At 37.4% G+C, this 288,358-nt stretch overlaps 1 protein-coding gene and 1 pseudogene across 2 annotated transcripts; one reads left to right on the top strand and one right to left on the bottom strand.

Annotated features, from left to right (window-relative positions):
• Positions 1–70,732: 70,732 nt before the first annotated feature.
• On the bottom strand, positions 70,733–71,580 carry LOC311597102 (nucleophosmin-like; annotated as a pseudogene). The gene has a single exon. The product of its transcript is annotated as a nucleophosmin-like (transcript).
• Positions 71,581–215,395: 143,815 nt separating this feature from the next.
• DMAC1 (distal membrane arm assembly component 1) lies at positions 215,396–216,561 on the top strand. Its single transcript, XM_084797470.1, has 2 exons — positions 215,396–215,710; positions 216,053–216,561. The coding sequence occupies exons 1-2, from the start codon at positions 215,452–215,454 to the stop codon at positions 216,115–216,117; spliced, it is 324 nt and encodes a 107-aa protein (XP_084653596.1). The 5' UTR covers positions 215,396–215,451; the 3' UTR covers positions 216,118–216,561.
• Positions 216,562–288,358: the final 71,797 nt, after the last annotated feature.

Raw genomic sequence — 288,358 nt, 5'->3', positions numbered from 1 at the left:
AGGTCATCTAGGTCCTATGTCCAAAGTGCATGGTATCTTCAGCTACAAGGCTTTACCTTGCAAACATAAGAGACAACAAAAAGCAAAAGTAATAAACTAAAGTATTTCAGAAGTCTCTTGTACAACTCTGAACTGAAAAGAGGGCTTTTTGTGCCTGATGTTAGAGTTTTTGTTAAATAGGCTATGGCTCTTGTGGGGAGCATTGCTAGGCCAGATGGGAAATTTTTATTTAAACTATTCATGCAATGTGTACAGGTTTTATAGGCTTTTTAAAGGTAAATAATTAATAGTATGATTCTTTATGGCTTTTCAGATATCCTTACTACTTTTTTAACCTCCTTTTTCTGTCTTATGTATTTATTTCTCTTTCCTTTCCTTACTTAAAGCTTCCTGCCTTTCCTGTTTCCCCCTTCAGATCACTTGTACTTTAATAATCTCCTTTTTTCCAATTCATCCACATCTTCCAACAATACCTCTCCTTTTTTTTCCGAGACAGAGTTTTTCTGTGTAGCCATGGCTGTCCTGGCTCTTGCTTTATAGATCAGGCTAGCCTTGTACTCACAAAGATCTGCCTGCCTCTGCCTCCTGAGTGCTGAGATTAAAGGCATGCACTACCACTGCTTGACTAAATGGTCCCTTCTTAATTCTTTGGTTGCTGCAATTATCCCAGGCTTTGTAATTTTATCTGAATTGTGGAGTTAGGAACTTCATATGATAGGCAGTACAATATGTGACATTTGTCTCTCTGTGTCTGGGTTACCTTACTAAATATGATCCTTCCTAGTTCTACTTAGTCATCTCCAAAGTGATTTCCCTTTTCTTTATGGCTGAATAATAGCATTCCATAGAGGATGTGTGTACTATTATCTATTCATCAGTTGGATGACATTATGGTTGTTTCCATTTCTTAGCTGTTGTGAATAGAGCAGCAATGAACACGACTTAGTATTTGTACTGTAGGATACCCAGCCTTTGGGCTTATGCCAAGAAATGGTATAGGTTGGCTGCATGGTAGATTTATTGGAAGCTGTTTGAGAACTCTTCACACTGTTTCCAGAGTGGCTGCACCATTTCCATTTCCCTCAACAGTGACTGAGGATACCCTTCCCTCAGTACCTCCTCTCTAACAATTGATTTTGGTTGTTTTGTTGATCCTTATCATTATGATTAGAATCAAAGGGTTTTTTTTTATTTACATTTCCCTTATTGCCAAGAACGATGAAGTCATTTCAAGATTTTTCTCAGCCATTTTCACTTCTTCTTTTGAGATATCTCTGTTCAGATCCAAAACCTATTTTTTTTTCTTTTTCTTTTTTTTTTTTAATACATTTTTATTAATTTATACATATTACATCTCAGTTGTTAGCCCATCCCATGTATCCTCCCATCCCTCCCTTCCTCCCACTTCCCCCCCCTACTCCCCTCCCCTATGTCTGTGTCTGAGGGGGATCTCCTCCCCCTGAATATGCTCATACGGTATCAAGTCTCTCCTTGGTGACCTATTATCTTTCCTCTGAGTGCCACCAGGCATCTCCATCCAAGGGACATGATCAAATATGGGGCACCAGAGTTTGTGTGAGAGTTAGATCTTCTTCTCCACTCAACAGTGGAGAATGTCCATCGGCTAGTCCGGGTAGGGGTTCAAGGTTTTTACTGCCTATTTTTTCCTTGGCTGTTGCCACAGTTTGCGGAGGACCCCAGGGCCCAGACTCGCCTGTAGTTTTCCAGGACCCACTGGATCCTTCCATTTCCTCTTTCTCCCAGGCTTCTCACACCTAAAGTTTCAATAGGATGTCCTCCCCTCTTACCCATTATTCTGGTAGGTACAGTTTTTCATGGGGACGTACACCTTGGGCTAGTGTCTCGATATAAGTGAGTATATACCATTTAGCTCTTTTTGCTTCTGTGTGAACTCACTCATTATGACAATTTCTAGTTCAATCCATTTGTCCACAAATTTTGGAAATTCCTTGTTTTTAATAGCTGAGTAGTATTCCATAGTGTAAATGTACCACAGTTTCTTTATCCATTCTTCTGTTGAGGGACACGTAGGTTGTTTCCAAGTTCTGGCTATTATGAATAAGGCAGCTATGAACATGGTTGAGCATATGTCCCTGTTGTGTGGTAGTACATCCTCTGGGTATATTCCAAGGAGTGGAATAGCTGGGTCTTGAGGAAGCCCTATTCCCATTTTTCTGAGAAAGCACCAGATAGCTTTCCAAAGTGGTTGTACTAGTTTGCATTCCCACCAGCAATGCAGGAGTGTTCCTCTTTCTCCACACCCTCGCCAGCATGCGGTGTCAGTTGAGTTATTGATCTTAGCCATTCTGATGGGTGTAAGATGGAATCTCAGTGTCGTTTTGATTTGCATTTCTCTGATGACTAAGGAGGTCGAGCATTTCTTTAAGTGTTTCTCAGCCATTTGATATTCCTCTGTTGAGAATTCTCTGTTTAGCTCTGCACCCCATTTCTCTATTGGGTTATTTGGTTTGGTGGTGTTTAATTTCTTAAGTTCTTTATATATTTTGGATATTAGACCTTTGTCAGATGAAGAGTCGGTGATGATCTTTTCCCAGTCTGTAGGCTGTCGCTTTGTTCTCTTGACAGTGTCACCAGCCTTACAGAAGCTTCTCAGCCTCATGAGGTCCCATTTATTAATTGTTGACATTAAGGCCTGGGCTGTTGGTGTTCTGTTCAGGAAGTTGTCTCCTGTGCCTATGAGTTCCAGACTCTTCCCCACTTTTTCCTCTAACTGGGTTAATGTCTGTGGTTTTAAGTTGAGGTCTTTAATCCACTTGGACTTGAGTTTTGTGCATGGTGACAAATAGGGGTCTAATTGCATTTTTCTACATGTAGACATCCAGTTAGACCAGCACCATTTGTTGAAGATGCTGTCGTTTTTCCATTGAATGGATTTGGCTTCTTTGTCGAAAATCAGGTGAGCAAATGTGTGTGGATTCATCTCTGGGTCTTCAGTTCGATTCCATTGATCCACTAGCCTATTGCTGTGCCAGTACCATGCTGTTTTAATTACTGTTGCTCTATAGTACAACTTGAGATCAGGTATGGAGATTCCTCCAGCGGATCTTTTATTGTAAAGGATTGTTTTTGCTATTCTGGGCTTTTTGTTTCTCCATATGAAGTTGAGAATTGTTCTTTCAATATTTTCAAAATATTTAGTAGGTATTCTGATAGGGATTGCATTGAATCTGTAAATTGCTTTTGGTAAGATGGCCATTTTTACTATGTTGATTCTTCCAATCCACGAACATGGTAGATCCCGCCATCTTCTGATGTCATTTTCAATCTCTTTCTTCAGAGGTTTAAAGTTTTTTTCAAATAAATCCTTCACTTGCTTGGTTAGGGTTATTCCTAGATATTTTATATTGCTTGTGGCTATCGTGAAGGGAGTAATTTTTCTAATTTCTTCCTCTGCCTGTTTGTCATTTGTATATAGGAAAGCTACTGACTTTTTTGAGTTTATTTTGTATCCTGCCAATTTGCTGAAGGTGTTTATCAGCTGTAGGAGTTCTCTGGTGGAATTTTGGGGGTCACTTATATACACTATCATATCATCTGCAAATAGGGATAATTTTACTTCTTCCTTTCCCATTTGGATCCCCTTGATCTCCTTTTGATGTCTTATTGCTCTGGCTAGAACTTCAAGAACTATATTAAAGAGGTATGGGGAAAGTGGGCAGCCTTGTCTGGTCCCTGATTTTAGAGGGATTTCCTTGAGTATCTCTCCATTTAATTTAATGTTGGCTATTGGTTTGCTATATATAGCCTTTATTGTGTTTAGAAAAGTGCCTTGTATTCCCGATCTCTCCAGAACTTTAAACATAAATGGGTGTTGGATTTTGTCAAATGCTTTTTCTGCATCTAAAGAGATGATCATATGGTTTTTCTCTTTCAGTTTGTTTATATGGTGGATTACATTGATGGATTTCCGTATGTTAAACCATCCCTGCATTCCTGGAATGAAGCCTACCTGGTCATGGTGAATGATGTCTTTGATATGCTGTTGTATTCGCTTTGCGAGTATTTTGTTGAGTATTTTTGCATCAATGTTCATAAGAGAAATTGGTCTGAAATTCTCTTTTTTTGTTGGGTCTTTGTGGGGTTTAGGTATCAATGTGACTGTGGCCTCATAAAAGGAGTTTGGTAATATTCCATCCATTTCTATCTTTCGGAATAGCTTGAATAGTATCGGTATTAGCTCCTCTTTGAAGGACTGGTAGAATTCTGCGCTGAAACCATCTGGCCCTGGGCTTTTTTTGGTTGGAAGACTATCAATGGTTGCTTCTATTTCTATAGGCGAAATAGGGCTATTTAATTTGTTTATCTGGTCTTGGTTCAATTTTGGTAAATGGAATCGGTGGAGAAATTTGTCCATTTCCCTTAAATTTTCAAATTTTGTGGCATAAATGTCTTTGAAGTAGGTCCTTATGATTCTTTGTATTTCTTCGGTGTCTGTTGTTATGTCTCCCTTTTCATTTCTGATTTTGTTAACCAAAACCTATTTTTTTAATAGGTTATTTTTGGCTTTTTTCTTCTGAGTTTACACACACACACACACACACACACACACACACACACACACACACACCAATATATATACTAAATATTAATCTCTACCAGATGTTTGACTTGCAAAGATTCTCCTAAGCTCCATGTGCTTCTTTTTCATTCAATTTATTGTTTCTTAGGTACGGAATTTTTGTTTTGTTTTGTTTTTAAAAATTCCACTTATAAATAGTTTGCTTTAATTCCCAAGCAAATATAGTACTATTCAGAAATCCCTTTCCTACACCAATGTAGGATACTGCCTTTGTTTTCTTCTAACAGTTTCCAAGTTTTGACATTCATATTTAGATTTTGATTGATTTGGAGTTAGTTTTTGCACAAGATGATAAATATGCATGAAATTTCCATTCTTCTGAATATGGACATTTCAGTTTTCTCAGCACTTAAAAAAAGGATTCAGTATTTTCTTCAGGATGTCTTCAGCATCTTTGTTGCACATTAAATGGCAGTAGAAAAATGAAAAAAAAAATTGGAGTGGCGAGACGGCTCAGAGGTTAAGCACACTGACTGCTTCTCCAGAGGTCCTGAGTTCAATTCCCAGCAACTACATGCTGGCTCGCAACCATCTACACTGTGATCTGATGCCCTCTTCTGGCCTGTAAATCGACATCCAGGAAGAGCAATGTATATATAATACATACATACGTACGTACGTACGTACATAAGAAATCTTACCAAAAAAAAAGAAAGAAAACTGAAAAATAATGGTGATAATGGAGAAATATGTCTTATCCCTGGCTTGAGATGGGCTGCTTCAAGGTTTTTGTTTTGTTTTTCATTTTTTATTGTGTTGTCTGTAAGTTTTTTATGTATAGCTTTTACTATGTTGAGGTATGTTCTTTCTAGTCCTACTCTCTCCAGGACTTTTATGATGAAGGCAAATTGGATTATGTTAAAGGATTTTTTTTTCTGTACTTATTGAGTTGGTAGTGTGGGTTTTGTCTTCAAGTCCAGTTATTTGGCTTCCTACATTTATGAATTCACATAATCTGAACCATCTTTGCATCTCTGGATCAAACCAAATTGGTCATAGTGGATACTTTTTAAAATGTGTCTGTTTGTATTCAGCTTGCAAGTATTTTAATGGATGTTTTTGATTTTATGTTCATCAGGGATATTGATCTGTGGTTTTCTGGGTTTATTGTCTCTGTCTTGTTTTGGATGTAGACTCATCCTGGCTTCACAGGATGAGGTTGAGAGTTCTTACACTTCTACTTATTGATGGAAACATTTAAAATTCTGAGGTAATCTATCTTGCCTTAGATCTTTTTATCATTGGAAACTTTTTATTGCTATTTACATCTTCTTCATTTGATATTGATATGTTTAAGTTGTTGGCTTTTGGTGTATTTTTTGTGGTTTGACTAAATCTAAAAATTCACCCTTTTTAAAAAAATTTTTTTCCAGCTTAATGAAATACAGTTTATTTTTTTAAATTAAAGTATCCCCTTGTAATATTCTGAATTTCTTTGAGGTCTGTTATGTTTCCCTATCCAATTCTGATTGTGTTAAGGTTGGCCCTCTGTTTCTTTTGCTTAGTTGGGTTAAGGTTCTGCCAACCTTGTTTATCTTCTCAGAGAAGCAGCTCTAAGATTTCTTGATTCTTCAAATTGTTTTCTTTGTTTCTGTTTCATTTTTTTTCCCCTGATTTTTGTTATTTCTTACCACTGACTGGATTTGGATTTTATTTGTTTGCATTTTTTTCAAAATTTGTAGTTCTGTCATTCAGTCATTTTTGTGCTCTTTCTGAGTTTTTAATGTAGGCATGTAGCATTTTAAATGTATTCCAGAAGTTTTACTGTTTTTGTTTTAATTTTCATTTAATTCCAGAATTTTTTGCTCAATTTTTTTTCTTGACCCAATTATGATCCAGAAATATGCTATTCAATTTCCATGAGTTTGTGTATTTATGTGTGTGTGTGTGAGCAGGGTGTGTTTTAATTAGATGGGATACCTGAAGTTATTTCAAACTTTTGCAATTTTTTTATTCCATATTCCTTGGTTATGCTCACTCGTCCCTTTTGCTCAAAATATTGCTTTTTGGGGTTTTGTTTAGCTTTAGCCTGTTGGACATACTTTTAAGGTTGTTTATATAATGGAAAGCTTTTTTCATCTCTCTCTTTTTCAGTTGTGGAAAATACATTTGCTAGGTATGTTAATCTTGGTTGACCATCATGGTCTTTTAGAACTTCAAACTTAGTGATCCAAACTCTTCTGGATTTCAGAATTTTTTCACTGAAAATTCAGCTGTTATTCTGATGGATTTTATTTTATATGTGACTGTGTTTTTTCTCTTCTGGCTTTCTGAGTTCCTGTTGAAAAATTAACTGTACTCTGATGGATTTTATTTTACATGTGATTTGTGTTTTTCTCTTGCATTTTTCAGTATTTTTTTCTCTTTTCTATATACTAAGTCTTTTAACAATGGGAATTTTCTGTTCTGGTATTGTCTATTTGGTGATCTGAGTGCTTCTTGTATCTGTATGAATATAATTTTTCTTAGTTTGGGGAAGCTTTGTCCTGTAATTTTATTGAAGATATAGCCTCCACTGTTATTCTTCTCCCTCATCTATTTCTGTATTTCAAAGCCTTGGTCTTTTCAAGATGCCCCATATTTTCTGTATATTTCTCTCTTGTGTTTTAAAAACACGCTTTACTATTCTTTCCTTATTTACTAGATCCTTTACTGCTGAATCCTGATATTCTATCTCCTGCTACGTACATTCTACTTACATGGCTTTCCTTTGAGTGTTTTAGTTGGTTATTGGTTTTTTTTCTCCTTTATTAATTTATTCTTGTTACATCTCAATGGTTATCCCATCCCTTGTATCTTCCCATTCTTCCCTCCCTCCCATTTTCCCCTTATTCCTCTCCCCTATGACTGTTCCTGAGGGAGATTACCTTCCCCTGTATATGTTAATAGGGTATCAAGTCTCTTCTTGGTAACCTGCTGTCCTTCCTCTGAGTGCCACCAGGTCTCCCCTTGTACAAAACTCAAATCCAAGTGGATTAAAGACCTCAACATAAAACCAGAGACACTAAGTCACTTAGAAGAAAAAATGGGAAAGAGCCTGGAACATATTGGCACAGGAGACAACTTCCTGAACAGAACACCAACAGCCCAGACATTAATGTCAACAATTAATAAATGGGACATCATGAGGCTGAGAAGCTTCTATAAGGCAGGAGACACTGTCAAGAGAACAAAGCGACAGCCTACAGACTGGGAAAAGATCTTCACCAACCCTACATCTGACAAAGGTCTAATATCCAAAATATAGAAAGAACTCAAGAAATTAAACACCACCAAACCAAATAACCCAATTGAGAAACGGGGCATGGAACTAAACAGAGAATTCTCAACAAAGGAATATCAAATGGCTGAGAAACACTTAAAGAAATGCTCAACCTCCTTAATCATCAGGGAAATGCAAATCAAAACAACTCTGAGATTCCATCTTACACCTATCAGAATGGCTAAGATCAAAAATTCAAGCGACATCACATGCTGGCGAGGATGTGGAGAGAGAGGAACACTCCTTCATTGCTAGTGGGAATGCAAACTAGTACAACCACTTTGGAAATCTATCTGGTGCTATCTCAGAAAAATGGGAATAGGGCTTCCTCAAGACCCAGCTATTCCACTCCTTGGAATATACCCAGAAGATGCTCCAGCACACAACAAGAACATTTGCTCAACCATGTTCATAGCAGCCTTATTCATAATAGGCAGAACATGGAAACAGCCTAAGTGTCCCTCAATAGAAGAATGGATAAAGAAACTGTGGTTATTGGTTTTTATTCACTTCACCTCATTTAGGCTTGAGTCTTCGTCAATACTTCTATATTTGCATTGAATTTCATTCTCAAGTTCTGGATAATTTGGTCACCTGTATCGTCCTTATATTTGTGTTTACTTTAGGCAATGAATTCAGTAATCTCTTTAAATTCATTGAGTGTATGTATGTGCATTCTTTAAACTCTTTAAATTCTTTAATGAAACTTATGGTTTTCATTTAAATTTTGTATTCTGTGTTTCATAGGTTAATTCTCATTGGTGAACATTTCTATAGGACTGGTGGATTTTGAGGTGAGATACTGGCTTGATCTTTCGTATTGTTCATATTTGTGTGTGTGTGTGTGTGTGTGTGTGTGTGTGTGTGTGTGTGTGTGTGTGATGAGGCCTGGAGATGTAGACTTCGTTTATTAGTTCTTTAACCAATATAAACAAGAGTAGGTTGTGGCAGAAAAGTGAATGTCCCAGTTGGGTTAGGTACAAAAGTTCTTTATAATAAAGTGGAATAATGTCAGGTGAACAATTGGGACTGGGCTTGGGTGCAGGATATGTATTCTGGCCAAAACCTGAGTTTGGGAGCAAATCTGCAGGTTGGGCTAGGTTCAACAAGGAGAAGAACAAAAAACTAGACTCTAGTATAGTAAATTTGGGACACATAGGGACAGGACTTAGAGGAAGCCTAGTGGTTCAGGGGAAGGATAGATAGGGGTGACCAGACTAGATCAGGACACTGAATATGGTACCAGGAATAGATCTAGGTGATTGAAGGGGATACATAGAGAAACTCATTTACCTAGTCCTGAAGACAGACGTGGAGGATCTGTCTGGGTAGAGATGTTGCATGCCTATTGTTTTTACTTTTTTATGTATTTTGTGTATGAAGGTTTTGTCTGCAAATATTTCTGTGTACCAGTTGTATTCCTGGAGCTTTTGGAGGCCAGAAGAAGGTGCTGCGTCATCTGCAACTGAAGTTTCAGTTGTGACACTAGGAACTAAGAATTGTACCTTGGTCCTCTTGAAGAGTAGTCAGCGCTCTTAACCACTAGGCTATCACACTACTCACTTGTGTTAACATTTGGTGCAAAATAATCAATATGTTTTGTTTCTTGTTTCAACTGCTTCCAAATAGCAGAGATAATAGAAGTGCCATCTTTAGTCTGGTTAAAATTATAGAGGGATATGGAAAATGTAAACATATAATGATGATAAGTTCAAAGGACTCTAAAGCAGATTTCAGAATTTACTAACTCATCTATATCACTATTTAAGCAAGTGAACCCAACTTAATAATAATAAATCCCATGCATATTGCTCATGGTAGAAACTGAAAACTCAATAAACTATGGAATTACTAAAGATGACGATAAGCCTGAGAGATGGTGATCTTCCAGAGGACCTGGATTCTGCTCCTAGCACTCATATAGAAGCTCACAACTATCTAGTCCTAAAGAACCCAATGCCCCTTTATTAAATGCAACGGTACCACACATTTATGTGGTGCACAAACACACATTCAAGTGAACACTAGTACACTATACACATGTATAACAGAAAAAGCGAAATGAAGGACATGGGAAACATAGAGAACATGAAGTGTCAAAGAGGTTACAAAATGGCTCTCTGTAAGACTGTGATATGATACTCCTGGGACTTAGGTCTGAGGTTATGTTGACGACTGGATGTGACCAAACATAACCTGAGAAAAGAAGTGGGAAAAAAAGGGAGACTCCATCTCTACAAAAGAATATACACTGTAGGAAAACATGTGTATTATTCTCTCATCTTTCTAAGGCATCCATCTTTGGGGTCACAATGTGATTTTAACATTTTGAAGGTGAAAAGAAATTCCATATGTGTACATATTTTGAAATGTATTATTTTAAAAACTAGCAAAACTATTGTTTGCATATGTATAATAAGAATGCCAGCTGCATAACCATAGTTTAGGTTTGATTCATTTTCTTAGCTCAAACAATAGTGTTCCCTTAAGCAAAACTGGCTTGAGTTTAAGAAGGAATACTAAAACTTAATGTTTTGAAATCTTACAGAAAAATTTGTTGGCAACTTAAGATGTTGTTTTGCCAAGTTTTACTCCTAAATAATTTTCATCCTCAAAGTTGATATTTTGAGAAGGAGTGGTGTGTCTAACTTGCATATATGGCAGCTACACAACTGAAACAACAGTTGTAGGAAGAGGAGAAAAGATACTTTTGACAGTAGAAACAGCTTAGAATTTTCAGGGATAAAGATTCGGAAGCCAAAGTCATAAATGATTCATTCAATACTGCAAAGCAAACAAGAAAGAACTACTGGTGTATTTCATCGACCAATATGAAAATATTCTTTTCTTTTAAAAGAGAATTTAGAGTGAATTCTGAAAATTTTGTTTTATGTGTTTCATACTCTTCCACTCAGAACTCTCAGACTTCAACTTAACACTTTTAATGGGATGATAGGCACAAGTATGCCAACTCTGTTTTTATATTTTCTTCTCACTGGGTCAAAATTTATGGCTCAACACAAAACCCAAATACAAAAATCTTGGGACACAGTGGATTGCAGATCTTCTGGGCTTCATGTATTTTTAAATTCCAGAATCTTCTTGATCTTAATAGTTAGAAAGAAAAAAAGAAAGAAAGAAAGAAAGAAAGAAAGAAAGAAAGAAAGAAAGAACAACAGTCATGTTTTTCCTGACTTCTGAGTTTTAGAGAGCATAAGAGAATAAACCATAATACACTCAAAAGAACAGAGCTGCCAGCTCTGTGTGAACTACAGAGTGTGAGATGGCTGTTCATTTTACTGCAGTCAGGAGGGCTCCAATGTAACGCATTTCAACAATTAACCAGAGAAGTGACATTTTGTACTGTGGACTTTTAGTTAAAAGAAAATTACACAGAAAATTGTGAAAGGACCACTAAAGAAATAAATACAGTTGCCATGAAAGCCAGTGTTTAATGAAATTAAAGGCCATGTGAGGAGACAAAACTAAAAGACTCAGCATAGGACCTAGAAGTGAAATTACATCATCATCAGTTTTATTTAGAAAGTGAAAAGATAACATAAAAATGAGTAGTAGTATTATGAATGTTTATATAACTAATAAAACAGTTATGTAGGAATGTAGGGGAGGAGAATAGGGTGAAAGTGGGAGGGAGGGGGAATGGGAGAATACAAGTGATGGGATATCAATTGAGTTGTAATCTGAATAAATTCATTAAAAATTTTTAAAAATTTAAAAAAATAAATCATTTGGAACTCTGCATAGAAAAAATAAAAAGACTCCATCCAGCAGGAGATCTAAGCAGATGCTGAGACTCACAGCCAAAATCTGGGGTGGAGCACAGGGAATCGTATGGAAGAGTTAGAGAATAGAGAGACCTAGAGGCGTCAAGAGTTCCACAAGGAGACCAATGGAGCGAACAAATCTAGGCTGGGAGGGGGTTTGCTGTAGAGACTTTTGCATGGTGTGGACTTAGATCCTCTGCTCATCTGTTGTAGATAGGGAGCACAGTCTCCTAGTGGGTCCTGTAATATGAGAAGTAGGGACTTCTTCTGACATGGACTCTGAACATCTCCTCCCTGCTGTCACATTGATCACTTCCCCCTGGAAGGGTGGCCTTGCCAGGCCATAGAGAAGAGGATACAGGTAGTCCAGATGAGACCGGATAGGCTTAGGTCAGATGTTAAGGGAGGAGGGCTCTGCCTTCTGAGGACTAGGAGAAGGAGGGAGAGCATAAAAAGGAGGGATGGTGGGATTGGGAGGTAATGTAAGGGGAAGGCTACAATTGGGATGGAAAGTGCACAAATTAAACATAAAATAGAAGTATAAAATTTTTTTTTAAATTTCCAATATGGTTCCAAATCAGAGTTTATCACTGGGAAAGATGAAACAACAAAACATCACAAACCAGATGCAATAGTTTAGTGTTCCCAAGAATCATGCTGAATGTAGCATTGTTAGGAAGCAGGACATATACAAGGCTTTTACAACATTAAGTTCGCTGCTCACATATGGTCCATACTCACTTTACATCCTGGTCATAGCCCCATCCTTCCTCCCCTCACAGTCCCACCATCCTTCATGCTTCCCATTATCTCCCCTATTCCTCAGAAAAGGGGAGCTCCCCTTCTCATCCACCCCAGTTCATCAAGTCATATCAGGACTGTGCTTGTCCTCTTTCCCTGTGGCTGAGCAAGGCAATCCCATGAGGAAGTGTTATGACGAATTTTGAGAGACTCTCTGAATACAACACCAAAGAGCTGGGTACAAATGCAATAGCAAGGAAGTCTTTATTGCAGGTTTGAACCTGGGCCACCTCTCCTATTCATGGATATAGCAGATACAGGGAAGTGGCCTCGAGTCTCAATTGAGAGGTTTTTTTAAATATAGGTTTTAGAAAAAGAGATGGGTTTTACAGTATATGATTGGATGGCATTGGGGCAGAAAAAACTGCAAACAGGGAGTACAAGCCTTAGAGTCTCATGGTTGAGTAATAAGTGAAGGGACAAGTTGGCCTATAGAAAAGATTAGTCCTAGGTGTTAGGAACTTTGGACTGGCTTCTCCTAATTGCTTGTTGCTATGTACCAAACCACCCGCTGGTCAGCTTGACCAGCAGAGAATATATTTGGACTTTCCCAAGGTGAGCTGATTGTGTTGCTAGGAATTATTTTCTGTTTAGACTAGTTTGTGATTTTTCTGGAATCGGGCTACATTTAACACAAAACGGAGTTTCTTTTTCAAAAGGGAGTTTATCTGGTCCTTACAGGAAAAATGATCAAAAATCTGGCATCAGCGTTCATATCAGAGACAGTTCCCCCTTCTCTTACTCAAGAATATGCATAAAGCCTGAGCTGTCCATTAGTTACATGTGTGTAGGGGGCCTAGGTCCAGTCCATTCATGGTCCTTGGTTGGTGTTGGAGTATCAGCCAGCCCCTTTGAGCCCTTGTTAGTTGGTTCCGTTGGTCTTCTTGTAGAATTCCTGTCAGCTTCATGTCTTTTTCTCCTTCCCCTTGCTTTTTCATAAGACTTGCTAAACATTACCCAATGTTTGTCTGTGAATCTCAGCATCTGTTTTGAACAGCTGCTTGGTGGGTCCTCTCAGAGGACAACTCTGGTAGGATCCTTTCTACAAGCATACTAGAGTTTCTTTAATAGTGTCAGAGGTTCGCTCCTCTCCCATGGTGTGAGTCATGGGTTGGGCCAGGCATTGGTTGGAACTTCCTGCAATTTATGCTCTCTCTGTTCTCTCTTTATCCCTGTACATCTTGTAGACAGAATAACTTGGATTTAAAAAAACATTTGGGGTGGTTTTGTGCTCATTTCTCTCTACAAGCAGTACTGAGTTAGAGGGTGTCCTCTTCACACACTGTGGACCCCACTACTAGGAGTCTCTACTAGAGTCCCCCTCATATTCTCCTGGGGTCCTAGAAAGAAACACATCTCTAGCTTGTCACAGTGATGCTCCAACACACAGTCTCTCATTTCTTTGCAGGTCTTCCGTTCTCCAGCCCCCATTCTCCTGAGGTCAGATCTTCACCCCAATTTCTCTCTGCACCCCCTCTTCATTCTTGTTTCCTCTTTTCTACCACTACCTCTCTCTTTTCTATTTCCAGTTCTGAGTGATATTTAAGTATTCACCCTTAGATCCTTCTTGTTACTTATCTTCTTTGGGTCTGTGTATTGCAATATCTTTATCCTATACTTTATGACTAAATTCCACTTATACCTGGGTATATACCATGTGGGTCTTTTGGGATCTGAGTTATGTCACATAGAGCGATCTTTTCTAGCTCCATCCATCTGCCAGAAATTTTCATGATTTCTTTGTTTTTAATAGCTGAGTAGTATTTCATTGTGTAAATGTACCAGTTTCTTTATCCATTCTTCAGTTGAGAGACATCTAGATTTTTTCCAGATTCTGCCTATTACAAATAAAGCTGCTACGAACATAGGTGAGGAAATGTCCTTGTTGTATGATGGGGTATATTTTGGGTATATACCCAGGAGTGGTATGGCAGGGTCTTGAGGTAGAGCTATTCCCAATTTTCTGAGAACACACCAGATTGATTTCCAAAGTGATTGTACAAGTTTGCACTTCCACTAGCAATGGAGGAGTGTTCCCCTTTCTCCATGTCCTCTTCAGTATATGCTGTGACTTGAGTTTTTTATCTTAGCCAATCTAATAAGTATAAGATGGAATCTCAGAGTCATTTGATTTATATTTTCTTGATGACTAAGGAAGCTAAGCATTTCTTTTTTAAAATTTTATTAATTTATTAATATTACATCTCAATGGTTATCCCCTCCCTTGTATCCTCCCATTCCTCTCTCCCTCCCATTTTTCCCCTTACTCCCCTCCCCTATGACTGTGACTGAGGGGGACTTCCTCCTCCTGTATATGCTTATAGGGTATCAAGTCTCTTCTTGGTAGCCTGCTCTCCTTCCTCTGAGTGCCACCAGGCCTCCCCATCAAGAGGACATGGTCAAATATGAGGCACCAGAGTATGTGTGAAAGTCAGAACACATTCTCCACTCAATAGTAGAGAATATCCTGTCCATTGGCTAGATCTGTGTAGGGGTTTGAAGGTTACAGCTTGTTTTGTCCTTGGCTGGTGCCATAGTTTGAGCAGGACCCCTGGGCCCAAATCTGCCTATCATAATGTTCTTATTGTAGGTTTCTAGGATCCTCTGGGTCCTTCTACTTTGTTATTCTCCCATGTTTCTCTCATCTAGAGTCCCAATAGGATGTCCTCCCCTCTGTTCCAGTTTCCTGGTTAGTGAAGACTTTCATGGGACATGCCCCTTGGGCTAGTATGCAGATATAAGTGAGTATATACCATTTGAGTCTTTCTGCTTCTGGGTTAACTCACTCATTATGATCATTTCTATTTCAATCCATTTGTCCACAAATTTCGGGAATTCCTTGTTTTTAATAGCTGAGTTGTATTCAATAATGTAAATGTACCTCAGTTTCTTTAGCCATTCTTCTACTGATGGACACTTAGGCTGTTTCCATTTTCTGGCTATTATGAATAAGGCTGCTATGAACATGGTTGAGCAAATGTTCTTGTTGTGTGCTGGAGAATCTTCTGGGTATATTCCAAGGAGTGGAATAGCTGGGTCTTGAAGAAGCCCTATTCCCAGTTTTCTGAGATAGCACTAGATAGATTTCCAAAGTGGCTGTACTAGTTTACATTGCCACCAGCAATGAAGGAGTGAGTGTTCCTCTCTCTCCACATCCTCGCCAGCATGTGGTGTCGCTTGAATTTTTTATCTTAGCCATTCTAATGGGTGTAAGATGGAATCTCAGAGTTATTTTTATTTGTATTTCCCTGATGACTAAGGAGGTTGAGCATTTCTTTAAGTGTTTGTCAGCCATTCGATATTCCTTTTTTGAGAATTTTCTGCTTAGCTCTCTACCCCATTTTTAATTGGATTATTTGGTGCACTGGTGTTTAATTTCTTGAGTTCTTTATATATTTTCAATAGCAGCTCTCTGTAGGATGTAGGCTTGGTTAAGATCTTTTCTCAGTCTGTAGGCTGTGTTAATATTTTGATGGAGATTGCATTGAATATATAGATTGCTTTTGGCAAGATAGCTTTTTTACTATGTTGATCCTCCTGATCCATGAGCATGGGAGAACTTTCTATCTTCTGATAGCTTTGTCAATTTCTTTTTCCAGAGACTTGAAGTTCTCTTGAAGTTCATACAGGTTTTTCACTTGCTTGGTTAGAGTTACACCAAGGTATATTATATTGTGTCCATTGTGAAGAGTGTTGTTTCCCTAATTTCTTTATTAGCGCCTTTGTTGTTTTTATTAATTAATTATAACTTAATCTTGTATCCAGCCATTTTGCTGAAGGTATTTATCAGCTATAGTATTTCTCTGCTGGAATTTTGAGGGTCACTTATGTATACTATCGTATCATTTGTGAATAAGAATACTTTGACTTCTTTCCAATTTGGATCCCCTTGATTTACTTTAGTTATCTTATTGCTCTAGCTAAAACTTCAAGGACTATACTGAAGATATATTGAGAAAGTCGGCAGCCTTGTCTTGTCCCTTTAGTGGTATTGCTTTGAATTTCTCCCCATTTAATTTGACGTCAGTTATTGCCTTGCTGTATGTATCCTTTACTATGTCTAGATATGGGCCTTGTATTGCTGATGTCTAAAAGAATTTCATCATGAAGAGGTGTTGGATTTTGACAAAGGGTTTTTCTGCATCTAATGAGATGAACATGTGATTATCTTCTTTAAATATGTTTATATGGTAAATTAAATTGTTGAATTTCTGTATGTTGAACCATTGCTGCATCCATGGGACAAAGCCTCCTTATCATGATGAATGATGTATTTGATGCCTTGGATTTGGTCTGCAAGTATTATTTATCAAAATTCATTAGTGAAATTGTTGTGAAATTTTCTTTTTTTATTGAGTCTTTGTTTGGATATCAAGGTGACTGTGCCTTCAAAGAATGAGTTTGTTAATGTTCCTTTTGTTTCTAATTGTGGAATGGTTTGAGGAGTATTGGTATTAGCTCTTCTTTGAATTAATTCTGCACTAAAACCATCTGACACTAGGCTTTTTATTTATTTATTTATTTTGGGTCGGGAGACTTTTGGTGACTCCTTCTATTTCCTTAGGCACTATAGGACTGTTTGAACTATTTACCTGATCTTAAATTAACTTTGTTAAGTGATATCTATCGAGAAAAGCATTCATGTCTTTTAGATTTTTCAATTTTGTTGAATACAGGCTTTTAAAGTACAACCTACTGATTTTTAAAAATTTCTTTAGTGTCTGCTGTTATATCCCCCTTTTCATTTCCAATTTTGTTAATGTAGATACTCTTCCTCTTCTGTTTAGTTAGTTAGGCTAAGGGTTTGCCTATCTTGTTGACTTTATCAAAGAACCAGCTCTTGGGTTCATTGATTATTCATATTCTCTTTGTTTCTAATATATTGATTTTAGCCCTGATTGGATTATTTCCTGTTATCTACTCCTCTTTGATGTGTCTGCTTCTTTTTGTTCTAGAGCTTTCAGGTTTGCTGTTAAGTTGCTAGTAGGGAATCTCTCCAGTTTCTTATGAAGGACCTTAGTGCTAGGTACTTTCCTTGTAGCACTGCTTTTGTGTGTCCCAGTAATTTGGATCTGTTGTACCTTCATTTTCATTGAATTTTAGAAAGTCTTTAATTTCTTCCTTTCTTTTGTCCCTGGCCCAGTAAACATTGAGTAGGGTATTTTTCAGTTTCCATGACTTTGTAGGCTTTCTGTTGTCCAATTCCAGTTTCTTGTATCAGCTGAGGTTTGCTCTGTGATCAAGTATATGGTCAGTTTTATAGAAGGTTATAAAGTGTTGAGAAGAAGGTATATTCTTCTGTGTTTGGGTAAAATGTTCTGTAGACATGTGGTAGGTCCATTTGATTCATGATGTCTGTTAGTTTCCTTATTTCTGTATTTAGTTTCTGTCTTGATTATCTGTCTATTGGTGAGAATGGGGTGCTGTTATCTTCCATTATTAATGTGTGGGGTTTGATGTGTGCTTTAGTGATTTATTTTATGAATGTTGATACCCTTTCACTTGGGAAATAGATGTTCCAAAATGAGACTTCTTCTTAGTGGATTTTCCTTTGATGAATATTAAGTGTCCTTTTCTGTGTCTTTTGATTAGTTTTGGTTGAAAGTTTATTTTATTAGATTCTAGAATAGCTACTCCAGCTTGCTTCTTTGGTCCGTTTGCTTGAAAACCTCATTCCAGCCCTTTTCTTTGAGATAATGTCTATATTTATTGCTGAGGTATGCTTCTTGTATGTAGAATGATGGTTGGTTCCTGTTCTCACACCCACTCTGTTAGCCTGTGCTTTTTGGGAGAGTTGAGGCCATTGATGTTGAATGATATTGCTGACCAATGGTTTTTTTAATTCTTGTTATTTTGATGTTGGTAGAGTGTATGCTTATGTGTATGTGCTCCCTTTCTTTTGGTTTTGTTGATGTATAGTTATTTATTTCTTGTGTTTTCCTGGGTATAGTTAGCCTTCTTGGATTGGAGTATGCCTTCTCGTATCCTCTGTAGGGCTGGATTTGTGGCTAGGTATGGTCTAAACTTGGTATTATTATGGAGTATCTTATTTTCTGCATCTATGATGATTGAAAGTTTTGTTGGGTGTGGTAGTCTAGGCTGACATGTGTGGTCTCTTAAGGTCTGCATGACATCTGTCCAGGTCCTTCTGGCTTTCATAGTCTCTGTTGAGAAGTCAGGTGTAATTCTGATAGATTTGTCTTTATATGTGACTTTGACTTTCTCCCTTGCATCTTTTAATTTCCTTTCTTTTTTCTGTACATGTAGTGTTTTGATTATTATGTGGCAGGAGGATTTTCTTTTCTGTCCCAATCTATTTAGTGTTTTGCAAGCTTCTTGTATGGTTGTAGGCATCTCTTTCTTTATATTGGGGAAGTTTTCTTCTATGATTTTTATTGAAAATATTTTCTGGGCCTTGGAGCTGCAAATCTTCTATTTGTATTATTCTTAGGTTTGGTCTTCTCACAGTGTCTCAGATTTCTTGGATGTTTTGTGGCAAGAAATTTTTAGAATTAACATTTTCTTTGATTAATGTATTGATTTCTTCAATGGTATGTTCTACACTTGAAATTCTCTCTTCCATCTCTTGTATTATTTTAATGATACTTCTTGTGTCTGTGGTTCCTGTTCTCTTCCATAGGTTTTCCCTCTCTGGTATTGCCTCACATTGTGTTTTCTCTCTTGATTCTATTTCCATTTTTAGGTGTTGGGCAGTTTTATTTCCTTGCCCAGTTTGATTGTATTTTCCTGCAATTCTCTAAGGGATGTGTTCAATTCCTTCATCTGTTTGAGTGTATCTTTCTGTATTTCTTTGAGAGACTTATTTTCCTTCTTTAAGGTCTCTATCATTTTTATACCCTCAGATTTATGCTGTTTTTTCTTCAGGTGAGATAGTACCTTCAGGGCTAGTTGTGCTTAGATGGCCGGTTTCTGGTAGTATCATACTGCCCTGGTTTTTTGTTTGTTTAATTTTTGTTTGTGTTCTTATGCTAACTTCTACCCATATGGTTGTATCTAGTGTGAGTAGACCTGGTAGTCCCTCTGCTGGCCTTGTCAGTATTCAGCAGTGGAGAGGGATCTAAGATGAATGTTGCTCAGCCTGACACAGGTCTTTGTGGAGGGAGAATGATGGGTATTGGGTCCTCAGGACAGCTTACCCCTTCTGGCTCTGCTAGATCTCTTCTGTTTGTACCCCACGTGGGTCAGGCAGATGGAATCAGCAGAAGAGAGGGCTCTATACTGAATGTTGCTCACCTGATACTGGCTTTCTTGGGATGAAGCCCTTGTTTATATGCTCACTAAAGGTCAAATAAAACACTATTCACAATTTTATGTCTTTTACCTTAAGAAAATTAAATGTCCTTTAACAAAATTGCAATGTTCTTTGAGCCTGATACGGAGAGTACCCTGCTTCAGTTTTTTCACCTCCATGGGTGGCTTTGATTATGTTTCTTTTCATCTGTTTTCTTAGTATACAGTCTATAGCTAATCTAGAAATGATTACACACCAGATTACAGTAATATCTAGCATAGCATTCTCATGCTTAATAATTACACATATTTTTCTCATTAAAACTACATTGTAAAATTTATTCTTTATCAGGCATGGTAATTGCTCCCAGAACTTCCTTTAATCTCAGACGTATTCCCCTCATAACACACTTCTGTTTGTTTGTTTGTTTGTTTTTTAAATAATTCATGAAGTAAAATTGCTGCTGCCCATATGTTCAGGGATGGAGGGTCATCCCCTCTGGCATCCCCTGGTGGCCTAGTAGAGGTCACTCTAAAGAAGAGTGACTCTCCATAACCTTGAAGACATCGATGGTCAATAGCTTCTGAGATAAGTATGATCCCCAGTAAGGTTTTTCCCCGTACATGCTGTAATGTTGGCTGGTTTGATCTTATAAGTATCTTATACTGGTAGCCACAGCTGCTGTGGTTTCATGAGTTCAATAGCACTACACTATCAAGAAGACAGTTTCACTGCTGCTTTTCCTCCACATTTAGGTTCTGATAGTCTTTCTGCTTCCTCTTAGGATGTCCCTTGAGCCTTGAAGGGAAAAGAAATATTTCAGTATGGCTGAGCATCCAAGAGTAACCCGACTTTTATACTTTTACCAGTTGGAAGTCTCTGAATTAATCAATTCCTATTGCAAAAAGTAGCTTCTCAGATGAGGACTGAGGGATTTTTATCAGTAGATATAAACATAAATATTTTAAAAGAAAGTTTGATACGAACGCTGTTTTGCTTATTAGAGTAGCACGTTCTCCCTAGGGCTTCTGGCCTCCCGTCTATGGGTTCTTGGCCATGTTTACAGTATGTGATATCAGTTTTTCCCTCTGTAGTTGGTCTTGAATATAATTAGAGAGTGCATGGTTACATCTGTAATGTTAGTGTCACTGTTGTACTAAACTGTTATATCTTCCCAGACTGGTTGAATATTGTGGATGGTGCACTGTATAGCTGAGTAACACTAGAAGACATTGTCCCTCAGTATCCCGTATAGTACCTCCTGACACAATCAAAGCTAAAACCTACGATGGAAGTTGATTCTTGAGCTATAACCTTAAACTATGTTTGAGAATGAGCCTAACCCCAAAGTGTTATCATGTCAGAATCTTTTTTTTATAAGTATAATATTTATTTTTTGTATTGTTTTTTCTCCTTTATTAATTTATTCTTGTTACATCTCAATGGTTATCCCATCCCTTGTATCCTCCCATTCTTCCCTCCCTCCCATTTTCCCCTTATTCCCCTCCCCTATGACTGTTCCTGAGGGGGATTACCTCCCCCTGTATATGTTCATAGGGTATCAAGTCGTGTCAGAATCTTTAGTTTTGCAAATAATAAAACCTGTTTGCTCAATGTATTTAAAGGAGAACAGGCTTTGGAAGCAACTCCATGCTCTCCTGAACTACTATGGACACCATGTTTTCTTTCACTTTCATTTATTAGCCATACTTGCCTTGCGTTTACAATAGAGAGATGTGAAGCTACTACATACTGTCCTTTCTACCTTACTTCCTGACATTTTACATGGTGATAAACTAAATTAACAGAGAAAACTACATGAGTCATTATTTTCTTTCTCTATAAAAATTCTGTGCTGCTGTTATCTATGATGTTTTCAACCCACTGCACCCGTTACCTGTATAACCTCAGACTAAAAATGCAAAATTGAGAGAGGTATATGTTCATAAGTGAAAGAACATTGGTTAACTCAATGTAAAGTCTAATAAATGAAAGCTTATTTAGAGGCAGCTAAACAAATTCCATCCTTCTCCTCTCATTCTCATATGAGAAGAATAAGTTTAAAAGAAAGAAAGTGGAAAATTAAGAGACAGAAAATTAAATGTACATAGGTATAAAAATCCAAAACTTAGAGTAAATATGATAATCATGAATTTTCCTATTTAGAACATTTTGACTAATTAAGTGATTTAACAATAAATTGTTTTTCTCTGATGGCAAGCATTTTACATTTCCTACTTCAATTCTTCAAGACAGTTATATAATGAAAGCACCATTATTACTTTTACAGATTACAAAACTACATCTTAACTAAAGTGACCATTTAACTTAGCAAAATTAAGAGTTTACTGTCATCTTAGCACTTAGAAGCAATTAGGAAGCAGAGACAGGAAAATCAGTTCAAAACCAACCTAGACTATATAGAGATTTTCATATTAATGGGCTATCTAGTAAAATCTTCTCTCTCTCTTCCCCCCTCTCTCCCTCCCTCCCTCCCCTCCCTCTCTTTCTCTCTCACACACATGTATACGTATGTATATATGTACATGTATATATATATATATATATATATATATATATATATATATATCCTTAGTGTCATTCATATATGCTGTCATTCATGCACACACAATGCAATTCATACACACCATCAATGCAAAGGCTATATTGTGTATTATTCATCTACAATATATACAGTTCAATTCATACATACACTACCATTCATACATGTATACATATAAAAACATATGGTCATTAATAATGCTATTACAAACATACAAACACACTATCATTCATACACACACTGTCATTCATTTACACACACACACTTTTATTCATGCACACATAAACACTTAAACACTCTGCGATTTACACACAAACACACACACATAAACTATCACTAATACATATACGATAAACTCTATGCGGGGTGAATCATAGAGATGACACACTGTGAAGTGCTTACAAAATAGTCCGGATAATATCAATAGACTAATGACTGATGTGCTTCCTTACTTACATTCAGTAGAAAACAGAAAGAAGGGAGGATAGAGTTGTATACTGCAAAGCTCACACAATAAATACTGTAATTAACACACTGTATGGTATTCCCATGTAGTGTAAATTGGAAATTAAGTATAAAATGGTATAAAAAGAATACTATCAATGCAAAAAACATTTTTAACCACAAAAAAATAGATAGCTTACACTGAAGTCAACTCTGAGTGGCCATCATGTTGGAGCACAGATTTCAGTAAGCCCTGATTGTGTGTCCCATCATGCCAACAACTTCACAAAGCTTTATAGTAATGGAACAAAGAAAGTTACATATCAAGATACCTTTCAAATGCATTGAGGGAACATTATGTAGGTGAGTTAAAGAAAAGGAAAGAAATCTCTGCTTTCGGCCCCTGACACTATCTGATGGCATTCTTAGATATCACGGACACTAGTGATTTCTCATTTGTTTAGGTTAATGCATTACAAAAGGTTTTACCTGTAGTCACAGAATATTAATTCTAATCCAGAAATGGTCGAGGAATGGCTAATTAGACAGCTGAAGTTAGTCCAAGATAATTAGGCTCTGAAGTTGTACCATTCTAACCTTTCCACAACCATTTATGTTCCAATCACCCTTACAGAAGACTCAGTTTACAATTCCGCTTCTCATCATGATCATCCATTCAGACTCCATGCAGACTTTGCAAGAGTGCCAGTTAATGGTCATTTGCAGAAAATGAACAGCTGTATGCTAGGTAAACAATCACCAGATGGTAAGCTGGAGGGTGGCAGGTAGAAAGAAAGAATTTCTCTATTTTGAGAAAAAAATATATATATACAATTTCTAGCTTCATGGCAAAAAATGGTCAAGGTTCTTAGGGCAATGAACTGGGGTCTCCAATTCTCTAAACCATGAGTCAACTCAACAGGGTAAAGATTTACTGAGCTTTGTTCTGGTTGTAACTTTTAGACAAAGTAGTTGATGTTAATATTTTTAAGTAATATATTTCACTGTAATGAATAAGAGAAAGGGCTTGTAAAAATATAAAGATTTTGGTGATCATAGTAGTTTGATTTTAAAGTGGGTTTACATTATATTTGGTAGGCTGTGCTTCTCATCTGTGAGTACAAGACACTGAAATCACAATACAGGTATTATAATGCAAATGTTGCTATTAATACTATATATTGGATTGGTTCAAACTTATTTTCTACTAGATAAGTTTGAATAGTTTATATATACATATATGTATATTTATACACATATAATGTTATGTTTTCATGCATATATCTGTCTATACGAACTAATGAATTGTGTTAATGATTAAATATAGCATAAGTTGCTTGTTAAATAATTGAAGTGATTGTTTTTACTCATTTACTTTTATTTTTTTATATTTTTATCTTATGGAAAATAGATTTTTTTCATACAATATAGCCTCCATCCCTAAATAATTTCTTTGTCTCAGTAGCAAACTTCTGCAGGCACTCCATGGAAAGCTATAGGCCACACCAGCCAGAAAAACAGTTTACAACTCCCGTAGGAACTCCCTGAGATCCCTCTGGCCAGGCTGGACAGGGAAGGCCAGGAAAGCAGGTAGGCATCTTGAAATCTTTACTTTCTCTCCTGTCCTCCAAATCCAATCCACCAGTCTCATCCTCAGTTCTGTATCATACTAACAAAAGCGGTCTCTTATCCCTATCTGTGCCAATTATGAGGGTACTAAACAGATGAAGCTAACACAACCAGCTTTCCTCTCCCCTGTGTACCTTCTTCACTCTCTTTCCTTTCTAGCATATCTCTATCCCTACATGTCAGTTCCCAATACCAAGAAACACATTCTACCTGGAACTTACAGAGTCCACACAAATCAGGATCTTCAAATCATTTCCTACCAGGAAACCATACTCCTCTGAAAGCATGAAAGAGCAGAAGAAACCAATTAGCAGAATACCCACCCGACATCAGCATCTAGAACTACAGTATTCAAAACTCAGATGCCTAGACTCCAGCCTAAAGCACAGTCAGTAATAGACCGGAGAATTTGGATCCAGTAGAGCTCAGAAACCATACTACATTAGGCCCTGAAAAATGCAATATAGCTAATGGACAAGACAAGGACTTCAAAATAGCCTTAATGAATATGTTAGAGTTCCTTAAAATGAAATGAATAAATCCATTTTTAAAAGTCTTTGAGATCACAAATGGTGGGATTAAATGAAGAAAAGAGTTTAAGACTTGAAAGTGGAAACAGAATAAATAAAGTCCAAACTGATGGAAAACTAGAAATGAAAGATTTAGGAATTAAAACAGGGATCTCTGAGGCAAGCCCCACCAACAGAGTAGAAGAAATGGAAGAGAAAATCTAAATAATTGAAGATAAGACCAAAGAAATGAGTTCCTTGGTCAAAGAAAATATTAAACTAAAAAAAAAAATCCAGAAACAAAACACAGGAAATATAGAACACTATTAGAAGGCCAAATCTACACATAATAGTAATAGAGAGAGGAGAAGAAACCCAGATTAAAGGCACAAAAATATTTTCAACAAAGTCATACAAGAAAATGTCCCCAACTTAAAATAGGGCATGCCTTTTAAGGTACAAGAAGCATTTAGAACACCAGATAAGAAATTACAACCACTTTGGAAAGCTATCTGGCGTTTTCTCAGAAAAATGGGAATAGGGCTTCCTCAAGACCCAGCTATCCCACTCCTTGGAATATACCCAGAAAATGCTCGAACACACAACAGGGACATATGCTCAACCATGTTCATAGCTGCTTTATACACAATAGCCAGAACATGGAAACAGCCTAAGTGTCCCTCAGTAGAAGAATGGACTAAGAAACTATGGTACATTTACACTATGGAGTATTACTCAGCTATTAAAAACGAGGAATTCCCGAAATTTGTGGACAAATGGATTGACCTAGAAATTATCATAATGAGTGAGTTCACCCAGAAGCAAAAAGAGACAAACGGTATATACTCACTTATATCAAAACACTAGTCCAAGGGATACGTCCCATGAAAAACCTTACTTACCAAGAAAGTGGGTCAGAGGAGAGGACATCCTATTGAGACTTTAGGCGAGAGTAGCATGGAAGAATGGGGAAATAACAGGACCCACAGGGTCCTGGAAACCTACAAGAAGAACTTTATGACAGGCAGATCTGGGTCCTGGGGTCCTCCTCAAACTAAAGCACCAGCCAAGGAGAAATAGGCAGTAAACTTCGAACCCCTACCAAGACCTAGCCGACGAACACAATATTCTCCACTGTTGAGTGGAGAGTGAGATCTGATTCTCACGTGAACTCTGGTGCCCCTTTTCTGACCATGTCCCCTGGATGGGGAGGCCTGGTGGCACTCAGAAGGATAGCAAGTTACCAAGAAGAGACTCAATAATCTTAGAGCATACATAGGGGGAAGAAGTCTCCCTCAATCACAGACATAGGGGAGGGGAGAAGGGGGGAAGTGGGAGGGAGGGAGGAATGGGAGGAAACAGGGGAAGGGCTAACAATCAAGATGTAATATGAATAAATTAATTTAAAAAAAAAAAAAAAAGAAATTACCTATGACACATACTAATCAAAACACACACACATGAAAAAAAGAAAGAAAGAAAGAAAGAAAGAAAGAAAGAAAGAAAGAAAGAAAAGAAAGATTATTAAAAGCTGTAAGGGAAAAGATAAAATATAAAGGTATAAGTATGAGACTAACACTTGACTTTTCAGTGGAGACTCTGAAATCAATAGGGCCTTGGATGATGTTCGAAAAACTCTAAGAAACCACAGATGCCAGACAAGACTATAATAGCCAACAAAACTTTCAATCACAATAGATGTAGAAAGAAATGTTTCACTATGAAACCAAATTAAGCATATCTATCTACAAACCCAGTCTACATAAGGTGCTAGGCAGAAAACGTCAACCTGAAAGGCCAACCACACAAAAGAAAACACAAGGAATAAATAATATCAGAAGAGCAAATCAATACAATAATGGGAATCCAACAAACACTGCTCATTGATAACTCTCAACATTAGTGATTTCAATTCTCCAATAAAAAGACAAAGATTCATGAACAATATCTATCCTTGTCCTGCATCCAAAACCCACCTTTTAACATCTAGGATAAATATTACCTCAGAGTAAAAAGATGGAAAAAGAAATTCCAATCAAATGGACCAAAGAAGCAAGTTGTCATAACCACTTTATTTTTTTTATTTTACTTTATTAATTTATTCATATTACATCTCATTGGTTATCCCCTCCCTTGTATCCTCCCATTCCTCCCTCCCATTTTCCCCTTACTCCCCTCCCCTATGACTGTTCCTGAGGGGATTTCCTCCCCCTGTATATGCTCATAGGCTATCAAATCTCTTCTTGGTAGCCTGCTATCCTTCCTCTGAGTGCCACCAGGTCTCCCCATTCAGGGGAAGTGGTCAAATATGAGGCTGACTTTCTCACATACTCTGGCATAACCACTTTAATATCTGACAAAATAGACTACATGGAAAAATAAATCAGAAGACATAGAAAAGGATGCTATGTACTCACAAAGAAAACAAATGCACCAAGAGATGTAATTCTAAACATCTATTCAGCAAACACAAGGGCACCCAAGTTCATAAAATGAACACTACTACTATAGAAAAATATCTGCATTATTGTTTTTATTTATAATGGTCTTTCCCATTTATTTGTAAAGGACATGCACATAGGTGAACATATTTACTGTTTTTCCCTGACCAAAAGGGTTGAAACTGATTCTTGTCTTTTACTTACTAGTATATGGTATGAAGTTCTGGCATATAAACAAAATACATGTAGATTCATAACATATCATCATTTCTGCAGAGCTTCCTAAAATACCACCATTCTCTATCACTTCCTTAGGCATATACATGTCTATAGACCATATAAATTTAAGAGACCATCATTTTTCTTCATTTTTCTAACTTCATATCCAATCTCTCATATATTCACCTTTAATCCCAGCATTCTGGAGGCAGAGGCACGCGGATCTCTGTGTGTTCAAGGCCAGCCTGGTCTACAAAAGTGAGTCCAGGACAGCCAAGGCTAAACAGAGAAACCCTGTCTCAACCCCCCCTCCCCCCATGCTCCCCACCAATGGTTAAAGGAAAACTTCTTGTTACTAATGCACATACACAAACTCTTTAATTTTCACACACAAAAAGAAAAGAAAATAGGAAAAAAAAAACCCATCAGTTCTCACCCATAAAAGAGCATCAGTAGTGGCCATATCACTGAGATGAGGATTCACAGACATTAGAGTTAGAAGCATTTCAAACTAAAAAACGCACATTTGTATTTTTTAAAGTTCCATTTATTTAATTTCTTTAGCCAGGTAATCTGCTCGTCTCATTCTGTGGATTTCAGACATGACTCTCTCTTCTTTGCATTCTGGGCCTCTGTGAATAGCTTTCTGCCTGTTTTCCATTACGTTCCCATTTATTTTTCATTAAGAATATTCAGCTCTCTTTCTTTCTATCACTTATTTCCTGAAAACCTATTTCCCACTTTCTATTTCTGCACCTGATGCAAATATTTCCTAAACAAATGCAGAGTCTTCCCAAAGGGAACAACTAGCAGCTGTAGTGATTGCCCTCTTCCCATTTCTCCCACTCGCTCTTCTACTGTTCCTTTGTTCAGTAAACTAGTTTAAACGTAGCCTTAAATATATGTGTTTGAAGTATGAGCAGATAATCAAAGTTAAACCTTCGAGAAGAGTAAGTGAAGAAATATATTCCACAAACTACTTTGCCCTTTCACCTACTAAGTCTGCTCATTAGCCAGCTGTTCCTAATCACAGTGTGAACAGAAAAAACCTTTGGAGAGCCCTTGGTGGTGGCAGCAGGGGTGGGGGGTAGGGGTGAGGGCTGGTGACACTCAAAGGAAAGGGAAGGCTACTCAGAAGAGACCTGATAGGTTGTGATCATATAGTGGGGGAGGAGGTCCCCTTCTGTCCCAGGTCTATGGAAGGGAAAAGGGTAAAAAGGAGGTAAATGGTGCACGGAACGGGGATACAAGTGAGGGAATAGCAGTCAGGATGTAATCTGAATAAATTATTTAAAAAATAAAAGAAAGAAAACTAGTCACATTTTGTTTTATGTTGACATCTTTTTGTACACTCAGATACATTTTCAAGCCAGTCTAACTAATTCTAGTTCCTTACAGGCAGTTATGTTATGATAGTAACAATACATTGCTTTATAGCAGGAGATATATCTGTTCTTACTAATCCACTTATAATTTCTCTCTTGTTTGTCTTTCCAATATAGCACTTACTTTATTTTCATACAAGCTTTAAATTAATGTGCTATTTACATAGAATGAAGCTCATCTTTTACCTATTTCAATTTGTAATGTTCAGTGTGTTCTAGAAGATATGTACCATTTTATGAAGTTAATGTTACTTATTTTTGAATATTTATTACTCTAGAGAGAAATTCTTTGTATGTATTAGGAATTACTTCCCTCCATAACCTCTTAGAAGCCACTAATACACTCTATATTGTCTCCTATATTGCCTGTTCTGTACATCTTGCATAAGTGATATCTAAATATTAATTAATATAGTTATACACTGTGAATATTCATATATAATTTTTGTGTGATCTTATGCTTTCATTTCTCTTGATAGAATTGCTTGACAAATGGAACTGCTTTATAACTCTGAAGAAATTAATTTGTTTCCCAAAATTAGTGTGCCATTTTACATTACCAAAGCAAAATAAGAGGGATACAGTCTGTGCATGCTCACCAACACTTAGTACCTTTTGACCTCTTGGATTTTACTTACAGCTATCAATAAGTGTGGTGGAGAATTTCACTGTGGTTTTTCTTGTATTTCCTGGGTTCCTAATGTCATGTATCTGTTAGTGCACATCTTAGATGTTTGTGTTTCTTCTTTAGAACATTTACAAAGTCCTTTCACTGTGTTTTTAATTGCTAGGTTTTTTCATTTTAAATTCTGAGAGATGTTAAGGCCAGATTCTTTTCTGGACTGATAAATAAATGCTTTCTCAAAACCTGACAACCCATGAGAGAATTTAATACAGAGGGTTTTTAGTTTGAAGTAGCTCAGCTACTTCTTCTTCTTCTTCTCATTATTATTATTATTATTGTTATTATTAATCTATTCTTCTGATGTCATTTTTATAAAATTATTATCTATCCAGAGATCGGGAAGATTTTGGCCTGCTTTTTTATAAGGATTTTAGATATTTAGCTCTTACAATGATCCATTTAGGTAACATTACAATCTTAACAATGTTCATTACAATCCATGAACACACAGAACATTTTTCAACATTGATTTTCTACTTTTTAAAGTGTAAAATGTTTCATTTTCTGTCTTAAATTTAATTCATTCCTTGATGCTATCACAAATATAAGACATAGAAACAGCTGGGTTTTTTCCATTTTTTTCTTTATTAATTTATTCTTGTTACATCTCAATGGTTATCCCATCCATTGTATCCTCCCATTCTTCCCTCCCTCCCATTTTCCCCTTATTCCCCTCCCTATGACTGTTCCTGAGGGGGATTACCTCCCCCTGTATATGTTCATAGGGTATCAAGTCTCTTCTTGGTAACCTGCTGTCCTTCCTCTGAGTGCCACCAGGTCTCCCCCTCCAGGGGATATGGTCAAAGGTGAGGCACCAGAGGATGTGAGAAAGTCTTATCCCACTCTCCACTCTACTGTGGAGAATGTTCTGTCCATTGGCTAGATCTGGGTAGGGGTTTAAGGTTTACTGCCTGTATTGTTCTTGGCTGGTGCCTTAGTTTGAGCGGGACCCATGGGCCCAAATCTGCCTATCATAATGTTCTACTTGTAGGTTTCTGGGACCCTCTGGATCCTTCTACTTTGCCATTCTCCCATGCTTCTCTCATCTAGAGTCCCAATAGAATGTCCTCCCCTCTGTCTCAGTTTCCTGGTGAGTGAAGGCTTTCATGGGACATCCCTCTTGGGCTAATATGCGGATATAAGTGAGTATATACCATTTGAGTCTTTCTGCTTCTGGATTAACTCACTCATTATGATCATTTCTAGCTCAATCCATTTGTCCACAAATTTCGGGAATTCCTTGTTTTTAATAGCTGCATAGTATTCCATAGTGTATATGTACCACAGTTTCTTTATCCATTCTTCTACTGATGGACACTTAGGCTGTTTCCATGATCTGGCTATTATGAATAAGGCTGCTATGAACATGGTTGAGCAAATTTTCTTGTTGTGTGCTGGAGCATCTTCTGGGTATATTCCAAGGAGTGAAATAGCTGGGTCTTGAGGAAGCCCTATTCCCATTTTTCTCAGATAGCACCAGATAGATTTCCAAAGTGGCTGTACTAGTTTGCATTCTCACCAGCAATGAAGGAGTGTTCCTCTCGCCCCACATCCTCGCCAGCATGTGATGTCGCTTGAATTTTTGATCTTAGCCATTCTGATGGGTGTAAGATGGAATCTCATAGTCGTTTTGATTTGCATTTCCCTGATGATTAAGGAGGTTGAGCATTTCTTTAAGTGTTTCTCAGCCATTTGATATTCCTCTGTTGAGAATTCTCTGTTTAGTTCCAAGCCCCATTTCTCAATTGGGTTATTTGGTTTGGTGGTGTTTAATTTCTTGAGTTCTTTCTATATTTTGGATATTAGACCTTTGTCAGATGTAGGGTTGGTGAAGATCTTTTCCCAGTCTGTAGGCTGTCGTTTCGTTCTCTTGACAGTGTCTCCTGCCTTACAGAAGCTTCTCAGCCTCATGAGGTCCCATTTATTAATTGTTGACATTAATGTCTGGGCTGTTGGTGTTCTGTTCAGGAAGTTGTCTCCTGTGCCAATATGTTCCAGGCTCTTCCCCACTTTTTCTTCTAAGTGACTTAGTGTCTCTGGTTTTAGGTTGAGGTCTTTAATCTACTTGGATTTGAGTTTTGTACAAGGTGATAAATATGGGTCCAGTGAAACAGCTGGTTTTTATGTTGTCTGTGTTAAATAAATTTTAACTACACATAACAGTAATCCACAGTGGGGAAAAATAACATTTTGAGATAGGTATGTAGAAATCCCATGCTCTGCCAGAAGATGTTACCATTTATTAGATGCATTTGTATTTTGTTTTGTTTTTCAGTTTTAGCTCTGTTTATTTATTTAGCACATTAACACTATACTTACTTTAAAGATCTTGTAAATTAAGACAGTAATATCATGTCTTCTGAGCATGCATTTTTTAAAGCAATGGTACAGCAATCTTACTGATCACACCATCACTGCAATAACCTCAGGTATAATAATGTATACCATCTACATGAGGTATGAAAATTTACATAAAGTCAAGCCAGCATGCTAAGAGATGAGCAAGTGGGCAGGTGGACACAGCAGGAGGGAGGGAGGATGTCTGTGAGGAGATGGTCTCTGAGGTGGCCATGTTGCTTTCCCTCTAGGAAGGCAGGTAGTTCTCACCTGCCCCAAGCATGAGTAACTGACCTACAGCATGAGCAGCCTGAGTGTCACCATGTATCCCATGGAGGTCATAGTAAGCAGTGGCTTGCTAGCTGGACATGGGTATGAATGTCTGTCAAGAGCATATGCCTCCTGCTGTGGTTTTCTTCATAGCTGACATCCACGGCACTGGGAGAATCCTTACAGCTGCCTGAGAGAATCACCCTTACATGTGAGCGAAACTTGTAATGACAGTTTGATACCAACATAAACAAATGTATCCATAGCTCTAAGCCAAGTAGTGGAGTGCATGCAGCTCTCTAGTGACTATTTTGACATTTACATGGCATACTGAGCCTAGGACTGCACATTTGCTTGCTCAGACCAGACAAAGTACAGATCAGAAGAATGGCATTTTCCCCTTCAGCCTCTTTTTTAAAAAATTATTAAAATTTATTCAGATTACATCCTGAATGTTATCCCCTTGCTTGTATCTTCCCGTTCCCACCCTCCCTCCCTCTTCTGCCCTATTCCTCTCCCCTAGACCTCTGACGAGGGACCTCCTCCTCCACCTAATGGCCACACCATATCAGGTCTCATAAGAATCTAAACCAAAAGGCTTGCTTGCTCAAGGCTGGAATTTGCTACTGAGCTGTGGTGTGGTTTAGAGACCACTGAGTGAGATTCACAATGCTGCTGAGTGTGGATCTGAGGTACTAAAGCTACGATCAGGCCCAGGAGTAGGAGCCGAAGAGCTGCTTCCTACACAATTGACCCTGTTTTGTGCAAATTCAGTCATTTGCAGGCTGTGATAGACAGCCTGCTCCGAGACATCACTCAGAGGGACCTCTCTTCTGAGTGGAAGCCATTGTAGAGACATTAGAATATCTCAGCTAGAGACCTTATCCCTGACATGCTGGCATTTCCTCCTTTGGAGAAAAATGTCAAAAAACAAACAAACAAACAAACAAACAAAAAAACACAAAACACAAAAAACAAAAAACAAACGAACAAACAAAAAACTCTTAAAGTGTGATTCATTGGTAACTTCAGATGGAAAATATTTCACTATTTTAAACTAGAACAATTTTGAAAACAAGATAACCTAGGTAAAATAGTAGTTTTCCAAAGCTGAATGTACATATATGAGCAGACATACAAATACAACTCCTAATTCCCTGGTGTGGTAGCCTATGTTTCATCTGTGGGCTGGTGATCTGACCAACTCAGGTGGCCATAACTCTTTCTATTTTTGCCTTCCTAAGATTGTGGAATATTTAGACATTGTTCTGGCTATATGAAGCCAGTTTCCACTCCAAATGTCTCCTGAGAGAACCTACCCAAAGGCTTCAGAGAGTTGTGATCCACCAAGTGCTGGGAGCTGATTCTGAAACCTCTGGAAAAGTAGCCAGTTCTTCTGACTACTGAGTCATCTCTCCTGAGAATTAGTTTTACATTTTTGTAAAAAATAAATTTAGTCAGTGGTGATGTATTGGGCAGTTGTGAGGACTTCAGTCATAGACCAGGTATAGCGAAAGAAGCACTCTCTTGTCTTCTGCATCTATAATTGCACAGCAGATTCAAATGTGAGGTTTGTTGGACTGTATGCCTATGTGACTTGTCAATGAGCTTTCAGGCTTGAAAGGACTGCCAGCACCTTATCATTCATGCTGCGGCTCACCTCCACAGGTGCCAGGGAGCATCTTGCCTTGGGGGAGAAAGCAAATCTATACACTCTGTGATTAGTGTGTGATTATGCTTTACAGATAGGCATCAATGCCTGGTGATTTGATGTGCTTGGTTTTTATCCTTTGGGGTTATTTAAAGAAGCACAACATGGCTTAACGCCTCAGGGAATGATGGCATAACATAGGAAAGTGTAAGAGGAAGAAAAACAAGCCGCTCCACCTGTAAAAGGCTCACTCCCCTTTCAGGTACCTCCAGATCTATCACCTGCATCTCTTCTCTTGCTTAGCTCCTTGTCTAGCTATCCTCTTACAGGATGCTTTCAATATCAGCGCACAGGTTAAACTCCACCCTGCACTTCATCATATGTCATCTTTTAGGAAAAGATGGAAAAATGGAGGGATCTTGACTGGGAGAGAGAAGTTAAGAAGAGAAAACCAAGATGGGATTGTGGCTATAATGATTTTGTTCATTATTTTATTACATTTTCATATAAGTATTTACAACAAGGTTATGTATCCATTTTTATCTCCAGCTGCTGGTGCTTTTCCACTTTCAAACAGTCCCCTTCACACACAGGCATACAAACATACAAATACACACACATGTGCTCTCATAAACACACATACACATACATACATATATGAGAAAATAGAACGTAACATTTGTTTTTGTGCATCTGGATTATGTTGTTGATATGATAAGCTATAATTCCATTCATTTTTCTATTCGTGATATAAATGTGCCCTGTGTATATGTTCTATGTTTCATTATTCATTCATGTGCTTCTGAGCTCCTAGGGTGGTTCCATTCTTGCTTACTGTGAATATAGCAGCAATAGACATGGCCATGCAAGTCTGTGGTCTGATGGCTAAACCTCCTTTGAGTCTCTACCCCTGACTGATTTGAACATAGTTTTAAAATGAGTTTCTCTAATGGCTATGAATCGTAAACTTTCTACACACGTATGTATTGAACCTTAGTATTTTTTGAGACCTGCTTAATCAATTTTCCCATTTATTGCTTGTATAATGTTTATGTCTAATTTTTGAGTTAAATAGATTCTATATATCAATCCTAGGTTGCATGTGTGGGTGACAAGGAATTTCCCCTATTTTATAAGCTATTTCTGCACTCTATTGAATCTTTTGATGTTAGAGTTTTTTATTTTGTTTTACAAATCATTCTATCCCGTTTGCCAATTTTTGGAGTTATTTCCTAAGTTACTGGATCCATTTCAGACACCCCTTAGGTATGTCTGTATCATAAAGAGTTGTCAATGGTCCCCTCTAGAAGTTTTACAAATTACAAAGTTTTCTTCTAAAGTTTTTAATTAATTTTGAGAGATATGAATTTAAGTTGATTCTTTTACATGTGGATATCCAATTTTCTCAGCACCATTGGTTAAAAAGGCTGTCTTTTATACATATTATGTTTTTGGAATTTTTATCAAATATTAGGTGACTACAAAGGTATGGATGTATTTCCAAATCTTGTATTCAATTTTAGTGGTTTATATATCTGTTTCATTGGTAGTAGAATGTGTTTAGCTACTTCATTTCTACCACACAACTTGAAGCCAGGTATGGTGATGTTTCCATGTTTCCTTTCTGTCAGTTTTTGTTTATTTGTTTTTGTTTTTGTTTTTTGTTTGTTTGTGTTTTTTTTATATCCCTGTTTTCTTTGGGCCTTCAAATGCATTTGGGAATTCTTTTTCTAGGGCTTTGATATTTGTCACTGGAATTTCAAACAGGGATAGCAATGAATCTACAGATTGGACCTGTGACCCTGTATGCTCCTGTTGACCATGGACTAGAGGTTGGGGCACTGTCTCCAGAACCCAGGAATCCCCCCTCTGGGAAGCAGGAGGAATCCGATCCCTGCTTGATGGAGCAGAGCGCAGACCCACACGCCAGTAGGCAGAAAGAGGTGGGCAGGTTGAATGTGCCAGGAAGCAGAAATCACCGGAACCCGGAAGAAAGAAACAGAGTACATGGAAATGTGAATTACCAGCTCCTGGGATGTCCCTTCCTGTCTGGGAAACACCGACAGTGGTACTTTGGAATCAGCTACCACATTACTCACCTGACCCCTGACTGTAGTTTCAGATCTTTTCTGCCACTTATACAAGGTTTGCCCTAGCCGCCACCGTGTTGAAAGTACAAGCTCTAAGGATTCTTAAATTGGGTTTCTTGATCATGCGGCAGACTTTGTAAAGGTTGTAGACATGTTGTTTATTTATGTTTGAAAATGACATTTCCTTCATCTTTCCATTCATCTCTAACATTTTCTTCTGTTAATCTCATCTATTAGTGACTCTTTTTCCCTTTACTTAAAAATTGTTTAACTAAGTTTTTATTTCTAATATTTTTATTTCTTTTGAAATATCAATTTCCTGTGAAACCAATAATATAATCCACTTCCAAGTTTCATGGGCTATTAAGAAAGTTGTGCATTCTGTAGCTGATGGTGGAATATCTGACAGGTCCATGTAATATATACTGAGAGTAAACTCTGAAGTTTCTCTGTTTATTTTTACTTTACATGACCTATCTGTTGCTGAGAGTGTGGTATTTAGTTCAGCTACAATTATTGCATGATCATCCATCAATTTTTTTACATCCATCAGCATTGTTTTATGCAGTTGGGAACTTCACTTTTATATATTTATAACTCATATCTTCATGATAAATGCTCCCTTTACTAAAATGCAGAGGCCTTCTTTATCTTGACTGACTCACTTTTGTTAAAATGATACCCTCTCAGATTTCCAAACATTCTGTCAACTTGATTGGGCCTTCCATTTACCTGTTGAAATGGCTTTCATCCTCTGACTCCACATCTCTGGTGTGTTTCTTGGGAGCAACAGATGGGTTTGTGTGTGTGTGTGTGTGTGTGTGTGTGTGTGTGTGTGTGTGTGTGTGCGCGCGTGTGTGTGTGCGCGCGTGTGTGTGTCTGTGTGGTATGGTATGATGTGGTGTTGCTGATTTTCCTCTTCAAGGGTGGACTTGATGTCCTCCTTTCATTTATATGCTTGATTTTATCCTTTTGAAGTCGTTGACCATCTTTTTGAGTAAACTTGTGGTTCTTTCATTCTGATTTGGTTCAGCATTTTACTCATTTCTCTTTCTTGGAATTCAATAATTGAGTCAGCAGTCCACCACCTGTTGGTCACTACCACTTTGGCAATCCCCTCTCTCTCCAAAAACATTAAGATTCATAACTTTAGTAAAATTAAAGTTCTAAAATAGCACTTTAGATTTTGTGGTTGCAGGACACCACAACATGAGGAACTGTATTAAATGGTTGCAGCACTGGGAAGGTTGAGAACCGCTGAGCTATAGCCTTCTAGAAGAATAATGTTCAGACTTTCAGATTTATGTTTCTGTGTTTCAGTCTGTTTATCTGTTGGCTCATATATCTCTCTTAGTATTCTTTGAGGATCTTAATGTGCAGACTGTTGATGAAGGCTCATCCCCAGATGGAGGCAGCGAGGAGAAAACAAATTTCTGTAGCAGCAAAACACCAAATTAAACAAAATTATGCTTAAAATGAGCTTTAAGCCTATTAGTACATCACTTGTAACCATAGAACCAAAGATCACAAACATTTCGTAATTAACTCTGCAGTCATGATTACTTAGCACCAATGTAGAAACAGTAATAGAGTAAAACAAAGCAAGATGGAATAGAAGGGAAGTAAAGAGACAAAGGTGAGTAACGGAAAGGGAAGAAAGAAGAGCGCAGAAGGGTTTATAAAAGAACTGCAAAGAGTAAGAGATAAAAAGACTCTCCAGTAAAGAAAAACTTTTTTAAATTATATATTTATTCATTCACTTGACATCCCAATAGCAACCCCCTCTCTCCTTCTCTCTGGCCCCACCCTCCTACTCTCTTCCCCCTATCTCTTCTCCCCTTGTCCCACATCAATTTGCCACATAAGCCAGACAAGGCAGCAGCTCCTGGGGGAAGTGATAAAAAAGTAGGCAACAGGGCTTATTTCAGAGACACCCCTTGACCCACTTACAAGAGGACCCGCATGAAGACCGAGTTGCCAATTGTCTACATATGGATTGGGATCTAGGTCCATTGTTAGTTAGTGCTTCAGTCTCTGTAAGCCTTCCTGGCCCCAGATTAGCTGACTCTGTTCTTATGGAGTTCTTTTCCCCTCTGGGTCCTTCTACCCTTCTCCCACCCTTCCATGAGGTTCCCCATGCCCTGCTTAATATTTGCCTGTAGGTCTCCACATCTATTTTCATCCACTGTGAGTGAAGCCTCTCAGAGGACCAAATGCTAAGCTCTGCAAGCATAGCAGAGTATTGTTAATAATGGCAGGGGTTGGCTCTCTCCCATGAGGTAGATCTCAGCTTGGGCCAGGCATTTGTAGGAGATTTTCTGAATCTCGGCTCTATCTTTATCCTTGTACACCTTATAGGCAGAGTAAATTTTCGGTTGAAGGTTTTATGAGTGGGTTGGTGTTCCCTTCCCTACACTGAACAAAATAGATGAGTAAAAGGGGACGAGAAAAACATGAAGGCCTTTATAGAATATGACAAAGTCAAAATAGCTTGAAGTTATGGTAAAGAGATAAAGGTGGGGATATGCAAGACAGAAAACTCTAAAAGTAAAAAAGGGGAAGAAAGTAGATTGTCAAAAAATGAAAAAATATAAACAAAATCAGATAAATATATGAGGATTATAAGATTAAAGTTTTAGATAAGGTTAATATATACCACAAATTACACTAAAATATATAATATATATTAAATATACAAATACAAAATTCTCTGTGTGTGTGTGTGTGTGTGTCTGTGTGTGTATTTTCATACCTTCTTGAGACTCCACGATTCACATCACGTGGAGTGAGTTATCTTTCACCTCAAATAAATGGGAGCAGGGTAAGTACACAGCACTGAGATTACCTGTATCTAGACTTTCAAAATCCATTATCAACAGCCATCCTGCTACACTGTACAGCTGTGGTTAACAAATAGTCTACATGAGCTTTGGCATTTCCAGTCTCAACAACAGCAATTGCCTGGCACAGCTGTGACTCCAGAGGATAATTCACTCCTAAACTTAGATTTGTGGTTCTAAGATCCCAAAGTCATTCTGAGTGATGAGGTAGCCTCCTAGGTACTGGTACAGAATCCTCCCAAGGCCTCCATGAGCTAAACTTCAGCTGAAATTTGTGGAGTATCTGCATCTGCCCTCCTGCTTCCCTGTCTCTTGTGACTGTCTTTCACTCTGGGGCAGTAGCAGGTCTATTTTAGGTTCTTAGACTGATGACTGTTACTTGGTCTTAGACTCCCAGGGTACTTCAGTTTAAAAAAATAGGTTTTTGCTTCAGAACATACACAGCCACAGCTTTCAGAGTCAAGAGGAGTAACAAAATGGTTCTGCTCTCCACTGCTGTCCTTCCTGGCAGAAAATTCAGTGCCTCACTAAAACTCCCAACTGGATTTGATACCTGTGAGTACTGTGGGGTAGCTCTGTAGTAGGACTGTCTTAGTCTTTCTCCCAAATTGCTTAGCTTACTTATCATTTGAGGCCCTGCTGTCTCTCCTCTGGTAGGGTTCCATGAGGCGGGAGCCATACCCCATTTTTTTCAGAGTTATTTGGTTCCTCTTAGCTCTCATAGCTCCCTTTCTATGTGAATTTTCAATACTCTTCCAGTGTTTCTTTATAGAAAGCATGAATTTTTCATTCTTACTTTTCTCCTTCTATGCATCATATGCAAGCTGCTTCTAACCTGCATCTTTCTCAAATTCCAAAACTTTGCTTTGTATCTAGGTAATAAGTAATAACTAATTTTTTCCACTGTGTTTTTACCATATACATTTGGCTGGCCTGGAACTCACTATGTAGACAAGGCTGGTCTTAAATTCACAGAGAGTTCCTTCTTCTGTGTGCTCAGTATTGGGATTAAAAGTATCAACAACAGACCTAAATGATGTGTATTTTTCTTATTTATTAGATATAATATAATTTATCATTTTGCTTATTCTCTTCCATGTCTTCAAACCATTCTGTAAGTACCTTCTTCTTCTTTCAAATTCATAAACTATTTTTTCACTAATTGTTACATGTTTATGTCTATAAGTAAGTATATATTTATAAATACATAAATATAATCTAATCATTCCAAATAATGTTATTTGTATGTATGTTTTCAGGGCTGCACATTGGTATTGGATAACCAATTGAAGTTTTTAAAGATGTCTTTAAGACCATTTTTATCATTTTCAGCATTCCTTAATTGCCTACTTTTCTTTGTATAAGGTTGATACCTGATATTCTTTCTCTCATTCACTTTGCCATTTTTATTGTTGTCCCTGTATGTCACTTGTATGCCTACTCTTGTTTTAGGAAACCCCCAGGTGTTCTATTTCCCAGCCTACAACACTGCCCACTTACCCAGAGGTGCGTTGGCACCAGGGACACCAAAAAAGATCCTGCCCCACACCTTTGCCTGCCAACTCCCCTGAAAGCACCTCCAGCAGTACTAAAATACACTCTATTTACCACCACCAAATCCTCCTGCTTTTCCTGAGGTCATATAGTCACTCGTGACCACAGGCCACACTGGTACTAGGAACACCAGAGGCAACATTAGTCCCCAAAACTCCAGAGGCCACACAGGCTACAAAACCTCAGTGGAGATGCCCTATTGGACTTGAAAACTCACCAGAACCTCAGGCTACTAAGGTAAGAAAACCCAAAGGAAACAGAAACCAAAGAGAAAAACATCTAAAAAGCACCCATCCAACAAAGATAAACTCAAAAACCAGCATCTAAATTTATAATAGGCACAAAACCCAGATGACCACAGACCAGTATAAGAAGACAATGAACAACATCCAGGGCTATATGGCACCACAAGAACCCAGCTAGCCTCCTATAGCAAGCCCTGGGTATTCTAACTGTGGAAGCACAAGAAAATGACTTTAAATCTAATCTTATAAAGATGATAAAATCCTTTAAAGAGAAAATGAACAAATCCTTTAAATACAGAGAAATACAATCACACAGGCGAAGGAAATTAAATTGTTTAATACCTGAAAATAGAATCAACAACAACAACAACAAAAAATCAGAAACTGAGGGAATCCTGGAGACAGAACCCAGGTAAGCAAACAGGAACTATAGGCAAGCATCACCAGCAGAATACAAGAGATGGAATAGAGAATCTCAGGCTCAGAAAATATGAAGAAGAAATTGATATATTGGTCAAATAAAATGTTAAGTCTAAAATATTCCTGACAAAAAGCACCTAGGAAATGTTGGACACTATGAAAAGACCAAACCTAAGAATAGTAGAAATAGAAAAATAAGAAAATTCCCAGCTCAAAAGTCCAGAAAATATTTTCAACAAAATAATAGAAAAAAATTTCCCTGACCTATAGCAAGAGATGCCTATAAACATATAAGAAGCTTACAAAACAACAATTATATAATAATAAACACTAAATGTACAGAATAAAAAAAGAATATTAAAACCTACAAGAAAAAAGGGGCAAGGAGCATTTGAAGGCTGACCCACCAGAGTTACTCCAAACTTCTCAAAAGAGACTCTAAAAGCCATAATATCCTGGAAAGATGTCTTACAGGCTCAAAAAGACGAGAGATGTGAGCCCAGACTATTATATGCAGCAAACCTTTCAATCAACATAGAGGGAGAAAACAAGATTTCCATGGTAAATCCAAATTTAAGCAATATCTATCCATGTTTCCAGTGCTATAGAAACTATTAGAAGGAAAGTTCCAAACCAAGGAGGTTAACTACAAATAAGACAACATCAAATATAAATACTTTCATACCAGCAAAAACCACAAGGGAAACTCTCTCTCTCTCTGTCTCTCTGTCTCTCTGTCTCTCTGTCTCTCTGTCTCTCTGTCTCTCTGTCTCTCTGTCTCTCTCTCTCTCTCTCTCTCTCTCTCTCTCTCTCTCTCTCTCTCTCTCTCACACACACACACACACACACACACACACACACACACTCACACACACACAGAGGCACACACATGCACATACACATGCACACACATATATATACAACCAACAACATCATAATAATAACAGGAATTAAGAATCATTGGTCATTACTACCTTTCAACACCAGTGGACTCAGTTCACTAATAAAAATACTAACAAAATAGATGCTAAAACAAGATCCATCATTCTGCTGAAAACAAGAAATACATGTAAATATGAAATATAGGCATTAACTGAGTAAAGAGTGAAGAAGGTTTTTTCCAAATAAAGGGATCAAAGAAGCCATTAGAATGGAGTTGCCATTCTAATATCTAACAAATTAGACTTCCACACAAAATTAAACAAAATTATGGGAAAGGATATTCAATACTCATCAAAGGAAAAATTCACCAATATGACATTTTAATTATTAATATCTATTTGTATTTTTAAAAGAAACATTACTAAAGCTTAAATTACACACTGAAACACCCCACACATTTAATAGTGGGAAACTTCAACATCCCACTCTCACCACAGTCACTCTGATACCTATACCACACAAAGACTCAACAAAGAATTTCATATAGTTTCCCTTACAAATATTTATGCAAAAATAATCTATAAAATGCTTGCAAACTGAATCCAAGAACACATCAAAAATATCATCTGCCATGATCGGGTAGGCCATGCTAGAGATACAGGAATGGTTCAACATACTAAAACCTGTCAATGTAATCTACCATATAAACAAACTGAAAGAAAAAAAAAAACAATCACGTGATCATCTAACCAGATTTTGAAAAAGCATTTCACAAAATCCAACACCCCTTCTTGATAGAAGTCTTGAAGGGATTAGGTATACACGGTGCATACCTAAACACAATAAAGGTAATATACAGCAATCTGATAGCTGGGCATCAAATAAAATAGAGAGAAACTTAAAGCAATTCCATGAAAATCAGGGACAGACAAGGCTGTCCACTCACTGTATTTATTCAATGTAGTGTTCAAAGTTTTAGCTAAAGCAGTAAGACAAGGGAGGCGATCAAGGGGATACAAATTGGAAAAGAAGAAGTTGAAGTATCACTATTTGCAGATGATATGATAATATATATAAGTGAACCCCCCCTAATTCTGCCAAAGAACATCTACAGCTGATAAACACCTTCAGCAAAGTGGCTGAATGAAAACTAACTAAAAAATTTAGTATCCCACTTTAATACAAATGATAAGCCAACTAAGAAAGAAACTCAGGAAACAACATCTTTCACAATAGCAAAAAATAATATAAAATATCTTGACATGACACTAACCAAGCACCAAAAGATCTGTTTGACAAGAATTTCAATTTCTGAAGAAAGAAATTTAAGAATTTATCAGAATCCAGAAAGATCTTCCATAGTAAAGATTTACATCTTACTAAAAGCAATCTACAGATTCAACACAATGCCCATCAAGACTCCAACACAATTTTTTACAGACTTTGAATGAACACTATTCAACTTTATATGGAAAAACAAAAGACCCAAGATGTCTAAAACAGTCCTGTACAATAAAAGAATTTGTGGTGGTATCAAAAGCCCTGATTTCAAGCTCTACTATAGAACAATAGTAATAAAACCCACATGGTATTCATATAAAAACAGGCAGGTTTATCAATGGAATCAATCAAAGATACAGAAGATACAAACAAAGATACAGAAGTAAACACATATGAACACATGATTTTTAATGAAGCCAACCTATACAATAGAAAAAGCAAACATGTTCAACAAATGTTACTGGTCTAACTGTATGTCTGCATGTAGAAGAAGGCAAATATATCCCTACCACCCTGTACAAAACTCAGTACAAGCCAGGTGGTAGTGGTGCATGCCTTTAATCACAGTACTTGGGAGGCAGAAGCTGGTGGATCTCTGTGAGTTTGAGGCCAGTTTGGTCTACAGACCTAGTTCCAAGAGAGCCCAGGTTGCACGGGGAAACTCTGTCTCAAAAGACAAAAAAAACAAAACAACAAAAAGACCCTCAAACCCAAAATAGAAACAACAGCAAAAGAACTCAAGTCCAAGTGGATCCAAGAGCTCAACATAAAACTAGATACACTAAAACTATCAGAAAATAAAGTAGGGAAGACCCTTGAACTTATTGGCACAGGAGACAACTTCCTGAACAGAGCAGTAGTAGCTCAGACTCTAAGATCAACAATTAATAAGTGGGACTTCATGAAACTGAAAAGTTTCTTTAAAGCAAAGGACACTGTTAACAGAACAAAATGACAGCCTACATACTGGGTAAAGATATTCACCAACCCTACATCTGACAAAGGGCTCATATCCAAAATATATCAAGAAACTAAACAATAATAAACCAATTAACCCAACTGAAAAATGAGATACAGATCTAAACAGAGGAATCTCTAATGGCCCAGAAGTATGTAAAGAAATGTTCAACATCCTTACTCATCAGGGAAATGCAAATTCAAATGACTTTGACATTCCATCTTACACTTGTCAGAATGATGAAGATTAAAAGCTCAAGTGACAGTTTATGCCTCTAAGGATGTGGAGCAAGGGGTATACTCTTCCATTGGTGGTGGGAGTACAAACTTGTACAGCCACTTTGGAAATCAATCTGGTACTTTCTCAGAAAAGTGGAAATAGTTCTACTTCAAGACCCAGCTATTAAAAACAAAGAATTTCCAAAATTTGTGGACAAAAGGATTAAACTAGAAATGATCATAATGAGTGAGTTAACCCAGAAGCAGAAAGAGTCAAATGGTATATACTCACTTATATCTGGACACTAGGCCAAGGGATATGTCCCATGAAAGTCTTCACTTACCCGGAAACTGGGACAGAGGGGAGGATATCCTATTGGGACTCTAGGCGAAAGAAGCATGGGAGAATGGGGAAATAGAAGGATCCATAGGGTCCTAGAAACCTACAAGAAGAACATTATAATGGGCAGATCTGGGCCCAGGGGTCCTGCTCAAACTATGGCACCAGACAAGGACAATACATGCAGTAAACTTCGAACCTCTACTCAGATCTAGCCAATGGACAGGACATTCTCCACAATTGAGTGGAGAGTGGGGTCTGACTTTCAGACGAACTCTGGTGCCCCATATTTGACCATATCCCCTGGATGGGGAGGTCTGGTGGCACTCAGAGGATGGATAGGAGGCTACCAAGAAGAGACTTGATACCCTATGAGTATATACAGGGGGAGGAGGTCCCCCTCAGTCACAGTCAAGGGGAGGGAGTAAAGGGAAAATGGGAGGGAAGGAGGATTGGGAGGATACAAGGGATGGGATAACAATTTATATGTAATATGAATAAATTAATAAAATATATTTTTAAAGAACCAGATATACCACTTCTGGGCATATTCCCAAAAGATGTTCCACCATACCACAAGGACAATTGCTCAACTATGTTCATAGCAGTTTTATTTTAGTAGTCAGAAACTGTAAACAGCATAGATGTCCATCAACTGAAGAATGAATAAAGAAAATGTGGTACATTTACACAATGGAATATTATTCAGCTATGACATCATGAAATTTGCAGGCAAATGAATGAAACTAGAAAAGATCATTCTGAGTAAGGTAACTCAGATCCCAAAAGACAAACATAGTATGTACTCACTTATAAGTGGATATTAGCCATAAAGTACAGGATAACTATGCTATAATCCACAGACCCAAAGAAGCAAAATAACAAGGAGGGCTCATAGGGGAATGCTTTAATCTCACAGAGAAGGGGAAATAGAATAGACAGTTGGGAGGGGTTGAGGAAAGGAACTGGCTTGGGGAAGGCACGGGAAAGGGAGGGAGCAGGTGGAACCAAATTGGGGAGAAAGAAGAGAGGGAGAACTAAGAGTGAGATGTGGAATCTGTGGGGGCATGTGCATCTCTGGGTAAAGCTAGAAACCTAGGACAATGGGAATTCCCAGGAATCCATAAAGATGACCTTAGCTAAGACTCTTAGCAGTGGTTGATATGGAACCTGAAACCTTTAATCAGAAATGACTTCCAATGGAGAGATTGCACAACAACCCAGGCACAAAACCTTTGACCTGCAATTTGTCCTGCCTACAAAATGTGCAGAGGTAAAGATGGATCTTAAGCTGATCGAATGGCCAAACATTGATTGGCATAACTTGAGACCCATATAATGAGCGAGAGCCCATCCTTGATACTATTAATGATACTCTGCTATGCTTGTAGACAAGAGGCTAGTATAATTGTCATCTGAGAGACCTCGTCCAAAAACTGATAGAAAATGGATGCAGAGACCCACAGCCTAACATTATACAGAGCTCGGGGAATTCTGTGGGAGAGGAAGGATTGCATGACTCAGAGAGGTCAACCAGACCAGAGGGAAACATACAGAATCAACAATCTTGGGTCCATAGAGACTGAATTGCCAACCAGAGAGCATGCATGGAACAGAACTAGGCCTTCTGCACAGGCCTGTAAATGTTGTGCAGTGGTCTTCATGTGGAACACTTAACAGCATGAGTAGAGCCTGTCTCTGACTGCATTTGGATCCCTTTTCCCTAACTGGGCTGCCTTGTCTATCCTCACTAGGAGACGAGCCTAGTGTTACTGCAACTTGATATGCCAAGGAGGGTTGATATACAAGGGAGGCTTCTCCTTTTCTTATATTTTTGGTTGTGAGCCTAGCCTTTAACAGTTGAGCCACCTCCCTAGCACTGAATTCCCCTTTTCTAAGGAGAAAAGGAGGAGTGGTGGAAGGGGAGAGAGGAAGTGAGAAGGAGGGACTGAGAGGAAAGAAGGGAGGGAAAGCTGAGCTCCAGATATAAATTAATCAATTAATAAAAAAAGAAATCCCTACAATTCAGTATTCAAGTTTTTCAATAATAAAAAGAGATAAAGTGTTACATTGGTCAATAGTCCTGCACAGGATCCTGCTTTGCTTTCTCATGATAGCTTTTTCACTTACTGCTGTTCTGTGGCTGATGGACCCTTATGGCTCTCACTGTTCTGTTACTATTGTCTAGTGACTATTTATGTTTAACATTCTCTCAAGTTCATTTGGCAGTCATTTGGAAATTAGAGTTTGGTGGCACTTAGAATATAGTATAGAATTGTCCTCTATTTAACCCTCTGTAATGCATTACTTTATATGAGTTTGCATAGAACCTTATAACCTGTTAAAACTAAGAAGCTTCATTAAAGTTCTCACCTTTTAAATCATGGACAGAAAATAGGTTAAAAGTTCATAACTAAAAGAAAAGAAAAGAAAGAACCAGAACGCACTAAAGCTGTGCTATACCAAGAGTGTTTAAAGTATTGCTTCTTTGTCATGGTTTCAGGTTCCAAAATTTCCCTTAAGAGAATGAGATTCATTGTGTTTATCTGATCATGTTTGACTAAGACATGAATTTTTTTCTCTTTGAGTGGTTTTGTTTCTGTGTCTGTAGCATTCTGGGAAATGGACTAGTTCCAAAGGGGAAAGAGCTACTAACCACCCTTTTCCAAGAACACTTCTAAGGTTCAGCTGAAGCATGTTACTTCTGGTAAGGACTTCTCCTGCCTGTCTTATTTTACTGGCAGTTGTTACATGGTGACTATACTGGAAGGATTGAGTTATGCTTTTAAAAGAAGAAGAATTTCAATCTCCTTTCAGAGTGTTCATACATAAACATATAAGAGCCATCATGAGTCTTTATGGGTATCATTATTTGCTATAAAAATCTTGAAAGTAGATAACAGGTCTGGTAGATTCTGAAGTAGGAAAAATGATGTATAACCAGAAACTATTCCTTCTCAGAGATCTGGGGAAGCAGTGTGGAAAAGATGTTTTGTTTTTATAGAAATATCCATTCTTTACTGTTTATTCTGATAAAGGTTTTGTCTGGGAAACTTTTTTTAAAAATACTATGTCTTTATGATTGTGAGTTTTCTTGTGAACTTGACAGAATCTAGAAGTATTTGGAAGAGAAACCTCAACTGAGAAAATGCCTTCACCAGATTTTTTCTAGGCAAATCCGTGGGGGCATTTTCTTGATTAATGGTTCATGTAGGAGTACTCATTCTACATCAGGGGTGCTACTCCTTGTCATGTGTTCCTGGATAATATAAGGAAGCACTTTAAGTAATTCATGGAAAGCAAACTAGTAAGCAACTTTTTTCCATTGCCTATGCTTCAGTTTCTGCCCAGGTTTCTGTTTAAGTTCTTGCTCTTTCCTTCTTTTTTTTTTTTCTCCTTTATTAATTTATTCTTGTTACATCTCAATGGTTATCCCATCCCTTGTATCCTCCCAATCTTCCCTCCCTCCCATTTTCCCCTTATTCCCCTCCCCTATGACTGTTCCTGAGGGCGATTACCTCCCCCTCTATATGATCATAGGGTATCAAGTCTCTTCTTGGTAACCTGCTGTCCTTCCTCTGAGTGCCACCAGGTCTCCCCCTCCAGGGGACATGGTCAAAGGTGAGGCACCAGAGTATGTGAGAAAGTAATATCCCACTCTCCACTCTACTGTGGAGAGTGTTCTGTCCATTGGCTAGATCTGGGTAGGGGTTTAAGGTTTACTGCCTGTATTGTCCTTGGCTGGTGCCTTAGTTTGAGTGGGACCCCTGAGCCCAAATCTGCCTATCACAATGTTCTACTTGTAGGCTTCTAGGACCCTCTGGATCCTTCTACTTTGCCATTCTCCCATGCTTCTCTCATCTAGAGTCCCACTAGAATGTCTTCCCCTCTGTCTCAGTTTCCTGGTAAGTGAAGGCTTTCGTGGGACATGCCCATTGGGCTAATATGCAGATATAAGTGAGTATATACCATTTGAGTCTTTCTGCTTCTGGGTTAACTCGCTCAGTGCGATCATTTCTAGTTCCAGCCATTTGTCCACAAATTCAAAGATTTCTTTGATTTAATAGCTGAGTAGTATTCCATAGTGTAAATGTACCACAGTTTCTTTATCCATTCTTCAACCGAGGGCCATTTAGCTTGTTTCCAAGTTTAGGCTATTGCGAATAAGGCTGCTATGTACATGGTTGAGCACATGTCTTGTTGTGTGGTGGAGCATCTTTTGGGTATATTCCAAGGAGTAGAACAGCTGGATCTTGAGAAAGCCCTATTCCCAGTTTTCTGAGAGAGTGCCAGATTGATTTCCAGAGTGGTTGTACAAGTTTGCACTCCCACCAGCAATGAAGGAGTATCCCTCTTTCTCCACATCCTCATCAGCATGTGATGTCACTTGAATTTTTGATCTTAGCCATTCTGGTGGAATCTCAGAGTCGTTTTCTGTTTTGTTTTGTTTTGTTTTGCATTTTATCTGATGGCTAAGGATGTTGAGCATTTATTTAAGTCTTTCTCAGCCATCCGATATTCCTCTCTTGAGAATTCTTGTTTGAGTCTTAACCCCATTTCTTAATTGGGTTATTTGGTTTGGTGGTATTTAATTTCTTGAGCTCTTTATATATTTTGGATATTAGATCTTTGTCAGATGTAGGGTTGGTGAAGATCTTTTCCCACTCTGTAAACTCTCATTTTGTTCTATTGATAGTGTCTTTTGCCTTACAGAAGCTTCTCAGTCTCATAAGATCCCATTTATTAATTGTTGGCCTTAAGGCCTGGGCTATTGGTGTTTTGTTCAGGAAGTTGTCTCCTGTGCCTATGAGTTCCAAGCCCTTCCCCACTTTCTCTTCTAACAGATTTAGTGTCTCTAGTTTTATGTTGAGGTCTTTAATCCACTGGGACTTGAGTTTTGTGCATGGTGGTAAATATGGGTCTACTTGAATTTTTCTACACGTAGACATACAGTTAGACCAGCACCAATTATTGAAAATGCTATCCTTTTCTCATTGAATAAATTGGCTTCTTTGTCAAAAATCAAGTGACCATATGAGTGTGGATTTATTTCTGGGTCTTCAATTGCATAGTCAGTTTTATTAACTTTGCTATGTTAATAAAAATCTTTATGCACTAAATTATTAAACTTTGATATTTAGAAAAATCTGCACATTTCAGTAGCTTTCCCATCATTTTATATCACAAACTTTGAAATAATAAGAAATAAGTCTGGATAATGCTGTGCTTCTAAATTGTGAGTGTTACACTGGTTTACTGTTCTTTTGTGAACCCAATGCATTAGTGCAAAAACATAATGATAGTTTCCATCAAACTATACAACTTTTGTAATATATGATGAATTGCCTCATGTAAAAATGATTTGAGCAAAATAATGTTTTCCAACAGTTTCTATAAAATGATAGTCACATGAAATAGACTTAAAAGCACTGTTTTTCCTCATAAAATACATTTGAGATATATAAATAACATTTTTATAAAGGAACCAGTATCGTGCCTCCTGCCTGTAATCTTAACATTTGGAGGCTAAGGCAGGAAGGCTGTCATGAGTTTGAAATCAATCTAAATTTCATAGTCAGTTCTAGATCAGACTAGACTACATAGTCAGACTCTGTCTCAAATAAGCAAAATGGAAACTGGGGAAATATCAAGATTGATGAAATGTTTGCTACACAAGCAAGAGGGCCTAACTTTGATCCCTACCCCCTAAAAAGAAAGGTGAGTGTGGTGACATTCACTTTTCATTCTAGTGCAGAGAAAGCAGAAACTTTGGCTCAAGGGCCTTGCTGAGTAGAAGGTTTAATGTAAACAATAAGTCTCAGGTACCAGGCCTGGTGACACACACCTTTAATCCCAGCACTTGGGAAGCAGAGGAAGATTGCTATGAGTTCGAGGCCAGCTTGGTCTACAAAGTGAGTCCCGGAATGCCAAAGCTACACAGAGAAACCCTGCCTTGAAAAAGCAAGCAAGCAAGCAAGCAAACAAACAAACAAAAATGCACAGAGAGAGAGAGAGAGAGAGAGAGAGAGAGAGAGAGAGAGAGAGAAGAGAGAAACCAGGTAGACAGCTCTTAAGTCTCTCCACAAGCAGCTTGAGCATACACATGTACACATACTCCCACATCCATAGATTCTAGAACACACACACACACACACACACACACACACACACACACACACACACACATGCGCGCGCACAGTTAAAATTAGAGATAAAAATAGACACTAATAAAATGCAGAGTATATTGAAAAATACTTGGAGAATTTGTATTGAACAAAAACTTTATTAACAACAAAACCTGTTTGAACTCTTAGAAGAATTGCATACATTCTTGAAGATGTGTCACTGGAGATTAAAGTTATCATAATTACAGAGGAGCATGATCTATCTCTTTTTTCTGTCTTTCTTACACACACAAAATTAAAGTTCCTTCTTCATATTATGATCTCTTTAATTTGACTAATTCACTTTAGAATATGTCATCTATTAATAAATTGAAATATTTATGATAAAACAGCAAACATGACACGACATGGAAATATTTCTGAAAAGTAGAGTAAGTTTTATTAAGAACCAAAGAAGAATTGCAAATCGTTCTAAGAGTGAGAGAAATAGAAAGAAAAGAAAAGAAAAAAGAAACACAAGAATAAGGTATGCTGAGATAACTTTAAAGAGCAAATTTGGGAGGATTTTTTTCTACTAGATACCCACACGGACTTTAAGGCTCAAGTGATAAAGACAGTGTGGTACTAAAGCATACATGAACAGACAATGAAAAGCCAAAGAAGTTAGAAAGCCTGTATCTGGATACAGTTCTACTGACAGGCTAGAGAGCCTCAATCTGGATATAGTTCTACTGCCAGGGCAGAGATCCTCAATCTAGATACAGTCCTTCTGACAGTCTAGAGAGCCCCAATCTGGATACAGTCCTTCCAAGAGGCTAGAGAGCGCTGATCTGCATACAGTCCTACTGACAGGCTAGAGATCTTCAATTTGGATACAGTCCTTCTGACAGGCTACAAAGTCTAACACAAACACGGTCCTCTGATATGAGAAAGGTGACCACAGATGTCACAGATCAGGGCAAAGCATGAAACTGACTACAGTCAGAAAAAATGAAGACCAGATGGCTGTTTCACATTATACAGAAAGCCTACCTGCATGGAAGTGCTAACTGTGATAGCACAGGCCTTGAATCTCAGGTGTTTGAGGGGCAGAAGCAGGAGAATTTCACTCTTCTAAGTGTTTAAGAGCCTTATAGACAGCACAACAAGACACTTTCTCAATGACAAAATTTGGAGAAAACACTTTTTAAAAGCCCCAATACTTTTCTTCAAAGAAAAATCTTTTTTTTTTTTCAGATTTGGCATGTGGGAAAATCCTTAAAGGGGGTAATTTTTTAAAGGAGTAATTATATTTTAATTTTTTAACGATTATTAAAATTGAAAACATCAGAACTTCTGTTTAAAATCTTTAGGATTTTGTAAGTAGTAGAACAAAAAATATAATTCTTATAATAACAGTTCAGACATAAGAATTTAACAGTTCAGAAAACATCAAACATCCTAAAGAAACACAAGGATTGTGCAGAGGAAGCAATAGGATCTTCTGGTGAGCTGGGAGGATGTCTTTCTTACCACCAAGCTTCAGAATGCTGCCGAAAATGCTAAAAAAAAAAAAAAAGAAAGAAAGAAAGAAAGAAAGAAAGAAAAAGAAAGAAAAAGAAATGCATGGAAGTACTCTGGCATTAACAAACAACTGCTTCAACATAGCGGTATCCATGAACATCACATGCTGGCCATACCACTTCACATCCAATAAAGACCTGAGAAACACCTCATCAGAAGTCACACAACTATAATACCAGTTTCCAGCATGTGGGAAATGGGGAGAACATCAGGATTTCAGGTGCGTCCATGGAGATTTGTTATGCTATTCACTAGAGCTATAGGTTTTTAAATATTTAACAATTCTTGGGGGGACAAGGTGAAGTGAGCTCTATGTAAATTAAATATAAGTAAACACAATAATAAGTGCATATCCTAGCTCAAGATTGTCCTAGACTTTACATGTAAGACACTACCATTTGTACTTTTTCTCCCTACGGGACTCTCTCAAGACAGCTTCTGCTTTCACTCTAATCAGTCTTTGACTCCAGTCTCATATCTGACATGTCAAATAGGCACACACTGCACAGTCCTTTGTTCCTTTTCTTAAGTATAGCAAAACTTTTCTACAAATCCTTCTTATTTCAGTATCTGTCTTGAGTCCAATATAGCATTTGTTTATATCCCTTGAAAGATCAGTCCCTGGTCTCTCTGCTCAGATACTTCCCTATATTTTAAGTAGTTGTGGTCCATCCATACTTCATGGCTATTAGATGAATTGCAGCCATCTTATCTTGGCATGGAAATAATAAACATAACATGGAGCAAAATAAACAAACCCTTTTCCTAATAACTGTTAGTATGGCAGTCCTGCTGTGTTGTGACTACTGAGAACCTGACCCCAACTGGAAATGTGAGCTGTCATCTCCAAAATGGGCAGCAGAAGCTGCACCAATGACATGGACAAAGCTTCAGCTCTCATGTTTAATGAAATCACAAACAGAACACAGAGCTATATTGTTGATAGATGTTTAGCATTGAAAAAATTACATGGAGAGAACAAACCCAGAAAGAAAAGCAGAGAGAGTAATGAAAAACTAGATTAAAAAAAAATGTCAGGATTGTGGGTAAACTTGACCCCTTATTTTCTATCCCATCAATACTGTTATGTGTTTGTGTAACACATTATTTCATGATGTTAAGAAAAGAAAGTAGGTCTGCAGACAGATAAAAATCAATCTGCAACCTTTCTTGTAATGAACTGTGGGTTTTCTATGGGTTGATAATGGGCTTCGATCCTATTGTCAGAATGGCAGTTCCCTGCAATTCCAAGACAGCCTTTCCCAGTGCCCAGGGATCACGTGTCTTTGAATGGGTAAGACAGAGAGCACTGCTATATTACTGATTTGTCTGAAAATATCCTTATACCTTGCTTTTTAAAACATTTTTAAAAATGTAATCACTTTATTTACATTGGTAGAATCATGATATCAGGTTACTACTATTTCAATAGTAGTTAGAGTTGGTATGAGCTAATTTCCTGCCCTAAATATTCAAGTATTAAGGCTCCATAGAACCACCATAAGATGGTAAAACCTACAATGAGAAAAAAAGGCAATTGTAGGGGTAGCAGTGTGAGAATTGGTGTGATGGTTTGAATAGAAATTGTTGGGATTTAAAAATAAATAGAGTGACTGTCCAGGCCACCATTGTTAAGATATGAAGTAAATACATAGAGAGAGATGCAGCAGATCTGATACGGAGAGATTTGTTTAGGGAGAAGTGAAGTGAAGAAGAGTTGCGACCTGAGTGGGCCATGAGGGTAGAGAGACAGAGATGCAGTGAGAGAGAGAGAAAGAAAACTGGGCTCTCTTAAAGAAAGTACAAGAGAGAAGTGCAAGAGTAAGAGAGAGATGGATGGGGTGGTGGAGTTTGCCCTTTTTATCCTGGGCCCCTGTTGGCAGCAGTAGGTGATGATGTCAAAGGTTGCTAAGCAACCGAGAGGCAGGCCGCTTATATGCCAACAGGAATGGTCCTTATATAATTATGTGTTTGGATGCTTTGTCACTAGCAAGGGACACTATTAGAGGGTAAGGCCTTGTGAGGGAAGATGTTGAAAGAATTGTGCCCCGAGGGGTGAGCTTTGAAGTTTCGAATGCTCAAGCCAGGCCCAGTGTCTCCTTCTCCCTGCTGTCTGCTGATACAGACTGAACTCTCAGCTACTTCTCCAGCACCATGTCTGCATGTGTGTTGCCATGATTCCTGCTAGGATGAAGATAGACCAAACCTATAAAATGTGAGCCAGTTCCAAATAAATGGTTTTCATTATAGAAGTAGCTGTAGTCATGGTATCTCTTCAGAGCAATGGAAACCTTAACTATGGAGATTCATATCTCACAGGCTTGACCAGAAATTAATTTAATCTAGATAATCTTTCACAGGTATGTAAAAAAGTCATGTCTCCTATGTGGTTGTATATCCTGTCAAGTTGGCAATCAATAAAATAGCCATTACAGTAACTAGTGCTTGCATCTTGTTATGGAGCTGAAAAACTCTGAGTTGTAATCATGGTTTATTTAAATGTAGACACTGAAGAAAACTTCTGTTGCCTTTGTCACAAGAACCACTGGTCTATTTTCTGTTTTGAACAGCTATTACTAAGATACCAGAGAGGTAGTAATGCAAAGAAAGAAATACTTTTTTTTGGCAATGATTTAATATCAGCCCATTTTTTCTTGGCCTATGAAATATTATGATGGTGACAGCATATGTCAAGGGGCCCTTCAACTATGATAGCCAAAAAGCTAAGAAGGCCACCAAGAAGTTTACAGAAGTAATGTTCCACTTCAGTATCCTCCCAAAGTTTTCATCACTGGTCAAAATAACACTACAAGCTAGAGACTGGCAGTTAAATGCAGTTACCTACAGTGGATGTTTTATTTAAGCCATAACATTTCTCTCCTTTCCTTTTTCGAGAATCTATAAGTGCTAACTCACCAATGCTCTTTGCTGATCAAGGAAGTAAAAATGAAGAGGAAGAATGTGTTGAAGATTACCAATAAGAACTTAGAAAAACCAAAAATCAGTTTTTGTAATTAGTTTTACTGTAAGTGAGTAAGTGCTGCTCCCTGAGATCTCACAGCAAGGACATTCTGATGGGATGCTAGCCCACCAAAGCCTTCACAGAAAAATCCTTCTTTCTCTCTGTCAGTGCTCAGTTTGCCTGTTCTGTCTGAACTCTGCTTATTTTCATTAAAGATAATAATACAATAGCTTTCACAGTAAGGATTTTTTAATCTTCCTCCAAGTTATTTTTCTCCATTTACATGAAGAACAATGTCTAGAAAATATTTGGAGAATTAAATTACAGTGTAAGTAAAGTAACATAGGCATGGCTTCATATTGTTTATCTTAACTCACCTCTGGCATCTAGGATTACCATTAATATGTGTCCTATTGCATCATTGTTGGACATAATGGAAAGAAAATGTTGGCGTAGAAGCCATGAAAAATATGTAGTGTAGTATGATCAGCACTCCAGGGTCTCAAACCCCCACCTTACTGCACACAATGCCAACATCCCTTCATGTTTCTAGCATGGAAATAGGTAATAATGTTTTTCAAATTTGCTTCTTATAGTGTCTATGTATATTTTTATTTATTTTATATTTCATTTTACTTATTTCTTGATAATTCTGTACATGAATGAAGTGTTTTTAAATCATATCTAACATGATTTCTCCCATCTCAAGCCTCCTGTATCTTCCACATACATCTCTTCATTTCCTCCTCCTCCCCCTTCTCTCCGTTTTCTCCTGTTTCTCTTCCCCTCTCCCCTCCCTGTTTCCTAAATCCACCTTCAAAATCTTTTTAAGACGTCTGTATGAAGATATTCTGAGGTAAGTCACAAACATACACATAAATCAGAACTATTTTTACTCTTCAAGTTTCATTTGGGAAGATGATGATGATGATGATGATGATGATGATGATGATGATGATGATGATGAAGTTTTAGTTTCCATAGCTGTCACTTCTCACTGGCCTCTGCAAATTGCAAATCTTGAAAACACTGACTGTTTTCTCCCCAGGCTTCTACTTATGTGGCTTCTTTTAACTTTAATTACTTCCTAATTTACAAATACAGAGTTTGAGAATTAAATCTTCAATGTATGGAATTTAGGGAGATGTGTTACACAACAGTACACGAAGACAAACTATTCAGACAGAAATACTAAAATCAGTAAATTTTCAAAGATTTTTAAAATGTTACTGGAAAAGGTAACACAGGCTCCTATAGTCCTTGTTGCCTTTTTGTCAGCCTCTGGACAAAGCTGCCTAAGCATTAGAGCTGGCCACCATTATGTATACCTTCTTATAAAAATTGGGAACCGAATAAAATACCAGCCAAGGACACCCTTGGCCATGTGCCCATTAATGACATTGAATTTGGTTTTGGTTTGAGAAAGGTCACCACATGCTTTACTGAGAATGTGCAGACCTGACATATGCAAACTCCTACTCTAGAGCAGATTTCTAACGTCTGAGCTCAGAGAAAAGTTATCTAAACTTCTACCACATTTGCCCACTATCTTAGGGCATTATTGTTATGAAGAGACATAATGACAATAGCCACTTCTATAAAGGACAGCATTTAATTGGTGCTGGCTTACAATTTCAGGGGTATCATCCATTATTACCAGGGCAAGAAACATGGCAGCATACAGGTAGACGTGGTGTTGAAAAAGGAGGTGAGAGTTCTACATCTTGATCTGCAAGCAGCCAAAGGAAACTGTATGCCACACAGGGTATAGCTTGAGCATGGGAGACATTGAATCTCTCATCTACAGTGAAATGCTTCCTCCAACAAGGCCACACCTACTCCTAGAAAGTCACACCCCCTAATAATACAGCTCCTTATGGTCCTTATGGGACCATTCCTATCAAAGCACCACACCAATTGTGATGATTAGTTTGTTAGTTACCTAATTACTTAGTTAACTAAACTATCTAGTTAGTTAGTTAGTTAGTTAGTTTCTTTTGGTCAACATGACACAAGTAAGAGTCATTTGGGAAGAGGAAAACTCAACTGAGAAAATGCCCCCTAGTTGGTAAGGCATTTTCTTCATTAATGACTGATGTGGGAGAGATCATCCTACAGTTCGTGGAGCTCATCCCATCGTTGGTGGTGTCACCTTGGGTGGTCCTGGGTTATATATGAAAACTGGGGTACAAGGTGTAGGCATCATTCTTATGGCCACTGCTTCAGTTCCTGCCTCCAGGTTCTTCTTTTGCTTAAGTTACTGTCTTGGACTGACTGGGGCATCTAAGCAAAATAAACAATTTCCTCTCCAAGTTCCTTTGGTTGTGATTTTTATCACAACAATAGACATCTACGTAATGCAGCTACAGAACAACAAACTCTTTCTGTAGGAGGCCTCTGCTGTGACTGAGAGTAGAAGTGATGCTAATGGCACGATGCTGATGGAGTTCACAACTCACCTTTTACTTATGTTTATGAGCATGTGCAGTTTGTCCACATTTATTTAGTCACATTTCAGACTCCATTAAACTAATCCAGGATTCGATATAACAGCCACTCATTTGGTTATTATTCCACTTATCGTGGACATAACTTGTCAGAAATGGCATAATAAACATATCACTCTGAGTTTTTCTCAAGTTTTAACTTTTTTGCATAAACTCAGACATAGTGACATTAATTCCCAGCCTGCTCTGTGCAGGTATCAAGAGCGTAGTCACCTCACATTTCATGCTTCCTACATCCCTGGCCGTAGAATTGTCCTCAAGTCAGTTTGACTAAGAGCGCTTCAGATCCTCAGATGGCAGAAGGACACACATTTTTTTTTGTGCCCACAGCACTGTTTCTTTGTCCCTTTCCAGCAGTGCTTTTCCACCTGCAGAAAATACCAGTGATTTCCTGGCAGAAGTGGAGCAGGCTAAGTGTGAGGCACCGTGGCTTTACTAGCAAAAGCCAATAAGAACTGTTTCACCATAAATATAAAATCTGGTAGGCCTGGTGTGAGTTCTAGGCACCTGGGGCCTCACCAAATGGTAGTCCTATTTTCCCTCTGCCTTCTGAGCCTTCTCCACATGGCCTGGCTTTCTGCCTCTGCTTCCTGCTGGGACTGGAGCCTTTTGCTGAGTTCCAGCACTGTGGACCCAGGCCTTCCGTGTTGCTCTACTCCTCAAAGACTTTTCCCCTGGGGAGAAGGAACATGCTCCAAGTTCTCGCTCTCCCTCCTTCCTTGCTGCTGACATTTGCTGGCTTCCCCACAACTGGCTCCACTCCTGTCTGAACACAGGCTCCCAGAAGAGTGCCAACCAGGCAGCCTTAAATACATCCTGGTGAGGGAAAGTGGCTGAGCCCATTTGTTCTTTTTCATTTGTCAGCATGCAGGAAGGGAGCAGAGAGTGTTCGTATCCTTTTCAAGTACTGTATAACCATAAACGGTGGCAAATTCTACAGAAATGAGGAATCTATAACTCGCGTGAATGGCTGAGACAAACCCCAATGGTATAATTATGCACCCCTAATTCTGTAGTACTTGCCATATTCCTGATGTACAACATGCATTTTGCTGTGATACACTCTCATTTCTAATATTTTTGTCCACATCAACATAAGTCTCACTACTCCTATAACAATTAGTATAATAATCAGGTGAGTGGTGGCTACTACAGCAAACCAGAAACTGTATCCACAGATTGGGAAGCGAGAGCCAAGTGCCTAGTGTTGCCTTATCAATTTAGGCAAGCCACTCTGTGCGTCTTAATGTAGATTTGAGTCCTTCACCAGCCTTCTTCAATTAGTTCTGAATATTTGAAGTTCCTTCAAATAGATCCTGTAGTTCTTCTTTTTTGTTGTTGTTAAACCAAAATTTTTTTTTTACTTGAAAAACGTGTTTTCATAGGATATATTCCTTTCCATGCTCCCAACTCTCCGAGATTCTCCCCACATCTCCACCCACCCACACCATTTGTTTTTCTCTATTAAAAAAAAAAAACTAACTAAACATAACAAACACACACGCAAGCCTACACACACACCATAAAAACACTAAGTCAGAACCAAAATAATATCAAAAGAACAATAAGAACACTCAAACAAACCTACATGAAATTTACTGTCCACAATAATATTATTGCATTTATTTTGTGTTAGCCATCTACTCCTGGGAATGGGTTGTAACCTTAAATGTGATTAATATATTCAATAAGACTCCATTCAAGAAGACTAATGTTCCCTTTACATGAAGATACCAATTGCAGATAACTTCTGGGTTAGGGGTGGAAACCTATGAGTCTCAGCACTTGGACCCCGTCTGTCTTGAATCTGTTCAGTCCCTATGCATGCTGCCAAGGTCTCTGGGAAATCCACTGGGTATCAGTCCTATTGTTTCTGGAAGTTTCCTTGATATACTCCATTCCTTCTGCCTCTTAGTCTTTCTGCTTGCTCTTTACATAAGTCTCTAAACCTTGAGGGGAGGGTTTGATGAAGACATCCCCTTTAGGACTTAGTGCTCCAGTATCTCTCACTTTGTACATTGTCAAGTTGTTGGTCTCACTGTTAGCTCCGATGGATTTTTCAATAGGAAAAGTATGGGAGCATAAACACATGAGTATAACATGGGATAGAGGTTCAGAAGAAATTATGGAGGAAATGATGAGAAATGCGGCTTTAGGGAAAAGTTCTTTGAACTCTAGCTAGTAAAATCTTAGATGGGAATATTTTAAAAACCTCTGATGTCATACAAACTTCCAGTAACTGGCCTTAGATTTTTAAAATCTGCATTTTCTATTTAGTCCACATACCACAGCAGCACAATGTTCCTGAAAGGCTTACACCAAGAATCCCCAAACATGCTATGGAAATTGTGCAGTGATTAAAAAAAAAAATAGAATCTTGTAAAGTTGTTGTGACTAAAGCAGGCTTTACTCTCTGACAGAAGAGTCTTTGTACTCCTCTATGCATGTGTGTTTAGTATTCACCCTGAAATCTCAAGAGGTTCCTTTGATTTGTGAATCCAAAATGGCAACATAGTAGTTGTTTACTGTCCTCTGGAGTCAGAATTGCTTTCTTATACATCTCTCGTTAGTTCTACCAAACTGTTTGAATTGTATTGTAATCATCAGTTAACAGAAGCAACAGTAAAAATACTTCATTTAACTCATTGGGCACATGTATGTGTGCATGTATATATTATAAGGCTATGTGCATGGATTCCTGTGTTCTCTATGTATATATTAATTAGTTTTACTATACTTTATATTCAAAATATACATTTAAAAAATAACAAAATATTCTTTTTTTGTTTTTGTTTTGTTTTTCTGAAACAGGGTTTCTCTGTGTAGTCTTGGCTGCCCTGGACTCGCTTTGTAGACCAGGATGGCCTCGATTCACAGCGATCGGCCTGCCTCTGCCTCCCGAGTGCTGGGATTAAAGGCATGTGCCATCATGCCTGGCTTAACAAAATATTCTTAATTTATGAAAACTATTTGTCTTAACTGTTCAATCATAATCATACTCCAATGCAAGTACTACTTGTATTCACATTTATGTATCAGCACATTAATGCTTAGGAAAGTAAATGACATATTCTTAATACTACATTAAGTAGATCATAGAGCAATTGCCAAGTTATCCAAATATTTGAGGAATTTATCTATCCTGTCTAAATAAGGTAACAGGTTCTGGCAGTGAATTTTATTGACAGGGAAAATTGTGGATGGGACTTCATACTTGCTTTTAAATACTGCATGCATTATTAGATAAAGTTTAATGTATATTTTGTATACTTATAATCTTCATTTTTCATGGTAGAGAGTGGTCTATTTTGGTGGTGAATAGTCTGAATACATCAACAGAGAGATCCAGAGGCTATCATCCCTAAACAGCAGTTTTCTTGTCTTTGAGTTTTACTTTTCAATTGACTTATAAAAGTATTAGTTGCTCTAGTAACTTTTTTGTTTGTTTTTCGAGAAAGGGTTTCTCTGTGTAGCCTTGGCTGTCCTGGACTCACTATGCATACCAGGCTGGCCTTGAACTCACAGCGATCTGCTTGCCTCCGCCTCCTGAGTGCTGGGATTAAAGGTGTGCGCCACCACTGCCGCCACCACCACCCAACTCCTTGTAAGTTTTTTATGTATGCATAATTTGGGTTAGTCACCCCACATTCATTATCCTCCCCCATCTCTATGCCAATTCTTCTCACTTAAAACTTTCACCTCCTTATATCTATACTTACCTATAAATGTAAGGATAAGTTAAGTATCTATTCCACAGGATAGATATTTACTCTTCCATTCCAATGTGTGTTTTAAAACATGTCCTCACCATAGTTTAAACTCTCTTTTCCATTCTTAGTGGCCTCTTTCTAGTTTCTTGGCCTCTATATATACTTACTCCCACATAAATATACATATATAAAAACTAGTAGCTTGGATCTATATAATAGAACAGGTTATTTTTTCTGTGCCTATTGTGAATCGCTAAATATATTTTCCAGTTCCATCATTTATCCTGCAAATTTTATAATTTCATTTTTCTTTGTGGCTGAATAAAATTTCACTGCATAAATTAAACATATTTTTATCATCCTTTCATCTGTTGATAGGTATCTAGGTTCTTTCCACTTCCTAGAAATGTGAATAGAGAAACAATGAATATGTATGTACAGGTATCTCTGTAGTTCTTTGGATATATGCCCAGGAGTAATAGAGCTGGGCCATGTGGAAATTCTATTTTTAGAATTTGGGTTTTGAATTTGAATTTTTTTATTTGAAGATTTAATACATAAGTGAACTGTATTTGCATCATTTTCACTTCTGCCTCCTTCCTCAAACTCTTCCTTTGTGACTTCCATCAGGCATTTGGAAATTTATTATTTTCTCATCTGTATTTAGTTGTGTGTGTGTGTGTGTGTGTGTGTGTGTGTGTGTGTGTGTGTGTTCACTTAAGACTGGGATCTTGTCCTTTGAAAACAACAAAAACAAAACAACAAGAAACTGGTTTTCCCTCTCTCAGCAGCCATTGACTGCTTGGAGTTTTTTATTTATGACTGGGGTCTTGTGAAAGTTTTCCTCTACCCATGTTGGCATGTTTACAGATGTCTTTACAGATATTCTACAGGCAGCCATATTGCTGAAAGTTCATGAGATCAACATATCTATTTTGTTCAAAAGAAACTACACGGTTTCTGCCCCTTGGGCTCTTAAGTGTTTTCACTCCATTTTCCATGATGTTTCCTGAACTCTGGGTACAAGGATTGTATTATAATGCCCTATTTGGGTCTGGGCATCCTACAGTCATTTATTCTCCTCATGTTGGCTATATGTGCATCTCTCTAATAGTTTCTGCTGCAAAAAGAAGCTTCCTTGATGAGAGGTAAGAGATATATTTATCTATAAATAAAAAGACAAGTAGTTAAAAGGTAGATGGAAAATATAATTTTTTAATAATGTGGTAGTAATGGTTTCTTCTTCAGGGCCTATGACCTCTCCAGTCATGGATTCTTGGCTAGGCTTACAATAACAGGCATTAGTTACAGTCAATTTAGTGAGCTTTATTTCCAATTAGATAGCTGTTGGTTACCCACAAAGTAGAAGTGCCACTATTGCAGTAGTGAGATTATCTGGCTGTTGTGGTGTTGGTGTAGTCATTGGCTACATAGTTCTGGGTAAAAGACACCAAAAGAAAACAACTAGTTTCTTTCTTGACTAAAAGCCAAAATCTCAGCTGGGTATGGTGGTGCACACCTGTAATCCAACATGCAGGGAGGCAGAAGCAGGCAGATCTCTGTGAGTTCCAGGCCAACCTGGTCTACAAAGTGAGTCTAGGAGACTCAAGTTTACACAGAGAAACTCTGTCTTCAAAAACCAAAAATGAAAAAAGAAAAACAAAAACAAAAAACAGCCAAAAATGTCCTTAACACTCTTGGCAGTTTCACCTCTTATATAGGCCAAGGACCCAGAAGTGTTTTGTAACTCTGACATCTGCTGTGGTTTCTAAGTAATGCTAGAGTATATAGGGAGGCAGAATGTAGCTATGAAGGCCTGTTAAAAGTCAACTCCTATAGGTCCTTTTATTCTACCCCCAACTTTTCCACTGGACTCCTTGTGTTTTGCCCAATGTTTGGCCGTGAGTCTCAGCAAGAGCTCCACAAGAAGACCAACAGAGCTAACTAATCAGGCCTTAGAGGAGTTTGTGGAGTCTGAAGGACGAGCCAGGGACCATGCATGGGCTGTAGCTAGGTCCTCTACATAGATGTAGCTTGTGGACAGCGTGTTGGAGGATGGTCTGATGTATTTTGATGTTAATTATTGCTTGTTATCTCTTTGACCCACCTATTAACCAATAGAAAGCCATCATCTGGGCAGGGCAGATGAGATAGGTGTGGCTAAGTTTCCCTCACTAAGACAGAGAAGGTCCTGGGAGGAAAGAGGAGAGAGTTCCAAAGGAGAAGAAGAAGGTCACCATAGATTAGATGGAAGAGAAGCGTATGCTTGGAGTCGATGGAGATTTGACCCAGATGAAGAACATTAGCAGGTATTTTGGATTATGGATGGGAGGTAGCTTAATAGACATTATTAGAATCAGATGGCATGGGAGTGGAGCAGGTATGGGATATCTGCCCAACTACGGGAAGTAGTTTAGGGGATTAATGTCTGCCTTGCCTCAGGCTATTTTAAAATATAACAAGTATCTGTGTCTTGATTGATTGCTAGCTGGGCATACTGATAATATTGATAATTTTAAAACAGCTCAGATAATATTGATAATTTTAAAACAACAACAGGTCATGGTTCATGTTGGTGCATTAGTAAGGGGAGTGCACGCTGTCTCTGATGGCCTGGTTTTTGATCATTTCTCCCTGATGGAACTGCCTTGCCAGACTATAGGGTAAGAGGATAAACTCAGTCCTGATGTGACTTGATAAGCTGAGGTGAGTGGGTGGAGGGAGGGAGAAGGGTAGGAGTGGGAGAAGAAAGAGAGGGCTGAAACTGGCATGTAAAGTGAATAAATTAATTAATTAATAATATAAAAAAGAGAATTCCTGGTTAAGAGAGTAGAGATACTTTGGCCTAGGTACAGACCTAAGGTTCCAATGGGGCCAGGTCATTCTGCTCTGTTTTAGGAATTTGATGACATGAAGCAATGACCTCTCTTGCTTTCGCCCTTCATTTCCTGTGTGAATTTTCATACTAGCAAATAGAGTAAGACTGTGATATTGGACCACAGCCAAAGGGGAAAGGACTTAGCTATCACCTGAGGTAGAATAAAAACAAATGGACTCCCCATCTTTGTGTGTGTTTATTTTGAGCATTCCTCCTTGATCAAGAGTAAAGTTTACCTTGTCTAGCCATCCAATCTCAAATTTCTAACTCAACTTTTTCACAGAAATATATGTAAAAACAAAAGCAAAATTCATACACAACTGTAAAGTATTTTAGATAAACAAAAACATATTGTCTCTCTTCCGTGCAGTGTACAAAACAGCTGGAAGTGTTATCATACTTGATTTCTCTGAAAGCTATAAAACAAATAACATATCTGGGTGTGATGACACATGCTTTTAATCACAGCACTCAGGGAGGCAGAGACAGGGGGATTTCTGTGAGTTCAAGGCTAGCCTGGTCTACAAAATAAGTCCAGTATAGCCTAGGCTACACAGAGAAACCCTGTCTCAAACAAAACACAAAACAAACAACAAACAGCAACTACCACCACCACAACAAAACAAGTAGCATGGTGCTTATTGGATAATAGCCTCATGCCATGAGGAATTAAGTCATAATGTACTGGCCAATGGCCTCTAGCCATAAAGAATTGCTTAGCCCTAATCTGGTCACATTTTGGTGCTCCACCTACAGAAACAATATGCTAGGATATCTAAGACAGCCTGTCCTTCTTCTAGTCAACTCCTAGACACACACACACACACACACACACACACACACACACAGAGAGAGAGAGAGAGAGAGAGAGACAGAGAGAGAGAGAGAGACAGAGAGAGACAGAGAGAGAGAGAGAGAGAGAGAGACAGAGACAGAGACAGAGACAGAGAGAGAGACAGAGAGAGAGAGAGAGAGAGAGAGAGACAGAGACAGAGAGAGAGAGACAGAGAGAGAGTGAGAGAGAGAGAGAGACAGAGAGAGAGAGACAGAGACAGAGACAGAGACAGAGACAGAGAGACAGAGACAGAGAGAGACAGAGACAGAGAGAGAGACAGAGAGAGACAGAGAGAGAGACAGAGAGAGAGAGAGACAGAGAGAGAGACAGAGAGAGACAGAGAGAGAGACAGAGAGAGAGACAGAGAGAAAGAGAGACAGAGAGAGAGACAGAGAGAGAGACAGAGAGAGAGAGAGACAGAGAGAGAGAGAGACAGAGACAGAGACAGAGACAGAGACAGAGAGAGATGAGAGAGAGAGATGAGAGATTCTCCCAGCCCCTCTAAATATGCTCAGATTTTATCCCATGGAAAAGCTGTGGCTCTAACTCTTTCAAGAAACCAGTCTCAGCCTGTTGAGATTGAGTTTGCCTGTTTACAGGCCTCACTCTTCACACAATACTAACACTAAAACGCATATAAATTAATGAAATAAACTCGGGGAACCGGATTTATACCCACACATTTACAGCCACCTGATTCTTGATTTTTCCAACAGTTTTCCAAAATATTCATTGCTGGAAAGATAGTCATTAACAAATGATCCTGGTAAAAACCTGTTATTTGCCTATAGCAAAAGGAAGCTAGATCCTTATAATTTACCAACTGGACCATAATATTTGAAGCTTTGAAATTGTGGTAGTAAAAAGAAAAAGAAAAAAGAAAAATGAAAAGAAAAGCACTTCAAATTATAGTCATAGGTAAGAAGTTTTTCAAGAGACTTCAGTTGCTAAGAAAGTAAACAATCAGCAATTGGGACCTTGTGAAATTAAACAGGTTCTATAAGCAAAGAAAACAATTACTTGAGAGAAGAGAATGGGAGAAAATGTTTGCCAATTATATGTCTGGCAGAGGATTCATATCTGGTTTACACACAAAGCTTAAAAAGAAAACTAAAGAAGAGAAAAACAACCCAATCGAAAATGGAAAATGAACTTCACAAGAGTTCTCAAAAGAAGAACTAAAATGGTCAATAAATATTTTCAAATTGCACACCAATTTTAACCATCAGAGAAATATAAATTAAAACTACTTTGAGAATCTTTCTCTCTCAAGCCATCAAGGGAACAATGGACAACAAATGCTAGCCAGGGTATGGAGAAAGGGAAGGCCTTATTCACTGTTGGTAGGAATGTAAGCTAGTTTAGCCACTGTGTCAATCATTGGAGAAGTTTCTCACTAACATAAAAATAAGCTGCTCATGTTTTCTCCTATGTGTGGATTCTAGATCAGGTTTCCTTTTGTTGCCTGAAGCAACCATCAAAGCCAGGAAAGTAGACAGGAAAGGGGAAGAGAAGTCCTCAGGGGTGGCCTGGGAAGGGGTGAGGAAGCAGGACACATGTGTTGTGAAGGAGGAAAGGCAGAAATGGGGACACTTAACTGGATAAGTGAGGAGGAGGGAATTCTGATGGATGGGGAAAGAGAAAAAATAAATAATAGCTAAAGGAATCAGGACAAGCCATGAGGAAGCCAATTATGTTATAAAGTTGTATGTCCACAAACACACACACACACACACACACACACACACACACACGTGTATATATATATTTTTTTTTCAACACAGTTCCTCCATATGGTGGGACAATGTATAGTCCAGAAACCATAGGCTATTGATCAAAAACAAAACAAACAAACAACAACAAACCCCAAATAACTGCCAAGTGGGGAACTGCTTCCCTTTACTTTTGGTCATGGGTTCCAAGAGACCCCCGAAACAATATGGGCTATTGGCATTATCCTTGGCTGCCTGCAAGAACATCAAGGTAAGACCATTTGACAAACGTTTTGGCAAAATGAAGCTTCCTTATTCTCTGGCAAAAACCACCACGTTGAGAAATTGAGTTGATACTGCCTTGGAAGCCTCCTTCCTAAGGACTAGTTCTCACAGTGTAGAAAAGAGATACTCATCCTGTCAAGGGGAAAAAATTATCAGCAGCTCTGACCACTTGTAAAGCCATGAAGCGACTATTAGAAATAAGCTCAGAGTTACCCAATAGAAGTGAATGGGTGAAAAAAGGCTGAGGAAGCTGGAGTCTGAAAGCCATGGATGCAGCAGCAGCAGCAATAGCCTCATTGCCATAGGAAAACTGATCTCACTTATCTGCTGGATTCTTCTACTTTGATCCTATCTGGGCTATTGGAGAGTACTGCTCATTTTAGGAGGGTAGCTGCCAAAGCTATTTTTGTTTCATGAGTGTAAACTGGAAATCACATTCAACAAGTCCAGTCTTTTTAAAGCAAGCTTTCTTCTTGCTGCATAAATAATACTTGTTTGTTTAATCACCCTTTCTGTGGCCGTGGAGAAAGACTGATAGACAGGAACAAAACCACCCAACCTTGCTATAATGGCATACTTCACAGCATTAATATTCTCTCTTTACATCATAGCATGACTTAAGAATTGCTGTGCTTGGCCAGACATGATAACACATGTCTTTAATCCTAGCCCTCAGGAGGCAGAGGCAGGAGGATCACTGTGAATTGAAGGACAGCCTGGTCTGTGTAATGAGTTCCAGGACAGATGGAGCTACACAGAGAAACCTGGGAGGGAGGGAGGGAGGGAGGGAGGGAGGGACAGAAGGAGAAAGACACACAGAGAGAGAGACAGAGACAGAGACAGAGACAGAGACAGAGACAGAGACAGAGACAGAGACAGAGACAGAGAAAAACCCACTGCCTCTTCTGAAGTGGTGAGCAAAGAAACCATTTTCACTTTATTTGCTTCTTGTTAGATATTTGGTCTTAATGACAAGAAAAAATAACAAACACTCTGAAACTACTATAAAATCTCTGTATGCTCACTCAGTTCTGATAAGAAAATTGTCATATACAGAAATGCATGGGTAAAGAGAAGGGATATTTTAATACTCATTGACACTAAGCACATTCTGTGGGAGGTGATATTTTCGGACTATTAGGTATTCATGCTACCTTTGAGAGTGCAATCATCCTTTTGAGTCTGTGTTTGCATCTGCAAGATTGAAATACATCATTTTCCTTAGCTATCCCAAAGGATTACTTTTCATACATATGAGGTGTTTTATAAACACATAGCTACTCAGCGGTCTTATTATTAACAATATCACTCCTTTCAGATTCTTTTTCTTTCATGTTTTAGTGATGGTAGTTGATGTCATTGTTATGTTCATTGAGATACCAGAGACAGCATCAGTGCCATTCAAGTTATGTGTGTAGTGGACAAACATGTACACAAAATACTAGGTAATCAGTAGTCTTATTCTCTGATGCTAACAAAATGAATATTTAGCACCCCCTTAGCAGTCAACATGCACGATTTCTTGAAATGCACAGTACATTATGACCTTTGTATGAAGTGACTGTCTTTAAACAAGGAAGGAGTAAGGGAGCCTGCAAAACTTACCAGAGGAATGCTTGGTGAAATTCAGAATTGTTAGAGTGACAGGGCCTTTCAAACACAACGAAGTGTTATCCATCTATACCTAGCTGGAGCTCTTCATAACAGCCAAACATAGAGTGGTAAAATCAGTGAGGGATGTAGGAGCTAAATGAGTAGATGGACCAGGTAACAACAGGAAGTCAAGAGATAGAGTATATAGATATATAAAATTTAAAATATGCTTTCAGTACTTTAACAATTCACACACAGAAATTACCTATCATTTCAGAGGTATGAATAATAAATATTTGTTTGTGTTTACCCATCTTTCTGTTCATTTTACAAAACTGAATTAGTATTCTGTTGGTTGATACTTGCATTGCCCTGAAGTCCATATGCTGAAAGCCTACCTAACCTTAAATAATAACATTGGGAGGTGGGGCCTTTACAGAGTTATTAGTAATTATTGGGAAAACACAAATGGAATGATAAAAACACAAATAACATCTCAATTGCCCATCTGATATGGAACATACAGCATAAAATTCTACTGGTGAGCCAGAATGTAAGCTCTCGTCACATTCCAAATATTCAAGTGCATGGATTTGGTGCTTCTTGGTCTCCCAAACTCTCAAGCATAAGGTATTGTTGTTTATAAACTGTCTAGTTTATGACATTTTATTATAGTAACTTCAACAAACAAAAAAATAGAGCAGCATACTACATTGAAGGCAATTTTGTAAGTGTTTTATTATAGAGTAAAATATATTATAATAAATTAATAAAGTTCTAAGTATATGATTTTACATATGTGTATGTACTATGTGAGCAGGTATGTGCGTGCACATGTGTGTGGAGTCAGAGATCAAAGGCTTGATCTTCCATTGCCTTCTACTTTATATTTTGAGATAAGCTTTCCCATTGAATCTAGATGACAATTCAGCAAAAGTAGCTAGACAGCAAGCCTGAGAGACACTTCTATTGCCCCTATGCTATGATTATAGGTATGTGTGATCAAAATGAATGATTCTTCTTCTTGTTTTTGTTCTTCTTCTTCTTGTTGTTCTTTTTGTTCTTGTTCTTGTTCTTCTTCTTTTTATTATTATTATTATTATTATTATTAGTAGTAGTAGTAGTAGTAGTAGTAGTAGTAGTAGTAGATTGAAATTATATCCTATGCTTGCACAGCAAGCACTTCACATACTTAACCATCATGCTAGCCTCTAAAATTTCATGATTTTTTTAAATCAAAAAATACTGTCATGTAGCTACAATCTTTATCAAGATATAGGAATTTATACAAAATTAAAATGCTTATGTTTGAGAGATGGGGACAAATATGGTTTACCAGCAAGAGGCTCAGTCTAGTCAGCAACCACAGCTCCTAATTCAGTAGATTCTGTCTCAAAAAATCAAAGTGGATGCTCTCTGAGGAAGGGGAATGAGGTTGTCCTCTGGCTTCCACACATGTGTTCACACATGTGCAGACATACAATTATGCACCTGTATACATGTTAACATGCACACATAGTTTCACATATCACAAATGCCCACTAAATAAATATATTTTATTTATTCATCAGGGGTTAATTACTTTTTGTTCATTTATTCTTTTTTTTTTACTTTATTAAAATACTGAGTTTATTTCACATGTATACTTTTGTCTCCCTACCAGTTTCACGTTTGACTACCACTATTACTATGTCCTGTCCACTCTTGTAAACTAAACAGGCATTTTAGACAACACATTCTTGGCAACTGAACCTGGACAACATTTATCAAACACAGTAAAGAAAGTTCTTACTTCACATTATAAAAAGGACAGCCAGATATTATTAACTGTTACAGAAATGAAGTAAGCCAGAATATTTCAAACTACTTAAACCATTTTCTTAAAAAGACTTCTTCCATTGCCAGAGATCTTTTAACAACCTTTTGGTTAGTCATCCAGAAGCAATTCTTCACATAATTATGAACTTGGCTTCCACTTTGGGAAGAGAACCACCTTTTTTCTATATTTGCTTGCATTTTTGCCTTAATGTCTTCTACAGAGCTGGGTCCTTTCGGTGTTTTAGGAGGTTTTTTTCCCCATTTTTTGAAGGGCTCTTGACACTTTGATTTTGGTGTTGATGGTTTTAAGTCTTTTCCATTTTGGTTTGATTTTTGTGCATTTTTTTGCTGGTGTATGTCATACAGATTTCTTCACTGGAACTTTTCTTCAGTTTCCTCATCAAAATCCTCATCCTCATCGTCATCTTCCTCATCATCTTCACTATCATCGTCATCATCTTCATTTTCTGTAGGACATTGTTACCACCTTCAGGGGCAGATTGCTTTCCTGTCATACTTAGGAGATTTACATCTTCCTCAGCTTCATCCTCAGACTCTGCATCTTAACTCCACAGTTACTAGGTGCTGTACACTAATGTTCACAGGCCCTGACCCACACTTCAACCTTAAGGCCACAGGTGGTGTAATTTCAAAGCCCCCAAGGGAAACCATTGGTTGTACAGACATTTTAAAAGTTGCCAGTGTTACTTTAATTGGACTACCTTCATAGTTCATTGCTTCTGTCTCTGTGATGGGTAATTTTTCTTTTGCGCCTGCCCCTAAGCTGATTGTTCTTAATGATAACTAGTGCTCATTTTCATCATTATCCACTTTGAAATGATAATCTTTGTCAGTCTTTAGTTCACAACCAAAAAGGTAGTTCTGAAGTCTTGGAGGACTCACGTCCATGTTCATTAGTCTTCCATGGGGTGGAGGCATGCACTTTGCTGTGAGAGAAGTTGGACGGAGAAAGCTACCTACTGCTCCTCAGAACAGACATGCAGGATGGAATCAGGCCAATGCTCTTTTTTTCTTAATACCCCAAACCATAAACAGTCAAAATGCATCTCAGAGAATTTCCATAAAAATTATTTATCTTATTATTTATTTCTTTATCTGTTCATCTTCTGAGGAACATTTGGATAGTTTATAGTTTTATGACGTTAAAAATAAACTGTCATAAACATTCACATATAATACATAAATTTTGTAACTTTTTCCTAACATACCATGCACATTGATTATTTAAAATATGTATAAATAGTATTTTAAATATTTTTCTGTTTACATCCACTGGCTATACTATAATTTTCTTAAATTTCTCTCTATTTACATTGTGACATACAACTTTATTGCCAAACACTCTGGAATTTGAAGAAAGTTAAGGTTACATAGGGAGACCTTGTCCCCCAAACAAACAAGCTCTGAACATTTATAATTAAATTGTTTTTTTTTTCATTTTCAATGCCAGCAAGGTTTACATAATAATAATAAACTCAAGATATCACCAAAGCACAGAAAAATTCAATAAATGTTTTTTTCACTCTTCCTTCTGTAATATACATGAAAATGCTAGACATTCTACCAGCAAAATTTAAAGCATGCTCAAAATTCTATTTCTAAACAGTTCGTTCTCTTCTTCACTTTTTTTTTCTATTTTAAAGAGTGTTAGTTTAATTTGCTAGTTTCTTATTTTTTCTCTTGATAATAGCCTTGAGCAAATGAAGGAAGCAGCTCAGCTGCATTCTCATCATCGGTAAAGAAAGAAGCTGCCCAGTGAGGCCCAGGGTGTGCATCTTCAGCCTTCCGTTCCTCTAATGCTGTGAAGAGAGCTTTTACAGCATTGCTCCCAACCACACACTGATGGTTTGAAAAGTACAGTAACAAAATAAAAACTGAATAGCGATCAAAGCAAAGTGTCAACAGCAGAACCCTTAGCCAGAGAGAGCTGCAGGAAGAGAGGCCTTAAGTTTGCCTGTCCCTGCTAAAAGCCCTACCAACATCATCAGCATTCCTAGACAAGCAATATATTTTATGCATGTTTATGTTCAAAATGTCCTGTGAAACATTTTTCTGAGAAAGAGAACACTGTCTACATTTCCATATTTTATCTTGAAGAACAAGGTTATGCCCAGAGTGTTTAAAATTGAACTCCTGGAGATCAGCAATGTTCTCCAGTTTCTTTTATGTTCCATATCCCAAACAGTGGATTCTTCAGTCACCTCATTCATTCTCCTCCATTCTTCATACACGCTCGGCTTGTACTCACACATTCCTTACAGTTTTTGTTAGCATAGAAAGTAATAGACATCATTATGAGAGTTTCATATATAGAGATTTTTGTCATTTGCTCAATATGATACTCTTTCTTTCCTCTTTATCAGTAAACTTTCCTGTCTTGTTTTTCCCATGGGCACTGCAGCTCATAAATCCATATCTCTGTTCTAGAATTTCAGGGATGTGGATGCCTACCCAGGCAAAGTGAGAAATCAACATATGCTAATGGATGCACCTTGTCATAACAATTGGCATAAAATGATAGTAAAAGGCCAAAGTCCTTCTCTAAATCTCTTATGTCTCACATGTGTGTGTGCATGCGCGTGCACACGTGCGTGCGTGCGTGTGTGTGTGTGTGTGTGTGTGTGTGTGTGTGTGCATGGTTCTCTCTCTCTCTCTCTCTCTCTCTCTCTCTCTCTCTCTCTCTCTCTCTCTCTCCCTCCCTCCCTCCCTCCCTCCCTCTCACCCTCCCCTGCTCTCTCATTCATGCTTATATCTATATTCCTTACACTGGTTAGACTAACTCATGGGAACTGTAAATTGGAGGATACCTTGAGATACATTTTAAGACATGTTAAATATATGTTAAATAAAATATGTGCATGCAATAACAATTAGAAAAAAAAAGAGTCCATAAACTTGAAGACTCAGGAGTGGTATCTGGGAGAATTTGAAGGGTTAAAAGGCCAGAAATATATTTAAATTATAATCTCAAAAATAAAATAATATCTAATAAACAACTCATAGAACAGATTTAGTTAAATCCAAAAGGGTTAAAAAATTGTTTAGTTAAGTCTAAAAATCTTTCATCATCCTTGTTCTTAGAGTATTATCTTAGTACTATTGCTATGTACTATATAGTACAATCTGTTCTGTTGCTGTGAAGAGACACCATGACAAAGGCAACATATAAAAGAAATCTTTTCATTGATAGCTTACTTACAGTTTGAGAGGTTGAATCAGGACAGCCATCGGGGAAGCATGGCATCAGGCAAGCAGGCACCACCTGGCAGAGGCTGAGTAATAAGGAGAGCTGTAGTGGGGATGTGGGGATCTCCCTAAGAAGGGGAAAGAATAGATGATGAAAGTGAACTGGGCATGGGTTGGGATAGGAACAGGAGAGACCAGGTGGGGGAAAGAGACAGAGGAAGAAAGTATGGAGATAGATGAATGGCACTGGGTGCACTTAAGGGCTAGGTGGAAGTTCAGTGAAAACTTCCTGGGACCTCTGAGGATGTTTCTAGTGAGGACTCTTAGTAATGGAAAATATGGAGCCTGAGCCTGTCGTCTCCTGTAACCAGGCATAATTTCTAGTGGTAGGTCTGGGACACCAACTTAGCGACAACACATCTGACACACCACCTGTTCTGACTACAAGATATGGTGGAGCTTGTGTGACTGGTCTACTTGAGGCTCATGCTAAGAGAGGGAGTCCATGTCTTACACTGTCTGGATGACCAGGGACCAGAATATAGATGGCTTCTTCTCAAAAGAAAGCAAGAAAGCAAGAAAACAAGAAAGAAAGAAAGAATGAAAGAAACAAACAAACAAAGAGAGAAAGAAAATAGACTGGTGCCTAGCTCAGTCATCCTCAGAAAGGCTTCCTTTATATCTCATGGGAGCAGATGCTGAGGCCCATAGCCAAACATTAGGCAGAATTCAGGGACCCCCACAGAAGACAGAAGATGGGAAGGAAGGATTGTAGGAGCCAGAAAGGTCAGGGATATCAAGAGAACAAGGCCAACAGAATCAACTGAGCAGGGCTCATAGAGGTTCATAGACTGAAGCAGCATTTACAGAGTTTTCATGGGTCTGTACTAGGTCTCTGCATATATGTTCTGGTTGTTTAGCTTCAGGTTTTTGCGAGACTCCTGACAGTGGGAGTCGGGGGTGTCTATGACTCTTTAGCCTTCTCTTGGGACTCTTTTCCTCCTACTGGGTTGCTTCTTCAAAACCTTGATATGAGAGTTTCTGCCTAGTCTTATTGCATCTTGTTATGCCATGTCTGGTTGATATCACTTGGATGTCTGTACTTTAATGACAGTAACAGAGGAGCAGAGGGTTCTGGGGAAACAGGAGGTTGGGGAGGGGATGAGATGAGTGATGGGAGAGAAAATGATTACATGAGATAACAAATAAAAATATAATAAAATAAAAAATAGTTTGTGCTAGAGATTTTTGACAGAGAAGTTCTTCATTTCCACCAAAGGAAATTTTATCTCGTGTTTCTTCTATGTCCTTTTCTGAAGCCATGGAAAAATTAATATAAACATGAAATTTTAATTCTATAACCCTTGCCAATTATTTATAGATTGCCCTATGACTGTTGTTTCCTAAATACTGTTAAAAAAGAAACTATTTTGGTTCTCCTTGATGTTTTTCTTGAGATTCTAGAAATATAGTCTAGGACTTGCAGGAGCATTCTTCCCAAATTATTTTGTTGATTTATTGGTAAAACTTGAAGATGCATGTGGATTGTTACTACTAGCTGTATTTATATAGAATGTTATGGCCACTAGTGACTTATGAACCCATCAAATCATGTGTGATATGCAGAATAAATGAAGCAAATTTGGAATCCAACTTTTCCTACAGAGATAAATGATAGATACCTGAATAAATTTATAGAAAAATAATGAAGGTGTTTTACTATGTGTGTCTACCAAATGGAAATGGGAATTCTAACTAAGTGTTGTGTAAGATCTGTAGAGGATTTTAATCCAGCATCTAGCAAGGGATCACATCCAAAGACCTAGGTCTGTGGGACCAGGCAAGAATATATACACACCCACACACACATCTTTAGTACACACCTTTAATCCTTCTTACCCTTAAACCCTCTGGATAGGATTTAACACACACCTTTAATTCCAAACAATGACAAAGTGATGACTCAGAGATATTTGAGAGAATGAGTCACAGATAGGCTATGCCCAAGTCTCAGGAAAGAAAGAGTACTTAAGAGTAGTTCAGAGAGGTGGGGAAGACAGAGAGACAGACACAGACAGAGACAGACATGGAAAGAGACAGAAAAAGGAGGAGAATACAGTACAGGAATACCATAGAGATTGTGGAGACAATGCAGTTGAGTTTGGGAATATAGTATAGTACAGTTGAGTGCAGTTGAGTTCATGCAACTCAGTTCATGGGGTTCTGAGGCAATTTTTCCAAGTAGAGCAATTCAGTGAGAAGCTGGGAAAATCCAGCTTGAATAAATCAGAGGAGTTTTGAGCCAGAATAGCTGAGTTGAAGAGGCCAGGCAGAGTTTAAAAAGAACAGGAAAGGCTGAATTTATTCATTAGTAAGTCTCAGAGACTGAAAAAGGTTCTAGGCCTAAATTAGCAGATGGAGGCAGGAAGCTAAAGCCTTCGATATCTGGCCTTGCAGATTAGATTGTACAGAGGCTATAAGCTTCCAGGCACAGGCCTAGGATATTTAGATAGGACTGTTCTGGGATCAGTCCAAGCCATGTAAAGCTTGAGTATGGCTGTCATCCCATCATCTGAGGAAATAAAAACAAGATTTACAGAGATCAGAGGACAGGAATTGGCTTTCTATAGCCAACATCAATATATCCTTGTAGAAGGTGACAAGAAGGAGAATGATAGATGATTTACAAACAAAAATATTGTACACAAAGAATCATGAATGTCCTTTTAAAATCTCTCATACAAAGATAGAAACAAAATCTAAGCCCAAGAAATCCAGTAGGGGCAAATATTCTCTAAGTGTACTATGGTGTTTCCAAGCTTTCTGATAAGAATTTCCATTTTTTTTAAAGCATTTCTGATTAGTTCTAGGATTTTAAGCAAATGACTTTCAGTTGGCTTCTGCATCTTTATGACGAATATGCACATGATTTATGATAAATATTAGAGCTGTTCCACAGACTTCAGTTACTAGATCATGGTCATGTACAAATGTATGGTATATATTTTGATAGGGAGGAAGAGGGAGATTCAGAAATTCTATAAAATATTAAAGTAAAATCTAATATACACTTGGTATTGCTAACCCGGCAAAGTTAGAGCCAAACTGCACAATAAATGATTTTGACAACAATCAAATAGGCATTCCACAAGGTCAGCCAAAACACTATATTCCTGAGAATAATGAGTGATTTTTAGTCTAATAGTTATCACAATCCTTGAGAGAGGTATTCCTTCGCTGGATTCCATTCTTTGTAGGAGAATATCGTTTCATTCATACTTCATCTTGCATTTAATTGTCTGTTTCAACTGCATGCCTTTGCTTTGTTCTGATTTTGACATGCTAGAGGAGACATTTGACACAGGTTTAGGTTACTTGAGATGAATTACAAGAATACAGGTATACCACAAAGCTGATGACACAGAAGTCACACCGCTAATAAGTAATTGGACCATGAAGACTATAACATCATCGATGGTCCGTAGCTACACTGGCTTTTAGGAAGTAATAAAACTTTTGGAGTTAGGACTTAGTTGCCAAAAGCATGTCAGTGTAAGTCCCTTAGATCGATGTCTTTTAAGAGTATATACCATACTTTGCCCCTGTTTGCATTTACATATCTCTGCTTGATGGCCACCATGGTTTGAACAGCTCTGCTTCACCCAAATTTCCTGCCATATATTTGAAAAAGGCCCACAGTAGCCATGGATTAAAACTTCTGAGGCTGTGAGCCCAAACAATCCTTTTTAACTCCAACTTGTTCCCTCTCAGGTAATTTGTTATCAAAATGGAGAGTTGAAAGTCATTTAACAGTTGTAAGCTCCAGTTTCTTCATCAATATAGTTACAATAATAAAATATCAACCTCTAAGTTTGGTTGTGGGGATTAAATAAGATATTGCATGTAAAGTACTTAGTATAGCATTTAACATGGTGGTAGCTGTCTTAGTTACTTTTCTCCTGCTGTAAAGTGGCACCAGAAGCAAGATAAATCTTATGAAAAAAAGCATTTTATTGGTGGCTGGCTCACAGGTGTAGAGGGTTAATCCAGTATCATCATGAAAGGGAGCATGGTGGCAGGTAGGCATCATGCTGGAGAAGCAGCTGAATGCTGCGCTCTGATCTGCAGGTTGGGAAACACACACACACACACACACACACACACACAGAGAGAGAGAGAGAGAGACAGAGAGAGAGAGAGAGACAGAGAGAGAGACAGAGAGAGAGACAGAGAGAGAGAGAGAGACAGAGAGAGAGACAGAGAGAGACAGAGAGACAGAGAGAGACAGAGAGAGACAGAGAGAGACAGAGAGACAGAGAGAGAGAAGAGATGTTACCTGGCATGGGATTTTGAAACCTCAAAGCCCAATTTCATAATCCTTTTAATCCTTTTAAACAGATCCACTTCCTAATGACACATAAGCATCTAAATATATGAGCTTATGGAGGTCATTCTTATTCAAATCACCACATTAGTACATATGTATTTGACTATAAATACTTCGACTGTGTCCTTGGTTTCACTTAATGTTGTTTGTTCATTTGGTTTTAGAGTCACTGATGGTTGATTGTAAGATAAATGAATGCTTGAACAATTCTTCATCTGATTATGGTACCCATGCTTCACTACGGGTAGATGTGACTCTTCACTCAACCTTAAGTCTAAGGTTGAATCAGTGAACTGAACCAGCAGTGCATTTAATTCCCTTAAAAAACTACTTACTTGACTTTGATAAAAACCAGGTGTTTTACTGGCTGAGGCCCAACATAAAGGAATTGGTTTTCATTATAAGCACTTTCCTTTCAGACTCACTGGATTCCTTCTGATTTCCAATCTAGTAAACTCCTGTTTACTATAGGCCCTCTCTAAGTTTCTTTTCTGTTAAAACAACTATCCTTAGGATTGATTTCTATCCCTAGACATAGAAAAACTAGACAAAATAACCAGGTCTCAGTAATCTTATCTCCGCAATACTCAGTTAGAGCTTGAAGAGGATCCTCCGTGTCAGATACTGTCCTCCAGACATGACATGAAAGCTGCATCCATGAAATCTCAACAGTTCAGTTGCCTAAAAAAGAATTGCATAATCAGTTGATATGCCAGTGTATATGGGGGTAAACCTCACAAGGCCCCATCCCTAGAGGAAGACCTTTGTGCAATCAAGAGCTTCAGAGAGAGAAATAATCAGTTTTGTCAAGGGACAACCCCCACGATAAAGTATCCAATCACAAGTGCTCAGTCTTAAACACACATAGGAGCAGCACCAAATGGGCTTAGTAACACTGACAGACAGACAGACAGACAGACACACACACACACACACACACACACCAATAATAAGGAAGAAATCATGAATTTGATAGGAAGTGGAAAGCATAGGAGGAGTTGGAAGAGTAGAGGGATGTAGAAATAATGTAAATATAGTGCTTATGAACGAGATCTTGAAAAAAGTTACAATTAAATTTGAAATTAAAATAAAAACAAGTAAATAAAATTTTTTATATTTCATGTTTAACTTATGATTAGGATACCAAAGGTCATAGTTGTCATTCCTATAACAATTTTATTTTATCATCTGGTCATTTATTGCCATGCTAAAGTGTAAGCAGAAGGAGCATAACATTTATGTGCCAACCTGAGATGTGATAGCTGTGATAGAATGCACTCAATAAATGTTTATTTATAATGTGTGTCACTGTAGGGAAGATCTATTTTCCATATTGGGACAAATGTGTACTTAATTAGTACATAGTGCACATGTGTCCACAATATAGCTTACATCTTAAAACTTTAAGATATTAATTCATCAAGAGCTTGACCCAATCTTGTGATCCTTTAGCTAAGGAATGGAGAAAACATCCTCAATTCCAGGTGCTTAATCAAAAGTATGTAGAATAGAGTCCGATCAAAACAATATTCGTAGGAATAAGAAAGAGGTAATTCTCCTGGGCAAAAAAATAAAGAAAATATTGACGTAGCCATTACCATTTGATTCAGACAAAAGTGCTGGGATGGTAACCAGTTTGATATTTTAATTTTGTTTCCTTCATCCACATTAGCAGTTCTTTGATTTACTTCATCTTTATTCTTAATTTCTTTACATTTCTTCTCATCAAATAGCTACTTTCCCCTGATTCTAATTCTTATTCTCCTCTTGTGTTCACTTGTATTCTTGTTAACTTGCTTTATCTTTTTTGTCCAGTATCAGTTTCTAACCTTTTCTCTTATTTTTGTCTGACTTCTCATCCCCCAGCTAATCTCTTGACCTTTCTGTAATCTCTTTTCTTTTCACATTATCTTGTTTGGAGAGTTGTCCTTATCTTCATAGCCCATAGTCAAGTTCAGGGGAACATTCAATCTGAAAAGCACGGAGTCTGTAAATGGATTACCAGTTGTCTCAAAGGCTTGGCTCAGCAACCAGTCTGGAAGAGCCTTTCTGTCTGCTTGTTCTCAACAAATCCAGGGCTTTTGCAGGCATTTTTTCACTTTTTTTTTTTTTTTTTTTTTTTTTTTTTTTTTTTTTTTGCCTTCCCACACTCTGAAGCCCTCAGGCAGGAGTCTAAGGGAAAAGGCACATGGGAAATAAATTTCCACCTAATCATTTATCTTCTTCTTCCTATTTACCCTCTCCCCTCTGTTTCAGGGCTTTTTAAGAGAAGAGGCAACTTGGCACAGACCTCCCTACATCTTTCAGATTTAAACTGATTCTCTAAAAAGCCTGGTCACCTCCAAGGCAAATGTTTCCCAACTTTCAATTTACTTTTCATTAGGAATTGGACAGTCACATCCCAGCCTGCCTGTCCATTTAAGCAAGGCCACTCTCAAGGGAATATGCAGTTGCAAGCTGAAACATCTATATGCAAATGAGCTTTTCAGTATTTCCTATTAGCCACCACAGAAATTTTCCATTCCTTCCAAACTTTTTAAAAATCTAGAGAAAAAGAAAGAAAAAAATCTCTTTAGCACAGAGACAGAAATCCTGCAAAAAGGCATGTTAGCTCCCACCCTACACTCTACCCCCCATATCCCTTTAAACAGCTACAGGAGAGATAGATTCCCCCTCTCATCTCTCCTAAAACATAAAAATGTCACCTAAGGCAAGGTAATATTACTATTATAATTTGTAAGTAAATAGCTGAGGCATAATAGAAAAAAGAGTTTCTTGGTGTAAAATACATAAGAAAACTATCTAAATTTAAAGTTAATAAATGAAAAGTTTTTTTCTTAAAACACAGACTTTACTATTAATTTCACAAATAGAGAGAAATGACATTGCTGATGGTTTCAGTGCCATATCCAAACATTTTCTTTTGATCTGTAATGTACATGGTATAACTGTTAAATATAATAAAGCCCAAGCAAACCTGGTTATTATTGTTTGGTTAAGTTCTTTGGGGGCTAGTTTTCCAATATATACATTAAAATCTAATTAGCTCAGTGGATTGTAAATTTTGAGCCTTCTCGATTTTGATTAAAGTTGTTTACAAATGAGTTTGAACCAAATAAAAGGAACAGAAATATTATGGAAGACACTCATTATTTTCTCAAATCACCTATAGCTGGTATTAAAAAATATCATATTATTTTGATTTTATTAGCATATGTTAATTATACATGATACATTTTTATGTAATTTTCATACACAATATAGTAATATGTAATAAATATTCATAGATCATATTTAAGGGCCATTACCCATTCTTGCCACCATCCTACCATCCTACCCTTTCTGATACCTTCCTCTTCTGAACAGTCCCCTTCAGCCATTCATATATTTTGGTGTATATGTGACTCAGTGAGTTTAGTTAGTGTTCCTTACATGACACAGGTGAGTATAGGATCATGAGCTTTTTAACCAGTGGCTGCACCACTAACGAAAATGTCTCTTCCTGATCCTGTCCAGAAAGCATCAGGGAGGGGTGGGGCCTCACAAACCCCTCACCTCCTACACAACAGAAGGTGATAGGTCCAGGCTCATGCAGAACTTGTGCGGGTATGGGTTCTTGGGTGCAGCAGCCACATCATGGCTAGAAGAGAGCATTCTACAACACTCTATCACCTTCTTTTTCCCTTATACTCGTTCAGTCTCCTTTTCCTCCATGCTTCCTGAGACTTGGAGAAAGTGATTGATTCTGCATGTCTCGTTTATGAATGTGCATTCACTAGTTACTTACTTACTCTCGGCACTTGGGGCAACTATAAGTCTCTATTGTAACCACTGAGGATGTCAAACAGAAGTTTCTTGGAGTAAAGCTGATAGCAGCAGTAATACTTTGGAATGAATTTCTGGAACAGTTGACCAAAATAAGGAATTGTAATTCTTGGTTATCTCCTCTGTACCCTTAGCTAAGCTTGTCTCCTTAGGTTGGTGCTATGTTGAGGAGGGCCAACTGGAATCCCTGGGCTTCAGCTGCTCTCTTGGGGTTGAGGGAGTGGTGATAGAAGTTTTAAGTCATTGCCTTGTGTTTTCCAAAGACCTACTCCTGCCCACAATTTGCTTAAGTTCTGTCCTTATAAGATGCTGTTGGTAAGAAGTGCTTACTGGGCAATTTCCACTGCCTTTGCCAGGGCAGCCTCTTTCTATTCATGCCTGCTTGGTAGAGTAGCTCTTATCAGCTCTTTGGTTCAGGCATGTAAAAACAGTTAAGGTCTGTCTTCATTTTAATTCACTGCAGGGTAGGACCATCTTGGACATAAGACTGATATTAGGACTGAAAAGTACCTTAAAATAAACAGAACTGAGTCCCTTATGATCACAGAGTCACTGAAACAACACCAAGTTCAATGACGAGGGAATGAGTGACTCATTTTATTTAGTAAGTTTGTTCTCATGTCATTAAAAGTGATACAGTAGCTAGCATGTTCTGTCAGCTGCCTTATCATTGCTTTCATCTCTCTACCAAATCTTCTCTCTCCCTCTCCCCTTCTTTTATCTATCCATCAAGCCCATGAGCAGCACTCCAAGCTTTTGCTTCAGTTCTGCCTCTGGGTTCCTGTTCTGACTTTCATTGATGCTAGGCTGTGACCTGGAACTCTAAACTGGAATAAATCCTTTCCTCCCAAGCTGCTCCTTGAAACAGTGTTCTATCACAGCAATTAAAACCCCTAAGTAAGATAGATGCAAACATTTTTACTAACCCTCTATTTTAGGATGCCTTCTATTGCTACAATAAAAAGCATGACCAAAAGTAAACCAGGGAGAGAAAGGTATACTTATCTTACTGACTGAAGTTAAGCACTGAAGGAAGCTAAGTTAGGAATTCATGACAGGACCCTGGAGGTAGGAATTGAAGCAGAGGAATGCTTTTTACTAGTTTTCCCAGCTACCTTTCTCATATAACCCAGGCCCACATGTGAGAGATGACAGTGGACTGGGCTCTCTTATATCAATTAAGAAAGTGCCTCATAGATAAGCCATCAGCTCAGGCTGATAGAGGTAATTCATCAAGTGAGGCTCCCTCTTTCCAGGTGAGTCAAGTGGCCAAGCAAGATTAGCCACCACACACTCTAAAAGATTAACAGAAGATGCTATGCTCTGGTGACCAATAATTTAAGTCCAATTTCCCTGTCTTTTATTTTCACACTAAGTGGGTAGAGTGGTGAATATTATTTACCACTTGCTGATTTTGTGCAAGACATATGTGCAGGTGAATTTTAGATACATAATAAAGAGGACGGGAAACAAAAGGAATGGTAGTTAACATCAGATAGGACAACCAAAAAGGGTTTTCAGAGAAGTTAACAGTGGGATGAAAGATGCAGGTTAGTGTCACTGGGGAAAAAAAGTTGTCCTTATTACTGTAGCTACTTTATAAGTTAGGAATTACTTGCTGTAGTTAGAAAAAGTTTTGGAAGTTCAGAGTACTGTGGGATTCTTTTCTCAATTTGGAGCTACTGCAGTGACTAGCATCATTAGGGACTTGGACTTGTTTATTTTATTCGGTATCCTTCAGACATGGTTTCAAGCCTGAAATTAGCCGTAAGTGTAGGATGGTTGCTGGAGCTCCACCCTTTACCTTCCTATTCTCAGTAGGAAGTAAGGAAAAGGTATCCCATAAAGAGCTCCTTAAGCATGTCAGTGTGTTTTAATCCATCTTTGCTCAAAGGCTTTTTCCACTTCTCATTAGCCAAAATAAGCTAGGCTATTTCTAACAAGAATAAAATCAGAATTTGCTTGAGAGAAAAAGATAGAGTTTCTTTTGTATGAAAAGTTGAAATGCTTTGATTCAAACACACAAAGATCATTTAAGTCCTGTCTTAATTTGAATGTATCCCCAAACAGGACTTGTGCCATGCTGGTTTGAGAGGTGACTTAGGAAGTGTAAAAGTTAGGTGAAAAAAAAAAAAGCACAGATGTCATATTTACCAAATAAAAATTCAGAAGCCTAGGAATTAAACTACAGTTTAAATAAATACCTCATAACATATTAGCCTAAATAAAAACTTGTGTAGAAAATGCTCATACTATGGAAATCATTTACTGTTCATAAGAAATTGAGTGATTGTTATTTTTTCTATTTTTATTTGCTCAAAGGAGAAAAGTGAAAAAGAGTGTAATAGCGGCTGGCTAGGTCATTAGCATAGATGATCACTGCTCCAGCTTGCTGGCATCTTCTGGGATAGTGTATGCAATGCCCCTAGCAAGAGTGGCAGAAGGAAAAGAAGCCTAGGAAACCACAGACACTTAAGTGGCCCCTTCTGAAGACTGCTCCCTGGATAGCTTAATCCTTGGTATTTCTGAATTATTCTGACTTGCAGCTAAGGCAGTTCCCATATGTTCAGGAAGCTCTCAAGTAGAGAGGCAGAGAGCTTCAGGTATTTAGTGTGAGAAGTTTTTCATGAAGTCCCTGAAATTGCCTACCATTGATCAGGAAGATTCCATGGTAAGCCTCGGTACTTATGTCAACAGAAAAAAAAGGACCGATTTTTTAAAAAAAATTTACATATACATATATTATTACACATATATATAATAAACTACTTACAGCAAGAAAAACCATGAAACAATCAAGAATTATATAAATGTTACATTCATAGTGTTTTGGCTATTCATATTTGGCTGCCTTGAAGAAAACATGTTTCCTATCTTAGTGCATCTAAAATTCTGAATGTAAATCCATATCTATTATATTTCATCATTATCAACTTAAAACATTTATCTAGACCTAAAAACATCTTAACCCCTAAATACCTAAACTATCTGGCCTTCAATCCCATCAGAGAGAATTATCCCTGAAAACGGTCAAGCTTGGATGCAGGTAGAGTCGACAGCCAAACTCTGCCAAGACAGAGTAAGGAAGTCCTCAATATTTCCTGCCTTACAACTATGTCTATCAGATATATTGGGCCAGAAGGCTGAAGGGGATGCTCCAGCATTATAGAGTTTTGGGTTACTGTTCAGGCAGCAAAACTGTCTCTGTCATCTTCTCATTTTGGAAGCTGCTAAACTGCACTCCGTGTATACTCAGGTAATTAAGTTTATTCCTTCTCAAGTCTCATGGATTCTTACTGACATGAGACTGAAATCTCCAGCCCTTTCCTATATGGCTTTTAATATATAAAACATATGAAGATTCTGCCCTTTTCTATTGAGGGAGCTTTCCTGAGTTGATAACTCCAGATGTGTAGTCACTTTCATGGCATGGACAATTAATGTGTTTGAGTCAGTAGACCCATGAGACTGGCCAAGGCACTGTTATGAAGCATATTCAGGGAATCCTCCAGTGAGATAGCTTATAAAGGAAATCATCTAGCCACTCCTCCACCAAGATGGCTGACTCTCTACCACTTCCCATAACCTTGTACAATATTTCAAGAACTGTTCCTCTATTCAGGAACTTTACATAAATGTTCACCTTCTAGCATTGACACTATTTTGGACATCATTCTTCCTTTGATTAAAAACAGCCAATTTTATGTGAATGCTTTGGCTTTAGCCACAGTCATTCTTAGCATAACTAAACAAATCTGTCTATTATCTAATCACATTTACAGTATGGGTCTTGGATAAAGCCTGAACACTCTAATATTTCCAAGTAGAGTGTAACTATCAGCAGAGAAAATGTAAGGCCTCTTTGTTTCTTTCAAGCATATGGCCAACTCTAATAGCTCCAAAGCTCTTGGGTTAATGGGTGAAATCAAAGCAAGTGCCGTGTGTTCTTTTAGAAGGAATAGCTGGAAAGTGCTAGGCACTATTGCTTTTAAACATAGATACTTGAGTTTAAAGTGTGTGCCAACCTGCTCATGTTGGATGCAGAGCTGTTTCTCCTGTGTTATACGCCTAGATTCCTTTACTCCACTGCAGGGTTTAATCCAAGAATGCTCTGGATTAATTTTTTTAACTGTATTTCAGGCTCTACTTCCCACAAGTGTAATTTCTCACATGCTTTGAAACAGGTGAGCCTTGGAAGTCCCAGCAAATTCATAAGAGGAATAAGACTTATAATGAAAGAAAAAAATCATCATTTAATAGAAATAATATATGTGTGTGGGCTTCCTGTCATTTAAACCATGGATGCTCTAAATATCAGTTTCTTAAACATTCATTTTAGATCTAACTTTTAAGACTGAAATTAAATTATTTATTCAGAGACTGCTAGGATTAATATGTACTTCTCTGATGTGGCAATCTTCAAATGTGTGTCTCAGATAGCATGCCATCTTCCTGCTGTTATTTGCTGGCATAAAGACCTTATTGCATAATTTTCATTAGAATCTTGGATTTTTGTAGTTGAAACAAAGTTTAGGCATCCACTATCCCAACTCTTTCAGGTCATGAAAATAAAGAAGCCAAGAAAATCCAATTATTACTCCGGGTCCCTCAACAGCCAAATGACAGAACTGGGATAGAATCTACCCTCATGGCACCCATCCAGCACTGTTCCCACTGAGCCACATTATCTGGCCTTCACAGAACCCCATATATTTAAAAGATAAAGGAAAAAGGAATATTTAGGCTTTTCACTCATTATCCGTTGAGTCCCATCAGTGATATGTAGCTGAGTTACATTAGAATTTGCTTTGTTTGGTAATGAGCATGTAAGGCTAAATTATAAACTCACCCTTTTTCTCATCCTCTGACTGTTTAAGCTCTACTCAATTATTTCAGATTATAATGAACATGTAACTGTCCATCTGAGAGAAGAGCTCAATCAGGCCTTCTGAATATTCTATTATTTCATTTCATGTTTGAATTCATGGGGACTAGACTAAATTAACATATTTTAAATAAGCCTTATGTTGTCTTTGCATGGAATCAATGGTGTGGACAGATGTACTACTGTACACACACACACACACACACACACACACACGACACCATACATTCTCTCTCTCTCTCTCTCTCTCTCTCTCTCTCTCTCTCTCTCTCTCTCTCTCTCATCCTTATCATGAGAAACTACAAAGAATAAAGGAATAAAGGAAAGGTTGTAGCTCTCAGTCCTTTTCTGAGTTCTAGTAGAGCTGTTCTTTTCTCTTCATTAATGATAATAGTAATCTGGACAAGCTGGCCTTTATAGCCATTAGTTTTGTCTTCCAGCACAAATACACCTGCTAGCCAGAAAGATCATGTACCTAAAATCCATCGGTCACTTGCTTCTTATAGAATTTGTCTCTGGTCCAAAAGTAAGAGACACGAACTCAATGTTTCTGTGATATTTTGGCTACTGGGAGCTTTTGTGGGTTTCTCTTTGTACTGAGTAAGTCAAGAGAAAATGGGAGGATAATTTAGCCTCAGATGCCCAAGACAAACCATGTCCTAACCTCTTTTCTACTTAGTGCTAATCATTTCTAGTCATGAAAAATCGTAAAGAGCCAATACTTTGTTTACTTCCACTGAAAAAATGGGATATAAAAACCATTTTGAGTACTTGATAAAATGCCACCAAGATTTCCTCTTTGATCTGATTATGGTGGTGTTCTAGTCCTCTGCTGAAAACTACTAGTTTCAGAGAACAAACATAGTTTGCTAGTAGTTTCAGCCAGATCCATATATATCAAGGCAAATTCACAAAGATTATCCAGTTCAAGGTCATCATTTTACACACACACATATACACACACACATAAACACACCCATATACACACACACAGACACATACACACACATACACACACACACACACACACACAGGAAGAGAGAGAGAGAGAGAGAGAGAGAGAGAGAGAGAGAGAGAGAGAGAGAGAGAGAGAGAGAAAGAGAGAGAGATGTGTGCGAAGAGTCTTTTTTATTTTATAGTTATGAGATGTTCCTATACTATACTATACTATACTATACTATACTATACTATACTATGTAGGTATATTTTCAATAAAATGAAAAAACATTGAAAATATATATAAAATTTTTATTGGTTTTCTTTTGGTGATAAAGATTGAACCTTGGGAAGCTTGTATGCTAAGTACAAGCTTGTATGCTAAGTACTACTGAGAAACCCCAACCCACTTTGACTCATTTTGAAATCTGTCATATGTTTGTGAATGAGCCATAAAATTACATGTGTTTGGTTTTCTTTCTTTCTTTCTTTCTTTTTTTTTTTACACTTTATTGACGCATTTTATTTTGGTAGTCCAAGTGAACATATAGTTAAAAATACCACTTCTGTTTGTCATCTAATTCCTTATCTTCCAAAGGCAAGTGCTTATACAGCCTTCCAAAAACAATTCTTTCCCAAAGTTAAACAAAAGAAACTACAAATATATCCAGCATTCTGCACTTTGTCATTTTAAGTGCCTTTTGTATATGTGTGTGGAAGGCAACCTTAATTGTTTGGCTATGTGAGATCCCACTGGATGACAACACTGTAGTTTATTTAGTGTGTGGCTATTCATCATTTGTGTTCAGTGTGCTGTTAGGTATACGTGATTATAAGTGGAGGGATAGAGGCAGTGGGTGAGAAGAACAATAGCTTCAGGGTTGGTTTAAGTATATTTAAATGGGATTCTTTCTTTAAGAATTTATCAATGTCTTAATGTGCTTAATCTCTCAAACACATTTGGTTTATTTGTTCCAAAAATGACTTGGGTGGCAAACACAGTTTTGGAGATACTCCTTCTAAGGAAAATATCCACTTTAATTTTGATTACCATTTTGCAACAAGCTTTGACTTTTATAAGTAGCAACCAATTCTTCTTATGCCATTATTACTGAATACTAAACAATACATTCTGACAATAAATAGTTACACAGTTATATAAGCTAATTTTCTGTATTTTGTAATGTATTTCTCCAAAATTCCCGTTGGAATTTAAAGAGTCAGGCAAGGGCATCCAGAGGTAGCATTTTTGACCAAAGACTAGGAAAGAGATTCCATACTCACAGGTAGGAATGTTACCTCAGTAAAGAGCTGAGAAAACAAGAGTCTCCAGTTTTTGTTCCTTTATTATTTGTGAACACAGCATTTGACCTTTCTAACATAAGAAGACACAGTAGTATCATCTTTGAACAGAGACACAAGACAATAAACCTACTAGCACTTTAATCTTGTCATTCCCAACCTCAAGAATCATAAGCTATACATTTCTGTTATTCATTAATTATTCAGCTCATGAAACTTTATTATAAGTGTCAAAGTAGACTACAACAAATTGATTTTCTAATTATCATGCCATAACCCAAATGCTGAGTTGTGACTTCACATATATAATCATGTAGCTATTCATTGGTTTTTGGCCTCTAAATGATGTGAATACATTGACTATTTCTTAAGTTCAAACTAGCTGAATACTTATGAAATTCAAGAAATTATGAAGACAATCACAAATTAGACCAGAATATCTCACATAAAAGTTTACTATCTTAAATTAACAAAAATAATCTTTTTTGATTATTTGCATAAAATCTTCATATCTTACCATGTTACCTGAAATGTGGCAGGCAGGGAAAGAAAAAAATGGAGACATACTGGAGCAAGATGAAATAAAAGTCAGTAAGTCAATTAATTCTTACCTTGGTGAGCAAAGACATTATAGTGGTCTTGAGACAAGCAACTGGCTATGCAAAGGCAAAATGGTGCTGTAATTAAAACTAAAGTGATGTGAGGATAATGCTGAAGACAGCCATCATTGGAGATATTAGACTGTAGGCTGAGAAAATCTGCCAATATATTATTCAATACAGAAGTATAATCTGATTGGCTGATGTTCTTTGTGTTCCAAAATCTCTCCAGAAAATATTACATTTCAGTATATTATGATGAAAGTCTGAATGGGAATTCAAGGTAGGAACTGGGAGGCAGGAAGTTAACCAGAGGTCATGGCAAAGTAGTTCATGCTAGCTTTCTGAATTTGCTTTTGTATACACCCCAGGGCTGCTTGCCCAAGGACAGCACCTGCCCAAAATGGATTGGGCCCCTGTACATCAATAATCAATTAAGAAAACGTTGCATATAGGCAGATTTTACTGTTCAGTTGAGGTTCCTTCTTGTTGGATGAATTTATTTTGTGTCAAGTTGAAAACAAACAAACAAACAAACAATAACCAGCACAGAAAATCAGCATATATTTCAGACTTGTTCTAATAACACTGCAGTGACACTTTGTCATACATGATAAGTTTCATGACACTGAGATATGGGACTTTTGTTATATAAAGTTGTCATTGGAATCAAACAGTATTAGCTTCCAATTTTTAATTCACAGGATTGTACAATTCCTACTTGATAGCCAAAATACACCACTCTATCCCTCTTTTTCTCTGCTATCAAATGAAAAGGTAAAAAGTAATAGCTAAAGCATAAGACACTAATAATCACAGCAGCCATAATCCCTGATGCAATACACCCACTTAGCTATTTATTTGTGATTCACTATTTATATAGAGCATTTAGTAGCGGTAGTTATTTTTTTTTTCTGTATTAAGGTCTCATATGAAATAACAGTGCTGTCAAATAAAACCCACTTCAACTATTATTATAAGCAATCATGAGGTATATGAGCAAGTTGAGAATGTAAAGAGTAATATCCTTTTAAGAACCTAACAAATGTAGTTTTTTTGTTTTGTTTTGTTTTGTTCTGTTTTGTTTTTGCTAAATGAAACGTATTTGTTCTAAAGATCAATCACAGTTTAAAATTGGTGCCTGCAGAATTTGTTAGAAGTTCATTTACTAATTTTCTATGGCTATATGTTTTAAAATTTATTAATTTACTCACTTTGCAGCCTTATACCAGCCCCCTTCACCATCTTCTCCCAGTTTTACCTTCATTCCCTCCCCCTTCCAATTCCTCTCTTCTTCTTTTCAGAGAAGAGGAAGTATCAACACACTCTGATACCTAAAGTCACAGCAGGACTAAGTGCATCCTCTCTCACTGGGGTCTGACAAGGCAGCCCAGTTAGGGGAAATGGATCTAGTGGCAGGCAATAGAGACAGCCACTACTCCCATTGTTAGCAGACCCACGTGCTGACCATATGCACATCTGCTATATATGTATAGAAGGTCTAGGTCCAGTCCATACATGCCTTTTGGTAGCTGGTTCAGTCTCTGTGATACCACATGGGCCCTGGTTAGTTTACTCTGTGGGTCATCTTGTGGAGTCCTTGACCCTTCCTACTCCCTCTATCCTTATTGGCACTCTTCCACTGCAGTCCCAGAGTCCAGCCTATTCTTTGGTTGTAGGTTTCTGCATCTGTTTCCATCAGCTGTGAATTAAAAATTGGAAGCCAGTACAGTTTGATTCCAATGGCAACTTTATATAACAAAAATACCCTATCTCAGAAGACAGTAATATTAGGCTTCTGTCTGGAAACATAGTAGAGTATCAATTGTAGGCTTATAGTTTTCAAATCCTACTTTATTTAGGATTCTTAAACACATCAACCTTACTTCTAACCCAGTGACCAATGGAAGGGGAGAAAGAATGTTAATAGAAAATGAGATTGTGGAATTGTTTAGATGTAGTTACTTGGGCTAATTCCACTCTGAGTTGTCAGGATAAAAGCAGTCCATACCAGTAGCCAACATAAAACACCAAGAGGAATCTGTAGCAATGGAACATCTAGCAAAACAGCAAAGCTCAGCCAAATCAGCATAAGTCAACAGAAGTGTCCATGAAAAGTTCTCTGGAATGTTTCTCTCTGTGAAATGAGGGCCAACAAAGACTAGTGAAGAGTTGCATGACACAGCAGTGTGGCAATGCAAAACCCACCACCCCACTGTCTGTAGGGTTCTATTATGCTCCTGCAAAACATCATACACCCTTTCACTTGTCTGCTCCAGGAAAACAACACATGCCCCCCCAAGACATCTTCCAGAAAAACATCGCATTCCTTCTCACAAGACAGCTCCCAGAAAAACATCACATGACACAACTGAGTGTTCAAAGAAACCGGAAACTTCTACTTCAATAACTAATAGTGACAGGGGTTGGTTCCCTGTTACAAGATAGGTCTCAAGTTGGGCCAGTCATTGATTTGCCATTCCCTCAATTTCTGCTCCATCTTGTAGGCAAGATGCCTCTGCACATCTTGTAGGCAAAATGAATTTTGGGTAAAAGGTTTTGTGTGTGGGTTTGTGTGTCCCTCTCTCCGAACAAATGTGTTAATGTGACTAGAATCATGCAATTTTCTGAATGGAAAATGTTTGTAGAAGCTCCTACACTTTCTCCAGAAAAGAAAACAAAACAACCCAATAAAATTCCCAAATTAGAAAATGAATTTCTTGTGATACTTGATAATCACAGATATTCTTAATTTCGCATACCTGAGTCTGAGCTGTGGTGTAATAAAACTTTAGAATAGACCGGATGGTGGTGGCGCATGCCTTTAATCCCAGCACTTGGGAGGCAGAGGCATATCGCTGTGAGTTTGAGGCAAGCCTGGTCTACAAAAGTGAGGCCAGGACAGTCAATGCTACACAGAGAAACCCTGTCTCAGAAAACAAAACAACAACAACAACAAAAAGTCAGAATAATTGAGAAATGTCTAGAAGTAAAAGGAATAGCCATTTGGTATACTGTCAAGTTAATCTAAAGAGGGGACATAACATCCTACTATATATTAGCCTGGAAGTTTTCTTTTGGTTGTGTTATAGCTTGGGTATGAAATCTTTCTTGGGTTATGTGTTTAAATACCTGATCCACAGAATGAGTTATTCTTTGGGGAGGTTGTAGAATTTTTAAGAGATAGAATCCAGATAAAGTGGATTGCTAAGGGACAGGACCTATAATTTATAGCCAAGCATTAGTTCTAATTTGAGCTTTCTATTTCTCTCCACATAAACATGGAAAGTCTCTGGCTCTAATTGTTGAGAATACCACCATGATTTCTGCATTAGGACTCAGTGATCCAAAACAAGTCATAAGTAACCTCCTCTAAGTAACTTTTGTCTGGTATTTTGTCATAGAAACAAGAAATGTAAGTATTTTCTTTGTTGCTGTAGCCATGCTTGGAACCCAAAAGTATCTTCCTCCTCCTTTCCCCACTGTTTATCCAACTCAGGGGAAAAGAGACCAGCAATTTCTCAAGACAGTGGAAATCAATTAAGAACAAAACTACCCCTGCTGCTATGGATCTGGTGATCAGCCTGCTTTTGAATGGAATATATAGATTTCTGTCATGGCCACAATAGTCATAGATCAAGGACTCTCTAGTCTCTTAGGACATATAAACACTGGGAAGTTTTCTACAATCTAATTCTGAAAAAAATATATCCGAAAAGAAAACTTTCCTAACCAATCTGGGCAAATGTAAACTGATGAAGTACAATGATAAAAAAAAATAGTATTGTGTAGCAAAATTCATAGATTTTAAATTGGCCTCAAAGATGAAAATATAGAAGTGAAAAATTTCACCATATTGTTGTACAGACTTCTCTTTAATTAAGCTAGATACTATTGGTAAGAAATGGCCAAATAAATTGCATTTACTTTTAGGGGATTAACTAAATAACAGTCAGGCATCCTGTACTACCATAAGTGGTGAAGTCTACCTTCTTCCTAGCATTTCATAAACTAAAATTAATGGACTTTTGTGCAGGACACATGCTCCAACAAAGTTAAACTTATCACAGTGGGTCATGCACCAGAGTAAATTGACCCTGCAGCTTTGGCTAGAGGATGTCAGTGATGACACTCTCATGGCTAGCTCATAAGGAAGTTATTTCACTGCGGCTGGATGGAGAAAGCAGAATACTGTAGGAATTTTCTGAGATCAAAGGATCCCATGTTATCCTATCCTGACTAAACATAAAATATTTTCTTTTAAAATCTTTTCATCCCCTAACATGGAATTACTGTTTGCTATGAAGGAGTCTGTAAGCTCTGTGGAGCCTCACGTCCCAGACGACCATGCATCTCCAAAGTATCTGAGCAAACTGATGTGAAATCTGTGAGATATTTTTTTAATGGATAAGCATGGAAGATGTGTTATCTCTCCTCTCTTCAACTTTATTTATTAAGTCACCCAATTTTTTTTAAACTAAGTCTATTTTTTTCTGGAGAAATTGTAAGAGTGTCTGTGATCTCCGATATTTAAAAGTTTGCCAACTCCAGTTATAATAATACGTTTAACACAATAAAGGTGAAATCAAAAGTCTGTAGATATCCTGTTTCTTTTCATTTCTGTGACTCTGTGACTAGGGGGAACCCTATATTATGAATGAGGTTGGCTTTGAAAATTGTCTCACTTTAAAACATGCCTCACTGAAACTTTATTAAAAGCCTATAAAAAAATACTTTGTATTTGTAGCAGCAGATGGAACAGTAAGGCAAGAGAGTGAAATTTATTGGCCAAAATAGAGAAAGAAGAAGTCAAGCCATCTTTATTTGCAGATGACATGAGTGATACATGAGTGATCTCAAAAATTCTACAAGACAGTATTTAGGAAATATCACTAATTTCAACAATATGGTATGATGTAGAATTAACTCTTTAAAATTAATAGCTTTTCTATATACCAACAATAAATATAGAAAGAAAGAGACCATGGACACATTCCTATTGACAATACCCTTGAAAACTATATATTCTTTAAGTATAAATCTAACCAATGAGGTGAAAGACCTCTACAATGAAAAAGTTAAATCTCTGAAGATACAGAGAGAGAGACACTAGGAAATGGAAAGATATCCTAAGTACATGAATTTGTGAAATTAAAATTGTGAAAATGTCCATCCTACCAATGACACTTTATGGATTAAATGTAATTCCAATCAAAATAATCAACTCACATTTTGCAGAAATGGAAAAAGAAATCTTAAAATTCATATCATAAAAAAGACCCAACATAGCCGAAACAACCTTGATCTTCCCCCACCCCAAAAAAGAGCAATGCTAGAGGGAGTACCATTTCAGACCTCAAGATTCATTACAGAGCCATAGTAATAAAGGCAGTATGGGCTTGGCATAAAACAGATTGGTAGAACAATGGAACAATACCAAGGACATAAACATGAGTATATGTAACTATAGTCACTTAATATTCAACAATATTATGAAAAGCATATGCTGGAAAAAATACATTATTATCAATAAATGGTGCTGGGAAAATTGGGTGCCTAAATATAGAAGAGTGAAAGTAGTTCCATAAATATCACCTTGCACAGAAATTAATTCTAAATTAATCAAAGATCTGAATAGAAAACCTAAAACACCAGAACTTCAAGAAGGAAACATAGGCAGTATCTTCTAGGACACTGATATAGGAAAGGAATTTCTCAACAGGAACACATTTATCCAGCTGCTGTAACCAAAATTTGGAACTTTATAACGCCAAAATGCTCTGGAGAGAAATTGTCAGCTTTGAAAAATACATGCATATAAGTACCACTATATGAAATGAGTAGGTATTAGTTATATATTTAGGAATGTGTGTGTGTATAATGACTATAATCAAGATCAAGGGAGGTACATGAGAGAGATAGGAGGGAAAAAGGGAAAAGTGAACATGTAATTATATTAAAATGATTAAAATGTCAAATATTAAGACCCTAAAAATAAAGAAAATATCTTTACTGAATAAAAACTAAGAAATAGAGAATTGTGGTAACTTACCAGGAACCATGTAGTCAGGGAAGAGCAAGCATATTAGTTCAAGTTAGTGCATTCTAAAGCCTAACCTAGGCCAGTCCATTGCTTTTTGAAATATCATGTACTAATTTCAGAGATGTCTGTCATCCCCTGGTCAAATAGAAATATTCCTCTAGTAGAAGTATTCCCAAGTATACATTGATAAATTCAGCGTCATTTGCTAATATCTGGTGAGATTATTCCTAGTGAGGACCAAGAAAAGAAAAACAGAAATGTGTCTGGTCAGAGAAAATGGAGTGATATGACTTTTCTGTGATCTTGTTCACTTTAGCTCATTTTAACAAAAGGCACATTAAATCTATTGTACACTGAGACCTTTTATACCTTAGGGTTTCCAAATCCAGCTTAGATCAGCATTTATCAAGTGATAATTCTTTGAGGATAATTTAATTTTTCACTGACTCTGAGTCACTATCTGCCACTTGAGTGAAATGGAGAATGAGTACAGTGGAGAATGGAAAAATCGACACTGGTCATATAATTACAAAGCTTACTGTTGATGTAGAAGGATAAATGGAAGTCATACAAATACCATGCTGCTCAGGAATCCAAATAGTAAATAATTTAATGGTCAAGCCTAGACCCCCTTTTTTCCTTTCCACCCAATATTCTCTGCTATGCTTAGGGTCCTTATCATCCAACTACTACTGGCAGCACTTTTGCCTTCAGTGTGATATCTTCTGATGATTGGCACAATTTTCTTTTCTTTTCTTTTTTCCTTTTTTTTTGGCAATCTTGATACTTTCTACTAAATTTAATTATGCTATGTCTGTTTCTTGGTCATGCAGCCATGCCTACAGACTCTGCTTTTTTATGTGGTACTTAAAACATTTTTGTGAAGCCCATCTCTATTCAATCTCAATTAGTGGCCATTGAGAAGTAAGAAAGATGCTTAATGAGTCCTCTCAACAATTCTGAGAACTTGGCATTCTTGACTCCTCTTCTATTTATACTTATAGATTTTTTTTGAAAAATCCAAACCATTCATTAATCTACCTCCAGTCCAACTAATTGTAGCCCTTGAATAAATGATACTTCCCAAAGCATACTCTCTTTTTTTCTATTTCTCAAAATTTTATGAATATTTGTAAAACTATAACTCTAAAACCCTACAAATCAATTAAGACAAGCATTGTCACACCTTACATGAAGTTGTCCAGCTGCTTTCTAGGATGCAATGTTTTAACAGTACAACTATACCTTAAAACCCTATTGAGACTGTGGATTACTGCAAACTTGCTAGTATGATACTGAGTTTCTCTGTCCTACAGTACCTTATGCTGAATGAGAAGCCAATGTCTCCTGTTATCCCATGGCTATGAAGCCAGGCCCTAAATGCAAGAATATTAACTCTTATTGAAAGATACACAGGAAGTTAGTAGTATATGTAAATCTTAGTTCACGTGTATTGCTAATTATTTCTGCTGATAACAAATGTAAGCAAACTAATGTAAAGAAAAAGGAATTATCACTCTTATTAAGGTGCTTCAACCAGTGTTGTACTCTTTCCAACTGGAATGGAACTATTTGTCTGTAGATGCTACAAATTTGCTTCAGTCATTCAGTTTGAGCTTTGGTATCTACTTTGAAGTTTTGCTTTCTGTTTTCAATGCCTACTGGTACCTCTCATTCAGAGTCTGACTTAATCTTCATTTTATCTAGAGGTAGAAAGATCTCAAAAATTGAATCCAAGGATGGCAGACCAATTTCTCATACTTGACATTTGTGATTAGGCAACTTGTGATATGATACTGACTCTCTGTGGGAGGTAGGTAGCTGTGTGAGATACAGAAGGCATAGGGAGCATCATCTAATGCTGTCTCTTGTTCTTGACACAGCTCGAGCAAGCTCAAACATTTTATCAGATTCTAAATTGTCAACCAGGAACCAAAACATGAAAAAGGCAGTAAATCAGGGCAAATTAAACTATTATTGATCTTCCTATAATCACAATATAATTTTCCTTCTTCAGCCCTTCACAGAATATGATTTGGGTGTGAACTGTGGAAAAAAAAGTAAAAGTGCTAATTTACTTTATTTTTCTTTGTTTTTTTAACTTAAATAAACAAAGTCTCTCCCCCCCTCTTCTCTCTCTCTCTCTCTCTTACCACCAACATCAAATAACAAGAATTAACAACCACTGGTCATTAATATCATTCAACATCAGTGGCCTCAACTCCACAACAAAAAGACACAGGCTAACAGAATAGATGCAAAAACATGACCCATCATTATACTGCATACAAGAAACACACCTCCGCAATAAAGATATACATTTACCCAAAGTAAAAGGCTAGAAAAACATATTCTAAGCAAATGGACCAAGTAAGCAAGCTGGAGTAGCCATTCTTGTATCTAATAAAATAGACTTTCAACCAAAATTAATAAAAAAAAAAAACTGAGGAGGAACACTTCACAATCATCAAAGAAAAAAATCCACCAAGATAATATCTCAGTTCTGAATATCTGTGCCCCTAAATGCATGGCCACACACATTCACAAAAGAAATATCATTAAACCTTAAATCACACATTGAACCCCACACATTAATAGTGGGAGACTACAACATCTCTCTGTCACCAGCAGACAGATAATCAAGACAGAAACTAAATACAGAAATAAGGAAATTAACAGACATCATGAACCAAATGGACTTAACAGATATCTATAGAACATTTCACCTGAACACAAAAGAGTATGCCTTCTTCCCAGCACCTCAGGGAACCTTCTCCAAAATCAGCCATATATTCGTTCACAAAGCTTGCCTCAACAGATACAAGTGGGTTAAAATAACCCTGCTGGTGTTATTTTTTAAAACTGTGTTTGTTTCTCTTAATTTCTCTCCTAACCCAGCAATCACAAAAATCATTTTGGGAATCTTTTATATTTATTTATAATAATTTTTACAACACAATCCTGAGCAGTTTAAATCTGTTCTTAACCCTCTATGTTATCCTCACTCCATCTTTGCCAAAATTCCCAAGTTACTTGCTTTTTAGTTCTTTCTTGCTCTAGTTGAAACTTCTTTATCTCTCCCGCACCTCTGCCTGTGGTTGGATCCCCTCTTTCTTCAGTCTCCTCCCCAGTTGGCAGGATGTCCATCCAGCACTATTATTTCCCCTGCTCAGTAACTGGCTATAAGTTGCTTTATTGGCATGCCAGGAGACAAGCAGGGAGCAGAGTTTATACAACATTGGAATAGGAGATTCTCAGAGTCAGGCTTGCAACCAGATATGGGGGATACAGAAATCAACATTTGAATTATGCAAAAACTTTTGACAACATCTCCCCTATTTAGTATAATAAAACATTCTTTCTCTTACAATAACAAGCTATATGTAATATAACAATTATAAAGATTATCACTTAAGACTTACATTTCTATATTTGTCATCCTGGGATAAAGTATTTTACTATCTATTTCTATCACACTAAAGAGTTTAAGTTTAGCTGCAAGACTATAATTATTTAGTCTTCATCCCCATCAGACTTAAAAATCAGTAAATTTTACCTAATTGTGCAGGAAGTATAGGCAAGAAGCTTCCAAAGGTATAGAAATAACAGAGATATTTGGCTGCCGGTAACGACCCTCAAAAGTTTTCTATAGTATTAGAGCATCATCTTCAGCCTTCTGTCCCAGAATATTTGACAATTTTTTCTATGAAGCAGAAATTATGAAGGACTTGCCTACCTTGTCTTTGCAAAGCTCAGCAATCAACTCTCCTGCATCCAGCTTGGACAGTATTCTGTGCATAATTGACACAAAGAACATTGTCTCACTCGGTGGATAGCTTGCCATATATAAAGTGTTTGATGTTCTTTAAAGTAGAACAGGGATGCAGCCATGAACAGACCGGTCTCATTGTCAAATAAAGCCTTTAACTAATAAAATCTTTAAATGCTACATTCTGTAAATCTTTGAGGATTTTGAAGATCATTAATTTATCTTATCTGAATTGCTAATTTCTAGCTATTTTATTTATTAATCTAGAAAACATGCTTTTGTAATTAACTAAATGAGTATTTAACATGACAATAAAATATGGGTTTTATTGTCTGACTGCTAATATGAATTTCTTACTTAGCCTAAATAGTTAGTAATAACAGCTTTCAAAAGGACCTAACTTAGTATTATACAATCACTATAGGAACTTAACATGGATTAATCAAATATAATATTAATTATGTATTAACATACAAAGATTTATACCAGTAAGATTTTTGGCTTATAAATGTTATTTGATGTAAAAGTAGATTCAATAATCTACCCTTTTACTTATCATTCCTTTGACCAACCCCTTTAGAAAAATAACAAACTTCTATCACCAAGAATGACCAAAAAACATTACCTCCTTCTTGGGAATGGGGATTCGATTTTAAATTTTTTTCTTCTAGCTTATTTGAGACATAATTAATTTTCCTTTTGGGGGCCCAAGAAAATTTAGGTTATTGTCTAATCTTATGAATGCTAGCTATAATGTTTTTTAGTCCAATCTCTGAATGCAGAGGAATTTCAGAGCTTAACTGAAGTCCTGACTGGAACAGTCTGTGATGCTGTGTGACTTAGAACCTCATTTTGAAGTTGTCCCAGATGCAGACTTTTAAGGAAACACTGTCATTGAGGCTATCTGTGAGGTTACATTCCCCAGGTTACTTGCTTTGTCTCTCTCTCTCTCTCTCTCTCTCTCTCTCTCTCTCTCTCTCTCTCTCTGTGTGTGTGTGTGTGTGTGTGTGTGTGTGTGTGTGTGTCTAGTCCTCTTGCTCTGCAAAATATTAACTTTCATAGGTATTATACATTTGTGTATTAACATATGTATGGGCTGTACACTGAGCACACTTATACATGCCATTTAAAAGAATGGCATGAGGGTTTTGTAGTGAAGATTTATTGGCCATGCATAGATAAAGTCTTGGCTGGAGACATTTTCATATCTCAGTCAGTCTCAGAGCTGTTCCCATATGTAAGAATCAGCAATTTATGTTATCTGTCCTGTTTGGCCTTCTTGATTTCTTTCTGACTATCTGGAGGCAAGCTTATCAGGTCTCCTCCTGTCAAACCTGATTTCTATCAGTTTTGATGGAATACGTAGCTTTTTGCTTCCTGTTGAGACAAGAGCACATTCTCCTCCCCAAAACAATATAACTCCTTGTATTGTATTAGACCACCATAGATTAAAGCTAGAACCCATCAGCAACAGAAACAAATAAGCAAAAAGTCTAGAAATTCATGGAGACTAAACAACTCCTTACTCAATGACCACTGGGTCAGAGATAAAATAAGGAAAGAAATTAAAGACTTTCTAGAAGTCAGTGAAAATGAAGGAAGGCACAACATACCCAAACTTATGGCATACAATGAGAGCATTACTAAGAAGAAAGTTTATAGTACTAAGTGCCTTTATAAAGAATTTGGAGAGATCCCATATTAGCAACTTAACAGCACACCTGAAAGCTCTAGAAGAAAAAGAAAAAAACAGACCAAAGAGGAGTGGATAAAAGGAAATCATCAAACTCAGGGATGAAATCAATAAATTAGAAACAAAGAAAACAATATAAAGAAATTCAGAATGTATCTCCATGCCTCAGTTCAAGCTATACTACAGAACAATAGTAATAAAAACTGCATGATGTTGGTATAGAAGTAGACTGGTTGATCAGTAGAATAGAATCAAAGACCCAGAAACAAACTCACACATCTAAGGACAGTTGTTTTTTGACAAAGGAGCCAAAACCATAAAGTGAAAAAAAGATAGCATCTTCAACAAATGGTGCTGGTCTACCTGCAGGCCTACATGAAGAAAAATGCAAGTAGAGGCATATTTATCACCCTGTATAAAACAGAAGTTCAAGTGTATTAGAGATGTCAACATAAGCCAACTCTACAAAGTGAGTCCAAGACAACCAGGACTGTTACACAGAGAAACCTTATCTTGAAAAACCAAAAAAAAAAAAAAAAAAAAAAAAAAAAAAAAAAAAAAAAATCAACATAACACCAGATATACTAAATCTCTTAGAAGAGAAAGTGAGAGAAGAGCCTTGAATGCATTGGCACAGGAGAAAACTTCCTGAACAAAACACCAACAGCTTGGGCTTTATGATAAACAATTAATAAATGGGACCTCATGAAACTGAAAAGCTTCTGTTAGTCAAAGGACACTGTCAAGAGAATGAACTCACAATCTATATATTGGGAAAAAAATCTTCACCAATCCTCCATCTTAATATCCTAATATCCAAAAATATATAAAGAACTCAAAATGTTAAACACTAACAGGAAATACCCAACAGAGAAATCTAAAATGGCTGAGATGCACTTAAAGAAATGCTCAATGTCTTTAGTCATCAGAAAATGCAATTCAAATCAACTCTGAGATTCCATCTTACACCTGACAGAATGGTTAAGATCAGAACTGAAGTGACAACACATGCTGGGAAGATGTGGAGAAAGGGGAACACTCCTTCATTGTTAGTGGGAGTCCAAACTTGTACAACCTCTTTGGAAAGCAATCTGGTGGTTTCTCAGGAAATTGGGAATAGTGCTACCTCAAGACTCTGCTATACACCTCCTGGGCATTACCCGAAAGGTGCCTCACCATACAACAAGGACCTTTGCTCAGCTATGTTCATCATAGCTTTATTCTTAATAGCCAGAGTCTGTAAACACTCTGATATCTCTTAACTGAAGAATGTATGAAGAAATTGTGGTACATTTACACAATGGAATACTACTCAGCTATTGAAAACAAGAACATCATGCAATTTGCAGGCAAATGGATGGAACTAGAAAAGATCCTCCTGAGTGAGGTAATCCAGACCCAGAAAGAAAAGCACGGTTTATACACACATTAAAGTGGATATTAGCCATATAATATAGGACAACCGTACTACAGTCCAAAGACCTAAAGAAGCTAAGTAAAAAGAAGGATGCTTAACTATTGTTCAAAAGGGTAAATAGAATAGACACTGGAAGCAGTTGAAGAGAGAAAAAAAGATGGGAACCTACCGAAGATAACCACTGAAAGACTCTACCCAGAAGAGAATCAAAGCAGATGCTGAGACTCACAGCCAAACTTTGGGCAGAGCACATGGAGTACTTTGAAAGAGTTGGGGGATAGAAGCACCAGGAGGTGACAGGAGCTCCATAAGAGCAACAGAGCCAACAAAACTCGGCCCAGGGTGGCCTTCAGAGACTGATAAACCTACAGAAGACCATGCGTGGAGAGGCCATACACCCTCTGCTCAGCTGCAGTTAATAGACAGCTCAGTCTCTATGTGGGTCTCCTAATATGGGGAGCAGGGGCTGTGTCTGACATAGACTTTGTTGCTTTATTGTTCATCACATCCCAGTGGCTGTGAAGGAAAAGCTTTAGAAACTCCAAGAAGTTAGAGATCCCAGAGTCCTGGCATACCTGCTGAGGAAAGCTGCTAACAATGAATGGAACCAATCCAAGAGAAAGAAGTATGTTTCCGACAACAAGCTTAAAGGAATGTGAGATCTGAAAAGCACTTTCACATCAGACATGTAGAGGTGGAGTTTTGAGTTTGTCCATCTAGTTTTTGGTCTTTCTTGGTTCACGTATTTTCTCACTATGATCCTTTCCCTACATTTTGGAATGATAATGAATGCATATCTTGTGTCATTATATGTTTAAAATACATGATGTATTGTTTTTGTTTTGTTTTTAATAGGGGATTACAGGTAAGATATTGCATGAATCTCAGAAAAGACTTTGAACTTTGGGCTTTTAAATATTGTTAAGAATATGATAGACTAAGGGGATGTTTGAAGTTGGACTAAATGCATTTTGCACTGTGTAATGACCACAAGTCTTTGGGAGTCAGCGATGGTTTCAATAGGTCTGACCCCTATAGACTCATGTGTTTGAGTGCTTGAACTCTAGAGAGTGTCACTGTTAAGAGATATGGCCCTGTTGGAGAAAGTGTGCCACTGTGGGGGCAAGCTTTGATGTTTTCTATGCTCAGACTATGCCCAGTGTGGCTCACAGTCTTCTTTTGCCACCTGTGGATCATGATATAGAACTCTCAGCTCTGTTCCAAGCACCATGTGTGTCTCCATGCTGCCATGTATCCCATCATGATGATAATGGTCTAAGCCTGTAAAACTGTAAACTGTAAACCAGTCCCAATAAAATGCTTTCATTATAAGAGTTGGGTTTTTTTGTTTGTTTTGTTTTTTCTTATATTTTACTGCCCCTAGTGGCTGGAATCTTTTAGAGCATCTCTCAAAAAAGGGGGTGGGGGAATTCTAGATAGGTTGCAAACAAAGCACTATTCCAACACTAACACATCCACATCTCAGGGGGATCAAAACTTAATAACACTCCACGTACATTACTTTAAATATGGAATGATGCTCAAAGTGGTAGTTTCTGAAAAAGCAGGAGTCCTGTTTACAGATGAGGACACTAGCTAAAGATCTTCCCTCATCTATCACTTTGCACACTACCTAGTGTTATTTAAGGGAAGAAACTCTTAGCCAGCTTTCCTTATCCTATCATGTTAACCGACAACTAGTACCTACTACTCTACAGATTATTTCTGTATCTGAATGTCCCCAGTGTGCTTGAAAAATGTGTGGAATTTTGTTAAATCTTTGTTTGACTTTAACTCAATAATTATTCAAAGAACACTTATTCAGTGCCTGCCAGATGCCTGACACTTGGTGCATACAAAGGCATCTATCAATATTAAACAGATTATTGGAGGTTGCTGCATGTTAGTTCCAGACACCTAATCACGTATTGAAAAAACTCTCCAACTAAGGATTGCATTCTAATTCATCTTCCAATGTTGAGAAGTTTTACTTTTCTTTTCAGTGATTTTTTTTTTTGCACTTTGCCCACTGTCCCTTCCAAACATATAATCTTAACATACAGTGTGGGGTACTGTAGCACTCAGGATTTCCTGAAAAAGTAGCTCTGCCCAGTGTACTTAAAGGCTTAATGTGTAAAAATATTTCAGCATCAGTTTTTGTCTAAAACGTCCCGTCCTTACTGATCACACATTAGATGTACGACCTCAGACAACCCTCTTAGCAAGCATGCTGACCTGGTGTGTGAGGTTCAGCTAGCATCTTAGATTCTCTCTCAACTCCTAATGAGACCTGGCACTGAGTTACAAGCTTTGGCTCATTGATGAAGTAATTAATTATAAGATTTTTTTCAAATGTCCTAATTTGATGGAAAGAATCCACACACTAAGGACTCTCCGGAGATCATCTGTAAGAGGATTTCTGTCTCTGGCTGGCCGTAAAAAAAAACACCAAAGTTGCTGGTTCTCCCTCTCTGTTCTGTTCCACTTTGTCTTGATCACTGAGGAAACTTCCTTGATGGATGTCCACTTGTAGTTGGAGGTCAATTTTCAGGACAGATAAGAATCAAAGTGGAACATTTCTCCCTCTGCTAGCTGTGCAAGCAGAGGTTCAGGAGGTGGCAGTCCAGTACAGGAAAGATTTGACCAGAGGTTCATTAGAAAGTTTGATCTTTTAAGAAGAAAGGGAGAAAGACTAATACGTGAAAAGAGAATGTAAAGGTCCCCTGGTTACTGATGGCTATAGAATCACTGATGCAAATGAGGCCTGAAATTTAAATTGCTTCAGAAATAGAAGAAACTGCAATGTGCAGTGCCATTTTACAATAAGTGCCACCGTTTACTGCTCCAGATTGGCTTCTCTTGTATTTATGTAAGTACATTGGGTGTCCATCTGGATCTTTTAATCTATCCATTTATATGCTTGGGTGTGTTACCTCTTTAATATCCTTCTTCCCAAGCCTCAGGGAAATGCATGAACAAATGAGGGTAAGGTTATATTTTGCTGATTAGAAAACAAAGCAAGAATATAAGCCCAAAAGGAGATCTCTCTGTCTGCTATGGAAGGAGTTAATATATGCTTTTGGGGGCACACATGCCCTAGTTGCGCCTGAGAATATGACATAGTGAACTCCAGTTAAGGAATCACAACACCCTCAAAGGCAAATCACTTCTTGCTAAACTCTGAATCCTGCAGCTCTGAAAGAAAGAAGCAGCATTCTACTCTTTTAGATAAGGCTTCCACACACCTAGAAAACTCTGTGCAGGCCCTGGAATTCATCCAGAGAGAAATGTTACCATACAAGAGAACTGCAGAACTGTGAGGAAGAGATAACTCAACGCATTCTCTAGCATCACTCACTAAATTCTCAGTTTCTCATCTCAATTTGCACTGAAGAAATTTTTGGTCCCGAGGACAATGGAATTAGAAGCTGCCTAAATCAGTTGAAAGCGTGGATTTTCTGTCCACTCCCTGTATTCTGCTGGCTCTAGCAGTAAAGCCATCAGACTTTCATAGGTCCCTGAGGTCCATAATATTTTAATTTAGTTACATTAAAATAGATATGAAAACATCAGTTGCTACTGCATATTGCCCTGGTATTGTGGGAAAAATATACAAAACACACTATAAACTCAGCATGAAAACTAGATTTTTTTAAAACTTCATTTCCTTTTTATTATTCATTTTTATTATTAAATATTTTTATTTTTACATATACATTTATATCATTACACATAAATACAATAAACTATGTACAGCAAGAATAACCATTAAATAGTTAGGAATTGTATAAATGCTACATTATTTGTATTTTGGCTATTTGTAATTGGCAGCCTTGAAGAAAACATCTTTCCTACCTTGGTACATCTAAATTTTTTACGTAAATCAGTATCTTCCATATCTCATCAAAATCAAGTTAAAACATCTATCTAGATCTAAAAACATTTTAACCCCTAAACAACTAAGCTTAATTGTAAAACTAAACTGTCTAGTCTTCAACCCCATCAGAGACTTGAGAACGAATAAAATTAATTACCCAAGTATAACAGGGTGTGCATGTTAGCAGCTTCCTAAATGAGAAGTTGACAGAGACAGTTTGCTACCTTAGCAGTCACCCAAAACGCCCTATAAAGTTGTAGCATCATCTTCAGCCTTCTAGCCCAATATATCTGACAGACATATTTGTGAGGCAGGAACTATTCAGGACATGCTTACTGTCTTGGCAGAGTTCAGCCATCAACTTTGCATGCATCCATGTATACCCTTTTTTAGGCAGAATTCTGTCTCTGGTAGAAATGAGGACATTTTCCCAGTGGCTTGTTTGGCACATTTGAAGCCATCTCGACAAAGAGGTTCTTTGATGCTCATCATCCTCTTTGAGGTAGGCAGGGTGTTGACCAAAATTAACCTGTCACATTTTCAATGAATCTTTAAAATAATAAACATTCTAAAATGCTATATTCTATATGTCTCTGAGGTTTTTGAAGACTTTAACTATTTTTTCCTTATCTTTCTGTAGAATCATATCTATCTGTTATACCTAAGATATATATTTTTGTGATAAAAACAGACTAGTAATTGATATGATCATGATTTGATAAACTAACAATTAACTTGTATAACTTATTTATCATAAACAGTCTTCAAAAGCACTTTCAAAGTATTGGAAGTAAACCGTGTATTGTAATTGATTTATATGGGTACAATATCTCATATTTGAGTAGAAATATATGTAATATATGTAAAAACAAATCTTACACTTGAATTCTATGCCACTGTATCTAAAATTAAACTTAGTTTGCATCTATATACAAAGTTCTAAACACTAGATATTCTTACCACTCTATGGAACGAGTGTATTTATTCCGGAAACTATTGACAAATTTTCAGTGTTTTTTTGCTTGCTTGTTTGTTTATTTTAATTAGAATCAAAGATACATGAGAATAAAAAACAACTTTGCTTCTCTTCTGGCTAATACTGGGTTCTGTGTCCAAGTGATGCACTTGCCCTGAACAATGACTTATAACTAAACTCCTTTCATTAAAAAAGGATGCTTATTTTGGATGAGAAACCATTCTTACTTTTTATGTGATATTCCCACAATACTTTTCTTTCAGGTAGGGATCCCATCTTCTTCTTCACTATGGCCTCAAAAGGATAATTGGCAAAGAAGTTTCTTGACAAATATTTCTGTCTCGTTATTCATGCATACACACAGCCCATAACCAATACCTGTATTTACCTCTCCTTTTACCCTTTCTTAAGTGTATCTCTTTCTTAATTCTCAAACCCTGAAAATTCTCTTCCAAATGCTTTTACTAGATTCTCTAACAGAAGTGCCTTGTTTCTTAAAGTCTCATGTACATCCTCTGTGCCACTCATTTATACATATTTTCCTGCTTTCATTAAAATAACATGTAGAAATGACTGATAGTTCATAACTGACCTACGGCATAAGAATTGGGTATTTTCTCTTGTTTTAGAGACTACCAATCAAAATATACTCATTAAAAAACTAAAGGTTTTAAAAACACATTTCATTAAAATATCCAATTATGTGACTAGTGGCCTAAACACACACACACACACACACACACACACACACACACACACACATATACATACCCATTATACATTTTTAAATTTTTATGTATGAGTGCTCTATCTGCATATACACCTGCAGGCCAGAAGAGGGCATAAGATCCCACTATAGATGACTGTGAGCCACCTTGTGATTCCTGGGACTTGAACTTTGGACCTCCGAAGAAGCATACAGTGCCCTTATCTGCTGAGCCATCTCTCCAGCCCCTCCATTATACAGATTTTAGTCTATAATCTGAATAGTTTGATATTTTTATTAAAATTGTATTTGTTTTCTAATATCTAGTTTCTTCATGTGGTCAACTGTAAGCTCTATTTCATTTGAACTCATTCCAAGAAACAGCTTAGTAAACTGCTAACATAAACATTTGCTTTCATCCAAGCCTTTTTAATATTTGGTTGTTATCAAACTCAACAGAAAATTAAATGAAATCTGCAAGATATTTTTCATCAGGTGTTTATTGAGCTCATTAAGCAGTTTTACTCTTTATTGATCATTTTGCCCTCTTCCCAAAACCCTACCTATTTCTTGTTGTGAAGTTGAGTGTTGACAATAGGTAGCTTCCATAGGGGATTTTTTTTGTGTTATTCTTTCCACCTGATATCCCCTCAACACACATAGTTCTTTAAGGGGATTCTCTAGAATATTCTCCATAATATGTACTATCACGAATCACAAAAATGGTGAAGGTGAGGTCAGAGAAGCAAAGAGTTCTCTTTGTACTCCAGACCATAGTGGTAAGGAGATATATAGATGATATAGATATAGATATAGATATAGATATATAGTGTGTATATATGTGTATATATTATGTGTATATATATGTGTATATATATTAACATATATATTTATACTGAATTAGCTTTAATTAAGTCACTTTCAATTATTGTTGGAAGCAGACATGGTATAAATTATGAATAAATTGATCAATGACATCAAATTATCTTAGCAGTTATTGATTATAGCCATGCATTTTAAAAAGTCATTTAAAGGAAGCAATGAAGTTTTATGAAAGAAATTTATAACAGGATTTGTGTGTGTGTGTGTGTGTGTCTACAGATAAATTTGGAGGAACACTCACACATGTGAAAATGTATGTAGTCTAGAAGCCAATGTTCAGATGTCTTCATTATTCACATTTCCATCTTATTTTTTAACAAAAGGTCTCTCATTTGACCTGAAGCTCATTATTTCATCGAGATTTGTCAGACAGAAAACCTCTGGCAGATGCCTGGCTCTTTCTTCAGTACTGGTCTTATAAGCAAATCTAGCTTTATATATATATATATATATATATATATATATATATATATATATATATATATATATACACACATGGATTTTATGGATCTAAACTCAGATCCTCTAGTCATGATTCTGTCTGCTACTGTTGACTATTTTATTCAAATTGTTCTCCTTCTTGGTCTTAGTCTCCCCACCTATAAAATATATAAAGAAATTAGTTATCTTTATAGTGTGTATTCTTGAATCCTTTAAGTGTAGGAAATATAAATAAAATGCAGTCTATTCTATCAATGTATTAAGTAAGACAAACTCCATAGCAAAACAAAACAACACAACAATAAGAAAAACTGTAAAAAAGATTCTTGGCAGATGATATTCAAATTTCCCTAGGGTCAGCAAGTCTTCAAATCAAAATATGTGCCTATCCGATCCCTGAAAACATAACACATGAGCAACAGTAAATTAATTCAGAGGGTATACGTGTGTGTGTGTGTGTGTGTGTGTGTGTGTGTGAGAGAGAGAGAGAGAGAGAGAGAGAGAGAGAGAGAGAGAGAGAGAGAAGGAGAAATAATTAAGTATAAGAGGCCATGAATTTGAGGCAAGGAACACAGGAGAAGTTGAAGAGATGGAAGGGAATTAAAAAAGAAAAAAAGAAAAAAGAAAAAAATGTGCTGAAGTTTGTAGTCTTTGCTCAGAATTGGACTCTGTTTGCCTCCCATTCTGTTTTAAATCAGCTAACTTCATAGAACTGTGTGGGGCCACCTTTAACCACACAAAGTGAGATAGAGGACTGTTCTGTGCTAGAAATAAAAACTCAGTGGTAGCCCCCTCTCTTTGCACTTGCTTGCTTGATTTGGTACAAATAATGTAATCTTATACAGAAGTAACATTTCTTGTAGTGCTAAATTACTTTGGATTGTGTGGTCATTTTCTCTTTGAAATCCCAGACCCGTTTCTGTCAAGAGCTAGTAGCCTCTTCAGAAGTCACAAGGGGACAGTGTTATCATCCTTACATTACTAAGGAAGAAATTTCAGCTCAGAAATGTATCATGGCATACTCCATAGCAGATGCATGAAGGAGGACAGAGTATGAACCCAGGTTTACGAGATCTCAAACCTCAGGCTTTTTGCTTAATCCATCAGTAATACTTTTCACCTCTTGAAGTAATTAGTCCTCATTGTACAATATGGATTCCTGCATCTTTTCCTCTCTAACCATATTGTGGGCTCTCCATTAGTTTCTTTACACTACTGAAACAAATGACTCCCAAAGTGATAACCTCTCCTCTTCTCCAAAAGATATGTCATCTGGACAAAATATAAACAGAGAAACTTCAGAATTAATAGTCATCATACATCAAATGGACCTAATGTATGTCTGATGAAAATCTCGCCCATACACATCAATATATATGCTTTCCACATAACAGCACATGGAAGCCTCTGAAACACAAAGCACACATGAAAAACTATAAAAAAAATAGTTCATGTATCCTCCATGACCATTGTGCAAAAGAACATAAAACGGACAGGAAACAAAACTCTAGTGAGTATGTATATATACATCCTCATGGAGATAAAAAAGGTTTTGCTAAGTGATGAATGGGTCAAAGAAGAAATAAAACTATCTTGGCACTAAATAAAAATTAAACACAACAGAAGCTCTGAGGCTTATTAAAAACAGTTCTAAGAGGAAAGCTTATAGCATTAAATACCCACAGAATAAAATCAGAAATACAACAAATAAATCTCTTAATGATGTAACTCAACAATCTGGGAAAACAAAAATACAAACCCAGTAGATGATAAGAAATAATACAAATCAAAACAGACATTAATGAACTAGAAATCAGAAAAATAATTAAGAGAATTAGTAAATCTAATCACTAGGGTTTTTTTAAAAAGATAAATAAGAGTGACAGACCTTTGGCCTGAGGACTAAAATTACCAAAATGAGAAATAAGCAGGAAAACATTACAACACACATCAAAGAAATACAGAATATTATGAGAATACTTTAAGAATCAGTACTTCAATAAACTGGTAAAATCTGAAAAATAAATAAATAGCGGGTTTTATTTTTACTTATACAAGTTACCAAAGTTAAGCCAAGATCAAAAACCTAAGGAGACCATGCAAAATAAGCAGATGGAAAGATATGACTGATTGAAATAACGGAATGAGCTAAACAGCAGGACGAACTTACAATATATAAAAGCAGGTTTTGGAAGTGGGGGAGAGGAAGGGAGGGAAAGAGAGAGGAGCACGGGGTGGAGAGAGAGACAAGTGTGGGCAGAGATGGGAGAAAAGGAGGGGAAAGAGAATAGGAAAGACAGAGAGAGGGAGAGGGAGACAGAAAGAGCAAGTGTGTGTGGCGGGGAGCAGAGGAGGGAGAAAGAGGAACCAGCATGTCTGGATTATAAAGTGAAGTTCTACTCCTAGACTAGGAAATTCAGGGAAGAGGGCATGGTATGCCAGCCAGACCTTGCAGCAGGTAGGGACCTAACACCCAGGCTTTTGTTGCTAATAAGTGGATAAGAGTGGAAGAAATCATCTTTGACTAGTTCCTGCTGATAATGAGGTGTTGATATGGGGGGAGGGGTGCAGCAAAAGGCTGGAATGTTGGCCAAGTCTGGGAAAAGCAGATTATTCTAGTTCTTGTCTAGGATCTGTGAGACCATCTGTGGCTAGGAAACTACAAGCCCAGCTGGAGCAGTCTGTGAGGTTTAGGCAGGAGCACCTGACTTCGGCATATAGCTCTTGAGGAAACACCTGGCAGGATGCTGGAACATATACACATATTAGGTTCAGAATATACATTTGAGATTTTTAGCTCCATGGTCCTGGTAATTGGAGGCAGGTGGGTCCCAGGATCAGGGAAAGAGGAGTAGATCCCACCCTCAGCCAAACAGGCTGTTGTGCTTACCTGGAGTCCATTTGTCCTATGAGAAATGTATTCTCTGAAGCTTACAAGGATCTTTTTAAGTTTACAAAAAGAGACAAATTTTAAATATGTTAGCATCATCTCCATCCTTGATAATTTGCATTTACCAACCTTAGAATATTTTCTTAGACCCTCAAACAGTTTCTCAGAAGTGCAGACCATAAATAAACTTCATAGTTTTATGAGAAGGGAGCTGGAGCCTTGGTTTTTGCTGTTAAACTGATCTTCAAACACGTCAGAGACCTGTAAAGGGTAAATTATTTCAGGGAGTATAGTCTAAGTGGCCTATGTATTGATTATTATGACAGAGGCTTACTCATTACCCACATGGACTTCCTGTGGTGCTGATATCTTCACTTCTTGAAAGCAAAATATGTGCCTATTCAGTCATCCCCAAACACATATACATATGAGCAACAGTAAATGATTTCAGAAGGTGGTATCCAAACAGGAAGTCCTCCCTAGAAAGTTTTTGTTCTGGACAGACTGGCTCTGGCATGCCCACATCTCAGCAGAGCAAGTCTGACAGATCCTAAACCCAGAAAGAGGAAGCCAGGACCTCTTAGCATCAGCTGTCAGGTGAGTCACTCACCAAGTGCAAAGCTGCCTCAGGCAAAAAAGGAGTTAGGAGGGGAGAAGTGGTCCCCATGTGGCCTGGGATCACCTGGGTTTAAAGGTGAGTGATCAGAGCAGAAGAAAAATGAGGTGAAGGGAGTGGCCCCTCTAGTCCACCTTGGCCTAATCTGTAGGGCTGGATGGGATTTAATTTCCCCTGAGTCACAAGCACCAGATGACTGAAATAACAGAATGAGCTAATGGCAAGATGAAGTTATATATAAATAAATGTAGGGGATTTTTTGGAAGTGGTTCTCAGTTGTCATGCAGGGGGAAAGGGAAGGAGAGTGAGAGAGAGAGAGAGAGAGAGAGAGAGAGAGAGAGAGAGAGAGAGAGAGAGATGGAATGCATGAGAGGAAAGAGAGAAGAAGGGGAAAGGAGAAGAGGAGAGATACAGAAAGAGAAAGGAGAGCAGGGGATAAAGAGAAAGAAAGAGGAGTGTGGGTAGAGAGAAGAAAGGGAGAGTGGAGAAGAAATGCAGGAGAGAGACAGAGAGAGACAAAGAGAGAGAGAGAGAGAGAGAGACAGAGAGACAGAGAGACAGAGAGACAGAGAGAGACAGAGAGAGAGAGAGAGAGAGAGAGAGAGAGAGAGAGAGAGAGAGAGAGAGAACAGTGAGAAGAGGGGTTGGGAGGTACCAAAATGTCTGGATTATATACTGCAAACCCTCTGGGAGAGAAGAAGTCCCACCCATTGGCCAGAGAATTCTAGAAAGAGCATAGAGTATGCCAGCCCCACCCTGCAGTAGGTAGGGACCTAACACTGACTAATAAAAGTATAGGCCCAAGTAGATTCAGAACAGAAAGATAGGCTTTTAAAGAAGATGTACAAGCAATACTCAAAACAATTTTTAAAATAGAAATAGAATAATCACTCTAGTACTCCTTCACAAAACCTATATTACTCTATTACTCAAACAGGTAAAAAGGCACAACAAAGTAAAGCCATAGACTGATATTCCTCATGAACATAGATGTAAAACTCCTCCATAGAATATTAAAAATCTGAATAAAGGCACAAGTCAAGGATACCATCTACCAAGGACCAGTTGGCTTTACCCCACAAATGCACGGATAGTTCAACATATAAAAATCAATAAATGCAGTATATAATGTGGATGAATTTAAAGACAAAAGTCACACAATCCTCTCAATAGATTCAGAAGAAGTATTTGACAGAATCCAACCTTATTTTATGATAAAAGTACTAGAGAAAGTAGGACTGAAGGGAACATTCATTAATATAATAAAGGCTATATACAACAAACCCACAATTAATACCATCTTAAATAGAGAAAATATCAAAGAACCCTATTAAAACCAGTAATGGTCTCTTCACTATCCACACTGCTTTTAATATCATGATCAAATCACTAGCTGCAGCCATAAAGCAAGAGAAGAAAATATAAGGTATTTAAAATTGAAAAATAAGTCAAAGTACCGCTATTTGAAGATGATATAATTTTATACACAATAAATGTAAAAAATTCTGCAAGTAAACTCCAGAAACACTCAACAGCAAAGAGGCAAGGAATCAATTTACAAAAGTAATTTCTAAAAATCAGTAGTCTTTCTATATAGAAATAATAAGCACATTGAGAAAGATATTGAACACACTCCCACTCATAAACACAGTAGAAAAATAAAATACATCTATAAATAAAATAAACCAAGGAGGTGAGAGACCGCTACAACAAAAACTTAAAATCTCTAAAGAAAGAGATTGAGAAGTACAATAAAACTTGGAAAGATATCCATGCTCATGGGTCGATAGAATTAATGTAAAAATAATCATACAACCAAAAGATATTTACAGATTAATTGCAATCCCAATAAAACTGCTATTTCACTCTTTACATAAATAGAAAATACTAAAATTCATACAACAAAAAAAATATCCTGATAGCCAAAACCATCATGAGCAACATGAATAATACTGGAGGAATTGTCATCCATATCTCATATTATAGAAACTTAGTAATAAAAACAATATGGTACTGGCAGAAAAATAGGTAGACCAATAGCATGAAATACAAGACACAAAACTGAGTACAATTAACTACAGACATCTGATATTTGGCAAAGATGCCAAACATATACAGAGGGGAGGGGGGACACATACACACAGGATCTTCAACAAATCGTGCTTAGAAAGCTGGAGGTTGACATGAAGAAAATACAGTTAGACCCATCATTATCACTCTGCATAAAAATTAGCTTTAAGTGGAGCAAAGACCTCAATTTGAAACTCTAAATGCAAAACCTGATAGAAAAAAAAAACACATGCAGTACTCTTCATAATACAGGTTTAAAAAGTACTTTCTGAATGAGGATGTGAGAGACACATATAGAAAAAAGGAGGTGCTATGGATATAAATAAAAAATTCTCAATAGAAGAAATAAAATACACTAAGAAATACCTCAAAATTGTATACCACCCTTAGCAATTGGAGAAATGCAAATTAAAAGAACTTGGAGATTTTTTCTCATCCAAGTCAGGATAGCTAAAATAAAAAACAAATCCTGGAGAAGATACAGGGAAAGAAGGACTCTCCTTCAGTGTTTTGGAGAAAGCAAACTAATTCAGCCACTCTGGAAATCAGCTCCTCAGTTGAGTATTAGCATCTCCATCTTTAAAATGGGATATAATATTGGCAGAATGGTATTTAAATCTCTAATATGACAGTGCAAATGAAACTGAGTATAAGAAGTGATGTACTTTTTGAGAGTAGGTAGCATTATTGCAAATACAATACAATACCAGCAGATGCTGGCTATGGCTGAATCCAATCTCAATGATCTACAATTTTAAGTATAATCAAAGATGCATGCTGTATAAAGATAATAACCCTATAATTGCCACTGCCTTCTATTTTTATGTCTAGAACAAACAAATAAAATATGAATCCAGATCCAAGCGTTTATTTCTCTAAGCCTCCTTTTTCTGTCCCTTGCTAATATAACTTCTAGAAAAGCAACAAGAACTAAGTAAGAACATGCATTTACTAAGGACCTGACTAGAGCATAGTTAGGTACTCATTAAAATATCAATCATCATTATCATCACCAATTGTATTAAAAAGATGCAAGAATAAAATGAAAAACAACATTCCACTTTGAATAAAGCCTAAATTCGATTGTATATGCAAATATTTTTATTCGGGTCTCTCATTAGAAAGCCATTCTCATGTTTTGTTTTGTTGCCAAGGGCCATCCTGTTAATGGAGCTCATTAGGTATGCGGGCTTTCTAGGAGGTGATCTGATATTTTTCAAGGTCTGTACTGTGATGCACCCCCAGAATTACTTGCAGCCTCTGAGAACCCTGTCAATTGTGCACTGCTGTAGCTCTCTAAAATATGGCATTGGAGCCAGGTGTGGTGGCACATGCCTATAATCCCAGCACTCAGGGATACAGAGGCAGGTGGATCGCTGTGTGTCTAAGGCTAGCCTGGTCTACAAAGCAAGTCCAGGACAGCCAAGGTTACACAGAGAAACCCTGTCTCAAAAAACCAAAAAGAAAAAATACCTGGCATTAGCATGAATTGTCACTTTCTGGGTATTGACCAGCTCTGATTGAGCACACTTCCTACAGGATCTTGTTGAGGATGAACTATTGTTCAGATGAATTAATCCCTGATTATGGAATTCCTGATTTGATTCAAATGGTGTTAAAAGTTAAATTGTTATAGATCTTCTAAAACAATTTTAGAAAGTTTATAGCTGCAATAAGTACCTTTGTGGGCCTCTAAATGCCTCACTAGGGATAGCCTTGTAGAAGATTTATGACCTCAGATAAACCTTCCCTCCAGACAGTACCATGAATCCTGGTATTCACCATAAATATAGGCAAGTTGGTTTAAACTTTCCATGAACCCAAGATATAATGAGGCTACCTAGAAATGTCTAAATTAAGCACAAACATTAATGTCTAAATATACAAACTCTTCTGTTATAATTCCTTATACCTTGTCACTTTGTGACATTATATGCTGTCATTTTAAATTTATTCTGTTTCTTAGAATGAAAGACAGATAAAATTATTGTCTTGAATTCATTATGAACTAAGAGGTAGGCGGGAAATCTGTATCTAAGTTAGCTCTAATTAAGAAGTCGTACATTCCTATAAGTTTGAGACTCTGTTAACCTTTACGCCTTGTCAACCTTTGTTACTCTGAACTATGAACTTATGTAATGGATATGGGGATAAGAAATACTTACTTTCAAAACATGTAACCTGTTGTATTTTACAATTCTTCTGTTTTTGTTATTACTTTCCCCTTTTTGAATATAGGGTAATTCCCTTTTCTCATAAGTATAAGTGCAGTGACCAACAATAAATGGCATTGAAATTGGGAAATTTACCTTCATCCAGTTGAAGTTAAGATGCCTAACTTCATCCACCTTTTCTCTTCAATGTGTGTGTGTGAGAGTGGTTAATTTTCTATCTCTCTCTTATTTCTCCTTTCCCTGTAGATTCACAAATAAGTTAACAGACTCAGGATTCCCCTTCAGACAAGCAAGAATACTTTAGCTTACTGGACAATTGATTTATGACAAAGAAGCCAAAACCACACAATGAAAAAAAAGATAGCATCTTCAACAAATGGTGCTGGTCTAATTGAATGTCTACATATAGAAAATGCTAATAGATATGTACTTATCGCCCTGCATAAAACTCAAGCCTAAGTGAATTAAAAACCTCAAAATAAATTCAGACACACTAAATATGTTAGAAGAAAAAGTGAGGAAGAGCCTTGAATTCATTGGCACAGGAAACAACTTCATGAACAGAACACCAATAGCTCAGTCTCTATGAGCAACAATTAATAAATGGAACTTTATGAAACTGAAAAGCTTCTGTAAAGCAAAGAATAACAAGAACAAAATGACAGCCAACAGAACAGGGAAAGATCTTCACCTAGCCTACACCTGACAAAGGGCTAATACCAAAAATATATGAAGAACTCAAGAAATTAAATACCACCGAACCAAATTATCCAATTATAAAATATAGTTCAGAGCTAAACAGAGAATTCTCAACAGAGGAACAACGAATGGCCAAGAAACACTTAAAGAAATGCTCAACATCGTTAGTCATGAGGGAAATGCAAATCAAAAACAACTCTGAGATTCCATAATACACCTACCAGAAGGGCTAAGATCAAAAACTCAAGTGATAGCACATGCTGGTGAGGATGTGGAGAAAGGGGAACACTTTTCCATTGCTGGTGGGATTGCAAACTTGTACAACCATTTTGGAAAGCAATCTTGTGCTTTCTCAGAAAATCAGGAATAGTGCTACCACAAGACCCAAGCTGTACCCCTCCTGGGCATATACCTGAAACATGCTCTACAATACAACAAGGACATGTGCTCATTTATGTTCATTACAGGTCTACTTGTAATAGCCGGAATTTGGAAACAACTTAGATGTCCCTCAGCTGATGAATGTATAAAGAAACTGTGGTACATTTATATAATGGAGTACTACTTGGCTATTAAATACAAGGAAATCTTGAAAATTTCAGGCAAATAGATAGAAATAGAAAAGATCGTCCTAAATGAGGTAACCCAGACCCAGAAAGACATGCATGGTATATACTCACTTATAAGTGGGTATTAGCCCAACATAGATGTGCTGAGACACTCCACTCAGCTGGGTATCAGGGAAGATGCTAGGACTACTAACTAGACTCAAAGCAAAGAGCTGAGAGTTGTATGGAATAGTAGGGGGAAGGAAGGACCCTGAGGGTCAGGAGCTCCTCAGGAGACCATAAAGGCTGACAGACCTGGTCCCTAGGGGCCTACACAGACTGAAGCAGCAACCAAACACAATGCATGCTGTGGTCTTGATGGGGAAGGAGGTCCTCTTCTATCAGAGAATGGGCTGAAGAGGGATGGAAGGAGGGAATGAGAAGATAAAAGCAAAGGGATAACAATTGAGATGTAATCTGAATAAATTATAATAAATTTTAAAAAGATGAAGGAACTTTAGATAAACCCATCTTAGTGGATCTACCATACAAAAATTTCATCTATAATCCATTTATCCATTCACCTACCCATCTGCCTATTCACTCATTCATGCATCAATATATACATTTTTTTGTCTTCCTTCTTTATTATGTATTTAGTCACCTCTAGGCATGTTCAGGGTTATAATAAACTGTTAGGCAGATCTGCATGCTAACGAGAGATCGTTTAGCTGCATACGAATTGATTATAATGTGATTAGACTGAATGAGTATCAATGTATATTAACAAAATAAGTAAATATCTCAAAGGGTGGCAAAATGTCTCATTGTGTAAAAGCTCCTGCCATGGGACTACTGACCTGATTTTGATCCAAAGAAACCACATGGTGCAAGGAGGAACCAACTCCTTCATGTTATCTTCTGATTGCAGCATATGAGCTATGGCATTCACACACCCACAATAAATAAATGAATGAATGAATGGATGAATGAATGATATTAATTTTTTAAAAGAAAATATCTGAAGAACATATAACTCAGTTAAATATCTTTTTGGATTCCTCAGTAACATTAATTATTCAGTTATAGGGCTTTTTTTTCATTTAAAGATGAAACAAATATTCATTGGGCTTATAAAACATATTGGCATTCTGATTCTGGTCTTTGGAGATGCAAGTGAGTTTGATTCTTTCAGCTTTTCTCAGGTATGTGAGAAAAGTGTAGTGACAACCACTCACACACACAAAATTAGTTTTCTCCAACAGAGTTATACTAGGTACATAAACCACACTTAAGGGCAGGCTCTACGCCTAGCATTAGATGACCTACACAAAACAAAGTCAATGGTATTTTCTGAGGGTTTTGTCTCATAATGTCTTCTCTGTGTTTGGAGGTTTGTTTGGTTGGTTGGGTTTTTTGTTGTTGTTGTTCTTTGTTTGGGATGTGTGTGTGTGTGTGTGTGTGTGTGTGTGTGTATGTGTGTGTGTTTGTGTGTGTGTGGTGTTTTACCTTAGAAGATTTTCACATATATTTTATTGTTTCCAGTTTTGCAATTTTCTGGAATCTTTATGTATGCAAATGTATCTGTCTCTGTGTCCATATGTGCTTCTTGTGCTTTCAATTGTTCGCTTGAGCTACTGTCTCTCTCCCGCCCATGTCTTTATGTACAGGTTGCGACCCCCCTCGATCCCCCAATAACTGACCAGCTGGACTGGTTGGTGGACTAATTATCGTTACATGGATTAATTTCATGCTTTGTCTTCAGTTCATTTTTTTCTTGGTTATTTCCTATTTGGTGTTCTATTCTGGTTTGTCTGTTTTGTTTTGTTTTGTTTTTTTTAACCTTTTTTTCACTTGGTTTCTGTTTTCTAATAAAAGAGAACAACTGGTGTGGATTTGTGTGGATGAGGAAGAATTGAGGATCTGAGAGAAATTAAGGGAGAGAAAATTGTAATCAGAATATAATGTATAAAGAATCTATTTTGAAAGAAAATAAAAAAAGTATAGTGAATGACTAAAATCATGTTAAAGAATAGGGCTGTAAGAATGCATGCTTTAAAGTCTTCTTGGTTATATTAAGTGTTATTTTTACTTTAAGAACAGTGGGACACAGGAAGTACAAAGATCATCAGGAAACCCTTTATTGGATTTGAATTTGGAAAACGTTCTGATAACTAACATGTAGAAAATGAATTGAAGATGTGCCAGGATATAATTCAGCGAAGAGTTAGGAAATATTGCAGTAGTTCTCGGGAGAGATGGTTATTAGTTGCACTGTAGCGTACTGATGGAGATGGAAAATGGTGGGTGGTAGAATAAAAGCAGAAATGTAAGATTAACAGTCAAATAACGACCAATCCAGCATGGATGAGCACAGAGATAAGTGGCAGTAAGTTTTACTACTGGGTCAACTGTGACATAGCTGAGGAAAGTCAGGACAAAGAATATTATGTTTGGTTTTCTTGGTCTCTCCTTTCTGCTCCTCATTTTTGCTAGTGGTACTTTAGCAAACTTCAATTTGTAGTTTTTTGAATTCCTGAGCTTGTCCTCTTCACTCCTCATTTTTTTTCTCCTTCCTTGAAATATTCTCCTATGATGTGGTGATATATTTCTAGGTGCCCCTCCCCCCAATTACTTACATCAGTAATTGTAAATATCAGTGGATGGTTTGTAATCAGTCATGATTTTGTAGTCTAGTGAAATTTGGCAATGTCTGGAGATACTTTTTTTCTTGGCAAGTGAACTTATGTCATATGGAATTTGGCTACTGATATCTTTTATTTCTTTTTTATTATAATTTATTCACATTACATCTCAGTTGTTATCCACTTGCTATTATCTTCCTGTTCACACCCTTCCTCCGTCTTCCATCCTATTTCCCTCCTCTATATCTCTGACAGGTAGGGCCTTCCTTCCCCACCATCTGACTACAGCCCATCAGGTATCTTTATAGCCTGCACGCCCTTCCTCTGTGTTTCTGAAGGGCTTCCCTGTCAAGGGGAAGTAATCAAATCACAGACACCAGAGATCATGTCCGAGGCAGACCTTGCTCTCCCCCCCCCCCCATCCCTTTCCCATGTGGAAAATGAGCTGTCCATCCACTAAATCTGAGCATGGAGTCTAGGTTTTCTGCTTGCAGTGTCCTTATGAGTAGATATTACCCCAACATAGATGTTCTCTGAGAGACTCCACTGAGCAAAGGGTCAGGACAGATACAGGGACTCACATTTGGACTCTGCGTGAAGCACTGAGAGTTGGAGGGAGGAAGGAAGAGGGGTGTCAGGAGCTCCACAAGGAGACTATCGAGGCCAGTGTATTTGGGCCCAGGAAGGCCTGCACAAATGGATGCACCAACCAAGGCTACTGGTATCTAGCTTGTCTTTTTTTTTCTTTGCCCCAGAGTTGAGGACCAAACCCAGAGCCTTGTGCTTGCTTGCTAGGCAAGCACTCTACCACTGAGCTAAATTTCCAACCCCAGTTTTTATTTTGTCTTTTTTTTTTTTTTTTTTTTTTTTTTGGCTACTGGTATCTAATAGATAAAGGAGAGGTATGTTTATAAATTTTCTACATTGTACATGATAGCTCTTTAGATACAATATAGAACTCTCTGCCAAAAATACCAATAGAGCCTAGGTTAGCAAATTATGTCACAGAAGTCAATATTTCCTAAAGTTAGCTAAATAGACAAAATACTGAATACTTAAAAAAAAAACACTTCAAAATATAATTGTAAAACTATATGGAAAAAATCAAATCCTAGCATACAAAGAATCCATAATCAGCAGTGTTACATTTCTGAGTTAAAGGCTGGAAAAAGGCTAGGCAAGAAAAGATGTAATTTATTGCCTAAACCATTAGCTGATTAGATTTTACATAATATGAGTTTAAGACCCAAATGGATTACAGTGTTGATCTTTGATTCCAAAGTAGAAAAATCATCTGTCACATATGAGGATGTAGCAGGGAAAGAATATAAAATATTTAAAGGCTTCTGTAACTAATTTAATGAATTATAACAGTAAGGGAGGGACATAAAACTCCTTAACATAAGGCAATGCCAAGGAGGATTTGGCAGGTACTTCCCATCTTGTCCTGTTGTGAGAGATTGCAGCACATATGCTCCTGCACTCAGGACTGGAGATCGTGGACGCTTTTAACACCATGTGCATAGAATACCTGCACCTTGCCCAGAATAAAGAGGTAGAAAAAGCTCGTCCTTGAATTCTGGATGGTTTTGAGCATTTTCCTTCTGGCTCAATATCAGATTTCTCTCCTCCAGATGGTATTTTTAACTTATTGTATTTTATCTTTAATGTAATCATCTTGGGGATTTTAATTGCTTATTTCCAATACTAATTTCCATTCCTGTGAATACAGAGGAAGCAGATCTGCCTCTCTTTCAATAATACTAAAAGAAAACAATTATGAAAACTACCCAGCATGAATAGCATTTAGTTTTCCAATGAAAGGTCTGCTTTGTGTCAGCTATATGCACCTGTACGCATATGCCTGTGCTTACAATTCTGCATTTGCATTTCTGGATGTTTCTGGAAGGAAATATCCGACTTGATGCTCAGCTACCATTGTTCTTTATATAATAATTTGAGACCTGTAGGTTTGAAAGGGTTTTTTTTAACTATTAGGATAAAGTATTTATACCTAACTTTATATTAAACTGAAAAGCATAGATTAGCAGAAGATCAGAGAACTCAAGAAGTGGCGCTCTAAGGGGAAGCAAGATGTAGACATTTTGAAGACTTTTCTGGAATGCCAATCTAAGGTACAAGAAAAAGGGGGGAAGAATTAAAGGAGTCGTCCCCTGGATATATTTCTTCCCCTGTACCCTCAATGGTGTATTTTCACTTCTCTCTCTATGTGTCAAACCATCTAGTGAAGCGTCCTACAATAGTGATCACTGATGCCTTATACATTCAGCATTTCAAACTGGAGTTAGGCTGCTGACAGGTTTTGGGTTTTGGGTTGTTTTTTTTCTGGGTCCCTCTGTTATGATCTGAAGCCTCAGCCTCTGCTATCAATCACAGAAACTTCTATCCCACTCTCAATCTTATGATGAAGGACTCAGTTCTTTCTTTTGAAAAATATCAGGCTGAATGTAAGTTTTTCATTTCTGAGCGTTCCCAACTCCACAGGCACTTGCTATTGTAACTATGCTCTGTTTCCCTTCCGCTGCCTAGGCAAGGCCTTTGCTTTCCCATGGAACACTTGTGTGTCTGTGATCTCATCCTTCGGGTTCTTCATGTCCTTTACTCTGTAAATTTGGCCTCTTTTCTCCAGTCTACAATTATGCTCAAGCACACACACCTGAACATCTCACTATGACCCTCACCTCAGGTGTTCCCGATTGATTCTCCCTTCTCAGCAGGGTTGTATGGGAAGAGTCTCTTTTCTTCCACCCATTCTCCCTGCAGGTTATTTTCATCCAGTTGCCTTTGCTGATGCTGCACTGGCTCCCTCAGTGTTGCACAGTCTGGGCCTGCACAGGTGGTTATCCTTGAAATCTATGTTTGGTATCATGGAGCCCTTATTCCCTAGTGTTCTTTCCCGACAGTTTGGCTTGTTTCTGGTTCTTCTCTCTGTTCTTTTAAAGCCCTCTTTGGCAGTTCTTTCTGACCCTGACCTTCTTCTTCTTCTACTTCTTCTTCTTCTACTTGTTCTTCTTCTTCTTCTTCTTCTTCTTCTTCTTCTTCTTTTTCCTTTTCTTCTTCTCCTTCTTCTTTTTCCATATTAATACCCTATTTTATCAGCTTCAGTAGCACTATTATATAATACTAAAATCTGCATGATATTGAATTCACATTTTTCTTACGTTTCTCACGTTCTCTTTTGAACATAATATGTTACATTTCCCATGTAAGTTCCATTTATTCCTCAAATTCACTATATCCTAATCTACTTTCAATATTTACATTAAGTGCTCATACTTAATTTCTTCACTGTGGTTGTTACTCTTCTCCATAGTCTGATCCTAATACAGCCCAAATCTACTTGGGACCACAAGTGAATTACCTGAAGTTGGTACAGATTCTCCTATTTTCTCCATATATCTGATAACTTAGTTTTGCTTACTTTATTTTTCACATAAAATAACCCTTTTATGTCCTTATAACCATTGCCATAGTTCACAATTAGTTCATTGATATAGTGTATCAAAACAAAACCAAAAAAGGATCCTTTCTGACTTAGTTACTTTTCTACTGTGCTGTAAAATTTTTTTGAAATAACATTTATCCTTCCTCCATTAATTAATACAGTAAATTAGTAAAGCAGTAGTTTTTTTTTCTAACCAGAGAGTTCCCTGATGAAAAACAGAGAGATTATGGTTTATTTTTAAGCCATGAGCACTATGCTGGACAGAATCTAAACTACTCTAATCCTAATACCATTAAAATCCACATATATACCAATAACTTGTGAATCTGATAGCTGCTGGCCTGGCTTCTAACCCATCAGTCTCTTTCTCCACCCACCTACTCCACCATCCTCCTCATGTTCCTTCCTCTCTTCCCAGAAGCCCCACTTTCCACTTCTTACTTCTTATCCTTCTGACCAGCTGATTGGTCAAACAGCTTTTTTTTTTTTTTTTTTTTTTTTTTTTTTTTTAGAACTGCTACATTCACTCAAGGCATTCCTCAAACAATAAAAAATGAAAAAAATAAAAAAATAAAATAGCATTACCAAAGCAACTCTTATCATCAAGACTTTTTAAGTGGGCCCTTGCTCAAAGGGTTGATCAGTAATAATCCTGGCAGGAAGAAGCCAGGCATGGGAAAGTAGCTGATAGGTTTACATCCTTATCTGCAGGCAGGAGAGAGAGGGGGGTGAGGGGGAGATGGGCTTTTGAAATCCTCAAAACCTACCTCCAAGTGACACATCTTCAACAAGGGTCACAGACACTCCAGTACAGCCTCATTTCTTCCAAACAGTTCCACCACCTGGGAACCAAGCATTCAAATACATAAGTACATAGCCTAACTCTCATTCAAAGCACCTGTTCTTCTAGAGGCAGGGAAGGCTACCAGTAACTTGTTTTTGGATATAAACCTCAAGCACTCCTTAAGTTTTGGCTCACTATCACAATTCTGCAGCTTTAGGCATCTTTCATAATAGAATGAGTCAATTCCTTAAAAATACATCAGCGTCTTCTATACATGATTTGTTTCATGGAAACTAATTACTAGAATAGGCTTTTTGTAGCAGCCTAAAACCAGAAAGCAGTTCTAAAAGATTCTTTCTGTTGCTTAATATACTTGAAAATGTCCTCTTTTATTTTATGTTACCACTTCTATTGTTTTCTCATTTAAAATGCTTTAAAGTTTATATATTTATTTATTTATTTATTTATTTATTTATTTATTTATTGTGTGTGTGTGTGTGTGTGTGTGTGTGTGTGTGTGTGTGTGTGTATGACTGTATGTGTTTGGAAGTCACAGAAAATTTTGTAAGAGTCAGTCCTTTTCTTAAGCAGTACAAGTCTCAGAGAATCAAACTCCAGTTGACAGGCTAGGGAATAAGCACCTTTATTCACTAAACTACTGCCATGATCTATCATTTTTATTTTATTAGTTTTTGAGAAAAGACCTCCTGTATCTCAGAGCTCACCTTGAACTGGATATGTAGCTGAGAATGATAGCTTCTGATCCTCTTGTTTCTCCTTTTTCAGTGTTAGGATTAGATTTTTCTGACACCACGTCTAGTTATATAGTGCTAGGGATTGAAGTAAATGTTTAATGCATACTAGGCAAGAATTCTACCAACAGAACTGCACTTAGCCTCCACAACTTTACTTATTTATTATTTAAAATAATACATTATTTCCTCCCTCTGTTTTCTTTCACCAAGCCCTTCTACACTCCCACTCACTCTTAAACCTATGGCCTCTTTTTCTTTAATATTATTGTTTTACACACACACATGCACAGAGAGAGAGAGAGAGAGAGAGAGAGAGAGAGAGAGAGAGAGAGAGAGAGAGAGAGAGAGAATGAGAGAGAATAACCTGCTGAATCCACTTCTGGTTGATTTTTTTGACTGGCCTCTTAGTATCAGGCAACTCATCCAAAGGAAAGACTGATTCTTCCCTCTCTTGCCAGTCATCAGTTGCTTGTAAATATTCAACTAAAGATTGCGTCTCATGAAATTTTACCCCATGCACGCTGCCATGTCATCTGGTTATAGGATTGTTCAGTTCTTATTTAGGCAACCATTGTTAAGACTTCATGAACATAGGTTTTTTTTTTATTATATCTAGAATATATAATCTTACAGCAGACTTTTGGATCCTTTGACACAATCTTTCTGGCCCCTCTTTTTGAGTCCCTTTGAATTAAATGTAGGAGTTTGATTGTAGGCATGATAATTGGTTCTGTGATGTAATCAGTTGTTTTTGCAGTGTGAGCAGTTATAGGTTTTGCAATGATCTACTAAAAATGCTTCTTTTATGGGGGGCTGGGGGGGCAAAAGCTACACTTACCTGTGAGTATAAATATAGTTAAAATGTAGTTAGGAATTATACTCTCTTCAGAAGGTGATGGTAGTGTGTTTTCCTCTAAAATTCATGATCTTACCAGCAACAACAGATAATTGACTAGGTTTCCAGGACCAAGCATAATCTTCCTCCTGTTGAATGCGCCTGAAATCCAGTAAGATAGCTGTTGGCTACCACCAAGATGAAAGTGCCACTATTGTACATTTAGAGAAAGCTTGTAACTCTAGTGCTTCTTGAATGTGCTGGATAGTTTTATGTCACTAGACATAGCTCAGAGTCATCGGAAAAGAGGTAGCCACAGTTGTGAAAAATTTTCCAGTCATTTTGCTGTAAACAAGACTTTAGTGCATTTTCTTTTTTCTTTTTTTTTTTTTTACTTTTTTTAATAATTTATTCATATTACATCTCGATTGTTAGCCCTTCCCCTATTTCCTCCCATTCTTCCCTCCCTCCCACTTCCCCCCTTCTCCCCTCCCCTATGTCTGTGATTGAGGGAGACCTCCTCCCCCTATATATGCTTTTAGAATATCCAGTCTCTTCTTGGTAACTTGCTATCCTTCCTTTGAGTGCCGCTAGGCCTCCCCATCCAGGGGACGTGGTCAGAAAAGGGGCAACAGAGTTCCTGTGAGAGTCAGATCTCACTCTCCACTCAACGGAATATCATGTTTGTCGGCTAGGTCTTGGTAGGGGTTCGAAGTTTACTGCCTATATTCTCCTTGGCTGGTGCCTTAGTTTGAGGAGGACCCCAGGACCCAGATCTGCCTGTCATAAAGTTCTTCTTGTAGGTTTCCAGGACCCTGTGGATCCTACTATTTCCCCATTCTTCCATGCTACTCTCGCCTAAAGTCTCAATAGGAAGTCCTCTCCTCTCACCCACTTTCTCAGTAAGTAAAGTTTTTCATGGTATGTATCCATTGGACTAGTGTTTTGATATAAGTGAGTGTATACCGTTTGTCTCTTTTTGCTTCTGGGTGAACTCACTCATTATGATCATTTCTAGATCAATCCATTTGTCCACAAATTTCAGTAATTCCTTGTTTTTAATAGCTTAGTAGTATTCCATAGTGTAAATGTACCACAGTTTCTTAGTCCATTCTTCTACTGAGGGACACTTAGGCTGTTTCCATGTTCTGGCTATTATGTATAAAGCAGCTATGAACATGGTTGAGCATATGTCCCTGTTGTGTGGTAGGGCATTTTCTGGGTATATTCCAAGGAGTGGGATAACTGGGTCTTGAGGAAGCCCTATTCCAGAGAAATGCAAATTAAAACAACACTGAGATTCCATCTTACACCCATCACAATGGCTAAGATCAAAAACTCAAATGACATCACATGTTGACGAAGATGTGGAGAGAGAGGAACACTCCTTCATTGCTGGTGGGAATGCAAACTAGTACAACCACTTTGGGAAGCTAATAGTGCATTTTCTTAATGATTAATGGAGAAGAGCCTAACAATTGTGTATGGGGCCACCCTTGGGCTGGTAATCCTGGCTTCTATAAGAAAGAAGGCTGAGCAAGTCATGATGAGGAGCAAGCCAGAAAACAGCACACCTCTATGGCCTCTGTATCAGCTCTTGCCTCCAGGTTCCTACCCTACTTGAGTTTCTGCCATCACTGCTTTTGGTCATGAATTGGTATATTGAATTGTGAGTTAAATAAACTCTTTCCTCTCAAGTTTAATCACAGCAATAGTAACTGAAGACATTATGTATATAGAGATCATAAATGGATAGAATTGTTGATTGCTTTCCTTCCTTTGCAGCGTGCATAGCACCTTCCAATACTATGAAGGCTAGTGCTCCGGTAGGAGGCATTCAGGTCAAATTCAGATGTAGTTTTGAGGCTTTATGTCCAAAGCACAAGCTTTTTTTTCAGCAACAAAAACTTGCCTTCAACCTCTGAGAGACAACCAAGCACTACATCAATACCTCATATAATTTTGAGAATCTGTTGGACTGCTTTGGTCAACAACTCAAAAGGAGATTTCTCATATGTAATAGTTGAGATTTTGCAATTTCTGTCTTCTTCCTTCTGTTGGCAACTTACATAGCACATTGTGGTCTAGAAGCCAGACCATGGGAGGTAGGCTCTCTTAGATCCAGCTCAAATCATCAAAGTCATATTTTCTAATTGACTTGTTTCTTCAGGAATAGAGAATTACCTTCAACCTCTGAGAGACCATAAAGGACAGCAGCAGTAGCCTATATTGATTTGGGAATCACTTATACATCTTGACCAAGAATTTGAATGAAAGATTCCCATGTCTTATATTAGATTTTTCTGTTAGCTAGTCTATGCTTTTTTTGAGAAGCATTATCAAGTCAAGTGGCATAACTTCATTTAAGTTATTTATCTATATAATCTATATCTATGTTTATATATGTATGTGTTTCTGCACCATCTGTTCCTATATTCACATGTGTGTGTGTATATGTAATTTAAGTAAATGTAAAATAATATGACTCCTTGAGGCTTGATTAAACAGCTTTAGTGATATATGTCCCTCTTCACTCCTTGTCCTTCTATACAAACTTTTCTCCCTCCTCCTCAGTTGGAGTACCTTTCCCTCACTCCTCTTCCAAGTTAGAGGTCCTGCTCTGGGTTGGTGCACAAAACAAAATTATATCTGTATTTTCCATTAATTTCAAATCTCATGATTTTATTTTTTTTAAACTGAATAATATTCCAGAGTGGATATGTTCCATGTTTTCATTATCCAATCATCAGTTGAAGGACATTTAAGTTCCATTTCCTAGTCATTGTGAATAGGGTAGCAATGAACTTGGCTGAGCAAGTATGTGTGGAGTAGGATGTACTAAAATGTGTTTTTGATGGAGTCATATTTCCACCCAACACAAGGATTAAAGACCATTAATATTTCAGAGCCTCCTTTTTCTGGGGCTGAGAAAGGCCTCAGGATTGTTTTAGAACTGGTCCTGTTTTTGACATAACCAGGACCATCTGAGTTCATGACAGATAGCTTTAAATGTAAAATAGAAAGGAACAATTGGAAGACCATGAAATAAAGCTGGATGGACAGTGACCTAACAGACATGCCTACGTGGCCTTCTAAAATTCTGAATTTCTGAGCTTCCTAGCAACCAATGCAAAGAGAGAAACACATCTTTTCTAGGCATCAAAATTTCCCTATTATAAAGTCAACCCAACTGCTCAGAAGAAATAGTTTTTCTGAGAAGAGAAACCATTGACAATATGTCTCAAGATGTTATGAAGAGTCTCACACAATGTGCAGTGTGATGTTAACAATAACATGCCTTCATAAAAGTCCATAGAACTTGTGAACCTGCTGTGTTGCAAATAAAATAAAACAAACCAGAAGGGCTATTTTCTTTAGCTAAGGTGCTGTCAGGTAAAGTTCATGAGTTCAGAGTTACCAATACATGGAATTTATGATTTATACTTTTTATCTTTAATCATTTCAAAACCCCCCATCACACACCACTCTTGAAGTTTTCTTCAGAAATGTCTGTAAACATGACCCTATCCCTTTAACATATTCATAGCTATTTAAACTAAGGGAACCTCCTGACATAAAGGATGCTCCTTGCATGCTAAATTGAGGTAAATCATTCCTTTCCACTGAGGAACTAAAACAAGAAAAATAATCTAATACAATTATTTATTCTAGAATGAAAAGGAACAAGAGCCAGGATGGGTTTCTAGCCACACAACACTGCACACACACACACACACACACACACACACACACACACACACACACACAAGTTGTTTAGAAACAACCATGAGGAGGAAGCCAAAGACCATATATTATTGCAGCCTTGCTTGTCTGTGTCTTGTCAGAAGTAGGCAAAAAGACAGTTATCATTTCCTAGGCCGTTCTCTCTTCCCCCAGCATCCAGACTTTCCTACCTGTCCCACCTTAGACCACCTTCCTACCAAAATGACTGGAGGCTCTAGGAATTGTCAAACAAATGAGGACAAAGTTACAGAGCCAGGGCCTGCTACTAACTGGCTATGGGATCATATGTGTGGGTCTATAATGACATGTGATACTTGCTGTTAAATGTATTCACTTATGAAAATGAAAATGCAACACTTGGGAATGACATCTTTAAAAAACTATTCAATGCACTTTGAAAGACAATGCCTCAAGTTCCTCAAGGAATTAATTGATACTCCACTCTCCAGGAAACAGGATGTCAAGCATTAGCCTGAGGTTTTGCAGATTAAGTTGGCAGTGTGCTGCAGCAGGAGGCCATGAGAAAATCAATACTGCAACAATTACCTCTGTGGCATGAAAGCTCTGGCCTACAAAGCACTGTGGAGATCCCATTTCATGCTACAGCCCAGCAGCTCCATTTCCTAAGGGATGATCATTTCAGCTCCTACTGCTTAAGTTTACAAAACACTAGAATCTTTTCAGGAAAGCCTGCAACGTCTCTGTTGTCCTTCCAGAAGGCTGTGAAGCAGCACGTTGTAAGAAAAGTCCAATAACCGGAAAGAGAGCTTGCTCTTTCAGAGAGCAGTGCCTTGTTGGCCATTACAGTGAGCAACAGCCTGCCGACTTTCTCAAGTACCATTTGTCCAAAAGTTGTGCCACTCCTTGAGTTAGCTAGGAAGCAGAAAATAGTACCTTCAAGGGAAGTTAGAGTGTATTGGAGAGTGGCCTTGACTGAACTGAAAAATACTTCCTGTTGGACAGACCGAAACTTACATGTCTGCTGCGTACCGTAACCACAGTACCAATCTGGCCACCAGCTCAGTAACCAGACTGAACATAAGCTAGAGATGTTATATCACATGCCTGGAGATTCTCATGTTTTCCCAGAACTTCCCAGTTTTCAGTTTCAGAACTTCAGTTAAACTAATAACAAAGTTCTGTCGTTGAAATGTTGTTCATAGTGTTATACTTTCTTAAATTCCCTTCCTGGCTTGGATCTCGGATACCCTACAGTTAGAAATGAACAGGTATGAGTTGATCATGGCCATCCTTAAGGGTAATTGGATATGGAATACGAGAATACAGGATACTTGTCATCACAACGAACCTATCAGCAATCAGAGGCAGAAACAATATTTAAGCTGTGGTTTATTTAAAGAGACTATAATTTGAAAAAGCAAGAGCTGGGCACAGTGGCAAGTGCCAGTAATCCCAGAACTTGGGGAGGCAGAGGCAGGTGAATCTCTGTGAGTTTGAGGCTAGCCTGGTCTACATAGTGAGTCCAGGACAACCCTATATTGAAAAACAAAAAACAAAACAAAAAAAACCCAACCAAACAAACAAAGAAAAACAAAAAAAGAAAGGAAGGAAGGAAGAAAGAAAGAAAGAAAAGAAAAGCAACAAATTTACAATATAGAAAACTACTTTACGTTTACGTCAAGACAGCCAGTTACTCAGGGAACTGGACAAAGGTGATCAATAATTCCTAGGCTCAGTTTTTTCCCTTGTTATGACTATCTCCATCCTGGAGATTCATGGTGTCTATATCTATGATCTTGTGATTTCAGCATATCTGGGATTGAACTGTCTAAAATGATGCTGAGTTTGTATAGTGTCTTCAGGTCTAGCATTCTTCCAGGAACCACCTAGACTGAGGCATTAATTTCTAACAAGCGAACTATTGGCAGTGTATCTTGTTGAGCTATGTACAGTGTGCACATGCAGATTTTTATCTATAATATGGAGTATAAATATGCCCTCATATTACACAATATGAAAATGGCCCTCTCCCTGATAATCCTAAAATATTGGTGGATGGCAATGGTAGATTTTTGTTGTTGTCATTATTTGTTTATTTAATTGGTTTGGCTTGGTTTTTTGTGGACGTGTGAGGAAAAGTGAATGAAGGAATGGAAACATGATCAAGACATGTCTGGACCTCTCAAAAATTTAACAAAGCTTTCCTGATGGGTGGGCAAATGTACTTTTAGGCTATACTCCACCATTATGAAATCAACAAGTACTGAGAGAAGAGTGTTCAAACATCTAGCAGTAACTGTAACTCCTTTACTTGTTGATTATAAAATGGAATGGTAAAGGATCACGTTCCATTACGCCAGTGTCATAGATGGACGTCAAGGATTAATTAAGATTGAATTGAATAATGGTGTTTTTAACGAGGAGGAGGCCTATCACAGAAAAGTCCATGCCTGGGAAATAGGTATGAGAAAGGATGTACAGTCTTGTAGGAAGGCAGATCATGAGGCAAGCTGCCTGGGGAGAGATCCAGACCCAGGAGGCTTATTTGATATATGCTTGAAATAGCACCCTTTCTTATTTAAATGAACTTGACTGGCCTTTATTTTGTTTTGTTTTTATACTGACACCGAAATGTCCTAACTGTAGTAGGAGCACTGAGATAGGAAAGTACGAGAAAGCTAGAGGGAAACAAGAAAATTTGAATAATCTATCAAGAAGACATTCTGGTTCTGCTAATGGAAGACAAAGAAATTGGAACACATTATTTGAATTGAGTGAAGTGTTAGCTGCTCTCTACACCACATTACTCTTTATAGAAAAGAGGATGTGTCTTGTGCAGAAAGGTAATTTAATTCAAAAGATAATGGATGATGGCTCTTAGTAGTACATCTGCAAACTAAGATTTTAAAAGATTTGTTTTGGCTTGTGAAAAATTATTGTTGTGAAATGCCTTGAAAGATTCTCCATATTTTGTGAGATTTAAACTTGAAGAGTTCAAAATGAAATTTCTGTATTAACATGTGCCATTTGAGATGTGTAGTCACAATTTTGTTGTTTTCAAGGTATTTTGGGAGTAGTAGTCCCATAAAATCATAGTTAACCTAAGAAAGAAAACTGAAAAAAAAATGTCAAAAAATTTAATGGGTTTCCTCTAATTGCATTCATAAAGAAAGAATTCCATAGAAATTCTGCACCATGGTGCTTGCTTTGCAGTTCTACCCCATAACTTGCTTGTTAGTAAGTTTGTCCTTGGCTCCCATGCCACTGGCTCTGGCTGTGCATTTGGAATAAAGATAGTGATATATTCAATCCAGGACTACTGTGTATTAAAAAGAATCAATGACATAAAAATTCTGGTTTATAAAGACACTCATTGATGCTTTGCAATTTTCATGATTTTCACTGTTAGGGTTTTGTTTTGTTTTATTCCCAGATATTTGTGTGTGTGTGTGTGTGTGTGTGTGTGTGTGTGTGTGTGTGTGTGTGTGTCTGTGTGTGTGTCTGCGTGTGTGTTGAATACTGGTCTTTTCTTGGTTCCTCTCAGTATGTCAAAGGTACGTAGGAAGGCTACTTGTTTTGTATATTAAGTGTGTGGCATGGTAATTACTAAACATGTTTATAAGCTCTAAGATTTTTGTGGAGTCTTTAAGATATTTTGTGCATACAATATCAAATGCAGATATGAATACTTTTGCTTCTTTTTCTTTCTGTGTCATTTTAATACCTTTCTCTTGTCTTGTCAAGAACTATATGGAGTGTGACAAGGTAGGGAAGAGGACTCTCTTATTCTGTTCCTGATCTTAAAGGGAATGTTTGAGTTTTTCTTCATTTAGCATGATGTTGGTTGTAGGTTTGTCTTATACAACCTTTATTTTCTTTAAGCATACTCCTTCTATCTCTGACTCTTCATAACTTTTAGATAGATTGGATATTGAATTTTGTCAATGGCATATGTTTGCATCTGAGAAGTAATATGAGTTTTATCTTTAAGCTTATGTATAAGTAGATGGATAACATTTACTTACTTATATATTGTAAACCATACCTGTATCTGAAATAATGCCATTTTGATCATCATGAATGAACCTGATATAATCTTAAGTTGTATTACATTGAGATTTTTAATTCTATGTAAATAAGGGAGATTTTTCTGTATTTTTTCTTTGTGTTTTTATCTGTTCTCCTTGTTTGTATTATTAAGCAATACTGGCTTAATAAAAATGAGTTTGGGGGCCTGGAGAGATGGCTCAGAGGTTTAAGAGCACCATCTGCTCTTCTGAAGGTCCCGAGTTCAATTCCCAGCAACCACATGGTGGCTTATAACCACCTGTAAGGAGATCTGGTGCCTTCTGGGCAGGCACACATGTGGGCAGAATACTGTATAAATAATAAATTAAAAAAATGAGTTTGGAAGGTTTCCTTTCTTTTTTACTCTATGGTATAAGTCATATTAGTGCTATTCTTTGAAATTCTAATAGAGTTCTGTTGTAAATTCATCTGTTTTGGGGCACAGTCTAGTTGTGATAATTTTTATTATCATTTCAGTCTCCTTATTTGTTATGGATCTTTTTTGTTTCCTCCAAAAGAGTCAGTTTTCCTTAAAAGTGTGGCTCCAGATAAATCAACCATGTTCTAGTGAAAGATCTCACATCCAGAAGTACATGGACAGCACAGACTGCAAATTGCAGTTAAAGGGTTATTAAATTTAAAATAAAGAAAAAAATAAGTAAACAAACAAACAAATAAATAAAACCAAACATAAAATTGAGAATGTGTGGTGGGCTTGGGGAAGAATTGAACAAGAATATAATAAAAATACATTGTACAAAATCCTTTAATAATTGATTATATATATATATATATATATATATATATATATATATAATTTTCCATGTAGGCTTAATTTTTCTGTTGTATTCATATAAAAATTTACTTATTTCTTTTATCAGAATAGAGATAAAGTATGTTCTTACAATTATCTGAATTTCCTCAGTGTTTGAAACAGTGTCTCCCTTTTCATCTCTAATTTTATTTATTTGGCTCTTTTCTTCCCTTTCTTTCAGTTACTTTGTCTAAGAGCTTGTCAATCTTGTCCATCTTTCCAAATAAACAGCTTGTCTCATTGATTCTTTGTATTTTTATATGCATGTTCCTATCTCATTAATTACAGTACTATTTGAGGTGATCCTTTCCCATCTAAGACATTAGCATTTTATTTGTTCTTGTTTTTCCCAGTCCTTGAGATACATTATTAAGTTATGCACTTGACTTCTCTGACTTTTTCATGTAAGTATTTAGCACTATAAACTTTATAGGATTCCCTTCATTATGTGCCATGGATTTTTATATGTAGTGTTTTCATTTTTATTCAATTCTAGAATTTCTTTTTTTCTTTTTTCTTTTGTAGTGAATCAATTTTTATTCAATACTGTGTTGTTTAGACTCCCTGAGTTTTGTGTGCTTTCTTTGGTTTCTAGGCTATTGATTTCTAGCTTTATCCCATGGTGGTCAGAGAGAATACAGTATGTTATTTCAACTTTCCTATATTAGCCGAGACTTCCTTTGTGTCTTAGCAAGTGATTGATTTTGAAGAAAGTCACATGAGCTACTGAGAAGAATGCATATTCTTTAGTGCTTTAATAGAATGTTCTATAAATGTCTTTTAGGCCCATTTGATTTATGATGTCATTTCACTCCAATTTTTCTCTGTTTAATTTTGGTTCAGATGACTTATCCATTGGTATCTATTACTGTGCTGGGGTTAATCTGTGATTTTCCAGGGAGTACAATTTCTCTTCCAAATTGGGTAGAACTCTTTTAGGTGTGTATATGTTTAGAATTATTTTATTTTCCTGGTAGATTGTTCATTTAACGAGTATATTGCGACTACTTTTATCTATTTTCTCTTCTTGTTATTTTTCTTTTCAAAATATATTCTGCCATGTATAATAATAGCTAAAATTTCTTTCTTTCTTATTATATTTGCTTGGGATACACCTTTCCATTCTTCCAACCTAAGGGAGCCATTATATTTTTGGTTGTATAACTAACCTTTTATATGGAGCCATCCCTCCAAACTAGGCAGTATCTATTGTTGGTGGTGAAGTGTTTCTTAACAGGAAACAAAAAAGACAGAGCTTGCTTTATAATATAAATTATTTGGCTGTGTCTTTTATTAGATGAATTTAGATAATTAATATTCAGAATGATTGCATGTATTGTGGAAAGTTTTTTAAAAATTTTTCTCCCGTACCACAGCAATCATTAATTATGAACGTGAACCCACACACATGCCCATAGGCCAATTTGGTGGGCACAATTTCTCAGTTTAGGTCCCCTCTTCCTAGATTATTCTAATTGGTGTCAAGATGATAAAAAAAGAAATAAAACTGACAGGCATATTTTGCTTCATTCTATTTTTATATCTTGCATTATCATACTTATTTCATTAGATATTTATTTTGTGCTCTTGGTGTATATGCAGGTCTTCTTTGAATTGTTTGAAAATAGTATTAGCTATTATTCTGAATCCTTTGTCTGGAAGATCTTGATGGTTCTTCTCACTGATCACTATGAAAGCAATAATTGTTGGAGGAGACATGTCATTTTTTCTACCTTTGTTGTACTGCTGGAACATGCACATCTGATGTTACACACTTAAATGGAAATGTGTGCCAGGATATAGGGGTCTAGAACTGTCAGTGAAGGGGGTGGTAAAAGTGCCTACTAGGTGCATTTTTTGAAGTTCTAATGGTTATTTCTCTATGTTAATTTGGGGGAAGGTAGCTGAAGCAGAATATAAGTTCAGTTTTAAACATAGTCTTTATTTGCATGTAAGCATGGTTACATACACTTTCATTTGTGTATTATAATGTAAAATGCTTTTAATATTGAAACTATATCAAAATATTTTGATTTTCCATGGTTCCTTTTACTATAATTATCTACTGTAATTTAATTTATCTTAAGAAATTATTCTGTTGATAAAACATGAATGAAGCTCTTTCCTAAATTATTAACAAGTCTTTTCCAGAAACTTTTTAAAGAATTGCTTTATTCACCAAGGTACTCTTCACTGGATCTGTTATTTAAACTGCAGTTTTTATAAGAGTTTATAAAGGTACTTACATCACTGCAACAAAAAGTTTGACATTGGATACATAATGAAAAATACAAATTCTTTAACCTGAGAGTCTTTATCAGCGTTATGATTAGAGGGATGCGGCTCCTGATAAGTTACCCATGCAGGCTTCAGTATGTGACTGTCCACTCATACATACAGAGGTAGCTCTGAAGGAATGCAGTGTTTTCAAGTGCGTATGAAACTGGGAAAGAAGAATGGGGAAGGATAAGGGAGAAACTAGAGAGTAACAAGGGAGGGCAAACTTGATCAAAATGCATTATATGGATAAATTAAATTCTCAAGCAAGAAAAAATACATAGAATGAAATCTCAGTAGTTAAGAGTGCATGCAGCTATTACAGTGGACTTGAGTTCCTAGTAGTCACAAAGGTCAGCTCACAACAACTATCTTTAATTCCAGCTCCAAGAGATCCAGCATTCTCTGATGCCCTCCAGAGTTACTGCATTCATGTGCACAAGCCTACGTACAAATATACACATATAAATATAAATAAACACATGTATATATAGTTTTAAAAGACATTTTAACATTTAACAACAGAGGTACCCCTCATGTATGAACACTGATCTCAGAACACATGATCATTTGATAAAAATCTTATTATCATGCATAAGTTAACTTTTTACAAGTTATGAGGAAATCCTTGAAAGCACTCATAATGGTACAAGACATTCTTATTTCCCTTTGTTGTCCACCATAACTAGATGGCATGACCCTATTGCTAAAAGACATTGCATAGTTGGATTGCAAGGATATGGAAATATCAATCTCCAGCTGTCCAGTAAGCTCTGATGTTTAGCTTTCTTGGTGTATGAAAATTCCATGTAGGTTTCTCGGGGGCAATAAAATACAACAAGGTCATATACAGTGCTTCATGATACAGTATAGACCTGTCAGGCAAGATTTGCCCACTGGTGCAATAGTGGCAATATTAATTATGGAGAGGGAGAGTAATCAACTTTTTGGTAGGATTTGAGGTAGGGTACAGTGGAGGGAACTCATATATGTATCATGGCCAAAACCCACGGCCAAGAGAGTAATTTGCCCTACAAGACAACCTGTCAATGCTGTTTTGCTAAATGTTTATGTTGTTAAACTACCTTCTACATGCTTTTGTTTATGCTCATTGATTAATACTGCTCCTCTCAATCTTTTATATATATATATATTATTAATTTATTCATATTACATCTAAATTGTTATCCTATCCCTTGTATCCTCCCATTCTTCCCTTCCTCCCATTTTCCCCTCACTTCCCTCCCCTATGACTATGACTGAGGGAGACCTCCTCCCCCTGTATATGCTCATAGAGTATCAAGTCTCTTCTTGGTAGCCTGCTATCCTTCCTCTGAGTGCCACCAGTCCTCTCCATCCAGGGAATGTGGTCTAGTGCCCCACATTTACTCCTCTCAATCTTTATCAGAAAAGTATCTTACTGCAGTGTGAAGTGGTTAATTCAGGGAAACATCTCTGTTCTATTGCTGAGAATAAGTGACTGTGATGACTGAACATCAGATAGCACATCTATATCCACACCTTTACAAGGCTCTGGGACTATCATAGGCAAGGGGTAGAAAGGATGCAGAAGAGTGCTACTCTAAACCACTGTGTTCTTGATATGGTGTGACTTATACACTACAGATTACAGCAACAATAGTGCTTACACAAAATCTACACAAAGGCAATCCAGTGAAAAAGTCCAACATGGACCCAGAAGGGGTCCTAAATCCTTACCCCTACCTGAGGAATTATTGGTGGCTGATGGTTACTATTAAACAGAAAGCCACTTTTTCTCCTTTTTTGGGAAGTGGTGGTTACTGGCAGGCTTTCATGCCTCAATGGATGCTTCTGTACCATTGTGAAAATTGACAGCACCAACTGGACTCAGTGTGTTTAAGTAAAAACAAAAAAAAAAAAAAAAAGAGGACATGAAGTTAAAAAGGAGATTTATTTGAAAGGCAGGGATATTTGAAACAAGACAGTTGGATGTGAATAATATTAATATGTATTTTATACATGAATGGAATCTTCAAATAATACATTTAAAAGAAATATTAACTATATATTTATTTTGCTGATCTGATATTGGTTTTATGATATTAAGAAATAAGAAACATATAATAGATAAATAGATAGATGGATAGATGGATATTATACCAGTAAAACCAAAAGAAGGTATATAAGCACATACATATTCTATCTATCTATCTATCTATCTATCTATCTATCTATCTATCTCTTTGTCTGTCTGTCTGTCTGTCTGTCTGTCTGTCTGTCTCTCTCTCTCTCTCTCTCTCTCTCACACACACACACACACACACACACACACACACACACATATTATAACCACCAACAACAAAATAACAGAAATTAACAATCATTGGTTATTGATATTTCACATTATCAGTTGATTTAATTCCCTCTAAAAAAGACACAGGCTAACAGAATGGATATGGAAACAGGATCCATCATTCTTCTGTATACAAGAAAGACACTTAATATTAAAAATAGGTATTAACTCAGAGTAAAGAGTTTGGAAAAGACTTTCCAAGGAAAGGGACCCAAGAAACAAGCTATGATAGCCAATCTAATATATGAGAATATAAATTTCCAAGAAAAATTAAACAAAAGAGATGTGGAAGGACACTTCATGCTGATCAAATGGAAAATTCACTAAGATAAGGTCTCAGTGCTGAACATTTATAGCCCAAACACAAGATTAAATCACACATTGAACCTCATATACTAGGATTGGGAGAATTCAGTACCCAACACTCACCAATGAACACATCATACTGACAAAATAAAAACAAAGAAATAACAGAGCTAACAGATGTTAGTAACTAAATAGATGTCTACAGTACATTTCACCAAAATACAAAAGAATATACCTTCTTCTATGCACCTCATAGAATATTCTCCAAAGTTAACTACTTACTCAGTCACAAAGCAAGTCTTAGCAGATACAAGAAAATTGAAATAACCCCATGTAGTCTATTAGGCCACCATGCATTAAAACTAGATTTCAAAAACAACAAAATGCCTCCAAATTCATAGAAGCTGAAAAACTCTGTACTGAGTGATTACTGAGTTAAGGTAGAAATAAAGAAAGAAATTAAAGACTTTCTAGAATTCAATGAAAATAAATAAGCCACAACCCAAAATTATTGAAAACAAAGAAAATGTTGCTAAAATGAAAGTTCATACTAGTAAATGCCTTCATAAAGAAATTGGAAAGATCTTATACTAGGAACTTAACAGCACACCAGAAAGGTCTAGCAGAAAAAGAAGCAAACACAGCCAAGAGGGTTAGATGGCAGAAAATAATAAAACTGATGGGCAAAACTAACAAAAATAGAAACAAAGAGAACAATACAAATAATCAGTGAAACAAAGAGTTCTTTGAGGAAAATCTACAAATAGCGAATCCATTATCCAAACTAACTAAAAGATAAGGAAAAAAAAGGAGAACATGCAAAGTAACAAAATCAGAAACAAAAAGCAGGACATACGTAACAGCTGAACCCAAGGAAATCCAAAGAATCATTAGGTCATATTTCAAAACCTGTACTCCACCAAATTGAAAACCCTAATATAAATGGATAATTTTCCTGATAGCCACTATTTGCCAAAGTTAAATCAAGATCAGATAAACCATTTAAATATACTTATAACCCCTTTTTGGCTCTGTTTCTTAACAATTAGAGTTTTATTATACAATCCAACTATCCTATACAAGAGGGGGAAAGGTTAAAAGGAAACAAGAATAAACCTTCCAGTATCTGTTCCACGGGACAGATCCTCAGGTGTCTCTGGCCTGCAAACTGGTCTGGTCTGTAAGCTGGTCTGTCCTACTCATATGAGATCCTGCTCCAAAACTGCAGCTTTCTCCTCTCTCCTCTACCTATGTCTCTCTCTGGTATGCAATGGCTGGTCTTGGTCAGGATCCCTCCTCTCATCAATGGCCCAGCTGGAGTCCCCTGGTCAGCTTCTTGAATTGTAGACCGAGGATGGCTCCATCCAGTCTATCACAATGTATCCATGATGTTTCCAAGGGGCAAAGCCGGCCAAGATTGCTTTCACCTGAGACAAAGCCTGCAGTCCTTCCACAACCCCCAGTAAAACACAAGCTGCCGTTAAGTCTTCACCTTCCAAAAGAGCCCAGTGCCAGAAAGCGCTAGTGCCTAAGACCTAATACTAAAACTCCACAAATTATTCCACAAAATAGAAACAGATGAAACATTGCCAAAGTCATCTTGTGAAGCCACAATAATCTTTTTTTTCCTCCTTTATTAATTTATTCTTGTTACATCTCAATGGTTATCCTATCCCTTGTATCCTCCCATTCTTCCCTCCCTCCCAATTTCCCCTTATTCCCCTCCCCTATGACTGTTCCTGAGAGGGATTACCTCCCCCTCTATATGATCATAGGGTATCAAGTCTCTTCTTGGTAACCTGCTGTCCTTCCTCTGATTGCCACCAGGTCTCCCCGTCCAGGGGACATGGTCAAAGGTGAGGCACCAGAGTATGTGAGAAAGTCATATCCCACTCTCCACTCTACTGTGGAGAGTGTTCTGTCCATTGGCTAGATCTGGGTAGGGGCTTAAGGTTTACCGCCTGTATTGTCCTTGGCTGGTGCCTTAGTTTGAGCGGGACCCCTGTGCCCAAATCTGCCTATCATAATGTTCTACTTGTAGGGTGAAGCCACAATAATCTTGATACCCAAACTACTCAAAAACTGAATGAGGAAAGAATTTCATACCAATTTTTCTTATAAATATTGACATAAAAATACTTAATAAAAGACTGACAAACTGAATCCATGAGCACGTCAAAAAGGTCATCCACCATGATCAAGTAGGCTTCATCCCAGAGACATAGGAATGGTTCAACATAGGAAAATCTGTTAATGTAAATCAATGTATAAACAAATTGAAAGAAGAAAAAAATGATCATCTCATTAGATGTTGAAAAAGCCTTTGACAAAATCCAATACCCCTCGATGATAAAAGTATTAGAAAGCTCAAGGATAGAAGGGACATACCTAAACACAGTAAAAGCAACAATTTACAGCAAGCCTGTAGCCAACATCAAATTAAGTGAAGAGAAACTCAGAGCAGCTCCACTAAAAAGGGAACAAGACAGGACTGTCCACTCTCTCCATATTTTTTGATATAGTACTTGAAGTTCTAACTAGAACAATAGCACAGCTAAACGAAATTAAAAAGATACAAATTGGAAAGGAAGAAGTGGAAATATTTTTTGCAGATAATATGATAGTATCCATAAGCAACCACAAAAATTTTAGCAGGAAACACCCATAGCTGATAAACATCTTCAGTGAAGTGGCGGAATATAAAATTGATTTTAAAAAATCAGAAACTCTCATATATACGTGACAAATTATCTGAGATAGAAATCAGAGAAACAATAGTCACAATAATATAAAATATTTTGTGGTAACTCTAACCAAGCAAGTGAAAGACCTGTATGACAAGAAGAATTCAACATAAAATCAAATCCAACAAACCTGATAGAAAAGAAAGTGGGGAATAGCCTTAACACACTGGCACAGGAGACAACTTCTTGAACCGAATACCAATACAGCAGTCACTAAAATCTACAATTAATAAATGGGACCTCATGAACCTGAAAATCTTCCATAAGGCAAAGGATACAATTAGGACAAAATTGCACCCTACAAAATGGGAAGATATCTTCATCAAATCCCCATTTGTCAGAGGGCTAATATTCAAAATATATAAAGAACTCAAGAAACTAGACATCAACAAACCAAACAATCCAATTAAAATGATATGCAAATCCAAACAGAATTCTCAATAGAAGAATTTCAAACAAAAACAAATCCTGGAATCACCAGACAGTGGTGATGCATGCCTTTAACCCAGCACTCAGAAGACAAAGGCAGGCAGATCACTGTGAGTTCAAGGCCAACCTGGTCTACAAATCGAGGCCAGGACAGTCAAGGCTACACAGAGAAACCCTGTTTTAAAAAACAAACAAACAAATAAAAGAAATCCTAGAATCATAAGTAATGTTTAAGACTTCACTAGAGGAGTTATTTCTTACTAACCAGGTTTTCTCAATATTCCCTCTGAGAGAAATGTGTCCTGTGTTCTGTATGGAACAGTCCCAAATGCAGACAGGATAGTGTTCTCAAGTTCTCACTGATGCTTTCTGGGTTAACAGCTCTGTTTGGCTGTATTGTTTACTTTATAACACTTTCATACTTATTGTGTTTTTCTTGTATTGTAAACTTCTTTAGCTTTATTCACACTGCTGATAGGACATATCTAAACATATCTAATCATCTAGAAACTAATCGTATCTAATCAGGGCTGAGGACCCTTAGCATCTGATGACATTCTTATCTCTAAATATTTCATGAAGTAAGATAGTCGCCATGGTGGTTTGAATGAGAAATATCCCTTTTCCTCTTAGGCTCAGGTATTTGAACACTTGGCTGCCAATTAGTGGTACTTGAGGAGTGAGAAGCTGTGGACTTGCTGGATAAAGTGCATCATAGGGGTCAAGTTTGAGCACTTACACTTACATTGAAGTTACATCTTTCACTTTGCTTTCATATGCTTTGTGGTTGTGTTTGAATTGTGATCTCTTATCATTCTCTTATTGCTGTTATACTTGCTGCTTGTTACCACTCTTTCTTTTCATGCTGGATTCTTATTGCTCTGGAACCACAAACCCAAAGAAACCAATATATAATATATGTTAATATAAAAATAGGAACAGGAAATAGTCTGTTGTTGTAAAGAAAATGACAATGTTGGCATTTGGAGTAATGTAGAAGTCTTTGGCACTTTCCATGCTGGTATTTTTATGTGTCATAAAATATGTTTTAATATTTCATTTTAATTTTTTGTTTCAACTTGTAGAGGCAGTGTATTTCACAGTGGGAAGGTTATTTAGTTATTCTCCTTTTGAATGGATGGGTAACTGTTTTACTAATATGTTGAGTTAGTAGAATCCTTTGTGTATACACCAAGTAGTGGTATAGCTTTGTAATAGTGTAATCCATTTTATATTTACAAATTTCTATTTAAAAATCATTTCATGTATATGAATTCCATATATCAGTTCTCCCCTCTACTGCTTCCCCAATTCTTTCAGTCTTCCTTCCACAAATACCTATCAAACTCATGACCTCCAATTTTAGTCAATATTATTACACACACACACACACACACACCTTACTGAGTATATTTAGTATTGCTTATATTTACATGTTCTTGGGGCTGACCACTTGAAATTAGATAACCTCTTAGGGACTCTTCTTTGTATAAGACTGATTCTTCTCTCAGTGGCCATGGGTTGCTTATAACCTTTCATTTTTTAGTAGCATCCTGTGAAATTCCCTCCACCCACATTGGAATGTTAATATGTGTTGCCATTATGCAGGTCTTAAATAAAAAACCATATTGTTGAAAATTTTATGTGCATAACATCCTTACCATGCTATACAGAAACTGTTATCTCACAGACGATGTCCTGGTCTTCTGGCTATTATAACCTTTCTGCCTCTTCTTATACAATGTTCCTTGAGTTTTAAGTATACAGTTTGATTTATGACAACTTGGATTGGACATCTCATGGATATTAATTTGCTACATGTTAGTCATTGTAGGTATCTGTAGTACTTGCCATCTTCCGCATAAAGAAGCTTCTTTGATGAGAGGTGAGAAAGACAATTATACGTGGCAACAAGAATAAATATTAAGAGTATATTTATTTCACACATATATAATTAGAAACAATTATGGTTTTTGGAAAATGACAGTTGTACTCCTCTTTACTTTCAGTTCCTAGAGTACTGCAGTTAGAAAATGCATCAATTTGTCATTCCACCTCAGAAATTTTACACATTCTTCCATATTATTTCAAATTTCTACCAAGATGTTAGGTGAGGTTGTTCTTCAGTTTTTCTTTTCAAGTGTCCTTATGTTGCTCCACTATGATTCTTTGTAAACTTGTTACCAGCCTTTCTTCGTTTTTGTGCTTAAGCTTTATGATTTACCTTTAACCAGTGAATGAAAGCAAGAACTGGTTAAAAGAACAGCAAACTCTGATATGCTGCTAGAAATAGAAGCCATGCCTTACTATCGATGTTTGTAAATCCATATCTGAATATTACAAAAGTCCATGATGATATAACTTTCAAGCTTCAAATAAGAGTAAAGAACAGATTTATAAAAAAAACAGAACTTACTCAGTTCCCATTAGAAAGCAAGAGGCTGTGCTGCTGCTGTTTGATCATTTTCATGCAATGCATAATGTCCTATCTCTGTACCTGGATAGATAGAGAACGGGTGGAGAGAAAGCAATCCTGTTTGCTGTACTTTCAACTTAGCTACCCATATGTGATTGACTGCATTGCACAGCTATTTGGAAAGAGTATGTGCATGTTAGGTGATATATAGATGTTTTCCTTCATTCAGCTTCAGTGTAAAAACAACTCTTTAAATCGCCTCAGGGTCCTATTCAAATTCCTGTGAAATCCAGTTAGAATTATGCACACTTGTTTTCTAAATTCTGCAAAGAAATTTGTTGGTGCCTCTGTGACATTTGCCATAACACTATAAATTTATATTGCTTTTTCCCCTTTCTTACCTTTATCTCCCTTTCAAAAACATATTTCTCCTGGCTCCATCTCCTTGAATGTTAAATGCTTTTTTGAAATCTTTCATTTTTATTACCAGCCATCTTCATCTGCTGTGTTTACTGCAGAAACATTCCATAGCCTAAGCTCACTCTTGACTATAAAAAGAGACTATGATTATTTGATCTGAGATATCTCATGTCTGTTAACTTTAACTCACTGAAATAAAAATCTTTCTTACATGGATAACATATGCACTTAAGCTCTACAGTAAAAGAACCCATTGCACGGAGTCCAAATATATCCTTCCCTCATGAATGTCCCACTTAAATTATTTCCTTTCTCACACTATACAGGATCGTAAAATCCTTCAGGGAGCTTGTAAAAACTGTGGTTTTCCCATGTCCTATTTTCAGGGATTCTGACCCAGGAAATCTGGGCAGGAATCCATGAATTTGCTTGTCTAATAATAGTTCTTGATAGGTTGGATTCAAGGACCCAGGATCACGTTTTTCAAAATCCTGGCCATTACTTGGTGAACATCTATTGCTTTTAACATTTTGTCCGCTATTCTTTATCTGTCCCTCTTCACTTTCTAATTGTCTGACTGTGCCCTACATGTCCACCATCCATCTCCCATACGCTTCTAGATGCTGATATTTCCTAATCACTTCTTTATCTTTGAATGTGTCAGAATGGTTTTTAATTATAACTCAGGTTAGACATACTCATCCATCAGAGTGTTTCACATATTTTATTTTATTTCTTTTACAGGAAGTTAATTTCTGCATGAATGAACCATTACTTTTTTATTACCTACAACATCACTAAATACTTAAGTACACAACACCTAAGACATTAGAGATGATAATTGGTTTTTCCCAAAATATAACATTCTTAAGTACTTGAACAGACCACCAAATCCACATTTGAAACATTTTCTCCTGGCCTTTATCATAAACATTCACTAAGTTTCCTTGTCACTTTCCTCATAAATTTTTGTGGCTCTAATGTTGCTTTTGAGCTTTTATTCCTTAACAGGCTTCTCTTATCTTTGAGGCAATATCTTCTTCAGGTAAGGGCCACACTATTGGCCCTGATACACTCCATTCATTGGTTGACTGAATGAACACTGCAGTATAGTCATCCAGGACTGTATTCCCAGGCATGTACTGTGATAGGAATCTGCCATCTTGAGACTATTTAATATTCATCACATGCATCCCTTGTTAGAACAGTGTCCTGGTTTGCCACAAGAACATAATGTGTTCCCCATTACGTTAGCTTTGTAGATACCTAATTCTAGACACACAGTGAAAGGAACTGCTAAGTGAGCAGCTCAAGGATTTGGGAAAGCATTCAAGTCCATTCTTCTCAGCACCGATGGCAATGCAGTCCCAACCAGACAGTTTAAGTTATAAATTAGCGTACAAGCTTCTTTGCCTCCTGTTCTCTACAGAGTCACTAGGTCCCATATGTTGTCAGTCCCTGGTGCTTTTCATCCTAGAATCTCTGTGATTTCTCCAATCACACGTAATAACACTTCTCTTTTATTAGACAAAGACTGTTTCAGTTACGTAGAGCCAAGAATCCCACATGATACATCTATTATTCAGAGAAGCCCTTTTACCTTTCCTTTTTTTTTAATTGCATAACATATTTTTCAGATGTATGCTTTTTTGATGTTCATGTGTTTGTAGATTTTGTACGCATTCATGTGTGTATGCATGTTTGCATGTATGTGAAGACATGTGTATGCACATGTGGAGACACATATCTGTGCCTGTTTAGAAGCTAGAGGTTGATGCTCAGTATCTTCCTCAATTGTTTCCTGCTTTATGCATTGAGTAATAGTCTTTTGATGACCCAAGAGCTTGGTGGCTCAGCTAGTCTAGCTAGCCACTTTATTCCCTGCCTCTGCTAGTATTACAAACTTACCATCACACCAACTTAGTATTTATGTCAGGGGTGGAAATCTTACTTCTGGTCTCCATGCCTGCTCATACGCTCCTTCACCTGCTGACCCATCTCCCCAGCCCTTCACAGAACAACGTTGACAACAACTGAAAGCTGTGGATTCCAGCTGAACTAGTAAGAGTTGATACTGGTAAGATTTCTTCTGGGGATAGAGAAGAGGCAGGAAAAGGAGAGAACAAAGAGGATCTCACTTGTGATAAACAACCATTGACAAGAAACTGTTTTTAAAGACTTGTTTTGAATTGATAACTCTTGCTAACCCTGTTCATGAGCAAAGAAGCTGAGCTTTTACTCATGTTTTATGAAACAAGCCATTTAGGATGTCCAGAGCCATTGTAATTTTCTGATTCACACACCAGGCAACAGTAGCCATGCAGTTTTGATATCATTTACTGAATGGAAAGAATACAACTGTATGAGTTTTTGCATAAAAATTGCATATTTGTGGATATGATTTAGCAAGCCAAGTGCACAGAAACTCTTTTGGGGAAGCAAAACAATGGCATGCATGGTCCAATAATAGTAATAAAGTGCTTATGGAGATTAATGTACTTTAAAAGGGAGTATAAATGCACAGATGAAAAGCTCAGACATGAAAGTGTTTTCCCAGTTCCTGTGCTAATATAAAGTTATTTTCAGTAAACCTAATAGCTAATACAAACTGTCAAAGTAAAGGAATTCATTCATTCATTCATTCATTCATTCATTCATTCATTCATTCCCTTAACCAACCTTTATTGAATACTCACTACGTGCTAAATTCTGGAAATATAGAGATAAAGGATAGTCCTATAAATCAATTAAAAATCACATGTGAATTTAGATGGCTGAGTAGGATCCTTACAGCTTGGTACAATGGAAGTGTTGGTTGCATTGTTAAATCAATGCTCAAACAATACTTCTCTGAGCCAGTGTTATTTTAGATTAGGTGTTGTTATTTTTGTGGGTTTCATAACATAAAGACTAAATTACAATATTAGAACTATTGAAAGATACAGCCCTTTGAAAGAAGTATTACTGATATTTTAGAAAGCAAACAGGAATGATGTAAGAGGACAGAGTCTGTGACACAGTAAGATATATAGGCTGAAAAGTAGGAGTTTAGAGATGAGAAATTAGTACATGCTAAGCAAACTAGGAAGGTACCATGAGGGACACAACATAAACTCTAAAGACATCAGCAATTACCAGTACTGAAAAGAAAAAGTAATACTCTAGCCTTGTCTCTTAATTTTGCATATCTAGGATCTGAAACTCACAGAGGGCAGGCAATTTGTAAAATATATATATATAAAGTTTTTGGTAGGAACATGGTTAAAAATCATTGTTGTGACTATGTTGGGAAGTTATCAGAAATAAGAATAGTGAATATGTCTTAGGTGGCAAAGAACTTTGTTGACAGGCAAAGGAATTTTTATGTTACATTGATTCTAATACTCTTAGTCTGTTACACTTTAATATTTCTATAATAGGTGAACAGATATTTTAATCAAGCATTTTCACATCATGTCATGTTTTATTCAGGTTTGAGGAAGAGAGAGCTAAAAAAATTCTAATCACAATGTTGTCTCAACAATTCATGGAGTTGTCCTGGAAAGATTAAAAGTAGAAAAGAAGATTATTTTAAACAAAATTAATTTAAAATTATGACCATATTTTAATGCTTTCTCTTTCAGAGCCATAAGCAACAGGGAAAGTCTAGCACAGCCACAATCTAGAGGACTGATGAAAAAAAAATTGGTAGGAATTATAAAGATACATGCCTAGAAGAAATAGTGTGAGTTCCAGTAATATGGAATATTTTAAAATGGAGAGAGTAAAAAAGTCAACTTTCTACTCAGAAGAATGCATTGTATTCAGTAATATGTTTCTGTATTACTTAATTGGAGACAGCACTCTAGTGGTTTCAATAGGGATGTCCCCCATAGACTTATGTGTTTGGATGCTTGGCACATAGGAAGTAGCACTATCAGAAGGTGTGGCCTTGTTGGAAGAAGTGTGTCACTGTTGGGGGAGGCTTTGAGGTCTGAGATGCTCAAGCTATGCTTAGTATAGCATTTACTTCTGCTACCTGAAGATCAAGATACAGACCTCTCAGTTCCTTCTCCAATACCATATCTGCCTGTATGCCACTATGGTTCCTGCCATGAAAATAATGACCTAAACCTCTGAAACTGTAAGCCAAGCCTAGTTAAATATTTTCCTTTATAAGAGTTAGGGTGGTAGTGGTGTCTCTTCACAGCCATAAAACCTAAACTAAGACAAGCACTTAATAAAAAGTACTATCAGAAAAACAAAACTAAACTAAAAACCAACAACAACAACAAAAAAGGTACTATCATCTAATTACCTCTGAATAAGAAAAATCTCTGGAATCAAATATAACAATATGGAAAAGCAATTAATTAAAATTGTCTAACAGTGAGCATGTTAGAATCCATAAAATACAACTTCCTAGTATTAATTAAATTGCGACTAAATAGTTGGCAGCTTTTCTCAGTAACTCCAATAAAGAATTTAAACAGCAGAGTGTATAGAAATAGCATATGGTTCATCCAAGACAGACATAAGAACAAACTATATTATTGCTTGCATGAGGAGAACTTTGAAACAAGTTATTTGATTTATCTTAGTTTCCATATAAGGAAAATAGGACGACTTACAGCCATCTCAAAGACAGGGATTACTCACTGCACGTAAAATATCCAACGTTCCAAAAAACAAAACAAAACAAAACAAAACAAATCAGCTGAACAGGGTAATCTTTCTCACATTTTATAGTGTCCAAGACCAAAAACAAAGAATTAGGAAAAGATATTTGAATTATCCCACCCTCCTTGTTTTAGTGGCATCAATGTAGGGTTATTAACAAATGGAAGGAAAGATAGCCTGAGAGCTGGAGGGGCTATAAGGCAGGGGTACCCACAGAACAGTGGTTCTCAGCCTATGGGCTGCGATCCCTTCAGGGATTGCATATCAGATATCCTGGATATCAGATATTCACATTACAATGCATAACAGTAGAAAAACTGCAGTTAAAAAGTATCAACAAGGTAATTTTCTGGTTGGGGGTTACCAGAACTTGGGGAACTGTCTTAAAGGGTCACAGCATTAGGAAGGTTGAGAACCATTTCAATATGGGCTCCTCAGTGCAGCCTTAAGCCAATGGTTTCCTCTTGGGGAAGCACAGCAAATTCAACCTAGGCCCTCATACATTTAAGGCAAGCAATTTTCAATGTAATTTTGATTTCTATGCTTTACGTCCTGATTGTAGCCCCCTTCCTCATCGCCTCCTGGTACCGCCCTCCTGCTCTATTTCTTCTTTTCCCACTTCACTTAGTCCTCAGAGACAGGTCCCTTCCATGCAGGGTCCTTGATTGGTTAAGGCAAACAATTTATTAGCGAACCAGAGTTGTGGTTTCTGAATTCTCACACTCAAGATTTTTGGCATAACATACCAATATTAGGGCTTCTATAAGTATAAGCCTCCTTTAGAACACTGAGATGGTACCACCAATGGATTCCTGCTTTACATGAGCATACTGTCATTCCTTTAAATAACATCTACTCACTAGATCAGAGTTTATTTAAAACATTATATATCCTTATCATATTTAATTTCAACAAAACTTCTCAAATATTTATCTTTTGAGACAATAAATATTTAACTTTTCAAATCCCTGCATATGAGGTTTCAAAAAAGGATGGATGTCAAAGAGAAAGATACTTTTTAATGAAACAGACTGAGGTGTGAGAATGCACACATTTTAACTACTGAAAATCTCAATCAACTCTTCTGTAAAATGAACTGGTAATATTTCCTGTGTCTTATCATTATAGCAAGTACAGAAAAATACATGACGTATGAAGACCATGAGGACATAGTGCTAAGTTTGTATCACAAGCTCAAAAGTTAGATGGCAACTCATTTTTCATTTAGGTTTTAATTTCCCTACCTAGGAAAGAATGAACCCAGAATTGGATCTGTTCACAATGAAAGAGTTTTCTGTTAGATGCTGCGAGAAAAAATTTTCAGAACTCCAGTGCACAATAAATTAAATGTACACTGTTCAGTTTATTGTATTTTGTGTCTCAGTCATTATTTTGTTAGTTTTCCTAACTTCTTTCTGACAATGTAGTTCTTTAGTTCAGTTACCTGGAGGAACGGGGGAAGAGAAAATAAGCTTATCATAAATGGTGTTCTGCTTTTCTTCACTGAAGGAAAGAACTGATAACAACAGGCCAAAGTTTTTCTGTGGTTAGCACATTTTGGGAATATGTTATAAATCATCCTTTCTTCATAAGTACATCTGTGTGTTTGTGAAGCCGGGAAGGGGCATCGGATCCTTTGGAGCTGGAGTTACATGAATGCTAAAGGCCAAACTCTGCTCCTGGAAGAACAATAAGCACTCATAAGCACTGTTCTATTTCTTCTCTGTCCAATTTTTAAAAAAATAATTTCTTTTTTTTTAAAAATAATTTACTTTTTGAGCTCATAGTATAAATACATCATTTCTACTTTCCCTCTGTTCCCTCTAAACTCTACCATACACCCCCATTTTGCTTTTTCAAATTCATGGGCTCTTTTTTCATTAATTGCTGTTATATTCATGTTGTTATGATATGTATATATATTATATCACATACACACACACACACACACACACACACACACACACACACACACACACATACATACATAGGCCTAAATACACTGGCAACCTTCTCACCCTGCGTAATCTTACTTGTGTTTGTGTTCTCAGGTTGGTCATTTGATATTGAATAACTACTTGGTATGTTCTTATGCAAGGAATACTATTTCTCCTTTCAGCATTCCTCTGCTGCCTGTAGTTCTTTGCATAGGGTTGAGGCCCCCTGTGGGCTTTCCTCAGTCCACTTTACCATGTCTAGTGCTCTTGTCTTTGTTCAGCTCTTCTTCAGGCAGTGATATTGGTGAAACTTTATGGATATAGATTTTGAAATTATTAGGAGATACAATCTCGTAGCACAGTTCTTTTTCCTCTGCCTCTTACAGTCTTTCTATCCTCACTTCTGCCATGGTCCATGAGTTTTAGGTGCAGGACATTTATGTAGATATATTCATTGGAACTGGGCTCCACTACTCTGCACTTTGATAGGTTGTGATTTTAGGTAATGGCCTCCATCTATTGCAAAGACATATTTTCTTGATGAGAGGTGAGGTGTATAATTATCTTAAGGATTCTATTAATTTAGTATTTATCTGACCAAAGAAATGGGAAAGAATGGAAAGAAGACTCTAAATAAGGAGTGTGAGGGAGATAAATATGTAAGGAGTAGGGGCAGGGTAAAATAATAGAAAAGGTGTAATGCTGAAAATTCATAATAAAATATACTATCTACCTAAAAATCATATAATGTGCACACACACACACACACACACACACACACACACACACATCTGGGCTGACAAAACTCCCTCAAAGAGCCAAAATCTAACAAAGTCCTGAAATAAACAATCAATCTACCTAATATCAGGTGTGACAAAAGCTTTGTTTCGAATTGCTGGTCAGGATTGTCCAAGGAACTCCAAAAACGTTATAGGCTATTGCTATTGTCTTTAATTGATAGATATAAAAGTTTATGCTTTATGTAACTATTCTCAGGCATCAAGGAAGTTGGATTTCAAAAGGTTCTTGATGGTTCTTACATTCATATGAAAGTGGATAGATGCACGCAATTATGCAATTAGTCTTTTGATTATATATATTAGATTCCTCTGAATTCTGGCTCAATGAGGCCTAACTTTGGACTTTCTTCTTTGTTTTCATAGAATTCACTGTAAACAAAAGTCTTTTAAGTTAACAACCTGTGTAGGTTATTTGATTCTATTGGTCTCCACATGAAGATCTTGTCCTATCCAGGTCCTTCTATTCTTTCCCCAACTTTTCCACAAGACTCCCTGAGCTATACCCAATGTTGAGCTGTGGATCTCAACATCTGTTTCGATCTGCTACTGGGCGGAGCCCTCTCAGAGGACAGTCTGAAAGCATAGAAGAGTATCATTAATAGTGTCAGGGGTTGGCTTTCTCTCCCATGGGGTCCATCTCAGGTTGCGGCAGTCATTGTTTGGCCATTCCCTCAATCTCTGCTCCACCTTTATTCCTGAACAACTTGTGGGCAGGGTAAATTCTGAGTAGAGGGTTTTGTGGGTGAGTTGGTATCCAACTCCCTCCACTGGACACCATTGCCTGACTTTGCGTCACTTTCCCCTAGCTGGGCTGCTTTGTCTGACTTCAGTGGAAGACGATGTGCTTAGTACTGATGTGACTTTATGTGCCAGGGTGGGCTGGGGGAACTTTTCTGAGGAGAAGGTTAGCAGGGGCCGGGTGTGAGTGTGTGTGTGTGTGTGTGTGTGTGTGTGTGTGTGTGTGTGTGTGTGTGATGATAGGGTAGGACCAGGAGAAGAGGAGGTAGAGCACTGCAGTTGGGATGTAAAGTGAAAAAAATAGCAACATTAAAAACAACAACCCCACAACCTGCCACTTTTGGTGTCCAGTGTTGGCCTCACCTCAGTACCTTATTGTTGTGTTCTGGAGGTGTTTGATTTGGTCATTTAGTCAGAATCAGTTTTGCCTTTTGTCTCCACTGTAGCTCATAGCTCAGCCCGCTGTGTGGCTAAAAACCTGTGTTGTCCTTCACACACCTGAAGTTAAGCTCAGCATCTCTACTGCCATGGCAAGTATCATATTCCTTCATATACTTAGACAATACACTCTCCTTGTGTCACTATTTTCTTAACAACTTCTCACTAACATTATGTGGGAAGGACTGTAAGCTTTGTCCCAGGTGAAAGCAATCTTGGGGGGGCTTTGCCCCTTGGAAACACCACGGAGAGACTGAATGGAGCCATCCTGGGTCTGAAATTCAGGAAGTGGTGGAGGCAGGGGGTGTGAGGAGGGGAGGGGTGACTCTAACTGGGCTATTGTGTTTCTAATCGAATATCAATAGGGGCAGGGATCCTGACCCAGACAGGCCATTGCATGTCCCAGCAAGATGCAGGCAGAGAAGAGAGGAGAAGGCTGCATTTTTTGGAGCTGGATTGCACGTGGATTTGGGGAGAGACCAGTTTATAGGCCAGACCAGTGTGCAGGCCAGAGATACCTGGGGATGCGTCCCATGGAACAGATACTGGAAGGTTTACTCTCGTTTCCCTTTAACCCTTTTTCCTTTTTGTATAGGATTATTGATTGTGTAATAAAGTCTAATTGTTAAGAAACAGCATTACCAGTGTTTTATTTTGCTTTGTTTTTCTTTCCTTTACCAGAGTAAATGAAATGTGAATGGAAGGTTATAACAGCAAAGTCCTGGAATGTTACCATTTAGCAAGTAGCAAACGTTATGTTTTCCCTACAAAGATTACAAGCCACTCTCTCAAAGACATTTACTGTTCAAGTAGATCCTTAAAGGAAGTTGAAGAATGAGTTTTATTTGGATTTAATTGGTGCTTTGATAAGCACCCCTAAGAAGTAAGAGAGAAAAGATCAATCAATTTGACTATGTAGTTCACAAGCAAACTTTAAAATAAAACCAGTGAATGTTTTAGAAGACTGCTTCAGCCTAAGTAAGTGTCAGATCTTCACTGGTCAATAATTTACTATTGATTGTTTCTGAGAACACTGGCAAGCGTGTTGCAAAATGTTCTCAAGGAGCCATGGAGCCACTCTCCTGAACACTTCAATCTTCTTCAGGGAGCTGAGAGCAACCTGATGACACAACACATAAAGGGACAACATCTTACAAAAGCTTTAGTGGTCATGAAATGGACATATTTACCACTAGGAGAATCTATGTCTGTGTGTTACCATAACAACCGGCTTCTTCACTGTAATTGTATAATTGTTAAGCTTGTTTAGTTACATTTAGTAACCATAAAATGAAATTACAATTAAGTTACAAATGCCACTTTTAGTTGATTTCAAATTATTGAGATTTACTCTACAGTTCTGAGATCTTAAATCACAACACAGCCCTTAAAACAATCAATATTTAATTAAGTTATAGTTACTCATATTAACGGCCTTTTAAATGAAAATTAAATGGTAGCATGTGGCATTTTAAGAGATTATCACTTTTCCTATTAGATCATTTTATATGTTTATTGCTCTAATTTATCTTTATTGCTGGCAAGAGTATTTATCATGTCAGAAGACATATTAATTTGTAGAACACTAAGAAAAATATGTGCCTAACAGCCATATTGTTTTATTTTCTAAAACTAGGTCTCTCAGTTTGTTTGATAAGTACTCTATTCATGAAGCTATCTCCATAGTCCATTTATCACGGGCTTTAAAATATGTTTATGATATTCCTTGGGTTGCACATGGGATGTACATACATGTGTGCAAACATATGTGAATGCATGTGTGTGTACATACTTGCATATACCCTCATTCTCGTGCCTGGAGAAGGGTAGATAAGTTTTGCTAAGATCTGTGATATAGCAGTTTTACCAACATAGCAAGAAATGTTAATATTTCTTTAATCCCCTCTTCTATTCCCCCATTTCTTTTTACAGTAGATTTTGGAGGTTATGTATTTTGGGTCTCATGTAGCCCAGGATGACCTAGAACTGATATAGGAGAAACATGAAGCAATATAAGTGATGATAAAAGGGCTTACTAGTAAGCTTGCTTAGGAAATATTACATCACATGAGTTAAAGTTTAGCTAAAGGAGAATGCCTCAAAAAGACTGGGAGATACGGAGTTAGAAATTATGGGAATGAAAATTGTATGGCATAATTAAGGTTTGGAGTTGAAGAGAGAGTTTTTTCTAATTATTGGTTACCAAGATTGACTTCCAAATAGGCTCCATTCCCATAACAAAAGGAAAAAGAAAGAAAGAAATGAAGGAAGGAAGGAAGGAAGGAAGCTTGACCAAAATAAGTAAAGATAAGACAAATCAAACAAAATCCAGCCATTAGGCCTATCCCATGTCAAAGAACTTTCTCTCATGGAGCAAAACATAGGGACAACCACCCTTTAGTCCTGGTCTGCCGTGAAGTTTCCTGCGTTCTCTCTTATCAGAAAAAGGAGCATAATTCTGACAACTGGGCAATGTGTTTGCTGTTTAAAATTAAGATCTGCCCTAGTAGCCAGACTTGCAGTCTCCTGCCTCTGCTTAAATTGTTTAAAGTATTCCGACTGGCTACCCACCTACCAAAATAATGACTCAGACTCAAAATGTATTTACAAATACCTAGGCTCATTTCCTGATTAGCTTATAACTTAATAACCTGTTTATTCTCATGGTAAGTTCTGCCATATGGCTGGTTACCCCCACTCAGATACCACGTGTCTTTTCTCTTTCATGTCCTCCTGGGCAAATCTCCCATGCTTTACTCTATCCTAGAATTCTTTCTGCCTAACAGACCTCTCACCTTCTATTCTGCCTTTCAATAGGCCATTGTTTGCTTATTGAGAAGTCTTGCATCTACATAATACACAAGATATTCTTTCTACAATTACCCCCTTTAGTCCAATAAAAGGCTCTTTTTCTTACAAAATAAACATATAAAATAATAACAATAACAAAACAATTATGAAAACAATAAGGCAAGGTTTACATTCACAATGTTCAGTCTATATGCACCTGGCAATTTTGGAGAAAGTATTATACTATCTGTCCTATCTTGGTGAGTTTAGAGTTATGTCCCCAAATCACTTTCTGTCATATGTTACATTACCAACCTAAAAACATCTTCTTAGAATTAAATCACCTTCTTAAATCCTAAACAACTTAAACTTTACTGTAAGACTATGACTACCTAGTCTTCCATGCCATCAGAAATTTGAGAAGGAACAAATATTATCTAAGTAATCAGGATGTGTAGGCAAGCAGCTTCCAAAAGTACAGAATTCACAGACAGCTGACAACTGGGACAGTCCCCAAAAATTTGTCTATTAGGTTAGTACATCACGGTAGGACCTGAAAGAACCTTAAGGATGACAGCATATGTAAAACACATAAGCCTAAAGTGTATGTAATTTAGTAAAATCTTCTGTTCATGGTCAGCTCCTCTTTAAGTATTAGCCAGAGTGTGGAGTAGATTCTCTCTGGAGGTGCAAAGGAAAACATACTTCCATATCAGAGCTACATATGTAGTCAAGGATGACCTTGACCTTCTGATCCTAGTGCTTTGATCTTCAAGTGTTTGGATTATGAAGTGCAACATAACACCTGGTTTACAAGTTAGCCACTGCTCGTAGGAACAAACTGCCTGTTTTCTGCTCCCACTTCCCATTGATTCAAAGGGATGCCATTCCTCATAAACCACCAACACACTGGTATTCTTTGGTGAACAGGTCTTCACCTGTCCAGATGCAACTGGTTAAGGCAAACCAGGAAAGATGTTGCTCTCTAGTTCATGCATCCAATTCTGGGGTAGCTACAAAACTTCGTGACGGCCTCAAGGTGATACCACAGAACAGCTGTTTCAATGCTCTGAGTGGAATATCTCTCTGAGCTAGACAGCATGATCAAGTATCTATAATGGCAGGACTCACAGGAAGAGACAGGCTGGTTTAGAAGATTAGAAAAGCATTCTAATCAGTTTATATCTTACTGTGAGAGATAGAAACCACTTTTAGGTCATTGATATCCTCCATATTGCCTGTCTCTGTTGCTGGCTAGTGAAATGCAATCATCTGTAACCCAATTTGCTACACAATGGGGAGTGATAGTAAAACCTTAAAGGAGAGTTGCTTAGATTCAGTATAAGACCACTTTAGCATCAGATCAAGTTCCACTTAAGAAAACTCAATTCTTGGACATGATTAATAGCATTTGCTACTCTTTGCAAAGACCATAATTCAGTTCCTAGTATCCACTCTGATACGGACCCCAACCACTTGTAACTACAGCTCTAGAGGATTTCATTCCCTCTTCTGGAATCTATACATACATGGCACACACACACACACACACACACACACACACACACACACACACACACACACATACACACACACACTTAAAATCAATATAAAATAAATGTGTAAAAGATAACAGAATTCAAAGATATCTATAAATATAGGAGATTCTGGGGATTTACTGTAGTTTGCAGTCAGGAGAACCAAGCCAGATTCACTAAGAACTGGACTCCAGTGAGACTCATAACTGACTGTTCAGGAGAGTGTCCATTTCTGGATCTTTCATGGCTGATACAGATGATACAAAAGCACTTGTAAACTATGTATTCTCCAGTGTGGCAGAAAAAATAAGGTAGAACTGGAGAGTATGATAACCATGAAGTATAAATCATATGGCAAGTAATTTGAATTAAAAATACATTTTTATGAACTAATGCTGTGCAAGGAATATGAAATAAATCCTGTATTCCACTTGCTTCATGAACTGCCAGATATCAGCCTGCATTCTGTCATGTCTAATGTATTACTTTTCTTCATTCCCCCCAAAGCTATGCAATAGATCTTCAGGTCCATCATCAGCATCCATCATTTTTCTGTACTGCTTCTAGGTCAAAGGGTATTTCATTCAGTATTTCCTTCTTATCCAAAAATCTAGGGAGAATTTGATCTAAAACCTATTCTTACAACCTCAAAGCCTAAGATAACTCCACATGACTCATACTTTCCAAGGATACCCTACTGTTTTTCCCACATATTGATCATTCATGTTATTCTGCTTACATAGAATTTTTTCCTGTTCCTATTTTCTTTTCTGGAAAAATTCTAACCGGTCTCCTGAACCCCCAGTCAGTGACTCCTCTGAATAAAAGTTTCCTTAAAACTAGCTTGTCACTTTTCTTTGTTCTCATAGCTTTATTAGTTCTTATTATATAAAATTATAAATGAGTATTTGTGTGTCTTCCTCTAAGGGACTGTGGATTCTTTAAGAGTATAATTATTTTTCATCTTTTCATTCTCAGGCCTAACAGAATGTCTGGATTTTATTGCTATTTTATGAATAAACAGATAAATCCAATATTAAGAACTTGATATTTTCTTGACAAAGAACAGATCTTATAAAATATGAACTATAATTTTATAATATACATGAGGTGTGTTTTTCTTCATGGATGAAATGAACTATGAGAAGGTTTATATCAACTAAGAGATAGCAGATGGGCTACATGAAATACATGCCAAGAGATGGACATTCCAGACATATGCTGAAACAATTTTGAAGCAGGGCTGAAGAGGAATGTGAAACAATCCTTGTTTTATGGCAGAATTAAAGGCCACAAGATAAATGCACATATAACATTTTAGAGAGGTTACAACATCCCATCGAAGAAAAAGAATGCTAGGTGGCATCCAGATCTTGATTAATGTGAACATCTACAGCCTGTAATGTAGTGGTAAAAATGTTTGTGAATTTTTTAAATGTATGGATACAATTTTAATTAGCCTTCCTATATGTTTCTCTTTATTAAAAATGTATAATATTGCTATAGCACTTTGGAAAATTTTATTATTTTTTAAGAGATGCTGACAGACAAAATACGAAAGATTATACAAAAGAATCGAATCATAATCATTGACTTTAGAAGCTAAAGGCCAGGGTAAGATACCCTAGGACTTTTAGCAGGATAGAAATTGGGATGTTAGTTGAAGGCTTAAAATTACAAGTCTTTAAGGGTTTTAACATTTCTTGTGTGGTGGTTTAAATAGAAATGGCCCTCAGTGACTCACATAGTTGAATATTTAGATCAAAGGGAGTGGTGCTATTAGGAGGTGTGGACTTATTGGAGTGGGGGAGTGGGCTTGGCCTTTTTGGAGGAAGTGTGTCTCTGTTTGGGCAAGGTTTGAGATCTCTTATGCTCAAGCTTGTCCCAGAGTGGCTCCCAGTCTTCTGCTGCTGCCTGTGGATCAAGATATAGAATTCCCAGCTTCTTCTACAGCACCATGCCTGCCTGGATACCACCATGTCCCACCATGGTGAATAATGGACTATACCTCTGAAACTGTAAGCCTGCCCCAATTAAATGTTTTACTTTACAAAAGTTGATGCATTGTGCCTCTTCATAGCAATAAGTCCTTAAATAAGACAGAAGTTGGAACTTAGGGGACTTAGGTAGTGCTGTGGTAGGCCAGACCATGCTTTTGTTTGGAGGAATGTAGACTTTTGGGAGTTTGGTTTAGAAAAGCAGTTGAATGGCTTAATGAGCTATCCTAGTAGGAACATGAAAGAAAATGGTTCTGAGGGTGATTTGAACTGTGTGGGTCTGGATGAAGAAGTTTCAGAGAAGAATTTTAGCATGGTACATAGAGACTGTTCTTGTGATGTTTTGGGGAAGAATGTGGTTGGTTTTTGCTCTTTTCTGAGAAGTATGTTTGAGACTAATGTGAAGAGTTTTGGATTAATTCTACTGGCAGAAGAAATTTCAAAATAGCATAGTATATACTCTGTAGTGTGGTTATTAGTGTTCACTCTTTTGCAAATTTATAGTGAAAAGAAGCCAGATGAGAAAAAAAACAAAACAAAACAGATGTAGAATTTGACTTCTCAAAAAAGGGGCACAAGAAAATGGAATGGAGCCAAATCTTGTGTTCCAGGAGATAAAAAGATTAAAGAAAAGTGGCATGTGAAATACAGTAAAGGGAGTGGTGCCCTCAGGTCAAGACCCCACCCAGCTAAGCTTCTAACTTGTGAAAAAGAATTAAACAAAAGTGAAAAGGAATTTGATGAAAGCATAAAGCCTGGTGCACACATTTTTTAACCTCAGCACTGGTATATCTCTGAATTTGAGACAAGTTTGGTCTACAGAGCAAATTCTCGAATATTCAAACTTATGCAATGAAGGCAAACAATGGAAAACAGAAAGCTAGTCAAGATGTCATAGAATGAGGAGACCATATTTCTGTCTCAGGAAACAGCAAAAATGACAAATATGGCCATGTGTTTATGGTTTAGAATTAAGGACAGAAGAAAGAGGTTATGGAATCTTTTCCCATGACATAGGAAAATTGATAAGGCCAGGCATATATCAGAGGTGTCCCTGTGTAGAGGCCCGGAGATGCCAAATGTATGATACTGTGAAGATGAAGCCTGGATTTCCTTGGAGATCCCAAGGAATGAGAAAAGGATATGTCATGATCGACTTCTCTGCATGAGGAAGGAACATGAATTTATACGATGAAATAATATTAGTCTCTATTTGAACAAGCTAATCTTCAAGTAAAGGAAAAGAGAAAGCATATCATTTTGAAAAAAAAGCATCAATATTCCTCATGTGCCATCTGTTACTTGTGTTGTTTTAACCTTGATGACTCCGTAAAGCAGATGGCTTTATACAGGTACTATCATAGGCATTTGTTTTAAGGTTAAAGACTATAACATTTATGATTAAACCATCAATCAATTTGTTCTTCAGTATCTATTTGACAAAAGTGTGTGGCAAGATAGTCCAGAGTGATGAGTTAAACCCAGAGTGGGATACTATATATTGAGGATAGCCACTTTCAGAGATTTACCTTGTCCAGTGCAGCAAGCACATAACTGACCTTCTTGTTGGTTGGCATAGACAACACTTAGACCCATATTTCCTAAGTTACCACAATGTTTCATCCTTAAATACAACTGGACACTTGTATTGGTAGACGTGGAAGCACTGGCCTTCTTGAAGCCTCACTACGTGGAAAAGACTCTTACGGCATAGGAGTGTGAATGCTGTGACAGCCTCTGTAAACCATGATTGCAGCAAAGGCATCACGTTGCTCCTTGCCACTGTTGTTGAGTATAAACATTCTACAGGCATGAGAAATATGGCCATTTTCCCCACACTTAGTATGATTTTTCTGAAGCTGAATATATTTCCGAAGACAAAATTTTTGAAAAAAAATTTCTAAAATATTCTAGAAGTTTAAATTAGAATAAGAATTTTTTAGAAATTATAAGGCTTTGGAAAATCACTGAAACAAGATATTCTTCCAGGATTGCTAATGACAGATTGGTCTTTACTCAGTCTTCATCTACATTTTCCTTGAACCTACACAGCCTTCAAATATTCTGTTATTTCAAGGGAAATGCTCAAGCCCCTCACCTTTGTAGCACTTCAGAAAGATTTGGCTACTAATCTCTAATTCAGTCATGGTATTTTTCTTTGGCATTGTTTCCTGCTTTTCTTTTTCTTTTTAATACTGTCTCTTTGTCAGAATAGCTTTCTCTGTCTATTTCTAGAATTTTTAAACCAAACCTTAAGCCAGCTCGTAACAAACAAATTCAGAATAGATGACAGAATTATTGAAGAAATAAGAAGACAGAGTAGTGGGAATATGAGGCTAAACAAACGTTAATAGTCCTGCTGTGCCTCAGAATGAAGATGGACATTTAAATCTATACTAACTTCTATGGAATTGGGGAACATTTTTATTGTACTTGGCTTTTGGTTTTCTATGTACACAATAAAGGTCTTTGATGTCATATTTAAATTGATTGGTTTCAGATAGATAGATAGATAGATAGATAGATAGATAGATAGATAGATAGATAATAGATAGATAGATAGATAGATAGATAGATATAGGAAGATAGATAGATAGATAGATAGATAGATAGATAGATAGATAATAGATAGATAGATAGATAGATGGATAGATATAGATAATAGAGAGATAGGTGATAGGAAGATAGATAATATATATAGATAGATAATAGCTAGATAGCTAGATAGATAATAGATAGATGATAGGAAGATAGATAAACAATACATAGAAAGATAGATAGATAATAGATAGATAGATAATAGATAGATAGATAGATACATAGATACATAGATAGATGAGACAGAGAACATAAAGTTGGGTGAATACGGAGGTGGGGAAGATTATGGAGGAACTGGAGGAGAGAAAAACATATTAAAATATTTTGCATGAAAAATTAATAAGAAAAGTATTGATTTCATCACAAAGATCTTGTTTAAACTGCCCAAGGCATGTGTAGGAAAAAAATTTCTGAACTGAGAACCATCCAGTCCTAGCCACAAAAACGCACAGATATGTTGAAGAACACAAATAGTAAACTCCTGGAAGGCTGAGACTTGTTTGTTTGTTTAGTAAGTCTTAGAATCTGGAATCTTCATGGATCCTGGTTGAAGCAGTTAACATGTATGCTTTTCATCAACAAGCCATGGACTGGGAGGACAGTGATCTTGCAGTCATCTGACAATCAAGATCTTTATTTCCACTTCCATCTACTTTTTTTTTTTTTGGAAAAGTACTTCATGTTCCACAATAATGCTCCTCAGTCTGTAGCCATTACCACTTCAAGACTGCAGCAGAAATGATGGTGGCACCACATGTAATGAATCCTGTTTTGTCCAAGGTCTATTACCTAACATGAAACAAGATTAACCTGGAATACTGAAGGTCCTATTTTTGAAGCCAATGACCTCAGACAAATAGATAGCAGTTCCTTTCCCACTAACACCAGGGGTTTGATTCATTTTTATTCAGTAGTTTTAAAGCTCTATTCTTCATGGTCTTTGAACTGATATCTATAGAAGGCTGAATAGGGTATTAGGTACTTTACCTTTTTATCAAGAAAAGTACTATTTTTTAAAAACTGCATAAGGTGCTTTAATTTCTAAGAACAGCTTACTGTTTCAAATTAATATAAGTGTAAACCTTGAATTTTCTACTAAAATATCTACATGTCTACATGTGAATAATAATAGCTATTAGTTATGGGTCTTTTTGCTAGGCTGAATTGTAGGAACTTTGTATGTGTTTGTTCACTAACTTCTCATAGTAATCCCACGGCTCATGCATTATTATTAGTCTCACTCTACAAAAACAGGCATTAAAAGATCAGAAAACTTACAAAATCTATCCACTACTAGTTACTGACAAAAGTAAGATGAAGAGAGGCACTCGTTAGTCCTTGAACCCATACTCCTAACCCACTTCATTATGAGACCTGGAAAGCATCAAAGATCAGCACATTCTTGCTAGCTTTAAAGGGGAGTTTGGCTTCTGGGCATGTTTCCAGAAACTATTCATGATTTTCCTTGGTGGATAGGACGTTTTTACCAAAAATGAGAACCATATGTTCTCAGACATGTCAGAACTTCATTTTGCTCCATTTCCCTTGGAATGAATCCCAAAGAATTCCTGCTCGGTCTAGGATTTGAGTATAGTTTCCCACACTTTAGACTTAACAGCTTAATCTACAATTTAGTCAAGATGAGGTAGAGCTTTCTCTGTACACCTAAATGGCACTGACCTTTTACAGAAAGCCAAATATTCATGGTCCTCACACTTGTCAGTGAATAGGAATGAGCTAGATATACCTATGGGGCTTGTGATAATGCTCCCAGGTCCTGGCTGTTTGTATCTCACCTGTTTGGTCTTAAAGTCCCGTCTTCATGCCACTGTAAACAATTGGCTCTAACTCTTCTATTCCATTTTGTGTCTGTACATTTTTTTTACATTGCCTCTTGGCTTTTCATAAGCCAATGGGCTCAGATTTGTCTTTTCTTGCTGCTCTCAGCCAGGTATTTTCCTAACTGAATTCAATTTTAGTCTCTCTACATTAGCACACATCAAGTGAGCTTTGTTATTCCTGCCTGAGCTCCTGTCCTTGCAGTGCTTTTTGATCTCCTCCTAATTTTAGTCCTAAATTAAGAATATGTGAGCTTATAGGAAGAGCTTTTGCCTCTACAAGTCGTTTATAGCAGGATTGGATCCTCCGCCTAGTGACAGTGAGACCCAGCCAGCTTTTTACAGACCGTAAAAAATGGCAAAAAACTTCCTAAAGGACCAAAGGAAACATTTGGATTACCTCATTTGTAACCTGAGGCAACTGCAGAGAGGCTTTTAAGACATGTTTGAAAACTGAGAATCAGACAGACAAAATTGAAACTAAATGTATGTGACCCATAAGCAATCTTGTCAGTGCACGCTGGGGCACATGAGGCAAGTCCCATGAATAAATTAAATAAATTAATCAATTTACTCACTTTACATCCCTATCATAGCCCCTCACTCCTCTTTTCCCAGTACCACCCTCCTTCTCTCTTCCTCATCCCTTTTTCCTTATTCTCAGAAAATAGATCCCTCTACCCATACACCCAAGCTTATCAAGTAGCATCAGGACTGAGCATGTCCTCTTTCGCTGTGACCCAGCAAGGCAGCCCCACCAAAGGGAAGTGACCACAATGCAGGTAACAGAGTCCATGTCCCAGATAGCCCCTGCTTCCCTTACTAGGAGACTCACATGAAGTCTGCGATGCCCATCTGCTACATCTGTGTAGGGGACCTAGGCCCAGTCTATGCATGGCCTTTGGTGGGTGCCTTAATCTCTGCAAGCCCCACTGGGCCTGGTTAGTTGGCTACGTCACTCTTCTTGAGGAGCTCCTGTCACCTCCAGGTCCTGCTATCCTTTCCCCCACTTTTTCACAAGACTCCCTAAGCTTTGCACAATGTTTGGCTTTGAGTCTCCACATCTGTTCTGATCCACTGATGAGTGGAGCCTCTCAGAGGACAGCTATGTTAGGTTCTTGTCTGCTGGCACAACAGAGTATCTATCACTAGTATTGTCAGGAGTTGGCTCTCTCCTGTGAGGTAGGTCTCAGGTTGAGGCTCCCTCAATATTAATAGTTGGTGTTTTTAAGTTCATGCTGTAGAGTTTTCCAAAGTAAATACTCTCTATCAGGAATAAACGTCTAGAAAACTATCAGACTTTATTTTTAGCACAGTTATAACTGCTGTCCCTAGTGACTACATTTAAAGAATAACAACCTATAATTTGTAGTTAGATTTTAGTAGTCAATAAATTTGAGCATTAACTTCTACAAATGCCTTTCCTAGTAATAATGATTTACTGTCTTTTCCATCTTTCCCTTCTTGTGTTTTTAGAAACTATTCATATTAACTTAAATACCTCTGATTCACCTGAAAACTAGTCATTCTCAGCTCTTTCGTTAGAAAAGGCAGACCATTCTAGAAAACACTTTACATGGATGTTGTTGTAATATGGAGTTCCAATAATGTGTAACTATTCTTTATCTGTCTGCTGGACAACTATTTACTCTAGACTTACTGGATTAATTAAGATGATTTTAAAAATAGAAACACCAATAATTAATAATCTTATATTCCAAAATTCTGAAAGTCAAATTCTTGAAGGTTAACAGTTCCAGATATTGATATTCTAGAAGCTAAAATTTTCCAAAACACAAAGTTCATAGAAGAAAATCTAGGCTGTTAGAAGTTGAATTTTGAAAAAAGAATGGGCTGCAAAATGTGTCAATGATGAAAACTTAAGTTTGAAAATATGTAGTCTTACTTCATTGGTATCCTTTCTACTTGATGAAATTTCCAGGATCACTTAATGAATTCATGACTTATTTGCCTGAAGAAGCCAACAAATTAACTATTTTAGAAATAATTGTGTATATTGTAGAGCAAGAATGTAATATACTATGGTGTTCCTGTTATGCAGGATTGTTGCTACGATTTTGTAGTCTGGGTATTAATCTGCATTCTCTGGAGAAGAAGAACTGACAGAATACACTATATATATTATAAAGAAGTTTTACCACATTTAATTGCATGATTGACATGGGATTAGTACAATAATGACCTTCTATACAACGGGGAACCAGAGAGCACAGTAGTTTCCTAGTCTATATTCTGGATGACTTCAGATATAGTATGGTGTACATCTGTTACATATGAGTAGTGACCTAAGTCTGTCCCACTTCAGTTCTCTGGTTGGTGGTTCAAGCTTTATGAGCACCTGTGGGCCCAGGTTAGTTGATTTTGTAGATTTTCTTATGGAGTCCTTGACCTCTCTGGTTCTTTCAATCCTTCCTCTCTCTCTTCCATATGATTTCCTGAGCTCCAGATAATGTTTGGCTGTGGCTGTTTCTGATTCTGTTGCTTGCCTCATGGATCCCTTTCCCCTAACTGAGCAGTCTTGTCTAACCTCAATAGAAGATGTTATGCCCAGTCCTACCACAATTTGATATGCCAAGAAGGGTTGATATCCATGCAAGGTCTCCCTTCTCTGAGAGGGAAGGCCTGGGATGAAAGGAGAAGGATTTCTGATTAGGATATAAATTAAATTAAATTAATTAATTAATTAAGATATGATGGATTTTCTTCTCTTTTTTTTTTTTTTACATTTTATTAACTTATTTATATTACATCTCAATGGTTATCCCCTCCCTTATATCCTCCCATTCCTCCCTCCCTCCCTTTTTCCCCTTATTCCCCTCCCCTATGTCTGTGACTGAGGAGGACTTCCTCTCCCTGTATGTGCTCATAGGGTATCGAGTCTCTTCTTGGTAGCCTGCTATCCTTCCTCTGAGTGCCACCAGGTCTACCCCTCCAGGGGACATGGTCAAACATGAGGCACCAGAGTATGTGTGAAAGTCAGACCCCACTCTCCACTCAACTGTGGAGAATGTCCTGTCCATTGGCTAGATCTGGGTAGGGGTTTGATCTGAAGTTTATGGCCTGTATTGTCCTTGGCTGGTGCCATAGTTTGAGCGGGACTCCTGGGCCCAATCTTTTCTTTTCCTTTTTTTATTTATTATATTTTATTCACACATTACATCCTGATGGTTATCCCCGCACTCTTATCTTCCCCTTCCCACTCTTCAACCCTCTTCTGCCCTATTTTTCTCCCCTAGACCTCTGATGGGAGGGTTGCCCTCCTACCTCACTGTCAGGCCACAGCTATCAGCATAGCCTGCATTCCCTTCCTCTGTGTGACCGAAATGCTGTCCTGCCATGGAGCAGGTTAAAGAGTGGGCACCTCAGTGCATATCAGAGGTTCAGTGGGCGTCCCCCCTACACATACATACTTGGAGTCTCAGCTGTCCATTAGCTATATCTGAACTGGGGAGTTCTACATACTCTGCATGCATTGACCTTCATTGGTGCATCAGTTTGTGCAGCTTCCTTGTGTCCAGATTCGCAGGCTTAATGGTCTCCCTTAACCCTTGACCCTTGACCCTTCCTGGTCCTTCCAACCCCCATGCTTCCCTACAACTCTCAGTGCTCTGCCTAGGGTATGGCTTAGAGTTCCAGTATCTGTCCTGGTTCCCGTCTAGGTGGAATCTCTCAGAAAACAACTATGTTGGACTAATATCCACTTATAAGTAAGTATATACTATGCATGTCTTTCTTGGTCTGGGTTACCTCACCAACAATGATCTTTTCTTGTTCCATCCATGTGCCTGCACATTTGAAGCTTTTCTTGTTTTTGATAGTGAATAATATTCCATTGTGTAAATGTACCACAGTTCCTTTATCCATTCTTCAGTTGGAGGATACCTAGGTTGTTTCCAGATTCTGGCTAGTATGAATAAAGTTGCTATGAACATAGTTGAACAAATGTGTTGTATAGTAGTGCGTCTTTTGGTATATGCACAGGTAGCACTATTTCCAATTTTCTGAAAAAGTGCCAGACTGATTTCCAAAATGGTTGTGTAAGTCTACATTCCAACCATCACTAGAGGAGTGTTCCTTTTTCTCCTTGCCAGCATGCACTGTCACTTGAGTTTTTGATGTTAGCCATTATGATATGTGTAAAATGGAATCTCAGCATCATTTTGATTTGCATTTCTCTGATGACTGAGTGTGTTCAGCATTTCTTTAAGTGCTTCTCAGCCATTTGCATGGTGGATTTAATAATAATGGCCCCCATAGGCTCATATATTTGAACGCTTAGTCAAAAGAAAGTAAAACAGCTTGAAAACATTAAAAGGATTATGAGGTGTAGCTTTGCTATAGTATATATAGCTTTGTTGGAAGAAATATATGCATGTGTACTTTAAAGTTTCAAAAGCTGATGACAGTTTCAGGCTCTCTTTCTCTGCCCTCAGCCACTTCTCTTGCATCATGGCCACCTGACACCATTCTCCCGGCTATGATGATAATGGGTTAAGTCTCTGAAATGATAAGCAAACTACCAGTTAAATGCTCTCTTTTGTAAGAGGTTCTTTGCTTATAGTGTCTCTTTATTGTAATAGATCAGTGACTAAGACACATGGGATCAATAATTTAATCCCAGTCTGAGGCTGAGAGTCCATACCCTAAAACTCACTAGAGCAAAATCATGAAGAAGCTAGTCTGCAGTGGTGATGAAAACATTGCCAGGGGCTGGCTGGGTAAATTTTTTTTTCCAGGTGTATTTCACTTAGACTCTCAAATTATTGTGTAGTGCTGCCTATATACAGGGTAGGTCTTTCCTCCACACCTACTGGGCTACATATCTGTTGTCACTGGAAATGCCTTCAAAGACACATGCCCAATGTATGTTGAACTACATTTTCATGTATCTTAGTCCAATCATATTGACAAGAGTAACCATCGTGGTTTGTGTATTAGTGCATGTGAAATAGAAGTCTATATGATCTAAGCAGCACAGAACTCAGCACAGAACTGAGAAAATTCAGTAATGAATGCTCATGAAATGCTGCTAAAATCATAAAAGAACTCCAAAATGAGAAAGAGTACATGGACTTTGTTGTGAACATATTCTGCAAGGACAATACATGTGCCCCTCTCAAAGCAATTATTCACCATGATTCAAATCTTTAAAATACAGTTCTCTATTAAGGAAGCTGGCCAGCTCATAGGGCGTATCTCTACAGTTTCATACATTCTAACCCTACAATGTGCTTTTTCACAGTCTTGTCTTTTTAGCTTGTTTCTTTTGCTTTTGTTTTGTTAAACTTTTATATTTAGGATTTGGGGTACTACTTCAGATTGTCAGTATTATTTTTCATAAATTTGTGTGCTAAATTTTTTTATGTTTACATCATTACCAACAAGAGATTTTAAAAATTGAGTTCTAATTTGTTAAATGTAGTTTCCCAAACTTGGCTGTGGTAAATGATATAATTTTAATATTAATTTTTTATTTCAGTATTCCTTACACATAAAAACAGAATAATTTTTCAATGAACAACAAGATTTTCTCATCACATATCTGCATTTGTGAAACAAAGTTTCTTTATATCTCAACTTTTTTTGAGTGATTGTCTATATGGTAATTGGATATGACAGCTTTGGATTAAAATCAAAAGTGTTAGACTATTGTCATGGTATTTCAATGAAGTTGTTTATGAAGCTGGGTGCATAGGCCATTAATGACAGTGATGTGTTGGTGGTTCTTATTATGTGACCTACTTTCACTTCCCTTACTATTTAAAACTATCTTACCCCATGACATTTTTTGACAGGGCTCAGTGTCATGTCTACAAAAAAAAAATGTGGGTTACTGCTAATTCTTTTGTATAAGGGCCTAACAAACCTATAGTGTAGATATTTATTTCTCAAATCTCTTTAAAATGTAAATAAATTAATTTAAAATCATTTTGAAGATTACATTTTCAATATTTATTCTTAGAGATTTTTCTCTTTTGAGATGTCAACAGTCAATAGTATGATGAATGTCTTGAAATATATCCTAGAGAATTATGGCTAAGCCCCTGACAAAAATTTCATAAAATGGTTTATTAAATAAAACTTCCATTAAATAAATAATACTGATATTTTAAAACAAGAAGACATGTACTATGGTTCTTCATCATTCCTGGGGTTTTTGCTGATGAGAACCAACAGAAATAACCTTCTGGGATTAGCTTCAGGGAGGCTGATCGATTTTATTTGGGGTGAATAAGTGTTATGTAGAACTTTGGAGGGGTGATAGGGATATCCAGGGTAGGCAAAGGTCATTGGCTGCAGAGCTAAGGAACTGAGATGCCTGATTTACATGCAGAGACAGTCCAGGAATGCCAGGTGTTGCTGAACAGGTTCTTATCAAGAAAAACGGAAGTTACACCTGTAATTTCCCTAAGGTGCATCTGACATTCTTAATGTAGAGGGTGTTGGGATCTGTGCTCCCTGTGGCAGAGAAGAGGAAGCTTTGCCAGCAAAAGAAGTCCTCCATATCCCCCAAGATCAGGTATTTCTCATAAAGGCAGACTGCAAACACAGCAGCAAGATTTCCTGACAATATTTAAGTGGTCAAAAAAGATACTTTTTTTTTTTCTTAGCAGGGAAGTCTTGAGGAAGATTTTCAAGCATATCTATGCCTAAGAATACATTCAGTGCCATCATGGCTTGGTCTCTGCCCATCTTGTAATCCAAAAGCTCTCTGTCCTTCATTATTAAACATTATGTTGTGCTGATTCCATATATGTAGCCATCTTTTCATAACTTCATTGATGAAAGCTTTTATCTTTCTCAGGCTATCGGCAAGTGTGGATATTACTTTATTGACCAGAATCAGGTTCACCATATCCTAAGCATTTGTGACTAGATGAATGTGACACAGATTTCCTTAGTCCTATGACATGAACCCATTGCAAAAGTTGGAATATAATTTAGTTCCACTTATCTATACAAACTAAAGCTATGGAATATCTGGGTTTATTAATAGGAAAACAGGTACTCTTCTCCAAAATATGAACATTTTCTGAGCATGTCCTGTTACCACAGGAATATATTACATAATAGAAAATGAAAGCCAAGAAATGTTCAGGCTAGGGCTCTTCATTTATCTCCCTATGGACTTGACACTTTGATCATTTACCGCTATAAATAAAGTCTTAACTCTTTTAAGCATTTACTAAGTTTTAGGTATTGTATTAAAGTTTATAGACATTTTATTTAACTTTCATAGTAATTCTAGTGATTAGTTATGATTCTTTAGTACTGTTTTGCAGTTTGAAAAAGCTAATATTTAAGAAAACTGACTTTACCAATGATACAAATATTAGAAAATATCACATCTAGAATTGCTTCTCAGAGATGTCCCAGAGTAAACTTTCCTAGACAAAGACCCAAGAAGATGGCATCTGCCTAGATAAAACAAATATCCACTAGAATTGACACTATGAAGATTCCTATGGGCTACAAAATCTGAAGTTTAAAAATCAATTACCACTTGTGCATGTGTGATCACATAACACTTGGAAGGCTGAAACAGAAAGTTTCATTAAATACAAAACTTTCCTGAGGTACATGGTGAGATCTATGTACCAGTCTGGGCTATGTAGAGAGATCTTATATTTCTCTATCCAATCAGTTACCATTTCAATAATTTTATTTATGTTAATTATACATTCCAAGTGCTTAGAAGGACTTAAAGTGGTTATAAAATTTGAATCACTTCATACTACTTCTTAATCCCAGGCTGGAATTGAGAATGTAGAAACTTCAGGGAAGGATGTCCTTCAGAAATTTCTTATTCTTTAGTACCTGTAGGAGTGCAAACTTCTAATATTTTATCAAGCATATAATAGTCCTAAACTATAATGTTATTTTTATCTACTTTTAATGCAAAAAGTACACTTTTAATAAGAACCTAAAATACACACATATATAACATTTGTAATATCTTATGAAATAATGCTCAAGAATGATGAAGCTTAAATCACGGGTAATATTTCTTTAACTTGTCTCAACTTTCCTGAAAACATTACTATCTCCTTAATTTCTCTTAAAAAAAAAACCACTGGCACTGTTACTCATAATATAAGGAGTTCATCCAGCAAAGGGAATTCCTAGTTTCCAAAAGGTTTATTGGATTTCAAAGAAGAAATTATAATGTTATATCATGGCACATTTTTGCTGCAAGCACAACTGTATGGTTATAAAAAGAGTCATAAAAACCTATAATTCTAGTCTTCACACAGTCTGTAGTTAAAGAAGGGTAATGCTAAACGCCAGATATGAGAAAGAAAGAAAAAAAATACTACCAATGTGAACTTCAGATGAACTATGATTTAACTTCAAGAACTTCATTATTCAGCAAAGAACAGCTTCCAAACATTTCATTCACAAGGCTCTGTGATAAACCTTGTAGAGGAAGGAAAGAATGATGATGTCTAGGATGATGAAAGGAAGCCTAGGCTGATAAGAAATTAAAGAATATACCATACCTAGGTTTTAAACGCCTAAAAGTACCTGAATCTTACCTTAGATTCCTAGTTAAGGTGATAGCTATAGTAGAATTACAAGAATATTTTTAAAAGGAAACAAGTTCAAACAAAACGAATATACTTCTTATGCAAATAGACATGGTGTGTATGTTGGGGGGAAGGTATGTTCTTGGGTAAACTTGGCTACAGAAACACACCTGCTGTTTTTGAGGTCTCCAGAAAGTAAAATTGTGCCAGATATGTGGACAAAGCACAAAGGGTATCGTTTGGTCAGGGTCCACTTAGAATGAAGAAATGGGAGTTAGCAGACACACTGTCTTAATTCTAGTGAGCAGAAAGGATACATGTTACTACTGATCACAGTCATTGAAAGCCATTTCAGTATGCAGCTCAACTATCCAACAATAATATACAAAATGTGGTCTTGTAATGGGCCTATGAGGAAGTGGACAACGGATTTTGATGTGGATTACAACATACTTATAGTAATAATTTCACATAATTTCTTTCATGGGATCACCATGGCAACCAAATGACATAGATATTTTTATGTCTGCTTCATATTTTACAGAACTAAGGATTAGAGAGGTTAGGCAACTAGTCTAAAGTCATTTAACTCACCAAGTAGCAGTCAAGAATTCAAACTTCAAATTTAGTTGTATGAGCCCCAGGACAAGGATATTAAATGATCCATTATATTCTTACTATTCTAAACATAATAATGGCTATGTTATATAGAATGTCAGAGAAAATTTTGGCATCATTTTAATATTAAAATGGATGTATATAAGCTGTTAAGATACCAAAAGAGGATTTCATGTTCCTCATACCTTATACAGAGACTCGTTTACTTTATATCTTGCTTCCTGCAAAAACTTTTATCTAATTTTCTATTAAAATTTTAATTAAATATAAGCAAATTATTTTTATTTCTTCTCTCCACTCTTCCATGACCCCTCTGTCAAACCCTTTCTACTTCTTTCTCACCTCTTCTCAAATTCATGCTTCTTTATTTATTATTGTTATTATTATTATTATTATTATTATTATTATTATTATTATTATTATTATTATATTGTTGTTTTTACACTATATTAATACTACACACACACATACACACACACACACACATAAGAATACACAAATGCAACCTGCTGAGTACGTTTAGTGTAGCTTATAGGTATATGATTTCTAACCATTCTGTATTGTTTAATGAATTAAGTGGCTCATCTCTTCAGAAGATTAATTCTCCTTCTCTCAGCAGCCATTGATGTCCTGTAGTTGTTTGTCAAAAGACAGGACCCATGAATTTTTTTCTTCTGTGTTAGCATATGTACTGATATTATCATTGTTTAGGTACTGTTTTGGCAGCCAAAATTTTAGAGTGCCACGAATATAACTTCCCTATCATTTCTAGAAGACACAATGTTAGAGCAGAGGTCCTAGTCCTTTGGCTCTTACAATCTTCCTATCCTTTCTTCCACTGTGTTTTCTGAGCATTAAAGGCAGAGTTGTAAAACATATTTATTTGTACGGTCTGGCTTCGCACAGTCTGTTGATCTCTGCACTATTGAAACTGGTCTGCAAAAAATTTAATAAACTTCTAGAGAGACATTTGTGTCTGTCAAACTATTAGGCTGTTGAGACAATTGACCTCAAAGAAAAGAGAATGTTCCCAGGAACCTCAGGATGGGAAAAGAATCAGGAACCAGCTCAAAAGGAGGTTGTCCCTTGGAAAGGGGTTTCACACAGTTCTAACAACTTTTCAACTCACTTTACCAGATAAGACAGAAGCCCAGATAGTCGTGGGTCAAATGGGGTGAGACCACACCTTGACCCCGACTCTTAGATATGACTATGCTTGCCCTTTCATTTCAGTTTCAGTTTTGATCTCATCTCAGAACCCCTGAGAAAGATGTGAAAGGTTTGGGGGATTTCTTTGTCTTCCTACCCAGTGTGGCCACATGGATAATCCTTTTTTTTTTTGCTTTCCACTATTAATTGGCTTATTGAGGATTGTTGGGCAGACCTGACCTAGAGCACAAGTTGCAACCTCTAAGCTAATAATTATGGCCTATTTTTTAAATGGTCTCCATTTACTGTAAGAGGAGCTGTTTTGATAAGGGTGATAGTTTGATAAGGTTACACTTATCTGTGTGTACACATTTTAGAATGCTGTTAGGAATTACAAAGGTCTAGCTGGTTCTCTTCTAAGATCCATGACCTCACTAGCCCTGGATAGTTAACTAGGTTTCCAAAAACAAGTGTGATTTCTCTCCTGTTAAATGGGCTTCATATTCAATTACATTACTGTTGGTTACTGTTAAGATATGAGTGCCACTATTGTACCTTTAGGGGCAGCTAACTATGCTGGTCATTGTTATAGTTCACAGGCATTACAGCTAGAGAGCACAGCTAGACTCCAAAGTAGTTTCTGGGTCTACAAAAGTTGGACTAGAAAGAGGCTTTAAGTTTAAGTACTGCCCCAATCTTCTAAGTTCTGTGCCTGAAGTGTGCCAAATCCAGAAACAGAAACTTGCCTTTAATATCTGAGAGACATCCAAGAGTAGATGTACATTGTGTGATTCACAGACTACAGGTTTCTCGTGCCTGGTACTGAGTTTTATTGTTATTGTTGTTGGTAGTTTCTTGTTCTTGTGGAAAGCGCTGTCAGCACTAGTGGCATAACTGATTTAAGCTATATATGTATTTATTTGTCCCTCCCTTCCTCTGTCTCTGTCTCTCTGTCTCTCTCTGTCTCTCTCTGTCTCTCTCTGTCTCTCTCTGTCTCTGTCTCTGTCTCTCTCTCTCTCTCTCTCTCTCTCTCTCTCTCTCTCTCTCTCTCCCTCCCTCTCTCTCTCTCTCTGTCTCTCTCTCTCTCTCTCTCTCTCTCTCTCTCTCTCTCTCATAGATAGAGTATCCTTCACCATTTTAAAGTTTTACTGAGTGTGAATGAAGTGATGCTATTATAATTCACAAGTTTCTAAGTTGACAGTGTTACTTGATCACCACAAGGCAGAACTGCAGTTAAGAAAAAACTGGCTGTCAGTACTGAATTGGAAACTGTCATTGATCCATGGATATTTAAAAAGATGAGGGAGTTGTTTTTATTGTCTTTTTATTTCACAAGCACAATTTGATTCCTACAATTTTTACTCACTATATTTCAAATGTCTGCTGCCATGTAACAAAGCCAACAAAATGTGTGCAGCCCTCAAGAGGAATCTTGGGCTGCCTTCTACTTAGCATTTGAATATAAGAGCCTTTTTGAGCCTGAAGGATACTGGACAATTTCTAAGGGTTGCACATTACAGTGGGACTGAAAGAAGGAAAAAAAGAAGAAGAAGAAATGCAGGCTCATAACATAGCAAATGTAGAAAAACCTGGCATATGATGGGAAGGGATTATTGTCAAAATAGACACTAAAGAATGGGAAGGACATTTTTGTATTTGTTGGTTTTCTTTTGGGTATTTAATATGAGACAAAATGCAGAATATTTATTTATTTATTTATTTATTTATTTATTTATTTATTTACTAAGCAACTCATGCTCTGGCTTGAGATTGAAGCTAGGCAGCTCGCCTTCGGGAATAGAAGCAATGCTTAGCTTGGCCTCACAGTGTTCACAGCCCTGCCCATGGCTGGCCAAATAGCTATCAGTGGAAGCAGAGCAGCACAGTAGCAGCAGCAGCCCTGTCACCTCAGAAGCATGGCAATGCCTAGCTGGTGATAGGAAGCTTGACACCTGGCCATTTATCATTTGAATAATTCCAATGAATAAAAGGAAATACCATAGATGTGAAATTTTAGAACTCTTTAGCTGAAATAAACCATCAGTTGTCTGTCTCAAAAATTTGTAAGATGCTTCCAGAACAGTGGTCAGAGGCTGCACTACAGTGATAGTTCCTGTGTCAGTGACATTGTTTTATTGTGTCCTAGTAGATAGGAGCATAATTTTGCACTTTCCTCTCCCTATCTCCTCCTGTAGCTACTACTCTATCTGAGAAACAGAAGCAACATTATTTACTAATTGACTCCTTTAAAGATCTCAAATGTCATAAGTGCAAAGAAATTCAGTGACTAATATAGATGAATGGCATGTCTATGTCTCTTCATTTCTTTACACCGAATATAAAAGAATTTCCCTATTTCTTACGCTGGACAGCAACATTTGCACCTGTGTCCTACTAAGTTCTGCACTCCACTTTCTGGGCATCTGTGTGTAGAAAAAAAAATCATATGCCATCAGTGACTGTGAGGACTTCACTAAAATCCAAGCAATTTTGATAATAATTTTATCCTTATTTCCTTCTCACACTTAATGCTTGTTCCTACCTCCAGGTAGACACCCTATCTCTGCTCCTGCAGCCAATATAGGTTGAAGTTTTTAGTTTAAACTTACTTCCCTGAAACAGTTCATCTTAAACAAATATTGGAAACACATAGACTTAAATAAAATTTAAATTTTCTGCCTAACGGCTACCCAGGAAGCCATGTTGGAGCCATTGTCAACTTGTGTCCCTGCCTGAGATTTGTCCTACATGAGCTGGGGGACACAATCATTAGAATTAAGGCTTTCTTTTGTTGTACAATTCTTTTTTCAAAAAGATGTGAGAGAATGTCTACTCATTCCAGCTAAAGAACCAAAGACAACCCAAAGTACTGATGCAATCATAACCCAACTTATAAAATCAATGAGGTTGATGGGGCTACTTATAGGAGTCTGTGAGGGTTATTTATAGGCTTTGGATAACTTGAAGCAGTATCACTGAAAATTCAAATCTGAGGAAAATTGTTGCATTTCCTTTCCTTCAAACCAACTGCACCATCCTCTCCCAGTATATATAAGAAACCACATTCCTATCACTTTTGGAAGGGAAGGACCTTCTCCAGCATTAAATATTTAAATTCAGAACTTCTTTTAAAAAGAGCTTTCACACAATATGGAGAGTTTCAATTCAGAATCTCCTGAGCCTTAATGTTCTCTCATCCAGATTTAATGTTTCAAGTCTGAAGTTGCCCTACCTCTTCTTCCAGCATTTACAATTTTTCCACTTCCTTTTTCTCAATGGTCCCCAAACTTAGAAGGCTGTTAGAAATACCCATCTATGGCTGATCATTGAGTTACTATGCCTTAAAAGTCACTTGTTTTTAGGAACTACACCAGTGGTTATCAGTTTCTGTGCTACAACCATGCATTGCAAAAAGGACGTTTCCTTCCATGACCAATTGCAGCTGACAGCAACAGTGATCTGTGAGCATAAATAAAAATGATTACAATGCAATTTGACAGGCACAAATAAAATTCTTCAGAAATAGGATCTTACTATCTCATTCTGTCATTCACTTAACAGCAGCAGTATTCTTTAGGTATTGGGCAGCCTCAGGGGCCTCCCTCAACAAAAGCTCCTATGGAGATACCAGAGTTTTCTTTTAATAACCTGTAGTCTTCATGAATGCCATTTTCTACTCATGCAAGGTTCTTTTTTAAGTTACTATTTTAATAACCCATTCCTTGTTTCAATTAACCCAGCCTGAATAGGGTAGCAGTAAAGTAAATGGAAGTACCACTGCAGCCTTCTGTCTTCAGACCAATTATGCAAATCAGTGTTTGCCAAATGACTACCACTGTCACTGTTAGTTCTTTAGGAGTTTCTGTGTGTGGTCCTTGATGATGCCTTCACTTGTTGCTCACTTGCATGCAAATGCTTTTAAGAGGTCTGTTCCAGTATCCACATAAGCAACAGCATATTCAAACCCTTACTGACATGCATAGACCTTTTATAGTCTATTTTCTTGTCGCTGTGGCACAAGTTGATTTATATACATGTTTTGGCATAATATTTGCTATGTTGTAACATAATAGCCTCATAATCCTGTGGCTACAATAGGACATAGCCATAATATGGCTGGGAAGCATATAAGACATTACAATGTTCTATAGGAATGTTGAATGAAGTATTAGGTATTTTTGAGCCTATATTAGCTCTCTTCTGATTTGAATTTATATCAACCATAGGCAACCTCTAGCATAAATGATGGGCAGACAGCCTAAATTCTGGCGTCTGTATAATAAAACTACTTTATAGAGGGCAGGCAGGATAACAAGAAAAGGTCCAAGCCCACTATCCTGTGACAAAAAGTGAGTTTGTCAAGGTAACTTTGGCAAAATACTCTGAATGTCCACCGTTGAGTATTTTAAGTGAAAGAAAGTTTTCTTCTGGATTTCAGCATTGATAAAGTCTAATGCAGTGTGCTATCACCTGTATCAGTTCAGCCTAAGGGTCATGTTGGGCACAGTGGCGTGGATACGGGGAACTAGCTTATTTAGCTGTTTATGATCCATGGACATTCTTCAGGAGTCATTTATACTGGGCTGTTAAAAGTGCTTTCAGCTAGGTAAATAATCTTTAACTTTTCTAACTTCCTGATGGTTTCTCTAATTTTTCAGAGCTCCTAGGCCATATATATTGTTTACTATTTGCCATTTCACTCAGTGTGGGCAACTTCACAAGTTTAAATTTCCCCTAAGTACATAAGACTCTCTTCACAGCTTCCATTCTTAGCAATACACTTTGTCTACATAAATGATACCACCATCACCACAATGTTCTCTTACAATAAAGTTGCATCTGTATACTCCATAAAGGATGGATAACCAGACAACCCTAGGATGACACGTGGTCCTTTTTACATTCACTGTCTTATCCTCATATCCATCCATGGCTGCTTGTTCCAGTGTTGCTTTGGGGGCTGCTGTGGAAATGGTACAGTCAGCTCCTGTATTCACTAAAGCCAAAGGTGTGTGTGTGTGTGTGTGTGTGTGTGTGTATGTGTGTGTGTGTGTGTGTATCAGACCATTGAATGGAAAATTCAAAGATAATCTTTGGGCCACATGTTTCACTTACAATCAATCTTTGCCACTCCATTGGTGAAGTGGCTTAGGTGTTTCCCACTACCTCCACAATGATGTATCCAGTGGGAACGGCTTATACCTACATCCCTGCCTTCCATTCTTCTACATCCTTTTGTGAACTGCTACTTAGGCTCCAACATTTCCCAAAAATTCTCAAGCACAGAATTTGATTTCTCAGTTTTTCCCCTACAAATTCCAGTTTGACATAAATTTTATTCCATTTATTTTAAAGTAACTTGGACAGGACTCATTATATTTTTCTCTTTGCTCGTCTCCTCCTGAATGAATTTTCAACCTACAAATGCAATTTATATGCTAGTCTAGATCATTAAGGTCTGCCAAAGCCTTTCTAACCTTGTAAAGTTCACATCCTGGTATAGGACTTAACAAAGCCACAGCCCCCTAAGCCAGCCCTGTGGTCCCTACTGAATCAACTTCTATAACTCCTCTGGGATCAGTTTATTAGCATAAGGAGCTGTTCATCAGAGAGCACTTCTCTTGTTCCAAGTTCCTCAGTCATTTTCATGCTTTCTCTGTTGCTTTCTATTACCTTATAATGTTGGAGACGCCAGACTAGGTGCTTCCAATGGCGCATGTAAGCTAGTCTACAAGAAACTTATTTTCCTCATATTACAAGCAATTCAGATTTGAAGTATTCCAGATTAATATAAATGGATGTTTTTGTTTGTTTCCTTTTGTAATTTTATTTTTGTTTTGAGACAGTGCCTCATTATGTCCTCTGTTGTCTATATAAGCCAGACTAGCCCCAGATATATTGAGACCTGCCTCTCTTCCTTCACTGCTTGGGTAATAGACCTCTTCTATTACGTAGTTTTCTATATTGGATCATATTTAAGATCTTTGCGTGTTGAATAAGGAGTTTCCCCTTCCTCTCTATTAAAGGTTGAATCTGACAGGTACCGTCTATCACTTTTACCATGTTCTTTTCCTGCTTACTCTGATTGTTCTCATGGGTTCCAAGTTTATGGTTCCCAGGAAGCAATCTTTAGCACAGATCTAACTTGCACTCTCTTGACCTTTCAGCTCTTCAATCATAAGAAGTGGCAAGGCAGCATCTCTATCTAATCCTATCCCATGTCTTTTTGTCATTGTAATTACTCATGTATATGGACAAGTTGCTTTGGGACAGTCGTCTTTGCTTCAGATGAATTTCTTACTTCACATAGAAGTGGCCAGGCAACCTCTACAGCAGCTTTTTGAGACAGTTTCCCCTTATATAGTACATTCTCATACTCTAAAGATTGTCCTAAACCCTTAACTTTTCTAAGGACATCTCTATAATAGTGGAGTGGATCCTACTCATTAAAGAAGTGTGCCACATCCTATCACACGGAAGATGAATAGCACCCAAGAATTACCACCACCCAACACTCTACATTAGTTACATGTTTTACTACATATCTGAAGGCTAATGCAACTGCTGCCATACCAAGAGGTGCACCATCAAATACCACATGGAAAAGTTTGGATCTGTTAGGATTTCTCCTACAGACACTCCATCCTCAGATGGCTCAGCCTTAGTCACATGTCTCAGGATCCATTGCAAGGGCCAACTAATAGATTTAGATTAATACTATATGAGAAAAATAAAAGATAAATAAATATTACATGAGATAAATAAGCTAATACCTCACATGAATTCTCTGAGACAAATTAAAAGCATTTTGTCTCATTTTGTGTATGTAAAATTAATCTGAATGTCCATATATATTAGACAATCCATTACAGGCCAAAATGATATAAAATGCCATGAGAAGTTCTTCATGAGGTTTCTCATTTCTATACATTATTTAAGTGAAGACAAGGCATCTTCTGTTTTAGACTAGCCTTCCAATGGCTGTATATTGAAGCCTTGGAACACAGAGATGATTTATGCGTTTGATGCAGACATCAGGTGTTTCTTATCAAGGTTTACACAGATCATGTTACTGTTGGGCAAAGACTGGGATAGTTTATCTTTAGGCTATTATAAGAGCTTCCATCTCACTAAGCCTAGAGTCACTCTGTACTAATATAAGTTATATGTTGCCTTAACCTCTATGAAATGCCACTATGGGACTTAAGATAGGGGAATAAAGCAAAAGGACACAGAAACCACGGGAAACTTGCAAGGCCATGAATAACACATTACTTAGTCATGTACCGAGCAGATAGATTAGTTAGGTTGCCTGTAGAGTGTGTTGTGTGACACTGTTCCTGGTAAAACATGATCAAATGTGTGCAGATAAGACACACCAGACCAAAGCAAGGATACCAACAAAGTTTGATCTGTGAACCAGTGAATTTTACAAAGGTTACTTACAGGAATATAGGTGAGTGATTGTTTAGTGGAAAAGAATAACTCAAAGACAACAGCATCACCAAAAGTACACTGTAACATGGTGGCATCCCATGAACGTGGAACCTGGAGCACACTGTATGAAGCTGAAAAGTTTGGAGACTGTCTTTTTCAGGCAGACAGGTGATCTGAGCCTCTTTCAGGCAAGTCTGAGCCTCATCCAGGTAGCTTACTGATCTCTGCTTCTTCCAGATGGTTCTATTGGTCTTCACTACTACTTGGAGGCTCAGGAGGTCAAATTTCTTTTAGGAAGCTCATGTTATCTTAAGATGTCTTGCATAGGTCCTCACTGAATTCATATGGTTGGAGAGATGAACCTAGTAAATCTGCTTTGGTTCAGGGAGTTTCTGAAATCTGTCAATTGTTAGGTCCTGAATAAAAGGAACTTCCCTGCAGGGTAGAATGGTCAACATTATTTTACAACATTCTGTGTCTTAAAGAACTTTCTTCCAAGGTGAATTGTTTCATCTGAAATGAAATAACTGCACAACAGATGCCTATTTTTCACAATCTTAACAGTCTCTTTGCTGTAATTTTTCTACTACTTTAATCTCATCTTTTCTTCAGAATATAATGTTTTCACCCATTCCTCATTTTCTGATCTTTATACAAAACTGACCTTATTACTTATTAAAACAATATTTTCTGATTGTCTTTTCTCTCTAAGCTTCCAATATCTGAAGCAAAGATCTATGCCTTACTAATCTTTGAAATATTGACTACTAGTATTAAATATATTAGTCATGGACAGATTGGATTAGGGTATTTTGTATAGCCAAACCAAGACCTTCAGGTAGTTGACTTTTGGGTATGGCAAATGCTCTATCAGCTTCTTATGAATAGATGAAACTGTAAAATATTTTCGTCTAAATATAACTTCAGCCATCATGACACTCTTTAGCATGATCTATCAATGATGTATTATTCCTTCTGGTGTTCTTTCTGCTACATCATAAGGTATGACCCAAAACTGATAGGTAGGGAGAGGTTAAGTTAATGAGCCTGGTTGTTGACACCTCAGCAAAACATCCTGCAATATTTCAGTATTTCTTCAAATGTCTATACGTATACTTTTGGGTAAAGACAGACATAAAATGAGCTGTTATTACAAAAATGCATCATATTTCACAAGGTTTAAATGTTTCTACCTAGAAAAGATGGAAGCATTATAGTTTCTAAGTTTAATTATGGTTTTCCTGAAAATTTCCAAAAAGCTTTTCTTTCTCTCATGATTCCTGGGTCCCTCAGCTCCCTCTTCTCCTAATTGCTTCTGTTGCTAATAGGTAGACTTAATGACAGATACATGATCATCCCATTGTGGTTGTCACCAGTAGAATATAGTGTGAATCTCTAGAGGGCTATTAAGTAAAAAAAAAAATTCTGTTAGAAAAGATATACAGATAGAACAAAATAGAAAACTCTTTTTATTTAATGTAAATAAAAATTTCTTATATGCAAGTGTAGATTGAGTATAACTATTGTATTTGGCACATGTTAAAAAGTCATTTTTTTTGAGATTCCAAGATGGCGCCGACCGATAAGCCACATATCTGCTCTACTCAGAGGAGACCAGTGACATAAATGGAGCAACAGATTGCTGGACGTTGAGAACTGTAGGTGAGTGGGGCCCCAAAGGCCGCAGACCAAACAAGGGGCCTACCCCCCTGGGACAAGCAACATCCCTGAGGTGCTAAATGCACTCCCCAAACTCTGGAATGGAATCCACATGCAAACTGCAGCCTGCATATAAAGCACAGACTCTCTGTTTGGGGAAGGGATTTTCCAGAATCCCCAGCCAGAGGAGTCTCAGTGAAGAGGGTGAATCTGCCCTAGGATTCCTCCTTCCACACCACCCCAAACTGAGGAGGTCACCTACCTAGGCTGAGTAGAAACACAGGCGGTGGGACCCAACAGAGACAGCTAAAGTGGGACTGCAGCTTGCTAGCCATCTGGGGCCCAACCTAACACTGATCACAGCAGACTGAGCCTGCAAACAGCAGCAGTGAGAAATCAGCTTGGATTGCATCCACAGTCCTATCAGGAGACGAGACGTGGGTCTTGCCTAGAGTGATAGCTGCGCATCAGAGCCTGGCGGGAAGATCTAGTTCCATGGGGCGACCCCTAGAGCTCTGCAAACCTATTGTGCCTACCTAGCCAAGCCGCAAGGCATTGGCCCTGCACTCCCTGAACGAGAGAGCCTACCTGGGGCTCCTGGTCTGAGAAAGGCAGGCACTTTCACATTATCGGGAGACGAGACGTGGGTGGGTCGTGTTTGCAGTGTCTAATTGCTGACCTAGAGCATTAGTGGAGCTTCATAGCCTGGCGGGGAGATCTGATTCCGCAGGCGACCCCCTGAGCTCTGCAACCCATCTGCAACCCTGTTGTTCCTACCCAGCCAAGCTGCAAGGCACTGGCCCTGTACTCCCTGAATGAGAGAGCCTAGCAGGGACTCCTGGCCCGAGAAAGGCAGGCACTCTCACATTATCAGGAGACAAAACATGGGTCTTGCTTGCAGTGTTTAATTGCTGACCAAGAGTAACGTTGGTCCCTCCAGCCATATAGTTATGGGAGAGGTTGAACACCTCTAAGGGTATAGAGACAGACCTAAAAGACAGCTACACCTCTAGAAGATCTGATTTACTTGGGGTCTTGACTACAAAGCCATAGGAAGGACAGGCAGCTGGGATCAACCTACAAAACCAGAACGTTTGTGTGCGGACCTTAGTCTAGGTCCCCAAACTGCTGATCTGAATCACAGTAGTAAAGTCCAAACAGAAATCTACTTTGGCTGACTCAGCCTGGAGCCCACGGTGCAGAGGAAAATCACTAGGAGGGAAACCGGATCACCTACCTGTTCCATGGAAATACTCCCTGATCCCCACAGGCAAGAGCACCTGACCTATAATCAGTCATCAATTAACCAGCAAAGGTCACTACAAAATATCTTCCAACATCAGAGCCATCAAAACGACAAGAGGACAGTGAAAGAATGCTAACAAAAACCAAAACAGTTTGGCATCTCCGGATCCCAGCATTCCCAATGAAAACAACCTAGAGAACCTAACAGCAATGGATAGTCAAGAAAATGACCTCAAATCCTTAGTAAAGAAGATGATAATGGAAGAAACAAATAAAATCTGTAAACAAATGCAGGAGGAGGCAAACACGAGGGCTGAAGAGTTAAAAGAGTCATATAAAGAGGCACTTGAAGAATTCAGAAAAATATAAATAACCAGATGAAGAAAATCATTAAAACAGTCCAAGACATGAAGATAAAAATGGAAGATATGATACAGGAATACACAGAAGAAAAAGGTGATCAAGAGGCATCAGAGAAGAAAGCAAGCTTCTCAGAGGTGGCCTTATCTAACAGATTGCAAGAAATGGAAGAACTAATATCGGGACTTGAAGATACAATCACAGAACTGGATACAACCATCCAGGAAAATGCTAAATCTGAAAAGTTCCTGACACAGAGCATTCATGAAATAAAAGACAACATGAAAAGATGAAACTTGAGAATAATAGGTATAGAGGAAAGAGAAGGCAACCAACTCCACAGTCCACAAAATATCTTTAATCGAATAATAAAAGAAAATTTCCCCAATTGGAAGAAGGAGATGCATACGAACATACAAGAGGCCTACAGAACACCAAATAGAATAGACTTGAAAAGAAAATCTTCCCACCACATAATAATAACAACACAAAATATACAGAACAAAGAAAACATTAAAAGTGGTAATAGAAAAAGGCCGAGTAACATATGAAGGCACACATAGAATTACTCCTGAGTTCTCAGCAGAGACCATGAAAGCCAGAAGGGCCTGGACAGGGGTTCTGCAAACCCTAAGAGAACACAGATACCAGGCAAGACTACTATATCCAGCAAAATTATCAATAACATTGACAGAGAAGACAAGATATTCCATGACAAAAACAAATTCAAACAGTACCTAGCCACAAATTCGGCTTTACAGAAGTTACTAGAAGGAAAACTCCACTCCAACTGGTCAAACTACAACCAAAACTGCATAGGAAATAGGTAACTATACCATTACAAAATCACAATCTCACAAAATCTTGACTGTTACAAATACCAAAAATGAAGGGACTTACCAATCACTGGTCATTAATATCTCTCAACGTCAATGGTCTCAATTCTCCAATAATAAGACACAGACTAATGGAGTGGATGCATAAACACGACCCAACATTCTTCTGCATTCAAGAAACAGATCTCAACCACAAGGACAGACATTGCCTCAGAGTAAAAGGTTGGGGTCAAAATATTCCAAGCAAATGGTCAAAAGAAACAAGTCGGAGTAGCCATTCTAATATCTAATAAAATAGACTTTCAACCAAAATTAATCAAAAGAGATGAAGATGGACACTTCGTACTTGTCAAAGGTAAAGTCAACCAAGAAGACATCATGATTTTGAACATCTATGCTCTGAATACAAGGGCTCCCATATTTGTAAAAGAGTTAGTAACAAAGCTTGCCCCACTCATCGATACCCATACATTAATAGTGGGAGACTTCAATACCCAACTTTCACTCAAGGATAGGTCTTTGATTCAAAAACTAAGCTGGGAAATAACCTCATTAACTAATGTCATGAATCAAATGGATCTAACAGATATCGACAGAACGCAAAGGAGTATATCTTTTTCTCAGCACCCCATGGAACGTTCTCTGTAATTGATCACATAGTTGGTCACGAAGCAAACCTTAACAGATACAAGAAGATTGAAATAATACCTTGTATCTTATCAGATCACCATGGTCTAAGGCTGGACTTCAACAACAACAGAAATAACAAAAAGCATACTAACACATGGAAACTAAACAACTTTCTACTTAATGACACATGGGTCACGGAAGAAATAAGGGAAGAAATAAAAGACTTCCTGAAATGCAATGAAAATGATGGAACAACATACCCAGATTTGTGGGACACATTGAAAGCAGTGCTAAGAGGAAAATTCATAGCACTAAGTGCCTTTAAAAAGAAAATGGAATCATCCCACATAAACAACTTAACAACACACCTGGAAGCTCAAGAAAAAAAAGAAGCAAAAACACCCAAGAGGAGTAGACGCCTAAAAATAATCAAACTCAGGGCTGAAAACAATAAATTAGAAACAAAGAGAACAATCCAAAGAATCAACAAAACCAAGAGCTGGTTCTTTGAGAAAATTAACAAGATAGACAAACTGTTAGCCAATCTAACTAAAAGACAGAGAAACACTATCCAAATTAACAAAATCAGAAATGAAATGGGAGATATAACAACAGACACTGAAGAAATACAAAGAATCATAAGAACCTACTTCAAAGGCATTTATGCCACAAAATTTGAAAATTTAAGGGAAATAGACAAATTTCTTGAACGATTCCATTTACCAAAATTGAACCAAGACCAGATAAACAAATTAAATAGCCCTATTTCGCCTATAGAAATAGAAGCAACCATTGATAGTCTCCCAATCAACAAAAGCCCAGGGCCCAGATGGTTTCAACGCAGAATTCTATCAGTCCTTCAAAGAGGAGCTAATACCGATACTATTCAAGCTATTCCAAAAGATAGAAATGGACAGAATATTACAAAATTCCTTCTATGAGGCCACAGTCACATTGATACCTAAACCTCACAAAGACCCAACAAAAAAAGGAAATTTCAGACCAATTTCTCTTATGAACATTGATGCAAAAATATTCAACAAAATACTCGCAAAGTGAATACAACAGCATATCAAAGACATCATTCACCATGACCAGGTAGGATTCATTCCAGGCATGCAGGGATGGTTTAACATACAGAAATCCATCAATGTAATCCATCATATAAACAAACTGAAAGAGAAAAACCATATGATCATCTCTTTAGATGCAGAAAAAGCACTTGACAAAATCCAACACCCATTTATGTTTAAAGTTTTGGAGAGATCGGGAATACAAGGCACTTTTCTAAACATAATAAAGGCTATATACAGCAAACCAACAGCCATTAAATTAAATGGAGAGATACTCAAGGAAATCCCTCTAAAATCGGGAACCAGACAAGGCTGACCTCTGTCCCTATATCTCTTCAATATAGTTCTTGAAGTTCTAGCCAGAGCAATAAGACATCAAAAGGAGATCAAGGGGATCAAAATGGGAAAGGAAGAAGTCAAATTATCCCTATTTGCAGATGATATGATAGTGTATATAAATGACCCCCAAAATTCCACCAGAGAACTCCTACAGCTGATAAACACCTTCAGCAAATTGGCAGGATACAAAATAAACTCAAAAAAGTCAGTTGCTTTCCTATATACAAGTGACAAACAGGCAGAGGAAGAAATTAGGAAAACTACTCTCTTCACGATAGCCACAAACAACATAAAATATCTAGGAGTAACTCTAGCCAAGCAAGTGAAAGACTTATTAAAAAAAAAAAACTTCAAACCACTGAAGAACGAGATTGAAGATGACATCAGAAGATGGAGGGATTTACCTTGTTCGTGGATCGGGAGAATCAACATAGTAAAAATGGCCATCTTACCAAAAGCAATTTACAGATTCAACGCAATTACTATCAAAATACCTAAAAAGTATTTTGAAGATATTGAAAGATCAATTCTCAAATTCATATGGAGAAAGAAAAAACCCAGAATAGCAAAAACAATCCTATACAATAAAAGATCCTCTGGAGGAATCTCCATACCTGATCTCAAGCTGTACTACAGAGCAACAGTAATTAAAACAGCATGGTACTGGCAAAGCAATAGGCTGATGGATCAATGGAATCAAATTGAAGACCCAGAGATGAATCCACACACATTTGCTCACTTGATTTTTGACAAAGAAGCCAAATCTATTCAATGGAAAAATGATAGCATCTTCAACAAATGGTGCTGGTCTAACTGGATGTCTACATGTAGAAAAATGCAATTAGACCCTTATTTGTCACCATGCACAAAACTCAAGTCCAAGTGGATTAAAGACCTCAACTTAAAAGCAGAGACATTAATTCAGTTAGAGGAAAAAGTGGGGAAGAGCCTGGGACACATAGGCACAGGAAACAACTTCCTGAACAGTACACCAACAGCCCAGGCCTTAATGTCAACAATTAATAAATGGGACCTCCTGAGCCTGAGAAGCTTCTGTAAGGCAGGAGACACTGTCAGTAGAACAAAGCGACAGCCTACAGACTGGGAAAAGATATTCACCAACCCTTCATCTGACAAAGGTTTAATATCCAAAATATATAAAGAACTCAAGAAATTAAACACCACAAAACCAAACAACCCAATTGTGAAATGGGGCTTGGAACTTAACAGAGAATTCTCAACAGAGGAATATCAAATGGCTGAGAAACACTTAAAGAAATGCTCGTCCTCATTAGTCATCAGAGAAATGCAAATCAAAGCGACACTGAGATTCCATCTTACACCCATCAGAATGGCTAAGATCAAAAACTCAAATGACACCACACGTTGGCGAGGATGTGGAAAGAGAGGAACACTCCTTCATTGCTGGTGGGAATGCAAACTAGTACAACCATTTTGGAAAGCTATCTGGCACTTTCTCAGGAAAATGGGAATAGGGCTTCCTCAAGACACAGCTATCCCAGTCCTTGGAATATACCCAGAAAATGCCCTACCATACAACTGGGACATATGCTCAGCCATGTTCATAGCTGCTTTATACATAATAGCCAGAACATGGAAATAGCCTAAGTGTCCCTCAGTAGAAGAATGGACTAAGAAACTGTGGTACATTTACGCTATGGAATACTACTCAGCTATTAAAAACAAGGAATTACTGAAATTTGTGGACAAATGAATTGATCTAGAAATTATCATAATGAGTGAGTTCACTCAGAAACAAAAAGAGACAAATGGTATATACTCACTTATTTCAAAACACTAGTCCAAGGGATACGTACCATGAAAAACTTTACTTACCAGGAAAGTGGGTCGGAGGAGAGGACATCCTATTGAGACTTTAGGCGAGAGTAGCATGGAAGAATGGGGAAATAGTAGGACCCATAGGGTCCTGGAAACCTACAAGAAGAACTTTATGATAGGCAGATCTGGGTCCTGAGGTCTTCCTCAAACTAAGGCACCAGCCAAGGAGAATAGAGGTAGTAAACTTCGAATCCCTACCAAGACCTAGCCAACGAACATGATATTCTCCACCGTTGAGTGGAGAGTGAGATCTGACTCTCACAGGAACTCTGGTGCCCCTTTTCTGACCACGTCCCCTGGATCGGGAGGCCTGACGGCACTCAGAGGAGGGATAGCAAGTTACCAAGAAGAGACTGGATATTCTAAGAGCATATATAGGGGGAGGAGGTCTCCCTCAATCACAGACATAGGGGAGGGGAGAAGGGGGGAAGTGGGAGGGAGGGAAGAATGGGAGGAAACAGGGGAAGGGCTAACAATCAAGATGTAATATGAATAAATTAATTTAAAAAAAGAAAAAAGTCATTTTTTTAAATCAAAATGAAGAAATATATTTGAAATCACCTCCCAATCTCACCCATATACACTAAAGAAAAACCAGAGGGTATATAAATTTCTGAAGATTCTACAGTCCCTTAAAGAGGCTCTGTGAATGGAGGAAACAGAGTTTTAAAAAGTATATTTTATTGAAAGGAAGTCAAAGCATTGTTACATTCTATAAAAATATTGAAAAGCACTGATGATGAAGGTGGCTATACACTATAAGGAATTGAGTCAGAGCCTCAGCATTCAAGCTTAGCCAAGACCAGTTTTGACATCAACTGAGGAAAATTGTGGTAGGATGTGACTCCTGTGGCTGGCTGGCTGGTGACCCTGTAGACATTCTCTGAGGGTAACCTTCCAGGCCAGAACTGATTTTTACCACAATAGCTTCCACGGATGGTGGCATGCTGGGGCTAGGGCTTATGGCTCTTAGGGGAGGGATCTTCCACTGATGGTGGCAACTGCCTAAAAAAAAAGGAAAGGAGAGAAAAGAAACACACACACACACACACACACACACACACACACACACACACACCACACACACACACAACACACTAACACTTGAAGATAAAGTAAGAGAGACTGGCAGGTTTCAACAAGCTTCTTCTTCTTTCTTTATTTTTTCTCTCACAGTTTATATGCCCCAACAAAATCTTTCAAGCAGTACAAAGATCACAATGTGTTTACATACATTTTTCTCTATAAATAAATGATTACAATGAACATATGTAAGAAAATCATGCTCCCAATATCTTCACATGATCAAATGTTTCATGCATTATGGGTGAGAACCAAACATGAATAACAAGTAATTTCCAAGAACCCACATACATCTGTCCCCAAGCAACTTGTTATATATTAACAGAGTATAAGCAAGCAAGGTAATTTCTCAGCCCGCTTTTCTTTACTGGCAGGCTACAATTTGCAGTTACAAAGAAAGAATCAATTATCTTAAGAAGTTATCTTATAAAGATCTTAAAAGAATCACAAATCTAAACTCCCGTATAAAAATAATCAGCCATTTCTACTTTAAGTCCTAAAGGTGATCATCAACTTATTAATATGTTTTATTAAATCATATCAGGAAGCTGAGGGCAGAAAAATAGAATAAGGAAATCGATTGTCATCTCGGTCACTAGGCCAGCTTGAAAGAGTGGTGTCAGGCAATGCTTCTATGGGCCATTGTTCTTGCTTTGCCAATCTCAAGAAGTCCCTAGCTTTACTAATAAGAGAGTACTTTCTCTCAACTTCAATTGTCCCCTAATATTTCCTGCATCAGGGCCAACAGCAAAAACATCTGTACCTCACTTTGCCAAACAATCAGAGCCACAAGTAAAAACATCTTTAGCTAACTTTGTTGAACAATCTATTTTCCAAATTCTTTCTAAGGCCAACAATCATTGTTAGCAATCTACATCTGTAGATTGTTTTCAGAGATGGTGGTTCAATCATTAATCTGCTCCAGCAGCAATGCCTGAAAGAGATCAAGCACTATTATTGCATATGCCAATGATACTGCACAGTGAGGTACTGAAAGCCCTTTAATAGTACTCACACAATTCACATATCAAGGGGATTATGAGGACCGACCACAAAGGTAACAAGCAGAGGTTTTCTGCATAACAGCATGAAGTCCTCATAACACATAGTTCTCTGGGTTATGCCTCGTTAAGACACACCCACTGAAGGTATACTAACCAGTTGGCTTCATTCCATGAGTTCTAGAACTGTTTTGCTGTTCCTTCTGCATGGCCCCCAACACAAGCTAACTCCATACAATCATCTGCAATGGAAATCATACTCCATGCTTACTTTATGACCTTCTCATATGACCTAGGATGATGAAAAGTCTTGATACACAGGCTGACCATAGGTGATGTTTCAAGCTGTGACAGCTGTTAAAGTAACTTTTACTTGCCTGCATTAAATGTCATCTTAGAAAATGTCAAATCAATCTGGTGCTTTCTCAGAAAGTCGGGAATAGTGCTACCTCAAGACTCAGCCATATCACTTCTGGGTATATATGTGAAAGATGCTCCACCATACAAATATACTCATAGCAGCTTTATATGTAACAGCCAGAATCAGGAAACAACCTAGATGTCTCTCAACCAAAGAATGGACAAAGAAACTGTAGTACATTTACACAATGGAATACTATTCAACTAGCAAATCAGGAAACCATGAAATCTGCAGACAAATGGGTGGAACTAGAAATGACCATCCTGAGTGAGGTAAACCAGACCCCGAAAGACACACATGATATATACTAGCTTATAAGTGGTATTATCCCAACATAGATGTCCTGTGAGAGACTCCACCCAGAGGGATCACGACAGACACTGGGACTTACTGCTGGATTCTGGGTGAAGAGCTACGGTGGTAAGGAAGAGTTGGGGGATGGAAGGATGGGGGGAGGGGAGAACATCAAGAGCTACACAAGGAGATTATCAGGGCTGACAGATTTTGACCCAGGGGCCTGTACAAACTGATTCACCAACCAAGGACATTGCAAGCAGAGGACCTGTTCAGATGTAGCCAATGGACAGCTAATTCTCCACATGGGGAAGGGGAGAGAGGGAGTGGGAGACTGTCTCTTTCAAGAACTCTAGCGTCTGTAATTTGATCACTGCCCCTTAGTGGAAAGCCCTTGTGGGGATACAGAGGAATGGGATGCAGCCTATCTAGATGAGACCTGATGATAGGCTGTGGTCAGAGGGTGGGGGAGGAGGACCTCATCTGTCAGATGTCTAGGGAAGGGAAATAGAGTGGAAAAAGGGCAGGGTGGGAACAGGAACATAACAGCAAGGGGATTACAATAGGGACATAACGTGAATACATTATAATAATAAAAAATACAGAATTCTAAAAAAAGTTGAAATTAAATAAATTAATCCCTGAAAGTCACCAGTGAATTAATTTGACACCACGAAAAGACAATGTTTGTTTTAGCCACATACCTGTATATGTTCTTTAGCAAAAATTAATTTTTTAAAAATTTTTTATTGCTTTGTTTTATTTTTTATATTGTTTTTAAACTAACAAAGGATGAAAAACCATTACCAGCTGTATAGTTTGCCCTGTCTTTTGATTCAGATCATACGTGATTGACTGCTCATTCTCACACTGCTTCCTTCCATGTTTGTTGTTTGTTTGTTGGTTTTCATTGCTCTTATTTTTGGCTTGATTTTGCTTGGTTCTATTTTTTGTGTACTTTCTTATGCTTTACATTTGGGTTTATAATCTTTGTGGATAAATTTTCACATATTATCCTTTGTTCACATTAAAAAAATTTGCAAATTAGTCTCAACAATGCAGCCTTGATAACCTCAATGATTAGTTCTCATAAGTTTTTTGTTGATTTTAGAAGTTCATGATAGACACTTGGGTTTTTGTTTCTTCCTTTAGATATCTGTTATTTATTATACATGATTGCATTGATTTAAAATTACATAGCATGGCTGGAATTGGTAATAGTGGGCATCTTTGTTTGTTGCTGAATTTTTTAATTCATTATTTTGTATTTTCTGTGTATGAGACTTTTCTCTAAGTGTATGTGTGTTCATCATTTGTGTGCTTAGGGTCTATTAAGCTCTGAAGACCCTATCTGCACTACTGGCACAAATGCCATTGTCACTTTTTATATTATATTAACTATTTTGATGTAGTTACATTTTTGGTATTTGCTTCTGAAACGTATTGACCTAAAACATACTTTCTTCTGTGTTTTTTGGGGGAATAACAGGAGGGAAGAACAGTAGTAATAGCATTAGGTATCAAAATAAAGGTGGCCTTATAGAGAGAGATAATAATTGCCTCCTCTTCCTACCTTTTCTGTAAAAGGTGGTACACAGAGACATAATTTCTTCACCATGAACTTGGAAAAGTTTTCCATTAAAGTCATATAAACTGGTGTAAGCTCCTGTGGTGACTTTAACAATGAATTATCCTTAACAGATTTGTGCTATCCATAAATTTACTTTCCACTTGAAGGAATTTTTGATAGCTTTGTTTTTCAGGAAAGTTCCAACTCAGACTTGTTTTTCCCCATTAATGAAGAAACCTCTCTGAAGACTTGTTTCTCTTCCATTAACACAGCACTCTGGCTTTTGGGAACAGTAACTATGCAGTTTCTTTTTGAGCATGGCGGATGTTTCCTCTAGTCTTGTTAAAGGGGTTGTTCATGTAACTTTCATTTATTTGCTCAAACATATATTCTGGAATCCAGCTAAAGGCTCTGCCTCAGTTAATTAAATCTTCTTGTCCCTGTAGTTTCCTGATGGGTGTTCTTTGTCCTGAAATCTTCTTCTCCATAGTGAGATTGAGAAACATAGAACTCACCTTGTTTCTCACCTCTCAAATTTATTTACTCCTTGAGATTCAAAGACTTGAAACCTTTATCTTTGGAATTTATATTTTTTGTAATTTTTCCACTTGAAAGAGGAATAGGATTCCTTCGGTTCATTCTAGTTAGCAGTACATGTTCGAGGCTGAATATATTTACGATAGAAGGGTGATGTGTATTCTTTTCAATAGAAAATTCTCTCTCATTTAACGCAAACTTCATTACTGAACTGAATTGGTCAACTTAAGAAAAACACTTATTTTAGCTCAATTTTGAGATGTGCAAATCCATAATTACCAATCTGGTGCTCTGGGACCTCTTGGAGAAAGAAAGTGGAGGGTGGAGGGCTTCATTGTCTCTTTAAAGGCATAAATGCTAATGACTGCAAGGCCTCCTACTTAATCCCACCTATGAAAGGTCCTACCATCCTCCAATAGTGGCCAATATGCTTTCAACATATGGACCTTTGGAGGCCAATTTAGAGCCAAACTACAAGGCACACCACTGTTAACACATTATACTGTTTACAGTTAAGAACATTTTCCTCTTTGGCTCACATCCTGGATAATTTTTAAATTAGCTGAAAAACCTTGTTGGAATTTACTCATTACTACTGATGACTTTTCATAATATCCGGTTCCCAGTCATACAATTGGGATAGTTTTATTTAAACTAGACACACACTATAGTCATTTGTGAAGCAAGAACCACAATTGAGGAAATACCTCCACGAGATTGGGCTGCAGTAAAACATTTAGAGTAATTTCTTAATTAGTGATGGACGGAGGAGAGGCCATTCTATTGTGGTTGGGGCCACTCTTGGGTTGGTGGTCCTGGGTTAAACAAGCAAGCAAGTTGAGAAAGCCACAAAGAGCAAGTCATATGCATCATTAATCCATAACTTCTGCATCAGCTACTGCCTCCAGGTTCCTTCCCTTTTTTAATGCCTTTCCTTACTTCATTGAAGAATGAATAGTGATGTGAAATTATAAGACAAATAAACCCTTTACCCCTCCCCAACATGGTGCTTTGGTCATTGTATTTCATTACAGCAATAATAACCCTAACTAAGACAGATGCCACCTGTAGATTAGGGAAGAGGTTGGATGAGAGGGAGAACAGGCATCAGCATTAATTAATTCTGCTTCTTTGCTAAACCCACATGCTGTTTAACTATCTAGGTTTTATATATTTATAAGGTAGGACATCATCTCCTTTCTTGACAGTCTCTGGTCTCTGTGTTGTTGCTGCTTAGATGGTAGCTCATCCTTTTCAAAGTCTGACCAAACAACCCCATGCTTGCTTGAATTGAAACATACTATTATTTTCAGAGAATTTTTAAGATCAGGCCACCAAACCCTTTTTTTCACTGGCTCCCCAACTGATTCTCTTCCTTGTTTGACAAAGTTTGAAACAATTATTCTGGAGGAACAATTTATACCCCTTACACATTTATTGAGAATCTTTGTGGATATTTTAAAGTCATTTTTCCTATTGTTTACCACATGTTTGAAATATTTCTATCATTATTGTCTTTTTCATATGTTAAGTCAAGTCACATTGTTGTAATCATTAACATAGAATTACGCTGTTTTATTATGAGACCAGATGTGCTTTACAGATTTCTGAGAACTCTTAGAAGTAGCTCACTTTTGTAAGTTATGTTGTCAAGTATTTATATGCACAACTTTTCCAAAATTCTAACCATACATCTTCAGAAGATAGGATTCACTGTAATTGGAACTAGACATCTAACTTAGAATTTATCTAACAGCATGATTTTTATATGTTCATCATTTTAACATTATTCCAAATTATATGCATGTTACTTCAGATATATATTCCCTCAGTCCAAATGAGAACTCTTTCAAAGTTTCTGGGGAGAGAATTGCATCAAACTTCAAATATGACATTAAAATTTTAACTTACATTGATAATATTGACATTGTCAATATTTTTATTCTTATCTTTAAAAATATTTCCAAAGGAAATCATGTAAAAGCATAGTATTTGAAAGTGTATTGAACATGTTTATTTCTATCTATAGTTAAAAGCATGGTGAAGTTTTAATTTCTTTAGTTTCTTACTTGTTCTTTTAAAGACACTATTGAATTAATAGTACTATTACTGTGCTCCCTATTAAAGAGGTAGCTTGATGAAAAGTCACTTTGCCTCCTTTATTGTTAGTATCCCAGTTCTTATTCAGAGTAGAACCTGGCAAGCATTGTGAGTCATTTTCTGAAAAAAAAAAAAAATCAAACGATTACTATCAAACTGAAATGGAGCAAGAATCCTCATATTTTATAATGAGATAGTCAACATTAACTTAGGAATGAAGACATAATGAAAGACTTTTGGTTAATATCTTAATTTTCAAAGATGTTACACTTGCACTGTTTGGTTGAAGATGTTTCTTCCAATTATATAGTGTTTTTTAATGTCTATGAGAGCATAAAGCACTGTGAAATATTCTAGCATTGCTTTGTTCAAGAATCATCAAATATAAAATGACAACACCACTGATCAGAGTATTTTGGCATTTTTAATATCACTGGTTTTAAGCAGTACTAACATGTTTCTATAATATATACAAGCTAATGTACTAAACATTGATGCAAAAAGTCAATCACTTATTCACTCATTAGGTAAATATGTTTTCATTTTTTAAAGCTTTCTGTTTAAGCATGTGTTCTGGCTTTTGGGTATGCAGTGTATTTGAAATGCAGAAGACAACTCTGTAGAGCCAGTTTTTCCCCTTCCAGCTTTATGTGGATTTCAGAGACCAAATTCAGACTATAAGGCTTCTTTGCAAGTTAACCACTGAGCCATCTTGCTCGCCCAACAAAAGTGTTTTAAGTGACTCTATATCCACACACAAGGTACTGGGATATTTAAATATATTTTTTTTATTTTTACTAGGATAATTTACCCACACTGTCTCAAAAAGTGACAACAGGGATCTTCATTATTTAAGTGAAATTCAACAAATGCTTTCTCTATGAAGCAGTCCTTGACCACTCTATTAGAAACAAGTACCTATTGATTCCGTATTTTATTAAATTAATTTTCACATCATCCTCTAGTTTGGTCCAAACTTTCTGAAGGATTGAGCCTCTGACTCCATTTTTTTTTCAATCAAAAGTTAAGACACTTGGCCAGGCATTATATGAACTGTAGAGAAAAGTAAGACACAACTACCATCAACATTTTGACTTTAGTGTAATGTGTAAAACACTATATGTAATTACCTTTACAAGCTACTTATATATCTTTATACATGTAGAAATATGTGAACTTGAGCAGAATGTTTTTGAAGCATTTCAGTACTGCTCTATTAAACCAAACATAATTTAACATGATGCCAAGAATGATGTAAGACCAAATAAATATTATTAAGTGAAAATTTTCACATTTCAATATTAGGCCTACTAAAAATTATCTTTCTCACACAGTCTTAGTTATTTCTTTTCAATATATAATAAAATATGTTGACAAAGGAAGTTTAAGGAAGAAAAACTATGACATCAGATAAAGAAGATGTGGTTCCAAGAGAGGAGGAAGACTGTTTACACTGCATTCACACACAGGGTGAAAAGCATGAATAGGAGGAAGTCCTGTTGGACTACACAACCTCAAGGACCATTCCCTTCAGTGAACCAGTTCCTCCAGCTAGACTCTTTCCATGTCCTTGCCAATCAGTATTACCAACTAGCCACCCACTGTTCAAGCAAGTGTGCCAGTGAGCTCATAGTTCACATTCCAAGTACAACGTCACAGCCTTTCATAATGCTGCCCCCTGAGTCTCTCCACTGCATTAGCATTTTCAGATCTTGGTGGTTCATAACTAGAAGAACGGACTGGAATCTTAGCACAGATGTCAGGCAGTGATGTGGACAGAGAGAATACAAAGTTTCCGGTCAGAGAATCTACTCTTGACTGCCTTCTCCAACTCCTAGAAGGAAGGACTAAGTAATTATTTGGTGAACTTTGTTTCTCAGCTTTATTTTCTATTTTAAAAAGGGGGGGAATAATAGCCCCACTTGTAGCAAGGCACAAATGAGTATACTTGATGTCCTTTGAGAACTTCAATGGCAGATATCAAGATGTAGCTCAGAGTTAGAGTGGTTGCATCACAGGCCCTGAGTACAATCTTCATCATTCACCAAAATATTAAATAAGTTAAAACAACAACAAAAGAACAAATTATGAAGCCTTTAAAATGATACTGTGAATTCACAAGGTCAGGAATAGGTTACCATGCTGGGTCCAACACAGTAAGAATGTTCTTTCATGTCTCACCTTGCCTATCAGTTACACTGGTAACTTATCTATTTAGAAAACTGACATTTTGTTACTGAACTCTAGTCTTTATAGCCATAAAGTTGGAATATACCTTTCTTTTCATATTGAAATGCATAGAGAATTTAACATTTTGAGCCTAAAATAGATGTAAAGTGTTCCAAAAATATTTGTAATGATAGGAATATAATACTAAACTACTGTCATTTGTAGCAGCTCACAATCATGGGATGTTATCATGGACAAATCAGTATACAGAGTGTGTTATGGAAATCATCTCAACATAATCAGTAGCCAGAACTCTCATACTGCTGGCTGAAGATGCCACTTTGAGCAGCACTGTACTACAATGAGGAGATCAAGAAGGCAGGTTCTGAAGTCTGGATGCAAACCAAGCTATAAACTTCTCATTTAAGTGATTTCTATTCCCTGAATCCTTATATGTTTATTTTTATAAAATTGTGCAAGTGTGCTTTTCTGCTTCATAATGTTGTCATGAGGTTTTAATTTGCTAATATGCAAAAAGCATATTCAGTTTCTGGCTGAATGGTAGATTGAGCTTTGGTGTTTTTATTTTTTTTAACTTTTATTTTGTTCTGTTTTAGTTTCTCCTTCTGCTAGCAAAAATTCTGGTCAAACTATCTATCCATTCTAGACCTTGACTTCCTAATTACAATGGGGATAATAATATCTGATACCATCCACTATTATATTAAATTAGATAATGTATAAACTGGAAGACATTTCAGGCATCTCATTCATATTGCCATCTCATTTTCTTTCACTTTCAGTCTATTTTTTACTCAAATCTCAGTAATTTACCAAGACATGCTCTGGAAGGAAATTCTGGAATAAATTACAATTCCAGGAAAACTGTGCATTTTTATCACTAAGCACAGCTATCTCCCTTGGGCTGTTTATGCTTTACATCAGCAGCTTCCCTGGAGTCATCAGACTTGACAGCACTGTGCTATGTGGATTAGTGTCAGCAATCTTTAAGGTGCAGTGGACTGCGAGACACCTGGGGCCCATCTTCTCATCCTCTGACTCACTAGACAGCATAGAGCAGCATTCCCAGATGTTCACCCATGCAATCCCCACCAGGCCTAAAAAGATTACAAAAGGGATCGATAGGAGCTCCGTTCTCGTGAAAGTTAATAAGGAGCAAGGGAATACAGAGTCATATCCTGTTGAGCATTATGGGAAGACCCAAAATAATTAAACTATTTTTATCTGAGAGCTCCTAAAGCCTGGTTTCACTAATATGCCTTTGAACAGTTTCTCTCTTATGCAACCTTTATATACCTTAGGTGTTCCTTAGTTTAAAAATATTCAAAGAAGTACAAAATATCATTTCTTGAAGATGACCTCAAAGTATTTATTCCACACAAGTTAAATATTGTGACCAAAGGGAATATGCTGCTTAAAATATGTATAGTCCATATAAAATGCCATAAACTTATCAATACAAGTTACTTGATTTCATAATGATATATTTTACTCAGAAACACATTAAATGATACTTTTAGTCTTTGGTTCTCATTGAAATGAGATACTACAAGGAGCTGAGATTTATACACCAAAGTATTGAGACTATTCAAAGGGTGCGAGCTATTTACATGACATAGCAATGCCAGACATACATAATGCAGCCATAAGTTAAGTGAGACTCAGCTGGCCGTAATTGTAAAAATTTTAAGTATATAAGAATTTTCAAAGGTTTTAGTTGCATAAATCACCAATTCACAGTAATATTGCTGCAAGAATATTGCATATAGAAGCTTTATGTAATTTAAAAACATTTAGCAGTGTCAGTTCATTATATCTCTTAACCTTGCCGTAGGGTAAGGGATTCAGTGTTATTTACATATTATTCAGTGTTTCACCCATTAATTTTCTTTTAAAACCCCAAATACACCTCTCAAATTCAACTCATTAGCTTCTATTCAACTAGGAATGATAACCCACTCAATTTTCTGTATTCTCTGAATGCTATTGCAACCATATTTATCCAGATATTGGATATGCTTATGCATATTCTGAGTTTCCTAGTAAGATATGAATGAGAATTCTTAAAAATAAGCTGTATTTGCAATGGGAGATACAAGTTATGTGTATAACACTGACTAGATGATTAGACTACTATTCAGCTATTAAAAACAATGAAATCTTGAAATTTGCAGGCAAATGGATGGAACTAGAAATAATCGTCCTTAGTGAGGTAACTCAGACTCAGAAAGATGTGCATAATACATACTCAACTTCCAAGTGCATATTAGCCCAACATAGATGTCTTCTTAGAGACTCTACCTAGCAGAGGAGAAGAACAGATACTGAGACTCTATGCTGGACTCTAGGCAAAGTGCTGAGAGTTGTAAGGAAGAGTGGGGTGATGAAAGGACCTGGAGGAGTCAGGAGCTCTGCAGGGAGACCATCAATGCCTTGCGGATCTGGACCCAGGGAAGCCTGCACAAATTAAGGCACCAACCAAGGACAATGCATGCAGAGAATGTAGACCCACAATTCAGATGTAGCCACTGGACAGCAGATTCTCCAATTTTGGGGATGTTACTGCTGTCAACCACCTAACATGAAAACTAGTGCTCACCCTTTGATCACTGCTTCTTGGCAGGACAGACTTGTGGGTACACAGAGGAAGAGGATGCACGCTGTCCTGATAAGACTTCATAGGCTGTGGACAGAGAGTGGGGTAGGAGCTCCCGCTCTGTCCCTTCAGAGGTCTAGAGAAGAGGAGTAGGGAAGAAGATGGAGGGAGGGTGGAAATGGGAAGATAAGAGTGAGAGAATAACAATAAGGATGTAAAATATGAATAAAATAAAATAAAATAAAAAACAATAGCAACAAAAGAATTTCAATGATATGGAGAGGATATATATGGTTGAAGAACAGGAGCCTAATTACACTTTATCTTTAGCCTAGCAGAGATAGCCATTCTTGGCCATCTTCTGTTTTGTGCCTGAGACTAGCAGATAACAAATTTTTTGAAATGCATTAACTTAAGAAGCCCAGGTTTAATAGGTCAGGCTCTAAGATCAACAAATAATAAATGGGAACTTATGAAACTGGAAAGTTTCTATAAGGTAAAAGATACTTTCCACAGAACAAAAAGAGAGCCTACAGGCTGGGAGAAGATCTTCACTAACCCTACATCTGACAAAGGGCTAATATCTAAAATATATAAAGAACTGAGGAAAATAAACACTACCAAACCAAGTAATGCAATTTAAAATATGGAGTACAAAGCTAAACAGAGAATTCTCAACAGAGGAACATCAAACTGCTGAGAAACACTTAGAGAAATGCTCAATGTCCTTAGTTATCAGGGAAATGCAAATCAAAACGACTCAGATTCCAGCTTACACCTACCAGATGGGAAAAGATCTTCACCAACCCTACATCTGACAAATGTCTAATATCCAAAATATATAAAGAACTCAAGAAATTAAACACCACCAAACCAAATAACCCAATTGAGAAATGGGGCTTGGAACTAAACAGAGAATTCTCAACAGAGGAATATCAAGTGGCTGAGAAACACGTAAAGAAGTGCTCAACCTCCTTAATCATCAGGGAAATGCAAATCAAAATGACACTGAGATTCCATCTTACACCCATCAAAATGGCTAAGTTCAAAAATTCAAGCGACACCACATGCTGGCGAGGATGTGGGGAGAGAGGAACACTCCTTCATTGCTGGTGGGAATGCAAACTAGTACAACCACTTTGGAAATCTATCTGGTGCTATCTCAGAAAAATGGGAATAGGGCTTCCTCAAGACCCAGCTATTCCACTCCTTGGAATATACCCAGAAGATTCTCCAGCACACAACAAGAAAATTTGCTCAACCATGTTCATAGCAGCCTTATTCATAATAGCCAGAACATGGAAACAGCCTAATTGTCCATCAGTAGAAGAATGGATAAAGAAACTGTGGTACATATACACTATGGAATATTATTCAGCTATTAAAAACAAGGAATTCCCGAAATTTGTAGATAAATGGATTGAGCTAGAAGTGATCATAATGAGTCAGTTAACCCAGAAGCAGAAAGACTCAAATGGTATATACTCACTTATATCTGCATATTAGCCCAAGGGGCATGTCCCACGAAAGCCTTCACTTACCAGGAAACTGAGACAGAGGGGAGGACATTCTAGTGGGACTCTAGATGAGAGAAGCATGGAAGAATGGCAAAGTAGAAGGATCCAGAGGGTCCTAGAAAACTATAAGTAGAACATTATGATAGGCAGATTTGGGCCCAGGGGTCCCGCTCAAACTAAGGCACCAGCCAAGGACAATACAGGCCCTAAAACTTTAAACTCCTACACAGATCTAGCCAATGGTCAGAACATTCTCCACAGTAGAGTGGAGAGTGGGATATGACTTTCTCACATACTCTGGTGCCTCACCTTTGACCATGTCCCCTGGAGGGGGAGACCTGGTGGCACTGAGTGGAAGGACAGCAGGTTACCCAGAAGAGACTTGATACCCTATGAACATATACAAGGGGAGGTAATCCTCCTCAGGAACAGTCATAGGGGAGGGGAATAAGGGGAAAATGGGAGGGAGGGAAGAATGGGAGGATACAAGGGATGGGATAACCATTGAGATGTAACAAGAATAAATTAATAAAAAAAAGGAAAAAAAAAGAAAAAAGAAAACTCAAGTGACAGCACATGCTGGAGAGGATGTGGAGAAAGGTGAATATTCCTCCATTGCTGGTGGAAGTGCACGCTTGTACAACAACTTTGTAAATCAATCTGGTACTTTTTCAGAAAATTAGGAGTAATTATATATCAAGACCCAGCTATACTACTCTTGGGCATATACTGAAAGATGCTGTACTGTACAACAAGGATATTTGCTCAACTACATTTATAGCAGCTTTATTATTAATATCCAGAATATGGAAACAACGTAGATGTTCCTCAACTAAAGAATGGATAAAGAAGCTGTGGTACATTTACATAGCAGAATACTACTCAGCTACTAAAAACAAGAAAATCTTGAAAATTTCAGGCAAATGGATGTAACTAGAAACAATCATCCTGAGTGAGGGAACCCAGACCCAGAAGGACACACATGGTATATACTCACTTATAAGTGGATATTAGCCCAAAGTAGAAGTCCTCTGAGAAATTCCACCCAACAGGGGAACAGGATAGTGGCCAGACACTGGGCGGAGTGCTGAGAGTTGTACGAAAGAGTGGGGAGATGGAAGGACCCAGAGAGTTTAGAAGCCCCACAAGAAGACCATCAAGGCTGGGGAATCTAGACCCATGGGAGCTTGCACAAATTATTGCACCAACCAAGGACAATGCATGCAAAGAACCTAGATCCCCTGTTCAGATATAGCTAATAGACAGGTCATTCTCCACAGCTATGAGTGGAGTGGGGACTGCCTCTGACATGAACTCTGGTACCTGCCCCCACCCTATCCTAATTTGATTACTTCCTCTTGGTGGGGAGGCCCAGCAGGCACACAGAGGAAGGGGAAGCAGGCTATCAGGATGAAACATGATAACACTGTGGTTATATGGTGGAGGAGGACTTCTCCTTCTGTCAGAGGTCTGAGGGAGGGGAATAGGGTGAAAGAGGGAGGAAGGATGGTAATGAGAAGATACAAGTGAGGGGATAACAATCGGGATGTGATCTGAATAAATTACAGTAAATTAAAATTTTTAAAAAATGACAAAAAGAAAGAAACCAACCAACCTTTATTTCTACCAACCAAAGAGCCATAGATACTATCAATTCACACAGAGACCTACAAATGAGGTGTCTCTGCATGGTTCTAACATTCTTTTCTTTTTTTTTTTTTTTTACCAATTCATTTGAAGAATATCATTATTTATGAGCTGTTTTTTTGTCAGATGATATAAAAGCTTCATGAAACTACTTTTACACTTGAACATGGAATTTTGAGGTAATCTAAATCTTTGTTCTCCGACCATAGTCAGTGATGTTTGACTCAATAATAATATTTTCCCCGTTGAGGTAGAAACTGTATTTGTGTATCAATAATGTTAGAGGTTTAGAAGGAAAACTCAATCCTGGATTGTGTAAAAGCCACCCTACTTCACACCTTCTCCTCCATTAGAGTTTGTATTTAATAAATTTTCCTGATTTTTCTTCTTCTTTTTTAATACTATTTATTGGTTATGTTGGTTGGAGTTTTTAACTGTAGTGTTATATTGTTTCTTACAGCAAGGTGACTGTGGTGTCTACCTACAACTCATTTTTTTAAAATATGGTTATTTACAACAACCTGATTCTGTGGCTTTCTCAAAGCTGAACAGGGGATTCCCTCCTGCAGTTTTCAGGGTGATCCTTTTTCTATGGGCTGTCTGTGGTAAGTGGCATGCAGTGTTTCTCCCTAGTGTGAAGGAAGTCAATAGACTGTATTTTACTGTGACAGCTCAGCCATTTGACTTGAGCCTTATTACACTTGATGGTTACCTTCAGGAATGCCATTTTCAATTGTTTATTTTTCAAGCATCCTGTCAGTTCAAACTACAGAAAAGGAAAGGAGAATGCTGAAATTACTAATGTGTACCAATAATATGAAAGCATTTCATCAAACATAAATTGATGAGGACTATGTATCAATAATGAAGTACATAGATATTTGCTGAGTGCTAATTGGGTAAAAAAAAATCATGCCAAATAGTATGAGCATGCTTCAAAATTAAATAAGTAAGCATACACTAATAGTATGGCATTATCTATAGGGAATAAGAAATACACAGGATAATTTTATGATTTGGTTTTTAAAGGGGACCGTAAAAGATACACACATTATAGGATATGGGTAAGGTTTAATGATCATCAGGCCTTTAGGAAAGACAATTCTGCTGAACTTGTCACGCATTTGTTGATTTTTTTCATCAGGGATACTCCTAATGATTTAAGCAAAGAGATCAGTATTGAGTAGATGTCTTGGCTACTTTTCTATTGATGTGCTAAGACATCATGACCAAGAAAATTTTTATAAGAGTTTATTGATGGATTAAAATTTCAGAGGGTGGTTCATGACTATGGCAGCAGACAGGCAGGCATGGCACAGGAGAAGTAGTTGAGAGTTCACATATTGAGACAGCAACAGCATGGCTAAGAGAAATGCCTAGCAATGGCATGGGTGTTTGAAACCTCGAATCTTACCCACAGATGAAAGACTTTGAACTTTAAAAAGAGATTTTTAGATTTTAAAAGAAGTTGGTTATTTTAAAAGGACTGGAATTTTTTTTTAATTTATTCTTGTTACAACTCAATGGTTATCCCATCCCTTGTATCTTCCCATTCTTCCCTCCCTCCCATTTTCCTCTTATTCCCCTTCCCTATGACTGTTCCTGAGGGGGATTTCCTCCCCCTGTATATGCTCATCTAGCCAATGGACAGAACATTCTCCACAGTTGAGTGGAGAGTGGCGTATGGCTTTCACACAAACTCTGGTGCCTCATATTTGACCATGTCCCCTAGAGGCGGAGACCTGGTGGCACTCAGGAAGGATAGCAGGTTACCAAGAAGAGACTTGATACCCTATGGGACTGGAATTTTAATATGCTCAAATTTGTAAAGACTATGGGATGTTTAAAGTTGTTTATGTTCTTAGAGTGAGATCTTGGAGATAAATAAGAAAGGAAGCAAGGGTTGTGTCTAAAGAGTGATGTGTTTGTGTGTCAAGTTGACAAGGGATTAGTTGTAGCAGCTGGTTTTGTTTGACAACTTGATACAAGCTAGAGTCATCAGATACATAGCAGCCTCAGCTGAGGTAATGCCTCCATGAGATGGAGCTGAAAGCCACTTTCTAAATTAGTGACCGATGGGAGAGGGCTGTGCATATTATGGGTGGTGCCATCCCTGTGAAGGTAGTCTTGGGTTCTATAAGAAAGCAGGCTGACAAGCCACGTGAAGCAAACCAGCAAGCAGCACCACTCCATGGCTTCTACGTCAGTTCCTGTTTTATTATAAAACTCAAAGAATCTTTGTATTGGTTATGCAAATAGTCTTAATTCTTTTGAGATCTATATATTACAAACCATTCTAATTAAAAATATATGTACATTCATTAAACTATTTGATATGAACACATTTTTACCCTAACAGAAAATTTCCTATTATATGAAAAAGATTATTAGCTTTTCTCTGCATTTCATCACTAGCTTAAATAATTTATTAAGGCACTTGTAAATTTACCATTTTTATTTACTCTACTTTTAATTTCTTACAAACCCAACAAGTTACTTTTTGCTCAAAACAATTCATGACTAGAAGAGATGATGGTTGACTTATTGGGTTGTAAGGAAGCAATAAAGTGGGCATTCTTCAAAAGGATATGATTTAGACAAGTATTTCTGAAGCAGAAGTATTAGTTTGTATTGAAAATGAATGTCTTTTTCTTGAGAAAACTGAACAAACACAGTTTAAACAGACATTACAAAACCACTCTGTATTTAGAGAGAATTATTTAGATATTCAAGCACAAAAATGTAATCCTTCACATTAGGAAATAAATTGGTCAGACCTTGGAATCTGCCATAACATCATTCTATATTAAAAAAATCTTGTCATAAAACAATATCTTACCAAATTAAAGTGCTGTCTTTAGCATTCACACTTTGTGGTCTCACCCTATGGTTACTGACTACAAAGCCTGAGACAACAGTTTAAGTACATGCAGTTATTTCAAGTGCTTTTTATAATGGTTTCCAACAACAACAAAAAAATAGATTTCCAAAATATAAATAAAGAAAAGTGCCAGAGTCACAACATTCTTTTACTTGCTGATGTAATAGGAAGTTTCTATGAAAACTTTTTAAAAGTAGATCATTATGAGGGAATTGAGGAGTTATAGAGTCCAGAAAAAGAAAAAATGCTATCAGTTTATTTGTGTGTGTGTTGAAGGAAAAGTACTGATCTCTCAAATAAACAAAGATAGAACAAAAAAGAAAACAATATTTTGGTGATTCGACCAGGATGTACTGATAGTCTTATATTATAATCCAGGGAAATAAAGACGCTGTTATACATAAATCATGATCAGTTAAGAAACCCTGTCTTGAAAAACCAAAAGTCAAAAGAGAAAATGAAAGTATATAGAATAGTTCAATGATGTCTTATTTTCAGGAACACCTCATTTAAAAAAAAAAACTTCTGAAATAATTATTTTAAAAAGACTAAAAAAATGCTATGGGATGACATAAAGGAAAATGTGCACAAAATAAAGTACATTTAATGTCTTTCGGTGATTCACTGTGATGAAGATGTCAGTTCTTAAAAGACAAACCTACACTTCTATACAAGTCTAATGAAACTACCAGCAAACTTTCAACAGAATACTCAAAGTGAATCAAAAGTTCTGTGGGAAAAATAACACAAGCATAGGCCAGAAAAGTCAGGACTATACTAGGGAGGAGCCTTTAGGCGCCCACGCATGACAGGAATTCCCTATCACACTAAGAGAGTGATATGCATACATGAAAAGTAGGCAGACATTGTAACTCAGTATAAGTTCCAGGAATAAATATAACTATATATGGCATTTTTTTTTAATTTGTAAAAAAGAGATATTTATTTTCTTTTTTAAAAATTTTATTAATTTATTCATATTACATCTCAATGGTTATCCCCTCCCTTGTATCCTCTCACTCCTCCCTCCCTCCCATTTTCCCCTTACTCCCCTCCCCTATGACTGTGACTGAGGGGGACTTCCTCCCCCTGTATATGCTCATAGGGTGTCAAGTCTCTTCTTGGCTATATGGCACTTTTTTTTTCCCGAGAGGTTTCATTGTGTAGCCTTGGCAGTCTTGAACTTGCTTTGTAGACCAGGCTGGCTTCGAATTTACAGCGATCCAACTGCCTCTGCCTCTGCTGGGATTAAAGGCGTGTGCCACCACACCTGGCTGGCATATTTTAACATTATAGAGAAAAGAAGTTTATTTTAAAAACTAGAAAGAGAATAGCTTATATGGCAGTAACAAAGAAATCACTAACCCAAAGGGGTTTGGATGGGTAAGGAAAAACGGGTCATTCAATAATGTTGGGAGACCTGAGTTACCTCTGAGGGGAAAAGAAAGTCTGATTCTATTCTGGACATATGAGAATGGGGTATATTCCAAATGCACTAGGGTTCCAAGTGCTTTGTAAACAGTCAATCATGAGAAACAACTGTACAAGGAAGAAGACCTTTTCAATTCTCATGAAACCAAGAAGCTATCTTGTGAAGGACTGTGGGTTAAAAAAAAAAATAGATGTGGTATTGCTGGGATGGACTTGAATAAGGCCCTGCATTTCATATGTGATATCTAAAATTAACAAATTAACAAATGTATTCAATTAAAAGAAAGCAAGCAAAGTCAAAAGACAATTATCAAATTGGGAGAAAACTATATGAACTTATGGCACAGTCAAAAGTCCATCCCTTTAGTGGGAGGACAGAATAGCAGGAAGGAAAAACAGGCTAAGGATACATAACCTTCATTAAAAAGAGATTCACAAAATTCACACACACACTCAAAAAAAAACATATATTAAGCAACTCAACCACAGAAAGGTTAAACTGGAACAATTCTATGTTTGGGAGAGCAGATATTCCTGGACTTGTTGCCCCAAATATAAATTGGTTGATACAACTCCTGTGAAAAGTCGTTTGGTAAAGTTTGCTGACATATAAATAACATACTTAGTATGCGTGTTTGTGATGTGATGCATGTTGTTATTTCTTGAGCACTACTGCCAACAGTAAAACCATAGAAGCATACTAAATGTGCATTAGTATCTACCCCTGTGGGGTCAGTTAAATGTAGGGCAGCACATCTTCATACTAGGACAGGCAAGACTGATACAAAATGTGAACTTACCGATTGATGAACAATGGCTTTTAGAATAAAGGAGAGTCTATATGTGTACAGCCAAAACAGCAGTGAAATGATTCACAAGACACTGACAACCCCACTTCTCAGGGAAAAGAGGATCTGGATAGCAAATGCACAAGTATGTAAAGGGTTCTCAAGACTAAGCATTTCTTAATATACTTTAACTTTTTACATTTATTACTAGGATAAGCTATGTGGCTCTGTGGTCCAGAAGCACCAAATGAAACACAGTGAACAAGCTTAACAAAATAAATGAATGGGAAATGAAGGGGAAACAAGGTAAAATCAGCCTTTCAATCACCTTTTCTTCTTTCTCAGTAAACACACTTCCCCTTAAACAACAGTACCACATGATTCCATCAGTCTCCGGACTTGTCCTCAATCCCTTGTGTTTTGTTCATCTCAAAAGATATCTCTACTCTCCAGATAATCCCAATTCAAGATGTGCTCTAGGCAATTTTAAGATATGGGTTCTATAGAAGCCACTGTTAAAATTTATAGCAGTATCAGATTAAAACAACCCAAACAAAACCTTTAAAGAAGACAAATATCTTTTGATAAGTGACTTAAACAAACAGACTAAATAATCTTTTCTGTAACTGGGAAATTTCAATCTATGTTACAGTCTATTTTTCACCATAGTAAGGATTATTTAGCATAATAGCAATTTGTCAGCAAATTAATAGGTCCAATGATTCCCTTGCTCATTTTTTCATAAAATTAAATGTATTTCTGAAAATTTTATACCTGTGAACATTAGTTACATAATTTTCCCTTTCTCTCCATCCTCCAATATCTTATCATGTCACCCACCTTGGTCCCACCCAAATTCATGGTCTTTTTATTGTTTTACACACACACACAGAGAGAGAGAGAGAGAGAGAGAGAGAGAGAGAGAGAGAGAGAGAGAGAGAGAGAGCACATTGGGTATTGGAGAATGGAGGAAGAGGCTCCCTTCACAAAATTAACTTGTTGATCGGTGTTACTGTCCAGGTCTTGTTTGGGCCATCCCTGTCATCTGTAGAAGACACAATCTTGCCGTAGACTTCTTTTTCCTCTGGCTCTTCCAATCTTTCTGCCCCCCTCTTCTGTGATGTTCCTTGAGCCTTAAGTGTATAGGGTGTTTTTGATGTATCATTTAGGGCACAACACAGTCAGTTTTTCTCTGTATTCTGGTCAATTGTGTCTTTATATAGTGCTTTTTTTTTTCTCTGCTGCATGAAAAGAAACCTATTTGACAGTATTATTTTAAACAAGGTGTGTTATCCAATGAGTGCAGTGCAAAAGCTAACCTTGAAGATAAAATATGAATAAAGTATTTTCAAGTTACACAGTATGCAAAGACCAATGTACTTTAATAATAAGATAGTGAAGTTCTGTTTCTATTATTCGCTTTATCCTTATAAGTTAGCATATTTATATAGAATTTATAAATAATGATCATACATAATGCTGGTATGCACATGTATCTTTACTTAAGAATTCATACTTTAAAGCATTAGTTAGCTGCTTGCCTGTAAAAAAGAAGAAATCACATGCAATATAGAAGACACAGTGAAAAGTGGCAGCATAAATCAATTCCTAAATAAAATTCTGCTGAATCATCTGGTAAGTTACATAGCAGGGTGTTAATAGAAGAGAGATTCCAAATTGTTGGATTTTTAAGTCAGGAAAGTTAGCACCTGGTTCCAAACTCATTTTTACATATGAAGAATTGTGTGAACTTAAGAAATAGTCCCTGTCATGTCTCCACATAAATATGTAGCACATAAGTATAAAACCAAAACTTTTTGAATATTTGTTTTTCTATGACATACTGCATGGAGACATATGAATAAATATATATGTAGATCTCTATAAAACATGCATTATATAATATATAAATATATACTAGAAGGAGTCCTTTAAATTAAACAGTAGGCCAGTTCAGTTTTCTTACAATTTTTTAAAAACCTATCATGTCGTTTTTCTTTTTCTCTTTTTGATCCTTTTCAAACATCACCTTTTATTTTAGAAAGTTAAATAGTAAATTCCTCTTCAACACATACATTTTCAATGCTAATGAGAATGAGAAAATCTTTTGGAACCTGTTGCTCTATTTTTTTTACTCATTTTCTATAAAATAAATTATCTGAACTCTAATATGCCTTTTCTCCTAGGATTTTTCTTGGGAAGACGCGAAAAACATGTATTCATCTCAGACAGGGCACTGATGGACAAACTCCTACCACTGCCATGATTCTAAGCTGATTCAGTGAAGCAGTGAATTTACCCAGTTGTTTCCAGAAATACGGGTGACTCAACGGCTATTAACTGTGTTGCTGAAAAGCTCACCCAGTAGGATCATTATTCATGAAAGCTGCATCTCTGGAGCTCTTTACTCAATTTGTAGCCCAACTCAGTGGGTAAGGGTCTCCTCTGCCCAAGTTTTGTTGTATATAAACCTTAGCATTGGCCTTGTGAATCCTGTTTCAGGAAATGATGAGTTTATTTCTTGATCTTTGTTTATTTTGTTGATATTACTAATTAAGATATTTTTTTAAAAACTCATAATTGTCTAAGAACAACCAGCGCAGGAAATAAACAGCTAACTGAAGGCAGAGAACGTGAAAAGTGAGCTGAGACTGGAGCGGTTGATACCTGTTGAATTGCAAAGATGCAGTCAGAATGAAACAATCATTAGTTTTGCATGTGTGTGATGTGTGTGTATGTGTGCAAATGTTTGGGTGCCTAGGTGCCTGGAGAGGCTGGGGATTAGAGTCTGGAGTCTCACTCGATTGCTTTCCACCTTATAGGTCGAGGCAAAGACTCAACTTAATCCAGAGCTCAAAGGTGCAGTTAATATAGCTAGACAGCTTCTTCTGGGGTTCCTCTCTGTCTTTTGATTGGTAGAATTATAGATGTGCTGCCAAACCCACCCAGCATTATGTGCACTTATCTTACATTTCCTGCCCGAAGAGCATTTTAAGCACAGCCATCTCCTCAGCTCTTTAAAGTTAACTAAACCGACTTTACACCAAAGAGAACTAAAATAAAATAAAAAATAAAAATAAAACATATACATATATGACATCTTCATAAAGAAGGAGAGATCAAAAGTATTTAGATAATTCAAACACATTTTTAATATCTTGATCATACTTGTATATTTCTTCCAATGTATGTACAGTGTGAAGACTTTGAGCCTGTATTGATCTAGAGATGCAAACAGAGCTGTAACATCATTCTTACCATATAGAAAACTATCACGTTGAAAAACAGCAGAATACACCGAACTGCAAAAGGAAAGCATTTGATTAAGAACATTTGATAAGCCAGGATCTTACTTTGTGTCAGTCGGGAAGCTTATAGATTTATACTTTATTTCTAAGGAGACTGAAATCTAGAGTTTCAGAAAATAGTCTAATCCCTGGGCTGAGCCTAAGATTTCTTTCTTTCTTTCTTTTTCTTTTTTTCTTTCTTTCTTTTTTTAACCTCTGGGTGACAGTCCCGGAAAACGTCTGAAGCAGCTGCAGCTCCGCCCTGCTCTGTCCTGCTCCGCCCTGCTAGTTAGCTGGCCGCAACTACATTTCCCAGAAGCGCGGCGGCTTCTGCGCCAGCGTGCTGCTTTCCGGCAGCATTTTACGACAGTTCAAAGTGAAGGCTTGGAAGGCTGTGCGCCCTTCTGAAATGGGGTCGTCGTGGTCTGGGAGCGCCGAGCTTCCTGCTGCCGCTCCAACAGCAGCTTCCACTAACCAACCTGCGAAAGACGCGGTGCCGGCCTCCCCCGCCCAGGACTCCGTGATTAAAAACTGCTGGAGCTGTCGCGTGCTTTCTGGGTCCGCGATCTTTGGTGCGGGCGCCTATGTCTACTTGGTGGCCAGGAGACCCATGAAGCAAGGAATCCCACCCGGCCCCGGCACCATAGCGCAGATGGTCATCGGCATCAGTGAGCGCCGCGGGCCGAGGGTGGGGCCCGCGCGGGGGCGCGGGGTGGGGCCCAGTTAGAGAGGTGGCGGCGCCTTTCACCTCACTGCCCTTTAAGAAAGGTGCCCGAGGGATCACTGTGAGTTCGAGGCCAGCCTGGTCTACAAAGCGAGTCTAGGACAGCCAAGGCTACACAGAGAAACTTTGTCTCAAAAAACAAAAAAAAAGGAGAAAAGAAAAGAAAGGTGCCCGAACGATCCATCCGTTCTTCGGCTATGCGAGGGTTAAATGAAATACCACATATGAAGCACTGGGTAAACTAAAATGCAATGTACAAAAGGCACTTTCTTCTTTTTTCTTTCAGGTATTGCCTGTTGGGGAGTAGTTGTCCTGACAGACCCCAAAGGGAAATCCTATCCAGTTGTTTGAAAGCACCAGCAGTTCTTTGTTGTCTCCTATTCCTGGCTGCGCGCCAGGCAGAACAAGCACTGGGTTGGTGGATATTCTTTGCAGACCCGGACAAGGATGCAGTTCACTCTAGGACATACCAAGAAGACCTTGAAAACATGAACTGTCATTCTTTGGTCATGGATGTTTACAGTTTTTACCCCATCAGGTTATAAAGGGACAAATAAATCCCTTGGAAGCAAACATGGTTCTGTGTCTTGTCCAAGGAGGTTAATATGTAGTTCAGTTTATACTGAAAGATAGCAGTTTTGGGAAAATATTAAAATGGAGTAAATGATAGGCCAATAGTGAAATAAGCTATTTTATTATAATAAGTAGTTCTTTTTAATTTTCCAATTGCATCAGCAGCTATTGCTAACCTAACCCTGGATAGGTATATGACACTAAATTGAAGCTTGTTCATGCCGTTCAAAGTGTCAAGTCCATCACTGAGTGAGAGCTGCGCCTTTGTTATTAATAGGTAAAGCTTGAGACCAAGCCATTGAGTTTGCTTTCCTAGCTTTGACTTTCACAGATGGCATAGTTCCAAAGAGGCAGAGTTCAAATGTCAACAATACATAATAAAAGATGTAAATGCAAAAATATTTGAGAAAAAAATTAAAATCTGATGGCTTTTCCCATAGGTATTATATGTTTTTTTAGGATGGAATTGAGATGACTTTGAGATGAGGGCTTAAAAACTTTATTAGAAGTTTTTAATGTGTGCTTACTCTCAGTGTTTATTTTTTTCTCTGAAATACTGAGACTTCTCTGCAAAGGTATGTTTGGTTGGTTCTTTAGAACAGAAAGGTACTATTATATTTAGTATCAATTAGTACGTTTTGAGAACTGTTTGAGCATTAATTTTTGACACTTTTATACATGTATGTGAAATATTTGATCATATCTCTTCTGTTATTTTTTTTATCTCTCCCACTAACTCTGATCCCCTTGTCTTTTTTTTTTAATGACCCTCAAGTTTAATTAGGATTTTTGCATAGGCATAGGTTTGAGTCTGAACTACAGTAATAAAGTAAATAAATTTGTTCTGAAAAACATATAGTAAACATCTAAAAATTATGTTTACTCTATAATAGCTGTGTAATGATGTCTTGGTTTATTTATTTATTGGTGTTTGTTTTGTTTTTGTCAGCCTGACACAAGCTAGCGTTATCTAGAAAGTATCTTAATTTTAAAATCATGCCCCTATCAAATTGTCTATGGGCAAATCTGTGGAACATTTTCTTGTCTAATGATTATGTTGGAGGACCCAGGCCATTGTTAATAGGCAGTACCTTTGGCAGGTAGTCTTAGAAAATATTTTTAAAAAGTAGGCTGAGCAAGCCAAAGGGAGCAAACCAGTGAACAGCACTCCTCCAAGGTCGCTGTTTCACTGCCTGCCTCCAGGTTCCTGCCCTGTGTTCCTAACTTGGCTTCCCTGGTGATGGACTGTAGCCTTTAAGCCATAAACTCATTGTTCCTCAAGTTGGTCTTGGTCATGATGTCTTTTCTCAGCAATAGAAACCCTATGTAAAACAAATAGTATATTTGAAAATAACATATATACCTTAGTTTAAATATTATTGATAAAAATGTTTATATTCATCGCAACCCTTAGCACATCATACATTTGGGGGATCTGTTTTTGATTTGTTTTCATGAGGAGAGCTTTGCCTTAGTGTTGATGGCTGTTAACTGCCTAAGGTGATCATTACTACAAGCTGGGTGACTAGCAATTTCTCAAAACGGATGTGAAGTTTACCACATTTAATGGTTCTTTGTATCAAATATTTCTCTTGCAATGCTGTTGGAGAGGATCATATCCAGAGGAGAACTTCAAGCCTGGGATTCACTCTCACAAACACTCCATTTGTCTCATCAACTAAGCTTATAAGAGACTCTCAGTGACTGACGTTTCAGTCAAATTCATACAGCTTTACCAGTAGTTTCCATCTTGAAGAACCTCTTTAAGAGGTCAACCATAAGTAGAGAGTTCTCATTCACTAGAAGTTTTATCATGAGATTAAAGCAATTGAGTCACATTTAAAAGTTCTACTTTTAATGTTACTTGATATTTACAACACGAGTCATTTATTCCAATTGAAATCTTGAACCCCTTAAAGTCGCCAAGGAGGGATGGAATCAATTTCCTCTACACTCATGTTAATATTAGTGTTTTGCCATCCTCTCATAAGTCACAAAAATTCTTCATGGTGTTTAGAAATCACAAATTATTTTCAAGGTACCTTGATGAGATATACCAGAGGTATGCCTGGGGCATCTATACCATTTGAAATGCATTTCTTAAATAAAACTTGAAAATCCAAGTAATTGTACATCTTTATCAGAGTTCATGGGCTACCAAGTGCATTGTCACTGAGTGGAATCTGGTTTTGTTCCTGTTTGTGAACTCCCTTTCAGTAGGCCTCAGTAATGGACTTAACATCAATAAAGTGTGTTGGAAACCACTGTGCTATTATCTAGGTTTATTCCATTTATAGAACAAGGAGTAGGTGTACCATGATTCTTAAATGTTCAGAATGGCAGTTGTATGTTGTTTTCACCTTCAAGATTCCAGCTTCACTAAACCCCAATGAGGATCAGCCTGTGTTTTAAAGCTTTCATGCCGTGAAAGTGGACATTGTCTTCTCTGCAGATATGAACATACTAGATAGTATCATTTTTTTTTTCAAAATAAGGTTATACATCAAATGTACTGTTTAATGCCGGTCCTTTCATCAGTTTCTATACTTAGATTGAAGGAGTCTGCTTCAGCTTCTACGTCAGCACTTGCTACGTCACCTTCACTTTTAATATTAGGGTTATGACTTTCACTAAACATCATGGAATGAGCTGTGCTGGCTTTGAATTTTCCTTCTGAAGCTTCCTTGTCCATCAGGGTTCATAGAATTGAAGAGAGGGCTAAGGCCTTGCTCTTGGCTTAGGTTTTGTCTTAGAGGAATGTGGCTGGCTGGATTTTCTATCCAAATGATAAAACTTCTTCATATCAGCAAGAAAGTCATTTCCCTAAGTTTGCAGTAATAGCACATTTCCTTTGCATTTACATTCTGGCTGGATCTTTGGTGTAAATTGGTGTAGTCTGACTGTTGTGCCTTTCTACATGCTTTCCTCATAAAGATTGGTCATGTCTAGTTTTTCATTACAGGACAAGCTGTGTGACTCTTGACTATTAAAGAATCTTAGGGTTATTGAACTAATTTCAACATTGCTTCTCAGAATAAACAGGCTGTGCTGTGGGGTGAGAAGAGATGTGCAGTGATTGATCGATAGAGGAATCTATATATCTTTCAGTGAAATTCAAGATGCCTCAAACAGCTGTATTAGTCATGATACTGATATCACAAATCATCATAAAATTGTGATAATGAAAACTTAAATTTTTTTTGTAATTGTAAAAAATTCTTTCACACATTAATCTCACCCACAGTTTTCCATCCCTCTACTCTTCCCAGATTCCCTCCTCTGCTCCCATCCCTAGATCTAATCCTCACCTTCCTTTCAGAAAAGAGGAGAATCTCCCCAGGATGTCAACCAAACAGGTTGCAATAAGACCAGGAACATATTGATGCTTGACAAGGCAACACAGTAAGAGGAAAAGGGTATCAAGAACAGGCAAAAGAGTCAGAGACTCATCCCATTTAGTGGCCTAGAAGAACTGTGTAGCCATTACATATATATGCAGAGGACCCAGCTCAGACCCATACACACTCCATGGTTGTTGCTTCAAATCTCTGTGAGGCCATATGAGCTCTGTTTAGTTGATGCTGTGAGCTATGTTCTGGTGTCTGTGACCACTCTGGGTCCTATAATCCTTCCCGCCTCTTCTGTGGGTTTCCTGAGCTCTGTCTAATGTTTGGCTGTGGGTCTCTGCATCTGTTCCCAGCAGTTGCTGGGGGCAACGCTCAATTGATAAAGCCTGCCATGCACCGAGGCTTGGGTACTGTCCCAAGAACCACATAAGCTGAATGTAGTATCTTACAACTGTAAGGTCAGCAGAGGTTCAAAGTCATCCGTGGGTATGTAGAGGTTTGCAGCCAACGTGGTAAACAGGCTTTCTCAAAAAAAGTATGGTTGAGGTATGAGAATCTCCAGATGTGATACAGACATGCAGAGGACCCAAGTTTGGTCCCAGCACCCACATCAGGTGTCATATCTACCTAAACTCTAGTTCCAAGATGAACTAAAGCAATGAGCTCTGTGTACTCCTACATATGTGCACATAGTCACGCACACAACTAAAAGTAACTCCTTTAATGCAGTATCTGCAAAATACATTGGAGAATAAAAGGAGGTGGGCCTGAGTCATTGTGGCATTTAGACAAGGTAAATGCCTTAGGAAATTTTAATCTGTGAATAAGCTTTCATAGTAAACCTTCCCATTTAACACACATATTTGATTCTGCCTTCTTTGTAGTTGGCTATGAACAAAGCACTGTCCTTATCAAGCCTATTAGAATAAGCAAAAGAAGTAAGAGGTCAGAATTTTTTGTTTGTTTGTTTTTGTTTTTTGAGAGGGTTTCTCTTCTAGTCCCGGCTGTCCTGAACTCTTTTTGTGGACCAGGCTATCCTCGAACTCACAGAGATCTGCCTGCCTCTGCCTCCCTGCAAACTGAGATTAAAGGCATGCACCACCACGCCTGGCTCCGAATTTGTATTTAAGAATTTCTTTAAAAAGAACACCTCAAAACTTGAAGTACTAAGTGTTACAGTTATTTTTTTTTTTATAAAAGTGTTTGTTTCCCTTAGCTTATTTCCTCACCCAGCTATCACACAAATAATTTAGACTCTTACAATGCATGACTTCAGAACACATTCTTGAGCAATTTAAGTGTGTTCTTAACCCTCTATGCTGTTTTGTCTTATCCCCAGCAACATCCCAGTGATATTTGCACTTTGTAGTTTTTCTCAGCTCCAGCTCCTTCCTGCTGATCTTCCTTGGACCTCCATCCTTCGCTGAATCCCCTGCCTCCTTTCCTAACTTCTCCCCTGGCTTGCAGGAAGTCCAGCCCTATTCTCTCCTCTGCTCATTGATTGTAAGCTGCTTTATTGACAGATCAGGGGGACAGTTGGGGAGCAGTGTTTATACAGCACTGAGACAGAAATCAGAATTTAAACCACACAATACCCTTATGCCTACAATTAAACCAGCAACTTCAGTTTGTCTTTAGAGTAATGCTCTGGCCTTTAAAGAAACATTTCAGGGAGAAAATAATCCTATAGTTCTCCCTGCCCCCCTCCCTAAACTCTCTAGCTCTCTCCCCCCTTTGCCTCTCTCCCTACTCCTCCCTCCCTCTCTTAGGTTTCTCTCTTCCTCACCTCCTTTTGGCTAATACTGGGTAAGCAAAAGAGGCTCCATAATGAATTCAGTAGTATTTAGTAGTTTAAGTGCTCCAGCATAATTATGATTTTTGAATCTTGTTTCAACATAGAAATGAGAATGTAGAAAAAAATTATAATTACGTTAGTAAGGGGAGATGAGAAAAATTTAAAAACTAGTAATTTGAAAGATACTTGGCTTTTTTCCTGTAACTTAATTACCAAAACATAAACGTATTAAAATGGAATGTATGCACATGCAAGAGAACATGCTTAGGTGTCTTCAGACATCATCCACTTTTCCCCCTTTCCTTCCTTCCTTCCTTCCTTCCTTTCTTTCTTTCTTTCTTTCTTTCTTTCTTTCTTTCTTTCTTTCTTTCTGATAAAGGGCCTCACACTGGCTAGAACTAACCAAGTAGGCTAGAGGCTAGACCTCCTGGAGAGCTCGTTCTAGGGATCCACCATTCTCTGCCTGCCAATCACTTAGACTGAGCCCCTATCTCTGGCTTTTAAAAAAAAATGGTTCCTGAGGCCTAAACTCAAGTCATCATTCTCGTAAGGCATGTTCTGCCCTTATGCAGTTACTTTAAAGTTTCAAGTCTTCTGTTAGTGAAACCTGCACACCCTGGGTATAAATTTTGATATTTTGAAGCAACACCATCCTTTTTCCTATTACAGATTGTGTTAAGTTGTTTGGAGTCTATGGTCAGATAGAATGTATATAAGCCTGTTAAAGGAGCCAAGTACAGAGAAACCCTCAAGAATCCTAATAACATACAGATGCTGTGTTAGATATTTACTTCTGTTTTCCACTAATTGCTGAGATAGATGATGGCAGCACCACTCAGGTCACCTGGATGAGCCACCTTGTAAGCACATCTATTTCTAGTAACTCTAGATGGGAGATGAGCATCTCAACCAAGTTTTATCCTCACCACCCCCCACCATTTAGTTTTCACCCTCTGCTCCTTTTTATTACCTGTATTTTTTAAGATCACTTACATCTGAAACAGGAGCCTCAGTAGCACTGCTAGTTGATGTGACAGCATACAAGATGCTGCTCTTAAATGTATTTTCAGGCTAATTCTCTTCACAAGTATCCATCAAACTAGGCTTGCTTCCAACTGATCTGTTGGTACCATTATATTAATCATGACACTGCTTCTCAAATTGATGGAATGAATGGTGAGCAACTGTGAGTTAGAAAGCTGGGATTCTCCTTTTAAAGTGACAGATAAAACTTTGCCTTGAATTAATGGGTCTGTACGTGACTAGGTCACAGAGTCAGAGGTGAGACCCATCATTAAACACCATCCTGAATTATTCTGCCATAAATATGTCACTCTTCTAAAAAGACATGTCTCTTAGCCTTATTCAACAATCCTTCATTCAGATGTAAATAAAATATAGAGGAAGAGCCAAGGAGACAGATGTTAAATGCAGCAGCATCAGTAAAAATGACTGGTCAGTCATGACAAGATTTGTATTGGCTCTTGATAGACAGGATTTCATGGTCACATGTTCCTACTCTCCTGGGACACCAATGTTCTCACAGTTAATTCAACCACGTACCAAAATAGGTTTACAAAGAAGGAATTTTTGCAGTCATAATAAAGTTGTGATCAGGTAACCTAAGCACACGTTTACCCAGATGAGCCAATTATAAAATCTCATTAAATCTTGGTTAGTGTTAGAGACAATGGAGTCAGAGATAAGAATGATGAGGATTATTCAATGTTCTACAAGTTCTTTAGTGGCCTTGATAAAAGCAAATATACTCCCCAACTCCCCGTGAAGATGCCCTATGGTGTAATGTAAGTCAATCTGAAGTGGATAAATATAATCTCTAGTTGACAGCTAGAAGTAAAGTAGTAGTATCAACACTACAACCACAAGAACTCAATTTCTGTCACCAATAATCAACTTGGAATAGGACCTTGTGAGAACCAAGAACCACAGCTCAGCCAAAATTCTTATCTAAGTCTGGTGAGACTCAGTAGAATCTTGGTGTAAAACTGAGACAATAAACTGTTTTTTAAATGTGATGGGTCTTTTGCTTGTGTATACATCTGTGTCCCATGTATGTCTTGTACCAACAGAGACCAAAAGAGGCAATAGGATCCTCAGGAACTGGAGTTTCAGGTAGTTGTGAGCCACCAGGTGGATAGTAGGAATCTTCAAAGAACACCCAATGGCTTTAATGACTGAGCCATCTCTCCAGCACCAATAGTTTGAATTTGCTAAGTTTGTTGTAATAGCAACAGAAAATGAATACAGGGAAGCAGAAGTGATTGTTGTATCATGAGTCATTGTGTTACATAGAGATCTCTAGTTTTCTCTCATCTTGACCAATAGTCCAAGTTCTTGTGTTAACAAAGAACACAAGCAGGATCCAGCAATAAATCAAACAGTCAGAAATAAAACTAGGACAAACAATAAAGCGAGAATACCTTTTAGAAATAGAGTGAACCAAGTAGAGAGCAGTAGCACCAATTGCTGCAGGCATGGAGGTTATATTCCTCCCTTCCTTTGTGCCTGTCCCATGATGTACACTTTCCAGGAAGAGACATAATGGTCTTGGAAGCCATTTTACCCAAAATTCAGTCATGAGTAGATGTATAAGGTGCAGGAATAAATGTAGGAATTAGAGTACTCTTTAGGGTGAAAAGTTGACTGCCTGAAAAAGTAATACTAGTTTTTTACATGTCTCACTGATGGTGCCATCCCTGAAACTGCTGATCAATTTAATTGACCTCAACCAATATTACCTTGTTACTCATATTTTATATTTTGAGTTGTTAGCTAGTCCAACTTTTCATGCTACTTTGAAGCTTTGAGAGAGCCTACCTACTGTTTTGTATGTTCTATTTTGAGATGCCTATTATACAGTCTCTCAGGAGCTACTGTCCTACTCACAAATAATGGGTGGAATGCTGGATCCAGCCCACTATCCATCCTAAGTATCAAGATGCAGTGACAGTGACAGCAGCTTGGACAGTATCATTTTTTCTTTTTTTTTTTTTTCTCTTTTTTTCTACTCATGTTTTTCTTGGCTGACACATATTTACTTATTGCATATTGTTGTTTTGAGACAAGTTCTCTCACTATGTATCCCAGGCTAGGTATGTACACCATGCCTGGCATTTAGATGACCGTTTCTTTTTCTTCTTTCTCTACCAGTTTTTATTCTATAAAAGACAAAATTAAAAATGCTAGTAGTCTTTCTTTTTGCAAAGAATTATACTAATGCTTTCCATGAGCTGATTCAATAGTTCCTCTTACCTACCCTGTTTACAGATGAGATCACTGAGCCCTGGTATATTAAACCCTCTGGCCAAGGAAGTTCTCAAGTGATAACTCCATGCTGACTTGCCTGAGACACTAAGTTAGAGTGTTCGACATGGTAATTTTCTTAACATCTACTACAATTTGGATCTCTTATGTCCCCAAAAGATCTGTGTGCTGCAGGATGGGTTGCCAATAGGGCCTTCTGGTGTTATTAAAGAGTGTTATCTCAAAAGAAACAAGATTTTTCCCCCTATCATCTTGTTTCTTGGATACGAGATAAATAGTCCTCTGCAGCTGCACTCTCACACCATGATATACTAAGCTGCCCCAGGTTGAGAACAACAAAGGCAATTAGATCACTTACAGAGGAGTTATTGGCAGTGGATAATTGCTGAAAGAGGGGTAATTGTTCTTTATTCAGTCTGTGACCACTGGTGGGCCTTTCATACTCTAGTGGATGGCCCCAAACTCGTACATTTATAGGCAATTTTAACTCTTCTTAGTGGATTATCAAAGAAAAACTATTTATGAACTTGGGAGGGGATGTGTTGTAAAGTAGATACATGAGAGTTGGAAAAGCAAAATGAGGCATAGATATCATATTTCATTATATGTATATATATGTATACATATATGTATATATATATGCAAAAAAACAGTATCTGGCAAAAACTGGCAGAGTCTGAAATTCCTTTCATTGGTGGACCCTGAATTTTTTTTTATCACAGGTGCTTCTGTTCCCTGACTTCTCTTTTAGATGCCTTATCTTCCTGTTACTCTTTCATAGCAAAGAAGAAACCCTGTGAATGCTTTTGCATGGGCTATTCATTTAGGATAGACTATCCCATTTTAGTTTCACTTGTCCTTCAACATCTCAGCTAAATTTCACCTCTGTCATGAAGCCTTCTGTAAAGAGTGCTCTCTCTTCCCCTTAGGAGCACCCTTACCCAACCATTAACTTTATATTGACCTTCACCATTGGATCGAAATGATTGCCTGGTAACTGCTTGATTATGCATCTGTTCTTCCCCATTTATCATGAAATCCTGAAAAAAGAGGACTGACTTAGAATTATCTTCATGTTTCCCATTCTCAGTGTGTAAGGAATTTAGTTTATGTTCACTAAATATTTGATGAGTGAGTAAATAGAGGACTGAACAAATGAGGGAGATCAATAATAAGTTGTTTGCTGCTTTTGGTAACTTTAGTATATGTGAGTGATTCTCAAGCTTGGATGTGACAGGGGCAGCACTGCCTCAGACAGAACTCATGGGAAATGCAAATTCTCAGGCTTGCCACATTTAGTACTAAATCAGAAGCCCTGAGAGTGAAACCCACATATCTGTAGTTCACTTAGCCTTCACCTGCAGCTGAACCTGACCTACTTTGAACAGCACACTCAGTATATTTTGAAAGGATCATTTGATTGAAGCCCCCAGACCATCCATCTTTAATATGCTCTTGGGAAAGTCATGTAAAATTTTAGAGCATAAATTTTATTCTATAAAAGTTAGGCAATCAGATGATGTGACTGTTTAATTTCCCTTTCAACACCGATTCTCCCTATAATCCTTGTTTTAAAAATGAGATCTACTCTTTGATTGGAGAGACAGGTGGAGCAATGAGAAACCAAGAGACAAAAAGCTCTCAAGTAGCACTCTGTTGTAATCATTGAAAACTGCCATAACAAATAACAAACTGTTTACATGCACACATGCTGTTACTCTGTGTCTTTTTATTGGAGAAATGAGTCCATTGATGTTGAGAGATATTAATGACCAGAGACTCTTAGTTCCTTTTATTTTGATGTTGGTTGTGGGGGTGTGTTTGTGTTCTTGTCTTCTTTAGGTTTTGCTATATGAAGTCATCTATATCCTGTGTGTTTTGGGTCATGTAGTTAACTTCCTTGGCTGGGAGTATTCCTTCTAGCATCTTCTGTGGGGAACAGTTGAGAAAAGGAAACAGGATGGAAACTTACCATAGTTGTCCTCTGAAATTTTTCACCCATCAGAGAATCAAAGCAGAAGCTGAGTCTCACAGTCAAAGTTTGGCAGAGTGCAGGGAGTTCTTTGGATGACTGGGGGGATAGAAGGTCCTGGAGGGGACTGGAGATCTACAAGAAGTCCAATAGAACCAACAAATCTGGGCCCAGGGAGGGTGGCAGTGACTGATGCATCAAACATGGACCATGCATGGAGAGGACCAAGGCCCAACCACTCAAGTATAGCTGATAGGCATCTCAGTCCATATGGGTCTCCTATTAAGGAGAGCAGGGGCTGTCCGTGTCAAAGACTCTGTTGCCTGCATTTGGATCGCTTCCTCCTGGTGAGGTGCCTTACTATGCCATAGAGAAAGAGAATACAAGCAGTCCTCATGATACTTGACAGGCTGGGGTTAGTAAGTAAGGCTCAGGCACTCAACAATCTGAGAAGCTGGAATTAGTGGTGGTGAGTGTATGTGTGTATTTGCATATCCATGTATGCATGTGTACAGGCTGGCCCTTCTATTTCCCAAGAACCCTTTCTTCAATGTCACACTGTATAACACCAGCTTAATTTAGTGAGGTAAATTAATCTAAACATTTTATGTTAAGTAGGTAATATATATAATAGCAGCAATCTTCAATAAAGGAAAATATGCTGTCAGTGTTTGGGCACAGAACATCTCAAAAAATGTACATTCTTCTTTGAACCTATAGTTACTTAATAATACATGCATATGTATTTTTAAAATAATGTGTGGTTGCATGTGAAGAACAACAGTGACTTTATCAGTCTGATGGCCCCTACTTACCAGGACACTTCCAAAAATTGGGAGAAATCCAACATCATTTACTTCAAGGCAACAACCATTCTCAGGTAAGAAAATACATTATATTACTATTTATCTCATTATATATTCATTAGGAACTGTTAAATCCCATTGCTCAAATACTTTGTTAGGCGACCATTTGGCTGAGAAAACATCAACATCTTTGGCTCACACATAAACTGAAATCTAAATCAGTGTAAATGTTCATAATCTAGGCAAGGAAACATGTCTAATTATCTAGTACCAACCAACCTCTGACTAAGATTTTTCATATTAATTGAACATTTTGTTTGTCTTGCTTTTCTGAGAAACTCATGAAGTGCACCCCACCTCTATACACACACTTTGGCACTTGGGTGGGGATCAAGCCATGAGTGGCTTACTGCCTGATTCATCATTTACTATTTGTAGAGATAAACTCCTTAAAAGTTTTCTGTGGTTGTAGTGCTGTTCTCAGTCTCTCTCTCTCTCTGCAGTGAATGGCAGTTGATGCAGAGATTCATGAACAAGTGGCTGTTGAGTGCTCAATCTTAAACAGTTCACCTGTATCATTCACCTCCCCCAAAGGTTTTCACACTGGGAAAGAAACAGAAGGAAACATTGTGAGAGCCATATAATTGGGAAGGATGTTTGTGAAATAATGGATAAAGGAACAGCATGGGCATGACATTCATGCATCCACAGCAACTACAGTTCCCCATATAGGGTCTACATAATATTGAACCAATAAAATGAGCCAGTCAGTGATGAAGCTACTGGCAGCTGAGGGCAGGTAGGGAAAAGAAGTCATTGTCCAAAGTAATGTAGCCACTGGTGAGTTACTCATGTTCCAGTGGATAGCTTAATACTTGTGCCCAAACTATGGCCCTGGTTAAAACCTGTGGTCACGGAGATAAAATATGAGCAAAACAAAAGTCATGAAAATAGAATGAAACTTAAAGGGAAAACTTGGTTTAAGAGGAAAAGAGAATAAAAAGAAAAAGAAGGAAGAAGTGGTGACAAGGATATATTATACCCATGTGTGAAATTGGCAAAGAATAAGCTAATTTATAGGATGTTTTATATGTCTAAATTTGCCTTTTAATAAAAGGTAATCCAGTGTATTGTAGCATCATTTGGTGGCTCTTGCAAGAGGTTAAAAATTTAGAAATATGGACTCTAAAGTAGAACAGTGATATAGATAGGATTGTTTATACATATGATTCCTGGGAACAAATAATATAGAATAATTTAGCCCTTAAATGGAAATTAAAAATTAAAAATGCCACTGATTTCACATCAAAGCCCACTTACCTGTGGACAAACTTTTGAACTCAGTGTCCACCCACTGGAAAGGTGAGTGAAAGGGACATGTGTTGAGAGGAAGAGCTACCAACATTCCGGGCATGCTATCAAATAGAGATTTAGAGATGGCATTCTCGGAGTTCTTGGGTTGCTTTAAGCAGCATACTGTGCAGCCATGCTTAGAAATATATGACAGAAAACTGCAAAATGCCTGTCAAAATCCTTGACAACTGAAAGACAGGCAAATTGGGAGGGAGAGACTCACTCCATTTTGCCAGCCTGCAAACACCTGTTACTGAGGGAACAAGCTGAGACACATCGGCACGTGTTGGCAGCAGCAGCGGGGTTCAGTTCCCTCATATGTTAGTGAAAGCACGATGCCCTGCAGCTTCTGCTCAGGAGTCCTGTTCTTCCTCTTTTCCTGGATTGTTTTTAGAAGTGAGAAGTCAAGGTAATGAAACTTTTTACAGAATTTACTCTGTGACTGAAATTTAGGGCTGCCAAATTTTGGGCAACAACCTTTTTTTTTAGATGGTAAAATGCATATCAACCAATTTTCTCCCTTCTTTATTTATGTGCTTTACCTTATACTACCCACATTTCAACACAGTTCTCATTTAACAGGTGAAGAGAGGAGAGTAGTTTCACACATCTCAGGGATGATGCAGCTAACAGCAGCTACAGAAGTGACAACATGAGCTAAAACACCTGCCACCCTGTGGCACGTTCTTCTTCACAATGGCTTTCAAAGAATTAAAGAGATGTGCCTGATCTAAATAGCATCCAGTTAAAGCTTTCTTTTCCTAAAGATAAATAAAATCCATCCCAAACAAACACACAAAATGAATTCTCAGGGAAGCAGGGAGCACATCATCTATTTCCAGGGGTGCAGAAGAACTAGAGCAACAAAGGCAAAGAGATGTGTGGATGGAATTTTCCAGCTCAGAGCCATCTCTCCCTAAGCAAACTACTGTCATTGAGTTATGACTTCCTCCTCTGTGAAATCTGCATAGATGTATCCATCGGACTGTACGGAGGACTAATGCATACTTAGTGACAGTGATATACAAGAAGATCAATAGTTTAATAAGGCACTATCTCTGCCCTCTGGTTGCTTGAAGATACAGCCTGACCACATGAGGAATGGTGGTCCAAATGTCTGTGAATTGAAGGGTTTGTAGTCATACCATGTATCACATGTGGATGCCTAAGTAGCAGAAGTTTGAAATTTTTAAATACTATAAGTTGTCCAAATCATGTTTTGTTAGCAGTTTTGCTCCTTTCAATTTTTTTCCACTTCATTACTTAGAAATCCAACTTCGAAATAAACAACAAGTGAAAAATTTAAAAAGAGAAATGAAAACTCTGTCTAGAAAAAAAGTTTTCTTTTGAGGGGGTTCAAGTTGGCACTGTGAAAGTGCCAGCTGCCAGTTTGTTTCATTATTACTTGGTTTAAATATACCCAAGGCTGAGGGGGAGGAGGGCGATTGACAGCAGCTTTGGCTTCCTGCGATGCTTGTGCTTATTTCTCTAAGTTGATCAGAGGACTGACATGCTTTGCCTTAGCATGAGCTCTAAATAAAACTCAGGTTCAGTGCTTTCTGAACCCTTCCCCATCGGAGAAAGAAGAGTGGTCTTCTCTTGCTTGTCTCACAGCTTTTATATGTAGATCAAATGAAAGGGGTGAATGGGGGGGGGTGTCTGCGAAACCATGCATAACACCATCCAGTATTGCCACCTCCTTTCATCTAGTTGCACCTTTTCAGAAGCATGCAATATAAGTTATAAAAACACAGCTACCTTCTAGAGGAGCCACTGTGCAATCCTGAGCCAAGATGTTCTGTGTATTTCTGGGCACTCTTCCTCCTTCACAAGCAAGTTACTGTTTCAAACATCACCACTATGACACTAACCCCCAAATAACCATAGAGACCTCTCAATGCTTTCTTTCTATTAAGTGATCATTTCAGCTTTGAATCTCTTGACTCATCTTAAAGGGTCAATTCTACCTTCCCATTCTTACAATTTCATATACTGTTCTGTGGTGGCTCTATGCCCATTTGTCCTCATCTTTGACTTGAAGCGCAGCAGCTCTTTTTATGAATAGTCTACCTTGAGCCCTTGCTGTGCAATGAAATAGCCTCCAGCCCTTTCTTATTACAATTGAAGTCATGTGGCATGCCCCAATTGGACATAGAAGAATATGAAATACTCTAGGGACAATTTGGTGACATTCTATTTACTCTGTAAATAGAGCCATTTTGTCATCTTGACACCAGTTGATGCTGACATCATTTCTGTAGCTCACACCTTTCCAAGTTGTGGAAAATGTAATAAAAATTGTGCTGTCAGCTATGAACATGGTTGAGCATATGCCACTGTTCTGTGGTAGAGCATTTTCTGGGTATATTCCAGGGAGTGGAATAGCTGGGTCTTGAGGAACCCCTATTCCTATTTTTCTGAGAAAGCACCAGATAGATTTCCAAAGTGGTTGTACTAGTTTGCATTCTCACCAGCAATGAAGGAGTGTTCTTCTCTCTCCACATCCTCGCCAACATGTGGTGGCATTTGAGTTTTTGATCTTAGCCATTCTGATGGGTGTAAGATGGAATCTCAGTGTCGTTTTGATTTGCATTTCTCTGGTGACTAACAAGGCTCATACAAACTCTGGTACCCCATTTTTGACCACGCCCCCTGGATTGGGAGGCCTGGTGGCACTCAGAGGAAGGATAATAGGTCATCAAGAAGAGACTCGATACCCTATGGGCATATACAGGGGGAGGAGGTCCCCTCAGTCACAGACACAGGGAAGGGGAGTAGGGGGGAAGTAGGAGGGAGGGAGGAATGGGAAGATACAAGGGATGGGCTAACAACTGAGATGTAATATGAATACATTAATAAAATATTTAAAAAAATGTGCTGTCTTTTTTTATTGAATAGTTAGCTAAGGCAGAATTTATTTAAATAAAAATTAAAGTTTCATCACTTCTTTAAACCAAAATACATGCTCAAGGTAATATCCTTTTTGGAACAGTTGCATTTTGCTTATCAGCTGTACTGTTTTGAATGTTGAGCTGATCTCTAAGGACACAAAGTGAGTCACATGACCCCCTTGAGTGAGGAATGAAAACCCATAGGTACTCCTAGTATGCTTGCCTGCTTGTTTTGATGTGTCTGGCTATTTACTCTTCCAGAGAAGTAAAACCTTTTCCTTGTTGAGACACTTTAGATTATCTGGTAACTTTATTGGGATACAAGACTCATTTCTAATTCAGAGTCAGGGTCTACAAGAAAACTATCACCAAAAATCTCTTTCTCTCTATTTAAACTTTAATTGGAACATCACAGCTAGTTGATGGATTTTTATTTTACAGGTAAAAAAAATTCTGCCAACTTTCAAGTTATTACAAGATGTCATATACTCAATTTCGAATGATTTGTTCTTTCACATGAACCAAAAGATTGGTGTTTTTAAGCATCTTACTTGTACCCAAGTGCTTATCAAACTGAAACACTTCTATACAATAAGCATCTGGGCAGTTTGAGGTAACATTTCACAGCTGTGACTTGCCCTTACTTCCCGTCTCTTAGTTAGTAGGATTCATACATATTCCTCTCTATAACTGTGGCCTTCGTGGCTCTTTTGCCTTTCTTTCTTTCTTTCTTTCTTTCTTTCTTTCTTTCTTTCTTTCTTTCTTTCTGTTTTTTTGTTTTTTTTGTTTTTTTTTTTGTTTTTTTGTTTTTTGTTTTGTTTTTCAAGACAGGATCTCTCTGTGTAGCGTCGGCTGCGCTGGATCTGCTTCGTAGACCAGTCTGTCCTCGAATTCACAGCAATCCGCCTGCCTCTGCCTCCCAAGTGCTGGGATTAAAGGCATGCGCCACCACGCCCGGCCAGTTTTTCTTTCTTTAGAAATTTCTTCACTTTCTCTACTCTCTAGCACAAGTCAACAGCTGTTTAGTAAATTGTGTTGTAGAGAAGACTGCACAGGGCGCTGCAATTGGAAGGTTACTGAGACAATGAAAGGCTTTTGGATTGAAAGAATAACCTCTTTGCCTAGCTAGAGTTTCGATGTCTTTGATCATTTGGGCAACAGTGCCAAATTTCTTCTTCGGCAATCTTAATTATAGACTTTATCTAATCCATGGAAAGGAATACAAATTGAAGAAAGATATGTTTACTTAAACACAATTAACAAAATAAGATGGAGAAAGACAGAGAAGTCTAGTTTGTGAGATAGTTTTCAGAGAAAAGTCAGGAGACTTTGATTAAAAACAAAACCTACTGTTTAGAATCCAGAATTCTCTGTCTCCTTTTTAGACTAATAAAACTTGTATAGATTTAAATTTTATACATTAGCTGAAAATTTCCCTAAGGGATACATGCAGCGAATAAAAAGCTCATATTAGCCCTTGACTGACATCTGCATGGCCTAAACTAAAGCTTAGTTCACACTTCATGTTTATGAGATGTGTTGTTACAAAATGAAAAGAAAAATTCAACAAGGTCAAATTGTGTATAACATTATGCCTGGCAAACCTATTATAGTCCCAAAGCATAATGTCAGGATGAATGAAGTCATAAACTCTGAAGTCCTTACAGAAAGGCTCATCACTAATTCTCATGTACCTCATTACCCTTTTTTTTTGTTGTTGTTATGGAAAGTCAAATTTTAATGTTTTACAAACTCAATTTAGTTCTTTTTTTTAAATACATTTTTATTAATTTATACATATTACATCTCAGTTGTTAGCCCATCCCATGTATCCTCCCATTCCTCCCTTCCTCCCACTTCCCCCCTACTCCCCTCCCCTCCCCTAAGTCTGTGTCTGAGGGAGACCTCCTCCCCCTGAATATGCTCATACGGTATCAATTCTCCACTGTTGAGTGGAGAAGGAGATCTAACTTTCACACAAACTCTGGTGCCCCATATTTGAACATGTCCCTTGGACGGAGATGCCTGGTGGCACTCAGAGGAAAGATAATAGGTCACCTCATTACCCTTTATCCAAACAATATGAAGCTGTGATGCCACCACGTGGGGACTTATTTATTTATTTATTTAAAATGTGGTTCTGAGCCTTGCCACTTCACCCAGAAAGAAAGGGAGGTAAAAACACTTAAATGATTTTAGTTGCTTTGACAGTTTCAATAAAATCCCAAGAATTATTTTAGGTATATATGAAAGATACTTTCAGAAAATAAAATGGAAGTTTTGGTATTTAATTCCTATATTTGTAATCATAAATATGTATCATAGTTTTCAGATACTTTTCAAATAAATTTGCATATATACATTCAAAAAATTCAGTTGAATATTTAAATAAATGGGAAATATATATTATTTCCTAATACCATTAGGAATTACAAATTTTACAAAAAAAAGAAAGAGAGTGCTTTTTATAGCAGAGTAATCAAATGGTCTTTACTAATTGAGAAGATCAACATGTAAAAGTGTATTTGGGCTGCCTTTTGACAGCACAGAATACAAATCCTGCTTAGGGAATGCTTTCTTGGACTGATGCCAAGTTACCAGGTCACTCAAGTCAATGTTATGAGCATTGTACATTTAAAGTTATTTACAATGCTCTTATCCTGCTGCAGTCTGCTCTCTCTCATACAGTGAAAAGCCCTTTCTCAGAAAACCAAAGCTCTGATTTCACTTCTGCTTCACATATGCTGCTCCAACTGTAGACTCCAGATAGGAAACCACGCCAAGGTTCACACAGGGTATTTGCCAGAAGTAAGCTTTAGGAAGGAAACCTTGAGAAAAATGTAAAATTTCTGCTTCTCACACTATTTTAGCCAACACTAATGATTAGCTGTTGTTCTCCCCCCATTCCTTTCCTTTCCTTTTCAATGTGGCTCTAATGTGTGGCTCTTGCTATAAGCACTATCAAAGTCTTAAATTGCTTGTAAATGCTAGGGGAGTCCTGATTAGCACACTGGAAATGTGCCCCAAATCCTCCAGAATATTAGACATGAAACACTCACTTAAATCTTGTTTCTTTTACTTTTTATTTTATTTATCTTGCCATGTTACAAAAATCCATTAAAAAGCTATTAAAAGTTATGGGTTTATGTAATTACTGATAAAACAAAGCATTAGAAGTTACAACTCAGTCAAGATATAGCCACACTAAATACAAAATTAAATCACTCCCCATGATTGAAAGCCAAATGTAGTGATGGAATTTTGATTATTTCAATTCTGGGAGAGGGATTTAGAGATTTTTATCCCTAAAGAAGAACTTTGATATTGACAAACCATTGTAAGAAAACATGATCAGACAGTTTCACTGAGCCTCTTTACAATGACCTCAATACTATCATGAAGTACATGATCCATCTCTGTGAATAAGAAGATGCTAGTAAATAAGAAAATGCTAGTCTGTGGCAAGGAAACAGGGTAAAGGGCGGCTCTGTTTAAAGCTTCAGATGGAGCCAATGTAGCTCTTGGTAACGAAAATATTTCTCAGTTCCATAGACTGGAACACACCTGTAATACCAGAACCCATAAAGTACAGCAGGAGAGAGAGAGAGACAGAGAGACAGATAGAGAGAGAGACAGAGAGGCAGAGAGGCAGAGAGAGACAGAGAGACAGAGAGACAGAGAGAAAGAGAATGTGTGTGTGTGTGTGTGTGTGTGTTGTGGAGGAGGGCAGAGGAGAAACAATCAGAGGCAGAGACACAGAAAGGCATACAGAGACTGAATTACTGTAGGAGATCTGTCAGTAACACACTTTTGGAAAATTGTGCTCTAAGGATTTTTTATTTAAGTATATATATATATATATATATATATATATATATATATATATATATATATAATGAAACATATGGCTTTTTCCTCCAAGAAAGCTTTGCTCTTCAGACACTGGCCCACTCCTGGGAATGGGGAGTCCCTGGGTAGTCTTCCTGTGACTAGCACATAGTCTGGTAGCACTGACGTAGAGACTCAATCTCTTTTGCACTACTTTCAGTTTTTCTTTTCTTTGTTTTTTATAACTAAATGTTTTATTATAGTTTATCAACATTACATCCCAATTGTTATCCACTTGCTCTTATCTTCCTGCTCCCCCTCCCTCTGTCTCCAGCACTATTTTCCTCCCCTAGACTCCTGACTATGGGTTGGGGAGGGGAGTAGGCTCCTTCCCCACCAATGACCACAGCTTATCATGTCTCATCCTGATAGCTTGCATCTCCATCCTCTGTGTGCCAAGGGGAAGTGATCAAATTGCAGGCACCAGAGTTAATGTCAGAGGCAATCCCTGCTACCTCCCTGCCACCCCACCATGAAGAGTGAGCTGTCCATCGGCTTTAATAAAAGCTCTTTAAACTAGTAAAAGGATTTTATTGTTTGTTTATGAAAGGACAGGGTAATGAGAAATATAGCAGGCAGGCTTCCCTTTGTATTTTCCTTCCACCTCAAACCTTAGAGGAAGTCTTCAGAAACGTATCATATTTGTGTTGGAGTACATCGTGTGAAGGTGTGTCTCCTATATTCAATTGTTGATTGCTAGATCTGCAGAGAGCTGAGTGCTATTCTACTTGCTGGATCTTGGAATTGTTATTTCTATGGATCTTAACTGGTTTTGTAGTTTGTAAATATTTGTCCCTCCTCACTTGCTTATTGCATGTAATTAAGAGCTGATGGACAATATCAGGGAAGGACGTGGTTGGTGGAATTTCCGGGAGAGAGAGAGTCTCTGGGAGAAGAAAGCAAAAGGGAACCTCACCAGGAAGACACTGATGTGAACAGCATCAGACAGGTACAGAGGGCATGGAGTGGGACACAGTGCCAGGTATCATTTGATTAAGCTAGAAAGATAGCTGGAAATCTGCCCAGCTAAAAGGTCTAAGCTTTAAAACCCTAAAAGTCTCTGTGCCACTATTTGTACTGCTAGTGAATCTGAAAGTCCCACTGTACCTTTGAGACTAAGAAACCAAATAGTAGTTTATGACTTTCTAAGAGCAGAAGATTCTATACATCTTTGAATTTACAATATGCATTTATGACAGTTTTACTCTCATTATCCTGGACTTTGTAGGCTCTTACTAAATGTTTTTCAAATGTTAACAGATTTTGGGCAGTTTATTTTCTGAACTTACATCACCCCCAAAAGAAGGAGTTGCATTCTAGATTCTTGGCTCTGAGAAAGTTAAGAATTTTTCCTTATTATTTATTTAAGCCATGATTGTGTATATTAGGCACCAAACAAATATTTGTCTAATAAATGTGTGAATATACATAAATATGCACATATCAAACATACAAATTACAATAATTTTCTTTGTATTTATTTTCTAAAATCGTCTTTTATTAAGAGAGATTTCACTTGACAGAGGAATAATGAAGGAGCCTTCTAGATAAGATAGATTAAATCAAAGTTAGGGGATCAGGGTGAAGATGCCTCCTTTCTCCTTGTCCACCATTCCTCTTGAGACAATTCCTCTAACATATTTTAAATCTATTGTTCTACCGGACCTTCACAGGGTCCTGGGAAACTAATATCTCGGGTTCTTATGAAAATTAATTTCTTGTAATTAATTTCAATCTCCTAGTAATAAGGAAAAATAGAGTTTTTCCACAAGTGACATCCATTTGAATTTTCCAGCTACAGAATGTACATGTCCTATCTTTTATAATGTCATAAGTAAAACACTGTATACATATAATTATGATGTATCATTATTCTAAGCAGTAAATATTGCTGTTAAATTTGCTTTGCAGAGTATTTTCGATTAAATCTTCTACTTATTTAAAGCAAACTGTGATGCCATTAATGTTTCTTCTCCCTACATATTTCTTTTCAAATTTCTTTGCTTCTCTGTGTGAGCTGGTGGGGTTAAGTCAAGTACACAGCAATCCCTATAAAGTCCACCATAATTCATGACTATTGTCATCTCAGTGGGCTTATCAACCAGTCTGCCTATTAGAAGTATTTACTACTCTAACCTCAGTGGTCTACAGTGACCATATGACTTGGGATTAATAGCTGAGGGATAAAAGGGAATGTGTGGGAATCTGGAGATTCTAATGACAGCGTTGCTTACAAAATAGGGGGTAACCTAAATGGATTTAAGTCAGAGGGAAATATTATGTCACGATATGTCAAAAGAAACTGAAAGATAAAAAGTTTTGTAGTGGAAGATTCTAATCTACTGCCTCTTGCCCTTTTATAAATCATTTCATTTTTGGCAGAAAGTCCTTTGGGCCTAATTATTCCCCCAAAACCATATGTGTTAATGCAAACGTAATAAGAACTATATTTCAACCTGAAATTTTGAAGCGACACATTCGCATTCTAGTATTTTATATTTTGATTATACATTTAACAAAAAGTTTCTGTGTTAAGAATTTGAAATCTTAGATAATCTAATAGGAGATGAGAAATGCACTGTCTAAGAGTATAAAAATCATAATCACTAAGAAGTAATATCTGATGATAATACTCAAATATAATTTCATAATTCTCCCCATCTTGTGAGCCTGATTAATGCATATCACCTGCTGTCTCCTTATTGGTCTTAAATACATATCCTATGCTGACTCCTGAGGGATAATCAAAGGGTGCATACATGCGTTCACACACACACACACACACACACACACACACACACACACACACACAGACACACACACACACACACACACAAACACACACGAAAAAAGAGAGAGAGAGAGAGAGAGATACAGAGACAGAGACAGAGACAGAGACAGAGACAGAGACAGAGACAGAGACAGAGACAGAATCCAAACAAACACTTTACGGCTTACTGTAAGCACAGTACATAGACACAATACAAAACAACATTTATATTTATTTTAAGTATGGCTATAAAAGTAAGATAATTACCATCAAAGTTACTACAGCTCACTTCGTGAAGGCTTTGTATTATGGGTTTAATAAGGTATTTTATAAAGCTGTCTCCATAACCCTTGTGATTTAGGATTATTATTATCACCACTTTGCAGTGTAGGAAGCAACAGCTTAGAGAAGTTAAGTATTGCTTGAGGAGCAATAGTTAATGGTGGCGCCAGAACTTAAACCAGGTTTTTAAGTTCCAATGTCCTCTAGCTGACAGTTTTAGTTTATTTTCTATTGCTGTGAACAGTTACCATGATCACGGCACCTTAAAAAGAAATCTTTTAATTGATGGTTTACTATTTCATAGAGTTAGTCCATGACCATATGGTGGGGAGCATGGTGGCAAGTAGGCATGCTGTTGGAGAAGTAGCCAAAAGGTTGCATGTGATCCACAAGCAAGAGGCACAGAACAAGAAAGCTGTGATGATGTGGCCTTTTGACTCCAATCCCACCTCTAGTGACACACCTTTTACAACAAGGCGGTATCTCCTAATCCTTCCTAAACAGTTCCACCAATTACAGAACAAGCATTCAAATATATGAGCCCTATGGAAGTCATTCTTATTCAAACCACCACACTGACCTAAGAGAGATATCATGGCTAATGGATGTTGCTATTAATTTGAGCTTGTTCTGTAATTTGAGTCAGGAAGCAATCTAAATGTAAGTTGGGGAATCCTACACAGAAAAATACCATGCTTCTTATTTCCAAAAGTAAGGGCTGACTCTGTAGTGCAGGTTGGCTACTATGCCAGTCATATTTAAATATTTTTGCCGTGACTCATATAAATAAATATATTATATCTATTTTTAATACACAGTGCTGCAGTATCAATGGCAAACGGAGACCTAGGTCTTGTGAAATGAATTCTTTGTGACAAAAGTCTTAATATTCCCTTTGGCTAAAATTTTAGGTTTCTTTCTCCTATAGATTCCAGTGAGCACTATTCTGCTATTTCCTTTTACCAACATAAATGTAATTACAATAGGCAACTAAAATCAAACTTAATAAAAATCACAATAAAACTTTTTTGAAAGAGCATCTCATTATGTAACCCAAATTGGCCTGGCACTTACAATCCTCCTGCCTCTGCCTCCTCATTTGTTGGCATTACAGGTTATGACACTGTCTTCATCATTGCTAAAAACTTTGTGACTAATTATGAAAGGAAAAAGATCAGCTATTTGGGGATAAAGTGTGTGAAATTTCCCATTTTCCTATTATACTAGGTAAATACATTTATACAAAAGATAGGAGTATAAAATGATGCAAAAAATCACCAGTGAAGTGATCATTTTACCACTTCTTTTTCTTACTCAAATGTAAAAATACACATATAAGTACACATATATGGAACTTGTATGTGTATGTAAATTAATTTTATCGTAGTATGTATAGCTTCTAAAAATCAGTTGTCAAATATTTATATTAAGTTAGAAGAGGAAGCTTGGGATTTCTAAAGTTTAGATTACTTGGGTAATGTAAAATTCAATGATCGGAAAAAGGAAACTAATACGAAATAAATTATCAGTTTTATTGAATCTTAAGACTTTTTCCTTGGTACTGACAGAGGTTCTACACTGAAATGTCATTATTGAAAGGGAAACCTAAGGTGAAATTAAAACCTGATGAGTGTGTGATGTATTTATTGAGCATTTCATTTAGGTTCTTCTCCTATAACTTAAATAGGGCTCCCTTTGTGGATAACTTAAGGTAAATTGTAGAGATGTGTCAGCCATATTGAACAATAAGGATGCCTCTAATATTCATGAAGCTGTTTTAAGAACTCCAGAAATACACAAGTTAGTACATGAACAATCAAGGAAGGCATGAGAGTTCAGGGATGAGCCATGAAAGGATCCTAAAGCCTTATTTTCCAGAAATAGCCTGATAACATTAAAAAAAGGAATGTTGACTGTATTTTTTATACTATATAGACTGTTTTGAAATTTTCTTTTCTACGTTTTTTTCTAGAATGGCAGAGGCTTCAGACTGAGTATGTGTGTGTGTGTGTGTGTGTGTGTGTGTGTGTGTGTGTGTGTGTATTTCATATTGATTTACTTACTTATTTGGGTGTAAGTGAACAATATATTCCCTTGCTTCTATCTCCTGAGTACTGGGCTGAAAGACATGCATCACCATGCCCATTTTATAAAGTGCTGAGATTAAACCCAGGACTCTGTGTACGCTAGAGAAATACTTTTCAAGTGGAGCTACAGTGCAAATCCTGTTATTTGTTTATGGTTTTTGTTTTAGATTTAAGATGATTTTGAGATTATAATACAATCACAGCATTTCTCCCTTCTCTTTTTTCCTTGCAGACCTTTCCATATACCCCTTACCACTCTTCTTTAATGAATGGCTTTTGTTCACTAATTGTTATTGTATGCATCTATGTATATGTACATACATATATATTTCTAAACATAACCTGTTCAGTCCATAAAACGTTACTTATATGCATGTTTTTAGGCATTACCATTTACCAATGAACAATACATTTGTGTCCTCTCTGGAGAAGACCACCTCTCCTGCTCCCAGTTTTTCACAGTTGCTTATAGTACTTTGAGTAGGTGTGAGGCCTTGTGGGCTTTTCTGCATCTACTTTGGCAACTTGATTGGTATTATCCTTCTTCTGTTCATGTTCTGGTAGTCATGTTGATGAGATTTTTGTGGGTGTAGATTCTGACATTAATAGGAATAATCTCATAGGACACCATCACATAACAACTTTTCCTGATACCCTGGCTCCTTACTGTCTTTCTCCCCTCTGTTCTACAATGTTCCCTAAATTTTGGATTAAGAAGAGCTTTGTAGATGCATTTTCTGGAACTGGGCTCTACAACCTGCATTTTGATTGGGCATGATTTTCTGTCCTGTTGCTGAAAAACTAGGTAACTCTCCAATGCTAGTCAAGTCAAGGTTATTGAAAGGGAATCATATACCACTAATTTACTAGGTCAGCATGTCTAACAACAAACTATAAACATTTTTGTCATAATAACCACAGATAACCGTTTATCAAGGAAACTGCTGTTTGCCACAGATGGAGACAAGTAGACTGCCTGTGATCCACCCCGGCTTCAGTCAGTTGGTTCTAACACTTCCGTGTATTCTTTCTTATTCTACATCTCTTCAACTTCTCCATCAATGCTGACATCATTTTTCTGCCTCCCCAGCACAACAATGATTCTGCCCTTGGAATATTAAAAGTCAGTTTATTACTTGGGGATCGTCTTTTGCTTTTTCTGCACAAACCTTTTTTTGTGAAGCAGCCAGAGTAGCCTTTACAGATTACAGACTTGATTGTGCATTTCTCTGAAATCAAAGCTATAAAAAGCTTTGCATTAACTTTATAATAAATGCCACATTCAGTACATGGACAATTAACCTATGCTTTTGTCCTTGATTTCCCATTCATGCCACTTTTGTTGCTCAGATTTTGTTTCTTAGCCGCAGTGGCTGGTATTCTTTGAGTTCCTATAGAATGTTCAGCTTTTTACATTCCTTTGCATGTGCTCATGACTTTGGTGTCCGTATCTTATTGTTTTACATAGCTGACTCCGATGAATTTTTTTTGTGTGATTTTAAAGTTAATGTGAACTCTACTGAGAGACCTTTACTAGCACCTCAAAGCATGCTCCTATATTCTCTATCTGTATAAGATTTTCTTTTCTGAGTTGGAAATATGTGTTTCTTCCTTTAGTAACATGTTTACTGCATTCACTGGCTACTGGCTTCATAAGAACCATAATATTGGAAGTCTAGATGTCTTCCAAACTTACACCACTTAGTCTTATGTTTTCCTCATGTTAGACATTCCCCAGTAATTTGCAGACTAAATAAAAGATAGTTTTTTCTTATTGTAGGGATGGTTGAGATGTCACCAAATCCAGTAGCCATTCTTATCAGTTTATGCTTGTTTGCATACCTACTTTTTTTTTGGCTTCCATGATTCTATTAGAAAATTTGTAGGTATCTTTTTATGGAATTTCTCAAAATTGGGAACGGTATTGCGCAATACTTATAATTGTCACAGTTTTGGTGATTTGCCTTCTATGTGGTCCTGCAGCCATGCATTACAGGTAGTTCCCTTAAACAAACACTGCTGAGAAAAAAATCAGCAAGAGCTGCAAACATGCTGTGTCCATCCAGACTTAGCTGTTTTCCCTGCTCTATTCAATTTTTGTTCTATGCCCACCTAATTCAACTAATCATTTTCCTGAGCGATTATAACAGTAGTTGGTATTAAATATGACAAACAAGCCTTTCCCCTATAAACAAACAGAATCTGAGTGTCTTAGTTGGAGTTTTACTCCCCTCTGGCTGCCTATTCTTAGTCTGGGAGTTAGAAACTAACACGATTGTCACAACTCTGACACGATAAGTCTAGAACTGTTGATTGCTTTGCTTAACCACATTTACCTACTTCAAGATTCTTCTTGAGAAAAGGGGACAGGTATTATTATTTAGAAAAGTAGCTCAACCATGTTCATAGCAGCCTTATTCATAATAGCCAGATCATGGAAACAGCCTAAGTGCCCTCAGCAGAAGAATGGATAAAGAAACTGTGGTACATTTACACTATGGAATACTATTCAGCTATTAAAAACAAGGAATTCCCAAAATTTGTGGACAAATGGATTGAACTAGAAATGATCATAATGAGTGAGTTCACCCAGAAGCAGAAAGAATCAAATGGTATATACTCACTTATATCTGCATACTAGCCCAAGGGGCATGTCCCATGAAAGTCTTCACTTACCAGGAAACTGGGACAAAGGGGAGGACATCCTATTGGGACTCTAGATGAGAGAAGCATGGGAGAATAGCAAAGTAGAAGGATCCAGAGGGTCCTAGAAAACTACAAGAAGAACATTATGACAGGCATATTTGAGCCCAAGGGTCCTGCTCAAACTATGGCACCAGCCAAGAACAATACAGGCAATAAAGCTCAAGCCCCTACCCAGATCTAGCCAATGGACAGGACATTCTCCACAGTTGAGTGGAGAATGGGGTCTGACTTTCCCACATACTCTGGTGCCTCATATTTCACCACGTCTCCTGGATGGAGAGACCTGGTGGCACTCAGAGGAAGGATAGCAGGCTATCAAGAAGAGACTTGATACCCTATGAGCATATACAATGGGAGGAAGTCCCCCTCAGTCACAGTCATAGGGGAGGGGAGTAAGGGGAAATTGGGAGGGAGGGAGGAATGGGAGGATACAAGGGATGGGATAACCATTGAGATGTAATATGAATAAATTAATAAAAGATAAAAAAGAAAAGTAGATAACTTTGTGTACCTGTTGGTCATAATACATTTGCTAAATATTTTACTCATGGATTCTTTCATCTCTCAAGGAAAGTATGTCAAAAGAATATGAGAATTTGCATTTTATTCTCATTTTGTTTTGAAAAAAAAACAGAGATTAATTCATTTGCCCCAAACTACTCCTCTGATAAAAATATTCTAGAATTTATGACCATGCCCCTTCTCTTCAGAAACTTGCCATCTCAAAGACCAAAGCATAAAAATTGAAATTCTTTCTAATTTTCTTACTAGAAAATTGAGTTCACACTAAACTGACTAGCCTGAATTGTATTTCTGGAGCATTTCATGAGTGGGAACCATCTCTGCTTTTCTGGGTTTGAGAATACAATGTAGATATATGCTAGTTTTCAAAAAGCAGGACGTATTTTTACCCATCTGGTTGGGACATCCTTTTCCTGTTGTCAGGCTGATTTGGTTCCAAAGCAGTATATGATAGGTGGTTGATCCAGGAGAAACAGGCCCACAGGTGGAAAAAATCAGCACAATGTAACAAAAGCATGGAGTTGAGACATAATTTTTAGACTTGGGACATGTATCACAACAAATCACAAAATCTCTGATGGATTCAAAAGTATGAAAAACACTTCTGTGCAATACTCAAGCATTTACCAAAAAATAAAACCCTGTTGCTAATTACATATTACTTCCCATTTTTATTAAAAATATTTTCTTGCATATCAGATATTTTCATCCCTCATCTCTGTTTCAACCCTTCCCACCTCTCCACTCAACAGCTGAGTAATACTCCATTGTGTAAATACACCACATTTCACTTATTTAGTCATCAGTTGTTGGATATATAGCTTGCTTCTGATTTCTGGGTATTATCAATAAAGTAACTGTGAACATGAAAGAACAAATGATTCTGTATTAGGTTATGAGGTTATGGAGTCCATTGGTCATATGCCCTAGAGTGGTACAGCAAGATGTCAGGTTATAGCAATATCTATTCCTAGATTCCTGAGAAACTGCCACATTGAGTTCCATAGTGACTGTACAAATTGGATTTCCCACCATCAATGGATAAACTTTCTCTTTACTCCACATCCTTGCCAGTATGAGCTGCCATTGTGTTATTGATCTTGGACATTCTGATTACCGTAAAATGATATCTCAAAGGAGTTATTATTTGGGGTTTTCTGATGGCAAATGTTTCACATCTTAAGTGTTTATCAGCCGTTTTGTTTCATCTTTTGAGAACTAGCTGATAAATTCTTACTATATTTTTTATTTGGGTTATTTGTTCTTGGTATCTAGTTTTGCTTTGTTTTTACTGCCTCTTATATTCTAGATATTAGCATTCTATGAGATACACAACTGGTAAAGATCTTTTCTCATTCTATAGGCTGCCAAGATGGTTTCCCTTGCCATATAAAAGCTTTTCTGTTTCATGAGTTCCCACTTATTAGTTGTTGGTCTTAGTGCCTATGTCATCAATGCCCTGTTCAGAAAGTCTTTTCTCATGACCATGTGTTTAAGACTATTCTCTATTTTCTCTTCTACCATATTTAGTATATTTGGCCTTATTTTTAGGTTCTTATCCATTTGGAGTTGAGTTTTGTACAGGGTAATAAGTATGGCTCTATTGGCATTCTTCTATAGCAACCATGCAGTTTGACTAGCACCATTTGTTGAAGATGCTACCTTTATTTGAATGTGTAATGTTCTTATAGCTGACCAGATTCCAAGTATCTGCTAACCTAAAACACAGGTAGAAGTGAACTTCCCACAAGAGAATATGGTGCCAAATACCAACTCCTGTAGATATTAAAGCAGAATATGAATGCTCAAAACAGATAAGATTTGGTTCTGGTCTACTTATTTCCACATATGATAAATTTAATATAATTTGTGTATTATTAAAAATGATAATGAAATTTGCTCCCCATTGTAAGATATCAAAGAGAAAGACTAGATTGGGCCTAGAAGTAATTAGATCAGAAGTTATTATCATTCTGCTTTTATAAATAGAATGGTCCATTATCAATCTCCATTAGATTGATTTACATTCAGAATTTTAGACACACCAAGATAGGAAAGATGTTTTCTTCAATGCTGTTAAATACAAATAGCCAAAACATTAAGTATGTAACATTTATATAATTGCTTATTGTATCATGGTTTTTCTTGTTTATATGTGTAATAATATAAATGAATATGTAAAAAATAAAAAAGGTTTGATAAAAAAGATAAAAATTAAATTAAAAAAATAAAAAATAGAATGATAATTCATTATCATATTAGTGGGATAATGAGTTATTGTGAGTATGTGTGCTATAAAAGGCTTTTTAGGTGTTTGCTGTCTCTTTCTATATAATGCCCTGTCACAATATACTTAACCCACTATCTCATTGCACTCTTTGCACCATGAATAAGATGACTACCATTGATACGCCCTTCATATGACTGACATTGGCTTTAGGGAACCCAGTTAAGTTCTTTTTAACTACTGCTTCCTATTGTCCAATCTGCTTATCATTTGACATATCCTAAATTGGTGATCTTTTTCTGTCAATTGTGGCTATCAATGATTTTGTAGATTCTTATTTTTCAAGCAGATTTTCTGAAATTACACTGTTCATATAAAAAATAATAATTATAACAGTGATTTGAATGAAGATAAACATATTTCTCTTGGGTTGATTCATACCCTTGAAAGTAGCATTTATTTTCATTTTTGTTTTTTTTTTATCTTTTTTATTATAATTCATTCACATTACATAACAATCGTTTTGGCCTCTATCTTATCTTCCTGTTCCCACCCGCCATCCCTCTTCTCCCCTATTCCCAACCCCTAGACCCCTGCTGGTGGAGGTTAGGCAGGATGTCCTCCTCCATTGTCTGACCACAGCCTGTCTGGATAGTCTGCACCCACTTCTTCTTTGTGCTCACAAGGTTGCCCCAGTGAGGGGAAGTGATCAGATACTGGACACCAGGGTGCTTGTTAGAAGTTCAGCATCAGCCCTAGTCTCCCTGTCTCCCTGTGGAACTCCTGACCCCTCCAGGTCTTTCCATCCCTCTCCCTCACTTCCATACAACTCTCAGTGCTCATCCCAGAGTACAGCTGAGAGTCCTGGTATCTGTCCTGATCCCTCGCTAGGTGGAGTCTATCAAAGGGCATCTATGTTGGCTTAATCTCTAGTTTTTCTTGTATTGTTTCTCAAATTTCACTGGGTTGAGCCACACTTTTTCTTAATACGCTTTGGGTTATGATTTGAGTGGTTTTTAGAATTCTTGTATTTAAACTTAATCCACTGTCTATTTTGTAAACAGAATTTGGATGTACCCTTTGGGGGGTAATTATTGTTCATGAGAGTGAAACACCTGTGAATATACTAAATATTTCATGAAAAAAAAAAAAAGAACAATAGCCCTAGACAAGGAAGCATGCTCTCTTTCATCAAACACTCTAGAGAGACCACTCCAAAATCATGTCTTTAACATATACAGGCCCTAAATTTTGGAATTCTAGAACCCTGAAAGAGTCAACCTTATTTTATTATAAACTAGTCTGTGGCATTCAGTTACATTAATAGAAGGCAGACCAGGATGTTGACATTCTTTTGAAAGAATTTTTCCACTGAAAACCTCTTATTAGAAAAGATATTTTAAGAGATAGAATGATGGAAGTGAGAAATGTCTCAGCAGTTAAGAACACATTTTATTCTTTTAGACAACCTGAATTCAGTTCCCCAGAACATATGATGACTTATAAACATTTATAACTGTAGTTCTAGGGCACTTGAGGCCCTCTTCTGCCTTCTACTGGCAACAGGCACACATGTGGTGCACACACCTACATCTAGCTAAAGAGTCATGTATATATGTGAAATCAAAGGAATAGAAAGGGTAATGAGAAAATTAATGACATGCTTCACAATGCAAGGGTTTGATTTTGAGCATCCAAGGTGACTACACTCATGTCATCTGTAATGATGGTCTCAATAGCATATCCTTATTTCACTTCCTGTCTCCCTTCTCTCATTTTTTGTTCATCTATCCTAATTTCTGAAATCTTCTTGCTGAACTCTTACTGTAGCCTCTTATTTTAGGCAGGTCCAAATTAGGACAAACATTAGACATCCTAACTGCTGTGGACTATAACAAATTAACATTACACTAAATAGCTTCCTGTGTTTTGACATATTTATTGTTAATTTTTTATAACATGATACAATGATTATATTTTAGTTCCCCATCTCCAAATTGAGGAAATTGAGGCTATTAATAATTCTGACCACACAAGACTTTCTAAGGATGTAAGTAAGGTTACATAGTATAAACTTTTCCAGATAGAAAGCTACTTAAAATGTTACTGATTGCTCCCTACTATAAACATTTTTAATATTAAATTAAGAACATAATCCTATCAACCTTGTTACTGAATGCAATGTTCTTTAGTCACATACCCATCTTTAGCACAAATGCTCCTTCCTATCTTGATCTTTAATCACCAAAACATACATATAGACAAAACATAGTAAAATGTGAAATTATATTATTTGTGTTAATATAATTTCTTTCATTTTCTTTCTCAACATTTTATTTGCACTTCCTTTTAAGGAAACTAAAAAGTAGATGGCTGAGTAATCTTTGTTAGTTCTGAATCAAAGGGTTCTACAAAACAAAATAATGTTGGGAAGTGATTTAAAGGAGAATCTGTACTAAGTAGGTGAAATACCAGAAAGAGTTCATATCAGCTTAGTAGATGGCAATCAAAGGAGAAACAAACAAGAGCTAGGTGAGAATATTACAGAACAAGGAACAGACAAAATGGAATAAAAGGGAGGAAATTAAATCATAAATACAGGAAATCAGAAGACTTGTAGGCGAATTGGAATGTCAGAGGCCTGAAATTGAGCCCACAGAGTCTGTTTCTTGGAGAAAAAAATGAGAAAGCAGTCATAATAAGATGACATACTGAAAAAGATTCTAAAGATAGTCTAGCCCAAGCATTCCATTTCCCAAAGAAAGAATCAGAGGCTGATGGTGGAGAAGCACATTACCTGCCCAAGGTCTCATTGGGTTGTTGTCCAATAATAGTAAAACTAGAGTCTCTTAGCAATTGGTTCTACTCTATTATTTCTGATAAAAGACCTCAATAAAAGGGAATGATTTAATATAACTAACAAATGAGGCATAAGATTAACAAATTAGATCATCTGAGCATTTAAAAAGATAATCATTAATATGTCTTATTTAAAAATAGTTACTCAAAATCATTTGTAATTACAGGAAATTGGAAACAATGTAATTATCCAGTCATGGTAGTGTGCCTATATGATCATGATGCAAATAGAAAATAACTTCTAAAATAAAGTTACTAAAAGATTAGCATAGCCTCAAATTTTTATTATGACATCAGTAGAGAAAATAGTAAATACCAAATTTTAGCATGTGTATAATATCAATTATGTAGAAAATGTGAATGAGAAACTGAGAATGAATACATCTGAGTTTGCTCTCTGTTCCTCATTCTGTTTTCTGATAATGAATATATATTTTTTCTTATAGCAAGCTTCTGTATAGGGCATATTGCTGTACTAGTTAGAAAAAATAATTGCCTTAGCCTTTTCACTTTGGAAATCCTACTTGAGAATTATGATACAACTTGACCTCCCATTTTGAAATGACATTCTGATCCTTCTTTTAGAATGAGGAAAGTATTATAATGTCATTTCAAAATACTTCAGACTTCCCTTCTTTAAAAAAAAAAGATTCCTTACTGTGTACTGTAAGCTTTGGATGTATTAATTGCTACAGAAAGTCATGTAAATCTTATGCTATGTACTTATAATATTGCACTATAAACACATTCAATTATTTAAGTAGTATTTACTAGAATAGATAATTCATTGCTGTGTCATTTATACCTTCAAGGGCCTCCTTTGCCCTTTGAGTGAAGAAGACAAGTAATGACAAATGTACAAATAAACTTAAAAATCATGGTGTGATATGATGGAAATAAAATAAATAGTGGTTTCATAAAAGGCATCACACAATAGTTTCCATGCAATGTGTTAATTTGTGGCCAAGGAGTTCATGTTCCCTAAACTTCTGAGATTTTAACAGCAATAGGCTATAGTCAAATTCCACTGGGATCTCTTCTCAATTACAGTATTCCATTCTCCCATCCATGGTCATTCTTTATCCAAAGCCTGATTGATATGTTACAAAGTGTAGGCCCTCTTGCTTCAATGTGGTAATTCTTATGGGCCAACTAAGCTCCAGAGCTTCCTGTGAGATAGGTTGAGAACTAAGTTATAAGTCTGTGCAGTTCAGCATTCTACCTATCCAGGTTTGTTTCCTTTATTTCTTTTCTTGTTGTTATCCTCAAGAGTATTGTCAAACCAGCTTTCTACAAACATATCACTATCAGAATATATTTCCCATGGACAATACCAAAGAAGAGAAATTCCTTGAAAAAAAAATGAGTTTGATTTTTAAAGGATAATACTTAAAATATTCAAAAATACTAAAGCATGAAGAAATTTGTAAATTTCAAAGGGAAGAAAGCAAACCAATGTGGACATCTTGGTCAAATTTGCACAGCCAGAGAACAAAGGAACAAGTATTCAAACATGGGTTTCCCTGACAATGAAGTCTATGTTTGTTTGCTTGTTTTTTTCAGAGAATTATAGGGCTTTGTTGTGTGAAGTGCAAGTATTCTATCTTAACAAGAAATCATGTAAATTTACCTATGCTAATATAAACACTGAGTTAAAATATTTTTGAATTGGTCCCTTAGGTATATATGAAGTTGTTCTAAAGTATCATAATTTCCAGTATCTTAGCAGTTTTAGGATATTCAATTAAGTGAAATTTTATATACTCATTGGTGTGTCTTAGGGGAAACACTCAGAAATCATGAAGACACAATTATTACTTGAATGTGTATATATGTAGATATATATTACTATATTTGGCCCTTGACCTGTTAATGTTATTAATCTAAAAATAGAAATTTTAACTTTTTATCCTATAAATACATTTCATGATAATTTTTATAATATACGGAACAAGTATTCAAAATTTCTCTTGGTATATTTCAAAATCCAAACTGCTAATATTTTGTATTAAAACAGTTTTTCCTGAAACATTTCTGAAGAGTTTATTAATTTGTTTTTCTCATTTTTCTAACATTTAATTTATGCTAAACAAGAATTTGGTGTGTTTCTCAGTACAGGTATTGTTCTGAATATTTTGAAGTACTACTATAAAATATCTTCCTAGGAATAGTGAAGGAAGGTTTAAATGGTGAGGATAATAAGGTGCAAGTGAAGGCTTTCGTGGGACATGCGCCTTGGGCTAATATGCAGATATAAGTAGAACATTATGATAGGCAGATTTGGGCTCAGGGGTCCTGCTCAAACTAAGGCACCAGCCAAGGACAATACAGGCGGTAAACCTTAAACACCTACCCAGATTTAGCCAATGGACAGAACACTCTCCACAGTAGAGTGGAGAGTGGGATATTACTTTCTCACATACTCTGTTGCCTCACCTTTGACCATGTCCCCTGGAGGGGGAGACCTGGTGGCACTCAGAGGAAGGACAGCAGGTTACCAAGAAGAGACTTAATACCCTATGAACATATACAGGGGGAGGAAATCCCCCTCAGGAACAGTCATAGGGGAGGGGAATAAGGGGAAAATGGGAGGGAGGGAAGAATGGGAGGATACAAGGGATGGGATAACCATTGAGATGTAACAAGAATAAATTAATAAAGGAGAAAAAAAATAAGGTGCAAGTGAAGAGAGAGTAGGTTGAGCGTTAGTTAATACTAAAGCTATTTGAAAAGGCCACATATCATCCTGCCAGAATAAGAGCTAGGCTGCTTATGGACCTTCCACAATTTCTATTTTATCACACACCCAATTCTTAGTGTTGCCCCTAGCAATACCACAGAACGTGAGCTACAGCTTCCCTTTCTCCATGTTCTTTGCTATATCCTCAGACCATTCACCTTCCTACTTTGCCACGGTGTCTCTGTGTCTGAGGCCCTAACTCAGGCTCCTGCTCAACTACAGGACACATCTGCCAGAACCACATAGGTTGTCTAGGAACTTTTTTCACTATCCCCCTTCTCCCTGATCCAATTTTCAGGATCTTCCATAAAGCTGCAACAGACTATCTCCCCGGCCGTCCTTTCTCTAGCCTTCAATCCCATTACACATTCTCACTGAACAACAAAGCAGGCCAGTAAAACAGACAAGCCACAGCCAAAACACTCACTAAACATCCAGCAAAGAAAGAGAAAACAAACAGTAAAGCATCCTCCCAACACAGACAAATCCAAAAACTTGAGCCTAGACCTAAAATCATCCCAAACCAATATGCCTAGAAACCAGCTTAAGAACAGGCAGGGCAGTATAACTCTTCCACCAGAGCCAGGCTATCCTACTACAGCAAGCCCTGAATATTCCAACATAGATCAAACACAACAAAAAGGCCTTAACAGCAACTATTTAAAGATGATAAAAAGTTGTTAAAGGATAAATAAATAAACTTCTTTTAAAATATAGGAAAATACTTAGAGTAATTGAATACGTCCCTTAAAGAAAGCCAGGAAAACAACAAAGAGCTGGAGGAAATGAATAATACTGGTTAAGACCTGAGATGGAATGTCAAAGCAATAGGGAAGATAGCAACAGTGGGAATTCTGGAAATAAAAGTTTAGGATTCTGAACAGGAACCACTGAGTCTAACTTTATCAACAAAATGCAATAGACGGAGGACAGAATTTCAGGCATTGAATATACCATAGAAGAAATGAATCCACTGGTCAAAGAAAATGTTAAATTTAAAACCTTTCAAACACAAAATAATTAGAAAATCTGGGATAGTATGAAAAGGCCCAAGAATAATAGGAATAGAAGAACAAAAAATAATAGCCGAGAAGCCAGGACATACTCTCAACAAAATCATAGAAAAAAAATTTCTAGCTTAAAGAAGGAGATGCCTATAAAGGTACAAGAGGCATACATAGCACCAAGTAGATTGGACCAGAAAATAAAGTCATCTTGCCACATAATAATAAACATATTTAACAGAGAATATTAGAAACTACAAAGAAAAAAGACCAAGTAACCAAGTAAACACTGACCTACAGAAAGTGGTAGAAGAAAAAATAAAAACTAAAGTCATTAACTATATACACAAAAACATAGGAAATAAATCATTTCATATCAACAAAACCAAAAAAGCAACACACACACACACACACACACACACACACACACACATACACACGCACACACATACCATTACCACCACCACTAACAACAACAACAGATTAATATCTGCCCTGTCCCTGGTTAACTAAGGCTATTGTAAAATATAACAGATGTCTGTTCCTTGATTGATTGCTATCAGATTAGAAAATACTGCTGTAATAACAATTATAAGCCTGATACTAAACAATATTATGTCTACTTACAAATTATACATAGCAGACAGATTGTATCTCAAGGTAAATTGTTGAAAAACATTCTAACAAAATAGACCTAAGAAACAAGCTCGTATGTTAATTTTAATATATAAAAAAATAGACTTCAAACTAAAATTAATCAAATGAGGTGGGGAAGGACATTACATACTACTCAAGGAAAAAAATATCCACCATGATGACTTTCAATTTTTAACATTTATGCCCCAAAGAAAAAGACACACAGTTTTGTAAAAGAAACACTATTACAGCTTGTATCACATAATGAACTTCAAATATTGTTAGTGGGAAAGTTCAATACCTCACTGTCACCAAAGAACATGTTATTAAGAAAACAAACTACACAGAGAACTGCTAGACCTGACATTATAAACCAAATAAACTGACAGATATTACAGAACATTCTATTTAACACAAAAGAATATAACTTCTTCTCAGTACCTCACAAGTCTTCCTTCACATCTGTATGTATTCAGACACAAAGAAATTCTCAAAAGATACAATAAGGTGGAAATAACTCCCTGCATCCTGGATACATACAAGACTAGCATGGACTTAAGCTGTAGATCAGCAACAGAAACAAGAGAAAGCTTACAAAGCACATGGAACTAAACAGCTCTCTACTGAATGATAACTGAGTCGAAACAGAAGGGAAGAAAGCAATTAAAGACTTCTTAGAATTCAATAAAAATGAGTACACAATATACCCAAACTTATGAGGCACAATGAAAGTGGTGCTAAAAAGAAAGCTCATGACACTAAATGCCTACATAAAAACCAAAATCAAAACCAAAACAAAACTGGAGAGTTAGAGATCTCATATTCATAACTTAATAGAACATCTGAAAGACCTAGTACAGAAGAATAATTTATATGCAGGAGGATTAGATGTCAGAAAATAATCAAACCAAGGGTTGAAATAAATAAAATAGAAGTAAAGTAAATAATATAAAGAATCAATGAAACAACAGTCGGTTCTTTGACACAATCAACAGGATAGGCAATCAATTATTCAAACTAACTAAAAGTTTGAAAAAATATCCAAATTAACAAAATAAAAAATTAAAGGGAGCATAACAGAAACCATGGAAATCCATAGAATCATAAGGACAAATTAGAAAATCTAAAAGAAATGGGTACTTTTCTGAATAGGTACCATTTACCAATGTTAAATCAAGAACAGATGAGCAATTTAAATAAACATATAACTTCTAGTGAAACAGAGGCATTTATTAAGTCTACCGACAGAGAAAATGAAAAACAAAGACAAAACAAAAATCTCATTCAATCAAACACAAAACAACCCAAGACCAGAAGTTTCAATCGTAGAATTCTACCAGACTTTCAAAGAAGAGCTCATGGTATTCTACCAGACTTTCAAAGAAGAGCTCATGGTATTCTCCCAGACTTTCAGAAAAGAGTTAATGCCAATGCTTTTCAATGTCATCTTGGTGGATTTTTCCTTTAATACATAATGTCCTTTCTCATCTCTTTTCATTAATTTTTGTTTGAAGTTTATTTTGTTATTTATTAAAATGGCCACAACAGCTTGCTTATTATGTCCATTTGCTTGAAATGTTGTTTTCACTCCTTTAACAAGAGGTAAGTTCTATCCTTGATATTGAGGTGTGTTTCTTGCACGAAGCAGAAGGATGGATTCTGATTTTGCATATTCCACAAAATAGAAACAGAAGGAACACTAACAATTTATTTTATGAAGCTACAATTACCTTGATAATCAAACCATATACAGAATCAACAAAGAAAGAGACTTACAGATCAATTTCCCTCATGAACATGCATGTAAAAATACTTAATAAAATATTTGCAAACTCAGTCTAAGAACACACCAAAAAGATTATCCACCATGATCAAATAGGCTTCATTCCAGAGAAGCAGGATTGAGACAATTTCTAAAATTAGATTACAACACAATCCACCATTGTTGATGGTTAATTTGATGCTCTGTATGCAAAAGTTAAGCATTTGGTTCCCTGAGGTCTGCTTGTTGTATTTTACATGCAGATACACTCATACCCCAAAATGACATTTGTATCCTTGCTTTAAAAATTATTCCTGGGTGGCTGTATAAGTAAAGTCCTACTCCTGAGCTGAGCGGTGAGGGGTGGAGCTAAGTTTCAAGTGCTTGGAGGACAGAAGGATCATGGGAGAGAGACAGGCACTGGAGGAGAAAGAGGGAGCAGAGTCACAATGCAATAGGTAAAGAACCACATGACCATCAGGATTGGACTCTGAGGATTCACATGGAGAAAAGTGTCCCAGATGGAAAGGATAAATGAGTATTTATGTAATTATGAATGAGAAGTAGCCCAGATAAGAATGATTAAAGAAGATGGCATAGTGTGGGAGCTGGGAGATAATTAGATAGTTTGGGCATTAATATCTGCCCAGCCTCAGTAAAATAAGGCAATTCTAAAATCTATCAGGTATTTATATCCTTTTTTTTCAAGACAGGAATTTCTCTGTGTAAAAGCCCTCTCTGTCTTATACTCCCTTTTGTAAACAAGGCTGGCCTGGAACTCACAAAGATCTGCCTGCCTCTGCTTCCCAAGTGCTGGGAATAAAAGTATGTGCCACTGTAACTGACAAGTGTCTGTATCTTTTATTGGTTATGATAGCTGGTTAGCTAACACCACATTAATAAGTATAGGCATTTAATAATAAACATTATTAGGCGTGCTTGTTTTCTACAACACACCACATACATAAACTGAAAAGAATCTCATTAGATGTTAAAAAAAGCATTTGACAAAATCCAACATCTCTTCATCATAAAAATCTTGAATAGATTAGAGATATAACTGATGTACTTAAAGATAATAAAGGTGACTTAGAACAAGCCCACCTCCCCTTGGTGGAGAGGCCTGATGACACTCAAAGAAAGAATAAGCCGGCTACCAAGATGAAACTTGATAGCCTATAACCATATAGTGGGAGAGGAGGTCCCCTCAGTCTTAGACCTAGGGGAGGGGAATAGAGTGAAAGCAGGAGGGAGGGAGGAACAGGAGGATACAAATGATAGGATAACAGTTGAATTGTAATCTGAATAAATTAATTAAATAAAAAAGAAGAAAAGAATGTAACATTTATATAATTCCTGATGTGTCATAGCTTTTATTGCTATAGGTAATTTATTGTATATATGTGTAAAAATATAAATGTATCTGTAATAAATTTTAAAAATTAATAAAATATTCTAATTAAAAAAAAGAAAAAATAAGCTTATAGCCAATATCAAATTAAATGGGGACAAATTTATAGAGATTCTACTAAAATCAAGAATAAGATGAGGTTATCTACATCTTTCCACATCTATTCAAGATAGTACTTGAAGTTTTCGCTAGAACAATAAAAAAGAATAAAGGCAAAGTATCACTATTCACAGATGATATGATAGTATACATCAGTACCTCAAAAATTCTACCAAGAAACACCTACAGCAAATAAACACCTTCAGTAAAGTGGATGGATACGAGATTAGCTCAAAATATCAGTAGCCCTCCTATACACAAATGACAAACAAACTGAGAAAGAAGTCAAGAAAAAAAGACCCTCCACAATAGCTTCAAATAATATAAAATATTTTGGGATAACTCTAACCAAGCAAAGGAAAGACATTATAAAAATTCAAGTCTTTGAAAAAAGAAATTAAAGAAGATATCAGAAGACGCATAGTTCTCTCATGCTCATGGATCAATATGATTAATATAGTAAAATTGGACATTCTACCAAAAGCAATATATACATTCCATGCTTTACAGACCTTTAAAGGACAATTTTCAACTTTATATGGAAACTCTGGATAGCTGAAACAATTCTGATCAACAAAAGAACTGCTGGAGTTAACACCATTCTGATTTCAAGTTGTACTACAGAGATGTAGTAATAAAAACACATGAAATTGGCATAAAGTAAGACAAGTTGATTGATGGAATGAATTGAAGACACAGATATCAATCCATATTAAAAACCTGAGTTTTGATAAAGAAGCCAGAAATATATATACACTGGAACTATCAAAGAGTCTTTAACACATGGAGCTTGTTAACCTGGATGTCTGATGTGGAAGAATGCAAACAGATCCATATCTATAACCCTGCACAAGAACTCAAGTCCATGAGGATCAAAGAGCTCAATGTAAAACCAGAAACAATGAGCCTGATAAAATAGAAAGTGTGGAACAGTCTTAAATGCACTGGCATAGGAGATAACTTCTGAACATGACACTTATAAAGCAAAAACTAAGACCAATGATTTTAAGTGGGATCGCATGAAATTGAAAAGCTCTGTAAGACAAACTATCTTTCAGACAGTGTGGTTTCCTACAGAAATAGGAAATATTTTTACAACCCATCATCCAATACAGGACTAACATACAGAACAATAAATAACTAAAGAAACTAGATTAAAAACAACAGCAAATAATCCAGTTTCAAAATGGGGTACATATCTAAACATAATTCTCAACAGTGGAATTGCAAATGATTGATAAAAACTTTAAGAAATGTTTAACATCCTAAACATCAAGGAAATGGAAATCAAAACTACTTTTCCATTCTGTCTTACACTATGAAAATCAATATGGCATTTCCTCATAAACTGGGATTTGATCTACCTTAAGAACCAACTGTACTACTCTTAGGCATATACTCAAAAGATATTTCATCACACCACAAAACACTTGTTCAGTTATGTTCATATGGCTTTATTCACAATAGCGTGAAACTATAAAGAACCTAGGTGTCCCTCAATTGAAGAATGAATAAAGAAAATGTGGTACGTTTATGAAATGGTACCTGTTTTTTTTTTAATGACATCATGAAATTTGCAGGCAAAAGGATGCAACTAGAAATAAATAATCATCCAATGTGTGGTAACTCAGACTCAGAAAGACAAATATGATAAATATTCACTTATAAGTGGATACTAGCTATTAAGTAAATGATAATCCAGCTATAATCCACAGACCCAGAGAGTTTAGGCAGAGAGAAGAGCTCGGGGAGGGGGGCACATGGATTTCACTGAGAATTGAAAATAGAATAAATCTTGCATGTAGACTGGGGACAGGATGGGACTGGAGTGGGAATACTCAAGTATGGCAGCAAAGGGATGGAGGGAAAGAGTAAGAGAAAAGATATCAAGAATTTGGAAACATTGGAAGGCATATGTGGAAATGCAGTGCATTGCACACTTCTTGGGATCTATGAGAGTGACTCTAATGAAGACTCCTTGTAATAAAGGATACAGAATCAGAACTGTCTGCCTTTTGTAGCTAGGTTAAGTTCTCAGTTGAGGGACTGGGCTGAATTTCTTTCAGTTGTTGTCTCAGAGGTTCCCATGGAGATCCCTAAACTAGTGTGGCTGATGCTAAGACAAAAGGTTGCTCTCTTAAAATGATGATGTAGCCCCATTGTTGAGGATAGCATTCATACAACTCAATGGATGTAGAGAGGTTCAACTATTACCTGAGTAGAGCCTTCACCTCTACAGTCTAGTCCCTTTGGTGTGAGAAGATACTCTGAAGTCTTTGGAAAGAGAAACCTGGCCACTAGTCCAGCCACAGAACACTTGACCTACAATCTGTTCTTCCTGAAAGATATTCTGGGGCAATGGTGGTGGAGAACTTGTGGTAATGGCCAATCAGTGTGTGATTTAACTTGAGATTCATGCCACAAGAGGTAGCCCATGCCCCACAGTGACCAGATGGTCAGGAATCAGATACTGGATAACTGAGACACATAAGGTAGAACCAAACATGACTGGCAAAAAAAAAAAGATGAAATGAGTACTAATGATATTCTGTTGTACTCATTGATTGGTGTCTTTCCTAGTCATCTAGTCATCATCTGAGAGGCTTATTTGGCATCAGATGAGAGCGCAGAGAACCACAGGCAGACATGAAAAAACGAGTCTAAATTAGAAGCCTCCATCAGGTCCCACCTCTCAGAAATCAGGGGACGACATGGAGGATGGTGAGGAAAGATTGAAGGAGTCAGAAGGCGTGCAGGAAGCCAAAATAACATGGCACATAGGATCAACTAATCAGGGCTCACATAAACGTATAGAGACTGAAGTGGCAAGCATGGGGCCTACATGCACCAACACCACATCTTCTGCATATATTTTATGGGTGTTAGCTTGGTGTTTTTGTAGGATTCCTAATAGTGGGAGTGGGTGTATCTTTTATTCTTTTGCCTGCTCTTAGGATTCTTGTTCTTCTTTTGGGCTGCCTTGTCAGCATCAATATGAGGACTTTTGTCTTGTCTCATTGTATCTTGTTTTGGTTTTCATCTCTTGGGTGCCTGCTCTTTTCTGAAGAGCAAGCAGACAGTGAGTAGATCTGGGAAGAGAGAAAGTGTATGGGGAACTGTTCTTGGGATATATTGTATGAGAGTAAAGGGATGGAAATCTGTTTGGGGATATATGATATGAGAGAAGAATATGTTTTCAATTAAAACAAAACAACATCAATAAAAACACAAATGAAAAATTTAAAAAGCCATATGTGAAACTATTATTTTATCAGCTTTATACATTTATAAAGATACATAGACATACACACCCTAAGTGTTTAAATTGAGTTACCAAACATTAGGAATAATGCTCCTCCAAGAGGCATTATAGGTTATCAAACAAACAAACAAACAAGAGCAAAACAAAAATAATGAGTACCAGATGTAGAACACTTACTCTCATGTTGTTGGTTGGAAGATGGTCTCAGAGATCTTCAAAACAGTATAGGCAATTGTGCTAGGTTGCTTACCAGAACTTGATGATAAGAAATGTTGATAGAGAGACCATTCACATTTTGTCACTGAGCATAGAGAAATAAAACAATTCCTGACTGTTTAGTGAAGCTCCATTTTTGCTGGCCAGATTATTTAGTTTAAGAGGATATAGGCTACTCAGGGAGAAAAATCCTCAAGATAGCTATAGGAGTAATTTGTATTGTGATTATATTTAAGGCTGACTATACAGGAGGAAATTCATGCTTAATATTATGAATCTGGGTAGAAATCCATTGCTGAAGAGCTCATAGTTCTTAGGAGAACTATTACTATCTTGCTAAATAGACATGCTTTTAAAATGCATATCTCTATACCCACAAGTTAATACTACTCTCCGTGCCAATCAAAGAAGTGTTTTTTAAAGTGTCAGAAGTTAAGAGAAATTCACTAGTGGTCAAGTGGCAGAGTGCTACTGCCTATTGAGTGCTCAGCCACAAATAGTATACCTATTTTATAGCATCCACCTTTCTACATGATTAGTGGAACATTGTGAAAGAGGTAGAAAATGTTGTAAGATCTAGAGATCAAGGAAGGCAGGGTGAGAACACTATCTTCTGAACATAAGAAGGCCAATGCAATTATGAATTTAAGGTAGCTATGGATGCCTTTATGACATCTGCATAAGATCAAGCCATTAAGTACTGCAGCATGGATAGGATAAGCCTAACAAGGTCTCATCTCAAACTGAGGATATATTGAAAGTTATTGACTGCTGGGGAGGGGATTGTTAGTTTTCTTTTGGAGTATGAGTCCTGGTACATTGACCACACTCCAGTGAATGGCTCCACAACCATGTGATATAGGCACCGCAAATTGGACTCAGTTGTCTAAAATACAAAAACAAACAAACAAACAAACCAAAACCAACAACAACAAAGAGGACATGAAAGGGAATGTGTGAAAAGTGGGATTGGAATATGAAGATGAGAAAAATATATTGTATCTATGTCTGAAATGAACTTTTAAAAACAGGGTCTCTCTATTAGCCCTGCCTATCCTGGAACTCACTATGTATACCCTGGTGGACTCAACCTCAAATACAACTACCTATCTCTGCCTCTCACATGATAATATTAATGGCATGCAGCAACATGCTGAGAATGTGAGAAATTATTAAAGAATAAATAGAAAATATTATATTTAAAATATGTATTTTAATGTATTACTTAAACCCAGAAAAATGTAAAATAAGCTGCTCAGAACATGGCTATATCATCTGATATGCAAAGGTACTTAACTTGGACCAGGAACAAGGGTAGTTGAGCTGGGATAGAGGTTATATGTATTATGTGTGTATTATATGTATAATCAGAGGGTTTTTTTTCCCAGAAAATAAAATGTAAGCTGACATCTTAAATCATGCAGATAAACAATCAGAAAAGTTCCTTTGGTTGGGAGAAATGTGAAAGCATCAAATATTTGGGGAAAAAACCAATTTCTTGAGTTTGAAGTAAGATGAAGTTACCTTCATCTTCTGGTAAGAAGATAGAGAGTTTGTAATTCACATTTGAAGTATTACTCTCAGAAATTGCTTGTTTCAACTGAGATAGGAGTAAAGACTAAGCAAGAAGCTAAATTTCTTTTGGAAAAACAAAGTTTGGGACACAAACAATACTGCTTTGTGTCCTATGTTAAGTTAGTATGAAATTGAATTGAGGAAAAAATATTTTTTACCACCACATGCTTTCCATTGCAGATCTCAGTAGTATCCTGAGAGCCTAGGAGTCTGACTGCTAGGCCAAAGGTAATAGCAGGAGAATATAAGAACACCACAATGGCAGATGGTGTGCAATTCTGGAAAATGCCTGCAACACAATTTGGTGAAGTCAGATAGTCCTGAGTGAACATGACTTTGCCCATTTCTCATATAAGTAATTTTCACTGACCTACTTTCCACAGTGGTAATGAAGAGTCTATGAATTATGGAGGAAGAAACATTGGACACTGAAAGAAGTAGAAGTAAAGAGAGTTGGGGAAGAAATTATGTGATTATATTTTAAATATTTTTTCTAAAATCAATCTTTTGATAAGGTTAAAAAAATGCCTCCCTACTGCCCCCACCAAATGTTCAAGGCCAAATGTATTTAGTGCAGAATTCTGCAAGGCCTTCAAAAAAAAGAAGAAGAAGAAGAAGAAGAAGAAGAAGAAGAAGAAGAAGAAGAAGAAGAAGAAGAAAGAAAGAAAGAAAAAAACTGTAGCACCGATACTCATCAAACTATTCCTCAAAATAAAAATAAAAATGAAAAGAAATGAATAAACTTTCCAAATTTCTTTGACAAAGCCAGTATTAACAATACAAACATAGACAAAAGTACAAAATGAAATAAATTCATAGACATGAAAATTCGAAATGAAATACTTACAAAGTGAATTCAAGATTATATAAAACTATCATTCATCATAATTAGCTCAATTTTATCCCTATGATGCAAGGATGGTTCAGTATACATAAATAAATACAATCCAACACTAAAATAGACTAAAGGACAAAAAAGATATGTATCTCATTAGATGTAGAAAAGGCCCCTGACAAAATTTAATGTTTATTCATGACAAAAGTCCTAGGAAGACTAGGAATAAGGAAAATAATATAATATACAGAAAACCCACATCATCCTAAAGGGAGAAAATCTTGCAGCATTTCCACTGAACAAAGAACCAAGACAAAGATGTCTAATCTCTCCATTTCTGTTAAATACAGTACTTGAAGCTTTGGTTACAGCAGTAATACAAGAAATGAAGATGAAGCGATTTACATAGAAATTCAAAAAGTAAAGTTACCCTTTTTTGCAGATGATGTCATTCTATATATAAGAGAATTTAACAGCTCCACCAGAAAATTTCTAAAATATACATTCATCATGGTTGCAGAATATAAAATTTACATAAAAATTAGTAGTACTCATAAGTAGAACTAATAAACATACTGAGAAAAAGCCAAAGAAACAATACAGTTCACAATTGTCCCGAAAAAAATTCCTGAAATAAATTTAACCAAATAAATGAAAGACATTATAGTGAAAACATGAACACACTGAAAAAGAAACTGAAGGAAGAAAATATCAAAGACTGAAAAACATCACATAGTCATAGATTAGCAGGATTACTGTTGTGTAAGTGCCCCTCTTACCAAATGCAATCTACAATTTCAACAGAATTGCCACTAAAGTTCTAATTGAATTCTTTACACACACAAAGAAAAACTCTTCATTCTATAGGAAATCACAAAGCACATGGGGTAGCCAAAATAATCCTCAAAAGAAATAAACATCAAACAACATATAAAACTTCTGATGGCATCACCACCCCAGATTTCTACTGATAGTACATTGCTATAATAATAAGGACAGCATAGTGCTGCTGTAAAACATAGATTCCTGAACCAATGAATTCAACTGAGGACTAACATATAAGCCAACTCTTCCACACTCACAGGAGTTTTGGCAAAGAAGACAACCTACAATGTTGAAATTAGAGCATTATACATAATTGGTGATGGTCAAATTGAACAGCTACATGTAGAAGAATGAAGCTCTTTCCACATCTTTCACCCAACACACATATTGATTAAAAATGAACCAAGAACCTCAGGATAAGACCTGGTACTCTGAATCTGATGGAGGAGAAGGTATGGAATGTGCCTGAACTTACTAGCAAAGAAAGGTTTTCTGAACACTACTCCAGTAGCAAAAATTAACACCACCACCAATTAACAAATGGAGCCACATGAAACCGAAAATATTGTCTACAGAAAAGGGCGCCATTATTCAAGGGAAATTGTTGACAGAATGGAAAAAAAACTTCATAAAATGTATATTTGAAAGAGGATTAGTATTATCAATAAATAAAGAAGCCCCCAAATTAAACATCAATAAAACAATCAAACTAATTTTAAAATAGAAGCAAACAGTTGCCAAAGTGACAGACCCTGTGCATTTTCAAAATGCTCCCAGCTCATCTGCCTACAATGGTGAACAAATAAAACAAACAAAAACAAACAAACAAAACCAGGAATTCAGGACAACTTGCTAAAATAGAAGTTGGAACTTGCCTCCTACTGGTCCCACTGGCTCCTGTCATTTCCTCCCTTTGTGCCACTTGGCCATTCATTCAAAGATGATGACATCATTCTCAATTTAAAAACATTTTCAACTTAAAATACATTGGAGAAAATGACAGGTATAATGCTTCTAAAATGATACAAATTTAAAAGCTTTAAAAATACTATAAAGCGCTCTCTGGCCTGGTCCATCTGTGACACAAGGAGCAAACCAGCAGAGGTCAGTTGGGTGCAGGCCACAATGCACATTAGCTGCCATCCCAGAAAGGAATGTGGGACTCCCAAGCACTTTTTTTTTGCTTGGATCTCTCTCCATTTGCTCTTTAGAAGTCTGGCCCACCTGGGACACAGAAACTCCATTGGAGCAGCCTCCAGGCCTGCTAACACCACATGGCTAGAGTCCAGTGGAAGAACACAAGCAACAAAACTCAGAGCCATATGATACCACTAGAAACCAGTGGCCCAACTACAGCAAACCCTGGAGATACTAACACTGCTGAAGGGCATGAAGAACATTTTAAACCTGAAGTGACAAAAATGATAGAAGCCTTGAAGAAGGAAGATAAGATAAATCTCATAAAGAAACAAAGGAAGATACATTCAAACAGATGGAGGAATTGAATAATGCCTATAAAGAATTATAGGAAAATACAATCAAATAGAAGAAAGAAATGAATAAAATTATTGAAGACCTAAAAGGGAAATTAGAAGCAATGAAAAAAAAAAAAACCAATATGAGTTAATCCTGGAGTTGGAAAACCTAGGGAAGAGAACAAGAACTGCAGACACAAGCCACACCAATAGAGTACAAGAGATGGAAGAGAGAATCTCAAGTGTATAAGTTATTATTGACGTTATCGACATATCAGTCAAAGAAAGTGTTAAAACTAAAATGTTCCTAACACAAAACATCCAAGAAAGCTGGCATAGTATAAAAAGACCAAACCTAAGAATAATAGGAATAGAAGAAAGAACTCTAAGCTCCATGGCCCAGAAAACATTTTTTTTCTTTCTTTTTTTTCCCAAGACACTGTTTCTCTGTGTAGCCTTGGCCATCCTAGCCTCGCTTTGTAGAAGAGGCTGGCCTTGAACTCAGAGATCCACCTGTCTCTGCCTCCCGAGTGCTGGGATTAAAGGCATACACCATCACCACCCAGCTAGATAACATTTTCCACAAAATTGGAAGAAAACTTCCCCAAACTAAGGAAAGAAATTCATATAAACATACAAGAAGCCTCCATAACTTCAGATATATTGAACCAGAAAAGAAAATCTTCCTGTGACATGATAATGAAAACGCTAAACAGTGAAAGAGAACAAGTTGGGCATAAGCACAAAATTTACAGTTTGAGAAGAAAAACAGCACTTTAAATTCATCACTGGAGACAGAGCTTGTGCTGAAAGAGATAAATAGGTGAAAAAGAGGCTGAGTCCTCAATGGAAAAAAGGAAAAGTTACCCTCAGGGCAAGAACAGGTCTTCTTAGGATTCTAACTTGTGAAAGGAACAGGTTTAACACATGCTCTGCTCCAAAAACAACAAATGAAAGCTGCCAAAAATCTTAATCACTTTCATCAGGCTCTATCCCAAGTAAGCAAACATGATACTGTCATCTGTAAAGTTTGGCTTTAGAGTCATGAAAGTACATGAGTGAAGGAGCAAAAGAATCTTCCTCTGCAGGGAAAGAGTGAAGGTGAGGGTGTGGTAAAGAAGTCTTTGAATGAAGGTCCTGAGAAAGCAGGAGGACCTTGCAGGACACTGTGAAAGTGAAAAGAGTATTGTACTGGAGACCTCAATATGATGGAAATGCCAGGTTTGTGAGATATCAAGAAATGCTGCATATAGGCAGTAGAATCAGTATATGAGAAACACATAGTATGAAGGTAGCAAAGTCAGGTGGTCAGGGCTAACTAAATCATTTCATATCAGATACAGAACTACAGGATATGGAGTATGCCCTGCTGAGTTTCAGTCTTGCTTTTGTCTAATATTTCCTCACTGTATCCCAATTCCTTCCTTCTGGAATGGTAGTGTATATTCTATGCCTTTTTATATTGGAAATATTTAATTTACCTTTTGCTTTTACAAGGTTACAATTAAGACATTGTCTTAAGTCTAGAAAGATGCTTTGAAGTTTTAAAGAATTCTGAGAACAAAAGACTTGAAATTATTGAACACAGACTAAATGTATTTTACATTATGATATGACCATAAACTCAAGAGTTCCTGGGAGCAAAATGTGATAGTTTGAATGAAATGTCTCCCATAGGCTCATATGTTTGAACAATTAATCTTTAGTTCATGCTACTGTTTAGAAAGGATTAGTAATTATGACCTTGATGGAGATTTGGCACTGTTGGTGAGCTTTGGGCAACATTCTCAGTAATTCATGAAAATAAGAGATATTTCTATCTTCTGATATCTTCTTCAATTTCAGTCTTCAGAGACTTAACATTTTTGTAATACAGTTCTTTCACTTGCCTGTTATCACTTATATAAAAGAGAGTTACTGATTTTTGAGTTAATTTTGTATCCAGTCATTTTGCTGAAGGTGTTTATCAGATGAAAGAGTTCTCTGGTAGAATTTTGAGTACCATTTATGTATAGAGATACTTTGACTTCTTGCTTTCCAGTTTGTATTCCCTTGGTCTCCTTTAGTTGTCTTATTTAACTAGCTCAAAATTCAAGTACTATGCTCAATAGATACAGAGAGAGAACAGCCTTGTCTTGTCCTGGGTTTTAGTGGGATTGCTTTAAGTCTCTCTCCATTTAAATTGATGTTGGCTATTGACTTACTGTATTTTGCTTTTATTATGTTTGTGTATGAGCCTTGTACCACTAATATCCCCAGGATCTTTATCATAAAGAAGTGTTGAATATTGTCAAAGGCTTTTCAACACCTACTGTGATGATCATGATCATGTTTTTTCCTTTCAGTTTGTTTATATGGTGGATTGCATAGATGGATTTTCACATGTTGAAACATCTCTGTATCCCTGGGATGGAGCCCACTTGGTCATGTTGGATGATGTATTTGATGTATTCCTGGATTCAGTTAGTGACTATTTTATTGAGTATTTTTGTATCAATGTTCATGAGGAACATTGGTCTGAATTTCTCTTTCTTGGTTGAAACTTTGTGTGGTTTAGGTATCAGGGTGATGGTGGCCTCATGGAATGCATTTAGCAATGGTTCCTTCAGTTTCACTTTTTTGGAATAGTCTGACTCAAGGATTGCTTGGATTTCTTTAGTGTCTGTTGTCATTTCCCTCATCTCATTTCTGATTTTTTAAATTTGGATTTTAAATCTCTGCCTTTTATGGGCCCAGCAAGCTTCCACTGCACTATTCCTCCTTTTAGTTATTTTGGCTAAGGGTTTGTCTAACTGTTGATTTTCTCAAAGAAATAGCTGTTGGTTTTGTTTCTTCTGTATATTGTTATTTTTCTTTCTAATTGGTTGATTTCAGCCATGAGTTTGATTATTTTCCTGTTGTCTACTCTTCCTTGCTGTGTTTGTTTCTCTTTGAGTAAGAGCTTTCAGATATGCTGTTAAGTTGCTAGTATGAGAGCTCTTTAAATTTTTAAATGAAAACACTTAGTGTATGAACTTACCTCTTTGCACCAATTTCATTGTGTTCCATAAGTGTGGGTATGGTTTGCCTTCATTTTCATTGAATTCTAAAAAGTTGTTAATTTCATTATTTCTTCCCTTACCCAATGGTCATTGAGTAGAGTTGTTCAGTTTCTATGAGTTTTCAGGATTTCTGTTGTTTCTCTTCTTATTCAGGTCCGGCTTTACTCCATGGTGGACTGATAAAATATAAGAGTTTTATTTTAATTTTTTGTACCTTTTGTGACTTGCTTTGTGATTGAGAATATCATTAAATTTAGTGAAGGTTTTTGTGGCACTGAGAAAAGAGTATATTCTTTTGTGTTTGGGTGAAAAGTTTTGTAGATATTGGTAAGGTCCCATTGATGGATAACATTTGATAGTTTAATTATTTTCTGTTTAGTTTCCATCTTGTTGACTCATCCTTTGCTGAGAATGGTGTGTTGAAGTCTTCCACTATTAATATATGGAGTTAATGTATAATGTAAGCTTTATTAATGTTTCTTTTATGAATGTTGGTGCCCTTGCGTTTGAGGTAAAGATGTTCAGAATTGGGATGTTGTCTTGGTGGATTTTTATTTTGATAAGTATGAAAAATCTTCATGTCCTTTGATTATTTTTGGCTGAAATTCTATTTTGTTACATATTAGAATCTCTAGTCCTGCTTATTTCCTGGGTTTGTTTTTTTGGAATACTTTTTTCCTCAGTTCTTTGCTCTGAGTTAATGTCTATCTTTGTTGCTGAGGTGTGTTCTTGTATGCGGCAGAATGATAAATCCTGTTTTAACATACACTTTGTTAGCCTGTGTCTCTTTTGGGGGGAATTGAGTTCATTGATATTGAGAGATATTAATGACCAATGATTGTTGATTCTTGTAATTTTGATGTTGAATGTGGTATTGTGTGTGTGCGCATGTGTGTGTGTGTGTGTGTGTGTGTGTGTGTGTGTGTGTGTGTGTGTTAGTTATTTCCTTCTTTTGGTTTTGCTTGTGTGAAATTGGTCATTTCCTGTGCTTTCTTGGATCTAGTTACCGTCCTTGTGTTAGAGTTTCCTTCTACTATCCTCTTTAGGACTAGGTTATTTGAATTATAGTGTTTAAATTTTGTTTTGTCATGGAATATCTTGGTTTCTCCATCCATGGTTATTGACAGTTTTGCTAGATATAGTAGTCTGGGCTGGCATCTGTGGTCTCTTAGTGTTTACAAAATATCTGCCTAGGTCCTTTTGGCATTTAAAGTCTCTGTTGAAAAGACTGGTGTAATTCTAACAGGTCTGGCTATATATGTTACCTGGTCCTTAACCCTTGAGTCTTTTAATATTTTCTTTGTTTTATACATTTAGTGTTTTGATTATTATGTGGTGGAAGGATTTGTTAAAATTTTGGTCCAATCTATTCGGTGTTCTGTAAACTTCTTGTATGTTTATATGCATCTCTTTCCTTAGGTTAAGGAAATTTTCATCTATGATTTTGCTGATGTTTTCTGGGCCTTTGATCTAGGAATCTTCTTCTATTCCTATTATTTTTAAGTTCCTTCTTTTCATAGTATCTCAATTACCCTGGATGTTTTGTGTTAGAATCTTTTGGGATTTAGTATTTTCTCTGCTGATGTATCAATTTCTCCCATCGTATTTTTTTATTTTTGAGATTCTATTTCCCACCTCTTGTATTCCATTGATGATGCTTTAGTCTGTAGTTCCTGTTCTTTTTCCTGGTTTTTCTATCTCCAGAATTGCCTCAATTTGTGGTTTGTTTATTCTTCCATTTTCATTGTCGTAGTTTGTACAGATTTATTAACTTTCTTCTCTTGTTTGCTTGTATATTCCTTTATTTTTTAAAGGAACTTATTCATTTCCTTTAACCCCTTCATTGTATTTTCTTCTATTTCTTTGAGGTATTTCTTCATTTCCTCTTTAAGGGCCTCTATCATCTCTATAATATTAAATTTAAGGTCATTTTCTTTCACTTCAGGTGTGTTAGGATATCCAGGACATATTGTATTAGGATTGCTAGGTTCTGGTGGTACCACATTGTCCTTAGTTTTGTTTAGTGTGTTCTTGTGCTGGCCTTTAACCATCTGATCGTCCCTGGTGTTGGCAGGCCTTGGTGATCCCTGTTGGCAGGAGGCCTCCAGGATTGCAGGTAGAACTGGTAGGCCATGATGGCTGCAAGTCTCTTGTAGTCTCTGCTGGCTTCTAGCCTCTGGGATGGTAGGTAGGGCTGAGGCCCAGGATCTGGTACACAGAAGGTATTGTTCAGAGCACAGTATTGCTTGGTTTGCCAAAAGGGAACAGGCAGGCAAGAAATTGGGGGAGGAGTCTTACCCGGTATTCTCTGATGGCCACCACCTTTGGCATGGCAGGTAGATCTGGGGCCTGGGAAATGGAGTGAAGAACATGGGGTAGACTTCACTACTTTCTCTCTCTCTCTCTCTCTCTCTCTCTCTCTCTCTCTCTCTCTCTGTCTCTCTCTCTCTCTCTCTCACACACACACACACACACACACACACACACACACACACAGACTCACACCTTCTGTAGCTCAAAGTTTGTGTCTGTACAATGATCCTGAACTTCTGAACCATTTGCTTTCATCTCCCAAGTGCTGAGATTATAGTCAGGAACTACCAAACTTGTTTTTATGTTATGCTAAACCAGGGCTTTATACATGCTAAGCAAGAACTCCACCAACTGAGCTGTGTCCCCAAGTCTCTATGAGTTTTTCTAGTCAAAGTAAGAAAAAAGGAAAAATTCTCTATGATCTTTAAGTTCAGTTAACCATAGTCATTGAGTATGTCAGACATGAACAGATTTCTGCTCTCTCATGGGGTCAGACTATGATGGCTTCAGACATTCATAAGGATGGGTCTTATCTGGATAAAAGAGCTTATTTTTAGCAGAGGATTGGTACTACGGAAAGAGAAGATTCTGGAGCCAAAGTGAATATAAATCTCCTTCTTTTATATAATTGTGTCTTCATTTTCTTAGTTATTAAATGCGCATGATGAATTGATGGTATAACAGAAAATTTTCTTATTCCAGTATATAGTAAATACATAATTTCTTGATCAATAGCTTGTATGATAATAATATGTAGTGCTACATTGATTAATAAGTTACTTTTTTATTCCTGTTGCTTTCTTAGATTCCTAGTTTCTCAAATTATTACTCTATTGTTTTCTGTCACCAATAGGTTAATTCTGGTTACCTTTAGGCTTGGTACAAAGACAGTAATAGAAAACAGAGGTCTCAATACACTAGTTATTCTATAGACAACATAAATTTTTTTCACTTTGCTTCAGAAAAAAAATTATGTGTAAAGTGTCTATAAACCATGAGGCATATTTTAAAAATTCACACATTAAATATCTTAATGACAAATCTATGACAATAGAAACACAGTTGTTTGACAGAAGACATGGATAGACAGTTACCAGTATGAAATGCATTTCAAACATCCATATTTGGTGGCTGAGAACTGTCTGTAACTGTACATTCATGAGATCCAATACTTCTGTCCTCTGAGGGAATTTGCTGTCTTGTGCATATACCCCTATAAAGATACACAGATACACAAGATTGAAAATGATAAAAAAAAAAAAAAAAGCTGGGCATGGCAGTACAGTACTTTAAATTTGAGCATTTGGGAGGCAGGTTCAGGTGGATCTTTGTGAGTTTGAGGCAAGAGTAGTATACAAAGTGAGTCCAGGACAGCCAGATCTATTGTACAGAGAAATCTTGTCTCAAAAAACAAAACAAAACAAAAACTCAAAAGAACAAAATAAACAAACAAAACAAATTAGAAAAGAAAAAGAAAATGATAAGATAGTCTTTAAAACAACACACGTTGGTTTTAGTCAATATGACTTGAAATCTCAACCATAGCTAAAAGTCTTTTCCAAAACATTATAATGTAAATGTTGTGTAGAATGGAGGTGTTTATCAGCTTCACATTGTTAAAGTTTCTTCCTCTTCATTCAAGAACTTTTGAGTGATTCTAAAACACTCTAGAAAATTCTGGAGACAGTGGACTGACACAGTGAAACCCTTGGTCGTCTTCATAAGCTCTGCTCCTGAGGGCAGAGCATGTATATCATTTACCCTTGTTCATCTAGGTGTCTTTCTGCCGATGCCACTCCTGTCCAGCAGGAAAGACACCAACACCGGGAACTCTTCTTGCAGCAGTTTTTATTCAGGATCCTGGAGTGACCCCGGGAAAAGCTCCCACAGAACCTTTATAGTGTGCCTGTCCTATCAGAAACTGCCACGTCATCACTCCTGGTTGGTGCATTTGGATCACACCACCTCACGCCATGCCTTGTCAGATCATACCACCTGACGCTATGACTTGTTTGAATCATGCCACCTTCAGGCATGCGCATAAGGGGCTTACTCGTTGTGCATGCGCAAAGGTTTACTCACTGCGCATGTGCAAAGGGGGGTGCATTGTGCCAGGGAAGCAGCAGGGGGCACTGCTATCTGTGGCTCTCCACAGTTCCCCCTTATTCATTAAATTTTGAGCAAGTAGCACGGAGAATGCCTGGTAGGTTGTCCCCCCTGCACTGGAGAAATAGGCTGACAAGATGGTTGACCATTGGCCTTATAGCCCGTCCCCAACTTCTTCTTCTCCTCCCTCGCTTTATTAGAAAAGGAGGTAGATGGATCCATCATATATAGGTGAGCTTGGGTCCCCGAAGGGAGCGGGCATTAACCAGAGGGGGGAAGCATTGACCTGATCCTCCTGGGGCCACATTGGCCTGTCAAGATGTCTTTTTGAGGAGGAGAGGGGGGTCCTGATCTGCTGTCTGTGGGCATCCCCAACATACATCGAACAAGACAGTTTCCGACATCAACCTCTATGCAATCGGGTTTACTTCTCGGGGGACTCAGAGTCAGACAATCGGGTCCTCCCCCTGCGGTACCTCGTCCTACACCCCTTGCAGGTGCCCATGCCTTACGGCAGGCAATATCTGAGTATATGCCATTCTCACCATGCCAAGGAAGGGGAAACGGAAGCACCTTAGTGTCATAGCCTTGGTCTTCCAAGTGCACGGAGGATCTATACCCGTCATTGACTACTTCTCTATCATGCCAAGCCACATTTGAGGAGATTTCCCAGCCTCCAGTGCAGCAAATGCTTGCATTATAGAGGCCTGCATGCGATGTTGGAGGGCGTGCATCCTGCATATGCACTAGAGTGCTAGGCAACTGACAAGGACCAGACACACTGTCAAAGCTGTTATTCCCGCCCATTCCTGCCGATGAGAGAAGGCGTTCTGGAAGCACTGCGACAGTCCAGAGACCATGGAGATGTTAGTTCATGTAGAATTGATGTGCACTAGGGAGAGTCACAGTTCCTGCAGGGGACTATCCAGGCTTCTGCTCCAGTTACCTGCAAGATACTGGGAGAGACTGCTAGACAAGTTAATAATCTGAAAACATAAGCTTCCTTTAAGGGGAAAGCCCATATTTTCTGTATCAGGTGAAATCTTTTGTTAACGAAACATTGGTGGTGAAGATTCTTGGGAAATTTGCGGTTGTTTGTTTTGGAAAACCCGACAAGATTCTCCACCTGTACTCAGCCTGTGTCATGGAGCCTGGAATGTTTCCCACCGTTATCATCCAGATTCCCATCTATGGGGTCAGACTCTGCCAGAGGCTTTGGAACATCATCATTTTTTCTTTTTGTAAGTCGAGTTAATCTTTCAGACACCCACACTGGTTGGTCTGCATCCTGTGGAAACACACAAACAGATCCTCTCGCCCAGACCAATATTGGGTCTGGACCCTTCCACTGCCCTGTAAGGACATCCTTCCACATGACTGTGCCTTTATAAGTAGAGTCTCGGCTCTCATGACGCTCGGCGGCCATCATGCTGGACTTATCTAATTGAAAAAAATTTATAGTTAACATAGCCAAAGCAAGGCACTCTCTAGGTGTTCTTTTATACCCTATTCCCCTTTTTTGTTTTTGAAGGCATTCCTTAAGGGTGCGATGTGCTCTTTCAATGATGCCTTGTCCCTTAGGATTATAAGGGAGGCCATGAAGTAATGTAACACCCATCTGAGCACAGAAAGAGGTAAAAGTAGCAGATGTATAAGCTGGACCATTATCAGTTTTATAAGTTTTTGGCATGCCCCAGGCACTCCATGCCACAAAGCAATGATCAATAACATGATGGGATTTTTCTCCTGTATGTGGGGATGCAAATATAATACCTGAGGCAGTGTCAATTGAAACATGCACATATTTTAGCTTCCCAAATTCTGGTATATGAGTGACATCCATCTGCCAGATATGCAAGGGACATAGGCCTCGAGGATTTACCCCCAGGGGTAGTTGAGGCCTAAAAGGAGCACATACTTGACATTCTTTCACCACAATTTGTGCCTCCTCTCATGTAATGGCAAAGCGGGAAGCTAAAGTTTTCACATTAACATGGAAATAAGAATGGAATTGACGGGCTCGATCCAGATTAGTCAAAGCAGTTAGGATTAAATGGGCTCATGTGGCTTTATCTACTATATCATTACCTTCTGATAAAGGCCCTGGGAGCCCGGTATGTGCTCGAATATGTTGAATAAAGAAAGGTTGAGTACGTTTCCAAATGAGGGTTTGTAATTGGGATATCAATTCTCCAATCACACTTTTCATATTAATTTTCCCTGTTATCTCTAACTCTTTGACTATATTAACCATGTACTTGGAGTCAGATAGAAGATTAAAAGATTGTGGGAATTCTTGAAAAACAGTGATGACAATTTGTAATTCAATTATTTGAGGTGAAGCAGAGGCAAATTTCTTTATTACTGGCTGGCCTCCATCAACTGAATATGCTCCATGCCCTGTTTTAGATCCATCAGTAAAAATAGTGGGGCAATTTTTTAATGGTTGCTTAGATGTGACCACAGGAAAAATAACAGGATGCTCTGAGACAAACTGGAGAATGGGATCTTTGGGGTAGTGATTATCAATATCTCTAGTGTAATACAGCGAAGTATTGTCCAATTATCCAGAGTATGAGAAAGTACTTCAAATTGTTGAGCTGTATAAGGTATAATAAGCTTCTCAGGCCATTGTCCAAAATATTGAAGGCTTTGATGTAAACCTACAAAGGCCAATTGTGCTACTGCATCAGGATAATGACTGAGTGTTTTTCCTGGGGAAATCTTTGGATGAGTCCATAATAAAGGTGCCGATTGCCATAACACACCCGTAGGTTGTCTATATGAGGGCAAGATTAATAATTGGAATGCTATATTGGGATTCCATCTAGTAAGACTTGCAGTAATTAATCCATCCTCAACAAGGGATAAGGCCGCTCTTGCCTCAGGGGTAAGAATTCTAGGGGAAGTTAAGGCAGGATCCCCAGGCAAAATATCATACAGTGGTTGTAATTGGGAATTAGTGAGTTTTAAATAGGGTCGCAGCCATTGTATATCCCCCAGCAATTTCTGGAAATCATTAAGTGTTTTCAAACTATCAGTTCTTAAAGTAATTTTTTGTGGGGTAACTCTATCTTGACATATTCTTGTTCCTAGATAATCAATCAATAATTGTAGTCTTCTGCACCTTCTTTGGAGCAATGAACAATCCTTTTACCTTTAAGCTCAGGACTAGCCGGGTGTAAGCTTGAACTAAAACCTCCTCATTCTTTGCACAAATCAAAATATCATCCATGTAATGAAAGCACTTAAGTTGAGGAAATTCTTTCCTAAATCCCTGAATGGCATCAGCGACATATAACTGACACATCGTAGGACTATTAGCCATCCCTTGTGGTAACACTACCCACTCAAATCTCTGATCAGGCTCTGTATGATTTATCGAGGATACTGTGAAAGCAAATCTCATTGTGTCTTTTGGAGACAGAGGAATGGAGAAGAAGCAATCCTTGATGTCTACCACAATAATATGCCAATGTTCAGGTAAAGTGGATGGCAACGGGAGGCCTCTTTGGACTGGCCCCATTGGCATCATCTGGTTATTAATAGCTCACAAGTCATGTAATAACCCCCATTTGCCTGATTTCTTTTTTATAACAAAGATGGGTGTATTCCATGGTGAAACTGAGGCCTGTAAATGACCTAGTTCCAGCTGTTCCTTAACTAACTCACGAATGGCTTGCAATTTTACTGAGGGCAGGGGCCACTGGGGAATCCATACAGGCTCCTCAGTTTTCCATGTAATGGGAATTGTATCCTCAGTGGCCCCTAGGAAAAACCCAGACCCTTACGGTCAAGCTTTGAAATGCCGGCAATAGGATCCGGACGTCCCCACAAATTTTTTCCAAGTCCTTTTCCTCCAATAGATCCCGTATTATTCCTCATCTCCTGGGACTGTCTGCTGTAGGACTCCTGATTAGTGATCTTATATCCCATTGCATTCAATAAATCTCTTCCCCACAAGGTTATGGGGACTTCTAATACATAGGGTTGGAAAACTCCTCCATGTCCCTCTTCATCTTTCCAATTTAGCATTCTGGCACTAATATTTGGGGTTTTCTCAAAACCCAGCCCTCTGAGTAAGTGACTAGAGGTTTGAACAGGCCATCTGGGGGACCAATCACCTTTTGCAATTATGCTAATGTCAGCTCCAGAATCCATAAGACCAGTGATTGCTTTTCCTTCTATTAAAAGTTTTAGAGTGGGGCGATTTTGTAAATTCATAGCCACGTAAACCGAAGCTCCTGAGGATCCAAACCCCTTCTCTCCACATGTTTGATCTTTTGCTGGGAATAAATTATGACAGCTAGGAAGAATGAGCAACTGTGCTAGACGGTCACCAGGCAAAATTGTGCTCACCCCACGCGGAGATGAGATCATAATTTTTACAGTGCCTGTATAATATGAATCAATTACACCGGGATGAATAATAAGGCCCTGCAATGTAGTAGAACTATGGCCAATTAGTAGTCCCACTGTGTCTTTTGGTCGAGGGCCAGTGAAATCAGTGGCTACCAACTGAGGCCCCATTTGTGGGGTCAGTACGAGTTTGGTGGTGGAACAGTGGTCAAGGCCTGTGCTCCCTCTAGTAGCTCTCTGGGGCGTTGCCATTCTACGGGAGAACGCAGACTCGGCCACTGTTCTGGAGCCCTGATCTCCTCCATTGCCCCATATATTTGAGGGCCCTGAGGACGAGGGACCAGTGTCCCATTTTTTGGCCGTGCTCCCCTAAATCCTGCTGCTAGTGGTTGACCATTAATGTCTTTTAATGACCGGCATTCATTAGCCCAATGATTTCCTTTCCTGCATTTGGGACAGAGGCCAGGTGTACGTGGAGGAGGATTTTGACTATTCTGATTAATCCCCTTGGGACACTGGTGTCTGAAATGTCCTTCTTTGCTGCACTTGAAGCAATTTTGAGGACCAGTAATTCTATTTCTATTCCTTCCTTGGGCTGCCTGCATCACAGCTGCAGCCAATCCTGCATTTGATAATGGTCCTCCTATCTCTCTGCAGATCTTTAACCACACATCTAAAGATTTATGTTTGTATGGATTTATAGCTTGTCTACACTCCTTGGTACATTGCTCAAAAATAAGTTGTTTTATCAAAGGCATTGCAGTATCTGGGTCGCCGAAGATCTTTCCATCAGCATCAACTAATCTGGCCACAAAGTCGGCAAATATTTCATTGCCTCCTTGAATAATTTTTGTGAGATTTCCAGATACTTCCCCTCGTTTAGGAAGGGCTTTCCATGCCCTTGTGCCAATAAAATTAATTTGCTCAAAAACTTGCACCAGATATCCTGTCTGTTGGTTAGCGAAACGTCCCTGCCCCATAAGCATATCCTGGTCCCATGCCGGTTGTCCGTTAGCTGCATTGGCAGTTGCCTGCTCAGCTGAGAACTCAATGTAATAAGCTTTCCAATCTAAATAGATACCAGGTAAAAGGCAGGCTCGTGCTAAATTTTGCCAATCTGAGGGTGTCATGCAATACCTCCCTAGGGATTCCAACTGCGCCATAACAAAGGCTGCGGTCATGCCATGAGCACGAATAGACTCAGCCAGTCTTTGGACAATTTTAAAATCCAAGGGTTCGTGATAACGATTCCCTTGTGCATTCTGAAAAACTGGGTAACAATGAGGGGCATTTTGCAAATGAAATTGTCTCCATACCTCAGGACAGGCAGACCTACCTCCCCCTGGTATATGGGGCGGGGGTCTTATTCAGCCTGGAGATTTAGGTGGTTCTAGTTCAGGAGCTGATGGCTGCATAATCTTGGTCTCCTTCTTTTTTGGTATAATAATGCTATCTAGCTGTTCAGCCAACTCCTCTAATTCTTCGTCCTCGGGGCCAGAATCGTCCCCTTCAAACTGTTCCTCTTTCACTTTCCTCAAAATATAATTCCCCATTTTGTCCGAGCCCCGGAACTTTATTGTCTCAAAGCCTGAGAACTTAACAATTATGTCCCACTGACCGGGAACTTACCAGCTAGCTGCCCTGGCTGCTGCAAGTTCTGAGATTCCCCGTATGGGCCACCAAAATGCCAATGCCGCTCCCGTCCAGCAGGAAAGACAGCAACACCGGGAACTCTTCTTGCAGCAGTTTTTATTCAGGATCCTGGAGTGACCCCGGGAAAAGCTCTCACAGAACCTTTATAGTGTGCCTGTCCTATCAGAAACTGCCACGTCATCACTCCTGGTTGGTGCATTTGGATCACACCACCTCACGCCATGCCTTGTCAGATCACACCACCTGACGCTATGGCTTGTTTGAATCACGCCACCTCACGCCATGCCTTCAGGCATGCGCATAAGGGGCTTACTCACTGCGCATGCGCAAAGGGGGGCGCATTGCGCTGGGGAAGCAGCAGGGGGCGCTGCTATCTGTGGCTCTCCACATCTTTCAGATACAAAAGAGATAATAAATCTATTTGGTAAATGAATGGATAACAAAATGGCTAAGTGTTGACGTAATTAGATCAACTTAGAAAAATGCACATGAAGCTCCATCCCAAATATGTTTATTCATAAACATTCACCAAAATATTTTATGAATTCTTAGTATAAAAGCAAAATTTAGGCCTCACAAGACCAGGATACACTCAGTGAATCATCTGGGTGTTTGGAGGCCAATCAAGATAATATTGCTTCTAATTGGTATTCCTAAAAGTTGTTAATTTTTCCCCCATGCTTGACTTGTAAGCACTCAGGTGTGAAATTTGTTCTTGTCTTTAAGAACATCTTAGTAATTAGTCCCCTTCTGAATCTTGGAACCAGAGTCTTCCACTGATAGTTAAAAATGAGGAGGAAGTGTTTCAGCACACATAGGCACCAGCTTGTCGCAATGAAGATTTATTATATCCAGCCAGCCAAGTGATCACTAGAAGCAAATATTCAAAAGAATGAATTTCCAGGGTTGCTTCAGCAAGTATTTCTTTTATTCAGTAAGCATATGCAACTCTGGTCTATTACAGAGCAAGGTCCAGGAGACTGGAGTCAGTGCATCTTGCTCAAGGATATTGACCTTGAAAACACTATGACTTTGGAGATCAATTTTTGTTTATAAGTGGCTTTAAACTTTGTGTTGCTTGGTTGAAATCTTTGGGATTTGCTTGGCTGCCAAGTGGAGCTGCTGTTTGAAAAGAGCAGCACCATATGCAGCACATACATATTCAGTGGTGTAGTTCTTCCTGTGGGAAGGGGGGTGCCAGGGCTCAAGGCTCACAATGTGAATTTGCATACCGCTTTGCATAAATTTGCATGCAGACTTCATAAGCCTCTAATTTCAAGTATGTAAAATGAAACGAATCAATGTAATCTACTGCAATTGTTTTCTAAGGCATTAATCACATGAAATACATCCCAGCTTTCCTTAACCAATTAATTTAATCACATCCAAGGTTAACAGAGAGACAGGAATGTAATGAATAAAGGCTGCTAAGTACATGCATAATGTTGGATATATGTGTGAGTGTGTGTGGGTTTGTGTATCTTCTGTACTTACCTAGTATGTCTTTCTACCAATCTTCACATCCCTGTAGAAGGTATATTAACATCTTCAAAACACTATTTTGTTCCACTGTCTTTTTCTGAAGATACATCCCTACTTTGTATAATTCAAAAGGGGCATATGACTATTCTGGCAAATGAATTGTGAACAAAAGTGGTATAGGTCCCATTGAAATTGAAACTTTAAGATCTAACACTAGGTCTAGTGTGTCATTTTCTTCTGTCACAATATATAAGCAAACTTCTGTATCAAGACTACAACGTTGCTTTGAATAGAGGGGAAGACAGAGAAAAGGAGAGTTACACGTACCTTGTGCAGCAGAAGAAAGAAATGCAGTCATTAAGCAGATGTTAGCATGTTCTTTACTACAGCATGGCGTGGGTAGTCCCTGGCGGGCTGTGAGGACTGTGGCTTTATCTGTCTGATTGTCCAGGCCTGGACCGCCCTGGTCCACAGACAGGTTCCTGCCCAGAACAGTCTAGAGAGAGGACCAGTCTAGATTGCTCACCCTTGGCGGCTCAGTCCCAAGGAGCAGTAGCCGCAACTCAAACTCCCTTCCAGACACCCAGGCAGTCCAGTTTCTCCCCCAAACATGTGAGTCCCTGCCAGGCTGTGGGGACTGTGGCTTTATCTGCCCAATTGTCCACGCCCAGTCTGCTGTGGCCCATGACAGGTTCCAGTCCATATCAGTCTGGATAGCAGACCAGCCTAGATTGTGCATCTTTGGTAGCTCAGTCCCACTGAGCGTTGGCTGCAATTCAGACCCCCTTCCAGACCCTCAGGGCAGTTGAGCTTCTCCCACGAACATGGGAGTCCCTGCTGGGCCATGGGGACTGCCCTGGCTGGGTTCTATCAGCCCAATTTTGAAGGCTCGGTCCGTTGAGGCTGGCTGCCTGGCTCCAGTCGGACCGCCCAGACCATGCACACTATTTCTGGGTACTGTGGGCTTCGCTGCGGCCTCCAGGGCTCCCCGTGGACTGGGGTGGGGTGGGTGGGGATGTCTGAGGACAGAATCACTTGTTTCTCTGAGACTTTCCCAGAACAGGGTCTCTGGTGTTCCACACTGAGCCTGGGCTATACAGGCCAGTTGCAGTCCGCCGGTGGGTTCTATTCCAAAGTCTGGAGAGTGCGTTCAGGTCCTCCGTGGGCTGTTGTTAGGACTGGGGCCAAGCCCACCAGTGGTCTGCACTGTGCAGGACCCCACTCAGCTAGTGTTCTCCAGTTCTTGAAGTCTGTGGCTCCCAGTCCGGTTCCTGTTCTCCGTACAGTAGATCAGATACAGTACATGATAGGTGCCGCCATCTTGGAACTCCTTTCGTAGAGTTCTTTCTTTTGTAGTCAAGGATATTCATTTTTTGTTTGTTGAGTTGTTGTTTTGTTTTCTTTTGTTTTTCATGACAGGGTTTCTCCCAGGGTTTCTCAGTGTAGCCCTGGCTGCCTGGGACTAACTCTGTAGACTAAGATGTCCTTGAACTTACAGAGATCCTCCTGTCTCTGCCTCTGAGTGCTGATATTAAACGTGCCCACCACCATGCCAAGCATCACATACATTATTAAAGACTTATTTTTCTGAAATTACTTTGAGTAGGATATTTGCACTAATTTCTTTCTTTGAGTGTATATCACTGGTATGTATAGCCATTGGTTAACTTTTATGTAGATTCTAAGGTTTTAATTGCAGCAGGACCAGGAATGTTGACAATCTTGAACTTTGAGTAAACACTATCTTCTTCATTCCTTAGGTATTTAGAATTTTTTCCTTTTCTTATGTCTTTCAAACTCCTTTTGTGGCTTTGAAGTCAAGCTGGTGGTAATTTTCTATTGGTTTCCAGAGAAGTTTTGGATATAAGCTATGATCTCAATGTCACTATAATTAAGCCACCTTAATATGCCTATTTTTTTGGAACACAAACTTTATTGCTATATTTATAAACAATGAGTATTATAAATACTGACTTTGAGGGTCAATACTCTGTACATTTTGTTGCAGATATCTAAAGTGAAGTCTCTAAAAATGTCTGGGACATTTAGGAACATGGAAATTGCAAAGCCATAAAAGTGACATTGTGGGGCCTATTAGGAACACAGTGAAACCATATTTAACCCTGATATTATATAGGTAGGAAAACCGTTGTCATATTTTTTCCTTGAGGCAAGAGAGCAGAGTGGATATACAAATCTGAGTTCCAGGGAGGCACAGTTCTTACATGGGAGCTGAGTAAAATCCATGGCATTTAAAAAAGGAATTACTTTGCTTTTATTTCTGTGAAACAAGTGAGATTACTATTGCCACTGGCAGAAGAAAACTAAGAGAAATGAAACAGAATATGCAAACAGAACTAACTTTGGTACTAATACTAGACAAAAAGGAATCCATCATGCTTGCTAAGAAAGGTTTTCAGCTGGTGTTAGACAATTTTCTTGAGAAAAGGAAATATTTGTGCTACAGTCATGCTGTTGAGAAGAAGCAAAGTTTTTAGTGAAGTAATTATTTGCATTAAAGGTGAGTATGTTGAAATTATTGGCATAAATTAGGTCTCAGAAATCAGGGGAAATGGAGAGTTGTTTCTCTTTCTATGCTTCATGGACGAATGAAATGCAGGTATGAACCCATGAGAGTCAGACCTACAGAAAAGGGAGAAGAAAAATATTCTCAACACCACAGCATAGAGCAATGAGAAAACAAGAAGAAAAATGTCCCCACCTTCTTTTTCTTCACACCCCAAAACTCTTGCATTTTGCTTTCTGAATCAGAAGCTGGATGGAGTGGGCTATGAATCAGGCATAGTATGGATCAGATGGAGGGAAGAGAGAAAGAAGGAAAAGCCAGCATATCAGCAGCATCCTTGTCTGCCATACTTTCTTTACTATCTTCAAAAGACATCAGTGAAGTATGTGGAGACAAAAGTACAATGGAAAATGTGACCCCATCCTTGCCAATAGAACTGGCACACACGTGTGTGTATAGATTTATTTAACATTGTCTAAATTTGTTAGATTTTCTTTTGCATGCTAATGTACTGCAGATTCCTATTTCTCATTTCATAATGTCTTTTATAACTTATGCTTGCTTATCCAAATTTATACTTTACATTTTTAAATGTACCAATGACCATATCAGGAGCTGTTTTTTGGAGTGCTTAATAGAAGCAGGCCATAGAACTTATGACCTTGGTTTGCAAACTCTCATATAGCTTTGAGGACTTGGCAAGATACTTATCTTGGTTAAAAAAGTTTATTATTAATTCTAGGTCAGGATGTGGAGCTTGATGAACTCTTTGACCAAAATTTGAAAGAAGACTAACCATATAGATAACTAAAATAATTGACAGCTTTTGTTTCTGTGCCAAGAATCCCCTGGTTTACATGCATGTACACTGTATAGATACTCTGAGAAAAATAAACTCAGAGCTACAGTATTTACTGTTAGTCCTCCTGAATACTTGTCTTTTTTCTTATCTCTTTTGCTATATTTTTTCTCTTTTTCTAAATCTTTTTATTTTCTCAGCTTCTCATGCCATATTCAGGTGCTGGTTTATATAGTCCAGAGCAGGCTCTGGCATGACAAATAACATTACTAATGCCCCCTAATTACCAGATATATCTTTAATGGCCACCCATTTTAAGTTCATATCAAGGAATGTCCAGCAAAACAATAAATCTTTACCAGTGATAAAGAGCTCATCAGGTTTAGGGCTATAGTATAGTGTTTATAAGCCGTATATTTGTTGACTACTTCTCATGGAATTTCTTTACCAAATATTTTGTTTCTAACAAATGTTACTTGTCTATGTGAAAAAAGATTGCAGGAGAAGATTTGAGTCAATAGGCCAGGCACCTACCACAGCACACAGCTATGTAACCTGACAGTGGCTATACCACATTTGTAGAAAGAGAATAGAGGGACCTTTAGAATAGCAAAGGGTGACTTATTCCAGACTTAATTTCCAATATCTTGTTAGAAGGACTATAAATAACAAAAATAGGGTCCTGGGTTCTAGAGCTTCTATAGCTGCCATGTGTCAGAAAGTATGTAGTGAGTATTTTACTTGTGACAAGCAAGAGAAAGATGTTTAATCTTGTATGAAGCATTCCAATTCTTCATGAGTTTGACAGATATGTAGGCTTCTCATAAGTGCTAGTTTCTCTCTCTCTCTCTCTCTCTCTCTCTCTCTCTCTCTCTCTCTCTCTCTCTCTCTCTCACTCTCTCTCTCTCTCTTCTTTTGGCTAGGCAACAATGTAAAAGTTATTTGAACCTTATTTTAAAAATCAGTATTCTCATTCAAAAAGTAGAAATAATAGCAACCATTTACAGATATGCCAAGTAATAAAATACCACACAGAAAATATTGAATATATAACCTATGTCCAGGACATAATGATCTCATACTTTTAAGTCTTGATCACAATTTATTTCTTAAGAGTGTAATTTATATATACTTAAAGAGTACCCAACTGCTGCCCTGTGTTTACAGAAGAAATTACAGTTATCATCTCTTTTCACATGTTTACCATTTCAAAGTTCCCTTTCATTTTTTTTTTATCAAACATGTGCTTTAAAACAATTAAGAGGAGAGATATTGCCAATTAAAAAAAAAAAGGAAAAAGTGACACTCACACTGCATGTCAGTAAAGGAGACACCTGATCAGAGATTTCAGTAGAAATAAAAAAAGAAATATAGAAAGGAAGGGGGAAAACAATATATATATCTATGAAGATTTCATCTTCTAAGCCAAAGTGAGGACAAGAGAAAGTGCTATTATGGCAATTTTCAGTCTGTTTGCTATTTTGATTGCTGTGAATATGCTGGGGAAGGGCAACTGCTTTTTGAAATAACATGCCTTTATGTACTGATAAATAAATCAGCCAACAAATCTTGGGAGCTTCAAAGTCAGCAGGTCTATGAGTAGTCACAGCAGAAGGTATGAGTCTTCATGCTGCCGCCTTCATTTCAAAAGCTGACTGTGGTCATCATCTGGTCACATCAGCTGTGTGCTTGCTCCCTACAGCACAGCTACTGAGACAAATGACCACTTGGAAGTTTAAAACAGGATGCATATCTCATATCTTTGCATAAGATGAGATTGGTTCTACTTTTTATTCCTGAAAAGAGTGACAAAATATACATGGGACTACAATTTGCTTTCTGGCATGCTTATTTTATTTACTTTGAATGACTATCTGACATTGGAATAGTGCATTATGTGGGAGGCCTGTTTCTAGGTTGCAATTGTTGCTCTTGTTTGTTCTGAGATCAGGTCTTATTGCATAATATGGCAAGAATTATAACATTCAGTCTACTGACATTGGCTTCTGAGTGCCAGGATTAAAACCGACACTCAGTTTATAATTTGAATTATAAATTGTAGGAAACAAGCAGTACAATCCTAATATCTGACAAAATAGACTTCAAACTAAAACTAACCAAAAGAGATGAAGAGACACATTTCATTATAAGCAAGGAAGCATAAACTAGGAAAACATTACTGTCCTAAATATGTACGTGCCAAACTCTGGTATACCTAATTTCATTAAAAAATACATAAAGGCACTATGGAATTAAAGACATATTAACAATAACACACTAAAGTAGATGATTTAAATATCACACTTTATCCAATATACAGGTCATCTGAAGGGAAAATATTTAAAATATCAGGGTTAATAACATATTTCAATGATCAGCATTACACAATAGCACTAATGGTGCAATAATTTCACATATACTTTGGTAATAAAAAAGTTAATATGGACTTACTGGACTTAAGGCCTGCTCAAAAATGAAAATAAAGTCTGGTCCTGGAATCCTAGGCAGCTACGTAGTAAGTCATGGGATATTATAGGAGAACATACAACTATCACTTTACTAAACAGCATAATCCCTAGCTACATTTCAAATATGCATAATAATACCCATTAACAAGTGTAGCTCTCATCTCTCAACAATATATAGAGACCATTATAGAAAACTAAAACCAATCAAATTGCAGAGGTGTGGTGTCCCCTCCCAAATCTACAATACAACTCGTGCACCTAAGACTCAGTGATCATAGCAGAAAAAGGAACAGAAAGAATGTTAGAGCCAAGGAAGTAATGATTGCTGTGATACTGTGTCTCCTAGAACTCTGAGAGAGGTTACACCTATGAAATAACAACAACATGGCTGCATAAACAAGAAGAGAATAAGCACAGAATGAATGGGTATGCAAACGTAGAAGGGGGAAAGCCCAGGAGGTCTCAACTCTAAAGAAAAAACTATAGGCACCTAAGGAATGTGGAAAGTAGGAGAAATAGCCTTCCTTCCCCAGGAAGGAGCACACCAACTGGTTCTCCAATACAAATAGTTAGCTTCGAAAACATATACATACAATGATATAGATTGAGCAGGTTGCATTTTAAAATTTAGAATATATTTATATTAAGTTAAGTCTACTTTTTAGATTATTTGCATATATACTATATTGCTTATATGTAAATATATACATATATAATTATTCATATATTTGAATATAAAAATAAAAAGAACCATGAATTTAGAAGAAAGTAATGCTCATGGTAAATGGTAGTGTATAGAAAGAGGAAAGGCACAGGAGAAATGATGATGCACTTATACTATAGTGTCAAAAAAATTAAGTTTCCAATCTATGAACATGGCAGTTTCCCTCTCTCTCTCTCTCTCTCTCTCTCTCTCTCTCTGTGTGTGTGTGTGTGTGTGTGAATGTATTTCATTTATTCTTTGTAATTTTTACTGCAGTGATCTTTTACTTGTTTAGCTGTACGTATTCTTGACACATTTTATAAGTATGAATAAATGATTTCCTGATTTTTCTCACTTAGTTTACTGTTGATGTTAATAATGATATTTATTTTTAATGCTGAGATTTTTCCTCAGACTTCCATGAGTGTGTTTACTTTTTTCTGATGCAATATAGAGAGGCAGGTACAATCATGAAGACATGGGAATGGAAAGGACCCCTTACTGTAGACTTTTCTTGAAGTCAGGTGAAAATCAATAGTTTCAACAAAATTAACATTTAGTGTGAAGGTTACCAACACATAGAAATATTTTTATTTTTAAACAGAAAATTTTAAAATAAAAATAGTAAAATGCAAGCAATGCTAAAATGAAGTGAACCATGTTTAAGTACTAAACGTACATTGCGTTCATATATATAAGGTGATATATCTTTCTAGTATATCTCCTAGAAATATCATAAAAAGAACAATTATCTTCTATTTACAGTGAAAGCATGCTAACATTTCCTGAAACTCTTGAGATACAGCTTGTGGTCTATCAGCTAAAATATTGTCGGATACACCTGAAACTCACAGCGTTTTAAAGATAATAATCTCAAAATACTCCAAAATTTTGTACATGTCTGGGTAAAACCTTTGAAGTAAGACTCCCTCTGAAAATTTTAATATCTAGCTCTGGGAGTGTCTTGCTCTTTTTCTGAGAGCCAGTGTATCTACTAACCCCTGAAATTACACTGATGGTAAAATATCTTTTAAAATCCTACGATCAACCTTTGCACTCAGCCAGGTCTAGTGTCTGGACAAGGGAGTCTGCCTGGCCCTCCTCAAACCTGACCCAGTCTGCTTTCTATATCTAGTGCCTTGGCCTAGTCTAGCAAACCTGGTCTGTACTGCAATCAATTCCTAGGCTTCTGCCAGGACCCACCCTATGTGCTCCCAATCCACAGGCACATGGATATCACATCCAAACTCTTTATCAATCCACATCCACCTCTATGATATAATCTTAGACTAAAACACACATTCTGCATACCAGCCCAGTCTACTCTGTCTATCTGACTTCACCCAGGAAAGTTCCAACCTAAAGGACCCAAACACCCACACATCATCTATTCTGACCCTATCTGCTCTGTCCATATCAGTCATAGAACTAGAATAACAAAAATTCACATACCTAGATTTTATCTCAAAAATACAAACAATAAGTAAGATCAAGCTAGTGTGTTGTCTCTATTCCTACAAGCTCAAGAAAAATATTTGACCATGATATAAAAGTAAATAAACCCCAGAACACAAAATTTAAGAGAACAATAATAAATTTCACCGAATAATTCAAATAGTTTAAAGAAAACACAAAGAAACTGCTCAATAAAGTTAAAGAGAAAGAATTCAAGGAGAAGATTTGTTTGGAAGATGCCCAAGAAAACAAACGTAAGGCTGATGGAAATGGGCAAGTCAATTCAGGGCTTGAAAACGCCTATCAATAAAGAGATAGATACATTGAAGAGGACTAACCTGGAATGAAGATGAAATTGAGAAACCCAATAACCCAATTAGAAAACTCAGAGGAAAGCCTTACACAGTCAAGCAGAAGATAGAATACGAGAAATTGAAGATAAAGTGAGAATCAAGATGAAACAGTCCAAAATATGAAATAAAA

The sequence above is a fragment of the Acomys minous genome (genome assembly GCF_964271855.1).
Source record: "Acomys minous genome assembly, chromosome: 1".
Taxonomy (NCBI): Eukaryota; Metazoa; Chordata; class Mammalia; order Rodentia; family Muridae; genus Acomys; species Acomys minous.
This window is presented reverse-complemented; position numbering and strand designations above follow the sequence as displayed.

Excerpts from the sequence above, each read along its gene's own strand:
- DMAC1 (XM_084797470.1), top strand. The coding sequence starts at position 215,452 with ATGGGGTCGTCGTGGTCTGGGAGCGCCGAGCTTCCTGCTGCCGCTCCA. Across the intron at positions 215,711-216,052 it reads GCAGATGGTCATCGGCATCA|GTATTGCCTGTTGGGGAGTA; the intron begins GTGAGCGCCGCG and ends TTTTTCTTTCAG.